Genomic DNA, 225,000 nt, shown 5'->3' on the forward strand with positions numbered 1-225,000 from the left:
AGAAACAAAATTATGTTCTGGAACCTGCTTAAATACCCCTGGTTGGGATCTCTGTTATATAGAATTAATTACACTAAATTATATTGAAATTGCAAAATGAAATTCCAGTTATGCATTTTCTGAAAAACCCATGGCTATATATATATATATATAATATATATATATATATATATATATCTTAGACAAAAAGCGGTTCTAGCTCTACACAGACACAAAACAAGTGTTTTCCAATGAATAGATGCACTTGATCATAACACCTCTTGCATAAATGTGAGTGTTACAGCCTGTGTCTTCATCAGAAGGTTTTTAATGGTGGTTTTGATGACAGCTCTGCAAGGGTTCTGCTTTGTGTCAAATTGATAATGTGCTTGTAGGCTGAAAGGTTTTATATAACACCATGTCTTCATTTTCAAGGCCCAGGCTCAATGGGCAAAAAATGCATTATTGCTTTGCAGACTGATGTTTTGTTTAGAATGGTTTGTCCCAAATTCACCTGTAAGAAAAAAACATGCTATAAAGGCAATTTATCGTAATTCAACTGTTAAAAGCTGACATTCTCATGTGGTAATTCAAAATATTCTAGTCAAATATTTCTCCCTGCTTACATAGTCTGTTTCACCTCCTTAGAATTATGGATATTAATCTCCAGTTTATTAAATGTAATTTCAGATTTAATTAATGAAAATGCAATCTTCATAAAATACTGCAAGTTCTTGTGTTTACTGAGTAAAATGTCTGTTGGATTCCTGCATTTACCAAAGGGAACATTAATATGACTAAAAATGAGTGTATACCTTGGTGGTCCCTGATGGATTTTGAAGCCTTGCTTGTGGATCTCTTGAAAATGAATAAATCGGTAGGAGTTATGTTTCTCCGTCTGGTAAGAGACCTTCATGTATTGCAATTGTGTTTAAGTGTTTCTTACCATTATATGGTTGAAAAAAAGGATTTGTTGTTGATATGGAAAGAAAATTTACAAGGTTGTCTATCACACAAACAGGGTACAGGATGGATGTGTGAGTATTCCTTATTTATATAAATACTTTGTGATTCAGTTCTTTCAAAAATGGACATTTTTAATTGCATTCATGGGTTGGTTCTACACAATGGCGACTTGATAGAATGACAGCTCTTTCAGCAAAGATGTAGGATACTTTTGAACTTATAGATTTATTTTAATCTACAATCCCGATTCCAAAAAAGTTTGGACACTGTACAAATTGTGTATAAATCCGAATGCAATGATGTGGAAGTTTCAAATTTCAATATTTTATTCAGAATGCAACATAGATGACATATCAAATGTTTAAACTGAGAAAATGTATCATTTTAAAGGAAAAATAAGTTGATTTTAAATTTTATGGCATCAACACATCTCAAAAAAGTCGGGACAAGGCCATGTTTACCACTGTGTGGCATCCCCTCTTCTTTTTATAACAGTCTGCAAACGTCTGGGGACTGAGGAGACAAGTTGCTCAAGTTTAGGAATAGGAATGTTGTCCCATTCTTGTCTAATACAGGCTTCTAGTTGCTCAACTGTCTTAGGTCTTCTTTGTCGCATCTTCCTCTTTATGATGCACCAAATGTTTTCTATGGGTGAAAGATCTGTACTGCAGGCTGGCCACTTCAGTACCCGGATCCTTCTTCTACGCAGCCATGATGTTGTAATTGATGCAGTATGTGGTCTGGCATTGTCATGTTGGAAAATGGAAGGTCTTCCCTGAAATAGCCGACGTTTGGATGGGAGCATATGTTGTCCTAGAACTTGGATATACCTTTCAGCATTGATGGTGCCTTTCCAGATGTGTAAGCTGCCCATGCCACACGCACTCATGCAACCCCATACCATCAGAGATGCAGGCTTCTGAACTGAGCGCTGATAACAACTTGGGTTGTCCTTGTCCTCTTTAGTCCGGATGACATGGCGTCCCAGTTTTCCAAAAAGAACTTCAAATTTTGATTCGTCTGACCACAGAACAGTTTTCCACTTTGCCACAGTCCATTTTAAATGAGCCTTGGCCCAGAGAAAACGCCTGCGCTTCTGTATCATGTTTAGATATGGCTTCTTTTTTGACCTATAGAGTTTTAGCCGGCAACGGCGAATGGCACGGTGGATTGTGTTCACCGACAATGTTTTCCGGAAGTATTCCTGAGCCCATGTTGTGATTTCCATTACAGTAGCATTCCTGTATGTGATGCAGTGCCATCTAAGGGCCCGAAGATCACAGGCATCCAGTATGGTTTTCCGGCCTTGACCCTTACGCACAGAGATAGTTCCAGATTCTCTGAATCTTTGGATGATATTATTCACTGTAGATGATAACTTCAAACTCTTTGCAGTTTTTCTCAGAGAAACCCCTTTCTGATATTGCTCCACTATTTTTCACCACAGCATTGGGGGAATTGGTGATCCTCTGCCCATCTTAAATTCTGAGAGACACTGCCACTCTGAGAGGCTCTTTTTATACCCAATCATGTTGCCAATTGACCTAATAAGTTGCAAATTGGTCCTCCAGCTGTTCCTTATATGTACATTTAACTTTTCCGGCCTCTTATTGCTACCTGTCCCAACTTTTTTGGAATGTGTAGCTCTCATGAAATCCAAAATGAGCCAATATTTGGCATAACATTTCAAAATGTCTCAACATTTGATATGTTATCTATATTCTATTGTGAATAAAATATAAGTTTATGAGATTTGTAAATTATTGCATTCCTTTTTTATTCACAATTTGTACAGTGTCCCAACTTTTTTGGAATCGGGTTTGTAATTATTGACATTTTATTCATTTAAATTTCCACAAAAAAAAAACAACAATTTAGTATGATTTATAAAATATGAAGTACTGGTTTCCTTATCAGGACCATTTGTCCCCACAATGTCAACAATTTCCGGAATATACCCTTTTCACATTTCCAGGTTTCTCAGAAGCGGAAATCGTCATAGTTGGGTAAAATTCTATAGCGGTAAATGAGAGAATACATTAAATATATTTTTTGTGTTTCCATTTGCTCAAATAGCAAAAGAAAAATAGTGTTTTCACAACTTTCAAAAAGAGGAAAAAAATTATCAATTGATAATGGCAATCAGAAGAGGGAAAGATTTCATCTTTACCGACACTCCCATAGCTGCTGTATTAGAAAACACCCTCAAAGCAGCGTTAACTAGGTTTTTGTAATTTGATGCAAAGATAATTATAATACTAAGTATAGTGTTATACATGTACATACGTTTTTAAAAAAAAATGACAATATAAAAAACTTTGCAGGATTTACGATATTGATGACAGTTAAAACGTCTGGACTACACACAACCCATCAAAAGTTTAGAAAAATTCAAGGAATAGTTCACCCAAAAATGAAAATTATTCCATGATTTACTCACCCTCAAGCCATAGGTTGCACATGACTATCTTGTTATTTGAATTTATAAAGTTTTAAATATGGATGTGTTTCTCCCTTCACTTCAAAAGGTCTTTATTAACCCTCCTGAGTCCTATGGATTCTTTTTTTTTATTTTTATTTTTATGGATGGATGCATTTTTTCTGTCTTCAGAATTTGGCCTACCATTCACAACCGTTATAAACCTTGGAGGACTAAGGATATTTTTAAATATATTTCGGATTGTGTTCGTCTGAAAGAAGATAGTCATATACACCTAAGATTTGATTGAGGGTGAGTAAATCATGGGATAATTTTCATTTTTGGGTGAACTATCCCTTTGAGTAGCCATTAGCCACAGTCTTCAGTGTCACATGATCCTTCAGAAATCATTCAGCTTACAGTAATAAATTACAGTTTAAAATACATTAAAATTACAGTTCAACAGACAATAGTTCTTTTAAGTTGTAATAATATTTCACAGTATTACTGTTTTACAGTATTTTTATCAAATAAGTGCAGCCTTGGTGAACATAGACTTGATCAGTTGTGTGTGTGTGTGTGTGTGTGTTTTCTTTAAATGTTTAAACCATGTGGGTAAACCTGCAGACAGCTTTTTACAGGAAGAAGAATCTGTGTTGTTCCACTCAATGTTAATGTCTTCAAACAGTTCATGAGTAGTTGAAAAATGTCTCCCAGTTCATTTGAGTTTAACGTGACACCAAACATTCACTATAGGGTTCAAATCTAGACTCTGTCTCAAGTATGACCAGTCCAAAATATGAGCCTGATGGACTTGATCTCAGGCCACTTCTTGGTTGTCTTTGCAATTTGGGCAGCAGGAGCATTGTCTTGTTGAAAAATAACATCTGATCATCCCTCTTTAGATAACAACTTTTCAATTGTGGGAAGCAAGCCATTCTGCAACATTATCCTGTAATCCAAAGCATGTCTTTTCACAGTGAAGTAGCTCACCAATACCAGCAGCTAAAAAGGCTCCCCACACAATGATACCTCTTCCTCCATGCTTCACTAGTAGAGATGCATTTATTATTAGATTTCTGAGCAGATTTTCGAAGACACCATTTAGCATTGTGATTCATCACTCCACACAACTTCCCATATTATTACCAGATTAAGAATCTGATCTTGTCTTGTGCAGTGCACCCTGTGTTTGTGTCCCTGGATAATGTTTCCATCTATTCTAATCATTTTAGTCAATCTTCATTAATGATGGCTATAAAACAGAAAGGAAAAAAAAAATTAAGTAAAAAGTGTAAAGTGTATAGTTTACCCAGACTTGTTGAGATCCGAACAGAAAATTGGTCCGTATGGAAAAAGGTGGTCAAAAAACGTGCAGGCTGCCAGCTTTCCATAAATTTTTTTGCAGAAATTGCTATAACTTTTAACAGTTCATGTTAAGTCGTGGTGTTTGTTTTAGTAGCCCAAGCTAAATAGTTATAGGCATATTTATAATAGAAACTAGTTGCTATGAATACAGGCACCATCAGATCTCTTCTTATAGTTGTTTGTCATTGCGTCAGTGTTTCTGATGCAAAGTAGGCCCTTTTTACCAAACACCAAGTAAATAAATTAGGATACAATTATATGAGTCATTCGCAATTGTTAAACATTAAAATGTTTACTTTAAAACTAACCTTCACTTGGGAAATCACAGGAATATTTGATCTGTTAATTAAAGCCACAATGTCAAGTCAAGTCATCTTCATTTATATAGCGCTTTTCACAATACACATTGTCTCAAAACAGCTTCACAGTGACAATAGGAAAATTATTATCGAGCTAAAGTTGGTTTTAGATTGAATCACATGTGTACATTTTGTGTGTACATTTTTGCCACTAGAAGTCGCTTATTCAGTCGCTTATCCTTGATTTTGCAGAATCATGGGATTGTCTTCACGTCTACAGTCGGTGGAAAAGAATCAGTATGGGACTTGGTCAGAAATCATGTTCATGGATCAGATTAACGTTACTGTAGTATGAAGCAGGGATAGATCAAATAGGCCAACTGATGGAAGGTTTGTGAAGAAATTTCATGCAAGTATTTTTTAGTATTTTTAAAATACAAAAATACTTTAATTCATTTTGATACATGGTGTGGCTGCTGTATTTTGTAGTTTATTTTGATACACCTAAAATTAGAGTATTTTGTATTTTATTTTAAAATACATTTTGATGTATTTTTGCCCAACCCTGAGTGTCACAATCCCTAATGTTATTCAAATGGCACATTTTACATTATAATCGTGCTCAATTTTAAGGTTTAAAACTGGAGTATTCTTTAATACCACTCCTAAAACGATGTTATTAGGTTAACATGTTCAACATAAAATAAGATTATTCTGAACACGTTAGGTTTAGTTTGCGCAAGTGATGAAAGTCAAGAAGTCAATGGAGAGACTTTACTACTGCACCTACCGTAACTACATTTGAACTGAAACAAAAAAATTCATTTTATAGCCTTTACATTCATCAAGCACCAGCAACACCATCCTCAGTTTGCCTCTGGTGGACCTTTGGGAAAATTGAACTTTGTAATAACACTTGTTGAATCCACTGTAATGTTTTGGCTCATCTGAAAGCCTCAGATGGTATTTTCACTTCCATTTCACTCTCTCGCTATTTTTTTTCTGATTCTGAGATCATTCAGTGGAATGGAAACTTGACTTCCTTTTTGTTGTCAGTGGTCAATCATTGCACATGGGTCATTTTCCATCCCACCAGCCTTTCCATTAGACATGAAGTATATATGTTCAGTTGTGAACAACCGTCCTCATGCTTTGAAGCTCGAAATCATAAATAATAATAATAAAAAATATACAAACATGAAATTGTTTTTATATGATACACATACTTGTATTATTTTAGTAGTTTGGCATTTAGTTTCCATGGTTTTTAAATGCATTCAGTTTCTGTATCAGAATGATTGCTGAAATACACTAATGAAAAAAATAAAGTCTTTCAGTACAAAGAATATAAAAATATTGTCAGTGCAAGGTTTCATCTTCATTAGTCACCATGCCAACAGTCCCACAGCTGATTAACCCAAAATACTGTGGCAAAGCACCGGTAATCACTACAGCAACGTTACCAGCCTAGCAATGAGGCCACACAAACACACACACACACACACACACACACACACACAAAGCAAAAAAGGTGTCTTCATCCTTTAAGAAAAAATTATCTTTAAGAGTCTGTCGGTAATGACAATGACCTAATCAACTTAACTGATGAATAATTTATGGTGGGTCGTTTTTTAATATGCCGAATGATCACGCATAGGCGACATATGTAAAATGATCATTTTAGAAAGCAACAGTGACAGTTTGATTAATTTGATAGTGCTTTTGTGAAGATTGGATGTTTTGGAATTAATATAGTTCTGCCAAATAATTTTGATTTGTATATAGGCCTAGTTCACTGATATTATTTTTTAGATTTCATTTTATTTATTCACACAAATTCTCCTATTACCAGCCAAAAAATAAATAGGCTAGCTACATACATACATACATACATAGCCTAAATAAAGCACGTCACTGATTCGATTCATAAAGCTCTGAAGCAGTGTTTTGAAATCGGCCCATGACTATATTGTTGAAAAGTCGTTATTTTTATGTGTTTTGGCGCACAAAAAATATTCTCATCGCTTTATAATATTAAGGTAGAACTACTGAACTCGCATGAACTGTTTTAAATATGTTTTTAGTACCTTTATGGATCGTGAGAGAGGAAATGTCATTGCTCTCAGTAGAGGCCTCACTGAGCCATCGGATTTCAACAAAAATATCTTAATTTGTGTTCCGAAGATGAATGAAGGTCTTACGGATGTAGAACGACATTAGGGTGAGTAATTAATGACATTATTTTCATTTTGGGGTGGACTAACCCTTTAAACACGAGCTAAATCTGCGTGGGGAACTTTTTTTGCTCTCCTGCGAAACTCGTTCACGTGGATTTCTATTAAAATGGCTGCTTCGCCCGCTAAATTCACCCAAAACTCTCACGCTTTAACTAACTCTTCTTTAAGTAAATTAGTTTGGGTGGATTAAACACCTGCATGGTTGTGTGTTAACAAAAGAACAATATCATTTGCATATCGGCGTTTTTTTGTTTTGTTTTTTTGACACCAGGTGTTTCCTTCACACACATCTTGACCGCTTCAATAGAGAAAGCTCTATTCTCTTCTCTCCACTGAAACACTTCACATGTGTATGTTCCTTCCTGTTTGAAAATATGCTTTTAGACATAATAATGGACTAATAATTCATGTAATATAATAGCGGAAATGTTTTATGGAGCTATGACATCCGGGTGATTGTGACCTGCTCTGAACCTATATTAACATACAGTGTTAAACTGCCTGATACTTGAAAACCAATACCAATACAAACTATCACAAATGTGTTTATTTAGTCTAACCGCAACTACACTGCACCTTGTGTCCACTTGGTGGCAATGTTGCTGTTAAATTGCTTGCGTTTGGCGCAAATGCGGGACTACCAATAATAGCCAACAGTAAACTTATCAAAACAAGATAAACTTGTAGGTTAAATAATGATTTAATTGGCTTCTGTCCTACTTTATCAGATCCAGGAAACCTGTGTGCGCGTTACGTTAGGGTTAGGGTATGTTAATTGCATTATAAGCATACAAACAGTGTTGGGCTTCCCATGTAATGGCCACTTGTTGGATGTTTTTCCTTAATGTGCTTCAAATTAATTAATTAAAAAAGTAAACACAACAACAAATGTAGTTTTTATAAAGAAAATGATATGCAGACACACACATAGATAAAAAATCGTATGTTTCCACAAAACAAAGCATTTAATGATACGTCTTCAGAACAAAGGCCTTTTAAGATCATGAAACATTCAGAAACTTTTGACGGATAGTGTAAATAAATAAATTTGTTTTTTTGTTTTTTTTTACAATCACGAGTGTTTGATGTACAGTTGCTAGTAACTGGCAACATCTGTGGTTGGAAATTTTATTTATAAATGTTAAATAATATATAACACATAAATATTTGATTTCTGTTAAACCTGGGTTTCATCATGCCAGTGAAAGCGAAACAGTAGCATAAAATTGGATATGTTTCCATAGTGTATCATGTATCATGTAAAGTGTATCATCGTGTTAGTAAAAAAACATATATAAATAATCTTTTTCTCGCAGAAGCTAACATTTTTAAGCTCTTTAAAATTAGAACCATGGCATCCCAAGAGTTTTGTTGGTAGGATCCCCTGACCCTGTCTAATCCAGATTCATTATGAAGATCTCTTAGCAGCAGGAAGCCCACCCGGACACATGTGACCTTTCTGAAAAAGATGCCATGAGAGGCAAATACTCTGACCCACGGCTGCCCTGCTGTGTTTATCTTTGTGTCTTTTATTTCATAACATACGCTTTTAGGTGCACATGGGAGCGAGTCTGAATGGAATAGCAGCGTCCTTACATATATTCAGAAAATGCCTTATACTTCTGTTGCCTGTTCTCTTTCTCTCTTTCTCTGTCAAACTGCAGCAGAACAGATGCCGCGGGAATGCTACAGCACACACTGGTGCAGATGTTGCTTATTGTTTTCCTTACAAGACAAAATTTTATATGGCATTTTCTGTCATACTGCACCTCTCGTACCTTTTAGGACCTATTGTGTAGCTGACAAACTCAATATACTTGACCTGACAGCGGGACACACAAGAATGCAATAGCCACTCAAAGCTGTTTTCAATGGAAATCAGGAAACAGATGCTTATGAAGGCTTAGGTAAAGTTTTAAAAATAGCCCTTACATTTACTTTCTTAATAGATGGTCTTAAAATCACCATGAACTCAAAATTGACAGAACTCATATTTTTTCTTGCAATACTTCAGTATTTATTATAAAGGATTTATCTCTTATATCATTATTTAATTAAAAAATGTAAATGAAGAAGCCATTTTTATGTCGCAAAAGAGAAGAAAAAACAATCACAATTGCCATTTCAAGTGACTTTAAAGGGGACATATTATGTCCCTTTTTGCAAGATGTAACATAAGTCTCAGGTGTCCCCAGAATGTGTCTGTGAAGTTTCAGCTCAAAATAGCCCAAAGATAATTTGTTATACCATGTTGTAAATCCCCTTTTTGAGTGGAAGGGAAAACATGCTGTTTTCGTGCATGTATCTTTAAATGCAAATGAGCTGCTGCTCCCGCTTTCCAGAAGAGGGCGGAGCTTGTACAACTGCCTCGGATACTCTGCCAAATACTAGCATCTGTTTGGTTTTGGTTATCATCTCTATTGTGGTCACACTCACTTGACATTGCAGTTCTTCATCATCATGAAAGTGTATTATCTGCATGTGTTTAAAGCCATATCATTCTAAACTTCTGATATATGGTTTTCTGAGTGCACACACCCAAAGCACATGCACAGAAAGCTGGATGTCAGACGGCGCGTCCTGTGAGAATTAAACTAAGTTCTCTTTCATGTGTTATTGCACTTAAAGGGTTAGTTCACCCAAAAATGAAAATTATGTCATTAATGACTCACCCTCATGCCGTACCAAACTCGTAAGACCTCCGTTCATCTTCGGAACACAGTTTAAGATATTTTAGATTTAGTTGGAGAGCTTTCTGTCCCTCCATTGAAAATGTATGTACGGTATACTGTCCATGTCCAGAAAGGTAATAAAACCATCATCAAAGTAGTCCATGTGACATCAATGGGTTAGTTAGAATTTTTTGAAGCATCGAAAATACATTTTGGTTCAAAAACAATAAAAACTACGACTTTATTCAGCATTGTCTTCTCTTCCTTGGTCTGTTGTCAATCCGCATTCACGACTCTGCAGTGACGCTGCTGACGTAAGACGCTGCTGACATTTACACCACCAGGTCTCCATTAATCTATGCCTTTCTGAAGCTTGTGACAGCGGTTGCTGCTGTGTAGGAGCTTCTTCCATCATTCTTAGTTCTTCGTCCGTGTATTCGGGTTCAAATAAATATGGCTGAGCAAAAAAATGCAAGTCTTCCTCTGTGTCGAAATCCTTAGACATGTTTGCGAAGGTTGTTTTGTTTACAGCGTGCGTCTCCCTCAGACTGTAAACGAAGCTTGGGCGCACTGGATAACACATCAGCAGCGTCACTGCGGAGTCGTGAACGCGGATTGACAACAGACCTGGAAGAGAAGACAATGCTGAATAAAGTCGTAGTTTTTGTTACTTTTTGGACCAAAATGTATTTTCGATGCTTCAACAAATTCTAACTAACCCACTGATGTCACATGGACTACTTTGATGATGTTTTTATTACCTTTCTGGACATGGACAGTCTACCGTACATACATTTTCAATGGAGGGACAGAAAGCTCTCGGACTAAATCTAAAATATCTTAAACTGTGTACGACATGAGGGTGAGTCATTAATGACATAATTTTCATTTTTGGTTGAACTAACCCTTTAAACTGTCAAATACACAACAAGGTTATGTCAAAAACACACAGTTCACATAAACAGTTGGTCATGTCTGTGAACGTAAACAGCAAGTAAATAAATCGCATGTGTATATTAGATCTGTGTATTAAAGTGAAAGCAGCGTAATATACAGTACTTACTGCTATATATGCTGTTAATATGAACCAAACAACTTAGTAGCTTTAATAAGAATACATTTCTTGTATGAATGCTGCTTTTGAATGCTCTGGTGAGGAGATAAACTTTTTTTTTTTTTTGTATTTTTACCATTATAGGCTGGTTGTACACACTGCCAACACACATTTATGTTCAAACACCAGTAAAAGTGAATTTTTGCATAATAGGTCCCCTTTAAAGTGCGTTCACACTGACACTGATTTGCAGGAAGAAAAGCAATCTGGTGTACAAGATTCTATCCTCCCATATTCAATGCTATAAACATAGCGTATTAGTATGATATCTTGTTGTAGCAAATCAAAAGAGCTTTTATTAACCAGTTAGGGCTAGACTAAGCGGAAGACTATTAAATTCAAGTGTGCTTTACTGGCATGATAAAAACTATACATTTGTATTGCCAAAGCAATTGCATCTGGGCTGCTTAGAAATAGTGCATATATCTATTAACAGAAAGAAAAGAAAAAAAAAGAAGAAGAATAGTAATAATAATATATAAAAGTATTAAGCATGTAGTGCAAAATGAGTTACTAATGTATGTAAGTATATAAACTAGAAAAAAAAAGATGAGGGATTAGACAGATTTACAGAAGCAAAATGTACATCTAAGTAATATAACAGTAATACGGTTTACTATAATCTACATGTGCTGGAAACTGCTGAAGCCTATACCCTTCACATACACATAATCCTTAAGGCTTTTGATCAGGTACTACAACAAATGGTTCCCCCCCGGGGTCCTAGGCAGACTCGATTCATTGGGCAGACATAATGGACAGACATGATACCTGTGACATGAGTGACATTTTCTGCAAATCAGCAGCAAATCAATGTAGCAACTACCAATGAGAGTGCAGCCAGTTTATTCGTCAGAAACCAACAGCACAGCGACTCAGCGACCTCCAGAGATTAAATCACTGTCAGTGTGAACACAGCTTTATTCATTGGTGCATGTTATTCCACAAAAAAAAAAAAAAAGTAGAAACTTTTCAGCTGATGTCACCAATATTATTCAACCCCCTGTCTCCAGCCATCTGGCTCAATCTTTGTTTGTAACGCCTACTATTTAAAATCCAATCACTTCCTGATGGATAAAATCAAGTCCCACTGAATGTTTTTCTTATCTAGCATGCTTTACTTGGTTCAGAAGTACATCAGATTAACAAAGTGAAATTGGCCTGAACACTGTTCCATGAATTAAAAAATTGAAGGCAATCTTTCGATCTTGCTTCAATCAAACACATACCAAAGATTATTTGGGGGATATTTTTTTTCTTCCAAAGCAACATAAAAGACATCAATGGCAGGGGCAGTTGGCCTGGAGCAGTGTGAAGTTAAGTGCCTCACTCAAGGGCACAACAGAGATAAAGATCCTTTAGTAATGCTCTAATTCACATGTCCTGCTATCTGGGATCAAACCTATGACATTTGCATTACTGTCCCAGAGCCTATACCAGAAAGCTACAAGCACCAGCTGACCTGCCCACTGACCCACTGACGCACGCCTCCACCCCAGCCGTCAGTCATATACAGTATGTATATATAACAGTCCTCTGTGGTTTTCATTGAACAAAGGGTTAACGGAATAAAAAATGCTTGTGAGGTGACATGTACGAGACGCTTGAGGAGATTGAGTTTGATGAGCTGAAAAAAGAAAATCTGCTTTACACAAGCTGCCAACTGCAGAAACAGAACACACTCATATACACACACGGGCTGCCAACTGTGATATGGAGACAAAATCGTCTCTCACACTGAGTTGTTTTTGCCTGTAGGCATATCAATACTTAAACACAACATGTTTATATCTCAATCTTTACACAAATAGACACTTTAAAAAAGCATTAGCAAAAAACATTATTTTATGGGCATGCATGACACATCGGCGCATGCGCACCGCCACACTTTAAGGCTTTGCTTGTCATTTTCTAACGTTGGCTCAAGTGGTCACCTCTGACCTCTTGAAAGCTCTTCTGGCAATCGGAAACCACGACAACAGGTGAATAAAATAATCACTATGGAAACCAGAAGCATATGAAACCCTTTGGTTTGGAGGAAGCTAATTCATTATTTCTGAGAGGCTGTGCTCTATGGTCACATTAAGAATTCTTGTCGTGTGTATGTGTGCCAGATGTCAGCACGTTGGTCCACACTGCAGGCACTGTGATAATAAATGGCACTTTCAACAAACTTAGTGTCAACTCTTTTATGTGTTAGCATAACATAACTTTAGATAGCCTAACATAACATATAACATAACCCTGTTACTGCATGATTTTCGCCAATGCATTACAAAAAAAATTATTGAAGTAAAAAAATATTGTGACACCCAATAAGACTCCTTTCAGCTTGTCATTTAAATATGTTTTTACACAATTGACTGCATTCATCATGTGCAACCATTTTTCTTTAATTTATGGGAACATTTATCAATACTTCTATAAACGAACTAGCTAGCTCCTGAACTGATCTTGATCCGGCTCCACCGTTGTCTTCACTCCCACAGGCTCCACCTTGGTCTCCACCTCCTCTCCCGATCCACTGGCTCTGCCATGGTCAGTGCTCCAGCGATTATTGTTCGAGAAGCTGTTTCACTGTTTCATTATTTTTGACAATATATACAATATTGTCAAAAGTTTTGGGGACGTCTGTCTTTACATGCGCATGAACTTTAATGTCATCCCATTCTTAATCCGTTGGGTTTAATATGGAGTTGGCCTTTACCGCTATGACAGCTTCAACTCTTCTGGGAAGGCTTTCTACAAGGTTTAGAAGTGTTTTTATGGGAATCTTTGCATTTGTGAGGTCAGGCACTGATGTTGGACGAGAAGGCCTGGCTCGCAGTCTCCGCTCTAATTCATCCCAAAGGTGTTCTAAATTGTCTTGGTATGCTGAAGCATTAAGACTTCCTTTCACTGGAATTAAGGGGCCAAGCCCAACCCCTGAAAAACAACCCCACACCATAATCCCCCCTCCACCAAACTTTACTCTTGGCACAATGCAGTCAGGCAAGTACTGTTCTCCTGGTAACCGCCAAACCCAGACTCATCTATCAGATTGCCAGACAGAGAAGCGTGATTCGTCACTCCAGAGAACACGTCTCCACTGCTCTAGAGTCCAGTGGCGTGCTTTAAACCACTGCATCTGACGCTTTGCATTGCATGTGGTGATGTAAGGCTTGGATGCAGCTGCCCATTCCATGAAGCTCTCTACACACAGTTCTTGAGCTAATCTGAAAGCTACTTGAAGTTTGGAGGTCTGTAGCTATTGATTGGTGACTTCTGCGCACTGTGTGCCTCAGCATGCGCTGACCCCCTCTGTGATTTTATGTGGCCTAAAACTTCGTGGCTGAGTTGCTGTTGTTCCCAATTGCTTCCACTTTGTTATAATATCACTAACAGTTGACTGTGGAATATTTAGTAGTGAGGAAATTTCACGAATGGACTTATTGCACAGGTGACAACCTATCACGGTACCATGCTTGAATTCACTGAGCTCCTGAGAGCGACCCATTCTTTCACAAATGTTTGTAGAAGCAGTCTGCATGCCTAGTGCTTGATTTTATACACCCGTGGCCATGGAAGTGATTGGAACACCTGAATTCAATGATTTGGAGGGGTTTCCCAATACTTTTGGCAATATAGTGTAAATATATGTCGCAACAGAGAAGAAAAGACATCTGTAACATCTGTTTTATACTGACTTTAACATTAGATTTTTCCATTTCTTTGAAAAAACAACAAATGACACACTTAATAATAAACAGACAATTATTAACAAAACGAATAAGAAGGATTACATGGTATTCTTGTGTTGTAACACAAGTAAATGAAAGCTATTTTGATTCTCCCCCTACCTTATGAACAAATGCTTAGTTTGTGGTTCATTTTATTTTTCATTGGGAAAGATTGATCCACTTAAACCACCACCCTAGTGGTTTGGCCTTCAAAGTCCTTATAAAACACAAAAACCAGTCTGTGTGGATGTAAAATTGCTGCAAAATTTACTTAAAAAATGTTCAAATTATTCAAAAGTCACTGCTAATGTTGCCTTTTGTGTTTCACAGAAGTATACAGAACTGAATAATGTTTCTAACAACAACACACATTACATGATACATTCTCTCAGCTAGACCCGCTGTGATGATTTACGATTTATGTGAAATGATTTATACTTTGCCAACGTTTAATGATCAAATATTTTTTATTTCATGGTTATCATCTTTTTAAAGCATTGTACTCTGTGTAAATACAAATGAATCATTTTCTGTGACATTTATCATTAAGACTTAACCAGAACCTTTTTATTTAGTTATTGGTTATCCCATCTAAGTTAATTCATTGTCACTTCACCCAGCTTAATAATTACATTTTTAATAGAAAAAAAAGGACAAATTTATAAACAAGTTTGTTTAATTTCAGAGGAAAACCATAAAACTATACAGATCTAAAACTAAGGAAAAGGCTAATGCTTCAGATTCAAGTTTCATTTAGCCAAATCACATAACAGGTTTCCCATAATTTGGTCATAATTAATTCTGCTGACAAATTTAATTCTTGCAAAACGGGTCCTTAATTACTACTAACTTAAATGTAAAAAAGATTGAATGCCTTCCTGATCCACATGAAGCTGACTCATTAGTCACCATATATCAAAGATAAATGTTCATTCTTGAAAAAAATCAAGTACACGATTTAATCTAATGAGACCATAATATGAGAAGACTTTTACAAAGGTTAGATCACTGTTTCTAATGCCAATTCACTTATATATATAGCAATATACAGTATAGCATATAGTAAACAAAATAGCAAAAATATAGAGATTTGGTGCTTTATATTTAAACAAGACCTAGAAAAATGAATCCATGTGGATACTGCAGTGCATTTAATATTGAAGTATGATTTGAAAGTGCTATTGTTTACTCGACGGCCTTATATGATTTTAAACTTGACTTATCTCTCTTGACTTATCTCACTTTGAATTACCATTAAGTGTGAAATAACATATAAATAAACTTGTCTTGCCTGTCTGTTTTGCCTCCTTTCTAACTTATGATGATGATGATTGATGGTGAAAATAGATAAAAGGAATTGTTTCCACTGAGAGCAGCAGATGAGGGAGATGAAGAGCTGCTTTCACACTGTCATCTGCATACAGTTTCATGCTTTGCAGATCTTGTTACGCTATTTAAAATGTATTTGAAAAGTTATAATTAGACCATAAACTCGAGTGTCACTGATAACCATCGCTTTTGTACCCTTGTCCAAGACACTTCACTGAAGGTCTCTAAATGGGGATTGTGATGACAACTACTGACATGTCTTGATCCCAATCTCTTGTTATTTCCTGTTCGTGACACTATCAATAAACAGCCAAAAAAGTATTAGATCCACCCAGTAGAACTGTGGTTTTCAGTATTGCAACACTTGTGTGTTCATTTGGATGCATTACTGCAGTTATTTAACTGTGTTATAATGGGAATGCAGCAGCGGTCCGTACTACAGTGTTCAATTTATGCTTTCTGAGGTCGAAAAAATGCAGTTCTTTTTTCTAAGGGTGTGGACACGAGCGTAGGAATGTTAGAGTGCATAAGTGATGCTAAGAACTCTGTTATCTCAGTAAGACTCCTGTTCCTTCTTTTGTTGTTTCTTTACCCAGAATCCCAGTTCTCTGTCTCTCACACATGCACGACTCTTAACTCTGCTGGCTGCGAGAGCTCTAGCAGCACTGTTATGATTCGGCCTCTGATATCCTGCTGTTGGCGTTTCCATGGTTACTCTGCATTTCCTAAATCCTAAAGAGAATGAAAAATGGAAGTTAGATAAAGTTTAATAAGCGAGAGATAGCATAGGGAGAGAGTTAGGTATAGCTCACCCCCATCAGCATTTACAATAAAGCCTGTTGACCCTTTGTGCTCACAGAACACTTCCCGCATGCCTTTGCACCTGTTCAGGAAGGCTTTAAATATGCAAAACATATTGAGGAAAAGACTTAAAATATTACTTTGGCTCTACTTCTATAATATTTAAAAAATATATTTAGCTACCACTTGTAGTACACTATGGGTTCAAATGTACTATAAGTGGTAGCTAAATATATTTTTTAAATACAGAGATAGTATATTAAAAGCACATTTTAGTTCATATTTCATGCTGTCTCAAAATAGTTGAGTACACTTAGATGTTCTTAAGATGATCTTAAGAAGTACTAAAGAAGAATTTTTAGCATATTAAGTACAAAATTAGTGCATAAAAATAGAGCACTTTAAGTATATTATAGAAATGTACTTTTTTTTCACCTGGGCGGGCTAATGCTGGTAATATAAGAACTATACATTTAAGAACTTGCACATTTACATTTATTGGTCCAACCTGCTAAAGAAAAAATCTGTGATAATATTTTTGCCCGATTTCATTGGTGATTTGACATACGGTACTGTGAAAAAGAAAGTAAACCCCATGAAAGATTTTGTCATTGTGATTTTCTAGAAAAAGATAAATAATAGTAAATACACATTAAATAAAATGTATAAAATAAATAGTAACACTTATACAATAAGGTCTCATTTGTTAACATTAAATAACATGAACTAACAATGAGCAATACATTTGGTACAGTATTTATTAATCTTTGTTAATGTTAGTTAATAAAATTAAAAAGTCATTCATTGTTTGTTCATGTTAGTCCACGGTGCATTAAAGGGTTAGTTCACCCAAAAATGAAAATTCTGTCATTTATTACTTACCCTCATGTCGTTTCACACCCGTAACACCTTCGTTATTCTTTGGAACACAAATTAAGATATTTTAGTTGAAATCCAATGGCTCAGTGAGGCCTCCATAGGGAGCAATGTCACTTCCTCTGTCAAGATCCATAAAGGTACTAAAAACATATTTAAATCAGTTCATGTGAGTCACGTGACTTTGGCGCTCCGAACTGCAGATTCGACACACAGATTCACAATGCTCCGATGCTTTCTGAAGCATTGTTTTGAAATCAGCCATCACTAAATAAGTCGTCATTTTGTTTTTTTGCCGCACCAAATGTATTCTCATCGCTTTATAATATTAATATTGAGCCACTGTACTCACATGAACTGATTTAAATATGTTTTTGGTACCTTTATGGATCTTGAGAGAGGAAATGACATTGCTCCTTATAGAGGCCTCACGGAGCCATCGGATTTCAACTAAAATATCTTAATTTGTATTCCAAAGATTAACAAGACGACATGAGGGTAAGTAATAAATGACAGAATTTTCATTTTTGGGTGAACTAACCCTTTAACTAATGTTAACAAAAGCAACTTTCGATTTAAATAATGTATTAGTAAACATTAAAATTAACATTAAAGGATTAGTTCACTTTAAAATGAAAATTACTCCAAGCTTTACTCACCGTTAAGCCATCCTAGGTGTGTATGACTTTCTTCTTTCTGATGAACACAATCAGCGTTATATCAGTAAATATTCTGACGCATCCAAGCTTTATAATGGCAATGAACGGGACCAATGAGTATGAGCTGAAGAAATTGCTTCCATCCATTATAAACGTACTCCACACGGCTCTGGGGGTTAATCTTTGGGCCTTCTAAAGCAAAGCTATGCGTTTGTGTAAGAAAAGTATCTATATTTAACAAGTTACAAAGTAAAACATGTAGCTTCCACCAGACAGCCTTCCGTATTCAACTTAGGAAGAAGTCGTAGTTCAAAAAGCTTATGCTACGTCCTACGCCTTTTGTATTCAACTTACAAAAAAAGTGTAATTGACATTATGTCAGTTTCTTCGTAGGTAGAATTCGGAAAGTGGTCTGGTGGAAGCTATATATTTTACTTTACAACTTGTTAAATATGGATATTTTTCGTACATAAATACATCGTTCTATTAACCCCCCGGAGCTGTGTGGAGTACGTTTATGATGGATAGATGCACTTTCTTGAGTTTTATACTCATTGGTCCTGTATGCCATTATAAAGCTCGGATCCGTCAAGATATTTATTAATTTAACTCCAGTTGTGTTCATCAGAAAGATGAAAGTCATATACACCTAGGATGGCTTGAGAGTAAGTAAAGCTTGAGGTAATTTTCATTTTAAAGTGAACTAATCCTTTGACTAAGATGAAGAAAGTATTGTTCATTCTTAGTTCATGTTAACTAAAGTAGTTAACTAATGTTAACCACTGAACTTTATTGTAAAGTGTTACCAAATAAACTAGAATGGGTAACAGAGTTGTGAATTTGGCCTAATTTAAGTGGGGATTTACTAGTTGGGGACAAAATGTTGGTTTGAAGTTAGTGATAAACGTATGTATTCCAAAAAATAAATAAAATGTATAAATCTGATCATTTGGCTAAAAGTAACCTGTGTAAAATTTGAGAAAATAGATTCATTATGCAAATAATCTCAGTGACTATGCTGTAGAAGAATGTTATGTTTATATAATAAAAATAGAACAGGGAACAGAGTTGTGAATTTAGTGAAATTTTTGTTGTCACTCTGTAGGCGTTTGATGTTTTGGGACCAAATGTGAGTTTAAAGATAACATTCCTTTTTCAACATACGTGGGCATGTTGATACATGGAACTTTATTTTTTACAGTATTGATTGGTGAAGGTTATATCATTTAAAAAAATAACAACAATAACTTTGAAACCTTATATTCAACAAAAATAGCTACACAAAATAAATGGTATTTTGTGGGATTTTCCCTTTTGGCAAATAATCTTAAAGTCCCAGAATTTGGATTCAGAACTTGATTTTCAGTTTTTTAGATTTTCCGCTCTGCTTACAGATCAGCTTCAGCTTATATATATATATATATATTTTACAGATGGCCTTACATCTCCTCATGCTCTCTTTAGTATAATGTGGATTTCATAGTTTATATTATAATGGCAAGTTTGTCTGGCCCTGAAGCAGCAAAACACCCCCAAACCAAACACTCCCATCGTGCTTCACAGTTGGCATGAGGTTCTTATTCTCAAATGCACTGTTTGGTTTTCAAGAAACACACTGTAACACTTGAAACTGTGGCCAAACAACTCCACCTTTGACTCAATGTCCAGAACACATGTAGGTGTTGGATCACATTGGATTTTTTTGAGAACAGAGGCTTCTTCCTTGCTGACTAGGCTTACACGGATTCTCTTTCTAATGCTTGATGTGCATATTGATTGTTTCCAGAGTTGCCTGTAGATCCATTGACACACTAGAACTTTTTGAGACTTTCTGAAGCATCTTGCATTTTGTTATGGGGCTGAGTGTTCAGCATTATGGATATTTTATAGTGTTGCCATTTCATTTCTGTGCATTTGTGCTCTGTGTTGTGGCTGATTTATTTAATGTTTTCGACAATTTCTTTTTTTTCTTAAGAAGTATTGATTTTATTGTTTCCCCATCTATTTCTGTGTGAAATGGAAACATCTTAAGTGAGACATTTTTTGTTACAGTAACATACAATCAGATATCATTCCAGTTTTTTTGTTTGTTTTGTTTTGTTTACAGAGCAAGCACCAACAAACTGAAGACTCGTGTCATTTTTTATTTTTTGTTTTATTTCAGCAGTTCATTTCGGGTGCATACGGGTTAAGTTTTCACTCGGTAGGGTTTTGCTGCTATTAGTTTGGGACTAAATGTTGGTTTGAAGTTGGTGATAAACATTTTTTCCATTATTGAGGATTTGAGCATACACAATGGCATGAATATACATGATGGATATGACTTGATAATTGGATAGTATGAACCCCCAACCCACCCATTTTAATACTGTCCAATTATCAAGTCATATCCATCATGTATATTTACAATATGTGTAGATTTATATATTATTTTTGTGACAATTATATTTATCCAGCACACTGAAGGCATTTTATTTCATATTTATGTCTGGTGCACTGTGACAAGAATGGGCATGTGTGGTTAAAACACTTTTGATGTTAGAGTGGGCAGCCTGGGTAAAAATGTCACAGGCAGCACTAAGTGATCACAGAGCCCATGCTGTGATCCGGCCCACATCTTCTCCAGTCTCATTTAATTAACCTGAGACACAGGCGAGAGAGAAGGAGGCAAGGAAGAAGACTGCAGTCTCTGCCATCTGTTTAGATCAGTGGTTCTCAACCGGGGGCAGGCGCCCACTGAGGGGCCTGAGCAAACCTTTCAAGGGGGCCACAGGATGACTACAAAAAAATAAATAAATCAAATGCGATAATGCAAATGTTTTAATTTGTATTTTTATCATTTGAAATATTATTATTATTATTATTATTTTAAACTTGCATCTTTATTGGAGTTTTATAATAACAACAAAATAAATTATATATATATATATTTATTTATTTAATTTATTTTGTTGTTATTATAAAACTATATATAACCTACATTGAACCAAATCAAATTAATCCACGGAGGAGGTATCTAGTACAATTGAAACAAAAATAAGTCAAATTGTGATCTTTGGAAACACTGAATAATAAACCATACATATACAGTACTTCTACCATCTTTTGTGCAAGATTACCAGAACCTAATCCGTAGAATCTCACAAACTTAACACACAATGTACAGTTATATTGAGAGGAACAGTTATGAAGTCTCTAAGGCAAGAAAATGGGACCATTTTCTCCTTTTTTCTTTAACCTTATAGTGTAGGTTAATTTTTCCATTATAAAAATGTTTTGAATTTGTCCATTGCTGTTGATCTGGGATGTTCTTGGATAAATAAAGATCCTCCTTCCGCACACTTTCTGTTATTTTTCCAAGAAACATAACTTTACAGTCTTTTGGGATCACATTTGAATTATTTTTAAAGTTTTAAAATAAAATGTGAAACTATTTATTATTTAGATATATTTAAATATATAATTTAAATGTATAATATAATTTAATTATATTATATTTTAAAAACTAACTTAAAGGTCCACTGTAGAGTGTTGTAACTCGCAACATTATTCAATGTGTTGACGTCATTTCAACTGAAACAGGAAGACAGGGCGATATTTCGAACAGCCCCGCCCCTTTTCTAAAATAGCTAATAGCGTTTCATTTATGTTACAGCTCTGTTTCCTTCTAATCTCTAACCGTTTCTCCTCATAATGTCCTTTATATCGCTTATATACAGCATTCTGTGCAGAATTCAAATAGGTCCGATACCTTTTGTGGTCTGTGCTGACTCGCGCATTTGATCCGCTCTGTGCTCTCGTGTCTCTGGGCTGGAGCAGGCTGCTCGCGTTGCGGCGGTTCACGTGACACAAACGTGAAAACGGACTTCATTCGCGTCAAAGGAAAGCATATTTACACTGTCTGAATCGTTCCCTATTCTCTATATAGTGCACTATGCACTGGCGTAGGAACCGGGGGGGACGGGGGGGACGTGTCCCCCTCAATATTGGAAAATGCTGCATGTGTCCCACCCAAAAATTAGCCTATACACCGCAGGAACAAAAACTGTACATTTTGAACTTTTATTTTGAATACGCGACGAAGAAGATATTCGGTTTTGTCAGTCAAACCCAGAGTGATTTCATTCATGTTTGAATAATCACCATTCGCCAATCACCAGCTTCATATTCTTCACTTTTCACCTATAGTCGGACTCGGAGCATCTGATTGGTAGAGAGAAGTCAACATTACACTACGAACATTCAAATACGTTATTGGTGCGCACCAGCTTTGAACGACTCGACTTTGTATGAGGTAAATTAGTCTCAGTCAAGCGGTTTAAATTAACAAGCTTTTTAAAACTGAATTATGGATACGAGGCATGACATTAAATCAACAGTGGAATTTTGTATGGCACGTATGTTATGCTTTGCGAGAGGAGGTTAACGTTACGTTAGGTAGATAGCCATATAGCGGGCAATCGATTTCTCTGTGTTAACCTTAGCAAAAGTAAAACGTTCTGTCATCTCTTTTCAGCATAATGCCACCACAGAAAAAAATAAAACCAAAGGAAATAACGTTGCTGAAGTTTTTTTACAAAGAGTAAGGTTAGTGTAAATAGTTATAATACAACACATTTTACACAAGGACAGGGCGACATCATAACCTTCATTTACCAAGCCTATATTTACATTAAAAAATTATATAATTTGTCATCAGGAGAAGGCTGGTATTATCAGGAAAGAGGCAGGTGAGGAATACTGATACCAAACTAAAGTGGGACATTGTCTGGGGGGAAGGAGCATGGGGAGCAGGTGGGGCACTGGCATTAGAGGGGAATATTAGACTTAAGCATCAATTTCATTAGCTTCATAGTCCGCTTAGATAATAAGCTTTGTTTTACTGTTATAAACTTTTTAATAGAAAAGTAAAATGTTATTGATATAGATAATAATGATAGTTCTAGTTCCAAGTGCCTATATCCAAAGCCGTATGTGACTGTTGTGTTTTTGTATTTTTTTGGGGTTACAAATCAAATATTTGCCTTGTAAAGTGCCCCTTTCCTTTCTGCTCGCAATTGCATGGGGGCTTGTACACTTTTATGTTTCCCAACTTCAATATTTGTGTAATAATAAATAGATAAATTAAACAGATGAACAGATGATAAACAGATGATTTTGTTTATTTATTTTGCTGTTATTATGTCGTACCACGTGACGTCACCATACTGTATGTTACTATTATGGTGGCGAGATGGACGTTGATTCATAATGGCCAAAATGTCCCCCCCAATGTCAAAGTGGTTCCTACGCCCCTGGCACTATGTGCCATTCACTATGTAGAAATAGTAAATGTTTGAATAAATGACCGGTTTCAGCCGAGGCTTCAGCATCTGTAAGAGTGTAGGAGGAGGCGGGACTTCAGATTTAGAGAGCATTTGATTGGACCGAAGATTTGACAAGAAACTTTAGTGCGATGTGATGTCATGAAAATCCATGATCCATTTTAGTGGAAGTAAGAGACTGTAAGTTGGCGATGGAGGGACAGAAAGCTCTCAGATTTCATCAAAAACATCTTTGTGTTCCGAAGATGAACAAAAGTCTTACGGGTTTTGAATGACATGAGGGTAAGTAATTAATGAGAGAATTTTCATTTTTGGGTGAACTAACCCTTTAAAAAATTTTGAAAACAAGCAGCAGCACAATAATTACATCACAAATACTAGAGGAAATATCTCAGGGGGGTGGGGAGGATAGGGGCCTATGAATATTGTGTTGGACCTATTGGGGGACCTTCAAGTCAAAAAGGTTGAGAACTGCTTATCTAGATCATTTCCTTCCTCACCCTCTTTCTAGTACCCAAACTTATAAGTTTTCTATACTCAGTTTGGGAGGTATGTAGGCTGTAGGTGGTTAGAAGCTTGAATCATGAACAGTTTCTTTCTATAAAAAGCTTTTAAATCTCATCGGCTGCCTACAGAACACACACACACACACAGTTTTGTTTTGCTATCCAAGTGAGGAAATTCCATAGGCGTAATGTTTTTTTTTTACTGTAAAAACTGTACATTCTTTCACCCTACACTACCCCTACTCCTAAACTTACCCATCACAGAACACATTCTGCATGTTTACATTATTAATAAAACATTGTTAGTATGTTTTTAAAGCTATTTTAAATATGAGGACTCATGAAATGTCCTCATATTTCATGTTTACGTCGTAATACCAGTGTAATACCCATGTCATTATACAAATTCGTGTCCTCATAAATCACAAAAACGCACAGACACACACACACACACACACACACACATACACGTCAAAGGCAGGACAGGGCTCTAGAGTATGGAGCTATATATTCTGCTTGGAGGGGAAAGTTGCATCTTTCCTTCATTTCAAAATGTTCAAGTGCCTGTCAAAATGGCCTATAAATATTCATGAAGGTGGTAACATTTGGCAGAGCGAACTCTCACTGACACACTCACACGCGCAGGCTGTCTGACATTTGGGTGTGTTTGCAGACGGACGTGTGTCTGTTTGCATGGAAAGACATGAAAATCAATAAGTCGTAATTACACTGTTTGTGCTAACGCTCTTCTCAGATGTGCATAATTAATTGGTACCGTGCTCGTTTCGGTACCGAAACTGGGTCAGTATAGAACGACTGACTGTTAAAGTCTCCCGGCTGGTTTCCCAGACAGAGATTTAGTCTCGTCCAAAAGGATTTTCAACAGAGAATCACAATCCACAGTACAATTTACTCCATGACAATCCTTCCCTAAAAAACTGCCCAGAGGAGTCATGATGACCATTTCTTCGTCCTGTTGAAAGCGTCGGTCTATAATTGAAAAATTGAATTAAAAAGAAAGAAAAAAAAAAAAGGGAAAAACTCACACCTCTCCCCTGTGAAATATTGTAAATAATAATTCAGTCATTTTATTTGTTGGCAAACAACTTTCACTGTTACAACAAATATTAGTTATGAGTTCATTCAGTTTAGAATGCATATGAAAAGAATAAATAATAATTTCATTGATATTGTAATAATAATAATATTGATGATAATAACAATAAAAAAAGGTCTCAGTGCCGATCCGATTCTTTTCCCGACGCTCTAAGATCCTACATTTCTGATCTGTTGGAAAATAAAAAATAAAAAACAAGACTGAATCACAGGAATAAATATGCAGTCAATTCTGAGGGAGGGTTAACAAGGGATAGATGTGCAAGCTACAGGGAGTCTCAGTTTGAGAACAAGTAAACAGTAGTTTCAGAAACCGACCTTTACAAGGTTGTTTCCATCTTCCAAACCACTCCATTAAAATCCTAGTCTGTTCCTTTACATGGTTATTTTATGTGTACACACATGATTTTTAATCACCATTTCCCCAGTCCACACTTTCATTGGTGATCTTGCCTCGGCTCGGGCCCTTTCCAATTCGCGCCCCGCGAGCCTTTCTTACGGTTCTTAATTAAACTGTTAAAAACAGACTTGATATGTAAAACCATCACAATAATAGAACATCTTTTCGCCTGAGAACAATTTTAGCTGTGTCAACATATATGACAGGAATATCAATAAGCTGGAATTCTTCAACCTGCTTCCAATGGACGATTTCTGCTCTCACACATAAAATATGGCATGTTCAAGGGTAAATGCTCTAAAACTCATGACATAACGACATTCCAGCATCATTGGGATCCCATCTGCAGTAGCTGTCATTCACACAACAGTCAGTTCCCCAGAGTCTCTTGGATATCATCGACACAGTGAGATTTAGAATGACAAAGTGTTGCATTTGGAAAAAAAAGGAGGAAGCCATGGTCATCCCTCCCAAACGAGAGTGTGTATGCGTGTATATGTAGATATGTGTGCATGTGTGTGTGTGCTGTGCGGTAATAAGGGGTAGTATTTTGGAGGACCAGCACAGCATTGTGGGATTGGTCTAGTCTACAAAAACACATACAAGGGCCAAAATATCTCAAAAAACATGAAACGCATACGATCATATGCAATATCGGGAATCTGTACATTTTACATGGAAAACTGTTCCATTTCTTTGTAATTAGTGAAGATTACCTTTCCCATAACTGAGATTATTACTGAAAAAGAAACATAAGAAAACAAGATGCGTCCCCAGTCTTTAAGATTAGATGCGCCTTTTGTGATTTCACGCTCAAGAAATGAGATCGGTGCTAAACGAGAAGGAATGTGTGCAGCAGAGAATCATAGAGAAGTCTAGAGACTTGTGGGTGTAATGCAGTTCAGTACGACAGAAGAGTTCAGAGTCTAGGTCGGTGGTCTCATTATCATACACGGTCATCTAAAATGGCAGCTAGTTTTCCACAGTCTGTTTACACGCTCTCCACCATCCGTGGTGAGTTTCGAGGAGAATCAGACAGCCATTGGATGAAGGTTTTCGTCAAGGAGAGCTATGCAAATGATCCAGGGAGCAAAAGTTTGTCCACGAGTTTTACTCAGCAGATCGGTTTCCAAGGAGATTGACAAGAAAAAAAGTCCACGAGACCTACCTACACGTGGTAGTCCTTGTTCTAGCGTAGGAATGGGTTACTAGTTCTGATTACTGGTTCTAACTGGAGCAGGATTTTGGTGACAGGATACTTGTATGTACTGGAATCGGGGGGCTATCTGGGATCAGTCTCTCTAGGGGCATCCTATCAGTGCAGTAGGTAGTGTATCCCATGCCTTGTGCATTGTGTCTCACACACACACACACACACGCTAACTGAGAATGTGTGTGTGCGTCAGTGTCTATAGGCTGGTGACCAGCTGTGAGGGGTCTGGTGGCTGTTCTTCAGGTGACGAGTCTTCTTTCTCAGGTGGGGCGATGAACCCGTCACTGCCACCGCGTCCCATCTGATAGTAGCTCTCCAGTTCCTGTATGTGGTTCCTGGAGCCTAGGTTCGGCATGCTTTTGTAGTACACGTCGTCCGTCTCCATGACGACCCCTTTGCCATTGGCCAGGTGCAGCTCGCTGCCTTCTTCCTCCTCGCCGTCGTCATCCTCATCGTCTTCGTCGTCATGGAGACCGTTGATGAGGTCATCAGTGCCATGGGGGAGGTCAGTGAGCGTGGGCATGCTGGTATAGATCGAGTCTCTGAGGGGCGAGTGCGTGTGCGTGCGGGGAGTGTGCGTGTGCGAAGAGTGCGTGTCATTGGGGAGCAGCGGGAAGAAGCTCTCGCTGTTCTCCTGAGGCAGGCGCCGGTGGGCTGAGAACGTGTGCATGGGGGCGTGGTTTTCCGGAGGGGGCGGTCTCGGTGGGAGGAGCGGTGCTTGTGACTCCTCCCTAATGAGCTCCAGGCTCAACCCGCCCCCATCGTCATGCCGATGAAACGCTCCGGGGTTGTCGAGCACCATGACGTCATCCTTCGCGATGGACGATGACCCCGCGACCCCTCCGTTGGCCAGGTGGTTGTTGAGTTTATTGGTCAAGGTCCCCTGGTGGGCTTTCCCTTGTCGCTCTTGGGTGTTCAGGTACGATGGGGCGTAGTTTGCCGTCAGCTCTTTCAAGATCTTTTTCTCAAGCGTGGTCGGCGGCTCGCTGCCACGAGAACTGTAGGTAAGGTAATCGCCTGCTGCCACACCGTAGCTGTTGCCGTGGTTACCGTTAAGCGGCAGCGTATCCATGACACTGGAGTCTCGTGCGTTGTTTAGAATGCCCTCTGAAACACAAGAAGTGGTACAAAAATATTCTTATTTATACAGTATTTATGATTGCTGGTAATATGAATTGGTTCATATACAGTATGCTTCATGAAAGATGATATCAAATAGGATATTAACTTTTATCAAAAAAACAAAAAACAGATGAATACAGGTGGGATGTGGATTTAACAGGGGGAAAGAGAAGAGGAGGGAATAGGAGGGATGAGAAAAAGGAGAAGATTAAAGAAGAAAGAAGCAAAGGAGAATATATTATAAACGTGGAGCTGTTGTGAAAGTAAATGAATCATACTTGAATCTCTGTAGGAGGCTGCAGACCCGCATGAAAGGAGAGACAGAGAGAGAGAGAGAGAGAGAGAATGATTACACACATAAATGCTTATGGAACATGTCCACAGAGAGAGAGAGAGAGAGAGAGAGAGAGAGAGAGAGAGAAGTATTATATTCAGTTCAGACTGTGACAGGCATTAGTGACTGAATGCTAACCTGCTGAGTTTAGGACAGATGCTAGGCTGAAATGTTCTTGTACCACCAAATTATTAAACAGAACAGATGGACATAGAAACAACATAAACAAGCTCATTAAACAGACACAGGAAGTATGTATATAGGATATCACTGCTGCTAACTCTGCTGACTCAGGACACAGAATAGTCACTGTAACATGAAGTGATAGTGTTTATTGCAAGTAACGTTAGATAATTTAATAATTAGTGCTGTCAAACGATTAATGGCGATTAATCGCATCCAAAATAAAAGTTTGTTTACATAATATATGTATGTGTACTGTGTATATTTATTATTTATATATAAATAGACACACATACATGTATTTATTTCAGAAATATTTACATATATACATGTATATACATATATGTATAAAATATTTATATTTACATATAATTTATATTATAATATAATATATTTTTGTTAAATTATACATGTATGTGTGTGTATTTATATATATATATATATATATAATAAATATACGCAGTACACACACATATATTATGTAAACAAACTTTTATTTTGGATGCGATTAATTGCCATTAATCGTTTGACAACACTAGTAATAATCAATGTTGTGTGTGTATATATATATATATATATATATATATATATACATATGTATAAACAATTAGTTCAGTAGAGATTTTAATTTCCATACTGCACCATAAAACTACAGCAACCACCACATTAATAATTAATTAAAGGTGCCCTAGATTGTTTTTTCACATGATGTAATATAAGTCTAAGGTGTCCCCTGAATGTGTCTGTGAAGTTTCAGCTCAAAATACCCCATAGATTTTTTTTAATAAATTTTTTTAACTGCCTATTTTTGGGCATCATTAAATATGCGCCGATTCAGGCTGCGGCCCCTTTAAATCTCGCGCTCCCTGCCCCCAAGCTCTCGACTATAAAACGGTTCATAAACAAAGTTCACACAGCTAATATAACCCTCAAATGGATCTTTACAAAATGTTTGTCATGCATGCTGCTTGCATGCATCGGATCATGTGAGTATAGTATTTATTTGGATGTTTACATTTGATTCTGAATGAGTTTGATAGTGCTCCGTGGCTAAAGCTAACATTACACACTGTTAGAGAGATTTATAAAGAATGAAGTTGTGTTTATGCATTATACAGACTGCAAGTGTTTAAAAATGAAAATAGCGACGGCTCTTGTATCCGTGAATATAGTAATAAACGATGGTAACTATAACCACATTTAACAGTACATTAGCAACATGCTAACGAAACATTTAGAAAGACAATTTACAAATATCACTAAAAATATCATGTTATCATGGATCAATAATAACATGATAACATGGATGTTATCATGTTATTATTGCTCCATCGGCCATTTTTCGCTATTGTCCTTGCTTGCTTACATAGTCTGATGATTCAGCTCTGCACAGATCCAGATGTCCTGCTCTTGTCTAATGCCTTGAACTTGAGCTGGCATATGCAAATATTGGGGGCGTTAATATTAATGATCCTGACTGTTACATAACAGTTGGTGTTATGTTGAGATTCGCCTGTTCTTCTGAGGTCTTTTAAACAAATGAGATTTATATAAGAAGGAGTAAACAATGGTTTTTGAGGCTCACTGTATGTCATTTCCATGTACTGAACTCTTGTTATTCAACTGTGCCAAGGTAAATTCAATTTTAAATTCTATGGCACCTTTAATCAAAATGATAGGATTGTAGGTAATTAAAAAGTTTTCACAACTAAAAGTTAATTTATTAAACAATCAATCAAATCAAATTTCATTTAAATAATTGTTTATAAAAGGTGGTATTTTAAATATATTTACAATATATTGGTTTTTTACAGTCATTATTATTATAATATATATATATATATATATATATATATATATATATATATATATATATATGTGTGTTTCTAGAAATACCCCATATGTGTGTGTGCAAGATGTTAATCACTAAATCATATTGAAATTAAAATATTTATTAATATGAAATATTATCATTATTAAGAACATTAAAAAATCATAAATTCTAAATAAATATAAATATACATTGATATAAAATGAATATTTGTAAAAATATAAAAACCTAAATTATTTAATAATAATAAAAATATTATTACAGTATTACTACAGCGGTTATGAACAAACGAAAAGGCCAATTTTAGCTTGAAAGTATCTGTACCAATTCACTCTCCTTGTATGGAAATAAGCAGTGTGAATATTCTGCCTAACATCTTGTGTGGTTAGAGGGGGGTGGGGGGGAATAAAGAATTATCATCTTTGGGGTAACCTAACATTTTTAATTGCCATAATGAATACATTTTTTTTTTTTCCAAGGAGGAGCCATGTCAATTTTCCATTACAGTTGTCACCCTGAGAGACATTTACCACTTGAAAAGTGCTGTTTGTAAAAGTTTGCAAATGTGTATGTGAGAGGCAAACCTTGTGTGTTGAACATGTTGGCAGTAGGGTTATTGTACACAGCAGACTCTCCCAGTAGTGTGTTATAAGGATTAGTGCCATGAGGACGTAACAAAGCATTGGAGATGAGATGGTTAGCCATAGTACCTACAACACCCACAAACAGAGACAGAAAGAGAGAGAGGAAGAGATACAGATATGGAGACAGGGAGTTGAGAGAAGACAGAAGGAAGGAGCAACAAAGAGACAGAAAAAAGGTGTACAATAAACAGTTAGAACGATGCAGACAAGAAGTCAGTAAACTTGTGTTTAAACAGCTTTAAACATCAGCAGTCGCAGCATGTTAGTTCAAGTGGACAGGAATGTAAAACCTCCCATGTGGAGTGTAATATCAGTACAGAGCTCTGCATAGATGATGTTTATGTTGGACAGCTGTTGATGTTTGACATTTTGTCTTGCCAGTGTGACTTGATTTGGAGCATTTTTCCATGGCTTCAGCTCTGATGTCGCTGGAAGACTTTTAAAAGCTCACATTCTTGTTTACACAGGACAGAGAAGACAAAGGAGCTCAGAGGAGCAAATCATATTAGCGTTTGGACATAACAGAGGCAGGCAGGGTTTGAGAATGAGCAGAACATGAGCACACACACAGATGTCTGATCCATTTGGACTCCAGGGTCAGGAAGTTGGAGGACTTTTCTTTTGCGTTCCAGATTCTTCTGCAGTTCCTCTTTTTTTTCTTTCTCTCATGAAACAATCATATACAATTCTTTATATGGACACTATTGGCCCTGTGAACTCTGTTAAAACACTTTCACACTCTCACTAGTTTATTTCATTTATCTGCTAACAAAGTCCAGCAGTGGACACATGCATCACAGGAGGATTCTATCATTTTTTCTGAGAGTCATGAACATTTCCAACATAGTGTCATTTATTGTGTTTAATGACATTCTGTGATGTAAATAACTGTGAGGAAATTAGTTTCAACATTTTGGGAATAAAACAACTGACTCATTTGTCATGTTAAGTCTTTATGTATCCTAAATACACACACACAGGTTTGTTTTGCTATTTTAGTGAGGACATTCCATAGGCATAATGGTTTTTATAATGTACAAACTGTACATTCTTTCCCCCTACACTACCCCTACCCCTAAACCTACCCATCACACAAAATATTGTTTAGTATGTTTTTAAAGCTATATTAAATATGAGGACTTGTGAAATGTCGTCATAAAACATGTTTACGTCGTAATACCAGCGTAATACCCATGTCGTTATACAAATTTGTGTCCTCATAAATCACAAAAATGCACGCACATGCACACACACACACACACACACACAAACTATTGTCAGTTTTTAAAAAGCTTGATTGGAAATGGCGCACTAAAAATGTTTATGTTCACCATATTATAATAGTTTTCTTCACATGTCACATGTTCACGTCACATGTCAAGCATACTTCATCAGTGACAATTTTACATGTTCGATAAACAAGTACTCTATCAAATTTATTATTGGCAAAAATATTGGTTATGATAGAAATTAGGGATGCACCGATACCATTTTTTAAAGGTGCTCTAAGCTATGTCACGCATTTTTAGGCCAAAACATTTTTTGTCACATACAGCAAACATCTCAAATGATAATTGAACTGGTTTCTGTTCCACTTTTCTCATATTAGATCCAAACAATCTGTTGGTCAGTGTGTGTTTGTATATATGAAACAGTTTCTGTCAATATGTGTGTGTATGAATACTGTGTACATGTGTAAACATGGGTGCATGTTTGTGTTTGTGTGTTGGCTTTACCTCTGTTGAGAGTCGCTGAGCTGTTCATATCAGCGGTGATGAAAGATGACTCCGACTGCTTTCTGACAGTGTCATTCCACATCCTACGGATACGACTCTGACAACAGAGGGGGACGTTTTTTAATTTCTGAACAAAGACATTGTGCTATGTATCAGTAATTATGTAATGCAGCTCACTTATTTTACATATTGTATCTTATATCATACATATTACAGACATCCTATTACTGAGGTTTGTTTTGTTTCATTTTGTCAACAGTTATCGGCACTGAGCATTGTTAATTGGAATACGGTATTGAAAACCTGATTATATTTACGAACAATAAGGTGAGCAGAATGCTGAGTGCACCATTTAAAATAAGGCTGAATGTGAAATTGGGTCATGTGGGACTGTATTCACATATGAATAAGAAAACGCCAGAGCTAAAGTGCTTTCTGTGCAAAGAAATAACAAACCGATGACTGCATTGACCACTGACAGCTTCAACAATCACTGGCCAAGAAAAATCACTTGAGATGGTTTTGAAGGATCCCCTGCAGGTGTGTGTTCGGTGTGTGCATGATACCTGTGAGTTAGTGGAATAGCGTCCAGGTGTGCGGGCCGTACTGGTCTTTGTTGAAGAAGTGGAGATGGTTGATTCCACACTCTTCCCACTGCAGCAGTGTGTGCGGAGACAACGGCCATATTCCTTACGTACCTGCAAAAACACACACATACACAGTTTGGTTAACCAAGGTTTTGGGGAAGTAAGAAATGCTTTAGTTAACAATTCAATTAAATTGAACTGAATTAAATCGTAATTTAATTTTGTACAAATATATATAATAAATATATAAAAATGAGTGCTGTCAAATTGATTAATTGCGATTAATTGCATCTAACATATATAAATATATGCCATATACGAAGTGTCTATTTACACTAAGTGAAAATAGCATCCCTTGTTGGCAAACCCTATTTACACAAGCTCCGCCCACTAATGCCTGGTTGGGGCACTTAAAAGACATGTGGAATTCAGCATCTTCAGTGGAGCAACAGTAGCGAGTAAGGCCCACAGACCTGGCTTTTAACGTGATCGACGCGGGTTCGAATCTGCCTTTTGCAGAGCTCGCATTTTATTTTCAATAAAAATGAAAATAATGTTCTAAAACTGGAAATAAACTGCAAACGAGTGTTTTTATAATATTATAAGTGTTTATTGGGTAAAGTTAGGGGAAGGTGTAGGGAGGGTTTTTATTCTCCCAATAAGGTAGAATCCATTTAATAATTTAAATAAATATAATCATTTACACTCTTATCCTATTCTGTTAATGTACAAAAATACTGAGGTGCAAATAGTATCTTCCAATATAAAGTAGCCTATAGATATAATACTATTTAGAATTACTATTTAGCATAACTATAGAATTACTATTTACTCTAATTGACCCTTTGCCGGGAGTTTGATTGACAAGTGATCTAACCAATCATAACGCCGAATCCGCCATTTTGTTTGACAAAGCAGTCAGGAGTTAGAAGATTAACCTCGGTGGACCTGAACTTAAAAAATGGTGTGTATTTACGTCTTTCCGCGTTTGAAACAACATTCCTTCTCATGTTCATTCATGTTTATTTGATGCTATAAATTAACTACTAGGAGGAGATGATCGGTTCACGAGCCACTTGAGCTGAGGCGCTACAGCAATCTGTCACGACACATTAAAGAGCCACAAAACGTTTTTTATTGTTTGAATTTCTTTAAAAAAATTACACAATTTGAAAGCTGGGACTTTGTTTAATATCATAAGTAACCTGCTCTGTCTTGTCTGTCAACGTGTTGTCAGCGTCCTCTTTGCTCCGCGATTTATTTTACACTGTATGTGGCGTGACAGGGCCATGGCTTGTCAGACAAAGCAACAGTAACTAAGGGGGGCGGGTCTTTGCGAAGGGTCAATTGCATAGTACTGATACTTTTACATGCTGTAAATGGAATCTATCGCTATTTTCACCTAGTGTAAATAGCATATTGCAAAGAAAATGCTGCTATTGTCACTTAGTGTAAATAGAATATATTGCTATTTCCAATTAGTGCAAATAGCATCTACAGCTATTTTCACTTAGTGTAAATAGCATATATCACTAAGAAAATATGCTGTTTTCACTTAGTGTAAATAGCATCTATCGCTATTTGCACTTAATGTAAATAGCATCTATTGCAAATAGCCGCTGCAATATATAAATACATATACACATACAAAAATGCAAATGCAGTTCATACATACAATGGCTTGAATACTTCTCTTCTATGATAAGCATGTTTTTAATTTATGAATTAAATTGTATTTTTTGGTTGTAAAATGTTATGTGGTACGACTCCCTAAAACACATTGATATTTATGGATTAATAATTTGTGATATTTGCACCTTTTTATAAACTTTTTATAAAATGAATGATTAAAACAAACAATTTTAAGCCAATTTTAACACAAAGCTTTAATTAATACCTTTATTTGGTAGATTATCTCAGCAAATATTGGTGTATGTGATTAATTTTGATTTGATTAATTAGTCAGCATTTCTTGTAATTAGATTACATTTTTCATCGATAGGCTATTCCCTGTGTCCTTGTGTTAAAGAGTTCACTCAGTTTATCTCAGTTCCAGCAGATTACAGTGTATCTTTGCAAGCGCATTTGAGTGTAATGTCTGTGCTTGTGAACAGGAAAGTGAACTTTCGTGTACATGGCATGAACCTTCATTTCATTTACATGACTTCAATAGTTAGCATGCTGGACGACCTTCCTAACGCTGTAATCTTAATCAGGAAAAACACACATACATTCAACATCACGACCTTTACCTCAATTCTCAAACAACAAGGACCAAAACTTGTATTGCGCCATCCAAAAATCTAGGCATAATAACAATAATGACCAATATCAGTACAAAATTCCCCATTGTATCAGCAATAATACAGCTATAATTGCTTTTTAATGTTGTTAACATGGACGCTGTGTTATTGTTTGCGCAGCTGTTGAAAGAAAACTCTCTAAGATCGGCCAAATAAAATCCAATGGTTTTATTCCTCTGTCTCAATGGATGACTGAACACCCAACTCCTCAAAGACCTCAACCAAACAGGACTTTAAATCACTGCTCCACAAAACCCAAATAAGCCTAGATCAGTCCCTCGTCTTGTAAAAACAGCTTCTTCTGGGTGTTTGAGAGAATATATGCTGCGTTAAGAAGATCCATTAGGTAGAGAGTCCAATATATTAGTTAAAAAAAATGTTATGAAATCATCCACTTTAGGTTTAGAAGTTGCCTCCACGCACATCTATTTAATGTGAAAGAAACATGATAAATTGACAATTCAGCTTCAAGGCCGGCCAGTGGAATACATAATCAAATTCTACAACAGTCTAATCATTCTGTCTGTCAATACATAGTAAAATTTACACATATGCATATTATTTTTCTCTAATCGATATCTGTTTCCTTGTACAGCTAAAATGCACTGGTGGAATGTGGATATGAGCATTTTCATGCTAAATGACTCTGGAAGCAATCCACCAGTCGGCCATCAGATAATTAAAAGGTTTAAAATCTATCATGAGCTAAATAAATCTGATGAGCTGAGGGTCTCTAATTGAGCATGCATGTGACAGAAGGGTTGATTAATGAGATCATTACTAATGAGAGGCCAGTAAACCCTCAGTAAAATGCCCAGGAAAGAGGTCAATTGAGCCTCAGTACGAGTGTGTGCACGTGATTGCAATACTGCAGATGTTTGCATAACATATATGAAGGATTCTTCAAGTTAGGGAAACTTTTTTGTCAGCTAGGATTATTTGAATGAAAAAGAAAATGCTTTAAGAACAATCATTCTACTTTCAGAAATGAGAATAAATTAGAATAACAATTATATTTATTCTACATTTATTAAGAAAATCAAGGAAATTCTACTTCCATTATTCCAAGAACATTTCTATAACTTTTTATATACACTACAGTTCAAATGTTTGGGGTCAGTAAGATTTTTATATATATATATATATATATGTTTTTGAAAGAAGTTTGTATTTGATCAGAACACAGTAAAAATAATAATATTGTGCAATATTGTTACAATTTAAAATAACTCTTTTTCTCTATTTTAATATATTTTAAAAATTAATTTATTACTATGATGACAAAGCTGAATTTTCAGCATCATTACTCCAGTCTTCAGTGTCACATGAAATTCCTTCAGAAATCATTCTAAAATGATGATAATGTATTGATAATATTATTATCAATGATGAAAACAGTTGTTCTGGTCAGTATCTTTGCGGAAACTGTGACACTTCTTTTTCAAGATTCTTGGATGAATAGAATGTTCAACAGAATTTTTTAAAGGTGCCCTAGAATGTGTTTTCAAAAGATGTAACATAAGTGTAAGGTGTCCCCTGAATGTGTCTTTGAAGTTTCAGCTCAAAATACCCCATAGTTTTTTTTAATTCATTTTTTTAACTGCCTATTTTGGGGCATCATTAAATATGCGCCGAATCAGGCTGCTGCCCCTTTAAATTCTCGCGCTCCCCGCCCCCGAGCTCGCGACTGCCTTAAACAGCATAAGCAAAGTTCACACAGCTTATATAACCCTCAAAATGGATCTTTACAAAGTGTTCGTCATGCAGCATGTCTAATTGCGTAAGTATTGTATTTATTTGGATGTTTACATTTGATTCTGAATGAGTTTGAGGCTATGCTCCGTGGCTAACGGCTAATGCTACACTGTTGGAGAGATTTATAAAGAATGAAGCTGTGTTTATGAATTATGCAGACTGCAAGTGTTTAAAAAATGAAAATCACGACAGTCTTGTCTCTGTGAATGCAGTAAGAAACGATGGTAACTTTAACCACATTTAATAGTACATTAGCAACATGCTAACGAAACATTTAGAAAGACAATTTACAAATATCACTAAAAATATCATGTTATCATGGATCATGTCAGTTATTATCGCTCCATCTGCCATTTTTCGCTGTTGTCTTTGCTTGCTTACCTAGTCTGATGATTCAGCTGTGCACAGATCCAGACGTTAATACTGGCTGCCCTTGTCTAATGCCTTGAATATGAACTGGCATATGCAAATATTGGGGGCGTACATATTAATGATCCCGACTGTTACATAACAGTCGGTGTTATGTTGAGATTCGCCTGTTCTTCAGAGGTCTTTTGCACAAATCAAATTTACATAAGAAGGAGGAAACAATGGTGTTTTAGACTCACTGTATGTCATTTCCATGTACTGAACTCTTGTTATTCAACTGTGCCAAGGTAAATTCAATTTTTAATTCAAGGGCACCTTTTAACATCCTTTTTTACATCCTGATCCAAGAGCAGCTTAACCTTTTTTAGGTTTCATTAATAAACCTGTTAGTATTTAAAAATTAAGAAACAATCAATAAATGTTTTGTAAGTTGAAACTTATTCACTGCTAGCAAACTTGCTTTTTCTCTAAAACTTGAAAAATGGCATTACCATCACAAACAATATCAAAAATCCACTCCATCAATCCAAGGTTGCTCAAGGCCATGATCTGATGTGATAAATGCTTAAATGCATATGAAACAGCTTAAAAAAGGTTCATTTTTCAAGCTCTCAAGTAGTCAAAAGTGTCACTAATTGAAGAATCACCCTTATGTGTATGTGTGTTTGTGTGTGAGTCACCTTCTTCTGTAGGATGCAGTGAAATATGAAGATGAACATTCCCTGCAGCGAGTTAAAGATGGTGAAGAGGTAGGCCATGATGACTGTACTCTCATTGATATACATCAGTCCAAACGCCCAGGTCAACCCCAGCAGACATAGCAGAGCTATGGCACCTATAACCCAGGACCTAAGAGAGAGAGAGATAGAGAAAGATAAATGAAACAGATAAAGCGCATAACTCTCACTCAAACACACTCAACACTCACTTCCATGTATGACCTAAGCCAGTTTATATTATCTAAGTTTATTAAAATGTTATGTTATTAGTCTACATCTATTTCCTAAGTTCAACAATAGTAGGATCCGAATATAAACCATCTTGGAGAAAGGCATTATTTTACAGCAGTCAAATGTCAAGCTGGCTCCAGCCATAATGTCTACTAGTCTGTACTTAGCACTGAGCCTCACACTCATTTAGTGATGTCATTTACTCTTTGGGGTCATTCACACACACACACACACACACACACACACACACACACACACACACTTAGACTCGCACATAATCAGCTTGCAACCCATTTATACTGTGAACTGAGCTAATGTGACAGGCTAATGTTTGGCACTGAAACAAGATCATTAGAAAGTATGAGAGAAAGAGAGAGAGAGAAAGAGACATACAGACAGAGAGACGGGGAAACTTTTGAGAAGATATACTGAGAGACAGTAAATATGAATTATTGTTTCCATCAGAGACAATAATAATAAAAAAATAATGGCAGATCAAGATGGAAAGACAGACAGACAGAAATATTGATTTTGAACCAACTCGGGACTGATGCAGAAAGAGAACACGCACTCATGAAGAATTATAATTACATTGTTCATTTCAAAGAGCCATGTTGCAGAATTGATGAATCACTTAAATCATTTTAACATTCAGAGAATCAATCAAACAGTGGAGGAACTACACAGCTAAACACTCCAATCAGAATGCATGATTCGAAGAACTGGCACTCTGATTGGCTGGAGACCCTTACCAGTGTCTATCCATAACAAGCCATGCCTCAACAGAATGCTGAAATGTAAAACAGAAAAAAAGGATGGAAAAGGAAACAACAAAGAAAAAAAGACAGATGAGGCCGATGAATGATTCATAAACATCATAAATAAAACAAAACAAACTCAACAGATGGAAAACACAAACAAATAAAATGAAAATTTCTTATGATGAGGATGAGGATGATGAAATATGGTTGAATTTTCTCAGTCAACACAACTGTCTGCCAGTAAGTTTAGGAGCCCCTGCACCTTTTGACAAAGTGAGAACTGCGATGATGGGTGGGGTTAAGCTTTCAGAAGCCAATCACCTCACTGGATTCAAGATAATCTATTCTATGCTCACCAACTTCAGGACTTTGGATGGAATTTGTGCTGAGGCTATACATTTTTGACTGGGCCAGACTTTCTAACTTTTACTTTAGATACAGATAGAATTTATTAAATCAGCCATCTTATGCTTGCAGAGCCATTTGTCTCTGCTCATTAAAACAAGTCTTATTTCTGTTACTGATTTGGTGACAAAGAGACTAATAGTGCTGAGGTTAGGGTTAGATAATGACACTAGGACTTTGTAACTATGTTGTGAAGATAGATCATAAGATGTATGCAGTATAATATTTATGATGAGTACACGGTTGTCATAGATACAAATTCCTATATATATATATATATATATATATATATATATATATACATACACTAACACACTACCATTCAAACTTCTGGGTCAATAAAGCACCAAATAGAATATTATAATGATTTCTGAAGGATCATGTGAAACTCAAGCCTGGAGTTATGGCTGCTGAAATTCAGCTTTGCCATCAGAAGAATAAATTACATTTTTATATTTTTCAATATATTCAAATAAAAAAGCAGTTATTTTAAATTGTAATAATATTTCACAATATTACTGTTTTTACAGCTTACCAACCTATAGTTTTGTTCAGTGTTTTTCTATATGCTTGTTTTGGTTTTGGCAAACATGGTTAAATCAAAGACACATTAACACATAATTGTCCATAAATATCTGACCGTTAATTAGAGGTGTTTAAATTTTTTTTATTATCTAATGTACTGACATACATTTTTAAGTGTGGTTTAAGTATACAAAATAATTTTGGTGGCACTGTAGCTGTTATAATAAAGATTTGTAAACATGGTAAACAGTTTTGTTTAACTTGAAGTTAATATTTAGTAACTATTTCAGACACAATACTGGAAGTTACTTTGTCTATTTTTGCTCCTCCAATAAAACTAGTTTCAAAGTAGCTAAAGCAGTATAAAACTAAGTAGCAAAAAAAGGAAAAACAAAACTAATAAAAATGACAGAAGCACATAACAAAATGACTAAAACAAATGAAAATGAAAACTGAAAATACCAAAATAAAAGCTAATTAAGAATAAAATATCTAAATAAAATAAATACTATAATAGTATTTATAAAATGGTTAGTTCATATCCTTGATTCTGATTGGTCAATAGCTGTATTTTATTCACAATAAAACACGGCTATGACCGCTTCACCCAACAGTTCTATGTATCACTACACAACACCATTAACAACCACTCTAAGCAACGTAAACTGTTTGTTCTCAATTGATATTGTTCATTGACGCTTACTGTATTATGTAGAAGAGTATTCTGAAAAAGAGATTGAGTGAGCGAGTTTATTACCTGCATTGAGATTTAGCATTTTCCTTCAAGTCAGTCCTATGTTCATAATAATGAAAATCTGTTTAAATGTCTGATGTATTATCTTGTCCTTTTAACAGTTAAGGGGTTTTCCCGTGACTGACAGCGCAAAGCAGTTGCGTCTTGTTCCGTGTTCACAATAATTCAGTCTTTTTAAATGTAAAAGTCTTTGCTACTGACTGACACACTCATAAAGACAGTCTTTGCCGCCATCTAATGGTGTAATAATGTCAATTCTGTTGCTGTTCATGGTCAGGGGCTATTTTTTTTCGGCGGAAGGAAAGCTTTTATTGAAAGTTTACTTCATGTTAGTTGCATTAATACATATTTTTGTCTTTAATATTTGTATTGTGTGGTAACCGTTTTATAAAAGCAATAAGGCACTCGAGGCTAGTGCTGTATCGTGAATAAGTCACAGCTGAAGGTGTTGCAGACACTCTGCTTCACGTCGTGCCTAACAACGCCCTTCAGCCGTGACTTATTCACGATACAGTACAGCCTCTCATACCCTATTGCTTACTTAATACTAAAAGAACACTGTTTTGCTCATGAATAAATCTGTTGTTTTAGCCATTTGGTCAAGTAAATGATTCAATAACTCACTCAAAAAGACAGTAGGTGTGTTCGCAGACCAATCAGTGTATGACATCAAAGTACCGCGAGAGCAATTCGAAAGCATATGGAGTCATCTGCTCTCTAATTGCTCTTACGGTACTTTGATGTCATTCACCAGTCGGTCTGCGTCAAACACACCTTGTTTCTTGTTTCGTACCTGAATGAATCAATGTTTTGAATAAATGTTTTGTGTGAATGAGTCAATGACTCACTTATAAAGAAGTCACTTGCTGCCACCTACTGGCTATCAATGTAACCTACAGAAAGAGTCACTGAAAATCCCTACCACTAAGGCAAAAACTGACATTTCGGAACGTCCCAGTGCTCTTGTACTATGTATCAACAGCAGCTTGTCCAATCAAATAAGAGTACTGTAACTGTTGTATAACATGAATATATCTGTTCAAAACTACAGCAGAAATTCTGCATTTGGGTCACAGATTTGAACACTGACTCCTCTGCCTGTGTTCTGAACATCAAAAAGAATAGTCAATTACTGGAATATGCTAACTAACCTAGATTCAGCATGTACTGTCTGCCAATGGGCTGCAGTGTATAGATGAGCCATACTACACACTGTGCATTGCACACTTTCTGATCCCCCACATTACTGGCTGGCTGTGTTTCAATACACCCTAATATGCCAACCCCTTGTGTCCTAGCACTCTTAAAGATGATGCTGACTTAATCTGAATAAATAGCACAGGGAATGTGATTTATGAAGTTTTTTTTTTTATTTAATCATAACTGATTCGGTCCCAGGAGAACTCAAACATCAAGGAGAAAGAGACAGATAAAGACACTTTAAACTGTGTCTATCTTTAGATAAGCAGTAGAACATTCTTCTCATTTAAACACCTCTAAGGAGCAGTTTGAAATTAAAGGACAATTGTGTGTTTAGTGAAAATGAAGACAGTTGCAGTGCAAGCAGGAAAAGCAATAAAGTACACATACACACACACATTGAAACACAAAATAAATAACTTACTTGATGTTGTCCAGGCAACCGGAGTCAGGCTTGAGAATCGCTGTATGGTGAAACATCTTATAAAGTGCAATGCCCAGGAAAATAACATTTAGCTGCAACACAAAATCATAAAATGCATAAAACAATGCAATAACTGTTTAAAAGAACTATAAAAAAAGACTCTCACATTATTAACCAATTAATTTCCATGGCTTTGCCATCCTTATGAGGCATATTTTCATTTGTATGTCAGGAATTAATATTTTGAACAAACAGATTTAAATGTATAAAACAAAGCAGAATGGCTCAATAGAGGATTCACATTTCTAGCCCCTCATTTTCATGCCTTTTCTATGCCTGGAAGTCATTATGGGAACTACTTTTGCACCAAAATTATCTTTCTTGGCCAAAACATAATAATTGGCCTAAATAAATAACAATGATTAAACAAACTGATAACAGTACGGAACAGAATTTATGCATGTGTCAGTGTTGATGAATGTGATATTGCCTATACCTATATATATATTTTATTTGGTTTTGTCCGCGTACATCTCATCATGTGTCAAAGTGGCTACTTATCTCGTCAACTGTAAATGTGAGAGTTTTATGGCAAAATATCAGTAGCTGATGTTTATATGACAGGTAAATATGATTCTTCTCCATGTCAAACATTTGATTATCTAATTTTTTTAAAGTAGTGTTTCAGCCAAGATTTCAACTTATTTTCTCATGAAATTTCAGTGCATGCCTAACGGGAATACTGTTGAGAATGTTGGGTTTTCATGTTTTATGGGGCCTTTCCATAGACATAATGATTTTTATACTGTGAATCTGTATATTTTATTCCCTAACACCTACTCCTAAACATTGTTTAGTATGTTTTTAAAGCTATTTTAAATATGAGAACTCATGAATTGTCCTCATATTTCATGTTTACGTCATAATACCAGTGTAATACCCATGTCATTATACAAATTTGTGTCCTCATAAATCACAAAAACGCGTGCACAAACACACACACATACCTCTTTCTCTATATATAGCAGTGGGGTTGCTCAGCTTGTCTTGTAGGGTGACTGTGACTTTCCCGTAATTGGGAAAATGCCCTCGACAGACCATTATCTGAACCCCCCGTGTGGGTGTGTGTGTGTGTGCGCCAGTGTGGAATTGGCTTTGCTCTATCATTCTCTAAACCCCCAGTGTGTGTGTTTGTGTGTGTTAAACTCACCATGATGATTAGAGTTGCAGGCCCAATGAAACTCCAGATAAAGTAAGTATCTAACCTGAGCCAGCACCTACACAGAAAAAGAGAGCAAGAGAGAGATTTTCAAATGAAATTGATCTCCAACCCTTTCCAATTAAGATCAAAGCAGGTTTACATTGCAGGAAGAAATGCTCATATGTAATGTTCCGATGTTTGGTTGATCATCGCATTTAGAAAGGGCTCATTGCCCATGGAACGGTCGGAACCTCAAGGGGTGATTGACAACCCAAAGCTGAATTATTAAACTCTTCATCTCTGCTATACTGAAATCACCTCTAAAGCCCAGCAGGAGTGGAAGCATCACTGTTTGAGTGTGTGTGTGTGTGTGTGTATGTGTGTGTGTGTTCCAGACCACCAATTCAGACATGCTCCCTCTTTTAAAGAACAGATACCATATGCTAGAGAATGCAGAAACCAAATAGGATTATAAATATTTTAGGAATTTCAATTCATGTACGCTGGGATTAGGCCACGCAGACATGCTCTTTGTGCTATATTTTAGCTCTTACCAGCCTGGCACTGATTTCACCAACCATCTGCCATGACAACACCTTAATTTATGCTCCTCTCCAACATTGGGGACATGGTCTTTATGCTTTATATGGAGGCGTAGGAATAATTTGAAGTGCGCAGGACACATTAAGGCTCGAAAAGCAATGATCATCTGCCAACAAGTCAGGGGACGAATGCTCTGAAAGTGGCATGGCCACGTTTCCCCTGCATAAAGATCCCTACTCCCCTGTTTAGATCTCCACTGTTGGCTCAGGTTAACAGGATGTGAAGTAAAATAGTGTTCTTCTCCTTCCCTCCCTCCCTTGCATTCAATTCTTGTTTTTAAATGAGAGTGACCTAATTCTGTGGTCTGGTGAGACTGTGTGCTTGAGTGACCACCACTTATTCATATGCCACATTCAGCATCTCATCTTTAAATGATGATTTTTGCTGAAATATTTATCTGAGTGAACATCCCTCACGGCTGTGTCTGGCCACTAACTGCAGTAATGCCAGCTGAACAGTTTTCTTTATGAATATGAATTAGGGCAATTTCACCAGTTTGCCCATTTCAGAACTCTTGAACACACAAGCGACTTTAAGTACAACCTGATCTGATGTGCTTGGCACTTGCAAAGCATTTTGCTGGAGTAGACGGCATTAGAGGGATTACTGATTTCCTCCACTCACTGATCAGAAGTCACTTTGTGGCTTATTGCTATCAAAGAGAGGAGCATGTTTTGACTGTGTATTTGTAGACATGTCTTTAACTTTATTTATATTTGGTGTAATTAAATTAACGTTCAAAACTTTGAGTTTGGTAAGTTTTCAGTGTCACATGATCCTTCAGAAATCATTCTAATATGCTGATTTGAAGCATTTCTTATTATTATCGGTGTTGAAAACAGTTAATATTTTTGTGTAAACCATGATATTTTTGTCAGATTATTTAATGAATAAATAGAAAGTTTATTTAAAACTGAAATCTTTTGTAACAATGTAAAATTCTTTACTGTCAAATTCAAAGTATAAACATCTTTCATAAACTCTTTTTTGGAGTTTAAATCTTTTGAATCCCATTGTTTTAACTGTATGGATGAAAAAAATAGATAAATAGAAAGGATAAAAAGGATAAATAGAAGGATAAACAGAAAGGATAAATAGAAAGTTTATTTAAAACTGAAATCTTTTGTAACAATGTAAAATACTTTACTGTCAAATTCAAAGTATTAACATCTTTCATAAACTCCTTTTTGAAGTTTAAATCTTTTGAATCCCATTGTTTTAACTGTATGGATGAAAAACAGCTGAACATCCTCGGTTCGGAACTGCGTGAGAGTAAACATACGATGAAGGAATTTTCATTTTCCGGTGAACTACAGTATCTCTAATGATATTAGTTGTGATTTAAGTCAAGTTATTTGAGCTCATGAAGTCATTTGCAACAAAGCAGCAGTGTTTTTATCCAAAGTGACTTTCAGGGCACTAATTGCAAAGCCATTCCCTCTTGAGCAGTCTGGTGTGATGTGTCGCGCTCAAGGGCACACTGCTAATAGAGCAGGTCTGTAATCTTTTCCTGTGTCACTAATTCCTGGGATTGAACCTGCAATCTTCCTTAACCATTAGGGAACACTGCTAGTAAGAAATCAACTGGGTCTTTGCAAGCAAAACTGGAAGCTGACAGATGCATTTTGGACATCACACTAGTGATAGACCAATACATTGGCCAGACAGATTAATTGGCTGATAGTTGTGTCCGTTTGGCCAATTCAAGTGTTACCTCCCCCTTATGTTAGTTCCTAAATCTACAGAGATCTGTCAATGAATAATAAGTGATATGTGATTTTTTTTTATTATTATTATTATTATATCTAGTGAATTTTGAGTAAATATTGTGTGGAATAATTGTGTATTTTAAATATGTAGGGAAGACTCTGTAGCTAAAAAGTTTTTGATTCAAAAGTCCAATTACATAAATATTTCTATGAATTTTGTCCTTCAAACTAAAATACCAATATTATATTTTTCTAAGATCTGTTGGATAAATAAGTGAACACAATAAAACCACACTGGCATACATTCAGGCATTTATCGGGGCATCTTTTTATATTGAAAGTCACATTTTTAAGTTGTAACATTCATTTTTTTTTATTTATATATATTTATTTATATATTTATATAAATATATAACAGTTCTGGCTGGTTCTCGAATCTGTTTGTGTCACTCCGCTTGATGTGACCGTCATGGCGGCTGATCAAGTCCACCGTAATTTTTGCGAATACTACTTGTTGTACCACGAACTGTTGTTTTAATAGTTTTTTAGATGAGAATGTAGTTGTTTAGACCTGAATGTGTATGTGACTCATATTTAATAACAGCGCCTATTTTACAATTTGTTTTGACGTTGCCTCGTGCCTACTAACGAATCACAGCCGTGCTGATATACAGCCATATCGCACGGCTACTCGTGTGATATTGCTCATTTATATATATATATATATATATATATATATATATATATATATATATATATAGCTAACATTAGTGTTTTGTAACATAATTTTATATTTCCTTTCATATTTTTGCTGTTTACTGAATTATTTTGTGATTTATAATTGTTTCACTGTTTAAATTTAGCTGAAAATGTAAACATTGTTTAATGGGACACACTTACATACATGGTACATGTTAAAAAAAGTCAATGTGCGTTCAGTGAACTGCATCTTTTTTCCTGGACAATAACGGTAAGAATGTTTAAAAAAAAGTGTGAAAACTATCCCCTATATAAGCATGTTATCTTGGCAATTGGCCACCATGCACCCTGTATCTGCCATATACATACACTCTTTCAGTTCCATAGCTGCGATAGTCCACGGCGGCAGAAACGGCCACTATAACAGCAGGCACTCCGTATCCAGTGAGATAGAAGTACTTGGTGCGCGAATACTCGCTCTCGAACACTTCCACCAGCATGATGTACAGCTGTACGCCTTCCAGAAACATCCATGTAAACGCAGCCAAGAAGAAGAAATGCAGCAGGGCCGCAAACACCGCACAGACGATCTGTAACAAAGACATACACACTGAGCACAAACGGCGCTGAAACTATCTACCCAGTATCTGTGTGATCTGTGTCTCACTGCTTTGATTATTAACCATCACTTCTGTTATCACTTCAGAAATTTCCCGACGGATTTCCAGTACTTTATCTTTGTCATTTTCCATTTGTCTTTGCTTATATTCTCCTCTCTCACTCTTTCTCTTTCTCTCTCTCTAAGGACACAATGAGGTTTTTGTTATTAACGAGAGGTCAAAGACCCTCTCCATTTCTGTAATTAACAAGAGTCAGGTGCCCAACTTAGAGACTTAAGGAATTGTGTGTGTGTTCTGCAATAAATCTAAGTCCATCAAGTGTGTATATGTGGGCTTTTTCATGTGTAGCAGGTGTGTGAGTATCGTACGGGCTGGTCTGCACGGTTGATCCCAGTGAGGAAGAGTGTTTCGGCGATAAAGAGGGAGATGCAGAGGTTCTTGTGGATGGTGTTCCTGTCGCTTTGGAGACCACGGAAGAAACAGAAGGTGAAGATGCAGATGAGCAGACAGACCAGAGACAGCAGGATCCCCACCCACGTTATGACGTCCAACAGCAGCTCATGCACCTGGCCTGTTTTCTGAGAAGTAGAGAGAGTGGGAGGAGGGAAGGATGTTAGTCAAGGTCCATATACGCAACTACTACATTCAGTAAAGTACATACAGTTAAACCAAAAATGATTCAGACATTTTTAATATATTTTTACTAGTGGGTGCAGAACACTAAAGTTCATTTATGGAAGTGAGGATAGCAAAATGATGTAAACTGTGACATATTATACCCAAAAATCCTTCATACAGTGGACTACCAGTAAAATTGATAATTTGTCACATCATTTTTGGAACCAAAAATTAGTCAGACACTTTGACCTGACCATGTTTTGCTTAAGTGTTATCTGACATAATTAACTCTGAGATCTTCATATTTTATTACCATTTTTTAAACTATATCGAATAAACTGTATTAATGAATGAAATGTTCAAGGTGTCTGAATAAATTTTGGTTTGACTGTATATGTAAAGTGTGTATATATATATATATATATATATATATATATATATGTATATATATATGTATATAGATATGTATATATATATGTATATATGTACACACACACACACACACACACACACACACACACACAGTTGCAAGAAAAAGTATGTGAACCACTTGCAGAATCTTTGAAAATGTGAAACATATCAACACAATAAGAGAGATCATACAAAATGCATGTTATTTTTTATTTAGTACTGTCCTGAGTAAGATATTTTACATAAAAGATGTTTACATATAATCCATAAGACAAAAAAATAGCTGAATTTATTAAAATGACCCAGTTGAAAAGTTTGGGAACCATTGGTTCTTACAGTTTATTGAACAAACATTGTTCAATATCAAAAGCATGAATGTTGGCCAAACAGTTAATCTCACCTACAAAAGTCTCTCAGACCAACATAACACTGGCAACAATTCTCATTCAGAAAACACACATTTTCATTCACAACACACTGACCTAAAAAACACTTACAACAGGAAGCATTACATAATTGATGAACTTTTCTTTTTTAAAGTTTCAATGATTTTCCACATAAATCAGTTCTTCATATAGAATACTGTAACACAATTTCACTTTATTGAAAGCATTTGTAACACGAATGAATCAGAAATGACAGTTTTTTTCAGTTGCTAACAAGCATTGTTCAATACCGAAACCACATTTTCAAAACTCTTCACACAGTTAGCGAAACAGAAGTCAATGCAGACCAAACTGTGAACCATTTTTCATTGCTTCCAGAAAAAATGCATTCAGTGACCACACTTTTCCCATTCGTATTCCACAACATGCAAAATACTATGTATTTTCAGCACATTTTTCTAATGCTAACACACTGCATTCAAAATTATTAAAAACACATTCAAAACAGAATGATGGCAAATTCCAAGCATTTATGCAGTAATTATTTTAAAATATTCTCAATTTTATAGCCAAAAATAAAAAAAAAATAATCATTACAAGCTAATTGCAATTTTAGCTGAAATTCCACCCACTCCAATGCAAGAGAGAGAGCAGACTAGAACCATCACTGTAATTTACTATAATGAACAACTACACATGCTGTTACAGTAATGTGTAGAATGTATTTTATTTATTCTTTTTTTATTATCATTGCAGCCCTGGAGTTTTTTGCCCTCTTTTTTCACCTTTTGGTTATAATTTTCAAGTACTATATTCATATAAAAAAAATACATTTTGATTAATTTCTGATTCATTCGTGTTACAAATGCTTTCAATAAAGTGAAATTGTGTTACAGTATTCTATATGAAGAACTGATTTATGTGGAAAATCATTGAAACTTTAAAAAAGAAAAGTTCATCAATTATGTAATGCTTCCTGTTGTTAGTGTTTTTTAGGTCAGTGTGTTGTGAATGAAATGTGTGTTTTCTGAATGAGAATTGTTGCCAGTGTTATGTTGGTCTGAGTGAGTTTTGTAGGTGAGATTAACTGTTTGGCCAACATTCATGCTGGTAATGCAGACTGTGTGAAGAGTTTTTGAAAATGTGGTTTCGGTATTGAACAATGCTTGTTAGCAACTGAAAAAAACTGTAATCAAAATTTCATTTTTTTATATAAATATAGTACTTGAAAATTATAACCAAAAGGTGAAAAAAGAGGGCAAAAAACTCCAGGGCTGCAATGATAATAAAAAAAGAATAAATAAAATACATTCTACACATTACTGTAACAGCATGTGTAGTTGTTCATTACAGTAAATTACAGTGATGGTTCTAGTCTGCTCTCTCTCTTGCATTGGAGTGGGTGGAATTTCATCTACTGTAAAATTGCAATTAGCTTTTAATTATATATATATTTTTAATTTTTGGCTATAAAATTGAGAATATTTTAAAATAATTACTGCATAAATGCTTGGAATTTGCCATCATTCTGTTTTGAATGTGTTTTTAATAATTTTGAATGCAGTGTGTTAGCATTAGAAAAATGTGCTGAAAATACATAGCATTTTGCATGTTGTGGAGTATGAATGGGAAAAGAGTTCCTGAATTTTGAAAAGTGTGGTCACTGAATGCATTTTGTCTGAAAGCAATGAAAAATGGTTCACAGTTTGGTCTGCATTGACTTCTGTTTTGCTGACTGTGTGAATAGTTTTGAAAATGTGGTTTCGGTATTGAACAATGCTTGTTTGCAACTGAAAAAAACTGTAATGCTGTGTGTGGTTACCTGGATGATCTACGACTGTTTGTTTGTTTTGTGATGGTTGTTCGTGAGTCACTTGTTTGTTCTGAGCAGTTAAACTGAGCTCTGTTCTTCAGAAACATTTTCCAGGTCCCAAAAATTCTTCTGTTTTCCAGCGTCTTTTGCATATTTGAATACTTTACAGCAGTGATCATATGATTTTGAGATCCATCTTTTCACACTGAGGACAACTGAAGGACTCAAACACAACTATTAAAAAAGGTCCTCAGTGTGAAAAGATGGATCTCAAAATCATTTAGTCACTGCTGGAAAGAGTTCAAATATGCAAAAGATGGTGGAAAACTGAAGAATCTGCAGGACCTGGAGGATTTTTCTGAAGAACAGAGCTCAGTTTAACTGTTCAGAACAAACAAGGGACTCGTGAACAACCATCACAAAACAAACAAACAGTCGTAGATCATCCAGGTAACCACACACAGTATTAAGAACCAATGGTTCACATACTTATGAACGGGGCCAATTTAATAAATTCAGCTATTTTTTTGTCTTGTGGATTATATGTAAACATCTTTTATGTAAAATATCTTATCTTAAAATTATATATTGTTATATATTTTGATAGTTGATAGTACTATACTCTTGTTTGCAGCTGAAGATATTATCAAATACATCAAAAATGTAATATTTGAACATAATGTTTCACTTCGTAAATGGCGAGCATTCAATTTCTGCAGAGTCACAGTTTGTGGGCCTGGGTCTGTCGGAATGGTCCATTCATTTCAATGGTAGTGTGCGAAATTTGGAACACTGCAACTGACAAGACTCAGTGTTCAGTGAATATGTGCAGTCAAGCCTGAACACACACAAGTACACACACACTAAATGGTTTTATTAATCATTCATACATATACGCAACGTCCATTAATGCAGCCTCAAGGGTGTGTGTGTGCGTGTAGGTGTGTGTGTGCGTGTGTGAATGTTTAAGGTCAATCCTCCCCTCTGCACACAACATTTACATTTATGTATATCCTGACCTTTTGCCTTTACGTTTTGTGCATAAATCATTTCGGCAGTCCTTTGCTGACATGCACACGCATGCATAAACTTTATGATATGTTCATGCATGGTCAATACATTAGCCCACACTATATTTGGGTTTCCCACATCTGTTTTGTCCATGTATTACTGATTTTATGTGTGTGTTTGTGTGCAGTGAGAGAGAGAGAGAGATGAGTTTCCTCTCTGAGATAACACACATTACACAGTCTTATAGCCCAAGGCAAGAGTCGAGTGGCTTCAGGAGACCTGTGAGGTCTCTCCTAGTGGTGGATGACGTAACCTATTGCAGTGCTAGTCAGTGCAGTTCAAACTTTTATACCGGGTCTGATTGTAAATCTCAGGTTAGCTGTAAAGTATTCCATTTTCAACAGCATAGTATAACTACTACAGCATAAATCTCAATAGAACTACTACAGCATCAAATTCAATGACCACCACTTCACCAGCCATTAATAATCATCTTATGCTTACTGTGGCCACATACATTTCTATGGATAAAACTCAACTTGGCATTCACTGCCCACCAGCTCCAAGTCCTCAACCAGCTCAACCAGTTCAGCACCAACAAAGCAATGTTGGTCCACCAGCTCGATCAAGATGGTCTACCAGGTCAGCGTCTCCTAACTAGTCTGGACCGGCTAATAATGACCAGCTCTGACCCAAGTGGAAACTTCTAGATTTATTTTAAGTTGATTCAAGATTGTTATATGATGTTATATGAAGTCATGGGAATTTTTTTAAATTATAGTTTGTCATCTATAGTGAGCACTGTTAGTTGTAGTTGTAGTATTAACTAAAACAAAAACTATTAAAAAATACTTTCCATTACTTGAAATAAAGCTAAAATAAAACAAAATAAAATATAAATATCAGATGAAAATTTAAAAAACATTAATAAAATTAGAAATTAGAACTAAAACAAAAAAAGTTTAAGACTAAAGTTGACTTATTTTAACCAAAACTAGCTAAAAGTAAATTAAAGGGTTAGTTCACTCAAAAATGAAAATTCTGTCATCAAGTTCTCATCCTTATGTCGTTCCACACCCTTAAGACCTTTGTTTATCTTCAGAACACAAATTGATATTTTGAGATATTTTTTGATAAAATCCAATGGCTCAGTGAGGCCTTCATTGACAGCAAGATCGATCGATCGATCGATCGATCGATCGATCTATCTATCTATCTATCTATCTATCTATCTATCTATCTATCTATCTATCTATCTATCTATCTATCTATCTATCTATCTATCTATCTATCTATCTATCTATCTATCTATCTATCTATCTATCTTCAAATTGAAAACCTTCAATCTTCAAGCTTTTAAAACTTCTTTAAACTTTCTGGTCTAGCTTTCTTCAACCTTAATGTTATGAAGTGATGAGAATATTTTTTGTGTGCCAAAAAAACTAAATAATGACTTCATTCAACAATATCTAGTGATGGGCAATTTCAAAGCACTGCTTGATGAAGCTTCGAAGCTTTACAAATCTTTTGTTTCGAATCAGTGGTTTGAAGCGCGTATCAAACCAAAGTCACGTGAACCACTGAAATTTCGAAATGTTTCGAAACACTTATGATGTAACGAAGCCTTGTTTACTGAAATCACGACTTTGTCAGTTTGATACACACTCCGAACCACTGATTCGAAACAAAAGATTCGTAAAGCTTTGAAGATTCATGAAGCAGTGTTTTGAAATTGCCCATCACTAGATATTATTGAATAAAGTTGATATTTTGTTTTTTTGGCGCACCAAAAGTATTCTCGTCGCTTCATAACTTAAGGTTGAACCACTGTAGTAACATGAACTGTTTTAAATATGTCTTTAGTACTTTTCTAGGCATCTGAAAGTGTTAATTATCTTGCTGTCAACAGAGGCCTCACTGAGCCATCGGATTTTATCAAAAATATCTTAATTTGTTTTCTGAAGATGAACAAAGGTCTTACGGGTGTGGAACGTCATGAAGTGAGTACTTAATTTTCATTTTTGGGTGAACTAACCCTTTAAAGCTAAATAGCAATGAAAAAAAAACTAATAAAGTTAGCACATAACAAAATTGAAAGTAAAAGTAAAACAAAATTAAAAGGAAAATTGTACATTTAAAAATAAATGCAAAATATAAATGCTATAATAGTATATAAATAACACTTATATAACAGTAATGTGTTAATCTGTAACAGACATTCTGACTAGAAAATACTTTTTTTCAAATTCACCTGTTAATAGCTTGCATTTTTTTAACTTTCATTCATTACCATTGAACAAATCATGAAATCCTCTGTTAACCCTCTGGAGTCTGAGGCTGATTTGGGGCCTGGAGAACTTTTGACATGCCCTGACATTTGTGCTTTTTTCAGTTGTTCATAAACATATTAATGGAAAAAGTGTCATTACACTGTATTCAGCACAAACTAGGCTACAATAATATGTGAGGAACATGTATGTACATGTTTGTGTTTTTGAAGGAATAACATTTATGCGTGGTTGTTGAAAAAACAAAAAACTTAAGTCACTGAAATAAGGCCAAAAAAAATATAATAAATCTGTGTTCATAAGACTTTAGGGTATTGGAGGTTGTAGACTAGAGTTTTTGCTTCAAAATTATGTAAAAATTATGCTGCCTACTCCTTCATATAAAACAATATATTGATTTAGTTTTTGTAAGACACTTTTTGCCAAGAAACACAGTATGCGAGGAGGCGTGAATCACCACTGAAAATGGGCCATTCTCACCTGAGAAGACAAAAGAATTGGATAGTAATGAGCTGAAATGACTTGCATATTAATGAGGCATTTCAGTCAGGTAGGCTGTGAAAAAAAACCTTCTGTGATGTCTCAAGCTCATTATGATATATGAAACATACAGAAAAATATTATTACAATATAAAGTAATGGTTTTATATTATACTTTAAAATATAATGTATTTCTGTGATGCAAATAGTCTGAATATAGACTTTTAGTTTAAAAGCATGCACATTTGGAGAAATATTGGATTCTCATATGCTTATGTCAATTTTCTATACAGAGGAGTTATATTAATTTAATATTCATTGTCATTACTATGAGCGCTGGTGTTTTCAATTCATCCTTGAAGTCGGAGGGCGCTCTGCTTTTTTAGTCCACAAATTCATCTAAAAGAAGAAGAGGCTATTCCATGAATGGAGTTTCCAATACATACAGCAGCCGGAGGGCGCTAAAGAAACAAAAACTCATCTAAACTTCATCTGTAGGAGACAAGTAAACAGGAAGTAACTGCATGTCTTCTAGAGATCGCTAACCATGACTTTTACATCCAGATAAACACTTTTCAAGACAATAAATACACGATTGATTTAATAAATGCATGTATTGACTGAATTAGCGTCTGAATAGCGCTTGCTCCGTGGGCGTGGCCGCATTAGCAGATAATGAGCTGAATCACGGATTTCTGACATGGCTCTCTTTTCATACAGATTACATAAACAAAGAAGGTTTGTTTTCGATTTGACTTACATGATTTAAAACCTGACATCTTAACGTTTTTTTAGACATAAGTGTAATTTTTTTGTCATTAGTATTCACTAAGTTACAGTTCATTTTCTGAGAACTATCAGATTGGAGTTCGTTCAGAGGGAGAGGAGAAATCACGCATCATGTTAGTTTTCTTTATTTTACAAATAGCACAACATTGTGTTTTTACTCTGAGTGTACACAAATGAAAGAAGATATTCCACAGATTAAAATGGTGTATAACTCTTAATTGTATGTGCAACATTGACGGAGTATTTTGAGTCTCTTTCACACTGATAAGAAAAAAACCACGGTGGTATCGCCGGCGATACCGTCAGACCTCAGAGTGTTAATATACAGTATATATTTACATTAGCAACTTCATTGATGAGATTAGTACTGATAACATAAGTTTGAGACATACCTTGACCTCCACATGGGCCATTAGCACCGCAAAGTTTGTGAGGTGTGTGCAGGAACAGGAGGTGTGAGTGCGGTTGGTGCCCAGTAGTCTGCAGTCCTGAGTGGACCAGTATCCGGTCATGGTACGTTTGGAATAACTCCAAAAAGAGCAGTTTGGATTGAAGTTCTCGTCCGACTGCTGGAATAAGGAGATGCACATCATACACTCCATTTGAGTGACAGAAATCACTAGACAGAAAAACTGAAGAAAAAAAAAAAAGCAAGCATATATAATACCTGTATGTGTTTGACAGTGAAGACCACAGGTTCAGACAGGTAGACCTTGTTACTGTCTTTATTAATAGCTGCTGTAATAACAGGTGAGTTGACTATAAGCGAATAGTTTGGATAGGCCGCTTCACTGCCCAGCCGCACACTAGCGTTCTCCGTAGACAAGTACTGGCCGAGGTTCTTATAGAGAACCAGCGCCATACGGATCTCACCTGAGGAATACAAAATACATAAGTGATCAGTCTGGGAAGTGTAAGATTGGGAATTGAACAGAGGCAGATGGACAATGACAGATTACCATTGCGTCCTTGCTGCTTGAGTGTGTTGGCTGAGAGATGAATGGAGTTGCCGGTTAGTCCAGATTGAGGGAAGATTAGATCAGCCAGATTAACATCTGTACTTAGACGTGCCACCTCCAGTTCTGCAAAACATATACATGTTCACAATCAGATGCTGCCCCCTATCAGACGGGAGGGGAACTGTAAGTTTAGCTTTAATGGAAGTCCTCTGTTTTTAGAAGGCATGAAACAGAATTTTACAGAAAATATGAAAAATACTGATAAAATATTGCCAGTCTATTTAAAATTATGACACAAGGTACCCAGAGATAATACGCACAGTATTTTCCACTTTTCAAAAACTTGAGAGGTTCATGATATGGATTAAACTCTGTGTCACCCCTCATTCTAAAATGAATATATTTGAGTACACATCAGTAAGAACACCCACATTTGCTTCAAGGTAAATTAATGTTAATAACATAATGTTAATTCATTTATGTATGGATTCAGGTCACAGTTGAGGTGACAGCTACTAAAAAGCTCACAGTACTGTAAATGTGCGAAGCAGTTCTGTTCAGTTACACTAATGTTATCATTTGTAATCGATTTCAAATGAGCCTTCTCTCTTTTCAGTTGACTGCGATAAGCGCTTTTCTTTCTTTTCTCGAGTCAGTTTTTAATTTAACAATTTCTTTAAAGAAAGATAAAAGATATTTTGCACTATATCTTACACTTCATTACATCTTACAAAGAATAATACAATATTATACTGAAAAATTCATTCCTATAAGGCTAGTCTGAGCCAGAGCCGTTGAAAAACAGAGTTGCGACACGCTTTGATCTCGCCGCCACGCGGTCACGTGGTTCATTGAGCTCTCAATAGTTCCAAAAACTGCTGTCAATCTGGTTGAATGGGTTTAAGCAGGACAGAAAGCAGTTTCACTGTATCTGCAGCTATTTCTGGTAAATATTAATGCATAAAAAGTACTGAAGGTGTATTGATCACTACACTGAGTATCATTTTATTCTAGGGAGAGATAAAGAGACATCATTCATTTGTTTTTCTTGAGTTTAGGTATTCCTAACTTGGGTCACACTCATACTCATTCATGATCAAAAATGACCAAACACCTTAAGTGTAACTTTTTATCTTTTTGGTACTAAATATTATTTGTGCAAAAAGTATGATCCATTAATGACCATTTCAAACACTTTTTTCCCTAATAATATGTTTATTATTCATATTACAATTAGCGTAGTATTTAAGGTTAAAATAGATAAACCATTTTTAATTTACGATGCAAAGAGGCAAATTAGAGGCATCTGGTGGCCGGAAAAATAATATTAGATGCCACTAGATGCCTGCACGGCTCTTTAATAAATATACATGTATATAAGGCTCTAGTCTAGTAGCTCAAGAGTATTGCCGGTAATAATTGTTTGCTAATTTTTTTTTTAGGTTTTGCATTTGAATATATATTTAGACATAATGAAACACTATTTTATAAGTTTAGATTTCTTAATTTTGCATTTAAAAGGTTATTTACTCACATGCTCACGTTATTTAATGATACTCACAGCATACACGACAAGTAAATATTAATAAATGCGAGCAAATACTGAATTTAACCAATGAATGAAGTTTAAAAGTGTTAAAAAATAAGGCAACCAATTGCATTTAAATAAACTCTTTATTATATAATATATCCAGTGATGCACTAGATAAGTTATTATATATATTATTAGATATAGAAACTCATTGGACTTCCTACAGGGCGAGAAAGATTGCAGAAAAACTAAAAACTGTTAAAAGTATAACGACTAGCATTTGGTTATGGTAGCTATTGAAGTGTTGCTCACTTTATCTAACTGCAATGGGAGTCTATCTATTATCTAATGAAAAACATTAACTATAACATGCTTCATAAAATACCACTTATTGGCTAGATTCTTGAAAGGTCAACTAATGCGTTAAAATGTCATAAAAATGCAGTAATTTCATCAACTTGCCAGCTAGTGTGCTTGAGAAACAATGAAATGAATGGGGTTCAATGCTGGACAGTATTGGCTGTTTGGAACAATCGGTTGCTCCATGACACGTTACTTCCGCATACTGTACCTCAGTTCCTATGGAATTCTGTGGGAGTGTCGCAACTGTTTTTCAGCAGCTCTGGTCTGAGCTAGCAGAGCTAGCAGATTTCATCAAAAATATCTTAATTTATGTTCCGAAGACAAACAAAGGTCTTACGGGTTTGGAAAGACATGAGGGTTAATGATCGAAATTTCATTTTTGGGTGAACTAACCCATATCTGTAGAAAAATATTTTGAAGAATAAAGTCTTTTCCCCATTTAAACATGCAGACAGCCTTGGGATTTAAAGATTTATGATTTTTATAAAAAAAAAAATCAGCCACAAAAAAAGAAAAACATGTTTGCATCCACAAGTCAGTGTTTCTGTAGAAACTCATGAATCTATCAAAGACCATCTAAAAATCCGTGTATTGATTGTTCGGTATGTGCTTTAGACACTGCATCACAAACAATGTTTATTTATTGGGTTAAGATGAAAGACACCTTTAGCTGGCCAAATAGCTTTATAATTCACTTTGAGACATGAAAGTATGTGTCTTCATGTGTGAGTGCGGTATATCACATCAGTGAATGAAGTCTACAGTTCCCTAGGGGAGCGCTGAGTTACACAACAGGCGTGTGATGAAGTTATACATCTTTAAATCACATCTAAATCAGTGTGTGTGTGTGTGTGTGTGTGAGCATTATTAAAATCATTTCCCTCGTATCTGCAGGTGGTCTCTAGGCCAAGCTACAGGCGGTTTATGTAATTTTCTGCCCAGGTTTGTAATATAAAGTAGAAAAATACAGCTCTGTATGTGTCTGTTCGTGCACAAGTGTGCGTTTTAAGAAATAAAGATTTCGGTTGCATCTTAAACTAGATAAAATCCTTATTAAAGGCAAAGTTTAACACTCTTAAGATCTCATTTAACAGATGATACCTTTCTGTCATTACAGTAATTTATTTACAAACTACATCACATTATACCTCTCTAATAATCAAAATGATGTTCCTGAAATGAGTTCTAATTATGCAAGTCAGATGGTGCAAATTTCCTCAGTAGTTCTCGGATGAGATGTAACATATTGTATACCCTCATCTACAGATGACTGAATCACTGAGCTTGTGACAGATTTGGAGTGCTTTTACCCTCCTCAGACCTGTCTTAGAGCTGAACGCACCACAGATTACCTGTTAGATGCTTTTTTTTGGTCTGGGAAAAACAATAACCTGAATAAAGGACATATAAGAAAGGATATTTTCAGGCGGAAAAGTGAGATACTCGCAGAGAAAACACAAAGAAAACCTGAAGTAATAAACTCACGCCCCCCAGGGTAATGATCAGAGGGATACGGTGTGTGTGTGTGTGTGTGTGTGTGAGAGAGAAAGATCCATGAGAAACAGAACGGCCCAGTTATATAAAGCACTTCAAGCACTGCACAGCAGATATGGTTCCTTCAAAGTAGACACACACGCACACACATACATAGGCTGCAGGGGTGCTCACACAGTGCTAACCTAATTAGCTGAATCTAGTCTTCACAGAAAACTAGCACTGAAACACACAAGTGTAATCCATAAACATGCTCTATTCAAACCAGACAAGTCGTTTGGTTCGTTCTTCTGATATACTGTTTTAAAAAGATTTAGAGCGCATCTTTTGTCATCTAAATATGACAATGTCTGCAGTGAGTCTCTAAAAAAAGCAATTTTCTACATATTCCTGGCTCTTTAGTGTACACATTCATTTAACAAGAACAGCTCGCAGCATACAGAAAGCCTTAAAGGAGGAGGGAGAGAGAGAGAGAGGAATAAGTTTCTCATTTGAATAAACCGATAATGGTGGGAGATTTTGTCTGCGAGATTAAGATTAGCTTTCGGCTAAGATTTGAGATTGAAGATCAAAAACGAAGAACATAATGATAAAAACACTATTTTCTTTTTACTGAAAGGCTTATGTATGCAAAAAAGGATTTGAGCTCACTGCTGAAAAGCATCTAAGAAGTTCTGCATATTCATTTCTTGATTAAGTGTTATGTAAATGACATTAGATATGTAGGGTTGCATAAGTCCATGTTTCATGGCTAATTTTTCATGTGTAACACCCCATCAAAAACGAGTTACCAGTCTGTCTGTAGTACACACTGGAAACGAACATGCTAAACGAAGTGGCACAATCACATCAAATCAGAAGTTATTTGATGTTTAATTTGCAGTTAAGTGGAGAGGGATTTTGGACCAATGAGACGGCACAATTGCAATAGAAAACAAGCAATTTACAAAATGTTTGTCATAGTCACGGCCAGTGGGCTGATTAGGATAGTTAGCCCTTGCTGACGGATGGAGTTTTCATAAACAATAAAGTTTGCACTGATCTGTCTAGGACCAGAATTGGTATGCTGAGTGTTTGATTTAAAATCACACAAAATCACTTTATGTTGTATGTCGGCAGAACTACGTTATTATGGCCGCGTTTCTACCGCAGAAACTTTCCCCAGGAACTAGGGACTTTGGGGTGGTACTCGGTGTGTTTTGACCACAGGAACCAGGGTCTAAATAAAGTTCTGGGTAAAAAAATTCCCCCTCTGAAAGTACCTGCTCACTAGGTAGTACTTTTTCAAAGTTCCGGAACTCTGTCGCTGAACATGCTGATTGGTTGAGTTCATGCAGCATTTTGATTGCTTGACTCCACGCAGCATTTTATTTCAACCATCATTTTTTTTTTTTAAGTCTGTTGCGGTGCTTTATTAAGCTTATATGCGGAGGACGAAATCCAGCGTGCACTGGAAAGTCGCGTGCAGTCCTACGTCACCGAACTATATTCACGGTACTTTAGACCGCTATGGAAACACAGCTAGCAATAGGTCTGGGGGAAAAAAGTATCTGGGAAAAAAGTTCCTGGGAAAAATTGTTCCGGGTAATTTCGATGGAATTGTGGCTTATGTTATTATTGTCACCGTCTTGGACTCTTATTTTGATATTCTGTTGTTTGTTCCCTTTGTTCCTGTTTCCTGCTCTGTTTAGTTTCAGTTTTCTTGGTTTCCTTGGTTTCTGATTATGTCCCTGTTTGTTTCTATGGCTATTTAGCATCAGCTATTTCAAATTTAGTTTCTTTTTATCCCCTGTATATATACAGTTCAGTTTAGTCTTTGTCAGGTATTGTCTACGTGTAATGTGTTGTCAACTCCTGTATTTGTCAAACAATCTTCTGCATTTATAATTAAAGACTGTAGATTGTGCGTGTTGCTAACTCGTTACAATTATATACATTACTGTTTTTTAAATTGTTAATAAACTGAAGTTCGATAGTGAAATTTAACATTTCTTTACTTCCTTGCTTATTGTCATGAATGTGGCCTCTGTGGCTCCCTCCGATCACCACCAGAGGGCTCCCTCACCTGAGTACTAGTTTCTTCACGGACTTCATTTCCCATAACCCCGTACCTGGTCCTAATTACCCACACACCTGTTCTCCATCTCCTGGACTATATATAGCACACTCACACTCTCACCCATTTCGAAGTCTTGTTTTGCCCCGGCTGACACTACTGAGCATTTTTCCTTGTGATCTATATTCTTGTGTATGACCTTGGACTGTTTATTCTCGTCGTGATTGTTTGCTGCCTGACCTGTTCATTCCCTGCCTGGATTTCTGGATTACCCTGCCTTGTCTGCCGCCTGCCCTGACCCTTTGCCTGTCCCTGTTTACGATTCTGCTCTGTCTTGTTATTGCTGGTGTTTGACCTCTGCCTGTTCGACTACGATTGTTTTACTAAAGCTGCACATGGATCCTATCGAGTCTGACTCCTCGTTACACTTATTTAGTTAAGTAACATATTTGCAAGCTAACCAGCAGCGTACTAGCTTAACACACGGCTAAGTGTTATTTTAGCATTATTTATATACTATTATAGTATTTATTAATATTATAAATTAGTTTTGATTTTTTAGTTTTAGTAATTTAGAACTTCATGTTCAACTTATTTTATTTTAGTTAGTTGGCAAGGCAACATTTTTTGTTAACTTTTTCATCTAATATTTATATTACATTCAGATTTATTTCAAGTATAAAGAAATTATTTTTAATAGTTTTAGTTAACAATAACACTGGTCCCTATACCCTTTGCAAATGTTTAATACAGTGTTATTCATATTATAGCTTACATTTTTGTTTGATCAGGCATCGCAAATGGTTAGACAGACTCAACTCAACAGGCAAACTACTCTCTTCTTTTATCACTGACAACCATTTAGAAGTCTAATTTCATTATATTACATTAAATGTTTTACTAGTGCCAAATTTTGTTTTAGAAGGCTTTTAAATGCCTGAAATGGATTTAGATTTTTCCCAGTCTGGTGTCTTTCACATCCCAGCCAATGATAACATTAGTGATTAGTTTGGGACTGTGCACATTCCTGTGAAACAACAGCCAATCTAGAATGTAATAAAGTAATTTTCCTCTGGCCTACAGAGTGATTAGCAACATGCCATTTATGGCTCAGGTGATTGGCTACAAACAATCTGACAGCAGAACTGAGAGTCCATGAGCAAAGATTGCCCACTTCTGAGGGGTTCAGCACCAGCCGAGCAACTGCCATTGAGATGAATGGGAATGCTAGCAGTTAGCTTTGTCCACACAGATTCACATAGAATAGATCACACAGATGTTTGTGGAGTTTTTGATGTTGCTTATCCTCTAATGAAACCCTCTAAAAACCACCCTGTAAAACATCAAGGCCAAACAAGTAAGGCAGATGATCAGATGCCAAAAATACACACACACACATACACACACAAAAGTGATGAAATACGCAGAGAGAGAGGGGGGGGGAAGCCAGGCTAGAGGGCAATCCCATGGAGAGCTATTTCTCTCAAACGAGATGCATGTGAACTGGCCTTGAGTGGTGGAATGGCGGATAAATTGTTTGCCAGGAACGATAAATTTCCCCCTTTGCACTGTGAAAGCACTGGAGCAGAATAGAGCGGTTAGCATGGATCCCTGAGCACCATCCCCCCTCCTCAATTTCTCTCGTTTTTATCTTTTTGTTTTCTTTCATTTATCCTCTTCCTCTCCCTTTCATCCTCTCTTTTCCTCATACGTCACTCAGTCAGTTGAACAGTTCACAGTAAATTTGTCTGTCTCGCTCTTTCTGTCTCTGGTAATGTTCCGTTCATTCTGTCTCCTCCTTAGTATTGTTCTTCCTGCTGTTCTCATGTCCCACCTTATTACGTTTCAAATGTTTGCCACTGGCTCCCTCACTTTCTTCCTCTCTATTCTTTCATTGTCTTTCTCTGTCACTGTAAATGGTTAAGAAATTAGACAAACAGTTCATCAAAAAATTAAAAATCTGTCATTATTTACTCAACCTCATGTCACTCCAAACCTGTATGACTTTCCTTCTTCCGTGGAACACGTGGAGCTCATTACAATTATCAGGGAGTTAAAAAAAAAAAAAAAGGCCCACAAAAGTACCAAATAAAGTACCATGGTCTTTAGAAAACTTCTGAGTCAAGTGCAATTTGTATAAAATAAAATAAAATAAAATAAATAAAATAAAATAAAATAAAATAAAATAAAATAAAATAAAATAAAATAAAATAAAATAAAATAAAATAAAATAAAATAAAATAAAATAAAATGCAGATGGCTGTCAAGTAAAGTTGCAAAAAGTATTGTAAATCTATTATAGAATTTACACCTGTATCTCCTTGCACATTAAATGAAAATGCATGAATGAGTCTTTTCTCTAGTCCTCTCTTTTTTAAAGAACTAAGTTGTTTAATCATGTCTTATCTGACCTTGAGTACCAAGTGAGCGAGGAAAAAACAGTGTTTCCTTGTGGGTCATAGTGTGAGATTTTGTTCTTAGTATTGTTCTTTTGGTGCCTAATGTCATGAATTAGTTTCAGCATGGACGCTTATCTACATGAATGTGTCTTTATGTGAAGTTCTGGAGTTATAACAACATAATACATTTCTTTTTCAGTAAATATTGGTTGCTCAACAGTCACTGATCATACCTTAAATAGAAAGAATCATCCATTATTTTGCAGTTCCTAGAAAAGTGACAGGCCAACCGACTGTCACTTATTTGTCAAATCTAATTTTTATTTAAAGGTTTAGTTCATCCCAAAATGAAATTTGTCATTAATTATTCACCCTCGTGTCATTCCTAACCTGTAAGACCTTCATTCATCTTCTGAACACAAATTAAGATATTTTTTTATGCAAATTAACCACCACTTTCAAGGTCCAGAAAGTTACTAAAGACTTTGTTAAAATAGTCCACGTGACAGCAGGGGTTCAACCTTAATTTTACGAAGTGACGAAAATACTTTTTGTGCGCAAAAACAAAACAAAAATAATGACTTTATTGAACAATATCTTCTTTTCCATGTCATTCTCCTATGCTCCTATGCTGGAAGCGCTGAACATAAACAGCGTAGGAGAATGACACAGAAGAGAAGATATTGTTGAATAAAGTCATTATTTTTGTTTTGTTTTTGTGGACAAAAGGTATTGCTACATTAAATTAAGGTTGAACCACTACAGTCACGTGGACTGTTTTAACAATGTCTTTAGGACCTTTCTGGACCTTGAAAGTAATGGTTAAATTGCTGTCTATGGTGGAGACAGACAGCTCTCAGATTTCATCAAAAATATCTCAATTTCTGTTTTGAAGATGAACAAAGGTCTCAGGGGTGTGAAGCGACATGAGGGTAATTAATGACAGAATTTTCATTTTTGGGTGAACTAACCCTTTAATTTAAACCCTGCCTGAAAACCTTGTGTGTGTGTTTTCATAAACTTGTGGTTTTGAGTGATTGTTGCAGCACAGTGTTTTGATTAATGCCATGGTTATAGGTGTGTGTGGGCACATGAATGAGGAAATTTGTCACTGTTTTTGTGTATGAATGAGTGAATTTAGCATGTTTTCTTTTTTTTATTTATGAGGTTTTTGCTTTTAGCACAATGACAGAGAAAATTTCACTAGCTTTAATTTTTATTTCATTTTGGTTGAGTAAATTTGACACTTTAAACCACTAAAGACTTGGGCATCACAGGCTTCAGTCCTTACAGGCAGATCTTTCAAGAATTTATAGAGAGTAGGGGTGTCTGAGTCACATCAGCTAATCACTGGGGTGCTTCAAGGTTCAGTGCTAGGTCCTCTTCTTTTCTCCATACACACAACCCTAGTGGGTACGATCATAAAGGCACATTGCTTCCTACCACTACTATGCAGAGGATACACAACTCTATCTGTTTTTTCAACCTGATGACCCCACTGTCTGAGCTTGTATCTCCGCTTTGGCTTGTATGAAGGAGCGTCCTCTCCAGCTTAACCTTATGAAGACAGAGCTCCTTGTAATCCCTGCAAACCCATCAGTTGACCATATCACCACTGTTCAGTTGCACATTAAAATAAATGGTGTTTTAGCTATTATAAAAAATTAACTGAACAGTTTGCATTCATCTTTTTGAGTTATGACATCATTGTGAAAATACTAGTGAAATTATGTTCAACCAACCAAGTTAGAGGAACTTAATTTGTGGCATAAACACATTTTTTTTTTTAATTGATTACAGTTCCCAACTAATTTCAACATAATTGAGTGGTGGCCCTGGAACCAATTAAGCTTATCTACTTCAGTTAAATTAACAGCTAGCATAGCACATGCTAAATGTAACTTATTTAGCATGTACATTTAATGAAGTAAGATATTACTTGTCACTGGCATTAGCACAGTCATTGCTCATATAGTCAAAGTAGTGCACAGTATATCTTCATGTAGCCACCCACAACCTAACATAAGCACAATGGTAACCACAAAAACTTCAAAAGAAAGTCTTTTAAATGTTGAATGTAACAGCATTAAAAACTAACAGGTCTTTCCCTTTACTAAAAACATAAAATAACACTTAATTTCTACATTTATTCTCCTTATCCAGTCCTACTCAACACATAATGTTTTAAAGTTTAATCATGTTTGTAACATAAAATGTATAATTAAATCAATAACTTTGAATATTTAAATTGCAACCATGCATTTATTTAAGATGTGGTAATAGGTCCTTATAATATATTTCAGAGTATGGGCCAACACCAACCAGGACAGCAGGGAACCTGGAGGTAGTTTTTGATGACCAACTGAGCGTTACCATCCACATTTTAACAACGGATCAGTTGTGTAGATTCATGCTTTACAACATCAGGAAAATCAGACCCTTCCTGTCAGAGTACATGGTGCCGCTGCTTGTCTCGTCATTTTAAGACCGGACTACTGCAGTGCTCAATTGGCCGGCCTACCAGCCAGCGTGACTAAGCCTCAGCAGATGATCCAGAACAGCAGCACATCTGGACTTCAATCAGCCAAGAAGGACGTCACACCTCTCCTGATCTTCTGATAGTTTCTGTCTGAATCAAATTTAAGGCTTTCAGGCTTTCAGCACTGCTACCGGAACCACACTCCTCTACCTCAATACACTCCAACAAGTTACAGTCACTGAATGAGCAGAGCCTTAATGTTTATTCAAAAAGTGGGACAAAATCACTTTCCAAAATCTTCACCCTCTCCGTTCTTCTCTGGTACAATGGGATGCCAACCTCCACCCAATTTTCTGAGACCATCACAACTTTCAAACAGCACCTGACACACACAAGCACTTAACCACTTTAAAACTTTAAATCAGGGCACTTAAATGAAAATGCCACTTCTTCTTTTCTCTGTTCAACCAAGCTTTCTAATAAACCTGGCATTGTACCATTAAAAATTGCTGGCTGTCCATCAAATGATGTTCCTCTATTGCAAGTTGGTTTAAATAAAAGTGTCTGCAAAAAAAAAAAAAAAAAGTAAATAGTTTTTGAGCTTTGATTGTTTTCCAGTTTCAGTATTAGATGGTACAATTTAGGGCTTTTCATACTTGAAATGGTTAACCCTGGGTCATTCTAAACCCTGGGTAAATGGAATCCTGGGTTTTCAAGTTTTTCCTGAATTGACTTTTTGGACTAGCATTTGTGTGATTGTCCAAAGCATGTAAAAATGAGGCCCAAGACTGAATGTCTGTTGCTAAGCATCTAGCTGTTACATTCAAGGGAATTGGTTCTTTGAATAAGTACAGCATTTTCTTTACTCAAGAAACGCATATAAAGGCTAATGTATAAATACCTAGTAACTCCATTTGAGCTTTATTTTGTGTAAAATGTTAATAGAACACAATGACACATGCAAGCAGGCACATGTATGCTTTTTTTGGGGTTTCCGTCTGACAGCAACGATATATTACCATCAAAGTTTAAGCTAAAAGGTTTGTTTTTCAAATTTGTAACAGCTGCAGGACCATAAATGTGCCATTACGGCTACATTTAGCAGTAAATTTTGACTGCTCTCATTCTGGCACCTCTGGAGCATTTATGATTCAGCAGAGTGGAGTGGATCCACTGAGATCTTGTTTCTGATGGCCTGCACCAGACCACATTTAGTCACTGGATTTGCCAATACATGCAAAATGAATGCTAAAGAATATTTGAAATATATTGAAGAGATTTGTTTCAAAAACATATACTGCTTCTTCATCTTTTGGTGAACTATCCATTTAAGGCTTCTGAATGAGACTGTAATTCATTTGTGTTGTCTCTACATTGTTTCACAAAGATGGCTGCAAAATTATGTGTTGCAATCACTTAACTGTACTGTAGTTCATTATTGTGGTGTCGTAGATCTCAGATTTACTTGCCTCTAAATGTCATGTATATAAACTGAACTGTGGTTGGTTGTATTACATCCTGTTCAGGTGCATCATTCCTATCTAATTAGGTAGGTAGGTAGGTTATTTTTGACCAAATACATTAATAATCTAAAGTAAAGCTTGGGAGATTAATTACTAAATCAAACCATCCATAAAATATGAAAGTGAAAGTCATGTTTTCCGTCATTCTATTTGGTTTGTGTTCATCTTGTACATTTTAAAAAGCATACATATATACTGCAAACACACGTTTTTAACTTTCCCGCTAGAGTTCTAGAAAGAAAGAGAGAGATTGTTTGCAACATTATTTTTAGCATTGGTTTGAATATTGATTAGAGATTGGATTCATTTTTTAACTTGCACTGTCTCACAGTTTCACAGTGCCATTCATTCCTAAGCAGCTTGGAGGAAACTGCCTCCTGCCTGCACTGACTGACAGCGTGAGAGCAGTTAACGGTATGCTAGAGCGTTCGACAATTAACACAGCAAAGGTTTCAAATGTCACGTTTGAATGCCTGTATTGATCCATAATTATAAATACCATCAAGCTGGAGAAACGATTCCATACTTTCTGCGTATGTCTATATCTCTGTCCTTAGCATATTTTGACCACTTCTGTTCTGTATCTAAAGATGAGGCATGGATTCCTCTGCATGAGTCAGATAGTATGAGACCCCCTGTGTGGACCGCTCTTGTGTTTTTTACAGACACGCTTCATTACATCTGGCTCGAGTGCACTTGAAGCGTGTGTCCCTGCTGTGTACCTCTAATGTGATAATGTGTTTTTTTATGCATCAGGTCTTACATATGAACCCCTAGTTTATGTGCATCATTTAGATTTTTTTGTTTTGTATAAAAAATAAAGTATACATAACCCAATTTACATTAGGGCTACACTACAAAAGAGTTAAAGGATTAGTACCCTTCTGAATTAAAATTTCCTGATAATTTACTCACCCCCATGTCATCGATATGGGCGTTTATGTCTTTCTTTCTTCGGTCGAAAAGAAATTAAGGTTTTTAAGGAAAACATTCCATTATTCAGTGGGGTTCACCGGGTTGAAGGTCCAAATTGCAGTTTCAGTGCAGCTTCAAAGCAGTATACACGATCCCAGACAAGGAATAAGGGTCTTATCTAGCGAAACAATCTGTCATTTTCTAAAAAAAATAAAAATTATATACTTTTTAACCACAAATACTTATCTTGCACTTCTCTGCGATCCACCATGTATGACTTAATCACGTTGGAAAGGTGACGTGTGACGTAGGTGAAAGTACAGATCCAGTGTTTACAAAACAAACGTGCATAGATTAAGCCAAACGCCCTTTACAAAAAAAATATAAGGTAAAAAAACGATATTGGATGATTTTGAAGTTGGAGGAGAAAATTAGATGGAGTTTTTTGCCCTTCTATGGTACTTTTACCTACATCACACGTGACCTTTCAACGTAATGCGTGGAGGATCGCAAAGCAGTGCAAGACGAGCATTTGTGGTTAAAAGTATACAAATTTTTTTTTTTTTTTAAGAAAATGACTGATCATTTCGCTATATAAGACCCTTATTCCTCTTCTGGGATTGTGTATAGTGCTCTGAAACCGCAATTTGGACCATCAACTCAGTGAACCCCACTGAAGTCCACTATATAGACAAAAATACTGGAATGTTTTCCTCAAAAAAAATTTCTTTTCGACTTAAGAAAGAAAGACATAAACATCTTGGATAACATGGGGGTGAGTAGATTATCAGGAAATTTTAATTCTGAAGTGGACTAATCCTTTAATTAGTCTCTTTATTTTCTTTTTATTTTAGTCTTTTTTATTTTCTATTTTACTTTTTTACTTAAAATATCTGCAAAGCAAAGATAAATTCTCCGAAATCTTAACGTCTTATGTAGTGTCACTGACACATAGCTACTGTATTGGCAGTTATTTGATGAATATGATCTTTACTAAATGATTCAAATGTTAACAAAATTAAAAATGTGCAAAAATATGCTGAAAACTCAAATGTAACAAGAAGTCGTGGGATATTTATACCGTAGTGGGATAGGTTACATTCACATGCTCAAGGATTGTATTTTTCATACATTTGGTATTATTACAAAATAATAAGAAATAATAATTATTACAATAATACATAAAAATAATTACTTATTAAATTCCATAACTGATGCATTGAATTTCCATGCATGCACAAAGCGATACATTGCAATGCATTTTGACACCTTTTGAAAAGTGTCTTTGGAAGTGTTAAAAATCATAGCTGGAAGTAAAAACCCTACATGGATGTTTTTTTTTTATTTATGCAGATAACTGTGATTTATTACAGTATATGAAGAAACTGTGACATTATTATTATTATTTTACATGAATCCATCACACATTATCCAACAGGCCTGTGAGATCACATAGACCTGTATGGTTCTTATCCGATCACGAATCAGCTTTAGGAATTCCCTGCCTGTGCAAAAAAGCATCTGATTTCTTATTCAAAAAAAAAAAAAAAAGTGGTTTTACCCATCTGTTGTTTAACTTGTTATTTGTCTCCTCGTGACAAGAGAAATCAGAACAAGCAGTGGGAGACACGAGTGTGAAATCTGATTAGATCAATGAAATATGTGCATTCTCATTACGGATTCGCAGGTAATCGCGCAAGCGCATAAAAGGACTCGTTTTGTAAACTCACGAATGTTGTCGGTGCTCTCCTGTATGGTGTCCGTTTTGAGGAGGTTGTCTGCGAGCATGAAGGCGCCCGTCTCCACTGTGTCCAGCAGCATGGTCGCGCATCGCAGCTGCTCGGCCACGGACAGCTCCCTCCACGCCGCCTGGGATCGCTCCTGCAGAAGGTTATTCACCGTCTCTACCATGGCCTGCAGAAGAGAGAAAAAGAGAGATGTCAGCGTTTCAGAGGTGAGGGACGACTTCTGAACCCACACACACATACATTCTGACATCTGAACTTCACAATAAGGACATATTTCCCAAAGTGCCCACCTCTCCCATAAACCATTTCTCTTCCACTTTCACTCGCACTCACACTCCACACGGTCTCTGTGCTGGAGTATAAACCTGTCAAACTGAAGAAAGATCCACGGGGAGCATGAGACATTGTGAAAATGAAAGAAGCTGTCATCACGCACACACACACACACATCCGCGCAAACACCCGCATGCACGTTCAGTTCAGTCAAGGGGTAATTTATGGGTCTATAAGAGCACTGTATAGGAAAATGAAATGTCTTGGCTGTGCAGCGGAAACTAATATAAGGGTATTTAAAAAAAAAAAAGTGTGATATTAAGATATTAAGCCTTTTAAATTTGGCAGTGAATATTATCACAGGGATATTAAAACCTCAAAGTTGATATACAAATGAAGGTATATGACTTAAGGTGGTAGTTTATTAAAAAGCTTGCTGAGTATATCGCAGCACATTAGAATTTTGCTTTTCATTTGAAAAAGTGCAGCATTCTGCAACATTAGCATATGGACTACAATGATGCGGGCCAAATATATTTGTCACTTTCACAAAAATGCTGCTAACAATAATTCCAGGTCAAATTCCTTTTATTCAAAATAATGTCTTTATGGAAGTTCATAACCTTGCATTATTATTACAACTGTTACAGCACATATAATATCTGTGGTGAAGAGATATGTAATTAACTTCTCTCAATGTGGTGCACTCATCCGTAGGGATGGACAGAGGGATGTTTTGTCGTTTGTCTTTAGGTTGCTGCAGGCTAATCTGGCCATTGGGTTGAATCATTCTGCCCCAGTTACAGTAGAGCAGTGTGTGTGTGAGAGAGAGTGTGTTAAAGGCGGGATGAGTATATTCATTTTGACACCACTAAAGTAATGACCCTTTTACGAGAGAGAGAAAAGGAGAGACAGAGATGAGAGACGACTGGGATAAAAGGTAAAAAGGAAGTTATATTTACTTCCTCACAAAACTGCTTATGAAATCTTCTGACAGAGTGTGTCAAGAGGTCAGGGTGAAGTGTGTGTGTGTATATGCACTTGGGGGCTTGCACTGCGGAGACAGATAAGAGATTTTTTAAAAACTCTTCTTACATTCTGTTTCCTCACACACACAGAGGCAATACTCTCCACAGACTTGGTAAATGGAGCAGAACTGAAGTGCTTTGAAGCTGAGGAGCTAATCCAGCATGAAGAAACACATACACACACACTGCATTACATATTAGATGACCACTGAGAATCCATATTTGCTTGATGTCAGCACCGGGAGGCTTCAGACAGTTGTCATGGAATCCTGTAATTCTGTCTGTCTAGATCAGCAGGATTAATTGATGTTCTGATAGGCTCATTTCATCTCAGTATTTTAAAAAGCACTCTGTTTTTTTGTTTAAGTTGCTCTGGCCAATATAGCAGTCATTTGGGACTGACACCTAGTGGTGTGGATGCAGGATCATGAAAAAGCAATACATTTGGGTTATCGATGCCATTGTAAATAGATTTGAACTGGCACGATTTTAATTTGAACTGGCACAAGACCCATATTTTGTTTTATCTATGTAGTTTTTTAAAATAAATAAATGAATAAAAAAATAATAATAAGGAAATTAATATTTAATGTCAATTAATTGGTCAGGTTTTATCTTGCCAACCTAGGGCACAAATTCAGAACTGCTATAAAATACAATAAAAAAAAAAAATTATAAAAATGGCTACAGTAAAACATTAAAAATAATACAATTAAATGTGCAAGATGCCCGATTGCAGAAATGTGGGATTAATTTATTAAATTATTCTGTGAGCATAATGATAATAGGTTTATTACCAAAATAAACTGAGAAATATTTATTTGGTCATGTGATCTTTATATAAAATAAATAGGTTTTATTAGGACACTAACATGACTGGGGTCTGATTTTAAACTTTTTCTTCCTCAAAATTATTATATATTTCTTTATTTTTAATGAGGAAAAATTACCAAGTGCACATTTAAACCAGAAAACAGAATACTTGAGCAACATTTAGACCTCAATTATTTCACGGCGTAAAAATCAGTCTAAATCTGTCGTGTACTGGCAGGGTTGACAGAACGGTCTGGCTCAGTTTGAGATATGCATCAGTCATTTTCTACCTCTAAATCAGTTCTTCTCATGGTTTTACCTTTCGTTCAGTTTGCTGAGCTTTTCTTGGGCTTATCTACATTATTCTGTCCTTTTTTTTCCCACTGTCTGTGTGTGTGTGTGTGTGTTTATCAGTCGCCTGATGTGACACTGCTGACCAGTGCTGACATCACTACTGCTTTCTCAGGAGAAAAAATTGCTCTGCTTTTATAAATGCAAAAAATGCAGCCCACAGGCACAAGCGCAGACGCACAGACACACACAAACAGCCAATATGATTCATATGGTGTGACAGATATGGCTTCACGCAAGTATAAAGCTGTATTTCTGATGAAAACTTTACCCATCTATGTAGATGTTGAAATGATATGGAACATATATAAAAAGCAATGACAATGCATGTTAGTCTACACACACACACACACACACACACACACACACAACATGCAAAATAAGGACAGAATAAAGTACCTGTATGAAGAAACGGCACGATCGCTCTCTCTTCTGGAGCTGAAAGACACATTATTAAAAACTTACAATAACTCACATACACAAACACAACTACACACATAAAATCACAGTGCACATTTAATCATTTTGAGTCCAATAAGAAACAAGGCCTAATTAGCTGAAATAATTAGCAATAATTTTGTAATAAATAATAAGGAATCATAATTATATTATGTATCAGAGTAGAATTAGGAACAAAATTAATCTGTTACTGAGTTACAGTCACCATGTCGACCATGAAACTGACACTGTATGCTTAAAGCATTCCTATATTAAGGCCAAGGCAATAATACTGTAAACATACAAACAAACAACACTGTGATGTATAAAGTCTGAATGGATCAAAGGTGTCTGACTGCAGATGAGCTGATGTTTGTGTAACTGATAACTTTAGCTGGATGCAGGTAATAAGAAACTGACTGGCTGTTTAAAGTTTGTAAAGTGATATTCAAGCATACTGCTGTTTGTGTGTGTGTGTGTGTGTGTGTGTGTGTGTGTGTGTGTGTGTGTGTGTGTGTGTGTGTGTGTGTGTGTGTGTGTGTGTGTGTGTGTGTGTGTGTGTGTGTGTGTGTGTGTGTGTGTGTGTGTGTTTGTTTATATTACATTGTGGGGACCAAATGTCCCCACGATGTAATATAAACCTGAGTTCACCTACATCATAGGGACCAGCCACCGGTCACCACAATGTAAATTAATGAATAAAAATACTAAATTATGTTTTTGTGAGAAAATAAAGGTGTGCACAGTTTCCTCTGATGGTTAGGTTTAGGGTTAGGGGTAGGGTAGGGGGATAGAAAGTATGGTTTGCACAGTATAAAATGCATTGCGGCCTATGGAAAGTCCCCACAATTCACAAAAACAAACATGTGTGTGTGTTTGTGACATATCAGGACACAAATTTGTAAAATGACATGGATATGACAGGTATTACAAGGAGAGGGTGACTTATGAGGACATTACCCCATGTCCCCATTTTTCAAAAGGCTTATAAATCATACAGAATGAGATTTTTGGGGAAAGTAAAAATGTGCACAGTTTCCTGTGATGGGAGGGTTTAGGTGTAGGCAGACCTGCCAACATGTACGCATTTTGCGTACCTAGTACGCATTTTGACCTCAAAGTACGCTGGTACGATTAAAAACCCGGTGAGTCCTCTGTGCGCGCGTAGTACTCAAATCCAGCAAAACAAAGAGTTTGACCAATCATATCGCTGGGTTCATTTCCCCAAATAGCAAGCGGGGATGATTGACAAATGCATACAGCCTATCAATAAAAAGAGACCGCAAATCGACAGCAACACAAAATCCTGCACGATCCTCCTTCCACTCTTGCAGTCTCAGTGACTGAATTCTCAGGCGAGGACAGTACAGCAATCACGGTACTTCTGACTCTTTGAGGTAAACGGGTATAAAATGCTCAAGTAATGTTGAACAACAAATCTAAATAAAATTGAAATCGCTATATGGCTTAGTGATTATGAAAGTGCTGTGATGTGTGACGGACTTACAAGAGCGAGTCTGGAGAAACAGGCATTTATTTATTTATTGTCAGTGTTGAGAAACGTATAGCCTACATGTGTTGCGTTATTGTGTTAATACTAACTAAAGTACCTAATTATGTTACATAGCCTACTTATTTTGTATGAAAACTAGCACATTAGTTACTTATACATTTAAAAGCACCGTTGTCTCAGTGCTGCGCGAGCTCTCTCTCATACACACAAATGCACGCGAGCACAGAGAGGGAAGATCATTGTAAAATGAAAATTGCCGTGGTTTAAAATTTGTTCTTGCTTGTGTTATTTTTTTGTCAGAAAACATTTTTAATTATCCACCCGTGTTTTTAAGATTCGGTAAATGGCGGACTCTTTAGTTAACACAACCCCTCGTTATATAACTAACTTCTTTATATTCTTGAATACTCGATTCGTTTTGCCCTTATGGGTCCTGTCTATTCACTGTTTACTGTTTTCTATAAATATGTTTGTATTGGCTAACCTTTAATCAGCGAATGTTTGTCTTGTTCAAATACAGCATGTTACAAATAGATACCTTTTTTTCTGTGGGATTTAGTATATCCAATATTATTTCAATATCCAAATATTTTAGCATATTTGGATATTGGAATAATAAATTAAGTATTTTAAATGAATCACATGTAAACTCAATGTTTACTCTTTTCTAGAGTTTCTTAATTTTAGACTAGTTTTCATTACAAAACCTGTGTAAAGGACTCAACTATTAGGTTAGTTGTATGTAAATAGAGCCTACTTGAAATTGCAAACAAAAATGTTTAGTCCATATTAAATATGTGAATGTGATTCACTTGCGGTTGTCAGTTTGTATAAGCACACATTATGCAATGCAATATTAATCATGAATAAAAAAATGCTTTAGAGCAGGTGTAGTGAAATTTTTAATTGTGTCAAATTATAAAACTTTAACAGTCAAAATTAGATTAACGAAGATGGGTGTGTGTTTGTGCTTTGTATTGTATTCTCAAAAATAAAAAAAAATATATGCCCCCCCCCCCCCCCCCCCCAAAAAAAACCCCGTGTCCTGTCCCGTCAAACTGGTACTCGAAAAATGTTTCCAAGGTTGGCAGGTCTGTGTAGGGGTAGGGGTAGTGCAGGGCGATAGAAAATACGGTTTGTACAGTATTACGCCTATGGAATGTCCCCACAATTCACAAAAAACAAACGTGTGTGTGTGTATGTGTGTGTATTCAACTTGTCCAGAGAGAATGTTTAGACACATTAAAGGTGATGTGTGTCATTTTATTGATGTTAAAATACTTTCTCCTATAATGTGAAGTGAAAGCAGGGCTGTCTATTGGGGACAACCAGGCACTTTGTTCTGGGCCCTATGGTAAGGTTCACTATATGTAGTAGGTATCTGTTTTTACTTCAGGACCCAGATTTTGCTGGGACCAAAACAATTTATTGTACAAAATTAAACAAAAATTCCCTTAAAACCAAATATAGAACTGTATTAATATAATAATAAAATACAAAGGCGCCACAAGATGTAAAATAATTAACAATACATTTTGGTTTGAAAATCTCTTGAATTTCAATAGCATCATGCTTTCAAAACTATTTAAAGTGAAGCTCTGAGCATATTTATTGTAGTTTCAGTTTTGTTTGTTTTTGTGGATGAATGGATGTTAAGTATCTTTAACATGCTGTCATCTGTTTCATTTAACTTAAACCATAAGTTAATAAATTTGTGCCAAAATACTGTTGTCAATGCTAGATGTAAACTACCACCTGTATATAATTCTGAATATACAGCAATGTATGATAATTGCAACTTGTTGGTTCAGATAATGCCAAATGTCTGATTTTACCAGTAAATTAAAATAGCTGGCACCTACATTATTATACTGGATAACCATGCACTGGCATCAAATATGTATTTTAAAAAATATTTGAAAATACCTTTTAAAAATGTACAATATTCAAAACTTTTTAAACGTATGCAATCTCTTACAGAGATAATTCTAATAATTCTATATATAAGGGCTTTTCACACTTGTAATAGTTAACACTGGGTCATTCTAAACCCCTAACGTTCTTATTTGCATATTTGTGGAGGACGAATGCTGCATGCAGTATATTTACACAAAGGGTTTACACAAACATTGCGCATCCTCATATTACATATTGCCGATTGTACTATCAAGTTTATCCTGAATGGACTTTTTTGACTATAAAGGTAAGAATGAAATGGTTTCTTCTTCACTCCAACTGTTGCCATTTGACATTTTTCCCCCTCAAACGCTGAATCTACTGTTATACAACGTGAAGTGGTTCCGTGACTAAAGCACGTAAATATGAGGCATGCTATTGATTGTCCATTGCTAAGCATCTAGTCGTAACATTCTAACACCAAATCATTTCACACTGTACAAGTCTGGCACCACAATGCGGGATTAACACTGCTAAAGTGGTGCTAACCCCGCTTCTAAATTACAAGTGTGAAATGTTCCTTTACCCCGGTTTAAAAGCAGTGTTTAGAATGAAGATAACCCAGGGTCAAGCGCAGTGTAAAAAGCCCTTTATATATTACATATTATATATAAATATATATATATTATATATATTCTTGTAAAAAACATGTTGGATGCATAAGAAATGGGCAGGAGTAAAGACCTGAGCAACTTTGACAAGGGCCAAATTCAGAGTATCTCGGAAACAGCAAGGCTTGTGGGTTGCTCCCGGTCAGCAGTGGTGAGAACCTACTGACAGTGTGGTCCGAAGAAGGACAAACCACGAACCAGTGACAAGGCTTCTTGATGCGCAAGGGCAACGAAGGCTATCCTGTCTGGACCAATCTGACAGAAGGCCTTCTGTGGCACAAATCACAAAATTGTAATGATGGTTATGGGAGGAATGTGTCACAACACACAACATTGCATCACACCCTGATGCATATGGGGCTGTGTACCAGAGTGGTCAGAGCGCCCATGATGACCCCTGTCCACAGCCGTAAGCCCCTACAATGGGCATGCGAGTGTCTGAAAACTGACCTTGGGGCAAAGGAAGAAGGTTGCCTGGCTCGACGACAGGCTGGTGAAGGACAATGTTCACCAGCCTGATACTGTGGACAACGTTCTGCTGAGAAACCCTGGGTCCAGCCATTCATGTGGACATCATTTTGACAAATACCACCTACCTAAACATCACTGCAGACCAGGTACACCACTTTATTACAATGGTATTGCCTGATGGCAGTTGCCTCTTTCAGCAGGATGTTGCACCCTGCCACACTGCACACTTTGTTCAGGAACAATTTGAGGAACATGATGAAGAGTTCAAGGTGTTGCTCTGGCCTCCAAATTCCCCAGATCTCAATCTGCTTGAACATGTGGGATGTACTAGAAGAACAAGTATAATCCATTGCAGCTCCACCTTGAACATGAATGATCTGCTGCTAATGTCTTGGTGCCAGATACCACAGGACACCTTCAGAGTGCATTCTTCGGAGGGTTGGCACTGTTTGGCAGGATGCAGAGGACCAACGGCATATTTGGCAGGTGGTCATAATGTTTCGGGTCATCTGCATATATTTCTGTCTATTAGGCGTCTGACAGGACTTTTATTGCAATCATCTGTGTGTATGTGTAGTGCTGTGCAGTCGATGTGTGCATTTCACCACTTTGAAGTACATATTTATATATATATATATATATATATATATATATATTTTTTTTTTTTTTGTTATTCTTTTATGTTGTGGCTTCTTTTGTTAATTGGAAAAACTCACCGGGGCTTTATGAGCTGCTTTAATTTGTGTGTCCTTATTTATAAGAGTGTGTGGGCATGTGTGAGTGCAAGGATTTCTGTCTATCGAGCAGTAGCTGTTTTTAACAGGAAGTTTTCCCATTTGGGCCTTAAAGCCTTTGATCTGTGTACTGCCACAGGTTTACTGCCTGAAACACTGTACTCTACACAGAATTAGAACACTGTTCTCTCTCCTGCTCCCTTTCACACAAAAATATGCATGAATATGCAGAGCTTTCTCAAAACTGGAGAGCAGAAAAGTAATTAACATGTAATATACGTGTAATAATTGTGTAATTAGTACCTACACAGTGTGTGTGATTTATTAACAGGTTGGATACCTTGTTTAAGCTACGTGCCGCTGTGTCTTTCCCCCCTGGCGTGAGATTTCGCAGCTGTACATCCAGTAGTTCCACCAGTTGTGCCATGGCTTTGACTGTGGATGGAACATCTCCGGGTCTCAACTCTCCCTTCGTCTGTTCAGCCAATTCCCGTGCTACTATAGCAGCAGTTTCCCCTGATCTCATCTACAGAAAGAGAAAGAGAGAGAGAGAGAGAGAGAGAGAGAGAGAGAGAGAAAGAGAGAGATGAACGTGCGCATATTGATTTTATTCTCTCTGTCCCTTGATGGCCGAATAAGTGGATGAACAAATGGCTTCATAGATTTGTGATTCTGCCCATTTTCAGATTTACTCTCTGTAGTACAAAGGAAACCATTTCACATTACCATTAAGCTTCAGTCATCATCACACTTTACACACACATGCACTCTCACTGCACACACACATGTGCCACCTTATTTCAAGCTGCTGTCGCATGACACTTTGGTCTTTTCATAAATTCGACACAAAGTGAAACAAATTGCGGCTGATCCTGACAGTTGAATTTTGGCTCATTTTGTTGTACACTAAATTTCCACTAAGCTGTTTTGCTACAGGCTGCTCTTTGTGATAAGCTTCTGTTAAAAAGCTTCAGGCCAAATTATGCTTTAAGAATATTTGCTATAGGCATATCGCTCTCTACTGAATTTTTTAAATAGGCTGATATTCCATTAGCATATTTCCCATGGTGCCATGTTTTTACTCACTCTTTGAGTGATGTGATTGGTCCATGGTGAGGTGCAGTTGCTCAAATCCGGTCCCTTCGGATCCCAGTAGCCAAGCAAACAATTAAATGTGGCTACACCTGTAAAATAATAATAAAGAAAAACATGAACACAGCACAAAGCACACACACATTCGCTCAGGCAAATGCACGTACACACTGAGAGCAACATGACCTGGCAAATTCTGTCAAACTCATCACACACACAAGCAGGGCAAGAGATTTACTAGCAATGCATAATGTGTCAATCAACAGCTGGCAGCTGCCCACATAATGAGATGGCACTGACAGACACCTGAACAAGCTAACTGCAGTAACAGGAAAAGTTTTTTTAAAGATTAACTCAACATACACAGAGGTAAATATATATCGTTCATAACTTCTAAGAGTTTATATAGAGGTCTTTATACAGTGGCCTGTATAAGTATACTGTCACAGTTAAAGGTGCCCTAGAACGTTTTTTTTAAAAGATGTAATATAAGTCTAAGGTGTCCCTTGAATGTGTCTGTGAAGTTTCAGCTCAAAATACCCCATAGATTTTTTTTTTATTAATTTTTTTTAACTGCCTATTTTGGGGCATAATTAGAAATGAGCCGATTCAGGGTGTGTGGCCCTTTAATTCTCATGCTCCATGCCCATGGAGCTCGCGCTTGCCTTAAACAACATAAAAAAAAGTTCAAACAGCTAATATAACCTTCAAAATGGATCTTTACAAAGTGTTCGTCATGCAGCATGTCTAATCACGTAAGTATAGTGTTTATTTTGATGTTTACATTGATTCTGAATGAGTTTGAGGCTATATGCTCCGTGGCCAACAGCTAATGCTACACTGTTGGAGAGATTTATAAAGAATAAAGTTGTGTTTATGCATTATACAGACTGCAAGTGTACTGTGAATACAGTAAGAAACTATGGTAACTTTAACCACATTTAACACTACATTAGCAACATGCTAACGAAACATTTAGAAAGACAATTTACAAATATCACTAAAAATATGTTATCATGGATCATGTCAGTTATTATTGCTCCATCTGCCATTTTTTTGCTATTGTCCTTGCTTGCTTACCTAGTCTGTTGATTCACCTGTGCATAGATCCAGACGTTAATACTGGCTGCCCTTGTCTAATGCCTTTCATAATGTTGGGAACATGGGCTGGCATATGCAAATATTGGGGACTGTTACGTAACAGTCGGTGTTATGTTGAGATTCGCCTGTTCTTCGGAGGTCTTTTAAACAAATGAGATTTATATAAGAAGGAGGAAACAATGGAGTTTGAGACTCACTGTATGTCATTTCCATGTACTGAACTCTTGTTATTCAACTATGCCGAGGTAAATTAAATTTTTGAATCTAGGGCACCTTTAAAGGGTTAGTTCACCTAAAAATGAAAATAATGTCATTTATTACTCACCCTCTTGTCATTCTAAACCCGTAAGACCGTCGTTCATCTTCCGAACACAAATTAAGATATTTTTCATGAAATCCGCTGGCTCATTGAGGCCTCTTTTGCCAGCAAGATAATTAACACTTTCAATGCCCAGAAAGCTACTAAAAACATATTTAAAACAGTTCATGTGACTACAGTGGTTCTACCTCAATATTATAAAGCAACTTTTTGTGCGCCAAAAAAACGAAATAACGACTTTTCAACAATATCTAAAACACTGCTTAATGAAGCTTCGAAGCTTTACGAATCTTTTGTTTCAAATCAGTGGTTCGGAACGCCAGCCGAGTCACGTGATTTCAGTAAACGAGGCTTCGAAACAAAAGATTCGTAAAGTGGTAGAACCTTTGTAGTCACAAGGACTGTTTTAAATATGTCTTTAGTACCTTTTTTGGATCTTGAAAGATTCAGTAACATTGCTGGCAACAGAGGCCTCACTCAAGTCATCGGATTTCATCAAACATATCTTAATTTGTGTTCCGAAGATGAACGAAGGTCTTACGGGTGGGGAACGACATGCGGGTGAGTAATAAATGACATTATTTTCATTTTTGGGTGAACTAATCCTTTAAGTCACATGTAAAGGGATAGTTTGCCAAAATATATGAAAAAAATGTCATTATTTACTCACCCTCTTGTCATTCCAAACCTGTATGATGTTCTTTTATTTGTGGAACTCAAAAGGAGATGTTTAACAGAATGTTGATGATGCTCATTTTCATAAAATGAAAATTAATGACGGAATACAAAAATGACAAAAAAAGACCATAAAAGTTTGACATGCGCACAGTATTCCAAATCTTATTAAGCCATACGATAACTTTTAGAGAGGTACATACCTCATACCTCGACATTTCTTGTCATTTATATTCCACAGAAGAAATAAAGTCATACAGGTTTTTGAATACCCCTTCAATGTCAAATGTTTTGCAAATGTTATTGAGAGCTTTATCTTTCTAACAATAAATTACACTTTGGTTTGGTATTTTGATATATAACTCAGAAACATTCTTAAAATTTTAATCATGCCTTAAGTGTCCAAAAACTTTTAGGGGCCACTTTATTTAGGTTAAAAAATAAATTACTATGTAACTATTTGTACTGCGGTAATTCCTATTGTTGAACATAATTATAAAGAATTACTAATGATGAGTTTAGCTCTAAATACTGGGATGATAAATTAATTACAGGCTTGAATTACAAATTAATTCTTTCATTCATTTTATCAGGAGCCTTGTTGCAGTGTTGAAGTGTATCAGATCTCTCCAAGAGCACAACACAGCTAAGCCTAAGCGTTAATGTATTCAATACACATTAAACAAAATAAACCTCCACACACACACTGCCCCTAATAATAGATTAATCACTCTCTTACTAACCTATGGTGCCAGGTGGGCATGGTTGCTTAGCAACCTGTCCCTGGTGTGTCCGTGGCCAGGAGATTTCAGCAGTGAGACGTGGGGCACAATAGTCAACAGCGACTGGCGTCTGCAGGGAGGGAGGCGACCGTGTCAGGGCTTCTGGGAGGATGTTGTTATGGCGGCGAGGTGGAGCCATGGTGGTTGTCGTGGTAGTAGTGAGAGAGGGACGGAGCGTGCCAGTATATGGGCGTGGAGGAGTCGTGGAGCTGCGCGCTGGAGGAAGTGCATCAGGAAGCAAGACTGAAGAAGGAGGATCTGTGAGAAAGAGAAATATATATACAACTATTTACACTCACAGTTTATTTACATTTGGCATTCGTATTTATTTACATCACATTCACATTTTTAAATATTACACATTTTATTGTAGAAACTATTACAATTTAAAACAATTTTATTCTATAATAATTCTATTCAATAATAAAAATGCAATAATTTATTCTATAATATAATATAAACTAATTTATTCAATTTATTAAATTACACACACATAATATATACAATATATACACATAATAAAAAGCCAGTTAAAAATACTATATTTATTTACATTTCAAATTCATATTTTCAAATATTATACATTTTAACTATACATCTGCAAAAGTACTGCTAAAACAGAGACATCTTCTATCTCTGTCTCTCTCTAGGCATCTCTGCTCTTTCAGGGATGACTGAATGAGTCAGGTTTCTGGAGAGTGTTTGTGTGTGTAAATGTGTGTGTCTTTGTGCCCTGTGCAGCAGTTGGGAGTGTATGTTTTGACAGGCCCGATCCCTGAGTGCAAGGACTTCAGAGAGGCAAAGATAGATGATGTTTAAACGTCATAACTCCCCATTGGCACGCTCTGTTCCTGTCTGTCTCTCTCTCAAACACACAAGCACACACCTGAGGGCCTGAATCAGGCATATAGCAGTCAAATGCATATAAGTAGCTTTGTTTATTGGTATAAAGTGAGAAAGAATCAGTGTCGGAAGCTCAGGATATCACATGACAGGGAGAAAACATCCCTTAAAGCCTGGGCTAGACTAAACTATGCTGTCAGCGTTCTGTCTACAATACATGTGCGTGTGGATAGACACATACTGGCACAGAGAGAGAGAGAGAGCCGAAGAGCGAAAACTATAGAGATAGCTTCCCTCTCTTTTTTGTTTCTTTTTGTCTATTTTCCTGTCTCTCTGTCTTGCCGTGTTTATCTGGAGATGCTCTTGTTGCTGCAGCGACTGTTGGGGGAAAAAGGACTGAAGTGCACTAAAGTACTGAAGTGACTGAAGAACACTAGAGGATAGAGATGCTACCTGAATTTTTTTTTTTTCATATTTGTCAGTGAATTGGCCAAGGTGATATACTGTAATAAAAAGTAGATATGAAAAGAATGCACAAAAGAACAAAATCTCACAGGGCTCTGCTCTAGGACCAATGAAAATATATTTTAACTGTAACTGAAATATAAACTTTATATTATCTTGATATTTTTTTCTGCCTTTATATTATATTCAATATATTTTTCTATATTTATGTACTGTTTTAGCTCTCAAATGGCATACGAAGGTAATTTTATTTTCCAATCAGAGGCACCATCATTTTAAACAAACATCTAAAACCCAGTACTAAAACTAATTAAATACCTAGTTAAAAATAATCAGGGAATGATTTCCACAGTTTTTCCTTAAATTAAATAATAATAATAATAACAATAATAATATTTTTCATGTATATGCACCATGTTAACAGAGTATATATAAAATAAGAATATAATAAATAATATAATAAACACCAAAATTACATAATTTTTTTACCAAAACTTTTTAATACGCTTATATGCAGGGTTTGAAATGAACTTGTTTGCTCACCAGCCACTGTGGCTAGTGGTTTACCAAAGTTACTAGCCACTCAGCATTTTCACTGGCCACAATTTTGACATTGATACCATAGGCATAGGGAAAACTGCCATATAGATATTTTTTAATAATATGGCAGCAGGTATATTAGGCTGCTGTCACTTTAAGGCCTGCATATGCATATGCCTTACACATGCATTTATCTCAACTGTAAATACTCGACAAGACCGGAATTTTTACATCATTTTGTGTGTATTTGTCTGTTTAAGAGCATTAAGTAGCAACAAAGAACTCAATTTAGTACTGAGACAGCTTTATGTGTGCGCATTTTGGGTGTGAGCTCAAAATCTGTGGGAATAAGTACAATTATGCGCAATACGTGCAATCCCACGCTGAAATTCAAGCCTGAGATGAGAGACTGAGCGGCTGGTATTGTGTATGTGGAAAATTTTAAATTTAAAGGTGCCCAAGAATGCTTTTTCACAAGATGTAATATAAGTCTAAGGTGTCTCCTGAATGTGTCTGTGAAGTTTCAGCTTAAAATACCCCATAGATTTTTTTTTATTAATTTTTTTAACTGCCTATTTTGCGGCATCATTATACACGAGCTCTCGACTATATTACAGTGCATTTACAAAGTTCACACAGCTAATATAACCCTCAAATGGATCTTTAAAAGATGTTCGTCATGCATGCTGTATGCATGCTTCGAATTATGTGAGTAAAGTATTTATTTTGATGTTTACGTTTGATTCTGAATGAGTTTGAGGCTATGCTCTGTGGCTAATGGCTAATGCTACACTGTTGGAAAGATTTATAAAGAATGAAGTTATGTTTATGAACTGTACAGACTGCACATGTTTAAAAATGAAAATAGCGACGGCTCTCTTGTCTCCGTGAATACAGTAAGAAACGATGGTAACTTTAACCACATTTAACAGTACATTAGCAACATGCTAATGAAACATTTAGAAAGTCAATTTACAAATATCACAAAAAATATCATGCTATCATGGATCATGTCAGTTATTATCGCTCCATCTGCCATTTTTCGCTGTTGTTCTTGCTGGCTTACCTTGTCTGTGCACAGATCCAGACGTTAATACTGCCTTTCCTTGTCTAATGCCTTGAACATGGGCTGGCATATATGCAAATATTGGGGTCATACATATTAATGACCCCAATATATTAATATACAGTCACTCAATGTATGTCTTTTCCATGTACTGAACTCTTGGCACCTTTAAGCTTTTCAGACATTTCAGTATTGATTTTAAGTCTACAATTGAAAAATGCATATATTATATATAAAATTCAACGTGCCAAAGTGGCTAGTAGGAGTGACTGTGTTACACGCCACTGCTGAAATCCACCACTATTTGGCAGGTGTTAATGTTAAGCCCTGCCTGTATGAATAGACAAATGAATGAATCAGAACTTTGAAATCGATTTACTGACACACTGTTCTAAATTATGCTGTAATTTTTAATACAAAAGTATGTAAAAATGCTGCAGGAACAATCTGTTGACTAGTTAACTGTAAATCACTTTACCATACATTAGTGTTTGGTTGCAATAGGAAAGATTTTTTTTTTAATGTTTTTGAAAGAAGCCTCTTATGGCTGCATTAATTTGATAAAAAAAAAACAGTAATATTATGAAATATTACAATTTAAAATAACTGTTTTCATACATGTATGTATTGTCTGTTTTAATGTGCTTTCTATTTTAAAATGTAATTTATTCCTGTGTGTTACTAATAATCTATATTATGTCTTTTTGGGGTGGGTTTTGGTTCTGTTTCCTATTTTTCAGTTTGTTCCTATGGTTTCTCATTGATGTGATTATCAGGTGCACCTGTTATTCATTTCATAGATTGGGTTGTCTGTGTATTTAAGCTATGCGTTTCTTTCATTTCATTGTCTGTTCTTGTCAGGTTTACAAGGTTGTTCTGTTCATGGTTTTCTAGTCAAGAGTGTTTTGTTTTGAGTTCCCTTTTGAGGGAACATCGACGCTGCATCATGGTTTTGAAGGGTTCATTGTGAGTCAGCGTCTGAGTCGTAGTAAACGGTAAGTACGTACGTGTAGTAAACGCTAAGTAATTGGCCAAAGACAAAGTCAGGTTGATCACAAGTCTACAAATAACATCTTCCCGAGAGCGTAACCAGCTTATTATATTCAGAAGCCACTTTGTCTGTCACTGTGTACAAAACTGCCTGTGTCTCTCTGTTTTAGAGCAGGAGTTTGGTAAAAAAAAAAATGTCAACAAGATTACCGTGCCCCGATCTACACCTGGGGATGATGGACACGAGTTTTGTGTTCTTTGTTTGGGAGCGGAGCACGCTTGATCAGCCCTCGAGGGAGCCGATTGTCCTTGTTGTGAGCGTTTTACTGTAAGGAGGCTCCGCTCCCACCTCACTCACTTCGATGATGAAAGAAACTTTGTCTCTGCACCCCATGGTTTGGGACACACATCCACGAGGCAGCCCGTAGACTCAGATCACGGGGCTCGCAGATGGAGCTGTTAGAGGAGTCTGAGACAGGCCCTGCTCTTTTTCTTGCTCTCTCTACAAACTCAGAGGGTCTTGTTTGTGATCTGGAAGCTCACTCTGTGATCTCTTCCACTCTGGACGTAGACCTACTTCCAGGGGAGTCCTGAGGTTCGCTTTGGTTACTGTCTCCAGTTGTACAGTCTCCAAGTCAGAGAACTACGTTTCTCGGGTGGTTTGGGATTCAACCACGATGCGGGCACAACTGTCCCCGGCTCGGATGGATTCCATTCTCACCATGGTGGGCAGTCTGAGGTTAGGCCAGGAGATTTCCGTCCGGCAATGCCAAGTGCTGCTGGGTCTCATGGCTGCAGCCGCCAAGGTAATACCGTAAGGCTTGCTGCACATGGGGCCCTTCCGGTGGTGGCACAAAATCAAGGGGTTTCATCCCCTTTTAAAACCCAGGCTTATGGTAAGGGTCACATGATTTAAATATATAGTTTTAAATGAAGTACTGCACAGAGAGCTGCTCAAAATGTTACCTGCTATACCACAACTAATTTTTAATGAGGGAAGGGGGGATTTCAGAGGACATTACTGCCTACATTGCAGATCCATCACTGACCCTGCCCTAATACTTTTAGTACATGATGTATTTGCCGGTGCAAGTGAAAATGTGCACTAACAAAACTGTGCAATCAAAAGGCAGCGTGAGCCCTCGTTAGCATTTCAGAACGAAAGATAGTTCCTCTTTCTTAGACTATATCCCACCAGACAGCTCTGGCTTATTATAGAGATGCACTGATCCAAATATCCCCTCACATCTCCTCTCATCACTTTTCCTGCCCTCTTTTCTCTCTCGCTCTCTCTCTCTCTACCCCCACTTCCCTCTGTGCGGCAAATCTGACTGTGATTTTAAAGGGCCGCTGAGTGAAATGAAAGCACTTCCTGTTTCTATTTCTGTAACTGTCTGTGTGAGGAGCTACTGAGGCAAGACTCTGAAAGCAGCAGAGCATTCTACAGTGACTAATCGCTCACACACACGCTCACAGACAGGCATGGCACCCTCCCTTCCTTTTTCTCACAGAAGCCATTAAATGACAAACCAGCCCTTTCATCCACCTTCCAAATCTCCTCATCGCTCCTTTCTTGCCGATGACCGCCTGTCTGCCGTGCCCTCCATGTCTCTAGATTGTCATCTCCGTGATACAGCCCACTCAGACACAATAGGGGTACAGATAGAGGGCAATGTGTGTGTTTTTCAACGGAAAGGGCACTTTGACTGGCGTCTGATCAAAGGAAGTCTTCTATTCTCCGCATCGGTGGAAAGATGGCTGACTCACTCCTTGAGGGTAAAGGTCATTTATCCTCTATTACTCGAAACACTTTGAAAGGCAGCGTGACTTCAGAGTGGGCTTCTAGAGTGGTCTGTTAAGCCCATCTCTTCCTGTAGACTAACATGAAAGTGAAGGCAATAAATAATCGGACGTCTATTTCCGACAACTGGCCTGTTGAAAAACCGCTGTATGAAATCGGGTCATTTAATGTGTGGTCATACTCTCAGGTGTGACCGGAACAGCGAATTCGGGGCTGCTTAATGCACACGGTCCTGTTAAATATGCCTCAGCCCACAGAGAGACAGGAAACAATGTCACCTTGCTGATCAGGACCAATCAGAAGACAGCGTCATGGCAACAACAGAGGGAATCGGTGATTGGTACAAGCATGTGCTGCTGTTTACGATGAATTTTAAAACCTGGTAAAATATCCACACAACTAATTGAACAAAAATGCAGCATGTATAGACACATAAATAAAAGTTTATGAGTCCCATTTAAGTCACTTACAAATGTATGAATGTCTTTGTATTGTAAAACACAACATCAAAGTGACATTTAATTTAAGTAAATAACAGAACAAATAGTTTTTTTTTCAGCAATGCTTAAACTGATCAAAAGTGAAAGTAAATATAATGTTATGAAACAATTCTATTTCAAACAAATGTTTGTTTTCAACATTTATAATAAGAAATGTGAGTACCAAAACAGGGGTGTGTTTCATGTACAACGACGTACAGTAACTCGCTGCTTAAAGGGGGGTATCACACACAGTTTCTGCCAATCTCATGTTAATCTTGAGTACATATAGAGTAACAATGCATCCTTCATATCTCCAAAAAGTCTTTTGTTTTATCATATTTACAAAAGATAGATATGCTGTACCAAGTATTTCCAAAAAAAGCAGTTCCTGGAGGCGTGTCTGCCATCAGTGCCATGGGCGGAGCTAAAGAGTCACGAGTGCATGCAGCTTTTGCGTAGAGATTGTCTGCTAGCTGTGACATCATTATAAATAAAAAAGGGAACAAAAATGTTTGTGTTGTTTACATTATATGCACTTGTGTGCTGATTGCCAACAAAACACAGACATCTGATCCAGCTTTACTCACCACCCGCCATCTGCAAATCCAGCGCTGAACTGGGACTAGTTAACAAAGCATTCATCACTGAAATCCCGGGAACAAACAAACATACGTGCACAACTCCATTGCTGCCCCGGAAAAACAAACTTCATCCTGTTCCCTTAACACTGGGTTCTTTGGGAAGCTGAAAAAGGTAATCTTTTCCTCACAACCAAAAACACACTCCTTTGTTGACAGGAGCTGCATCTCATTTTGGAGGCTGCGTCCTCCGGAGGTTGCATTTAAAGGCTGTAATATTTAAGTAAAGTAACTGTAATAAAATTGACTGATATTCATTGTGAGGTGTGAAATACTGTCATTTTTTTCTTACTTTGCAATCTAACAGATTTTTTTTTTTTAAATGAGACTGCCTCGATGATGAACAGCATGCAGCCTTCAAAGGGTGCAGCCCCTGAATTGGGACACATTGTTGAAAAATCTCTCGGGTTCCGTATCCCGAACGAAGCATGTTGTGTGTGTGTGTGTGTGTGTGTGTGTGTGTGTGCACGCTTATCAGGGACAAGTGCCCTTTATGACGTGTCCACAACCGGAAGTAGTATATTTGGCACAGAAATATTCTATATAAGGTATGTACTTTTACATGGAATGACGGATATTGAATGTACTGCATGTTAGCTTGCCCAACATTGTACAAAAATGCATGATCTATTAAAGTCCACAAGTCATTCTAACAAAAAACTATGCTTCTAACCACAGTTCGAGAGCCATCACACAACTTTGCGAATGTTCATTGGAACTCTGGTTTCAGAAAACAGAATCGTTGAAACTATGACTTGCAACAGTAGTTGGCTAACAATGCTTTTGAGGAATGCACTCCACAATGATTTCTGAAGGATCATGTGGCACTGAAGACTGGAGTAATGGCTGCTGAAAATTCAGCCTTTAATAGATATGTTGTTCAAAATTAAAGGGATAATTCACCCAAAAATGAAAATTTGATGTTTATCTGCTTACCCCCAGCGCATCCAAGATGTAGGTGACTTTGTTTCTTCAGTAGAACACAAATGATGATTGTTAACTCCAACTGTTGCCGTCTGTCAGTCAAATAATGGGAGTGAATGGGAACTCTATCAATAAGAGTCGAAAAAACTTGCATAGACAAATCCAAATTTGCGAGACATCACTGCCGTTGTCAGAGCGTGTTCAGACCTCAATAACCGAGTGCTGAACGCAGTTGGACATAGTGGTGTATTAGAGGTAAAAAATGATTTAAATACTGTTCGGTTTCTCGCACAAACCGATTGTTTCGTGTTTTAGAACATCAATGTGTCGTCACGAGTTGCAGGGTTTAATTTGGATTTGTCTATGCAAGTTTTTTCGACTCTCATTGATAGAGTTCCCATTCACTCCCATTATTTGACTGACAGACGGCAACGGTTGGAGTTAACGATCATCAATTGTGTTCTACTGAAGTCACCTACATCTTGTGCTGGGGGTAAGCAGATAAACATCAAATTTTCATTTTGGGGTGAACTATCCCTTTAAGGCAAAATATTTGGGCACAAAAATATTTGGACACATTCTGTTTCTAAACACAACTGGTGTCACTAAGACCAATCAGTTAAAGTGATTGCAAAAATGGCTCAGTGACATTAGTTCTGAGAAAAGGTCTAGAATCCTTTGTATGTAAATGCCACTTGGTTTGATATTTTGTAAACAATGTAGTGACATTCATACATTTTTAAGTGTGACTTCAGTGTCCAAACCTTTCCAATGTTTAACAGAGAGATATAGGTGCTAAAAAGAGTGAATTTAGGAAAGAAAGAATAAAAAAGATAGAATTTATAATCACAACGATGCAAAATATACACATAAAGCACAAAGAAAGAGTAAAAATGTAAGCCCTGTCTCATCTCCTCTTCCACCGTTATCAGCAGTATGGTAATAGCAATGTAAGTCCCCTTGGTGGGGTTACCACTATAATCCGCACTCTTATCCTCTCAGATCTACACGGTAAGATGCTCTAGGTCAGCAGTCTGTTTAAATGTGTGTGTGTGAGTATGAGCAGGGTCCAAAATTAACTCTTGCCAAAAAGCAAATGTGAGTAAAAATGTGTTTTGCCAAATAAATAAAACAGAACTTTCTATGGAACAAAACTTTCTAAGGAACTGCAACATAATAAATTATTTAAGTGAACTGGTTCTTTCAAAATGTTTGTTTGCTTCTCTCATGTCACCATGTGATCCCTGAAATCCTGTTATGGGATAATACATGCACAAAAAGCTGTGTGTTGACACATATTGCTGTTTATTAAAGTTTTATTAGTAACAGTGTTTACTGTAATTTCACATATCGCAGTTAAGTGTGTTGAAACCATAATTCATAAGCAATTTAGAACCTAAATATTATTTGGATTTAAATCTTGCCTGAAAAAGACGTTTTTATAAAATGCTAACTTTATTAAAACTTTCATATGTGAGCTCATAAAATTATCTTACAATCAAGTCTCAGACATATTTACAGAATATATTTAATTCAAAACATTTTCATAATTCAGCTATTAAAGTAACTTACTTATCATTCAAATTCTCAAAACACTAAAAATACTCTGTTCTCAGTTCAGCGAGTCAGTGAGTTGCTAACCTGACTCACACTCATTTCCAAATGAGATGGTTCTTGGTTCATTAAGCTCTGAGAGTGATTCAGTCTGATGCAGGAACAAAATCTTTAGACTTGTTTTGTGAAATAGTTTAACTGATTCATCTGATTCAAAATAAAAATTTGAATTGAACAACTGAATAATTGGACATCAGTAAAGAATCACTAGTAAGAATCTGACCCTCACTGATATAAATGACGTGAGCTATTAAAATCAAGCGGTGCAGAAAATAACATCTTCTATCTACTGTCCTCAGTGGAAAATTCACTATTAAAGGATTATCTATAATGCCTACAGCGGTGGTTCTCAACAGTTTTGACTCCACAACAATATTCAAAATCCCTGGATATGAACTTAAAAAAATGATTCACAAATTTTGCTTGATAATATAGAGAGCTTGACATAACAAGTAAAATATGTGACCCCTGGACCACAAAATCAGTCGTAAGTCGCACGTGTATATTTGTAGCAATATCCAACAATACATTATATGGGTCAAAATGATTGATTTTTCTTTTAAGCCAAAAATCATTAGGATATTAAGTAAAGATCATGTTCCATGAAGATATTTTGTAAATTTCCTACCATAAATATATCAAAAATGTATTTTTGTGAGTGGATATGCATTGCTAAGGACTTCATTTGGACAACTTTAAAGGCGATTTTCTCAATATTTAGATTTTTTTGCACCCTCAGATTCCAAGTTTTCAAATAGTTGTATTGCGACCAAATATTGCCCTATCCTAACAAACCATATCAATGGAAAGCTTATTTATTCAGCTTTCAGGTGATGTATAAATCTCAATTTCAAAGAAATTTACCCTTATGACTGGTTTTGTGGTCCAGGGTCACAAATGTATTTATTATAAAAGTTGATCATAGAGCTATAAAATTTATTCGAATTTTCCAATATTTTATTCGAATTTTTCCAAATTATGCTACCTCATAGAGTTGTCAAAAGTATCGACTTCGGTACCTATCGGTACTGAAATTTAAAAAATGTGATGCTTTGAGCGCTGTTGAGCGGATCCGTAAACACCTCATCTCCATTGTGTTGACGCGCTCATCGGATATGTCTGTGATGGGCTACAATGATCAACGCGTGGCAGCGTTTGAAAGCACACGGAAGTGTTTGAATTTGAAAGCATTTTAAAAGCCCGAGCGGGAGTGTTTGAAAACAAGTGTCTATCAGCGGACTGGTCCACAATAGACGCCTGCTTTCAAATGCTCCCATATGTATCTGTGCAAGCGCTCGGTGAAGAGCGTCATTGATGACTTTGATGATACGTTTTTACAGCGCTGATCATTGAAGCCAATCACAGAGACATCTGATGAGCCTTGAACACAATGGCCAATCAGAGCTGTTTACGAATCCACTCAACAGCGCTCAGAGTGTCATGTTTTTAATATTTCAGTTCCGACTAGGTACCGAAGTCGGTACTTTTGACAACTTTACTACCTCATATTTATAGGTTATTCAAGAGAGTTGGAACCCTGGTTCTTTGTGGTAAAAAAATGAGGCCCCCTTAGTGGTTTTCTGAGCCCGACTAGTGGGCCCCGGGAACCACTGGCCTAAAGTTTTATTTTCTCCAGAATTTCATGTGGAAACTTGCTTGCATTAAGCCATCAAAACAAAAATATGATGAACAAAATAATGATGTGTTTTCATGTTTTTGAGACAGGTGCAGTATCACTGTGAGACAGACACCAGCTTGCGTATGATGCTGTGAGTGACTCAATGATCTGTGTTGTTTGTCAAAATTTTTCAAGGAAAAACAGCTCTGTCCTACTGTCAGACAAAAATATATTATCTAATAAAAATATTTTAAGTATTATAAACATGTTTATGAAAAAAGTATACAAACTACAGTTGCACGTTCAGTTAGAAATATTTTTGGAGCAGTAAATATTTTCAATTCACCGACTACTGCCAGGAGTAACAAAACATGAATTTTTGGCCCCTGTGTGCATGCATGTGTGAGGGTGTTACTGTGAGAATGTTTCTGAGCTCTGAAGTATATGTACACATAAGTGTGAGTGTGAACATCACTCCATTACTGATTGATCTTTGTGTTAAACTCCCTGCTGGCTGATCCAGGTGCATTCTTGCTCCTGTGGATCGGTTTAAATAAAGTTTTCCCTCTGTGCTGAGCTGTAATTGCCAATGGAGAGAGTTTTAACCGTATGTAAGACATTCACTCATTTAATAAAAGCAGAGAACAGAAATCTCCACTCCACTAAAGGAGCATGGAGGCTATTCCACTTAAACTATACACTGTGCCAATCCTAACATATTACATTAGCATTAGACTTTAAAGCAAACCTGGAGGAAGAGGATTCTGGGTATGAGAGGGAGAGAGTTAGTCTGTAGAGAGCACGCTTCAAAGTAAAGTAGATTAAACTGCTATCACCTCTGCAGTAAGACTTCAAGATGAGTTTAAGTGGGAGATGTTGATTGTTACATGTGAAACGCATGTGCGTGTTTTTTTCCTCTGTGCGCACACGCTTAACAGTGCAGAAATAATTACTATCAACCTTTTAAGCAAGTTTTTCTAATATGTCTTAAAGTATGTGTCTGTGTTCTTTTGCTGGAAAGTCGTGTGTATGTGAGAGAAAAAAAATAATAAATGGTGAAAATTCATTACTTCACTACTGATACTGATTTATTTTGCACAGGCTGTCTGTATTGTTTTAGCAGCGTATTCACGGAAAGATCTTTGCAAATCAGGAAATAATGAATAATAACGAACGCTAACCATTTGCATGGCGCAATTGCTAATCTTGTTGGTCTGTTTTGATTGCTATATCGTGGAGGATGCAGCAGATTATCCCAATCTGCATACTTTACTGGGAATGTACAGCATCACTCCAGCACTGTGATCTAGACACCTGAATTGGCTCTTTGAAAATATTGATTAAACGCTCGACTGCACAGCTGGTCTGGATATATGCCAGGTTATAACTATTTGCTCCACTATGATGAGCTACTATCACGATTAATAAAAAATGTACACAAAAACTAATTCATGGGCGTTTATATAGTAACGTTAATTGCACCAGACTAATGGTGTGTTCACAACAAGATGAATGTCCAATACGAAAATTTGGCACGATAAACATTTTAAATTTGAATAAACATCTGTTAAAGGCACACAAATTTTCACAGCTAGAAGTCGCCTATTCAAAACAAAGGCGTAGTTTGATGACGCCATGATTGAACGCGTAATCTTGGGAGCTGTCGTCTTCACCTCACAGACAGTGGAAAAGAATCGGGACGGGACTTGGGCAGAAATCATGTTCATAGATGAGATTATTAAGATTACTGTAGTATGAAGCAGAGCAAGGCCAGGTGATGTTGGAGCTGAACGAGGCCACTGGAGCGATTGCTAATGAGAGACGAGCGCGACACAAGCCTCGGGAGCCTCGTGGGGTAAAGCAGCACTGTTTATCATATTAGATGCATTTGATGTGTTGAAAGTGATATTATAACTTTACTATGAGCTATGCAGTAAGCTACATCGATATTAGAATATCATTTTAATAAGGCTGAATGGCTTGTGCTGATAAATGCCATGCAACATATTGTACGACATAATGCTGTATTACTGTTACTAAAAATAAAAGCTGCATCTGATTATGCTACAGTATCTCACAGAAATAAGTACACCCCTCACATTTGTAAATATTTTATTATATCTTTTCATCTGACAACACTGAAGAAATGACACTTTGCTACAATGTAAAGTAGTGAGTGTACGGCTTGTATAACAGTGTAAATTTGCTGTCCCCTCAAAATAACTCGACACACAGCCATTAATGTCTAAACCGCTGGCCACAAAAGTGAGTGCACCCCTAAGTGAAATTGTCAAAATTGGGCCCAAAGTGTCAATATGTTGTGTGGCCATCATTATTGCCCAGCACTGCCTTAACCCTCTTGGGCATGGAGTTCACTAGAGCTTCACAGGTTGCCACTGGAGTCCTCTTCCACGACATCACGGAGCTGGTGGATGTTAGAGACTTTGCACTCCTCCACCTCTGTCTGAGGATGCCCCACAGGTGTTCAATGGGGTTTAGGTACCCTCAGCTTCTTTAGCAAGGCAGTGGTCGTCTTGGAGGTGTGTTTGGGGTCTTTATCATGTTGGAATACTGCCCTGCGGCCCAGTCTCCAAAGGGAGGGGATCATGCTCTGCTCATTCATGGTTCCCTCAATGAACCGTAGCTCCCCAGTGCCGGCAGCTTTTGTGGCCAGTGGTTTAGACATTAATGGCTGTGTGTGGAGTTATTTTGAGGGGACAGCAAATTTACACTGTTATACAAGCTGTACACTCACATCTTTACATTGCAGCAAAGTGTCATTTCTTCAGTGTTGTCACATGAAAAGATATATTAACATATTTACAAAAATGTGAGGGGTGTACTCACTTCTGTGACATACTGTGGGATACAGGTGTGTTTGACTTTCTACAGCACGGCGCTGAAATTTTGTCAGAATTGAGATGGCGCTCCTTTGAGCTCTTCTTTTCATTCAAAATATTTACATTTATTTATTTTTCTGAAATATATGTATTCCACAATTCTTGGCACCCCTTCTTTAATACTTTGTGCAACCTCCCTTTGCCAAGATAACAGCTCTGGATCTTCTCCTATAATGCGTAATAAGGTTTATGAACATATGGCAAGAGATCTGAAACCATTACCACCATATGGAATCTCTCCAGATCCTTCAGATTCAGAGGTCCATGCTTGTGGACACTTTTCTTCAGCTCATCCCACAGGTTTTAATGGGGTTTGGGTCAGAACACTGCTATATCCATGGCAAAACCTTCATTCTGTGGTCACTGAACTATTCTGTTGTTTATGACATGTGCTTTGGATCATTGTCACGCTGGTTTGGTGACTCAAACCTTATCCTCCTCAGTGTGTGGGGCCAATATTGACACACTTCCCCTTCCAGTTAGTTTGTTACCATCTCCAGTTGATTTAAACTTCTTAATTATTGACCAGATAGTGGAAATGAGTATTCCAACAATTAAACTATTATATTATAGCCATTTCATGATTTGAGCAGCTCAACAACCTTTTGTCACACATCATTACTGTAATCTTGGGTCTTTCACATTGTGATGGATAACTATAGGAATTTGGCCTGTGTGTAACTTCATATTTAGAGTCCAGTGAAACAGGAAGTTTAAAGGAAGGTAAACTTAAAAACATACCATATGAATCAGAATCTGCCTATAATTTTAGCACACATATTTGGAGAAAACCTATGTATTTAATGTATTCCACATTTATATTTTGTGATTAAAGGTTAGATTTTGTGAATATTTTGGACACAAGACTATAAGAGAAATGGCAAAAACAAATTTTCAATCAGTTTTGGTCATATTTACCAAGGATGCCAATATTTGTGGAGCCCACTGCATGTTGAACTTAATTCTTGTACATATAGGTGTTGTATTAAGCAGTACATAAAATATTTAATGAAAAGTGTTTCTGTTGCTACATCAAAACATCTGAAACATCTGTGTATTTGACAAACATTGCATCTAATCCACATCATCTGTGATAAAAAAAAAAAAAAAAAGATGCAAACCCTGCGCACACATCACTACGGGAATCAGAAAGTGTCTGACTTCCATGTCTCCATTTTCAACTCCTCCCTCAACTGCAAGCAACAAATCTGTTAATCCAGCCCCAGCCAAAGTTGTACACGCATTACGAATTGGTGGTGCTCACAAAAAGACTATTTCCTAAGCATCAGTGAATAGCAGAGGAAGAATCCAGAACTGACTTTTTGATAAACATCATAGCAAATACAAAAATCTGAACAACTGTTTAAGGGCCGGTTCACACAGAACATATTTTTGCTTTCAAAATCGCGAGACGTGGGTAGTAGAATGGGGAAAGTCTGCAAGGTCTAGAGACGCTTTTTTTCAAAGTTGAACTGATTGAGCACCACATTTTTATAACGCTGTGTCACGTGCGAGACGCTGCAAAAGACGCAAGATGCGAGTGCAAATGTCAAACACATCAGCACTTGTTTACATAGAAAAATAATGGAAAAGCAGTGCTGTAAAATTGGAAAAAGAAGTAAATACTTTTATTTCTTTGTTTGACTTCATTTCTTCTCCATAACAAGCAGGTGTCCGAAATGGAAAGTTGGACAGCACTTTTCTATATGGGCCCACTAGTGTCAGACAGTAAATTTGCATTTTCGTTCAGCTCGTCTGCTGTTTTTTACTCACTGGTCTGAGCACCACAGTTTCAGTGCAGGGTTTTTGTGCTAAAATATTGGGCGAAAAAGTACTGCTAATGCTTGAGTTTGCACCCAAGAGTGACAATGAGAGACCTATAAGGAGAAAAAGAAAGGTGAGAAGTAGAAAGAGAAAGTCAGAGATACTAAGAGGACGGGAAAGCACATAACCGGGAAAATCTAATCTCTTTCAATCTTTTCATCTTCTCTCTTTACTGTTTCTGTAGATCAGAATCCTTCAATGTCCTCCCATCTGACCTGAATGGCAGAGCATTCTCAAGCACTTAAACTCTTTCATGAGAAACACTCTTTGTTCAGGGACATACAACACACACACACAACTTAGGCCCATCATCTATTTATAGTTGATAAAATGGTATCCGCACTTAAAACTGCAGCACTCAATATGCTAGCAGGTGTAGGCCCTCACATTTACTACATTATCCTCAGTTTATGTTAAAATATCACTTTATAAGTAGTACTATGTACTAAAATTTAAATGAATCATCTGGGGTCTCATTTATAAAACTTTGCATAGATTTCATCCTAAAAGTGTACGTACGCGCAAGATTTTGATTTAGATTTTGATTTTGCATACGCACAAAAAAAAATCAGATTTATAAAACCATGCGTACGCCAGAACCTGCGCACAAATCCTTTTATAAATCCAAGTCAGCGTACGTGCATCTCCACCGTGTCTCCTCCCCGAAATCACCATATATGGAGATTACGATGCCTAGTTTTACTATGCATAACCTCATCTGCATATCATTTCCATACATATTCCCATCCACGTGACACCACGGCATCAAAGGTACAAGACAATGTAAAATATTAGATATGGATTATAAATGCCATTTGTGCCACACATTATATTGATAAAGATAATCCAATATCCTCTTTATGTTTTAGAATAAATATATCAAAATATCGATAAAACAAAATTATATAAAATACTTAAGATAAAGGTTTTAGAATAGAGCTGATTCATTCATTTCCATTGGCCAGATAGTATTTTAATAGTTTTAAACAATTCAAATCAAATTTATACAGTTTTGCTGATAAGGTGAACACATCTTTTTGGAAGTTTATAGGCTAGTTTTAGTGGAAACAGATAGGCCTACTTATTTATTGCAGTCGTCTGTCTCGGCGCGTCACTGACAAAGTATTTTAAAAAGAAAACTTGCTAATCTTACCGTTTTCCTCATATTATATCCTTCAAATGGTAATTGTTTGAAGATCCTTCACACAACATCAACACCTTATTATTGGACCTATTCAAACTAGACAACGGACCGTTTGACCAGCAGTGTCTTCCATAATGTCCAAGTTATGTGTGCATTGATCATCGTTCTCGCTAAAATATTTTGTCATACCATCTGCAGTTTAGTTTAAAGAGGAATTATTGTTCTCCCAGCGCTCCTCGCTGTCATTAAAACAGTGTGTCACAGGAAAAGTGATCGAAAGTAGCACATCTACTATCTGAATTCATATCACTTTTGTTTAACTTCTGCGTAATGTAATTTCAGTGCTTATCGGCAATAGTGAAGTGTAATATTAACGTAAATGTTTATCAAATGAAAACGTGTTTCCACGCGAGTTTAAATAATTCTTTTATTTATTTAAACTGTTATTGTGGACATGAACTATATTTATGGTTATGACTCAGAATGAGGATTTAATGTGGTTTTCCTTCATCTGCCGTCAGTCCCTCAGCTCACCATCAGTGTCGCCAAACTGCTCTGTCTCCAAAATGTTCATACGCACGGCTCAAAGTTTGCTTAAAGGTGTGCGCACTCTCCTGTCAAGTTTATTTTTATAGATCACAACCTTTGCGTGGGAACTGGCGTACGCACGTTTCCAGCCCCGTTTTGTGCGTATGCACGCTTTATAAATGAGACCCCAGATCAATGCACTTATTGAGTAAATGTATTTTTGTACTTATATACCTGTATGTAATTCATTTCTGTAATTACATCTAAATAGAATGTTTACCCAACCCACAAAACCTGTCCCTAACCTTTACATATCCCACCCTGATAGCAGCAAAAGCATTTTACAATGCAACATGAACAAAATAAGTGCATTGTACTTATTTTACATAAGTACATAGTAATTTGAAAACACCTAATATAAAGTGGGACCAAATACTGCAGTTACTGCAGTCGTCGTTATGAAACCATAAGAAATTAATACGCAATCTACATCAAAAAGAAAGACATTTTAAGAATCCACTTAAACCAAAGTCTACAGAGGAAAGGGAAAAATTGTAACACTCAATATGGTGGCTGTAGAAAATGAAGTCTTGCCTTTCAACAAAAAAAAAAAAAAAAAAAAGGTAATCAGCTTTACGGCAAAGGCATTGCTTGCTCTTTTTGCTCTACAAAAAAAGTGTAGCCTGATTTAAGCATTGCTGTCAGTTTTTATTGTAGAACTGACATATGTTATCGAAATGGCACATAGTTTTTGACATTTCAGTCTTTTCCCTTTCCAGTAGATTAGAGGTGTATTTGCGTGACTTGAAAATAGTTGCCCTGGGGCATTGACACAATGACTGCAGAGTGAACCAACATGCTCCAACAGGGACTTAAGATAATACCAAGTTACTTCAGTTTTATTGCAGTAACAATAACTCTAGATGCTATAGTATTTGAGGGGAATCTTTGGCTATGACAGCAGTGTTGTAAGGCTGTATGTTTTTGTGGCAACAAAAAAAAGTCAAAAAAGTTGTACAATTAATTGTTAAAAGATCATGTTTTTCTTGACAGTGACATGTAGTCACTACTTATACGCTGCGAATGCTCTCCATATACCCGAGCCATTTGAGAGAATGGATGCAGGGATTTGCTTATTAATTTTAACATTTTCTTGTCATTATAACATGTAACCTAAAGCTTATTTACATTATAAAACGTGTATGTTGCTGTCCTCACATTATTTTACAGCCGAACTGCAGTTTTCTGAAATCTGTTCTAGTTACAGAAGGATTCAGGAGAGCATCCGCAAGTAAATTAAATGAATAAATTACCAAGTAAAAACAAAAATATTGTATATCCTTGAGTTTTGTTACACAAATTTGAATCTGATAGACCTTTAGTTTAGTTTATTATCATTGTCATTTGAATCATTCATTCAACTGATTTGTTATTTTAAAATTAAAACTACTCATAACTATTATGATTTTCTTAAATATGTATTAAATATGGAATATTTATATTTCCATTTGTATTTTGAGTCGCACCTTTATTCCACTTGTTTACTTCATTTTTAAATACACTAAAGCAAAGAACATTTTGTCACTCAGTATGACACAGAAAAAAATAGCCTCTCTATTTTGAGCAAAAAATCGTGATTGTCAATTTATTCAGAATCATGCAGTTATAAATGAGTTTTGACGATGCACCAGGCCTCTATTTCTAGAACATTTTCTCCTCTGTTGTACTTGACAAAATGTCCATGTTTTTTCTGTTTTTGTCCTTCAAAGCTGACAAGCAGATGAAATTAAAAACTAATTAAACCAAGACCAAATTTAATTAAAACCTGAACTACACAAAGATGGTGTCGTTATAGCGAAGTTCTCTTTGATATGACCATTAGACAGCATCTGATCTGCATTAGCTTAAGTAGCTAACACTCCCGCTCTAACTCATGCTTTACAAGATCTTTGATGTGGAGTATTCTAATAAATAAAATGAATGCAGGCAGGGTCATTAACAAGCACCTTCATATATTTGCACCTGCAGTTGAAATCTAACATTTTACATAGAACAGAAATAACAGCTATTTAAACCTTTACAGATCTGTTTTGAAAATGAAGTACTAAATTCTGCAAGAATCAATGTGTGGGTTTCCGAAATTTTTCAGAAAATTCAGAGATAAAAGTGTATTAATTGTATTTAGTATTTGCTTGTTGTGTGAACTGTTCTGTAATGAACTGTCAGTGCAAGTGAGAATGTATTCGCAATTTATTAAGCAAATCTCACACAATGTGCTCAATTTGGACCCAGTTAAGAGCAAAGAGATACACTCTGCTCTGCTCTAATGGGGATGTCAGTAGATGCTGGAGATAATAACTGTTAGTTTACACTGTAGATAATGATTAATTCAAGCGCATTTCAGCTGAGCTGGCAAGCTGACTAAAATTGCAATACAATACAGTGTAAGTAGTGAGCCTGAACTCTAAATTTGAAGGAGGAATAAAACAAAGTGAAAAATAACCTGACTAATGGACTGTGATAACCTATACAATAACATTCTCTGGAATTGGAAGTCAGGGGAAAATCTTGAAGGCCTCTTTTATCATTGACATGAATACTTGTATGAGTGACTGAAAATGACAGAGCTTTCTGACTCTGCCAGTTTAGTTCTTCAAAGTAGATTTGTGACTGACAATCACAGACTAGTACAATACTTGTAAAATAAATTCTGAATGTGTGGGCGCAATAAATTTCACCCCTGACGGCACTCATTTAAAGGGATAGTTTACCCAAAAATGAACATTCTGTCATCATTTACTCACACTTACCCAAAAAAAAAAAATCACAACAAAAGTAGTCCTTGCACTATATTCCAAGTCTTCCAAAGTAATAAGATTTGTGTGATGAACAGACCAACATTTCAGCCATTATTCACTGATTCAGTGACAGTAACCTCAAAAACCAATACAAACGAATCAGTCTGTTTGGTGAACGAATTGCTCAGGCTCATTTGTTCTCAAATTCAACACAGATTCAATGATTGCAACCAGGGGCGGAGCCAGACATTGTAAACATTTGGGGCTTAGCCCAAATCTATATTTGTCCGAAGACAATTAATAACAGCTTTAATGACATGAAAGGAGCTTTTGTTGTCGTACACTCAAAAAAATGATTCTAGCTGCTTGTTCAGTTTATTTAAATAAAATAAGCTGAACCAACACAAATCTTTAGTTTTTTACTTAATTGGCATTCGCACTCAATTGTATTATGTTAAATGAAATTAAATTTGCAAAATGTTAGGTCAACCTAAACCATTTGTGTTGGGACTACATGAATCATTTATGTTGCATTGATTGAACCTGGGCAGTGTATTTCTAGTTCCCAGCATGCTTTGCGTAGGGAAAGATTGGAACAGTAAATGTTGAACTTAAGTGCTGTTTAATGTGTTTTTTAGTAAAGGGAAACACCTTTTAAAGTTTGATGTTCAGTTATATTTGACATTTAAAAGAGTTTGTTATGTCGATTTTTTTTTAGGTTACCATTATGCTGAAGTGTAGACCTTGTGGTTAGGCTCTAGGTGGCTACGTAAAATAAATTTATATTGTTCTCAACGAGCATTAACTGTGCTCAAGCCAGTGATGAGAAGTTCTTTACCTGATCATCACTTGCATGCTATAAATGTTATGCATATGAAAAAGTGTTATTTTAGTTTTTATAGAAATATAAATAAATTAGTTTGAGGGTCAGCACAAAATTTACACAGTCTACATATGGTCATCAGCTTTTCCCCTCTCAATGGTCATGAAACATGTATGTCTGTGTACAACAGCTACTCAAAACCTAAGCACAAGCGCACATCTTCACCATGATGGTAACAAAAAAAAAAAAAAAAGCACTGGTTGGATCAACAAGAATGAATTATGTTCAGGAAACATACACAGAATACGTCAAATGAAACTGGTGTGATCTCATTCAATTAGGATGAATTTCACTCATTAGTACAATTAACCTAGCTTAAGTTCAAATAAATCAGTTCAACTGTGTGGAAATAGGTGTCATAATTGAATTAAGTTAGACCAACAAGTTATTTTTTTGAGTGTATTCTTGTTTTGAAAATGTACAGTATTTGGCACTGTAATTTATAAAACTTTGTTGGATGTACCAGCTCTAGGGTGGTACAAAAGAAAATTTTGTACATGTTAAGGTTAAATGCATCAATCTGGTGCACTCTGGAAACTCAAAATTAAGAGCTTCAACCCATGTACAGTGTGCAAATTAAACAACGAAACAGCATTGACTTGAACCTGGACATTAAAAAGGGTTCAAACATCTTTTTTACAATACTTTTGTACTCATCATTTCTTTTTAAAAGATAAATCCTTGAGCTTTTATTTTGATCACCAGATCACCAGCTGATCGCGTGCGCAAATGTACGCACATCTCTTTAAAACACGCAGCACAGACAGACTGTATATATACTTAATCGCTGTCTTTTGCTGTTTTATAAAGGCACAAAGCCATATCACGGTTTTGATTTTAGCTCGTTGGCAAAAGTAGTATGTTTTAAATTTTCAGTTCATTATGAAATGATGGCGGCAGCAGAGGGTCATTAATGGGAAACACTAAATGAATGTATAGCTGATAAATGTGCTAAAGTTGTCATATCGGTTGTTATACAACAAAAACCCTTCCACCGGACCGAGAGAGAGTCTCGAGGCCTGCTGCTGCTCTGAGTGAGTGACAGGAGGCGTGGCTCTGTACAACTGCGGTGTGTGTGAACGCGCTGTCGGAGAGGAGAGAGAGAAAGCGCTGCCGGTGTATGGTCGGATACTGTATGCAGTATATGCAAAGCCAAAGCGCAATGAAATAAAGCGACTTATGATTTCGGGGGTTTTGTCCAGTTTCATATTTGCTCAGTGACAGTCATTACATTCGGGGCTTGACTCAAAACATTCGGGGCTGAAGCCCCGGCAAAATCGCAACAGTTCTTGATTAAACAACTCACTCTGAAACATTTTAATAAAATGTGTATAAAGACTTAAATTTTGGTCTGATCCTGTTCCACAAAATCTATTGTAGAGCCATTGTTCTTTACAAAGTTTTTTTGGGTGAACTATTCCTTTAAACACCTTACTTTGTTGTATGAACCAAACGCAGTTCACTTAAAGTGAACCAGAAAGGGAATCAAATGCAAATGACCTCAGTGGTGTGGTGATCATTTGGATTTAAAATGGCCACATTAGGAAAAATATGTAGCTCAAATTTGTTTAAATTAAAGTGAAACTCACCAAAGCCCAATCTGTTGTCATTGTTTCCAAAGTCGAGAGAATATATGACAACGTGGTAGTTGTTCCACACGTACAGCAAATTGTCTCGGGGGTTGTAGTCCACAGCTGCGATGTATTGGTAGGAATTTGGGAATGGAATGCTGAGGTGTGTTTCACGGCTCTTTTCTGTGTTGTACATGTAGTCGATTTTATTCCCCAACGCTTCATTATCGTCATCTTCGTAAACGCTCTTCACTACATAGAGGATTCCGCAGATCATGAAAGCATTGGAGGCTGATCGCTTATCGTATGTCGTATCCCATGACCCCTCCACTCGTAGTGTGTAGGGGTTGAGCTGACTGACCACAATTCGTCCATTGTTCTGTTCGGTGGCGTAAATTACCCACAGTCCGTTTTCATCCACTGCCAGATCGATGTCGGATTTCCCACCCCAGCGATACGGCGAGGTGTCGTGGTAATTAGCGTTAGCGATAATCGCCTCACCGCTTTTGATACGAGTTCGCAGGTCGAATTTAACAATGTTGCGTGTACGTTCCTTGTTGAAGAAAAGTGCACCATCGTACACCACGAATCCAGTGCCATCTACTCGATGTGGTAGTTTGTATGTTGTGGTAGGGCGACCCGCAATAAAGTCCTCCTTAGATGAGTACTCAGTCAGTGTATCTGTGCGGTAAGGTGTCCAGGGCATATAGTAGATCTTATTGGATGACTGTAGGGGGTCTTTACACCATGATCCAGACTGATGGTCCGACTCAAAGAGGTGTTCGCTCTGGTACACACCTCTCAATACACCTGGACAGAGAAAGACTGAAAGAGGAAGAAAGGGAGTGAGTTGCAGTCACACTTTTGAACGTAATTTTATACTCATTTTTTTGTCCTATCTATTAGTTTATTAAAAGTACATGAAATGCATGACCTACTCTCTTTTATGATGAGCATGTTTTTAATTTCGTAATTTAATTTTGATATTTTTGGGGGACACAAAGTCAAAATTGTCAGGGTGATACAGTCCTGATTTAATGATGAAAAAAGCCTTATTGATATAATTAAATTTTTAAAAATAAATGCTTAAAGGGTTAGTTCACCCAAGCATAAAATTCTGTCATTTATTATTCACCCTCATTCCATTCCACACCCATAAGTTCTTCATTCATCTTCAGAACACAAATTAAGATATTTTGATTAAATCCGATGGCTCCGTGAGGCATTCATAGGGAGCAATGACACTTCCTCTCTCAAGATCCATAAAGATACAAAAAACATATTTAAATCGGTTCATGTGAGTACAGTGGTTCAATATTAATATTATAAAGCGACGAGAATATTTTTGTTTGTTTTTTCGCCAAAAAAAAAACTAAATAACGACTTATATAATGATGGCCGATTTCAAAACACTGCTTCAGGAAGCATCGGAGCATAAATGAATCAGCGTGTCGAATCAGTGGTTCGGAGCACCAAAGTCACGTGATCCGAATCATGATTCGACACAGAAGAATCATAACACTCTGAAGCTTCCTGAAGAAGTGTTTTGAAATCGCCCATAACTAAATAAGTTATTTAGTTTTTTTGGCGCACCAAAAATATTCTCGTCGCTTTATAATATTATTATTGAGCCACTGTACTCACATTAACTAATTTAAATATGTTTTAATACATTAATGGATCTTGAGAGAGGAAATGTTATTGCTGGCTATGGAGGCCTCACTGAGCCATCGGATTTCAACAAAAATCTCTTAATTTGTGTTCCGAAGATTAACGAAGATCTTATGGGTGTGGAACGGCATGAGGGTAAGTAATAAATGAAATTGTTTTCATTTTTGGGTGAACTAACCCTTTAAGTTTGGCATAATCTTGTATCAATATTAGAAAAAAATAATAAACGAAACTGCTTCACTGCTTTTTCATAATTAACTAACCTTAGTCCACAAAATCAAAGTCTTGTGGTGTAACCAACAACAGCAACAACAACAACAACAAAAAAAAAATCAACAATTCTGACTTTTTTTCTCACAATTGTGAGATGTAAGTCTCAAGTTATGCGAGTCATAAAGTCAGAATTGTGAGACATAAACTCTGCAAAACTGCGAGACTCTGACTTTTTCCCCTCAGAATTGGACTTTAAACTTGCAATTGCTCACAATTATGAGAAAAGAAGTTAGAATTGTGAGGTACAAACTCACAATTGCGAGAAAAAAAGTCAGTTTATTTGCCACAATTATGACTTTATAACTTGCAATTGCAAGTTTATATCTCACAATTACGAGAAAAATAGTCAGAATTGCAAGATGTAAACTTGCAATTGTGAGAAAAACAGTCAGAATTGTGAGATAAAAAGTCGCAATTATCTTTTAAATTGTTTTAATTCTGTGGAGGAAACAAGCTTCTATAAAAAAGACCCCTGCTGACCTTTCTTAAAAACTTCTTAAAAGTGTGACCTTTTTATCATAATTCAAATTAAAACTTTTCTTAAAAATTATTCAAATACAAAGAGCATATTTCTAAGAATTTTACATGTTTTAGATTTTTTTCAAAGAGTTTTCCTTTTTATTGTGAACACGTTTGTATTTCATTGACCCATAACAAATGCGAGCAAATGCAATGATCCACAACCAAAGTTATCAGAAAGCTACATGCTCTGAGCCTGAGAGAGAGAGAGACATATTTAATCATATCTGATGACTAGTAACCCGATTTATAGTTCATGACTCCTGCAGAATCCCTCAGGATGTTCTGAAAATCTGTCGCACCAACTTCTCTAACCCTGAGGAAAATTCACACGGTGTGAGAATTTATGTGGGGGGTAGTTAAGAATCATCACCCTATTATTCCTGGTACATTACATGTGAAGACGAAAATAATCATCTGTTAAGCTTTATGCAAATCAACCTTAATTTGTCCTGCAGAATTACAGCTTGTAATACTAACATTCTATTGCATGAACTTACCCACAATACATGGCTGGTAAAAATACCATTGATATTTTCTAACCCTGGGAAAATTTTCAGGGGAGTAATTCAAATCACATTTTAAAGTACTGTGAAAAATCAATGACCAATAAACAAAGGGAAAAAAAAAAAAAACGTACACAGAGCAGTCCGGGCTGTCATGCATATCTTATAAATGTATGTTCTTGTGACTAAACCCTCTCTCTGAGTGAGTGTGTGTGTGTGTGTGTGTGTGTGTGTGTGTGTGTGTGTGTGTGTGTGTGTGTGTGTGTGTGTGTGTGTGTGTGTGTGTGTGTGTGTGTGTGTGTGTGTGTGTGTGTGAACGTCTAATGTTTTCACTCTCTTTGATTTATAATGATACTCCTGCAAATCATGCAGATAGACTTACATGGTCACACACAAACAGAGAAGCGATCGCACAAACAGTCACATGGAATGCTTGCCATAGAAATGGCCCTTTCCCACCATTCCGTTCCCAGAATGAGGGACATCCTCATGGGAAGTGTGGCTGGTATTTTAACTATTACTGGATGTTTCCTTTTATTGTTTTAGATGCATTAATTTTCCACAATATGTCTCAATCCAGGAACTTCTCTTGGCCTTTGATAAGACCAAGTATATTTGTATTTATTTAGTTTTGTATTATTACTTGTGACTGCCAAATGTTTTGGTAGCCTACTAAATCATTTTTCATTTTTTAAAGTCATACCCAAGTATTCAGTTCAATTCAAGCTTATTTGTAAAATACTTTTTGCAATACATAACGTTTCAAAGCAGCTTTACAGAAATTGCATTTTCAAATATTACAATCAAGAAGCCAGAGTTGACTGTGTCAAGGAAAAAAAAAAATAGTGATGAGTTATTGGGGAAAAAACTTGAGAGGCTTCTAACTACATACACAGTAAAAATGACAGCAATTTTTCTGTTATTGTCAACTTACAAATTGCTTTGTAATGTGCACACCATTCTATTCCAAAACCTCGCATAAAACACTCCAATTTCAAAATGCCAATTCACTTGATTTGAGTATTCTTGCCATTTGATAAATTTGATAACTGTTCATGCGTCATCTCTAGCTATGCAGAAAATTAAGTTATTATGTTATGACGGTCTAGATTCACCCCAGGCCATTCAAGAGGCATTATAACATCGCAAGACATCAGTTTCACACTGCCATGTCCTGTGGTCAGCACAATCAGCAGCTTAAGTTTTAAACAGTGGTAACACCTCCCAGTTCATCTGATACATGGTAAACCACCAGATACACTGAGAGAGATCAAGAGAGAGGAGACAGTGAGAAATAGAGGTCTAATTCAGGGAGTACAGCCTTGGTCTGAGATCAAGTTTCTCCTCCGCATTCCTATTATAAACCATTATGAGCTACTGATCGCCAATCTGTCATTAGTATCAAATAACACCATAACAGCCTGACAGTGAATTACACACTTAAATTACATTAAAGTAATGGACCTACCTCTCTGCTCCACTTCTGCATTCACAAAAGGGTGGAAGAAGAAGAAGAAGAAGGAGAGAGAGAGAAAAAAAAAACAACAGATTAATGATGCAATATTAAATACTTCACAGTAATTCAATTCCATATTATGCATGAAATGTGCGATGTATCTTAACACAATCTTGTGAAAGTAGTAAAATGTGCTTCATTTGTACTCTAAAAATTCCATTAACAAAGTGATCATAATTTTTGAAAACAAATATAGTGTGTCCATGTGATATTATACTATTAACCAGAAAAATGAATGCATAAAAACAAACTGGAGGGAAAATAATAGGGTTTGTTTTACAAAAATTTCTCATGTGTCTTGAGTGCTATGATTTAGATACAGAGCAGCTTTCTTGGCGAGCTGAGATATGGAAAAAAAGATCTAATTTTTGTTTTTATTCAAATTTAAAGCTGATTTTGTTTTTTATTAAAAGCTCTGACCAATGTTGTGAGTTAGAGGCAGGACCATTTCATTGGCTGACCGATGGAAGAAGGGGGAAATATGTAATACGTGAAAGCAATATGGAAATTTTAGACTTCAAATTAGCTGTTTTCACTTTTATTTATAATGGTTTTAAATACAAATCTTATTAGTTTTACATTTGTATATTTCTATCTTTGCATACATTTATATTTACATACACTTTTCATTTTAAGCCTTATATATTCTTATTCTTAAATAATTTTACATACTTTTAATTTTTATTTTTCTAATTAAATTTGAATTCCGTTCTTCATTTAAACATTAATCAACCAACGATGGAAGACAAAAATAATTTCATTGAGCTCATGCAATGGCAAAAAGAGCTTGGCTTGCCTAGAAAAAAAAAATACAATCTAGACACTTGCTACAATTTATGTCCTTTGTGTATGTGTCTCTGTGTGTGTACTTCTCTATGAAATATGCATGAGGATGAACTGTTAATGCGTCACTCAATAAATAAGCCTCCACACAAGAAAGAGAGACTATGTGAGTGTGTGAATGAGGTTCCAGGAGATCTGATTTAGAAGCAATTATGTCTCCCACACACACACCTAGTCAAGTTTCAGTCACATTGTAAATGGATCAATAACAGATAGTCATTTGCTGTCAGTGATAATGAATAAAGACCAGCCTGAACAGACAGGGTGCGCATAGTCTTACTGGGAGGTTATGACTTCCTCTACTAGTACCCTATCCATCCCAACTAACAGACAGGTAATATAACAGGGACTCCTGCTGTATGTTTACCAAAATCATTACCAGAGGTGCAATGTAAAAGGCGGGGTTTAGGCAGAATAAATGATTGGTTCAGCATACGTCACTAGTTTCACCGAAAGATTTTTTTTTAAAGAATTACGTGGTCAAAAAAAAAAAAAAAAATGGTGCATCAATAAAATGCATTTAGAAAAGAGAAAGGGTGAATCAAGTGTACAATTCCTGTGCCACCAGCAACATCAAACAGAACTGCCTAAATATTGATTGTTTTCAAACAGGATTAAAGCACTGTCACTTGTCAGTCAAGCAGATAGCCCCGCCCCAAACTCATGCTATTGGTTGAGTCAATGTTGCTATGCTAGGCTAGGGGAGAAGCTCAAACAAACAGAGCAATGTAAATATAGCACCACAGAGAGACAAAGGTACATCCCATTTCACATGCTTCAGAACTATTAAACACCATTTTGTAGTAAAAAGCGAGATGTTGTGCACAATGAGTACTAGATGATATATTTTTCGATGGCCACTCAATGGTCACAGCTTTTCCAAAGTTGCAGAAGGGGAGTGGCTAAACACGCTAAAGCTAGCAGTAACACATCATGTCCGTGCCCATTGTTAAATAAGTACATAATTTGGGATGCAACTGCGGTGTTTCACTTTTTAGGAAACCGAATGGCTGAAGGGCAGTTCACACCAAGGACAATAACTATAACGATAACTATAACTATAATGTTTAATAATCATTCTAATTCTATGAGAATAGGACAGTCCACACCACAGATATAACAATATTGACAGAGAAATTATATTGTTGGAAGCATGTTCAGAACACTTTTTTTTTTCTTATTTTTTTGCTAATGAAAAATAAAATCAGCCAGTAAGAATCCAGGTGACTTTAAAAAGATTTTAAAGTAGCAGACAGCATAACTCCAGCAGCGCTTATAATAAACAGAATGTGCATTGGTGCAGAATTATGCATTGGTGTGGATGCTAATATAGTTATTGCTGATAGCCATTATCGCTCTTGGTGTGAAAAGCCTTTACTTACAGTTGACGAAAATATTACACATAAATTTCAATTTGCCTTTAAAGGGGTATTTCACTCAAATTTTAACCATTTACTCACCCTCATGTTGTTCCTAACCTGTAGGACCTTCTTACTTCTGTTTAACACAAAATATATATATATATTTTAAAAATGTCTCTATTTTTTCTTTTCTTTTTTGTACATACAATGAAGGTTATCTGCGTCCAATGTTGTTTTGGACCCCACTGACAGTCACTGTATGGACAAAAGCAGTTTTTCAGAATATCTTCTTTTGCATTGCACAGAAGAACAAAGCTCTATGAGTTTGTGGGTGAGTAAATGATGACAGAATTTTCATTTTTGGGTGAACTATCCCTTCAACGTACTGTAAATAATAGGACTTAGAGGGACGTAAGATTCCTAGACTATAATTTCAAAACCACTTTATTTCCTCCATAAAGACAGTAGTTAATCACAGAGATCTAAGGAGCAGGTACTGAGTATCTATATGAAGTGAAGTTTTCTGAGTGTGTAGGTAAAACAGACGTCCCATATTGAGGCCAAAGCAGAAAGGTTGACTGGAGTTCTGCCAACTCCTCCATCACTGGGGAGAAAAGAAAGCCAGAAAAACCTCAAGAAAACATTTGGAACATGTTCCCAAGGGTTTCTAAGACTGAAGTAATTAAATTACCTGCATATGTGTGTGTGTGTGAGACTGTTTGTGTGCATGTCCGTACGCATGATGGACCTCCCCACTAATTAGTGAGCCTGTGGAAAAAATGTTTTAGGCTTTTTTTTGACCAGATGGTCACAAACACACATGTATGCACTTATGAACACTCACACACACTCCGTGACCCCTATGCGCAGGACGATTTATGGTCAAAAGGTCACAAAGAACCGCGTGTGCATCCTGCCTGTGTGTCCTTTGTGTCATTTAGCTCTGTGCAAGAAATTCCACAGTGTCTCTGCTATTCCACACATTTGTGAATCAGTGTGTGTGTGAATGTGTAGGTGAGACAAAGTGTATGAGTGTATTCAGGCTTTTCCTGCTGCCAGTGCCGCAGTCATACGATACTGATTTATCGTCACCGTTGCCATGGCCACCCCAGATTGGTACACCAACCCCACAGAAACCGTGAGAACTTGAAACCACATCACTCTGCCCTCAGATGATTGACAGGCTCTTTTCCCGTGAGTCATGGCATGGGACGAGGCCAGCACAACAGCAGACAAATCCAACAGAAGTTCATTCATATGTATTTCTCTGTCAGGTACAAGTTCGTATTTGGTGACAGATCTTATTGAAGTGCCAGGTATCACTGCAATATTAAGCTGTTGAGAAAGTAGAAAAGTTTCTAATCAACTTGCCACAGTAAATAGAAACCTGAACTAATGGAGTCATTATTGTGGACTTAGCCTCTTTGCATGAGTACATGTGAGTGCACCAAATTTCAGAAAATGCCCCTGTCTGGAATGTTCAAGCTCTACTAAAATTATTTGTGGCATAATGTCCATTATTAATATCCATTACCATAGTTTATATAAAAAAGAACACCAAAAGCTAGTTACAATAAGGCACTTACAAAGTACACAGGGCCAGGCAAAAAAAAAAAGAATGAAGTACAGCCACAAGACTCAAACATTATATGTGTTGGCATGTGAATCGTGTACTGGCCATCTGGCTAAAGTTATATCCAATATTTCAACTTGCTTGTCATGATGACTTAACCTCAGTAAAGCCAGTAAACCTGGTAAATATCACACTATATGTGCCATAAAGGGATATGATGTAACTATCTGTAAAGCACTGTTTACAGGAGTCACATTGGAATTACATCAGTAAGGCATAACTTTTCATCTACAAAGAAAAGTATTTCCACCTCAAAAGGACAATTTATAGAACTTCAAATAATAAACAGGATTTCAATGAATAATTCATTTAAAAAATGCAGTCTTCACATTTCATGTTTCTATAATTGCAATTTGAAAAAAGGCTAAGCTAAAAAGTGAAATCATTTTCTGTGGTAATCAACATTATGCCACAAATGTTGTCGATATAGAGCTTTTCTATAACCTGGAACATTTTTTTAAAACAACCTAAGGCTTCTAGTCTGCATTAGTAAAAGGGTTCATAAATGGGCCAAATAATGCATTAATTAAAATGGAAAAAATGGCAAAAGGGTTGATTTGATTTTTAAAACTGGATATTGGTATGTAGTTGATAAGGTGTCCTGAGTGGTTTTAAATGGTTTGTTATGTGGTTGCTAGGTATGGGATGTTGCTTAAAGGGTTTGTTCACCCAAAAATGAAAATGATGTCATTAAGTACTCACCCTCATGTCGTTCCACACCCGTAAGACCTTCATTCATCTTCAGAACACCAATTAAGATATTTTTGATGAAATCTGAGAGATCTATGACTTGTCCGTAGACAGCAATTTAACCGACATTTTCAAGGTCCAGAAAAGTACCAAAGACATCGTTAAAACAGTCGACGTGACTGCAGTGGTTCAACATTAATTTTATGAAGCAACGAGAATACTTTTTGTGCGAAAAAAAAATAAAAGAAAAACTTCTGAGTTTACATCCGAATGGCGGCTCAGTATTGGCCAAAGCTGTACACGTGAGCAGCACGACGCATGCGTGTGATGCTGACACAGGAGCGGGCCAATCATGAGTCGGTGTTCTGACATAGAACCTGGAAGTGCTGAACGTAAACAACGTATGAGAATGACACAGAAGAGAAGATATTGTTGAATAAAGTCATTATTTTTGTTTTGTTTTTGCACACAAAAAGTATTCTTTCATAAAATTAAGGTTGAACCACTGCAGTCACATAGACTTTTTTAACATTGTCTTTAGTACCTTTCTGGACCTTGAAAGTGTCAGTTAAATTACTGTCTATGGATTAAAATATACCTCTTGGATTTCATCAAAAATATCTTAATTTATGTTCCGAAGATCAACAAAAGTCTTACGAGTGTGGAACAACATGAGGGTGAGTAATTAATGACAGAATTTTCATTTTTGGGTGAACTAACCCTTTAAGTCAAAAGAGCCCACTTTCACATCTTTATGATATCCTGATCCTTAGACATGACTTGAGTCCCTCTTTTAAAATACATTCTTGGGGTTTTTCATTTTATCACCCACCAGATGAAAAAATTAACAGGAATATTTTGGGTTCAGTTATGCTCGGCTGGCAGCATTTGTGGCATAATGGTAATTAATAAAAAAAATAATTCTGACTTAAAGGGATAGTTCACCCAAAAATGAAAATTCTGTCATTATTTACTCACCCTAAAGTTGTTCCAAACCTGTATAAATTTCTTTGTTCTGCTGGACACAAAAGAAGATTTTGTAACCAGACCACTTTGGGGCACCATTGGCTTCCATAGTAGGAAAAAAAAAATACTATGGAAGTCAATTGTGCCCCAGAACTGTTCAGTTTCCCACATTCTTCTAAATATCTTTCTTTGTGTTCAACAGAACAAAGAAATGTATACAGGTTTGGAACAACCAGAGGGTGAGTAAATGATGACAGAATTTTCATTTTTGGGTGAACCTTTAATTTGGGCGGGGGAAAGCAAAAATCTGGGACACTTAGAATAAAAAAGTAAATATGGTAAATTTGTAAATGTTAAAATCCTTATTGTTTCAAATATATAGCCACAAGACAAAACAATATACGTCTTAACACAATTTCAGTGTGAAAAAAATGACTTGCTATCTTCTTCTGTGTAAAGTTTTATCCAATTTGTCCAAAACTTGTAAAGTAAATTTAAAACTTGTGTTAAATCTTTCGTTAAAACCTAATAAGGTCAAATAATGCACATTTTCAAAGAAAAATTGATGCAGGTGCTTTCATTAAATTATAACCTCCCATTCACTTGTAGGTGCCTCACTGTAACCTCAAGGGACGAACCAAAATTATTTTTTGTGGTAATCAACTCTACGCTACAAATGCTGTTGATTGGGCTGAACTTGAATTTCGCCCAGAATAGTCTTACAAAAATCTCTCAGAAGTAATAGCACATCTTCTCAACAAGCCGCACAATTTAAGATATAATTCATGTCTATAGCCTGTAGCACAAATGAAACGAGTTACGCACCAAAGTTTAATACTTAAAGTTAGAGATTTGCTCAAATCCCTAAGAATGAGAAATAGCAATAGTGATGCTGTAAAAAGCTTAATTTAAATCTGTATGTGTGTGAGAACTTACTGTATGGCACACACTCGTATTGAACCTCAAGGTATTTATACGTTCCAGGACACGGGTCAGGAAAAACATCAGGGCCAGCAACGACCGCACACTGGGTTCGGTTGTTACACCTGAGAAAGAAAGAGAGAACAAAATATGCAGACAGATAAAGCGAGGCTATTTGTTCAGTTCATTCGATATCAATCTGACATTAGGCATGTGAACCATATGTACTTGTTCAATATGTACAATAAAAGTTAATGAGCCCTAAAATACCATTTTCATCAAATGAAAGAAAAAAGATACTTTTACTCAACAATCTCAATGAAGCTGAAAGACTCAAAATATGGGCTCCCCCCAAAGCCCAGGAACACATGCTGTTGTTTAAATGTAATTTATATGTAGGTCGTATGTACATGCAGGGCTGAAAATACAGAGCAGAACGAATTCTGGCAGGGGGAAAAAGAAGAAGAAAAAAGGCAGAGGAAAAGACAGTTTTGACATATCCTGCTTGGCAGGAACACATGCACATACATACGGATGACCACCACATGACATCTCTGTCATATTTCATGATTATTACACCCTATAGAAATACAAATGGACACACACACACACACACACACACACACAACTGACACGTGTACAAACACACACGAGAATCTTAAAGCTCAGTTATATCTCGCTCAATGGGTAACCATGGAAACCTTCCAGTCCGAACCCATGGGGCACTAAAAATGCACACATACACATACTTCAGTTTTTTAAGTTTCCAAGATTAGCTTCACAAAATCATTATATGACAAGCGGCAGTCTGACGGACGCAGGTGTGTGTTCGTGCGCGTGTGTGTTCTGCCTCTTACTTTTCAAGCTGTCAGAAAGTAGAATATTGTATAGGATTGGTCTCTTGGCATTGTTATATTTGTGTATAAATGCAGGTATGCTAAGTGTGTGTTACAGTTTGACTATGTGTGTGTGTATGTGTGGGCCCTAATTGCTGTGCTGAGTGAGTGTGACAGTCATACTCCCAGAGTGCTGTGGGGCATCTCTGGTTTCCGGGGCGACAGCTCTTGTGTGGCATTGTGCTACACTCAGATATGACCTAATTTAGGAGGAGAGGAGAGAAGAGGAGATTCTTTTATCTTTTTCATTAGAGGTAAAGATTTGCATGCACAAAACACCCATTCAGTGTCCCATCCTATATTTTGTCCCGGGTGATTTTGTCGTTTCGGTGCACGAGAACGGTCCGATCAGACGGGCTGCAGTGAGGAGATGACTGAATGAACTGGGGCAGTGTGTGTCACATGAATATATCAGCATCATCCAGATGTACAGAGACACTGGCCTTGAAAAACATCACCTGACTGAGATATCTGATGGTTTCCTGTGTGTATTAATAAATTATTTCCTATTTTGCAAACAAACACACACAGCATGTCATGTCAGGTTTAGTAATCATCTCTTTTGATGACACGAGTCCTGTAAGGAGGGGTATTTTTTATAGCTTAAACAGTAAAGCATAGCGCTAGCAAAGCCAAGATGATGGGTTCAACTGTTGACACTCACAGCAACAAATACATATCTGTCATTAATTCAATTACCATATGCTTTGAGAAAGATTTTCACATTGTCGCCACTTTGAATAAATCACCGAATAAATAAGTAAAATGTCAACAACAGTAAGATAAAATAGGCTTAAAGAAACCATGAAATGATTTGACAAGTGCAGTTTTCTTTCCAGTGTTTAAATATTTTTAAACAGTAAGTTGGGAACATACCGTACTGTATGGTTTGTCTCTTTTTCTTTATGTCACAGCTTGGCAAAGCCACAAAACCCCTTCCCTCACAATCAATGGAAGGTTATGAAAGGAAATCTTTAATCAATAAATAAATAAATAAGCATGAGCAGCACACCAATGAATTTGAATAAAACTGGCATTGAATTTGCTACTTGCTATTGATAGTTTTATTATTAACAAATTTTATTTGACAATTTGTAAATGTTTAGTAAATGCATATACAGTAAGATGAGTACTTACTATTTTATGTTCATTTTCAGAGAAGGGATCCAATTGCATAATCTGAACTTATTAAAAGAATATACTGAAATCCATATACTAAAAAAAAAATTTTTGTCAACCTAAAGAAAACATAAAACACTAATTTTGATTTGATTTGTCACCACAATGGCCAGGTCTTATTTTACCATAAATTTAAAGCAAATAAGAAATTAGATTAGGCATATATTATAAGCAACATTGTATGTATTTAGTTAGTTCAGTAGTTACTGTAGTTAATGACATTATTGTCATTATCATGAGTTTGTTAGTTTCTTTGTGTTCTAGTTTGGTTTTGTTGCTGTTTTCCTGTTCCCAGTCATTTTTAGTTTCCTAGGTTACTGATTATGCCGTAGTTTGTTTCCATAGTTACTGATTAGTTTCACCTGCATTTCCTTTAGGCAGCGGCTTTTACAGTAATTGCAAATAGTGATAGATACTGTTTACAATAAGTGAAAATAGCAATATATTCTATTTACACAAGTGACAATAGCAGTATTTTCTTAGTGATATGCTATTTACACTTGGTGAAAATAGCGATAGATTCTATTTACACTATGTAAAAAGTATCAGATATTTGCAATAAGAGTAAATAGTAATTAGATGCTATCTATACTTTATATTGGCAGATACTATTTGCACCTCAGTATTTTTGTACATTAACAGGATGCAATAATATCATAGAGTGTAAATGATTCTATTTATTAAAATTATTAAATGGATGCCATCTTATTGGGAGAATAAAAACCCTTCCTACACCTTCCCCTAACCAATAAATACTATTAAACACTTCTTATGTAGTTTATTTCAACTTTTAGAACATTATTTTAATTTTTGTTGAAAATAAATGCCTTTTTGGTGTGATGTATGATGGGAAAATGGAGAAGAGCGAGCTCAGCAAAAGGCGGATTCAAACCCGCGTCGATCGCTTTAAAAGCCAGGTCTGCAAGCTTTACTCGCTACTGTTGCTCCACTAAAAACACTGAATTCTGCGCATTCTTTTTAAAACTTATTGGCCCAACCAGATATTGGTGGGCGGAGCTTGTGTAAATAGCATTTGCCAACAAGGGACACTATTTGCACTTAGTATAAATAGCAGTGTTGGGCATGTTACTTTAAAAAAGTAATTAGTTATAGTTAGTAGTTACTTCTCACAAATAGTAACTGAGTTAGTAACTGAGTTACATCATTATTAAAGTAAATAATTACCAGGGAAAGTAACTATTGCGTTACTTTTAAAAAATTAAATTCAAATATGTCAAATAACTTGGATGCCCCCAATATTAAATATAAGTCTAAAAATAAATAATTCTTGATTCGACTTGTGATCCTCTCTTGCTCACAACATGAAATTCCTCTGTACTGTACTACGTGTTAGTAGCCATTAAAGAAAACTTAGTTTCATGTTTATGTTAAAATATGTTATGTATCTATTTGATTATGAAAAGTGAGTAAGATACGATACATCATAAAATGTGCAATATATCGGGAGACATGGAGTGGGTCAGACATGATTTTGACCACTTCATTAAGTTTTGTTTTGTAGAAAGCCTTTCTTTAAAGTGAATTTCATTTTGTAAAAAATGTTATATCTCGTTATAATGTTATAATCTTAATTTGAATCAATGTTTCATCAACCAATTGCCTGGCTTTAATGAATAAGAAGCAAATATAGCAGACAATATATGACATGGAGGCACCGGCGCGATCACTTGCACATGAACTGGAGTGTGTCTTATAGGCTAAATGAACCGAAACTCAGTGGCTGCTTGCCTCACAGACATGAGAAATATAAAAAATATAAGCTTGAAATGTCTACTTTTAAATGAAATCATTCAAAAAGAAAAGAAATAGCCTACTCTCGTACTCTATGTAATCAGAAAGAAATGTGCATTCTCTCTCTAGGCGCGAGTCAGAGAGTCAGCAATATCAACTTCATGTTTGCAGCTGACACTGATTCAGAAAACATTACATTTATTAATAAACAATTCAAATGTCTCCTTGCTGTTTTTGTCACATTCATAATCATTACTTTTGCAGGTTCTTTATGGCAAGCTTTATGTGTGCGCTTGAGTGATATAGCCTATATTGCGTAAACGCTCGTTATTATGGTTTATTCTCTCCAGTATTTACGAAATTAAATTAATATAAATGTGATTAGTCAACGAATGGCTTAAATGAACAACTACTAGTCGACTAGAAAAAACTTATTTCACATATTTTCGATCCAGCATGTCACAAAGGGTATTCTGGTTTGAGCTTGCGTTCCGCTCTAATGCTCTGACACACACACACACACACAGAGCATCCTACATTATTATCAGTTTAAAATGATATTTGTGTATGACTAATATGTACTATTTCTGTACAACAAAACGCTTTGCAGGTCTATCGTCACACACCAATCGTCATCAGTTAGCAACAACACACCCCAACAACACACACCAGAGAAAAAACTTTGCAGGTCCTATATGGCTGAGAGAGAGCCTACTCGGATGAAAACCACTTAAGTGAGCTCAATTATAGTAATGCGGCATTTGTTTTGTCAGTAACAGGAGAAAAAGTAATTAGTTTGATTACTCGTTACTGAAAAAAGTAACGGCTTTTATTTATATCGCTTTTATTCCCATCACTGATAAATAGACATTCCATTTCCAGCAGCTCCTTTTAGGCTTGTTTGAGATGCATTGGTGCTGCACAGACGATCGGCATAAGGAGTCTTATGCTCTCCAATCGCTGTCGCGGTACTTTGATGTCATGCGCGATCGGTCTGTGCAGTGCCGATGCATCTCGAACAAGCCTCTTGTTTGCTCAATGTATTTAAGCCCTGTGTTTCTGTTACTCCTTGTTGGTTTTTGTTAATGTTTGTGGTCATTTTATTTCCTGAGATTATTCCAGTGCTTGTTCTGAGTTGATAAAATTTAATAAAGACTGTTATCTAGCTCTTCTACCACACTAAACGTGACAGTCATGACATATAACTACATTTATCCACAAAGTCTCTTATTGTAATGTTAAAAAATAAAATTTTTATTACTGTAATACAGTAATTAAAAACCTCCAGATTTTTGTATTACATTACAGAATTTGGAATACATATGAGATTTTATTTTATTAACAAAACCAACACCATTTCCACATGCAATGTAACGTGAGTAATGATTAGAGAAAATCAAATATCCTGACCAATCACAGGCTCTCTTGCCGTTTTCATTTCTGGAACAACTGTTTAGCATGCAGCGTGTGAAATCAGTTCTATTCTCTCTGCTCTGAATTGCATCAGACCTGCTAGTTGAAATCTCTTTGTGTAATATATTATGTCTGCCAATAGATCTTGGATAAGGGGCTCCCAAACAATCACCTTCCAATTACCTCCCCTCATTGATTAGAGCATTAGCCCGCCATGGCACACACATACACACACACACTCTGTGAATACATTAGCCCAAACTGAGTGAGATGTAAAGGTCAGACAAAATGAGAGAGAGCAAGTGACAGAGAGAGAGGGAGAGCGGGAGATGAGGTGGAGAATGATAAATGATGTGTGATTCCAGCCACAGCTTCTATAAAAAGCAGCGGAGCAGGACAGAGAGAGAAAAAAGGCGAAATCTTTCTCTTGTCTTCTGTTTCATGGAACGTTTCCTAATTCCTCTATGGGAATTATACACTGCTACATTTTAAAGCGTGCCTTGCACATTAGCAGCTCAGTTATATAAACTGAAAAATGTATCTCTTGTGTGTTGATAAAAGCGGCCTGCCAGCATCTAAACATCTAAATCGGCTCTCACAAGAGAATGTGAGCATGTGTTACAGGTATATGAGCGCGTGTGTATGAAAGAGAACTCATAAATGGTAATTTCCTCCACATTGACTCTGGGCATGGTCTATGGCCTTGCTAATTGGATCTTACAGTCTGGTCTACCCTGAGGCAGTGTGTGTGTGTGTGTGTATGTGTGTGGCAGCTGGCAGGTGGTATAACAGGCAACCTCAGGGCAGGATATGGTGCTCTCTGCCTTACACGTTTCCACTGATTGCACACACACACACACACACAGGGAGTGATTCTGAATGAACAAAAACTATATAATCAAATCTGTCCAGTTCAAAATTAAAACCATCCAGTAGAAGCCACCATTGTTATAAATGTTTTATGAAGGCAAGGCATGGTGCTACACAGCATGACACATCCGTTCATAGTTTGTGATTATTATCACGCGTAGCCCATTTCCCAACATCTTTCTTCTTGTGCGATGGGGTGCCAGGTTGTCGTCCCCTGTCAAAGTCAAGGTCAGACGGATAGCAGGCTGCGTTCTCGACATTAGCCGGAACTGAAACGATAATGTTTCTTGTGATGACGCAGATGCTAATGGGGTTTTGTTCTGTGTGAGTTCTGTTTTTCTCTGTAGCTCGGTTTGGAGGCAAAGAATTCATTTGTCCTGCCAAACAACATTAAAAAATGCAAACAGGGTGGCTAATATGTTGAGGGCTCATGTTTGAGGTGTTATGTAATGTGGACAATCTCAAACGAGTATATCTGATTAATTCCTTGTGCCGGTAAAAAAAACGCTTTACAAATATATGCTGGCATTGTTCTACATTGTGAACACCTGCTTTTGAAGCACAATGTCTTTTTCCTGTTTTTTATTGCACTCTTATGTGCTAATTATGCCCACAAATCAAAGTGTTGACAGTTTAGCTCTCCAAAATGTGCTCAGATGAAGCATAACACAGGCCACATTCACACTGAAAAGTTCTGGGAGTGACAACCACATTTAAATACTGAAATAAATCCCCTAAATTATCATTCCACGTGCATTTGGAATGTAGGATTCACTCCAAGAGTTGACAGCGTGATAACTTAATAGCGGCATCACTGCATTACCAACAAGCTGTTTAGTTTGGGTCTATACATACTATTCAGATTTAATGAAACAGCGACTATCACTGCCTGAATGTTTCGGCAATGAATTCAGTTGTAGAACGTGGTTTTCACTCACAGTCATTCCCAGTCACAGCCAATTTTAAACAGTCTATCAGTCACATAATTGTGCTCAATTAAATCAATACTTTATTTTTACTAATTACATGGCTCTGTGGAATGCTTGATTCTGATTGGTCAATCGCACCATCCAGCGGTATGTTATTCCCCGATAACCACCGCTGAAAACACAGCTTCATCTGGGTAACTGAAGTCTGCAGCGCTATACGCTTGCTAGGAACGTTTTTCTTCATTGAAGTTTTGCGTTTGGTGAACTAATGAAATATTAAAACTCAGTCAAATCAATATTTTGTGTACAGTTTTTTAATTATGTCATCCAGCTGCTGCCATTTTGCGACTATTGTTTTGTACACTGTTGGATTATTTAACAAACAGGTACGATTTTAAAACACTTTAATCTCAGATCAATATCTCTTTTCCCCATAATTATTTATGTGGCGAAATGCCGTTTAATAAGTGGTGTGACTGTACCGTGTATCCCTTAAATGTCCGTCTAGCTTGAACTTGCCGCACTAGCAACTGCTCTCTCCGCGGAAGCTTTGCGTTTAAAGAGCTAATAAAATATTTCGACTCAGATCAATATTTTGTGTATAATTATTTACTTATGTGGCAAGTAGCCGTGTAATAAGCGGGATAATGTACATCCAGCCATTTGTTACCTTAGAATAAACCCCTTAAGGCTGATGCAAGACCCGTCCGCATCGCCTCAGGGTCCTGATCACCCTGTTGGGGTTTATTCTGAGATAACAACTGGCTGGATGTACATTATCCCTTACATAAAATACTTTCTTCATCCTAGCGTATTGTTCACTGGTGCAGGCGGTCATTCCATACCTGGACTTGGCGTTTCAGTCAAGTTATGACCAGTGTTATTTTAGCATTATTTATATACAATTTATATTACTATTATATTTTGAATTAGCTTTTATTTGTTTGTTTGTTTTTTTTAAGCTTTAAGTTTTAAGCTTTAGTAATTTTGGCATTTTATTTAGTTTTTGCTTTAAATAAATATTTCTATTTTGCTTTATATTTATTTACATTTTAGTTTTAATAATTTTACCATTTCAGAATTAACTTATTTTATTTTTTATTTTATTTCACTTAGTTGCCAAGGCAGCATTTCCAATTATTTTCATTTAAGTTTTTTAAAGGGTTAGTTCACCCAAAAATGACAATAATGTAATTTATTACCTACCCTCATGTCGTTCTACACCTGTAAGACCTTCATTCATCTTCAGAACACAAATTAAAATATTTTGATTAAATCCAATGGCTCAGTTAGGCCTGCATTCACAGCAATGGTACTTCCTCTCTCAAGATCCATAAAGATAGGAGCTTTACGAATCGATTCAGTGACTCGGATCTCCTATCAAATGGCTAAACTGCTGAAATCATGTGACTTTGGCACTCCATGTCACTGATTCATTTCGTAAAGCTCCAAAGCAATGTTTTGAAATCGGCCCATCACTATATTGTATAATATTAAGGTAGAACCACTGAACTCACATGAACTTTTTTTTTATGTTTTTAGCACCTTTATGGATCTTGAGAGAGGAAGTGTCATTGCTGTGAATGCAGGCCTAACTGAGCCATCGGATTTCATCAACAATATCTTAATTTGTGTTCTGAAGATGAATGAAGGTCTTACGGGTGTAGAACGACATGAGTAATAAATTACATTATTTTCATTTTTGGGTGAACTAACACTTTAAGTTAAAATTTATTTAAAATACTTTTATTTGATTTGATTTCAGCTGAATTTAAATGAGCAAATTATATAGTCTACTTTGAAAACTTTGGTGTTAATGTTTTTCTAGAAAAATATAACTTTAATTAAATTAAATTACCATTTTTATTTCCATAACTGGATTCGTGCACATGTAAATGCATTTTTTTTTTTTGAATATTTAAAAATACATCACATACATTACAATATGTTTATAATTATTTAATAGCAGATATTTGTGTTTTACCAAATGTTGTGGACACAAATACTCCACCTTCATGGAATGACTCATTTAGCTGCAGTGTGTACTTAGCCATACACTGACACACACACACTATACAAAGACACACGATTAATACGACCCGTGAGACAACAATAGAGTACAAAGCATGTGAATGTATCTCTGTACCTGAGGCCCATAATCTTGTAGGCATCAGGCAGATAGCAGCGAGTGTTCTCCATTTGAGCAGGGTCCGAGTCACAGATCTTGTCATCTGTGCGCCCGTAATTGGCGCTCTCGATCATAATGACATCGGTGCCCGGGCAGCGCAGTTCGATAGGATAACCCTCGCACGACAGCTCTCGACGCACAACAGCCATCGGCACTGGAGCGCGACTTAAAACTGCAAAGAGAAAGAAAATATTACATTGAACAAACTATGAAACAAATTTAAACACATTTTTCATTCATATACGCTCTCTCTCGAACATAAAATAATCCAGTTTTTGAGTGTGTTAGAGGGAGACGGCATGTAGAAAAAGAAATACCGTTATTATGAGCAAAACAATTCTTTCATTATACAATAGAAAGATCTCATATCCGCTTCCGAAAGTCACATCTATCTAGTTATCATGTCCTCAGTAATAACCTTTCTTTAAATTACACACTCACACACACAAACACTTAAATCAAAAATTACATTCTTTACCGCCACCCTTTCCTGTTACCGTAGCAACACACTCTTTTCCCCGCATGACGTATAGCCGTAGACAAACACCAACACAATAAACTGCATTCTAATGCGTACACAGACACAGATACAGACACACTCGCTCTTATGAAATTAATCTAAAGGATGTGAATGACACTTGACTGTGTGCATGAGTTAATTTCATAGTCTGCTGCTGCCTCCGATTAGCATAATGTACTGACAGCAGAGATGGCAAATCATCGTCCAATCAGGATCCAGCATTAAGCCGTCACCATCGCAATCGTTTCTGTTGAGATTTAACAACACACACACACATAGTAACCGCTTTGTTTCTAAGAGAAAGCAAAGGCCAGAAGAAACTACTGTGCATAAGTGTGTGGGCAGGGCTGATGTATAGAACTGAAACGGCTTATGGTATAATGTAGGTTATTGGTTTAAATAGGATTGAGTGCAGGCAGGAAGGCTGCTGTCGAGCTGGACTTGTGCTTCAGCGCCCTTGAGACTGGTGGAAGGTGAGTGCCAGAGAAAAGAGGCAATCGATGACAGTGAGAAAAAAGGAGAGCAGCTGAATGAACGTGTGTGTTACAGAGATACAGAGAACGTCGATGCGGGAGCCGAACGTTGCCCTGATGTTTTTAAAACGTTCCCCCAGTGGCCAATTCCCCAGTGTCCTCTGAGCTCAAAACGTTACGCCAAAGGTCCCCTCGAGGGGCACACACGGGGTCGCGCTCGCATGTGGTGCGCACACATTGAGCGTCTAGACGTCTGCATCTCTGATTATTGATCTGTCAGATCCTCTTACATCTGCACTCCATCTCACGCACTTTTAACAGGTTCACACACAATTTTTATAGTTATGGATCGGGCCGTAAAATGGCTCGTTCACGGGAAAATAATCCAGCTATATTTCATATTTCACCGTGGTGTTTGAAGAAATGCAGCCATCTATTAAAAGGCTTTGGAGTTGTTTTTGTTTGTGCGTTTCAAATTTCTCTCCTCCGTATGTGCTTGAGCGTGTTTTCGCGTATGTGTGAATGTTTTGATCATAGTGCAGCGGTTGTGAAATTCAGTGATTGCTCATGAATCATTTATTGCTGCGAGAAGAGATGTCTCAATTAATAGTTTCCAAAACTTTTAATAAGACGCACAAACTTTGTGGAATTTTCAGTGAAGATTTGAGAGCAGCTCTCATTTGGCTCGTCTTCATCTGACAGTCTTGCACTTCAAGGTTGGGGGGCCAACTAATCAAATAAAAGCAGTAAGACATCTCATTTATCCATCTCGCGAAAACAACACAACAAGGAAATAATTGGCTTTTGTGTGTGTGTGTGTGTGTGTGTGTGTGTGTGTGTGTGTGTGTGTGTGTGTGTGTGTGTGTGTGTGTGTGTGTGTGTGTGTGTGCGTGCGTCCTACCGAGCGTGACGGGTGTGAAGAGGGCGAAGAGGAAAAGTAGGCGTGTGGACCACATGACCACCGATGACCCTGATGACCTCTGCAGTGACTCGCTGAAGTTGCGTCTCGCACACCTTAGAGCCATGGAGTTCCTCTCTGACGCGCGCACCTAAAGCAGGAAGGACGCACAGAGAGAAAGTAAAGAGAATGTTAATGTTACAGCTAAAGGTCACTTTTGTCGTACACAGTGTTACAATTCAAAAATAACAAGAAATCAGAATAGACCCAGTTTAGTTTCTTAATAATGTTTGTTTTTATAATCTTTTATCAAACAGTAATAACTTTCTACTTTCCAAACCAACTGAGAACATTCAGCACAGGATGTGTTCTTGTGCTCAGAGACAGCTAGACGGAGTGCGAAAGAAGAAAACAGAATGCAAAGATCTCGAGTAACGTCAAGGATGACCTACTTTTAATTTCACATGTGGGCTCTCATGGCCTGAAAGACGTCCATCTGCATGAAAAATACTAGAGACAAACGTAAGAATACGTCTCGTGTGAACCTGATTCTACCTCGCGCAGATTGCGGACTGTTGGCCAGTGACAGGTTTATGTAATATATTTTGTGCGACTAATGTTAAATGAGCCGTGAATGCTATCATGTTGCCTTTAACCATGAGAAGTTAAACAAATTCTGAAATTAAAGGGATAGTTCACGCGAAAATGAAAATTCTGTCATCATTTGCTCACCCTCAAGTTGTTCCAAACCTGTATACATTTCTTTGTTCTACTGAACACAAAGGAAGATATTTGGAAGAATGTTTGTAAGCAAGCAGATCTCGCCCCTCCATTGATGACCATAGTATTTGTTTTCCCCTACAATGGTAGTCAAAGTGGGACGAGATCTGTTTGGTTGCAAACATTGTTTCAAATATATTCCTTTGTGTACAGCAGAATAAATGTATACAGGTTTGAAACAACTTGAGGGTGAGTAAATGATGACAGAGTTTTCATTTTTGAGTGAACTATCCCTTTAAGGAATATTTTATATGGTTAGTTTAGCATAATATTTTCATTAATAACAAATAAGTCTTACAGCTCAAAAAGCAGAGAAACCGATACAGCTGAACCCAGATGAAATTATCCGTCATATCTCTTGACAGTCTTGCTGGTCTCTGAATCATGTCTGTGTAATGAAGTCAATGACATTGAAAAACAAATCCATAATATTTAATAGAGATTATTGACTGTAGTGTGTGTTTCACAATATAATCAGTTAATCACCCGTCAAAAAAAAGAATGAGTGTGTGGGTGTTTCTATAACTTTGGGCATTTTTATGCACCTAGAGTTGATTTTTATTAAACAGATTTAAACCTTCTGTCACATTAAAAATTTCTTTAAAAATTTCATCATTTATTTTTAGCTACTTTTCAAATGTACCAGTTTTACCCTAGACTTTCAAACTTAAAGCATAAAATATAAATTATTACGTCTAAAATAATGATGATCTAAACAGAGAGTGAAATAAATTAAACATTTCAATATTTGATAAGTGAAAAATAAGTTAATATCACTTATTTACAGTAATATTATGTATATTATTATAAAATTCTTCATTTTTATTATACATAATTTCCAATCAAGTAGGTAATTTGCCAAAATTTGCAGAAAGTGAACATTTTATTATGTGTATTTAGGATGAACAAATGCCAGCTTTGTTATTATATGAGTTATTTTAAAGCAGTTTATTTTCTAAACATCCACATACACAAAAGTGCCAATAGTTCTGAACAATGTAATGTGTAACAGTAAAAACAGATGCATGACAGCATAGGATGAAAATCCTGTGACAATACTCTTGAGAAGACACATGTGGAGCTCGGCTAATGCCTCCTACAACAGCTTAATGCATCTGTCCTCTTTCCCTCTCCCACACACACACACACACACACACACACACAGATAGTTATATATGGCCTGCCTGCACTGAACATCTTTACCTTATTAAAAATAAAGCACTACACAGCCACTGTCTCATTAAACTTACATAAACACTCAACAATGCCACTCAGTCATTAGAAACACGCAGTCACACACTCTGTCTTCCTCCTTATGCACATAAACACACACATAGCTTAAACACTCTCTCTTTCTTTGTCTGAGTGATTGATGGCTGCTTAACTAAAGTGAACAGGGGGCTTTTGAGCAGATGTCCCACATTATAAACAGGAACATATGGACATATGCCCACGGTACCAGTGTGTGCGTTTGATCAAATGACCATGTAATCATGCTACCAGTAAATTCCTGGTCAAATGAGTGTGTGAATTAGATCATGACTATGCTGCAAGGAAACTTGTGAATGGTAAACAGTCAATCTGCCAGTAAATCACATGTTTATTTGTGTGCATATCTACTTCCACAAAAGAAAAATACATACAATTCCTAATCTACTTTGCTTGGGTTAAATAATTATGCTTGCTTAGATTTTCTAAGACAATCAATTTGCATGCTTTTTTTTTTTTTTTTTAAAGGGCTAGTTCACTCAGTAATGGTTATTCACCCTCATGTCGTTCTAAACCTGTACTGACTTCTGTGGAACACAAAAGATGATATTTTGGAAAAAAGTCTTTTTTGTCCATACATGAAAATGACCCCGTTGACTTTCACTGTACGGTTAAAAGCATTTGAAATGCTATTAAAAATATCTCTTTTGTGTTCCACAGAGGAAAAGAGAGGGTATATGATGAGAATTTGCATTTTTGAGTGAACTATTCTTTTTAAGTAATTCATTTTGATTTTACAGTGCAGAATATGCTCATGCTTCTACTCAGTTCCTTAATTATTTCATTGTTTAGCATGATCCATTTGACCATATGCTAATCTTAATCACTTAATGACCCAATTAGCTATTTCAGCATAACCAATGTGTGGCCACTCCAGTATGTTTAATACTGATTAACCAGTGGGCATCTGATGGTGACTGTCAGGGGTGCCGTTATTCACTCATTAGCTTTTCAGTTCCTTAAAGAACTCATGATGTGTGTGCAATCTGTAGTTGGCTGCAAGTCAATTTACCAATCAATGTGCACAGCATTCATGCCAAGAGTATCAGATATAAATTATAGAACATAATCCAACGTCGTTATTTTTCAGAGATGACAAACATCAGCCACTCACTTCTAAAGTTTGAAACTTCAGAAGAATATACTAAGCAGCCGGCAGGTGATAGACACCAGAGATGTGCAAAACTACAGTACATATTTTCAAAATCAACTAGTCGATTTGTTGCCTGAATGACTAGATGTCTACCAGAGAGCTGTACCATTAAAGGATTAGTCCACTTTTAAATAAAATTTTCCTGATAATTTACTCATCCAAGATGTTCATGTCTTTCTTTCATCAGTCGAAAAGAAATTAAGGTTTTTGATGAAAACATTCCAGGATTATTCTCCTTATAGTGGACTTCAGTGGACTCCAGACGGTTGAAGGTCAAAATTACAGTTTCAGTGTAGCTTCAAAGGGCTTTAAACGATACCAGACAAAGAATAACGGTCTTATCTAGTGAAACGATTGGTCATTTTCGAAAAAAATACAACTGTATATGCTTTATAAACATATACCTATTCTACTTACGAAAAAAAAAAAACTGTTCTGTAAGTTGAATAGGGAAGGTGTAGGACATACAGCGTAAGCATTTTGAAGAATGCAGAAAGCGGAAGCACATGCAAGCCGATAATTTGTGTTTATTAAGCATATACAGTTGTATTTTTTTTTTTTAGAAAATAACCGATCGTTTTGCTAGATAAGACCCTTAATCCTCATCTGGTATCGTTTAAAGCCCTTTGAAGATGCACAGAAACTGTAATTTTTACCTTCAACCGTTTGGAGGTCATTGAAGTTCATTATAAGGAGAATTATTCTGAAATGTTTTCATCAAAAACCTTAATTTCTTTTTGACTTATGAAAGAAAGACATGAAGATCTTGGATGACATGGGGGTGAGTAAATTATCAGGAAAATTTTATTTGAAAGTGGACTAATCCTTTAATTGTTAAAAGATCACAATCTCAATACAATCACCCACCCGATCTCATTCCTAAATGACAACAATTCGCCTGTGCCTATTAAATCTTTGACAAAATCATACCAGCACATTCATATCTGTGTTTGCGCTGCTGCTGAGCCAGAAAGAGTAGTTGTCATGTACAGATATGAAACAGTCTTTTCAACCACACACATTATCATTATTTCTGTGTTTACAATATTCAAATGATCACAGAAGTACTGGGACAAAAGCTTATAGTTTGGATATAAACACTGATGTCTAACACTGATCATAACAGAGCAAATCACCTTTTGAATTTAAGGATTGTATCAATGACAACTGTAAAAAACGTATTTGTCATTGAATCATTTATTCAAGAGATTTGTTCAAAAACACTGATTCATCCAGTAATGAAACAAGTGAAGTATGAAGTAAAGTGAGTCATTGAATCATTCATTCAATAGACTACAGATATTAACATTTTGTCAGAACCTCTGGTAAATTACATGTTATTTTGTTTAGTTGTCTGGTCAGAATTGGGGGAGAATCGTGATCTCTATTTGAAAAAAAAAAAAAAGTGATTCTCAATTTATCCAGAATCGTGCAGCTCTAATGACTAGTCGATCTTAAGGAAACCCCTGTAGGCCTATAATTTAGATTCACCAATACAACAAACTTTTTTGAGGGTGTTTACGTAAGTACTTACAATGACTAACTGGATGGAATATGAAAAAATGCAGTGTTCTTCAATTTTGGACAGTTTTTAACTTGACATGGTGTCTTAAAAACACAATGCTTGAGGGGAGATATCAGCCAAAGACGCCTATATGAATATGTTACTGTAGCAGCAGTGCTTTAAATGACATTAATTAAAAGATGAATTAAAAGACTGTCACACAGCAAACTATCACAGTTAAAGCACTAAATATGCCCAAGATATCAGTATCATTATGGTTATAGGAACAATATTAAAGATTTTGGGTCAATATTTAGTTATCTACATATATATCGTTCAAAAGTTTGGTGTCAGTAGGATTTTTTTTATTATTATTTATACTTTTTTATTTATTCAGCAAGACTGAATTAAATTAATCAAAAGTGACAGAAAAGGTTTTTACCTTGTAACAGATAATTATATTTCAAATAAATGCTATATGCTTTTGAACTTTCTATCACAGAATCTTGAAAAAAATTTATCAAATTTTCTACAAAATTATTAAGCAGCACAACAGTTTTGACATTTAAATTAACATTAATTTTATTAATAATAATAATAATAATAAAATGGTTATTGAGTAGCAAATCATAAAATTAGAATGATTTCATGATCAAGATGATGACAGCTATTTTTATATTTAAATGTCATTTAATACTCAATTAAAGGTTTTTTTTTTTTTTAAATACTACAAAATTGTAATATTGGTAATAATTTATCAATTATTGATTTAACTTTAAAATAATTATTGGCATTCCTATAAAGCTCAGCACACTGTTGCAAACAATTAAAGCACTACTATTAAAAATATCAAAGCCAAAACAAGAAAAAAGTCTACATGAACTACTTGACTAGTAACCTATAACCTACAGGTTTTTTGATGATTCATCCCTCATCATGACCCATCCCTAATATACACAGTCGGTTCGACCAACTTTCCTTCATTTTACTCTAATACTTAAGAACAATAGTATCTATTCTACTTCATTCTACTTCAACGGCGGCCATGAGTTAATGTATACATATCTGTGATGTCCGACGTTTTTCCAGCTTTGTTTCAATAAAGGGTCTTTTCTACAGGGGCAGGAAGTTTAGAGTCATGAATGTTACAGTGTATTTTAGTTTGAGAAACTAAAAGATAATGAATATCATTTTCATATGAACAACCTCTTTGAAACCTAAGAAACATGTTTTAAGCTTGGGCTGTCTCTCTTTAAAATGAATGCCATTTGGTGTGATGTGTTGTTGTCTAATGCAATGCCGATCAGACAGTTTCAAGTGTTGCTGAAGTGTCTGAATCCATATTTGATAGAGACTGACAAGTAAAGTCAGCCAATTTCCAAGTTCATTTCCTGCAGTCATGAACTTAACTTACTCTGAGAGTGCGGTAGACTGCGTTACTGTACGTGCTGATATCCAATCCCTCCCCCAACGCACACGCTTGCTGTCTGTCACTCTCACTCTCCCGCTGATAATCTATAATGCCATATGGCAATTTTTGACTTGATTGTGCTGCGGGACGTGGTACATACTTGGTTGAGTTTGGCAATAAATTATGGCACAGAGATGCTTGCATGCCTCAGTCTAGTTCTGGCAATTTCTGTCTGGAATGGCATGACCTTACGAGCACCCATCAACCCCTGCAGCTCTGTGTGTCCAGTAATGAGAGCAGCAACCTCTCTCGCTTTCTTTCTTTCTCTCTAAATGAGAGTCTGCCTGAATCCTCAAATCAGGGAGTCTCACAGTAATGACACACAATTAGAAAGACACGACCATGTAACCCCCCACCATCTCGCTCTCCCCATTCCTCCCTGTGTCTCTTCCTATTTCAATCACTCTATCTCTCCCCATATCTCCTATTTTTATGCCTCACATTCCTCCTAATGTGTTTTTGGTGGCATGGAGAGAGGGGAAAAAAAAAACAACTGACCTCTTTTTTGTTTCCCTCCTTACAATGAGGGAACAAATAACTTAAGTTTCCCTGCAGAATGGTTGATAGACATTTGGTAAGTAAACATACTCATTTCACCAGGAATGGCAAACTTTCGTGCATCTTCGAACACAAATAAAAAAAAATTAAAAAAGATAATATTCTCTCATCATTTTCGTCCATCCACTGAAAGTCCACACAACCAAAAAATGTACAAGCTTCTTAAAATCATCATAAATGTAATCCACGCTGTGACGCTTTGAGCACTTTTGAGCGGATTCGTGAACACCTCTGATTGGCCATTGTGTTCACACGCTCATATATGTCTGTGATTGGCTACAATGATCAACGCACGTGAGCGTTTGAAAGCACACGTTAGTGTTTGAATTTGAAAGCGTCTATCAGCGGAGAGATCTCCCATGTGTGTCTGTGACACTCGGTGAAGATTTACAACATGTTTTTGAAGCGTTGATCATTGTAGCCAATCACAGACATATCTGATGAGCGCGTCAACACAATGGCCAATCAGAGGTGTTTACGAATCCGCTCAACAGCGCTCAAAGCATCACATTTTTTAAATTTCAGTACCGACTTGGTATAGCGGTCGGTACTTTTGAAAACAGTTTAATCCTAAATCTTCAGAAGAGACAGATTTAGTCTCAACACATCAAATATGGCTTGACGCTTGTGAACAAACTTGATTGGTTCTTGTGAGTCTTCAATTGTGTTTCGAAGAAGAACGAAATTCTTCTGGGTTTGCAATGACATGAGGAGAGTAAATGATGGTAAAATTTCATTTTGGGTGTACTAACCCTTTAAGACCTAACATAACAATTAATGCACCAGCATACAAAAATGATACATTTATGTAACTTGATTGAATCGGCTGACTTTTTTATTGGTATGTTATTGGTATGGTAATATTGTCTAAATGTACTTTTAAACAATTGTTTTTAGTGTTTTATCTTTTATTTATTTTGACAAAATAGTATATGGGCCATTTATCATAATTTAATTAACATTAAAATAATTATTAACTTTCATCACAATTGACCAGAATTCTAATATCATTGCATGTCCACTTTTTTGTGTTGTTTTAGACTGAATCTATGTTTCTGCATGCCCTTCAGCAACTTCTGAAGTTTAAAAGACTCTTTCAACGAAACACCTTGCTGTTTGGGGTGTTTGACTTTGAGAATTCTAAGGAGAATTTTGAAGGGGTTCTGCGGTTCACACCAGCTACGAGTTCACAGAATTTGTAGTTCACGGGGTAGTTCAAATTGGACTGCATGGTCAAGATCATTCAGCTGGATAGTGTAGTTTCGGCCAGAGGTTCTCTGGTTTGGCATTCTGTTTCAAATAATATGTCAGCACAGGGGCATTGAACGGGCCAATCAGATTTCAGCTAGCCCCGCCCCAAACTCCGCCTATGCTCTTTCACTCTCACTAAAGAGCAGAAAAACTTTAAAAGGAGTTTTTGATTTATAATGATGGTGCGGGTGACTTTTTGCTCTGATAGAGGGCATGTTTATGAAACTCTTTCTGAGCCTCAAAGAGTCATAAATCTTTATTCATTTTCCCCATGTTTCAATAATTCAGAATTCAGCATGCTGAAATCACTATTAATCTTGAAGGCACACACACACACACACACACGCGCATACACTGAGAGCGCTGGGTTGAGTTCCTCTAGCCTTTGCTCATAATAGATTCTGTGTCTGTCTCTGGCTCACTCTTCATACTGCCAATACGACTGAGTCTCTCTGATTTATCTTTTATTATGTCCCACAATCTACTTCTAAAGCACTGTGCTCTCTCTCACTCTGTCTCTTATACACACACACACACACACACACACACACACAAAAGCTACATTCATGTACCCACAGATTCTTAAAGTTTCTGATACACACATATGCACCAACATATAAAATAACAAACTGAATCACTGATAAAAGACTGTGCACTGATAAAAGTTTGTGCATAAAAATACAAGCATATATACAGTCCTGTATGACTATATGCATAATGCACAGACTATACAAACGCAAAATCCACATTCTACAAGAGAAGGAATATAACAAACTTGTTTTATTTTTGTCTTTAAAAACTTTAATTGAACTACTGTAACGTGACATGCAGTTTTATGCCAATTTAGTGAGATGAGACACTTTATTTACTTTGAATGTGAATGAAAATGAGGCTTTAGGATGGAGGTCCATTCATTCCTGATTGCAAATGTGATTCTAAGTATACGTTTAATTGGACAATGTCCTTTTTAGAGCATTTTCTCATCTGCAATACAACTCTAAAACATTCCCTGTTAGACTGACATTCGGTAGACATTTTTCTGACGTTATGTATGGGTGTTTTTTCCAAGTATAAGTGCTTTTCTGTTGCAGAGATTCATTTTTATTAAAACTAAGAGTTTTATGTTTTACTTTTTGTGAAGGTCACACAAAAATGCCTTAATTTATTTATTTTTGCTTTTCAAATGCCATTTATGTCAAGATCAAATTGTTTGACCCTTGTTCCAGACCAAAACATGCATTACAATAGGAAAATAAAAAAGTGATTATTAAAATTATTAAAAGTGCACTATGATCACCTAAATAAAGGGTAATATTCATAAACTATTTCAATATTTATTGTGTGCAAACTACTTCATCTCTTAAATCATAAGTAATTTCCATCACATCCAATAAATTTATCAAGGTTTTCAAAAAGTAGAGTATCATAGGCTGTCAAGGAGACTAAAGTGTCTGCATATGAAATATGGGACTTGGGATTTGTGAAGAAAACAAACAATTATATCACTTCTGAAAAGAATATTGTTGTTGTGTGTCATTTCTCATCAATCTGTCATTTCGTCAAATTATGCATAAGCTATTTTTAATGTGTATTTCAGACACATAAAATGGTTATGAAATTAAACAATTTCCAACACAGTGTCATTTTTAAAATGTTAAAATGTCATTTGGTTATGAAATTAAACAGTTTCCACCACAATGTCATTTTTAAAATGTCATTTAAAATATTTAAAATGTAATTTCCCCACTGTGTTGTTATTAAACACAATACATTTGATGAATGATGATTCATCACTCAGCCAACAAAATACTGAAAATGTCCACAAATTTCTGGTCAAAAAAAAAAAAAAAAAAAAATCCTGGATGAAGCTATAGATGTGTCCCTTCTTTTCTATCAAACAGCAAAACCCTCTGCTTTACGTACTCAGTGTTGAAATGCATTGTCCTGATTTGCTGTCTGCTGGGCACTTCAGTGGGGCACTGGCACGGTCCTGTCACTCTACATTCATCCAGAGTCAGCTACAGGCTAAACACTACTTCAGCCAATGGCTAACATGGCTAGAATTGAATGTCTCCAGTGTTCAGAGACACAGGGGCTTATACAGTAGCATTGTGGATAAACTAAAGGAACAGCGTAGCTTTAGGTTTTGAAAGGCTTCAGTCGGTATTTCAAGGCTAATGTAGATTAAAGCTATGGTTTGTGATCTAACTTTGCAAACATGACCAAAGGTTAAGGTAGTATAGACTGCTTTTTGCCATAATAAAAGCCTCATTCAGAAAGAGATCTGTGATAGCTCAGGTATATCAGACATTCAATGAGCCTAATTCAACATGAGCAAAGTGAATTTGGTCTAAATCATTCATGAATACACAAACAATTTACAGATAAATGTGCTCTAATCGTGCTCTATGAATAGGCCCAATGTGTGTGTTGTCATCTGGAAGATGTCATTTTAAACCATTTTGTTATCTGCCACGTTCCCTGATGTTAAAACTACATTCAGCAAATGTTTATTCACAAATTCAGAATTTATCTACTGTATTTATCTACTGTTCACTCTTAAGATAATTATGATTTTTTTAACACAAAAAAAATATGCTTAGAGTAGAACACAGTGCTTTTACAATATAGTAATCATTCAGTACTACTTGTCCATGTACCATAATTGTACTGAGTGACCTGAAATTATCTAAATGATGATATCAGGTCAGAACCCTGTACATTGTCTGCCAACATGTGATCTAGTTATCTAATTACGCAATACTAAAAGTGCTCAATACGCTCAGCCTGATTCAGCATGATGGAGCTGATAATTAAGGCCATTTCATTAATTATTTAAGATGAATATTCACCATTGTGGATTTGGGTGAAGTGGTGAAATATTTACGTGTTTTCCTCTCAAGTTCACTAATATTTTATGCTGGGCCTGAATTCACACTGTATGAGAGAGAGAGAAAAGCTGGGTATATAATCTGAAAAATGCTGTATTCGTAGGCAGTATACGATGGTAAGAAAGCAACAATTTATTTAACGCAGTGAGTACAGCCAATAATTTACCTTTAGGTCATGAATTCATGTCTAATCAAATAATGTTAGTGATGTCTTTAATACTGGTTTAGCGATGGATAAGGACACTGTGCAGCTATTATGTATCTCTTCAATGAGTGCAGAAACACTGCACAGCATGGATGAGCAATTTCAGACCCATCATGAGTGTATAAAATAAAAATAAATAAATTATGTATAAAATATTTTTAATCATTATGTACAAACCTTAAACTTGTGGCATTATGTGGCATTCACAATGTGAACAAGTGACCAGTTTCGGATCCAGTAGAGTGTATACATCACTGCTCATGATATCCCACAATACTTTCACAAGTTCGCACTTACATAAAATCAGTATAGAATATGAGTATTTGGCATGCTGTCTGAGGAGAGAGCTCCAAGCTCGGAGTTTGGCTCAAACCCAGAGTACTCCCCCATCCCTGGCTGGGATAGGAATAATGGAGAGTCAGGAGTTGGGGTGGAGGAGGGATGCTGGAAAACTGATTGGGTAAATTATCTGAACGTGCTCGTCCCGAACTTTGTTAATAATACGTGAATGAAACATCGTGTTTGCGGTTTGGTGGTTGGTATAGAAAACTGTGAATAATAAAAATAGTGTTTGAAGGAGTATAAGAAAGGAGTAAATAAAATTGATACATTAGGGATGCACCAAAATTTCAGCTACCGAACATTTTTAGCCAAAATGGCTATTTTTGAGCCGAAATGGTTTTGGAGGGCCAAAATCAGTGACTGAAACAGACATTGAATTAGTGCTGATGGCACACATTGTGGATAACAGTACTGCCACTTAATATACGCAGAGTACACAGTTTGTGTAAGGCATCAATCCCTTGCATCACTTTCAAGTATGTTCACAAACAAGTGAAACTTTATATTTTTGGCTAAGTTGATGGCTGAGATTAATTTGATCACTACCAATGCATCTGCCTGAATTTAATTTCAATTTACAACAATTTTCTTGAATTTAATGTTGTTTGACCAATATTAAACAAGGATTTGATCATGCTGTAAAGTGTAACAACAATCACCAGGCCATTGGTGACCTCTGCAGACACTTGTTATAATTCGTAATATATGTATGAATTAATTTTTTAAATTATGTATATATACATTATGTATTTTAACAGTGTTGTTCAATAAAACCATAAAATGACTTGCTTTTGATACATTCTTTGAACCAATTATTATTGCCTCATTGTTATTATATATGTGTTTAAGTCATTTTAAAGGCTGTTATTCAAAATTTTATCCAATTACTCGATTAATTGTCAAAATAATTCACTGAATTCTCAATTAGCAAAATAAGCAGCGGCCCTGGAGGATAAGCTACAACAGGTAAACATGATCCCTACTATAAATGTCATATTTCAACTTACATTTCTATTTATATCTAGAAATGAGCATCAACATTGCCTTATATGGAGATGGTTTGGGCATGTTTATGCAAATGACTAACCTCGGGCACATGATCATTCATTTAGAATACTCCAAATTCATTACCCTTAAAACAAGGTTAAGAACAAACTTGTGTGTGTGTATGCATGTGTTGTGAATTAGGCAGAATTTTTCTTCGCTGTGTATAAATACGAATAATCCATGCAATCATTAGTAACCCAATGTCTTTAAATTAGAGCTGCGGGTATCTCTTAAAGGGTAAGTTCATCCAAAAATGAAAATTATCCCATGATTTACTCACCCTCAAGCCATCCTAGGTGTATATGTCTATCTTCTTTCAGATGAACATAATCGGAGATATATTTAAAATATCCTGGCTCCTCTTTATAACTTTATAATAGCAGTGAATGGGGGGCCCGATTTTAAAAAAAAAAAAGGGTGATGGGTTTTTTAAAAAAAAATATCCATATTTAAAACTTTATTAACTATAAAAACTAGCTTCCGGCAGACAGCTGTACGCATCGATTTGCGGCAGAACAGTAACCCTGCCCCAACGCATGATGCAATAATGAATGCGGAAGCACAGAGGATAAACCAAAAACAAAACATCGGTCATGAATTATAAGTCTAAAACGAGAAATTTTAAAGAGAAATGTCAGAGGATTTCAATATAAGAGAAGAGAAGCTTGTGTTTGTTGCACAGCCCTATTTGTTTATATCATGAGAGGTGTCCTACAGGGGTTACGTCAGGGGTTACTCTTGTGGTGCAAGTCAGGATCGTCTGCCGGAAACTAGTTATTTTAGATTATAAAGTTTTAAATATGAATATTTTTTGTACAAAAACACATGGCTTCGCTCCAGAAGGCCTTTATTAATCATTTTTGTAACAGCAGAAATGAGCTGTTTCCCCGGTAACCCCATAAACAAAGCAGAGCTGCGCTTATAAATACTACCAGGGGCGATGAAAAGAAAATGCCATCAAAACTTTTCTCAAGGCAGTCAGTTCCCTCCAGAGATACATCCATAGAATTCATTCATACTTTAATTCATATAATTTCCCTTAGAACTCGGTTGTAAAACCTCTCATTTCTTTACACCATTTTTTTTCAAATGAAACCTACACTGCATGCTGTATCTGAGTATGTGCTTACTTTGCTTAATACTAAACAGTATTTACACTGTAAATCCTAATGCTCAAAATACTTTGGTTTGGTTACAAGATAATTGGTTTGAGTAGGAAAAACTTAAATTGAACAAATTAGTTCAGTTAGATTAACTGTTACGAGTATTTAGAACTATCTTTTTCTTTTGAGTTTTCAGCACTGACATATTTCAAGTAAACTCAACTGTTTCGTTGTTTTGAGTTGTATGAACTCATTTCTTTTAATTTAGACGAACTTAAGTTTAACTTAAAACGGGCTGGTATTTCTATTTCCCATCATGCTTTGCCCATGGCACTTGAAAGGGAGAGTAAATTTTAAAATTAAGTGTTATATAATGTTTTTTGTGCAAGATTAATGGTGAGGGAGATTTAGTAGTGATTAGTGTTTTGTTATGCTAATTTAGAAGAGTTTCTCTAAATGTGGGTTTTTGGAGAGTTACCATCATGGTTTGAGAGCAGGTAAGTTACATGTTTTAAGTTGCTGTACTCATTCAGAAAGGTCTATACTATGCTATTGTTAACATATTAGACAATTAGCAAGTTGGTATTTTCTGAATTTTTTTAGGGTTTACAGTGAAGTAAATAACTCATTTAATTTGCAAGAACTCAAAATAAAAAAGATAATTAACTAAATATTTTATGTTAATTGCTATCAAACTGTATGAGTTAACTCAGTACTTCAAGTTAGGAGCAATTAACACACATGAGTACTACAAACTCAAAATTTGGTAGTACTGTTTACTTAAAATTGGGAACATCATTACTCAAAAAAATTGTTGTAACTGATTACCTCAAATTTTTTGAGTTAGCCCAAATTATTCGGGTTTACAGTGTACTGTGAGTTTTTTTTTTTTTTTTTTTTTTTTAAATGATGGTTAAAATATTAAACTGTAATACAAACCATCAGAAATTGCATTATGGTTTATTGTCAAACTGGTAACTGTTTCCTCACTAACCCTCAAAACTACAGTTGAGCTTGGCACCCCTCTTAAATCTTTATTGACCCCTAGTCAGGTTGGAAAACACAGTTAATGCATGGGGTAATTTTCATTTTTGGGTGAGCTATCCCTTTTACCCCCCAAACACAAGCGCCCATCATCATGGGCATCAGTTGTTGTTACCGTCTCCAGTAGTTTGTTGTGTGTTCCATCTTTTCTGCTTCTTTACTATAAAACAAGTCCAAAGTGTGGACCCCCCCACCCCCCCCAAAAATGTAAAAAAAAAAAAAAATCAAGCAATATGCTGAAATTTATGTCACACATACTGTGTACACCATACACGTACCCTAGCTTACACATAAAAAACGAAGTATACTTTGGGCTTAAAGTCATAAAGAAATGGAAGTAAAGGCAGGTCTTTTCTTCCATATTGTGACATACATGCAAGTGTAACAGAGAATCGAAAAAGAACAAATGTTGGGCAAAGATTCTATCCATTGTTTGTTGATTGGATTTTGAGATTTGGGCTTCACTCGCTCAACAATGTAGGCAGATGAATGCAATCATGCATGGAAACAGCCTAAAATAACATCAATAACATGCATTTTAAAAATAGATGAATTTATAAATAAATGTATGTTTTTTGTTTTATTTTTTCATTCTCAGTTTTCAGACCCAGCCAAAGACAATACTAGTAAAACTGCTGTAAAAAGAGGCAGTAGAGAGGTTGAAAGAGAAAGAAAAATAAGGAAAACATCCTTTTAGGAGTGTAAATATAACACTGCTTTGCTCTTCCTGCAAGTGGGACTGTACAGTGTCAAAAGCTGGGCAGCATCTGTGCGCCACTCACCCTCACACATATACAGCTCAAAGACCGTTAGAGCAAAAGCAGCATCCGTGTGATGAAATATTCAATGCTGCCGCTGTTTGAGTGTGCAGACAGAGCCCAATGCTGCGCTAAATTATGCATCCCGCACACACAAACACACACAATCACCAGCCTAGCACTTAACAAAGACATACTTTGAATATGAGTCTAAATCTGCAAGAAAATCTGCTATGTATAGCAGGGTGTGGTTGAACATATGGAACACATAGCAGAGTATAAAAAAGCATATGGTGCTTGCAAAAGGCATTACGGAGCTAGAGCCACAGCTTTTGTTATCGAATGTGCTCTATATGTTTTATATATTCTCTGTTCGTCTCTAATCAGGTTGTTTTTCTGTTGGTGAGCAGTTATTGTTAATAGTGTGTCGCTCCCTCCTGGAATTAAACAAGTCCAAATGCAGCTATACCCAAGAGCCCTGCTACTAACAGCAAATACTCTCATAGTCCCTCAGCAGGGTGTGTGTGTGTACGTTTGTGTGTTTAAGTGTGAACTTGACTTTATGTACTCCGTGTCAGAATGGATGTTTGTCTTGGAGAGCACAAGTCCTATTCTGCGGGGCTTCGCTTATCATGAGTTTGAGAAAAGATGGAGAAAAGGAAGAGAATTACCCAAGTATGATGCGCACAAGTGGACATTTAAAACGATTATACAATTAAACACAGGGCGAAGCAGTCATGAGAAAACACATTTGTGCTCTCACACACACTCTAAAGTCTGTCTCCACTTTTTGTGTCTCAAAGGAATGGCATTCGCTCGGCTTCATTGTTTTGGCGGTGTATGTGTGTGTGTATTGTTTTGGGCACAAAGGCTTCTGCACCCCTGGCAGAGACAACTAATGGAACACAATAGGACTACTTTAGCATTTAGCTCAGTGGCCTGTGAAGACAGAGGTCCTGACAGCCGTGTGAGTGTGTATGTGTGTGTACGGAGAAGCTGGAAACACCTGCCACTCTTTTAATAGTGAAAGATGCATCCTGCCTTTCGAATGTCATTTTCTCATTCTGAAACACACATTTACTCAGTTTCCACTGGTTTGACAGCATGGCAAACAAAAAGTTATATCATTCAAATGTCAAATGATACACGCATCAGTTCCATGTACAATACATTGTAAAAATGGTTACATGCAGCTATTAAGTCATTCCTAGCTGATCAAACTATCATTAGGTGTAAACTAAATTTAGTCAACATTATTCAGACATATTTTGGACCTGAATAAAACCAGTTCATTTAAAGCACTTTTTTAGGTTACACAGAAAAAAGAAAAAAAAAATTGCATTACACAATTATCCCATCAATCAAATATTTTTTATCCTGTTTCTATTTAAATCTTTTAACACCTAGGTATTAAATTAAATTTCTGTCAAATCAAATATGTTTATCTTGTTTCCATTCAAATCTTTTAATATCTGAGAAGTTTGTATTGTTTTGCTGTTAGAAAACTCTCTCCTATGTAAGTTTAATGTGCAGCGACAACTAGAAGTAAATCGCTCGTAGGTTGGTTTCCCCAAAGAGTGTAAACACTGCGGCTGTGAGACATTTTCAAAACACTGCTTTGTTTGTGCGGTCCAACATATCAATTATTGGTACAACCAACGGCTTGTTCCAACTTGTTTATGAGCAAAAACCATTCATCCATGTATATGTATTTTGTTTTTGACATCACAATTTATAATTAAAATTGTCATGGATCTGACTTGTTTGTTCAGCACATCCCACAGATGCTCAATTGGATTAAGATCTGGGGAATTTGGAGGCCAAGTCAATACCTCAAACTCATTGTTGTCCTCCTCAAACCATTCCTGAACCATTTTTGCTTTGTGCCAGGGCACATTATCCTGCTGAAAGAGGCCACAGCCACCAGGGAATAAACAATGAAAGGTTTCCATGACAGGGTGTACATGGTCTGCAACAACGCTTAGGTAGGTGGTACGTGACAAAGTAGCATCCACATCGATGGCAGGACCCAAGGTTTCCCAGCAGAACATTGCCCAAAGCATCTCACTGCCTCCGCCAGCTTGCCTTCTTCCCATAGTGAATCCTGGTGCCATGTGTTCCCCAGGTAAGCTACGAACACACGCACCCAGCCATCCACATGATGTAAAAGAAAACATGATTCATCAGACCATGCCACCTTCTTCCATTGCTCTGTGGTCAGGTTCTGATGCTCGCGTGCGCACTGTTGGCACTTTCAGCGGTGGACAGGGGTCAGCATGGGCACCCTGACTGGTCTGCAGCTATGCAGCCCCATACGCATCAAACTGCGATGCACTGTATATTCTGATACTTTTCTATCAGAACCAGCATTAACTTCTTGAACAATTTGAGCTACAGTAGCTCGTCTGTTGGATCGGACCACACAGCCCATGTTCATCAATGAGCCATGACCCTGTCGCCGGTTCACCACTGTTCCTTCCTTGGACCACTTTTGATAGATACTGACCACTGCAGACCAGGAACAACCACAAGAGCTGCAGTTTTGGAGATGCTCTGACCCAGTCATCTAGCCATCACAATTTGGCCCCTTTCAAACTCGCTCAAATATTGAAGCTTGCCCATTTTTCCTGCTTTGAACACATCAACTATGAGTACAAAATGTTTACTGGCTGCCTAATATATCCCACCCACCAACAGGTGCCGTGATGAAGAGATAATCAGTGTTATTCACCCGTCAGTGGTCATAATGTTATGCCTGATCGGTGTATTATAATACATTATATAATTGAATTATGTCAATTTTAATCTGTGCTTGATGATGTTGTAGAGTGTTCAGAACGAACACATTTGTCAAGTCAAGTGAACTTCAACTGATATCCCATTCTCAGGGAATAGGGAGAAGTAAATCGAAACACAGCTCATTTCTTTGTTAAAAATAGTCAGACTTTCAAAAAAGTCTACAGCATTCTGCTCCATTTTGCACTCTGTTGAACTGTTTTTAAACGCAGGAATGCATCTTATATAAATGCCCACATTACATCTGGGTAAGGTGAAACTGAAACCAGCCTAATTATACAGGGCTTCCTTAAGACTCCTAGTCATTCAGGCAACAGAGTAGTCGATTGTGAAAATATGTAGTTTTAGCAGAGCACTAATTGCAGAGCCATTCTCCCTTGAGCGGTCCAGTGTGAATTGTCTCGCTCAAGGGCACTGCGCTAATAGAGCAGGTCTGCGATCTCTCTAACTTTTCTTCCCTGTGTCACTAATTCCCAGGATTGAACCTGCAATCTTTTGTTACCAGCTCTGATCTTTAACTATTATCCCTCCACCACCCCACAGGGAGGAAACGTGGAAACATGAAAGCCTGCGGGTCAAGTCATTGTAAAACACTGCGCTGAAGGTGGGCGGATGCTGATTCAAGGTTTTTTTAGAACACTTCACATAACCGCACAACTACCTTCACTTAGGAAGACATCCATTTGTTGTGCGTTCAATAGTCTTTAGAGCCAACTCGTTTATTATACACACACACACACACACGGACATCTGAAGAGCAATTCGGCTTTATAACAATCCACAGAGCTTTTGTTTAATGGCGTCTTTCAGTGTGTAATGGCTTTAAAATGCGGGCGTCTGTGCGCATGTGTTCAGAAGACAGTGATGAATAAGGCTCCACTTCTTGAATGCCATTCTAACAAAAAATATTGTTGTCTTTCTGCTCATAGCGCTATCATTCGTTATACATTTTTCTTTCTTTCTCACTCATTCTGTCTATTATTTATATATTTTTTTCCTTAAAGCTCAAGATGGCAGCAGGAGAAAACGAGTATGTGTGGTTGGTCTTATATGCACGCATGTTGACAGTACCATCCGTGACAGGAAGCACAGGGAAAGGGGGCGGGAGAGCTCATCATTATCATGCTCCACCATTATAAGGTGAATTGCATCGCTGCCACCCAAACATCCCTTACACCCAGTTTATGATAATCAAGCCCTCATTCTGACAAAATAACATAAAATATGTCCTATTCCCATCCGTTTATCCTCTCGTCGCTCTTTCTCACGATGGGTGGTCATATTTCTCGTTCTGTTTCTAACTCTCTCTCTATTTCCTGCTGTAATTGGCTGTATTACGGGACTAGAGGCAATGAGCATCATGGACATGGCTCAATGCGCATAGAAAGAGAGAGAGAGAAAGAGAGAGAGAGAGAGAGAGAGAGAGAGAGAGAGAGAGAGAGAGAGAGAGCAAAATGCTACAGCAGCTTCAGGCAATAACAAGAAGAGATTGCGGAGGAGAAAGACTGTGCTTTGTCCGAGAAGAGAGGAGAGGAGAGAAAAGGAGAGGAGGAATGACAGCCACGAGAGAGAGAGACATAATATAGAGATGAAAACAAGCAGTACAGGATCATAACGGGAGAAAATTATTGCGTCTCTTTTTGGATCCAAAATGGACACCATTGGAAAAAAGCACTTGATCTCGGAATCTGCAATTTGGAAACTGTTCTTCAGGAGCTTTGCAATAATCCCAACAGAATGAACTCTACATATCAACCTGAGTTACTTGCCACAGAGAGACTAAACCTGAGCCAGACTTAAATAAATCAGGCTGAACTGTGTCAGCCACAGGATATAAGTTAATGTTACTTGTCGTGTGTCCGTGTGTGCTGATGATATACGCTACAGCGGTGCATCCAGTTCCCTCATGCGTAAAATTAAAGAGTCATATCCTGGAAACAGCATAAATGTGACACACATTCATACACGCACACACGCACACATCCCTGACATGGCAGAACTAATGGGGGTGTTGGTCCATTGGTAACCAGTCAGCTGTGTGTAACAGTGACGATAAGGCCAAGACACCTTGATTTCACTGCTTCATTATGTCACACATAATATCTGACCTTCAATGCACTACACATAGACCAAGTGTGCTGCTCACGTACTGAAAAGTGAAGCCCCCTGGTGGCTGGCTGCAGTATAGGCTATAAACACTGCCCTCTCCTAGAATGGAGCCAAACTAAAAAAAAATCCAATTACACTTCAAATATTTTTTTTCAAAAGATGGTTTCTGTTATTTTTGGTAGTTCTCCTCACGCAGACATATGTTCAAGTGTTCGTTTTTTTCCATTAAGTTTGGATTAGTGTGTAATGTCATGATTGACAGCTGTATTTGCGGGACCGGAAGTGTGGGCGGGACCTTGATGCCACGGCTCCACCTCAAGATCACTACTGAGCAGACTCAGGCTCTGAATGACGTAATCGGCAACGACCGTTTCTAGGATATTTTGGCTTTATTTTTCTACAGTGGAAGAAAGCGGAAACACTTTGTCCAACTTTTTTTACAGTCTATGACATATGCTGCGTTCACGCCACCTCGTATTTACCAGAATCTTGAAATTACAACACGTGACGTTATATTTGGAGCTGTTCACATCTTTTTGGTCCATGGACTGGGAATTATGCGTTTCCATGGCACCACTATCAACGCCTAAATGAATCTACAGCGGTCAGGTGGTACAGTGGCCAAGTGGTACATGTGGGAGCTTTCAGAAATCTCCCAGCTCACAAGCTGTAATTACGAGCTCTACAAGGACGCTTTTTACAAGCTAGAATCTCGTAACAACAGGAATTACAAGGCCGCGTGAACGCACCTATAGATGCACACAAACAGATTTTACACCACAGATGGCCAATTAGGATAATAGGGACAGGAACACGTGACAATGTACTTGGAGCTGTTCACATCCTCGGATTTGGAGTTATACGTTTCTCTTGTGATATTAACTCCAAAATAAATCTGCATTGGTCGTGTGATACAGAAGTCACATGGTACAAGTCGAAGCTCTCAAAAAATTAAGAGTCTAGCCTCGTACACACCGGGACGAATATCGCGCGCGCTTATCGCCAGCGTTTTTCGTGTTCATACCCAAACGATTTTCACTGGCGATGCGACTAGTTTTTAACGCAGCACGTCAAACCAAAAAAAAAAAAAAACAACGCTTTTACGCCTGCCATTTTTCACGTCGGTGTGTACACCATAGACAGTAAAAGAAATGGACACAGCGACCCCATTGGAACTCAATTGAGTCAAGTGAAGCCCATTTTTAGCGATTTTTAGCACTTCCCTTTCTGACGCGCAGACTCACACTAAGCTTGATGACGTCAGCAACCTGTCTAACAGCTGTAAATCTTCTAGTAGCTGTGCGTGCAAACTGCCATCGTTAATCTTGCAGAGACGGCGAGCTTGAGCGGGGAGTTCTTTGACGTGAGTGAGCAGGAGTAAGTATTCTGATTAATTATTTTGTATAGTATTTTAAAATGTAACGCCAGTACGCCATATTAAGATAATCTCCCCGATTGCCTGCGAGCTTCTCCTCCTGTCTGTACGGTAATTTCTCTAATGTGCGACAGAGAGTCGAGTGGTTATGACGCAATCGTTAGCTTATTTTTACAAAAACTGTTTCTACGGGGCCATAATGTAACATAGAAGGTAATGGAGCCCTTTATACATTGTCGTGTATCTTTGGAAATAAATAATGGACAAATGGAGTCTTTAAACACCTCAGATGTAAAGTTATTCACTGTCAAAGTGACGCCAAAATGAATGGGAGTCAATGGGGATGCTAACGCAAGTGAAGTTCTGCTACAAGATGGCGGCACCCGGCCGACTTCAACTTCCGGTCGACTTCCTTGGGCACTGGTGTACACTCACATTGGCGCCCTTTGTTTAGTCACGAGGCGTTAAAGGAACGCTCCACTTTTTTTTAAAACAGGCTCATTTTCCAACTCTCCTAGAGTTAAACAGTTGAGTTTTACCGTTTTCAAATCCATTCAGCCAATCTCCAGGTCTGGCGGTACCACTTTTAGTTCATTGAATCTGATTAGACCATTAGCATCTTGCTCAAAAATAAATGACCAAAGAGTTTTGATATTTTTCCTATTTAAAACTTGACTCTTCTGTAGTTACATCATGTACTAAGACCGACAGAAAATGAAAGTTCCTTGCAAAGTTCCTTGATTATTATGCCGGAATGAGTATAACTCCTAGCCATATCGGCCTAGAAAATCGCAACTTTTCATTTTCCGTCAGTCTTAGTACACAATGTAACTACAGAAGAGTCAAGTTTTAAATAGGAAGAATATCAAAACTCTTCGGTTATTTTTGAACGAGATGCTAATGGTCTAATCCGATTCAATGAACTATGCTAAGCTATGCTAAAAGTGGTACCGAATGGATTCTAAAACGGTAAAACTCAACTTTTTAACTCTAGGGGAGTTGGGAAATTAGCATATTTTCAAAAAAATGGAGTGTTCTTTTAAACAGCAGCAATAATCGCGTGTGATATTCATCCCGGTGTGTACAGGCAAGTTGTAATTACAATTCTCTGATCTAATTCTACGATCATGCGAATGCTTTTTACAAGTCAGAATAGTTGCGGTAATTACGACATGGCGTGAATGCACCTTTTGTCCTATATATAAATTTATTTAAAAAATACATGACAGTGCAGTTCTTATATACAGTGTTTTTAATTTCTGGATTAAAATTCATTTTAATATTTCTTGGGCACATAAAGTCAAAGATGTCAGGAAAAAATTATCAGATAATTTAACCTTTTTTTATGACTAGGAAAGTTTAGTTTAGGTTGTAAAACTTGATGTCACTATTTTTTGACAATAATGATTAAAATGCCTGCTCTTTATTCAAGGTGTATGGAAAATATATTACTTTTTACTTGATTGCTACCTCATGTGGCATTTTTTATACAGTATATATATAATATATATATATATATTTTTTTACATTTTTGCAAATTTGTAAACAAAGAACACTTCAGAACACTGAATTACTTATGCAGGTTAACAGGTTACAAATGGGATAAAAGTTTTTCAAAACCATATAAAATTAACATTATTACAAAAGTACATTTCCATGTGTGTTGATTAAAAAAAATTACTTTTCTTCATGACGTACACTCTCTTTTATAAATCATACTTGACCATTTTAACAGCAGGTCACAGAATACACGTTTTGATGGCAGACCCTCACTGGTGTATTTGACAAAAAATAAATAAAAATCTTTGGTGAACTCTCAGTTCCCACAAGCAATATAACACCGTACTATAGATGTGAGCAATGACGATGAACTGTTAATGGAGGCCAAAAACAACATATCATAGGAGTGAACAGGGGCACACACACTGGAAGAGCATATTTCTCATTCACTGGTTTAATGGCTAATTAGGCAAAAAGCTGGATGAGGATGAATCTCTCAGCCCAGCAGATTCCTCTTTTCCATTTCTCTGTGGCTCAATAAAACAATGTAATGGACGCTCTCTCACTCTCTTGTGTTTTTTTTCATTCCCTGTATGTAGAAAACTATGCAGGAGGCTTTATCCATGTGGGGAATATTCCAGAAGAGCAGCAGTTATTTAAGATTCAAACACAAGGATAACAGATGGCTACCACAAAGAGAAAAAAGCACAGAGCATGAGAGAGAGACACATGGAGAGAGAGAGAAGGAATATGACAGACAGAGTTGGTACCTCCCAGTAAGCTGGTCTCTAAGGACAGCCAAATCCACTGCTTAGTGACGTTTAAATTAACAACATCACTTTATATACCACCCACTGTCACTCACCTCACATCAATGCACAAGTTCACATATGCTCTTTCTAAATGTCTCCGATTCTAATCAAATTTCAAGTGCTCAAAATAGAGATTTTGAAAAAAGTAGTTTGCATTTGACAGTTTGAAGATGGTTTGAACTTTGGCTGCTTGAAAAGTGTTCTAATACTGACATGAAATCTATTTTTTTTATTCAAAATTATTAATCCATATATATGTTTATTTATTTATTTATTTTGACCTTGTAATATTAATCAAAATACCAAGTACTTCACAATACAATAAGAAAAGATCTGTCACTAGTTCAGTTACTTTAACATAATTTAAGACTTCCAGATAATTCCAAAAAAGTTTACATATGTGCATGATGTTTAGGAAAAGGATCCAAAAAAACTCCAAACTCAACTTTTTTTCCATAGAACACAATTAAGGTAAATGTTCACAAAGTTTTTACAATAAAAAGTGAATGGAGACAGGAGCTGAGCTCTAAAGAACCATAAGAGTCTCACTTACAGTGCAGCTCATCTAATTTGCATATTCAAACCTGGTGCATTAAGGCATTCAACATCATTAACGACAAACCCAGTGCGATGGTCACCCTGCTCCCCATTTACTTTCATTGTATGGAAAAGAGCATTTGTCACAATATCTCCTTTAGTTTTTGAAGAAAGCTAGAAAGCAACAACACAAAAAAATATTTTGGCCTAAATTTAAGATTTATGTACTTCAATTGCATATATTTGTGATTCACACTTGTTAGTCATACATAAATAATACAGGTAAGAAAAAGAGATTTCTGCACTCAAAAAATCATGGCATAGATTATTCATAGCTTATTAACTATTTGCATCTATTTAAATAATCCTATTTTGCTAAATGCATTTATTCAAATGCTTAAAATCAGCATAAATCTGTTAATTGTGAAAACAATTACATTTATTTAGTTAAAGGCACAATATGTCATTTTTTGCCGCTATTCAAAACAAAGGCGTAGCTTGATGACACCCAGGATGAGAGTGGAATCATAGGAGACGTTACTATAGTATGAAGCAGAGAAGGGCCGAGTGCTGTGGGAGCTGAACGAGGCTGCTGGAGTGATTGCTAATGAGAGACGAGCGTGACACACAGCTGGAGAGCAGCGGAACTTTTATTATGCCACAGTCGCCGCTTCTGCTTCTTTCAGCAAGTGTATATGGGGTAACGTAGCACTGTTTATCATATTAGATACATTTGAGTGTTGAAAATTATGTTATAACGTTTCTCTGTGTGTTCGCTTGGCGGCTGCTATGAGACACTTGTTGGACACTGCAGTAAGCCTGATCGATATTACAATATCATATTAATAAATGCCGGACGGCTTGTGTTGCTAAATGGCATGCATTTTTATTCATTTTAAAACGTATTGTATGACGGAGAAAATTCTGTATTACTGTTACTAAAAGTAAAACTGTGTCTGATTATGCTATGTTAGCCACTTGACAAAACAGTGTTTTTCTCTGAGGCATGGTACAAACATTGAAAATCAAGAAAACGAGATTCAAACAATAAGACTAAACGTGTTGAGCTTTATAACAATGATTCGTTTGCTATTGATAAATGTATCCAAACAGTTGCTCATTTATCTAATACGACATATAATATATCAAAGCGCCTGTGTTTCCATGGTTTATACCAGTGGTCACCGACCTTTTTAAGCCCAAGATCCCTGACCTCGACCTTTATGAAAGACAAGATCTACTTGATAGAAAAAGATAGCCCAGATTGTATTTAGTTTTAGCTTTGTTTTGTTTTTTTTCTGTGGCCAATTTAGATTCTGATTTATTTATTTATTTTTACAAGCAAATTGGCAGATTCTGATACTGGTTACAGATATTTATTATTATTATTATTATTATTATTATTATAAACAAAAATAGCCATTTCAAATTAGAGGGAACCACTGCTTTTTAATCACAATCCAAACAAAGATGCTATCACATTGCATGAGCAGTTGTTTTTTATTTGAATTAATTGAGATTTAATTTCAAGATTTAAAGCAAAAACAGAACGGTCTGACGTTATCTTTGTGAAATTATATGCTACACAAAAAAGCTTGAAACAAAAACAGCAGGCTGAATGAGACCCAAATTCACTCTCTGACAGCAGGTGGCGCTTATGGAGCAGCAGTGACACAGCGTTTCCTTGGTTACCGCTGTAAACAAAGCTGAACTGCGCTAATAATTAGCTAAAATACCGTTGCCATCAATTTTTTTCTGAAGACAGTAATTCCTTTTAGAGATGCATACATATAACCCTTAACCCCTAATTCAATATTTATATTTCCTTCCTATATTTCGAGCACCGTGAACAGTGAGCGGGTATGATGTCATAAACAGGCGATGCACGGACACAATCTGTGTCCTGGTTTAAATTAGCTTATTTCTCTCTATTTAAACATTCTTGGAAACATCTTGGATAATGTAAGCACACAAGTCAACAAAATATATAACACTGTTCTAGTGGATATTTTAATCCAAAAATCTTACATATTGTGCCTTTTAAAGAGTTTCAACATGGTTAAAATATGGCTAGCTGGGGAGCAAGCAATATTCAACTAATTGATGATAAATATATAAACCTGGTTATTGTGTATTTAAAACACATTCAGTTTATTAATATTACAAAAATCTTGTAAATCTTGTAAGACTGACAAATATGCATGACATTACGTTTATTAATTTATGTCAAAACTGCAATCTAAATGGATGGAAATTTTATATGCAGTCCTAAATTTAGGCCTAAATATTTTTATTGAAAGAAAGAAAGAAAGAAAGAAAGAAAGAAAGAAAGAAAGAAAGAAAGAAAGAAAGAAAGAAAGAAAGAAAGAAAGAAAGAAAGAAAGAAAGAAAGAAAGAAAGAAAGAAAGAAAGAAAGAAAGAAAGTTGGGCGGGATAGGAATGACATGAGAATAATAAATGAATGACAGAATTTCTTTTTTGGGTGCACTATCCCTTTAAAATGTCACCAGATAAGGTAAATCCCCACAGGGGGCAGATGCCTTGCACAAATTGTTTAGCAGTGAACGAACAATAAATGTTTAGAAAAAAAAATACCCCACACCAATCAAGAGCACACTGGACAAAAAGCACCCATTGCTAAGCTAAACATTTTGAGTTATTTTTTCACTCTTGAAATAGCTCACATTGTCCAAAAGCTGAAACAGGAAACGACTGGAGGTTTAAGTTTCCTGTGCCATTCATTACTGATCAAGAAAAAATTCCTGCCATTGACTTCAACAATGAATGGTGCCAACGCAACCAGGAGCAATCGATCCAAGGAGCAATCAAACTTCAGGGTGATCAATCAATCACAGAGCTGCTTTATCTTAGAGGCTGCTTTACTCTCCCTGAATCTGTCACTACAGCAGACCTGAGGGCAGTCTGAGAGACCGCTAGACATAAGGATTTAGCATTAATGTCATGCTGATCTACACTAGGACGAAGACTTGCATGTAAAACAGTTGTAGAAAAATGCTTGGTACTTTTGATTTATAACACCATTAACTTATCTTTTACTGTCAAGTTTGTGGGTTCGATTGATGCACGAACAGATAAAAAGCGTACCTAATGTTTAACTGGACGAAAATGCTTAAATGCACTGAAATATAATTGCATTAAATCTATATCTCTACTTTTGTTGCCTGCAAAATGATATAACCATGGTCTCTTAAGCTGTGGGCAAGGGCATAATGCATGAGTCATTTCTCACAACGGTTTCACTGTGCAAAACGACAACGCATTAAAGGAAGCATGATGATAATGAACAAATTTTACATGCAAATCTTCCATTCATGCAAATCTATGCCACAACAATCTAACTTTCCACAGGTGTGCCTCTCTACTACATCTCTAAAGCCTCTATAGCCTGTTCAGTCTTTACCGACAGTTTTTGTTGTTTTATCAGGTGCTAATTAGCCTGTTAAAGTCTAATAAATTGCTTATAGTAGTTGGAATGAGCGGTATATTAAGTCACAATTAGAGCAAACTGGGCAGTATTTGTTTAATATGCAGACAAATGGTCAATGATTCATGCAATGCAGACAAAATATGGGGTTATAAATATATATATTTTAATATATATTTTATTTCTAATATGGTGCTGAAGATGTTTTGCATAACAGGTTTCTGACAATCCCATGGATTGACAGGGCTATGTTTGTCTTGTCATGCTGCAGTGGTTCATGGGATTGTGGGACTCCCAATAAAACATGGTTAGACACATCATGGTGAGAAAGCTGTGTTTGATGACATCATCACTATTTTTGTTCTGACTTTTGCTTGAAGCACTTGACATCACACACTGTGACTCAGAGCATGCTCTGAACATGTAAGTGTGGGCACACATGAAAGAAATCGCACATTACACACACACATAAGGATGCGCAAAACAGCATATTTTCAAAACCGAGTTGGTGGGTTGTCTGAACGACAAGGCGGTTTTTCAAAAACGCTCTATAATTAGGGTCTACCAGACTCCGAACAAATACATTTCTTTGGCATTCACACAGGATGTCTTGAAAAGCATTTCCAAAGTGTTTTTATCTTGACATAGCGTTTAGAAAACAGCACGACCAGTGTAGTCGAATTACAGAACAAATTATTCTTTTCTTTTTAGTGAATCATAAACATGCAGCGGTATGTTTTTTATACAATGACTCTAATGAGTTTTTGGTAAATCAAACATTGAGAAATCAATGCAGTTTCTAACTGGTTATTTTCCACCCATTCCATCTCCTGCTTAAACAGCTAACAATTACCCCTTTTTTTTAGTATTCACTCTTAGTACTTGTAATTAGTTAATTAATAATTAAGAATTAGTTGTGTAAATAAATACATTTACATATTCATATTTTATTCATCCAGATGTATGTACTATACATAATGCACAAATCTGTACATACGTAAGTCTTCTGTTCCAGAGGTATACCACGCTATTATTATTTATTTATTTTTCTTTGTTTTCTTAGTTTTACTTATTTAAATGTTCTTCTGTTCATGTATGTCTTCTTCTCTTCATGTATGTGTTTATAAAATGGTTAGTTCCTGTCCTTGATTCTGATTGGTCCATAGCTGTGTTTTATTCACAATAAAACATGGCTATGACTGACCGCTTCACCCAACAGTTCTGTGTATCACTACACAACAGCCTTAGCAACCACTCTTAGTAACGTAAACTGCATGTTCTCAGTTGATATTGTTCATTGAAGCTTACTGTATTATGTAGAAGAGTGTTGTGAGAAAGATATCGAGTGAGTGAGTTTATTACCTGCATTCAGATTTAGCATTTTCCTTCAGGTCAGTCCTATGTTCATAATAAAACGTCTGTTTAAATGTCTGATGCATTATCTTGTCCTTTTAACAGTTAAGGGGTTTTCCCATGACTGACAGCACTAGTCAAAGCATTTGTCAATTGCGTCTTGTACCGTGTTCACAACAATTCAGTCTTTTCAATGTAAAAGTCTTCGCAACTAACTGACACACTAATAAAGACAGTCTTTGCCGCCATCTAATGGCTTAATAATGTAACTTCTATTGCCTGGTCAGGGACTATTTTTTCCGGCGGAAGGAAAAAATAGTGATTTTACTTCATGAAAGTTGCATTGATACATATTTTTTGCCTTAAATATTTGTATTGTGTGGTAACAGTCTTATAATTTTTATAATTATTGTTTACATATGTATGTATGTATGTTTTGTTGGCTTAGTATTTGTAGTTTAATGTTTAATATTGTAGTTATTAGACTGAATTATGTTTTAATAGCGCCGGAGACTTCCTCAGAAGAGAAGAAATTGTTGAATATAGTCATTATTTTTGTTTATTTGTTTGTTTTTTGTGCACAAAAAGTATTCTCGTTGCTTCATAAAATTAAGGTTGAACCACTGTAGTCACATAGACTATTTTAACAATGTCTTTCTGGGCCTTGAAAGTGGTTATTGCGTTAAAGTCTATGGTGGGATAGAAAGCTCTAGGGTTTCATCAAAAACATCCTAATTTATGCTCCGAAGATGAACGAAACGTTGTTTGGAACGATGTGAGTAATTAATGACAAATATTTCATTTTTGGGTGAACTAACCCTTTAAGTCATCCCCTCTAAAAACAATGCAAAAAAGTTAAACTAAAAAAAAAAAATGTCAGGATGAACAAGTCAGCCTCTCTAGTCGGTTGCTAGTCATTCTTAACGTATATACTTTTCCTCTTTTTCTAACACACTTGTGACAATACATTTCTCAACATTTAAGCCAACTAAAAACCTTTTAACCTTGCAAATGGATGAAAATAAAAGCATAAACACACTTACACACATGGGATCATTGCTCTCAATTTCCTGTTGGGACTGAAATAATCAAAGTCCTTCAGAAGATCTTTCCAAATCCCATCGTCATTGTTTGGTGACCTCCTTATTCAATCTAACACACACACTTCCCACTTTAAAAGATGGCCTGTACACACTCAGCAGCTCTCGGTTCCTGCCCTGAGTGTGTATAAAAATGGATGAATTTGTAAGTGAAAGAGAGAGAGAGAGCGAGAGAGAGAAGGAGATCGAGATGAGAAAGCTGTATTATTCATGCGAATCACTATTTTAATTTGAAGGACATTCAAAGAATGAGAAGAGGAGCACTCCCTAGAACATGACTACTTCATTTGCTGCAAACACATGCACTCGGTGTGGTTTGAGCAGCTGCTACACATCAAATCAAACATGGTTCTATAGCACTATAATAATCTGCATTTAATTTGTTTTATATTCAAACGGTTGTGAATGCGTACATGGACTCTCATTCAGGGAACTATGACATCAGGATGCAGCCACAAAACACTGCTTTTGTGTATAGAGCAATCAAACTCATAACACAAAGCAAGAGGCATCCTGCATGCTGTGTTTGTCGCCCTTTGATGATGAAAGCATCTGTCGGAGCATGTGTCCCACTGGCCCGTGTTTGATAATGAGTGAGTGTTGCAAATTACACTTTGACCCATGCTGTGACATTCAAAACATATACCAACAAACACAAACCCAGCTAACCATTTTATGTTATTAAACATTATTTCCATTACGTCCAGTTTTATTAGATGTTTTAAAAGGATAGTTCACCCAAAAAAGATCATTCTGTCATTATTTACTCACTCTTATGTTTTCCAAGTTCCAACCCTGTTTAACTTTCTTTCTTCTGCAGAACAGAAGAATGTCACCATTGACTTCCATTATATACCAAATAGACAGAATTGTCCACCCACTGAAAACTTACCATTAGACCAAAGCAAAAATATTACTTTAAGTGCAGATGTTACTTTACAGATGTTAAATTAAAATTAAAATTTTTGATAGACCCTTGCTTTGGTCTAATTGTATGTTTTTCAGTATGTGGTCAAATTTGGCTATTTGCTTGATAGAACTTTTTTTGATATACGCACCAAAGAACAGACTGGTTATTTTTTCTTTTTGAGCACATAAATATCTTTTTTGACTTCTATCATAAAAAAAAAAAAATTCTCAAAATATCTTCTTTTAAGTTCCACACAAGAAAGAAAGTCATACAGATTTGAGATTCAAATCCATTTAAGATTATTTTTCCTTTGTTATATGAATGTCACGAAAACACCATATACACATTATTTAAGCTACAAGTGTGACTCTGTTTAGCCGACCAAGAGTGGATTGGTGGTGTTACTGCAATCTATTTGAAAACAATCATTATTTTTGTAATTCCATTTGGTTATGTTAGTGGTGCCGAAATGACACACTTCTGCTTTAAGATACTAAGAGTGGAAAAACAAAACACCCCCATCAAAGCAAACAGACCAAACCAAAAAACCCAATCTGAAAAATACAGCTCCACCCTGCGTGTGAACTCTCACGAAATTCAGCACACCACCCACTGACAAATCAAGAGAACAGAGGGAACATCTTGACGGAAAACAGAATCTCACACGAATCTAAAATTGTCCAATTTATACAAAGAAATCCGCTAACACCAACACATGGCTATTCTCACAAGCTTCGCAAATTAACACTCTGATTGTCTTTCAGTGGCATCAGCAAAGGTTTATATTAAACTGAACTGTTATCTTGTATTTAAAGTCACACACTAGTATCAAATGTTCAACTATTAAAATAAGTCAACTGTTTCCTGCTGGTTAAAAAGCTAGTAAGTAAATTGCAAGTGTCTTCACATAATTCAACAAAATGCAGCAAAATCAAACCCAACGGGACAGTTCACCTAAAAATGCTAATTCTGTCATCATTTACGCACTCTCATGTTGTTCCAAAACTGTTTAACTTTCTTCTGTGGAACACAAAAGGAGATGTTGTGCACAATGTAAGGGACTGACAGCCTCAGTCACCGCTCACTTTTACTGCATCTCTTTTCCATAAAATGAAAGCGAACTAAGGCTGTCATCCTTTCTAACATCTCCTTTGGTGTTTCATCGAAGAAAGAAAGTCATACAGGTTTGAAACGACACAAGGGTAAGTAAATGATGACAGAATTTTCTTCTTTCTTTTTTTTTTTTTTTGTCTGAACATTCCCTTTAATGTGTCTCTTTTTGCTAAATGTAGATTTGGAATGGAAATGTTTTCAAGCGAACAAGTACACCTGATTTTTTTTTTTACTTCTGTCTGCTCATAAGTAATCCTCTGATGGAACATTAGAAAACCTGATTAATAATTCTAAATTTAAGTTCTGAGTTTGCCTGGGGGGGCCAAGCCTGGAATCAAACCTCTAATTTTATATCATAGAACAATTATATTAAGCTACACTAAACAGATTATGCAAAATCCTCCCAACAAAAAGGGTCCGATATGTTGGTTGTGACTTTAAAAGCCTTTGATTTTGATCGGACCTGGGTGAACTTGCCTATAAAGTAATCTGTTCATCATTCTTCCTGTCTCCGTTTTTTTCGATTCAAAGCAAGATATGAATGATGAATGCGCTGCAATCAGAGGAACACAGGGACTGATATTTTCCTACTAAAATGGGTCATCCACATGAGGTAAACTATCACTTAACATCTATGTCAGATGACTCCAGTTATTATTTAAGTAATCTATATTGACAAAAGGCAAACAATCCTGCATTATTGCTCATAGTACCATATATATGATGATCCAGCATGTACTGCAATTTTCATGACATCACGGTGACATGAATAGCAGATGTGTCTTTATTAGTCAATGAATCAAGGTCATATGATCTCTGAACTGATCTGAGGGTGTTTAGTTGCATGAATCGCTGTTGATGTTTTCCAGGCCGTTTATTTTGAAGATGCTCTACTCTTTTTCTTCTAGGTTATCTGATACCAACTCCTCTCCTGTTATAAACACACACATACATGCATTTATACACAGAAAAAGATAGTCCGCTGGCACTAAGTCGAACGAGGCGTTGACAATTTTGATGCTATGAATATATCCCAGTCATATATAATGTCATTTGCGACACAATGTCTCTATCCTGCCTGTTATAAACAAATTAAAGCTATCGCTTCGTAACGTCAAGAGCTGAAGGCAGCGACTTGTACACTCAAACACGCGCGCGCGCGCACCGACGCCCATTAAAACACCACGCACGACACACGGCAAAAAGCATCCTGTGTCCAAAGCCCCTCACTCACACTCACACACACACACACACACTCTCACACACGCGACATAATTCAGCTGTAGGATATGGAGAGTTTGCTGAGTGTAAACTACAGCATCTCACTGCCGCTGCCATTCAAACGTCCATCGGTTATTGATTTATTGGCCCTTAAGAAATAACGTCACCACGTTTAAAAGCATTGACTTACCGCATCTTACAAAGCACTGGAATAATAGTCAGCTCCGGATGTGCTCAACAGCATCGGGCTGTATGATCTCAGAATGCTCCTTAATTCCCGTGACAGTGTGTCCGTGTGTGAATAAAACACGCAGATGATGTTTTGAGCTTCTGTTCCCAGATGCGCCTTTATGAGGCTTGAAGCCTCCCGAAGACCCGCGGTGAGGATCAGTATATCGAGTATCCTTCGTCCCCCAAACCCAATGGATCTATGGTGGACACGGGGAATCAGAGCCCTATGTTGTATCCCGATCAGTGTTTTTTTTTTCTGGAATAAGAGGAAAATGCGCAGAGTGGGTCCAGCGACAGCACAATCCGCGAGATCAGCGCCAGTCCATCGCTAGATCGTCCACACGACCCGACAGCTAGAGAACGAGCACCGAGAGAAAATGACAAGCCAATTTGGAAGCAAAGTGATGCTTGATTCAAGGATGGAGGGTGGGAGGGAAAAGGAAAGAAAGGGAGGATAAGAGAGGGGCGGTGAATCTGGAGCTGGGATGACGGGAGGACTTGAGCACGCTCTGGTGGCCGAGAGCGCGCACAGCAGTGAAGGGTCGACCTTCCACCTGCGGGGTCATTGTCATTCAGCGAAATAGTTGCTTGTGCCTTTTTGTTTTTTTTCTTGAGCTTTTAAAAGCTTAAAAGTATGCATTTGAGTCATAATTTACATTCTGTCATCTTAAAATAAATTGTAAACTGCTGAGATACAGCAAAGTCTAAAAAAAGTAATGTTGTTGGCAACTTGGCATTTAGCCATTGTCTTGTGCTTGTTCGGGGTAATCATAAAATGTGTTTTTCACGAGTTCACACTTACAAATAAGTCAGACAGAATGAACGGAATGCATATTTCGAGGAGAGGGCTCCGAGCTCGGTTATTTGGCCCGAACGGTCCCATGAGTAGACTCCCCCGTATTTCAGGTTAGGAAAGTAGGTGAGTGTGAGGAGACGGGGTGGTGGAGGGATGCTGAAAAACTGTTGAGGAATATGGGTGAGTAGACTGTGTTTATATATAGGCCTCCACTTATGCTGATTGGGTAGATATATCGATTACTGTTTGTTGACAGCTGGCTGAAATGACATTATGATTTGATAGATTATTTGAACTTTGAACTTTGTTAATAAAACATCATTTAGAAACTAAATATAATGATGATAGTTGTACAAATATGCTTTTTTTAATAATCAGCCTAATGTACAAAATAATTAATTTAAATAAATAAATAATTTCATACTGAAAAATGTAAGATTCTTTTTTTAAAAAGAGAAACTATACAATCATTTGTTCTTGATTTGTTCTACAATAATCCTGAAAGGAGGATGGTTATTTATGGAATTTTTATTTATCCGTTCATATTTTTTAAATATATGGAATTTTTTTGACATCATTTTAATAAGGAGGAGCTGTAATGGTAACATGTTGATGCATAACCCGGTGACACAACTTAAAGTATTTTAAATAAAAGGATGTTATAAAATACTAAATTTGGCTTGTTTTTCCATACATATATACATATTGAAAACACAATCTACGTAGAGAATTTATAAAAAGAATAAAAAAAAATATATATATATATATCCTTATGTCAATATCAGTTTTGTCTTTTTAATAAATTATGCAAAAGTTATCACAAATCTGTTTTGTCTGTGTCATTATGTGGGTATGGAGTGTAGATTGATGTGGAAAAAAAATTAAAACATAGGCCAAAAATGTGGGGGGAAAAAATAAATAATAAGGGGATATACTTTCTGAATATTTTCATTGTTATTAAAGTCATCGTGATATATATGTTTCATAGAATGGTCTTGCAGTTATTTAATATTTATAATTAGTTCAAACCCAGTTCATTCTTTGATTTAAACGTATTGATATTGGCTTACATCGGTTTTAGTGAGGCCTAATATAAAAGAACGCATTGGTAAATTTTAATTTGTGGACATTGGCTACACTAATTAATGTCTCTCGTGAGCAGCAGCAATAAGAGCTCATGTCTGTGTTATTTCATTAAATGAGGGGGGAGAGGCCTGAACATCCATTTACATTAAACTCACGAGCATCAAAGGCGCATCGCGGACATGCGCGCTGACAGCCAGTTATCACTCTCACGCAAACCTTAGGCAGTCTAAATAATGTTGGATGGCTCTAACGCGACTTTCGATATTCGAAAATGTTTCAAACTGACCCCGGGCTTTTGATCATCGGATGAGACGTCTGCGAAAGCCGAGCGGCGGGGACCTGTTGATCTGAAGGTAAATGTGCAGACAAATCAGCATTTATTGATCTTTACGGCACAGAGAACGTAACGAATGAAGACTGATAGACAGCAAACGATAAAACATCCAAGAAACGCCATCGCACCTGTCAGTTACACCTGAACCATAACATGCTGATTTTACCTATTTTTAGATGTCGGGTTTATTTTAGTATAGGCTGTTGCTCTTGTTGCCCTTATCTATGACATGCTCTTTTAACGGACTTGTTTTAAAATCGCAATTATGCATTTTTGAGCTATTTGTACAATTGTATGATGAACTGATCACCTTATGTTTACATCTTTTTTACTTTTTTGTCCGCCATGAGGTTTACTAAATAGAGTAGCCTAATGAGAAAACACTAACGATTTTTTTGTGATATAGCTATTTGTGAGGTGTAAATCTATAATAACTTGAGAAATAATTACAGTCCTTATGCTTTTCTATGAGCCATCCGATTCAGACAACAATCGCATCTGTTGCTATGGTTACCTCCTCCCCAAAAATCAGGCGATTTTTGTTCGTTTAGTATAATAACTTTTGTGGCTACTGAAATGTTAACCTCTTTCGTTATTCTTTGACCTAATTTGTGCTCCTACACTCCACAAAACCCTATAATAATTTGCAACCTGAAAACATATGAAAATAATAAACAGCTTTAGGTAGCCTACACACTTGCCAGTTTATTTTGCTAAACGAAAAACAAAACAAATGAAATGCAGGATCGTTGTAGTACAGCTATAACTTTTCTGCGACCCCTTGGAAGTTTGCTGAGGCCACCTGGTTCAGAACTACTGCTGTATTTCCATATTTATTTCCATATTTACACATCTATCACACATCAATCAGCTTCACTGTGATTTAAAAATAACCCTTTGTTTTCCCTTAGTTACTATTGTTGTGCACAACACCGCCCACCGCCAGGCGCTTAAAGCCCTATCAGGTAGGTAGTAAGGACATCTGTCCCGGGTAATTACTGTCGTTCACAGTTTAAGTCCGTTTACAGCTGCTAAGCCTCCCCGGTAAGCGCATTACCGGAGCAGCGCAGCGCAAACACGAGCGCTCGCGCAGTACATGATGAGCGCGTGCCGACCGCGAGAACCTCCCGTAGAGGTGCGAGACTCCAACCCAGATTACATCAGCATGAATAACAGATTACAGCTGGCGTTATCAGAGCGATCAGTGAGATATGAAGTGAACAATTACAATTCATAAAGCCTGTCATCGGTTGCAAAGACAGACGCGAGCGATGCCAAATTGCGTAACTCTCACTTCCTGCCAAACGTCACAGGTAAGGACTGTCAGGTGTGCAATGTGCCAGTTCGTGATTAAGATGCTGCAATCCACCTAAGTCCCTCTTGAGAAGGATGAGAAAGTGACAAATCTGTTTTTTTTTTTTTGTTGATCTTGAATGTTCAAGAGTTTGATTGCCATTACGCCTGATGGTCCTGACATTAATTTGCTTCTGTTTTTGCAGATGTCAGAAAGAGAGTGGTAATTCAATACTCAAACAGTAGAAAAATGATGGGTATGTATGAAGTCTTAACACAATATTATTTTTAGCCATCATGTGTGTCATTCAGTTTGAGTGCATATGTATGAATATTACATGCAGCTTGTTGTACTCACTCTCATGTGGTGTACGAGCTGATGTCATTGCATGTGTCCGTGTCATTAATATATTTATTTGTATGTGTGCGTATAGACACACAGCGTGCTTTGCTGGCTGTGGAGCGTCTGCAGCGGAGGCTGAAGAAGAGGGGAGAACTGCCTGCTGAGGAAAAACTCAGTCTGCTCAAGAGTGTCTTACAGAGTCCTCTGTTCCATCAGATACTCATCATGCAAGAGACTGGACAACAGCATCAGCAACAACAGGTCAGGGAATATAACATCATCCCAGTGCATGACAAAAAATCAAGCATATATTGCGGCAACAGACGTTAAACTGTGGATTTTACCATCATATAGTTATTTTTTATAGAAAAAAATAAAGTAATAAATTATTAATAGTGTCTTTCATTACCATGGTAACTAATCCTTATACCAGATGTGAAGTGCATTGAACAAAAGTATATTTTAAGCTGATATTCAACTCCAGAAATATTACTTGAATTTGAATTTTACATGTAAGTACACTTTATAAAGCATTTATGGTTTAGAAAATGGACATCATTTCAGATATTCCCTGATGAAAACAGTGCTTTGATTCACAGCTTGTCTTTCTACATCATTCTCAGGCAGTTTTTTTTTTTTTCAGAAATTGGCTACTTTTAAGTTATTGCCATGGGCAAAAATGTTTTCCGCAAGTTGATTTTCATTCCCGTGCATTTTCGACAGTCCAACACCCCCAAAACACCCCTCAGACATACAAATCCAGTGGTTATTTCAGCCGCCCGATGGAGAAAATGTCATTAGGCTACTTTTGACTGGCCATTGGGCTACTTTTGTTGCACTGACCTGTCAACCCTGAGCTCGGGGTCTATTCTTTGTTGAAATAAAACAAGATACAAACCTGTCTTAAAGGGATATTTTGGGTTCATTACATGTCAAGCTCAATGGACCTCATTTTGTGGTGTAATGTTGTCCCTCCTTTTCTTTAAAAAAAAAAAAAAGAAGCAAACAACTGGGTTGCTGTGCGGCACTTACAGTGGTATAAAATAGGGCCAAAATACTCACTGTATCAACAGTACATCCAACGACAAAACAGAAACAATATACGTGTTTTTTCAATATCATGATTTTAGTGTGAAAAAAATGTGATTAACCTTTTCTGAGTAAAGATTTTTACAGCTTTGTTGTAATGACAACGAAACACCATCAACCATAAAAGTCAACTGATTCAAAACAAAAGATTTGTAAAGTGGTGTTTTGAAATCACCCATCTATAGATATTGTTGAATAAAGTCGTTATTTTGTTTTTTTGGCGCACAAAAATTATGCTTGTCGCTTCATGACATTAAGGTTGAACCACTGTAGTCACATGAACTGTTTTAAATATGAAAGTTTTAATTATCTTGCTGTCAATAGAGGCCTCACTGAGCCATCGGATTTTATCAAAAATATCTTATTTGTGTTCCGAAGACAAACGAAGGTTTCACTTTCATTATAAGTTCCATATTGCACCTTTTTTTTTAAATAAAATGAGGGACAAGTCAAAGTTATTTTTTGTGGTCATCAACGTTATGCCAGCAGATATGAGTGGGAGGCATGAGAGGTTATTCAAGGATAGGGTAAAGAGTCTGAAAAGTGGTCTGGGTTCACAGTATGTGAATTATGTGTGTGTCTGTGTCTCTAAGTGTGTTACTGTGCAAGGTAATGATGGGAAATATTCTTTTGAAAATGGCTTGTGTTAGCCCGTTTTCAAAGAGCAGCTCAGGTAATTTAGCTCCTTGGAAATCATCATAACAGTAGACACAATAGATGCTACATTCAGATTTATTTGGTACAACTACAATTGATTGTGTTCAAATCTTAGCAGGCCAAAATGAGAGAAGCAGCAGACGCCAGATGAGCAACTCCAATAAATGAAGCTCTAAACTGGCTGTTTGTCATGAAAAACTGCATGTTTATGGGTGCACTAATATGCCATGAGATGTAGCTACTTCAGCAAAACTATATATCAGATAATCCGTGTGCTTATTGTGGATTGGTCAGGCCACTTGCCATGGATAATCATAAGCTTTATATTAAAGTGTTTATATATGAGTCATCCTTTAATCAAGCTTATCACTTCCTGTCTTGCTGCATTCTTTGATGTAATAGGCTAGTTTTTTCAAGTAATGAGACTATTATATATAAAGGAAAATAGTTGAAATCAAACGACACATATATTTTTATTTCAAGCACTTTATAAGTTTTAATTATAATTGAGAAGGAATAAAACCAGAGTTTCCAGCTGTTATCCTGCTGTTGTGGCATATGGTCAACCATAAAAGACCTTTATTTTTGTACACTAGATTTTGTCATCCTTCTGAAATATCCATAGAAACTTTGTGACCTATGGTCTTCTGGGTTGCCAATTAATTCATTCAAGAATTCATTCATCAACTACATATCCTAAATTTGTGTATTTAGAGTATTTAGAGAGATGATTCTTTGAAAACAGCAGCAGGGACCAAACTGAGGTTGTATAAGCTACTTACCTGAGCTGACCACTTAATCTGTGCTGAAAGGAGAGAGAGGCAGGGGTCAGCAAGTCACACGTTACTGTAATGGTGGGGACTTTCCATTTACTTCTGTTGTTTTTGTACTGAGCTTAGGATTTTCTTTTCCCTAGCCCTAAACTTGACCTTTGCAGAAACCATTCTGCATTTTTACATTTTAATTAGGATTATTTATATGTTAAACCTGACCGTGACACACCAAATAGAAAGTGATAGATGCTCACAAACACCCTGCAGTCAGTGTAGTCAGCAACACAAATACATGTTCAGTAACTGTTTAAAACTCAGAAAAAAAAATCAAATCAATTTTAGCCATGGCTCTGATTTGCACACTACTAAATATTTGTGTGTTGCATCATTAAACTTGAAACACTGAAATGTAAACTAAATCTGTACGCAAACTACGGACCAGGTTGGAATAAACAGTTGGTTGGCGAACTGACTTAATTACAGCAATGAGCTAATGCTTTACCCGACAGACTTCAATCATTTAGACGTATTTTACAATGGTCACATTTACACTTGTTTATGTTTTAAGAAAGGACATTTTGTAAATAACTGAGCTTTTAGCGGTTCTACACATGAAACTGATCTAAACACTGCCTTTCAAAAGTCTCTCTATGCTCACCAGAACTGTATTTATTTGACCAAAAATACACTAAAAAAGATTATAGTAAATAAAATATTACAATTTTAAATTTTCAGTAGCCATTCCTCCTGTTTTTTGTGTCATAAGATCCTTCAAAAATCATTGTAATATCCTGATTTGGTGCTCAATTATCATTCTTGAAAACAGTTGTGCTGCTTATTTTATTGAAACTGTGATATGATTCTTTGATGAAAAGAAAGATGAAAAGAACAACATTTATTTGAAATAGAAATCTTTTGTAACATTATAAGTCTTTTCTGTCACTTTTGATCAATATAATGCAATGTTATTACCCCAAACCTTTTAATGGTACTCTATTTTTATATTTAATCACTTGTCATAATATATATATGTTTGTTATTTAAATATGTAAATACATTATTTTTATATTTCATGGTCATTTTTATAAAAATCAAGTTACCTTTATTATTTGTACTCATACTCATATTATTTGTACTTATTTGTAATTCATACATGTTTAGAACAACTAGAGAGTGAGTAAATAATGACATAATCTTCATTTTTGGGTGAACTATCCCTTTAATAGTGTGAATTTTCACATCCCAACTTACATCCCAGTAAAGCCTTGCAAACAGCTGGTGTAACCAGCCACCTACATCACTCTGGCTGTGTGTTTGTACAGGTTTCCCCCAGAACGCCACCTCCTCAGTCTATGAGTGATGATGCAGATGGTGTGAGCACGTCCCACCCCTCATGCAATCTCAGATACAGAGACTCTTACCTCTCTGCCCAGCGGCGCAATGACCGACTTCGATCCTCCAGTCATATGACTTTTGCCCCTTGCGACCCAGAGGACATTTCAGTGCTGCAGGCTATGGCCCAGGTATTGTACCACTAAAGACCATCATCCAGGAAACACAAGCCTTTAAAACCAACTGAGATACGTGTCCTGTAACATACTGATCATGCAAACTTTTATAAATACTATAATTTCAGTAGTACTATCTCCTAAAACTAACAGACTAAATCCATTCTTTCTTACCACGTCTCTCAGGGTCGGTCTGTGCTTAGTTTTGACCTAGAGAAGGGTGAAAGTGCTTTAGGCGTCACCATTATTGGCTTGGAGACTGAAGGCGGTGGAGATCATGGTATCTTCATACAGGAGATTCAGCCGGACTCTGTAGCACACAGGTATAAACTGACAAGCATGCGGTATTCAGTATAGCAAAACTTCATTGATTAGAATCACATTATTGATTTGAAACCATTCTTTACCAAATTCTCCTGTCTTAGTGATGGACGTCTCCATAAGGCTGATCAGATTCTAGCAGTGAACGGCAAACTGTTTGAATCCTCAGTAACACAGGAACAAGCTGTCCAAATTCTTCAGGAAGCTGCTTCTGTGGTAACCTTAACTGTAGCCAGGGAACCAACCCCATCATTCAGCCCCCCACAGATGAGCCACACTCTTCCCAAAAATCTCTCTGGCCTTGATAGACAATTCAGTGTAAGGCTTGTTTCTTAAACTTTATTATATCTCTTGAATTTCCCAGAATGTGTAAAATCTGATGAGCCTCATATTTTGCTTCATATCTTATATTGTATCTTAAACGTATGCCTTATAGCTGCCTCACTTTGACATGCAGCTTATCCACAGTCATTTGGTTACATTACCACAAGTGCAGGACATCTAACATTTTAAATGTTATCATTAGCTTTTTTTATGTGAGGTTGTTAGGACTGGTCTTTGCTGTGAAAGCAGAGTATCATGTGACTGTACTCCACTCAAAGATTTCCTGGTAATGGTGGGAGTCGATCTATTAAGATAAAATGCAGCCTTCACCAATTATAATACAGTAATGTTCAAAAGTTTTTAAAATATTTTTTAAATAAGTCTCTTATGCTCAGCAAGGCTGCATTTATCTGATCAAAAATACAGTAAAAACAGTCATGTTTTTAATATTATTATACTTTCAAATAACTTTTTTTATTTAAAAAAATATTTTTTTTATGTAATTGACATCTGTGACAGCAAAGCTAATTCCTCATCAGACATTGCTCCAGTCTTCAGTGTCACATGATCCTTCACAAAAGAATAGCATTAATTTGAAATGAAATTGTTTTGTAACAATGTAAAAGCCTGAAATTCTGAAGAAACCTGAGATTCAAAATGTAATTTACTTAACTTTAACAGAAAGTTTAAGGTTTTTAGGGGAAAAAATAAAGAAACTTGTCCAATGTCCAATTAGACAAATGTGTGTTGTCTTTAGCAGTAAGTTTAAAATATCTTGTATTTAACAATATTTGTATTTTACAATATTTTTATTTTACAATAATTACCAAAATAGTGGTTTGGTATTTCTATACATTTTTGCTGTTTCATGAAATGTTTTGTGTAATTGTTTTCACTGTTTAAATTTGCTTAAACGTCTCAGGTTAAAGCTGGTTCCCTGATAAGGGTAACAAGACACTGCGTCGTAGAGTTGATGCTTTGGGAACGCTCTGAAGCATGTGTGTTACACACAAAATTTCGATTGCCTACCGCAGCTAGGTTACGTCACAGGCTCGCCAGCAGAATATATATAATGGCACCTAGAAAGAACGTCATCAGCTTCACTTGTCTGCTGGCATGCTGTTCCCATTCTTAGGGAACCATGGTTACAGCCATAACATGGCATTCTCTTTCGAAGTGGAACTCAAAACTGCGTCATGGAGTTGATACTATGTGAACGAAATAACCACTACACCATACTGTCCAAATGCCTGCTCACTGTGCTGTGAAATCACCAGCGAGCTAAGCTGTAGCCATAGATTGGCATACAGCGTACCTGGGGCCAGTTTCACCAGCTGGACATAAAAAAGTTGGGTGTAAGTTTTACGCTGGACTTAGTTACGTCCAGCTTTCTGATTAATATTTACACCTCTTGCACCATCTAAAACTACGACTAGGCACAGGTACGCTTAGCATAGATGATGCACGTACACGCTGGCATGTTCTAAAGCACTGTTAGTTGAGACGCCGTTCGCGTTACTATGGTTATCGATTTGAATATATTGGCTCCAACGAATAGATGAAAAATGACTGCTGAGCCGAAAAATAAATTACTCAGATTGTGAAACAAGAAATTATTGAGCTATTCCGTAACTATATGCAACCTGCTGAAACAAAACCTTTCAATTAATTATCTGTCTCCATATATATCTAGGGGATTGGTGCGGTCTCTCATTACTCTTTTACACTGGAAAGCCCACTGATCGTGTAGCCTGTATAGCAGACGTGCCATCGTCTCATCTTTTGTTTATCTTTATTTTCACTATGAAAACAAGTCAAGACTTCTCACTTTACACCTACCTTTGACTAGGCGTAAGATTTAGTCTCAGACGTGCGCTACGCCCAGATGGTGCAACATGTGTTAATTCTACGCAGGACTTAAAACGCATTTTACGTAAAGCTTACGACCGGGTGTACGTCTAGCTGGTGCAACCGGCCCCTAGTGACCAAGAACTAACAGCCTGAAGCAACATCTGCAGCTCAATACCTACCCATATTATATGATCTATATGACCCAGGGGCAGAACTGACTAGGTAGATTGCAGCCTCACTGCATCTGCCAACCAAAGAGGAGGGACAGACTAGAGGACTGCCACCCAGACCCTTAGTCATTAGTTCCAGATGGACAACCTACTCCCAGGGAGCAAATTATTAAGCAGCCCATCTTAAAGGGTTAGTTGAATTAAAATTCTGTCATTTATTACTTACCCTCATGCCTTTCCACACCAATAAGACCTTCGTTAATCTTCAGAACGCAAATTAAGATATTTTAGTTAAAATCCGATGGCTCCGTGAGGCCTTCATAGGGAGCAATGACACTTCCTCTCTCAAGATCCATAAAGATACTAAAAACATATTTAAATCAGTTCATGTGAGTACAGTGGTTCAATATTAATATTATAAAATGACGAGAATATTTTTGGTGCACCAAATAACGACTTATTTAGTGATGGTCGATTTCAAAACACTGCTTCATGAAACATCGGAGCACAAATGAATCAGTGTATCGAATCTGCTGTTTGGAACACCAAAGTCACGTGATTTCAGCCGTTGGCAGTTTGATACGCGATCTGAATCATGATTCGATACACTGATTCATTTGTGCTCCGATGCTTCATGAAGCAGTGTTTTGAAATAGGCCATCACTAAATAAGTCTTTATGAACCGATTTAAATATGTTTTTAGTACCTTTATGTATCTTGAGAGAGGAAGTGTCATTGCTCCATATGAAGGCCTCACGGAGCCATCGGATTTCAACTAAAATATCCTAATTTGTTTTCTGAAGATGAATGAAGGTCTTACGGGTGTGGAACGGCATGAGGGTAAGTAATAAATGACAGAATTTTCATTTTTGGGTGAACTAACCCTTTAAGGACCTGGAGAGGCCGATCATTACAGGGGCGTGACTGCCCAACCTCTTCTGAGGACTGAAAAACTTTGCTGCCAAACCTCTAGGAAAGCACTCTATCCAATAACAGGTCTCCTAGAGAACTTGACGACGTAAAGTCGTTCGACTGGCAGAAGAGGGGAGACCTCAACTGAAGAGTGGGATATATCGCTCAAACGCCGCCGACTTAACCTTCGTCTCTCTGAAATTCTGGATTGACAGTTGTGCGAAAAAGCCCAGTAGGCATCACAGGGGCATCAAGGAGAAAAGCTCTATCTTTCTTCTTGCTTCAATGGCAGAGTTGGTGCCTTGCATGAGGACCTGGGGCATTCACACATATCCATGTTCAGTAGATTTTTGGTCTTTGGTCAGCACTCATTTTGCTTTTAAGGTGCTATATAAATAAACTTGTGACCTGCAACATCACCTGACTGTGGTAGCCAATCAAAATTGGCATGTAACACACATGCTTCAGACACCGGCTCACGAGGAGCCTTTCCATAGCGTCAACTCTAGGGCTGGGACAATAAATCAATGTAAAAAGGTTGAAGCGAATTACAAGGGTGTTTGCAGTGAGCTGTTTACATTAATCTTGCATCATAAAAGCATTCTGAGGAGCCAGTGCATTCTCAGGAAAACGTACGTTCACTCTTCAGCACTCTTCTTTGTAATAATTTGAGCATGCGGTTAAAAACTAGCCTAGAGTGCCATCTGCTGTTAAAAACTAAGCTCAGAAACAATTCAAGAGAGAATCGCGACACATTCAGAAAATATCAGAATCGATCCGCGAATCGTGATACATCGATATATTGTCCCAACCTTAGTCAACTCCATGACACAGTGTTGGGTTCCACTTCGAAAGGGAACCAATAAACATTTTGTGGCCCAGACTTAACTTCTGGTAGACTTCCACAAAGAATCAATAACAACAGTGTCCCTCTAGAGTAGATTATTTCTGATAACAAGCAAAATAAATAACAAGTAAATTATATTAGCTAGCAAGTTAAAACTATGTCTAGCCAGTATTATTTTATGTTACAGTATTTATATTATGTTACCAGTAAAAGAAAAGAACTGTTCCTTGGCCAAACTTAAATGCGACAAAGTTACTACCAGACCCGTTCAACAAACACAGAATGGAAGTTAACTTTGGGCCAGGCATGTAACCATGACAATGCACGTGTGTCCGATGAAACAGCCTATAATAGACTGTTAACGGCAAGTTCCATTGTGACAACCTACACGATAAAGTGTGACACGCACCGCTAATGAGGAACACAAGGTCAACGTGTGTTAAATTAATTGTATATGTTTTCCTGGGTAACCGTGGTGTAAATGTTCAATAGTTTTTTGTAGCCATAACTAAAGTATTTGCCTATACAGACAATGACTTATATGTTAAATTTGGTTCCGCAGCCTCGACAAATTCATCACATTGAGTTGCAGAATGACGGATCGGGTCTGGGCTTTGGCATTGTTGGAGGGAGGAGTACTGGCACCATGGTTAAAACCATCCTACCTGCTGGTGTAGCTGGAAGGGTATGAGAGAATTGTCATGGATACACATTCACTAGAATTTATGACATTACTTGGATTATACAAACAGATTCAAATTAAAAGGAGTGTCCAAATCCCTTGACGTGTGGTTGTGTGTTTGTGTACACAGGACGGGAGATTGCGTAGTGGCGATCTTCTCCTCAGAATTGGTGATGTGGATGTGTCCACCATGGGCAGTGAGGAAGTGGCACGTGAGCTCCGTCTGGCTGGTTCCCATGTGAGACTTATCATTGCCAGGGAAACCACTCATTGTGACCTCTCACCTACTGTCGCCCAGCAACAGGACACTCAGAAGAAACAGGTGCAAAATGCTTCTGATCTTGATTGTGTGTGTCTATGTAACTATATGTAAATTTGGTTTCATTTTTTTTTTTTTTTTTTTTTTTTTTTTTTTATGGTCCCTTTAGCACATTCTGTTGTCTGTAAGTAACGTTGCACCTACATGTCCACTAACTCTCATTAGAGTATTAATAGAGTATAAGTAGACTGATAGGGTTAGAATAAATTGACATGTAGTTACAAAGTTACTTATAGTAAACAGAATGTTCAAAAGGGACCATCAAAATAAAGTGTTACCATAAAATTTGATATTAACAGAAGAGCTTTCCCAAAAAATTAAGTTCTGTTATCATTTACTCACCTTCATGTTTTTTCCTGTTTAATGTTCATTCTTCCATGGAACCCAACAAATTTTAGGAAAATGCAATCAGTTCCTCCCTCACCACATTTATGGCGCTTTTATGGTATTTCTGTGTTTTTTAAAGCTTGTCAGTTCATTCTGAACTGTCATTATTTGGAAAAGAGCTGCATAACAATCCTTAATTTCCTTGTGTTTCACAAAAAAAGAAAAACATACAGGATTGGAACAATATGAAGATAAACAAAAGATGGCAAATTTTAAATTCAAAACTAATTAAAGGTACAATTTGTAAAATTTTTGCAGTAAAATATCCAAAAACCACTAGGCTAGTGTTATATATTTTGTCCAGCTGATTACTAACAATATCTCTAATGTTTTCAACTACTTGTAAATCATGAGAAAATTCCCATTCTAAACAGTGACACGGGGCAGTGCAGTCGCCTGTCAATGACGCAGTTACCTTTGTTACCGCCTTTACTGACGTAGAAACCACATGACAACAGTGCCGTGGACAAATGCGGAAGTAGAGTCTAGCGTCCAGCAAACCACTAGCTTGCTTCAAGCAGTTCCTTATTTACTTCTTGCACGTTTTATGGTGGATTGTGTTAATTATTTATGGAACATAATTACTGTTTACCATCTGCCGCTGGTTCTGTCGACAAGGACAGCTCCCGTAAACTCATGACCGGAAAAGCGGAAGCGGCGCCGGCGTCTGTGTCATAATAAAAGTCCCGCTGCTCGTGAGGCGTGTGTTGATCAATCGCTCCAGCTCCTCGTTCAGCTCCCACAACACTCGGCCCTGCTCTGCTTCATACTACAGTAACGTTAATAATCGCATCCATGAACATGAGTTCTTCCAGACTCCAATCCCTATTCTTTTGCACCGTCCGTTGAGATGGAGACCACATGTCCCAAGTTTCCACTCTAAAACTTTACGTCATCAAACCACACCTTTGTTTTGAATAGGCGTCTAGCGACCTCTAGCGGAAAAAAAAATCTCAAATTGTACCTTTAAATTAGAACTATTACTTTAACACTTTCAGACACTCAGATGTGATAAAATCACAACACGTGTTGATCGAAATCACACTTTGTAGGTCCTTTATCTTCTGTTACATATTGTTATCATAAATCACACTGTATTATGTCTTTAAAAATACAAATTCATAAAAATTTTATGAGCCAATAATAAATGAAACATCTTTCTACAGAATTTAGCAGAGCATAAGGGAAAAGAGGTCAGTGTCAGCTTCAATGACAACAAAAATGGTTTGGGCATCAACATCTCCAAGTCTGTGGAAAACCTGGACAAAGGTATGATTTCTTACTGTTTTCTTTCAGCAAGATGAGAGATTATTTTCTCATTTGGTCTAAGAACGTTAAACATGAAACATTATATGAACAATGGGTGTTTTAGAGGCCAGTGGGTTTGAAGTAAAGAGCATAATGAAAGGACGTGCAGTCGACCAGGATGGACAAATTCCCAATGGAGATCACATCATTGCTGTGAGTTACAAAATTTAATATTTATTTTATATTTATTTATTTTACATCTTTTTCTATATTTTTACTTTCCTTGTGTGTGCATGTAAAGTACAGTAGTTCTAATGGTTTTAAGCAATTTATAATTTTTTATTGATTTTTAAAATTATGCAATCACTAATCCTGTTGTTGCTGATTTTGTGTGTGTGTGGGGGTGTTATCGGACGACAATTCAAATAATAACACAATTCAAATGTCTTCAATGATTTTTTTTTTTTTTTTTTTTGTATATGTGAGGTTTTAGAAACCTCACATATGAAACATAATTCAATGACTTTTCACATGATGAAATTCTCTGGTGTACAGTACATACAGTACGTGATAAGGGTCAATGACCTTATATTATTATTAATAATAATAATAATAAAAGATATGACATCCAAAATATGTAAGGTAGTACAACTAAATCTCTTTTATTGAATCCAAGATGTTTTAATTATATTTTGTTACATATAAATGTATTTTAAAAATTTTGAAGTGTCAAAAGGTCATGCGGTTTAAGCCAAGACAGCCATTTCATTTGTGATTAAAACATCGTAAAATGTAATAAATGTATATATTTTTTATTCAGGCATAATTTTATAACATCATATATCAACATAGTGCAAAATGGTATTAAAATTATGTGTAGAAGTCATTGCTTTGTTAAAGAAAGAATGTCCGGAAAAATACATTTCATTGATGTCAAGTCATGCGGTCAATATCATGTGATAGGATGTGACATCATTCAGACACCTACAAAGGACCACATGGTCGTGAAGTAACTAACTCTCTCTTAACTATTTATATGTTTTCACTTGCTCATATGCATGTCCAGAAACATCAGGTCATTTGGTACAACCGCTATAAAACATGGAAAATCTTGTAATATTTTAAATACTAAATATAAAATGTTTGATTGTCCTTTTGCTAGCTAGCTAGATATCATCCTTTTAGCATTGTTTGAAAAAATGTCATTTGGTATAACCAAAAGTATCATTCAGTAAAACTGAAATTTTTTTAAAACCGAATGACTTTTTTGGTGACAAATGTTGTCCATCTTGTAAAAAATGGCAAAAGCAGTGTTTTATAAAAAACACATAATTTCATTGTTAACTCTTAATAAAACTTTGTCAATGACCCATTAATATTATGTCAGTTGTTTATTGTAATTTCCTTTATTGTGTTTTTCTACATATTTGTTTTGCCAAAGTCAAATTGACCAACGATGTTAGTACAATGTGTACTAGTCACATTTCTGAAAAATGCATGCTTGCTTTGTGATAAAACTTCATTCCTGAAGTATCAATATTTTCAATATGAAAATCAATGTTTTGGAGTGAAAAAATTAACTGTGTTAACAAATGGTTGTTTGAGATCGAAATATTTATCTTAACACTGAGAAATGCTGAAATACATAAGCACAGACATCATCTGAAGCTATTTCACACTAAATAAAGATGAAGCTAAATCTGACGCTCTAATAAAAATGTGATATTATAATGGATTTTTGTTGGAAAAAAATTACAAGATTGAACAGTTTTATAATTATTATTAATGATAAACTAAAACAGAAGCCGGATCATTAGCAGTTTAGACCCTTTAAATATTAAAGGAAGGCTGTCAAATATAATGTTAAATGGCTATAATTACCCTTTTTTATCTTCAAAAGTTGCAGATATTTTCCATTTAATATCTGCATTATTGGCCTTATAGTACTTGATATCTGATTTAACAGAAAATAAATGGTTTTGCCCATCTCTAAAGGCTACAGTATTAACTGTCCTCTGGGTTTTGATTAGGTCAGTGGAACTTATTAAAAGACAGGGAATTATAAGGTTAAATTTAAAGAACAAGAGAGATAAGACAACAATGTCAATAAAACTATGCATGTGTGTTCATGCAGGTGAATGGGCAGAGACAGCATGACTGCAGTAAACAGAAAGCAAAGGAGATTCTGCCCAAGACTGGCCAACAAGTGGAGATCTCTCTTCTGAGAAAGGGCTCACCATCTGAAACACAAACAACCCCCACCATGTCCACAATCTCCCAGAGACCCTTAACCCCTCTGGGTCTCCACCCCCCTCCACTGCCTCCATGTCTACCAGAGCCAAAGCCAGTTCTGCCCCTAGGGAAAGTTTTCTGTACTGAACGCCGGGACCTCAACTTCAACAGAGAGTGCTGTTAGTGAAACTCTTGTCACTTCGGTTTATTTACACTCATTCACACTGTGTTTGATTCATGAGTTCTGTTTCACTTTGGCCCATTCTCTGTGTGAAGTCTCAGTAACTTTGTGGCCCTGCTTTGATTCTAATAACAGCTTCTGTTTCTGTTTGCTCTTTCTATGACCTCAGTTGAGTCAAGGCAAGCCTGTTATTTAGAGTTCAAGATGGAGAATAGAAACCACCGGCCCTCATGTAAAAACAGAACACATAGACTATTCTAGGTTATTTAAAATTTAATGTTTATGGACTAATTGATTGATTAATTGTACCTCAGATTTGCTAGTACACTGGTAAAACATCTACTATAATATACTGAAATATTTGCTATTTAAGCATTGTTGGCAACTGTCTAATCAGCATCTTAGCTACCAAGTAACAGATAAATTATTTTATTCCAAAATACTGTTGTTTAATTGAATGAATTTGACATAAAGAAGGTATGGCAAGCATTTTATCCTCAGTTTTAGATGTTAAACCTTAAAAGATAAACATATTCATTGTGCACCATTATATTGTTAGCATTTTATTATTTAGATTTACAGTTTTTTTTTCCCTGCTGTCTGGTCAATGTAATCAACAGCATGTTGCAAAAAAGAAGTACTGTCCATAGACATCATGTAACTGACATGATGAAAACTTTTATTTATTAGCTATGTGACAATTTGAAATTTTGTTTCAGTTTGTAAATTATCTGATGAAGAGGAGAAAACATTGAAGGAGAAGTGGCAAAACAAACTGGGTCCTCAAAATGAAGTGATGGTGCGTTTTATTTGTATTCTCTCCTATTTAGCTGACAGTTATTTTCTACAGCTGAGATTTGTGAGTGTGTCTCCACATATGTCTATGTTCAGAATGTGTCTCTCTATCTATGTATGTATCTATCTATCTATGCTAATGTGTTTATACTGTATTTACATTGTATTATGTATGTGTGCAGGTGGCCCAGGTACAGAAATTCATTGAGAGCGGTGGTCTTGGTTTGAGTTTGGAGGCTAAGGATGGCCATCACTATATCTGCTCTATACTGCCAGAGGGTCCGATGGGACAGACAGGAATCATACGGCCTGGAGACGAACTGATAGAGGTTCACTTTATATTATAATTAAAAGGGGATGTCCGCATAGTCATGAAGAATATATCACTTATTTTTACTCATACAAACACTATAGAATTTATATACCTGAAGAAAAAAAAAAGCTAATGGATATTTGGTTAGACTTCAAAGTCAAACAAGCATTACACACAGATAATACTGTTGTTTATAGATTACGCTGTTGTAATCCCTTATCATAAACCCTGCTAACACATGCATGCATAATGACCAAAAGTACTCATCTTTCTTTCTGCATTCTGTTTTTATGCATAGGGCTTTATTCAATGCTGACTGCACATGAATATCAATCATGACAGCTGCTTAAAAATAGCCCTTCCTGTCAGTAGAAAAGCCCAGAGGATCAGTTCAGCAGAATAAGCGAGTTGATGTGTTTGTTCTTTCTGTAGGTGAACGGGTTCTCTCTGATTGGTGAGACACACAAGGAAGTTGTGAGCTTGCTGAAGGAACTTCCTATAAATGTTTGTGTGGTTTGTAGTCGGCTCATCCCAACCACAGTCAGTGAGGAAGATGATGATGATGGTGATGATGTACAACTCACCCTCAAGGAGCTACTAGCAGAATTTAATGAAAAGGTTTGCTTGTTTAACACATACTCTTGTGAAAAAGAAAGTGTGCTTAATTGTACTGAATGTGCACTTAAAAGTACATTTAAAAAAAAAAACTGTTCTTACAAATAAAAGGCCACTTAAGTACTTAAAGAGAGTACATTTTCATGACCGTGTTTCCTGAAGGGTTAGTTTAGCCAAAAATGGAAATTATGTAGTTTATTACTTACCCTTATGTCGTTCCACACCCTTCGTTCACCTAAGACCTTCTGTCATCTTCGGAACACAAATTAAGTTTCCTTTCAGTCAGTCACGTTCGACGTACATCAGTAGTGACCAACGAATTGGGATATCGCTAGAGAGCCCTATCAGCTTTGAGTGAACTAAAACAGGCCAATGGAATTGGCGTGCGATATTTGCATAATGTGCACCGCCTCCAATAGCTGTATATAAATAGGAAGCAAATGCAGTCGCACTCTGTCTTTCGCTTCGGAACCAATCGTTTGGTGTTCTCCAGCTTTCAGACTTCATTGAAAAGAAACAAGCCTTTGAAGAGATTCCAGCGTCTTTTGTTGGTGTGACAGCACAGCAGAGAGGCCGCGAGCTTCCCGAGGAGCCTGAGCAGTTAAGCTCTCAACTGCTGTTTTCACAGCAATTGTCCCATATTAACTGCAGTTGTCTGTTGTAATTTGGGCCGGTTCCTCCGTTGTGTTCAGGGGGTGGTGTACCCGAACACATCGTGACACTCCCTGTGTGCTTCGGCATGAGAGAGCTGATTCTTACCCTTATAAAAGAGCTTCACAGACGAAAACCCTGCGTCTTTATCAAGATGTCATTTCGTCTGTGTGTTACTGGGTGCGGTCATTCCCTGGTCCCTGCTGATGGGCACAATCGCTGTATCACGTGCTTGGGCGTTCAGCACGCTGAAGCGGCATTTGTAGATAGTTCATGTTCTCATTGTGGGAACATGATTATCGCAGTGCTGAGATCTAGAGTCTCGTTCCTTGGTTCTCAGGGAGCGGGGGTCCCCTCCCCCTATGCCCCGTGCGGCCGTTTTCTCCAGCTCCAGCCGGGATGGTGGTTCGTCGGCATGTAGGCAGGGTGATCTGAGGATTACACCCTCCACCATGTCCCGGTCCTTCCCGGCTCGACAATTGGTACCTCAGGGCGGCCCACGCTGGTCTCCAGTGCCCCGCTCCGATGCCTTTCTTCCCGGAAGTGCACGATGAGGTGACCAAGTCCTGGCGGATGCCGTATAGTGTCCGTGCGAGACCTGGACCCTCGTCCGCCTTCACCTCCCTGGATGGCGGAGAGGCTAGGGGATACACGCGGATTCCCCCAGTCGAGCGGTCTGTTGCGATGCAGCTGTGTCCAACGGCTGGCGCAGTGAACCGCGTCTCCCATCCCAGGCCTGTAAATTCTCAACAGAACTGATGGAGAAAGCTTACAGAGCCTGTGGACAAGCTTCACGAAGGTTGCGGAGGCAGTCATTGTTCCGCTCAAGGAACAGGGCGTTCGCATCCTCAACTACCTCGATGACTGGCTCATCCTGGCCAGCTCGCAAGAGCAGTTGTGCGAACACAGGGACATGGTGTTAGCTCACCTCAGCCGGTTGGGTCTTCGGGTCAACTGGGACAAGAGCAAACTCGCCCCCGGGCAGAGGATCTCTTATCTCGGTATGGAACTGGACTCGGTCGCCCAGACAGCATGCCTCACCGAGAAGCGCGTCCAGTCGGTGTTGAACTGCCTGAGTATGCTCAAGCACAGGACAGCGGCCCCACTGAAACGCTTTCAGAGGCTAACAATGGGCATGCAGTGTCGGGTCTGTGGACGGGGCCTCATCTGCATTGGCATATCAATTGCTTCGAGTTGCTAGCAGTACGTCTTGCACTGGGCCACTTCAAGGAGCTGTTGTCAGAGAAGCACGTACTGGCCCGCTCGGACAGCACTGTGGCCGTTGCGTACATCAACCATCAGGGTGGTCTACACTCCCATCGCATGTCACAACTCACCCGCCATCTCTTGCAATGGAGTCAGAAGCATCTGAGGTCACTTCGTGCCATTCATGTCCCAGGCGTGCTCAACCATGCAGCCAATGAGCTCTCATCGGCTCATGCGTTTCCCCCAGTGAGCATTCTCGCACAATCCTGTGCATGGTCAGGGAGGACGAGGAGCAGGTCTTGCTAGTGGCTCCGTATTGGCCCACTCGGACCTGGTTTTCATACCTGATGCTCCTCACGACAGCCCTGGCCCATTCCTCTGAGGAAGGACCTCCTGACCTGTGGAACCTCCATGTGTGGTCCCTGGATGGGATGCAGAGGTTCTGAGTGATCTCCTGCAAGCGGTCATAGACACCATCACTTCCGCTAGAGCTCCTTCCACAAGGAGTCTCTATGCGTTGAAGTGGAACATGTTCATTGAATGGTGCTCCTCTCACCGAGAGGACCCCCATCATGCTCGGTCAGATCTGTGCTCTCCTTCCTGCAAGAGGGCTTGGAGCGAAGGCTGTTTCCTTCCACCCTCAAAGTGTATGTTGCCGTTATCGCCACGCATCACTATGCAGTTGATGGCAAGTCCTTGGGGAAGCACGATCTGATCGTCAGACCCTGTCGAGTTCCTCCGCTTCCCCCTTCGGCTCGGACATTGCAGAGTGTCTGATGCCAGGCCAATGTCCGTCACCGACGTTGATGTTGGCTGGGTTCCATATGTCGCGACCCCTCTACGTGAGCGGTCCCATATGTGTATTTGTCCACGGTCAACTCCCCACGGTGAGCCTGTGTCTTTACCTTAGCAGAGCCAGCTCTGCTGTCACCTGTCAGATGAGTCTCCCCCTACCCAGGTGGAGCCATCCCAGGGACTCCTTATGTGTACTGCCCACGGCCAGTCCATATGTGTATTCTCCACGTAAACTCCTCCCCCGCAGGGTAGGAAGTGGTCTCTGCAGCGCCCCCCTCGGGTTCGCTTCCCCAGTGTAGTCTAGTTTACTTAGTGGGTATTTCAGAACAGCAGTAGACTCTCTCGCCGTAAGCTCACCCCCTCCCCATCCCATTGGTGCGCCGGGTGGCTAGAGCTTGCGCTGAGCACTGGAAGGGGTTTCGTAACTGTGGCGCTTTATTTGGGATCCCAATTAGTTGGTCACTACTGACGTACGTCGAAAGTGACCGACTGAAAGGGAACGTATCGGTTACGTATGTAACCCTCGTTCCCTGAAGGAGGAAACGGAGACGTACGTCCCGACGCCACAGTTTCTGTACCCTTGCTGCAGTGCAGACTAGGTTGTCTCCTCAGCGAAAAACAGAGTGCAATTGCATCTGCTTCCTATTTATATACACCTGTCGGAGGCGGTGCGCATTATGCAAATATCGCGCGCCAATTCCATTGACCTGTTTTAGTTCACTCGAAGCTGATAGGGCTCTCTAGCGATATCCCAATTCGTTGGTCACTACTGACGTACGTCTCCATTCCCTCCTTCAGGGAAAGAGGGTTACATACGTAACCAAGATGATATTTTGGATAAAATCCAATGGCTCAGTGAGGCCTGCATTCCTAGCAAGATCATTTCCTTTTTCAATGCCCAGAAAGCTATTTCAAAACACTGCTTGAAGCTTCGAAGCTTTACGAATCTTTTGTTTTGAATCAGTGGTTCAGAGCACCAAAATGACGTGATTTCAGTTAACAAGGCTTTGTTACGTCATACATGTTTTGAAACTTTGGCAGTTTGGCAGACTTTGGCTCCAAACCACTGATTCATATAAATGGATTAAGTATAAATGGATACAATAGTCAGTTTTTAAATGAGCAAACATGATTTCACTTATATTTCATTGCAACACTTTTTCTTTCAGGCCAGGCAGAACTCATTTGGAAGCTGGAAGACAGAGGCTCCTGTGCTATCTCATCAGGCCATGTGGGAGAATGAGATTCAAGTCTATGAGCTGCAGAAAGGCAATTCTGGACTGGGATTCAGTATACTAGACTACCAGGTATGTGTGTGTTTATATACTAGTACCACAATAACAAGAGAGCAGCAGAGTATGAGCTCCACATCACTTGGTTTGGGAAGTCCCAGTTGGTTTGAACTACTTCTACAACATGGCAGCAGTGTCTCCTAATTTATTACTATTCTTCTCTTTCTGTCTTGCGCTGTCACTCTCTGAAACTCTCTCAGGACCCCATGAACCCAGGGCATACTGTGATAGTGATCCGCTCTCTTGTAGCAGGCGGTTTGGCAGAGAGAGACGGCCGCTTGTTGCCAGGCGACCGGTTGATGTTCGTGAACGGGACTGACTTGAGCCACGCAAGTCTGGCTCAGGCTGTTCATGTCCTGAAAAGCACTGCTTTGGGCACTGTACGCATTGGAGTTACCAAACCTTTACCAGTAAGTATCTCCATTCACTTCACAATCAGCACCATTCACAAGCCAGACAGCAACAATCACAACCTTGAGCAGTGAAGAAGAAACCTAGAATCCAAAATATTGTGTGTCTAGGTTCTGAGCACTGTCTATATAAATATTATATAAATCAGTGGTTCTGAGTCACTTAGATCATCATAGAATGCCATGTAAAGTTTTATAAAGAGAATTCAATCTGACATGTATAATTTGCAGCATAATATGTATATTCGTCATTTATCAGTGACTAATGGCTTCTTTGATGCCTAAACGAGTATAAAGGTATATTAAAGTATATTATACTACAGTTTCTTCAGCTACAGGCACTTTTTTTGCCCAAGAGGTTGAACTTGAGTTTTATTATTCTGTGAAATGTTTTACCATACCTTCATTATGTCTTTTTTTTTTCTATTTTTCAAATGCCTTTTACCGATACTTTCATAAAAATCCATCGGTACAAAATATTGATTATTACTTTTTTAAAACTGATAACAAAAAGTGAAATGGAACATAATTCATTTAAAAATATGTGAAAAAGATTTTAAATATGTATTTTGTAGTTTATTTATTTATTTACACAAATTATATCTGTCCATCAGTTGTGGAGTCATGTAATTAGATTTACAATAATAACAGTTTTATTATAAGTTTAATAATATACAATAGTTATTAGTTAGTATACTTTTTTCAAAAGTTACTGTACTTGCATGTGAAGAAAAATCAAGTTAAATATTCTTACATGAGATCAAAATCTTTTTTTATTTATTGTTAATTATTATTGTTAATAGTTTCCAATCAAGCTGTAATTAGTGTGAAACCTTTTCATTTTATTTAATAGTGTGTATTTATTTAAATGTATTTAGAATACATAAAGTGCTAGCTATGAAATTCCCAAGACAAAGTATTCAGTCCTTATATTCTTATTCAAAAATATTTAAAATGTCATCATCATCATCACTTCCACCATAGAATGAATGGTAATTTGTGATTTTTGCGGAAATGACTTCAGGACGTGACTTCATTCAACATTCAGGAAAATAATTTGTATGTGTATAGACATTGATATAGACAATTAAAATTGTGTTTTATGTATGTTTAATTTATGAAAGATCCAAAGTGGCCACAGAAGAAGCACTCTATTATGTACTGAACATTTTCTTATTTGTTTTAGAATATCACAGTGTTGTCTGTGTCATCTTGTATATTTCAAGTCAGTTTAGTGTTTATGATCTGAGCTCTGGGTATTATTTTAGAGTATTATTAGTCTAGATCTACTTTAATCTGGTGGTGGTCTTTGTTTTTAGATTCTCTTTTGTGAACTGGTTCTCAGTAACTGTGGCTCATGAGTCTCTGGTTACTGGAATCTTTCAATAATTAATGTCTCTTGAATTCTAACACCAGCCTCCTAAAACAAGAGGTGCGTTTGTGTTTATGTGTCCTGCGGCTTAGCTAGTCCTGGGGAAACGTCTTTTCTGTTTCTTATTGGAGTTAGGAATCTGCTGAGAGCATATGTGATTGTATCCAGGCAGAGAGTTGAGTGGGATAAGAGTTTTGAGTGGGAGATTTAATATAGCCTTGTCATTGACAGGAAAATGACACCCAGGACACAGGAGCTGATGTAACAGGCAACTGCCACTCAGAACATAACAACCAGCACGGCACTTTGCAGGTGGGCTACATACTTGCTTTACCTGTTCTAATACTAATGTGATCTGTTTCGTAACAGTTCTGTGGTGTCGTAACATCTGACCAACATAACCAGCTGCTTTTCACATGTATTTTTCAATTTGTTGGTTGTTTAAAGCAAAGTCTAAAGTTTAGATTTCCCACTTCAAAATGATAGACTATTGTGGTATCTTACAGCAACTGATTTTGTAAACAGTGGTTGTTTCGAATTAGTTGCACTTAAGCAGTTAGTAGGCCAAAGAGAAAGTTTTTTTTCCACTGACCTAATTTAGTGTGGTCATTCTAGCTGTCAGGGTTTAACTGGGGAGGATATTTGTTGACAGGATTTGTGTGACATCATCTCTTATTCACATGATGGTTTTGGTTTACTCAAGAAGTACGCAGCACTTGCCGTCTGATTGGCTTGCCGTGTTGAGAGCACATCTGAACGCTTTGTTATTGACTATGAAACTTTTTGCTAATGGTGAACAAATTGTTTGTTGTATTTATCATCTCTATTTTACAGTACTTTTACTATAAAATCACTTTCTTCCCATAAAAAAAAAGATAATTTAGTTGCCTTTTTCTTACACATTGGTGAGAAACACTGCAGGTTATTCCACTTATGTGTCGCCACATGGAGTTCTGGGGGGGAGGAAACATTAGAATTCATTAGAATAAGTGCAATATTTACAATGAAATATCAATATTCTTTAGGGATTAATAATGCTTTTATGTGATTTATTAATCATTTCTACATCTACTAATACATTTTTAACATTTCAAGTTGTATTAATTAGCCTAATTAATGTATTATGAATAAGCATGAATTAAAAATGAACAATCATATATTTCTAAATTACATTAAGCTAGATTAATAAAGGCTATAAAAATGTTAATTGTTAGTTCATGAAACCTGACGCATTAACTAATGTTAACTAATTTAATCTTATTGTATATTGTCATTACATTCGTACATCATTTATCGTGTGCTAACATACAGTTCAAATGTTTTGGAGTATTTATTTTATGGTCAAGTGACAATAAAGCCATTTATAATGTTACAATATATATATATATTTCAAATTATGTACTTTTGAACTTTCTATGCATCCTATTCATCATAAATCCTGAAAAAGATATCACAGTTTAAAAAAAAAAATTAAGCAGCATAACTGTTTTTAAAATTGATAATAATAATAAATGTTTCTTGAGCACTAAATCATCATATTATTACATTATATTTTTAAATATATTCATAGAAAAACCAGTTATTTTAAATTGTAATAATATTTATGTTATAATTCAGTACAATATTACTGTTTTACTGTATTTTTAAACAAATAAATGCAGCCTGGTGAGCAGAATAATTCTTTCAAAAACATTAATAAATCTCATTCACCCCCAAAAATTTTAAAGTTTGTGTTTTTTTCTATATTCATCTGAAAGAAATATGTTTATATTTTGCATTAAACAATTTATTAAATTATTAATTCAATAATCTATTCAATTATTAACAATTGTAATTATTTATTAAGCAATAATAGCTGTTTTTTTATGGAATGATAGTATATTTACTCACCAAATACATTTCACGTACATTTGGCCCTTGTCAAGATGTTATTTTGGACCCTGGCTATGCTCTGGGTTTGATACATTTGAGCCAGGCGTTGGATTTGGTAGAAGATTGTGAACATTAGAAAATTGCATTTCTTGTCTTAACAACTAGAAATGTATCTGACATCATCTGTTGATGACTTTAAAAAAAAAAAGTGCAAGAAATTGCTCATCAGAGGATTGTTCTTGTTGCTATGAATGTCATTCAGTCACACATTTGCTGGCACCGACTCGCCTGGGATGTCTCTCGAGATCTGGATGCCTGTGTACTAAATAAACAATTTCAATGCTAGAAATGAAGCATTGCTGAAGGACAGATGTTTAAAAGGGTTCTTAGCAGCTCCAGAGATTTTTTTTTTTTGCTTTCCGTTTACCACATATGCAAAGAAAATAGGCCATTTCACTGAGTAAAGATGCCTGATGCTTTTCTCTGTTTGTGTTCCAGACAAATTCCCACTGTCAGAACAGCAAGATGGAAGCTGATGCAAAAACTGTCTCCATCCCCACAAGTGGCTATGAGAGAAGCATAACTATAGTCAGGGGAAACTCCAGTCTGGGTATGTTAACCCTGTTCATTACACTATTCCTGTCTGTCTTCTTGTACATCCTCAGTATGTTTCACAGAGAAGTGAACTCTGTGAGAGACCTGTAAAATATGTGTTTGCATGTGTGTATAGATGTTGTATGTGTGTGTGTGTGTGTGTGTGTGTGTGTGGGGTGCAGCTCTGGGTGTGGATCTTAAAACACATCTCACAAACCTTCCCAGTTGAAACTACACATGCATTATATTACGTAGGGATGTAAAGTTTTGTATTAGTATATGATATGATGTTTTACATATCTTTTTTGCTATCTAGCATGTACTTTAGTTTGTATTTTTGTATGTATGGTTATATAGAGTAGTGATTTTTTTTTTTTTTTTCGTATTTCAGATGTTTTCAGTCAAGTCAAAATATACACAATGCATTGCAGAGCTCAACAAAGTTTATTTTGCTGGCCCTGTTGGGCTAGTGTAAATTTGTACTTGCCCTACCATTATTTCCCCAGTTCCTGACACAGTATTTATATTTACTTATTATATTGAGAAGTAAGATATTATATTATTAAGATCAAATCTGAATATTAGAAAGATGTGTCATGTGACTGAAGACTGGAGTAATGATGCTGAAAATTCAGCTTTGCAATCAAAGGAATAAATTACAGTCTTTAATATATGTGACCCTGAACCACAAAACCAGTCATAAGTCGCAGGGGTATATTTGTAGCAATAGCCAACAATACATTGTATGGGTCAAAATTATTGATTTTTCTCAAAATAAATAATTAGGAAATCATTAGGTTATTAAGTAAAGATCATGTTCCATGAAGATATTTTGTAAATTTCCGACCGTAAATATATCAAAAATGTATTTTTTGTGATTGGATATGCATTGCTTAGGACTTCATTTGGGCAACTTTAAAAGCGATTTTTTTTTTTTTTTGCACCCTCAGATTCCAGATTTTTAAATAGTTGTATCTCAGCCAAATATTGTCCTATCTTATTTACTCAGCTTTCAGATGATGTATAAATCTCAATTTCAAAAAAATGACACTTATGACTGGTCTTGTGGTCCAGGGTCACATATTAAAATAGAAATTATAATATTACTGTTTGTACTGTATTTTTGACCAAATAAATGCAGCATAAAATGATGGCATACAGTAATTTGTTCAAAATTTTAGCCCATCTTTACTAGCGCATCTAAGATTTTCACAAATCAATCACTCACAATTTTAACAAAACTTTATCATGTCAGCTCCATAACTTTACACTGGAGGTGTATTTTAGCAGAATTTGCAACAATAATGTTGACTAAATCACAGAATACATGTAGGGTAAGTGTCAGTCCTGTCAGCTGCCCTGAAGCTCTCACACTGGCCTCAGGCCATCCAAATTGTTGAGCCCTGCAGTGTTTATTGGAAAAAATCATAAGGCTCAGTGAAGAATATAGAAGTCATGGTTTCCCATTAAAACTTGATCTTTCTCTTTTTCTTTCTTTTTAATCAAGTATTTATACCAATGAATATTCATCCAGTTTGACACAAAGCTCTGCATGAGTGTTATTTAATTCATCAATTCCAGCATCCCATTTGATCATAATTTTTTTTTAATTGACGTTACAGTCAGTTATTTATGAGTCGGTTATTTATGTTGGATGATGGAATAGAGATCATAAATCGTGATGTGTTGTGTTTCTTATTGTGTGTCTTTTGTTCTGGTGTTCTCTTGTGTCATCTCTGTCCTGTGCTGTGCTTTACATGGTCAGATGTGCAATGCTGTAACTAGCGCACTATGATTGTACTGTAATTTGTCTGTTAAGACAAGAAACATGACAAATAAATGTTCGAATTGAAAATAAAAACTTCAAAATCAATGAATCTCAAATTCTTTACGACCATAGTGTTGTCTCCATGTTTGGTGTGTGTTTCCTTGCATGTTAGCTCTCATGTCTGTTTATGTTGCATGTCTTCTGTCTTTGCATGGACTCCTAATATTAATCAGCTTCATATTATATTTAATATAGGCTTGCTTGGTGCATTTTTTTCAAATTGAGAGCAATTTAGACAGCTAAAAAGTAGTACAAAGCCAACCAGTCACTTTACACCTACAGTGATGTCAACGGCGTGGTTTGCCGTTCATTATGTAGAAAATAAGCTCAGCTTAATAATCGTAAAATGAATTGTTGAAGGAACACGCTGTGATTTTAATACAACACTGAGTCAAAGCCCCCACTTAATATGCCATGAAGGTGAGTGAGGGGTTTTAAGACCCGCTCAAATGACTCTGCCTGGTGCGTCGACACTTTCATTGTTGCTTAGAAAAAATCTCACATTGCTTTGAATAAGAGAGTTTGAATCGGTAAGACAGACAGTTGAGAGGTTCATGGGGTATGGAAATGACAATTAGCGGATGATGATATTCTATTGGTAGTTTTAAAGAAAGGGAATGTCTGATGCGGTTAAACTTCACTGTCACACCCACACCAACTGTCACACTTTAACACACACTTTTGTTGTGTATGATTAAATAAAAATGACAGTAACACTTTATTTTAGGGTCTTTTAACTAGCTGCTTATTAGTATTCATGATACTAGAATATTGGCTATTTATTAAGCACATATTAATGCCTTATTCTGCATGACCTTATTCTACATTCTTAATCCTACCCAATACCTAAACTTAACAACTACCTTACTAACTATTAATTAGTAGTAAATTAGGAGTTTATTAAGGGAAAAGTTGCAGTTAATAGTTTATATGTGTTCCCTATACTAAAGTGTTACCAAAATGACTAAATATATATCAATTTAACTCATATGGGAGGGCCCAGGGCTGATTGTCACACTTTTTACTTCAGTGAATAAGGTTTATTTTTGAAAATCTATTTCTTTACAGACACATACCTTATAGTCTTGGCTACAAAAAAGCAATTTCCACTGTTATTGCCCACAACAAAGAAAAAAAGAAAAAATGATACAGTTTATTGAACACAGATTGACCTTTTTACACAGGCTAATTTGTTCTAATGGAACCTGCCATTAGTCAGCCTATAGGCTTAAAATGTAAACAGTATAACAATTATTAAACAACAAAGATGTTAAAGGTAGTGAACAAAAATATTAAATTAAAAAACATTTGACAAATTGTGACAAAAAAGCACATAGTTTTGTGTACATGTGTGTGTACTACTGTGTACATGTGTGCATGACACGTGTGTGTGTGTGTGTGTGTGTGTGTGTGTGTGTGTGTGTGTGTGTGTAAAGGAATGACAGTGAGTGCTTTAAGGGATGGTTCAGGCATCATAATCCGCTCTGTGGTTCATGGCGGGTCGATCAGTAAAGACGGGAGACTGGCAGTGGGGGATGGAATCGTTGCCGTCAATGGAGAATCCACCACCAACCTGACCAATGCACAAGCAAGAGCTATGCTACGCAGACATTCACTGATTGGACCTGATCTCAGGTGCACACACGCACACACGTTTACCTAGCTTTGGCTAAATGTGGATGTAACATTGATTTCTAATTGTTTTATATATGTGACCCTGGACCACAAAACCAGTCATAAGTGTCAATTTGTTGAAATTGAGGTTTATACATCATCTGAAAGCTGAAAAAAAATAAGCTTTCCATTGATCTGGTTTGTTAGGATTGGACAATATTTGGCCGAGATATAACTATTTGAAAATCTGGAATCTGAGGGTGCAAAAAAAGCTGTCCAAATGAAGTCCTTAGCAACGCATATCCACTCACAAAAATATTTTTTTTATATATTTACGGTAGGAGATTTACAAAAATATCTTCATGGAACATGATATTAATATCCTAATGATTTTTGGCATAAAAGAAAAATCTATAATTTTGACTCATACAATGTATTGTTGGCTATTGCTACAAATATACACCGTGCAACTTATGACTGGTTTTGTGGTTCAGGGTCACATATAGCTAATTTAAATGACATAATAATATTTAAAATACATCTAAAATAACATTTATTACATTATATTAAACAAATAGTGTTATTTTTATTTCCACAAAATAAGTTTGCTTGGATATAAATGAACAAACAAACACATTTTTATTGTAAAAGTTTGGGGTCGGTATGTTTTTTTTGTTTTTGAAAGAAATCTCTTGTGCTCACCAAGGCTGCATTTATTTGATCAAATATACAGTAAAAATAGTAATACTGTGAAATATTATTACAAAAATTTGAATATACTGTAAAATGTAATTTACTCCTATGATGGTAAAGCTGAATTGTCATCCAGTCTTTAGTTTGTCTTTAGTGCTCAAAAACATTTCTCGTTATTATCAATGCTGAAAATAGGTATGCTGGAAATCATGAATATTATTTGAAATATAATTTTTGTAACATCATAATTGATTTTACTGCCACTTTTGATCAATTTAATGTATCCATGCTGAATAAAAATATTAATTTCTTTAAAAAAAATTAATAAATAAAAAGCTTGCTGACCCCAAACTTTTGAATGGTAGTTTAAAGTTAAAACTATTATTTTTCAATTTTCAATTAATTTTATTGATTATGTGTAAGTTGGAGAGAGAAAATTAATTTTAAAAAATGTAAAGAAAGGTGATGTTTTCACAAGAAGCACATTTCATTTGTTGTTGGAGTTTTTCAGCAATACAGCTTCGATCCAACCATTTTTTGCTTGTTCTTGTGTGTTTTGGTGTATTTCAGTGTGATGTACGTACCTGCTGCCTTCCTGGACATGCACAGAGCCAGCTACGCCCAATCAAAAGAGGAAATGGGAATACACAGAACAGCTACTGTCCAATCCAGGCATGCACAGAACCTTCCTTTTAAACCCCTGTAAGGAATCTGAGATTATTATTTTTTATGTCTGTTTGATTTGCTGTTTCTTACGGTGTTCTAATGTATATTTGCTTTGTGTTAGAGAATGCATTTCTGAACAACAAAGCACAGTAGATGGTAAAGGAGTGAAAGGAAAGACTCAAGCAGAAGAAGAGAATGAAAGAACAGATAACCACAGTCAAATAGAACAAAGAGAGGATGGTGAAAGCCTGGAAAAAAAGGTAAAGAATGAGAAAACGGCCTTGAAAACTGAGAACGGACAAAGACGAGGGAGAGAAAAAGACAGACGAAAAGATGAAGAAGAGACACATGAGAAAGATCGTAACTCATGGAGTCAGCCTAGAAGGTATCACATAAATAATAAAATAGTGCAGCATTCACATTTAATATGTTCATATGTGTAATGGTGATGTTTTTATTTGTCCTAGAGTAACATTATTTAGGGCTGGGGGCACGTGCCTTGGCTTCAGTGTGGTGGGGGGACGTGGTATGGGCAGTCGACTGAGCAATGGAGAAATGAGACGGGGCATCTTCATAAAGCACATTGCGGAGGACAGTCCAGCTGCACGCGATAGCACTCTAAAAAAAGGAGACCGAATTCTTCAGGTGTGTGTGTGCATGTGTTTTTATTATAGACCTTTGACTATTGTTCTGCTCTACTTTAATGCTTATTCTAGCCAAGAACTACTCACTTAGACAAGAAAACAATGTCTGAAATACCAATAACAGAAAAGACTTGTTCAAATAATGACACAGCAGGCTATTTGTACAGAAAACATTAAAGAAACTGGCAGACAGTAATTATGTTCAGAAGAACTCCAATTATTTCTCGGAAGTAAATCAAAACACTTTAGTTTAAGGTGTCCTTGTTACTGTGTAATTAATTACACATATAAATACTGAGTAATATTAATTAACAGCATGTACTTATTATAGGGTTAGAGTTAGGTTTAAGGTTTGGTTTGGGGTTAGTTGCTTGTAATTATGAATATTTCGCTGTTAAGTACATGTAACAAGGGCACTAAAATAAAGTGTTACCCTAAATACAAAACAGAATATAATTAATAACCTTGCAGATTTGATTCCATGAACCTTGAAAACTAATCCTATGATTAAAGCCGGCATGAAACGGAAGTTGCCAAAGTCTTTTCTTCCCTGTTGGGATGTATATCCAAGTGAAAGGGCTTCTCGGAAATGAAAAAAAAAAAACATAGTTTTAAAAAAAATAGATCTCCAAAATTGTTTATAAAAAATACTTCAATATTCCATAAAAAATAAGAAGTGTTAGATTTGATTTCATGGTGAATTTAAAAGTATGATTTACCAAAAATAAATAAATAAATAAATCAGAAAATTCTATCAGTATTTACTTAGCTTCATTCCAAACCTGCACAATTTTTTTATTTATTTATTTAAAGAAAGTAAATGAGAACTTGTGCTGCCAAGCATTTAAAAGGATGCAAAAAGCACCATAAAGGTATCATAAAAGAACATTCTCAATTATCTTAAGAAATGCACTTGTGCGTATACTTTAAATCAAAGCATTTTCTTTTACAAAAACTGTGCAATGCAGATAATATAATATTTATGAAAAAGGCCACTTAAATTTCCTTAAAGAGAGTACAGTTTCACGACTGTTTCTTACTACACTCAAGTACACTTTTGAAAATGTGAACTTTGTCAAATTAGTTTACTTTAAAGTACATTTTAAATCAGTATGTTTTAATAATCATTTGGTGTGTTTTAAAGACACCTATTTTGATGTGTTGAAACATGAAAATGCTTGATTATACATGACAGTTTTCAACAGAAATGACATGAAAGTATTTTTATTTTACCATATATGCTTGACAATAAATTCAGCAGCACACTTAAAGAGTATTTCAAAGACAGTTGAAGTAATTATGAAATTACATATAAAGTTAAGTGGACTTCAGTATTGACTACCATTGTATTTTTTTTCCTTCTATGGAAGTCAATGGGGGTGAGATCTGCTTGGTTACAAACATTCTTCCAAATATCTTCCTTTGTGTACAGCAGAAGAAAGACATTTATACAGTTTGGAACAGCTTGAGGGGGAGTAAATGATAACAGAATTTTCATTTTTGGGTGAAATATCCCTTTAATTAGCAATTAACATTTAATTAAGTGTCTCAAAACATATTTAATTAGCACTTATATACTGGGTAAAAATATATTTTATGGTGTAGTTACATGTTACATGTACTTACTATAATAATAACAGTAAATTATGCAGAATTATAAGCAACTACCCCTTTAAATTAAACCATATAGTAAGTATGTGTAGTTTATTAATGTTATGCAGTACTTATTTGTGTAATTACATTGTAACAACATCACCTTAAAATAAAGTGTAACTGCATATTCTCTTAATGTGTATTATTTCTGTAATAAGTACTCTTTCTTTTCTTTCTTTTTTGGCATTTTGGAGCTTGACAGCCCCAGTTCTCATTCACTTTCATTATATTGAAAAGGTCAGGCCAAGATATTTTTCAAAAATTCACTTTTTGTGAAAGGAAAATAATACAGGTTTGAAACAACTTGAAAGTGGGTAAAAAAAAAAAAAAATCACAATCAGATTGGAATTGGTGATTTTACTCTGCTCTTGCCATTTTTGTGTGAAATATTCATCAGACAGCCTGAGGCTGAGACTAGTTAGTGTTGATGAACAGTGATGGGAATTGGATGATGTATAATGATCTCCATCTGCTGGTCATAATAAGCTAATGCATCACTCCTACTCTGACCTAAATAAACTTGATAACAAGATTAGTTTAAAGAAAATCTGGGGCAAACTGGTTAAATTGAAAGTAGAAGTATATTGAAAGGAATGAGAGGCTCTGGAGAAAGAACTTCACACATTGCATTTTTAATGTGTGTGTTGGCAGGTTCAAGGTGTAGATGTGAGTGATTTCACTCATGAAGAAGCCGTTGAGACAATTCGTCAGGCAGGAGACAGAGTTGAGCTACTAGTGCAGAGTCCTCAGGTAACACTGAGATACACGTGCATTCACATAATAACTTTACAAAAAATACCCATACTCAGTGCTAGAATATTAGATAATACAAAACAAGTGTACATAAAACATTTATTTCTATGCCCAGTTTTCAGCCCCTGGCAACTGCGCTGAAGATGACAATGTATCAAAATCAAATTTTCAAAATCATCAGGTATGTTTCTGCTTATGCTATTGTATCATTAGTGTCTTTTAGGTGATGTATATGCTAATATAAAAGTCTATCTCCTCTTTAGGAACCCAAGACCCCCAATAATCTCTCCCCAACCTACCCCTTCAGCCCCATTCCCTTTAAGGTCTGTAATGTTTGTTTGCATGGTAATAATATAATATATGTAAATAAGTTACACATCTCAAAAAATGAATTGTTGGATTTACTTAAAAAAGCAGAGTCAACTATATTGAGTAATTTGTACAAATCACAATTTAGTTGTATGAACAAAAGAAATTGAAGTAAAGCTGACAAAAAAATCTTTGAGTTAATACAAATCATTTGAATTTGTCACTGTTACATAATATTTATATGTGCAGTTTACTTAATAATATTATGTTAAATTTATAAAAGTTTATTACATAAGGTGAAAACATTTATTGACCTAATTTATCTTATTAAATTAACCATTTGCTCTACAAAATACTCAAAATATCTCATTGTCAACATTAATTTGTGCATTTCACTCAACAAACACTTATTAAGTAAAGCTGACAATACTCATTTTTAGTAAACAACTCAGATAAATTAAGATAAATCTGCATCTGAAAAAAGTAATTAATATGGTTAAAGTGTAATGTACTTATGTAATGTAATGTATTTATGGTAAACTAAAATATACTTTGTCATTTCTATTAAAACTTGCATGTTATGTATTTAAATACATTTCTAATTACACATTTGTATTGATAAAGCTGCGATTTAGTACATTAAAAATACAGTAACTTTAAATGTAATATCAAATAACACACTACAGTTAAAATCATATTTAAGTACTTTATATGCACTTAAGTATGTTAGTCAACACAGCAAAATAAGTATGAAGAAGCATGATTTGAAACAAATGAAAAACATGAAAATTTACATGAAAATGTACTTTAAAGTAATACTTTTAATTTGACATTATTACAAAGTGCACTTTTTAAATATACTTAAGCGTGTTAAGAAACATGGTCATAAAAGTGTTCACACCAAAGACGATAACTATAACTATAACGATAACGATATAGTTCAAAAAAATTGTTCTAAATGTAAAAGAATAGCGGAGTCCACACCACAACTAATGATAATGGCACAGTGAAACAATATTGTTGGAATCAACCTTTTTTTTCAGCTGATGAACAATAAAAACAATGACAGCCAATCAGAATTCATCCTGCTATAAAGAGCTTATAAACAGAATGATATTCCGCTGTGGACGCTAATATAGTTATCGTTATAGTTATCGTTATCGTTCTTGGTGTGAGAGAAGTGGCCTTTTATTTCAGTAATATTATATTATCTGCAAGTACAGTTTTTTTTTTTAAGTTTTGAAGTAGGCTATCCTACAAGTGCATATTCAGTACAGCTACAAGCTTTTTCAGAACGGTAAATAGCAATAAAACACATTTCCTGATCCATGTGGTGACAAAAATCTGATCAAGGCTTTTTTTTATCTTTACATGATTTTCAATGAAAATAAACTTTGTTTACCATGTTTTCTTATACAAATTAAATTGTATTTTTGTACTATACTACTGAGCAGAAGAGAAAAGAGAACTGATTAAATAATGTATTTTCTGAACAATATAATCACTCTTTATGTTGCTTTTGTAGCGTACAGAAGACTGGAAGTTGGGGAAGCCTCCACATTTAGTTCCCCCCCTCCTGAAACTGCCCTCTAGGCCAGTCAACATACAAACAGATGGATTGCAGAAGGTTCCTGAGAGACCACCCCTGCCAGAAGAGGCTTCACATCATCACAGCGAACAGGAGCAAGCCTCTTACTGGAGTACGTTTGTGCGGCTCAGGTTTTACCTGCTAAACTAAGGGGACCAAAAGTCCCCTAAAGACAGTCAAACCTGAAATCTCCTACATTGTGAGAAGCAGGGAACCATCCCCACAAGGAAAACTGCTTAATAAGTTTGCGGAAATGCAGAAAGATTTTAATTAGCCTTAGGAGTAAAGCACAGGGGATCAAAAATATCCTTAGCTCAGAATACAAGCCATTGCATCTATTAGCGTGTCCATTAATGTCTGTATTGTTTTGTCTGGATGTTTTTACATGTTTGTTTGTGTGTGTGTAAGCAGGCCGTATGCAGCAGAGGTATGGCAGTCTGCCTGGAGAGCTTCACATGTTTGATCTGGACTGTGGCTCATACAGCTCTGGACTGGGACTGTGTTTGTCAGGAAACAGAGACGGAGTGCGTGGAAGAATGAGCGTGTATGTGTCAGAGATCAAACCAGACGGGGCTGCTGCTGCAGATGGTCGGGTCATAGTGGGAGATGAACTACTGGAGGTGAGAACAACCTCCTGAACTCTGACTGAACAACATAAACATTTCATTTGGTCTTTATTTTTTATTAATTAGCAAGCAAACCCATTCAGTTTTTCATGATGCACAGGAGACAGCAGGCCAGTGTAACAGTCTAAATTGTGATCATTTCAGCAAACACTGATTTTGATGTGGGAATGTCTAATATTTTTCTAGTGTTTGATGTCTTTGAATTCAATCTATTATTCATTTTTTCTGTAGGTTGCTGAATAAAAGTTACCATGAAAGACAGATGCTTATACTGTCACTGGTAGCTATGTACGATACAATATTTTATTGTATGGTTGGAAATGATTGTAACTAATGTAATGCAACTGAATTTTTACTGGGAAGTTTTATAATATTTAATTTATTGAAATAATAAAATCATAATTTTCCATTAATACTCATTTAGTAAATATTTTAATCATTAAAGGTTGGTTAGTTTGCCCAAAAATGAAATTTCTGTCATTAATTATGACACCCATATGTTGTTCCAAACCCGTAAGACCTTCTTTCATCTTCTGAACACAAATTAAGATATTTTTGATGAAATCCGAGAGTTTTTTTTATCCACCATATCACTCTAAAAATGCTGGGTTAAAAACAACCCAATTTGGGTTGAAAATGGACAAACCCAGCAATTGGGTTGTTTTAACCCAGCGGTATGGTTAAATGTTTGCCCAACCTGCTGGGTAGTTGTTGTTTTTTAACTCCACTATTGTTTAAAAATTACTGTATTGCTTAATTAAAATTAACCCAAAGTATGTTGGAAATTAATATTTATTAATCTTCAATGAATAATTATTAAACAATAAACATTTATTAAATTGCTTATTAATAAATTTATATTAATAAACTATTAAACTACTACATTTATATTAATAAAATATTAAAGCTTATTAATAAACATTCACCTTTTGTCTATTTTTGTTGTCTCTAATTGCATCTGGTTTTTAATTTCCCAACTATTTTGGGTTCATTTTAAGCTAGCCATATAGCAATTTTTAAATAATAGTTGGTTTAAATAAAACTACCCAGCAGTTTGGGCAAACATTTAACCCAAACGCTGGGTTAAAACAACCCAATCGATGGATTTGTCCATTTTCAACCCAACTTGGGTTGTTTTTAACCCAGCATTTTTTAGAGTGTAGGCAGCAAACTAATTACCACATTCAAGGTCCAGAAAAGCAGTAAAGACATGGTTAAAATTGTCAACGCGACTATAGTGGTTCAACCTGAATGTTATGAAGCGACGAGGATACTTTTTTGTGCGCAAAACAAAACAAAACAAAAATAAACACTTTATTCAACAATTTCTTCACTTCCATGTCAGTCTCCTGTGCCGCTTACATTGTATAGACAGTCCAGGCTTCCAGGTTCTACATCAGAATGCTGGCTCAGTATTTTCCAACGCCTGACACATGAGCAGCATGACGCATGCGTGTGATGCTGACGCAGGAGCCGACCAATAATGAGTCGCCGTTCTGATGTAGAACCTGGAAGCTTGCACTGTCAATACAATGTATATTTCAGATAATTATAATCATTGTCATATCATTAGCAAATAAATGCAATCAATCCCACACAGATTTTTACTTTAAATACATGTCATTTCTGACAGATATACAAATTGGTACTATATAAGAGTGAAAACTATTCAGTATTATCAACAAGAAATAAAGGAATTATAGTAGCACATTTTAATACTAGTAGTCTCTTATTTAAGTAGATTTTTTTTAAAATATCCACTTAAAAATTAAATCGATTTTTTTTCATGTGTTACCATTGTTCGCACTTTTTTTGATTGATTGATTGATTGATTGATTCAGTTTGATAATTTGATTAGCCTTTCTCTTTATGATTCTATTAATGTTACATGTATTTTGGCACATATGAATGTTATAAAACATTGTATATAGATTCGTATTAGTCTGTGAGTTATGAAGGACAATGTAAAAATGTACAGTTGCCCCCAGTTTCCTCAACATTACTAAAAAAGCAAAACTCGTGAAATATGTCTCTTTTCAAAGGTCGAGGTTGTGTCTTCTTCAAGGTAATGTGTATATTTTGCAGATAAATGGACAAGTGCTGTATGGACGCAGTCACCAGAATGCAACAGCAATCATCAACAATGTTCCAGCTAAAGTTAGGATTCTGCTCACAAGGTGAGATATTTTCACATGAATGCAGACTAACACAAGCTATTTTCCATGAATTTTAATATACTCATCATATACTGTTGCTAGCCTATGTATATTAATGTGATGTCCAAAAGTGTCAGACCACAATGAATATAAAATTTAAAACAAAGGAAGAGATTCTGTAATATTGCAGCATTATTCTGTCTGAATTTTCAAATCAATATTTAACTAAAATTTTTATGCTGATATTTATCATTTGTAATGAAAATACTGTGTGTTTGAAATCAAACTAAAATATTTTCACTTAAAGTCTCAGACTTTTGGATCTTACTGTATATCTACATGTGTAGTATATAAATGTGTCACATATTTTGATGCACATATTTAATTTTCTTCTCAGGAATAAAGATGTACAGAAACATATGACTACAGGACCAGTAAAGGAGGCAATGAAGCCACACATACGCACACTCACACACACACACACACAGACACACATATAAATAAACTAAAATACTTCTTAAAACAGTAAAAGACGATAATTATAGAGCTACACTCGATTAACAAATCAAATCATTGTCAAAAAACATTCTGAACAAGTTCATTACAATATATTTGCATAGCTAGCTGCATGTTTCTGACAAGTTCATTGAAATTCTTTTATTCTTTAATTTACTCTGAAATACTCTTTATCTTTATTTACCACATCTTCTATATCTTATGTCATCTCATAACAGTTTTATCTGTTTAGATGGACAACGGTTCTGCTATATCTCCTGGTATGCATATTAATATTATCAGAGAAGGTCAACATTCAGTTTTATCACAGGTAAAACAGTCAAATCAAATGTTATGCAAACACATGACACAAAATAGCTTCCTGCTTCATTCTCTTTGTTTTCATGTTTCTGTTTGTGTATAGGATGGAAGGATCAGCAGAGAGGATAAACTGAAGTCTCGCTCCTCAGAGAGCCTCAACATCGGTCTTCCTGCTCCAGTCAATGCCACATCCAATCATAAGCCTTGCTCTCATCCTGCCAGTCACTTGCCTCCCAGCCACTGTACTCCTCCATCATCTGGCATTTCATCAGCTGATGAGAGCTGCCGCTGCGGCTCAACAGCCAATCAGAGTTCTCACACGGGGCCTCACAGCACTTCTTACTTGGCCCAGTGTTCTGTGAGCTCGGACCCCCTTACATGTCCCATCATACCTGGCTGTATAAATACAATTGATATCTGCAAGGGCACCACGGGGCTTGGCCTCAGCATAGTAGGAGGCTGCAACACACTACTGGTGAGAGAGTATATTAGACTTCACAATGTTGCAACCTGAATATCAAATACCACAGTAATGTGATAGTTCACCCAAAAAGGATCATTTTACTCACCCTCATGTCATTCCAAACCTGTATTTCTTCTGTGAAACACAAAAGGAGTTTAGCAGTTTAAGAGTTTAACATGTTCACACTGTGTTTTTCTTTACATTGAATCTTTATAGTGAATCAGGCTGTCATACTGCAAAAAATTACATAAAGCACTTATCCAAAAGCAACTTTAAAATATACATTTTATCAGTTCATGCATTGCCTGAGAATTGAACCCAAGACCTTGACATTGTTATGGTCATCCTCTAGTGTTTGCGGCCCCTTTAATTGCTTGCGCTCTCCTCCCCCTCCCGAGCTCTCGACTCTATCATTGCATAAACAAAGTTCACACAGCTAATATAACCCTCAAATAGATCTTTACAAAGTGTTCGTCATGCATGCTGCATGCATACATCGGATTATGTGACTATTGTATTTATTTGGATGTTTACATTTGATTCTGAATGAATTTGAATTAAATATCATGTTATCATGGATCATGTCAGTTATTATTGCTCCATTTTCCATTTTTCGCTATTGTTCTTGCTTGCTTACCTAGTCTGATGATTCAGCTGTGCAGATCCAGACGTTAATACTGGCTGCCCTTGTGTAATGCCTCGCTCATGAGCTGGCATATGCAAATATTGGGGGCGTACATATTAATGATCCCGACTGTTACGTAACAGTCGGTGTTATGTTGAGATTCACCTGTTCTTCTGAGGTCTTTTAAATAAATGAGATTTATATAAGAAGGAGGAAACAATGGAGTTTGAGACTCACTGTGTGTCATTTCCATGTACTGAACTCTTGTTATTTAACTATGCCAAGGTAAATTCAATTTTTGATTCTAGGGCACCTTTATGTTATGAGATGCTGTTGATTAGTGCAGGAAGTAATTTCAACTCATCACTTAAGCTGGAATTGTATGGTGGATGCTGACAGAAGAGTTTTAAACCAGATCTATGAAGATCTCTTTAATTACTTTAAGTACTTTTAATTATTTATTTAAAAAATGCTTATTATTTGTAAAGTTGGCTGAACATCCTGAACAAGTTTTTGCTTATGAATAAATAAATTAATTTAATTTAATTTGACAGATGGCTAGTGATGCTCTTGATAAAGCTTATTAAATATTCCTTTAAATTAAAAAAAGAATTTTGAAATAACATGTTGTAATCACCAGAAATCAAAATGGGAGTTCAAACAATATTCTCTCTTTCCCACATATCTGTTTTTTTTTTCATGTGGAAATAAACAAAGCTTTTGGATTTTTAAACATTTAACATTTAAAGAAAAAAAAAAAAAAAAGAATTTTAAGAAAACATTTAAAGAAAAATTATTAAAGATTTTGTACTATGTCGCGTGTTATAGAATAACTTAAATTTTCACTTAAACTCTGACAATCTTTCTTTTTCTTTCTTTCTTTCTTTCTTTCTTTCTTTCTTTCTTTTTTTCTTTCTTTCTTTCTTTCCCATACAGGGAGTAATAGTGATTCATGAAGTGAATAAGGATGGTGCGGCACACAGAGATGGCCGGTTGTGGGCAGGAGATCATATACTAGAGGTACAGAACTTCGGCATTCACCAGTGAATTGTACAGAATGTAGTTTATTGATTTTTTTTTTTTTTTTCACAAAGAACTTCCATTGACCCACAGTGTGTACAATCAAGTACTTTGAGGTACAATCACTACTATAAACTCATGGCTTAGAGTTTAAAAAATGACATCAACAAAGTACAGAGCACATATTTATGGACTGATTAAACTGAACTGAGTATCAAAACAGGGAAATATTGAATCTACTTTTCTTTTTCAAGGTTCTTGGAATGGCTCTTGAGTGTAGTCACTGTTCTCTCCTCCAGGTGAATGGCATTGATTTGAGAATGGCCACTCATGAAGAGGCCTTGAGCGTCCTACGCTTGAGTCCACAGCGTGTGCGATTGTGTATCTACAGAGACCCTGTGACAGAGAACCACTCCACACACACCCTCCAGAACCACACACCCGAGGACATGTGGGACCTCTTCAGTGTGGAACTGAACTGCAAACCAGGACACGGACTAGGGCTTTGCATTGTGGGTAAAAGGTGGGTTATTCTAAAGGAATATAATTACATTACAGAACTGCACACTATAGGCCATGAATAATACATAGAATCAGCTGTTTTCGGATTCATCTGAATTAATAATTTTCTGCATGTCTTGCAGGAATGACACTGGAATCTTTGTGTCTGAGATAACAAGGGGAGGGGTTGCAGACTTGGATGGAAGACTGTTGCTAGGTGACCAGATTTTGTCTGTGAATGGGGAGGACATCCGAGCTGCATCACGGGACTACGCCAGCGCACTACTGCAGGTGCACGCAAACACACTTCACTCAGGAATACAGTAATCAATGCATTTCCTTTATATTCATCATCACAGGGCTAATTATGCCCTCTCAATGTGTGTGTTGCAGAGCTGTAGTGGCTCTGTGTTGTTGGAGATGGCACGCTTTAAAGCTTCATCACACTACTCATATGGAGATCAGGTAAATCATTACACAAGACAACTGGATTATTCCTGTTGTGCAGTACTTTTGAATTCTGTGATCTAAACCAATAAATACACACGTGTTAAAATTTAAGAGAATATGTCTATTAAAAAATATGCTCTGTCTAAGTTCAGGCCATTATTTACACCGTGGCAAGAAAATGACTCCCAACAGAATTGAAATAAAGAGCTTTATTTAGCCATTACTCAGTGACTCAGTTGACATGAGGGTGTCAACTTAGTTCATTTTTATACATTTAACCATATTTTGAAATGTTATATTATCAGATTTCTATATTTTCTATATTTTTCCAAACATGATGGGATTGTTTTGGAGTTATACCAACAGATGCCACAAAAACTTTCAATGGTTAAAGAGATTTTGAAAGGAAAGAAAAGGAAGACAAGTTAAAACAAAATGATTGACAGTTAAAACAATTTCCCGGTTTTCCTGGAGGCAAAGTAGTGAAATTATAATTAAATTATGATGTCTAATATTATTATTACATATTAGAATATATTGTATATCTACATTGTAGATTGTACATTGTACATTGTTTAATATTATCCCATATATTAAGGCATACACTACTGTTCAAAAGTTTGTAGTCAGTGAGATTTGTTGTTGTTTTTGAAATAAATTAATACTATTATTTAGCAAGAATGCATTAAACTGACCAAAAGTGACATTAAAGACATTTATATTGTTACAAAAGATTTCTATTTCAACTTTCTAAAAGAATCCTGAAAAAAAAAGTATCATGATTTCCAAAGAAATATAAGCAGCACAACATTGATAATTACAATAAATGTTTCTTGAGCACCAAATCAGCATATTAGAATGATTTCTAATATGCTGAAAATTTAGCTTTGCCATCACAGGAATAAATTATATTTCGAAAAATATAGTAAAATAGAAAAGTTATATCGATTTGCAATAATCTGTTTTTTGGTCAAATAAATGCAGCAATGGTGAACACTTGGTGAGCCTTCCTTCATTAAAAAAATTCTTACCCATCCCAAACTTTTGAATGGTAGTGTATGATGGAGATTTAGTCTTGACTCTTGACACAGTATGCATAACATACACATGCTATGCAATATTTACAGCACACAAACACAGCTTATCTTAAATCAGCTCAGATTCTGTGTTCTGTGTTGTGGCAGGTGGGCAAGGTGGACATCCCTCTTCTCTCTTCTCTCAGCACACATGACTGTAAGAATGTCTGTCACATGACAGTTATTCACTACTCAGTTCTATTCATCAGTACCATCAATAAGTTTTCATCTTTTTGCACAGCTTTGGACGAGAATGTTGACATCAGAACTGTCACTGTTCAGAAGGTGGGTTTAATTTTTCAAAGCACTTTCAAGGCAGTAATTTAAGGTATGTTGCTGCAGTAACTCTATGATCCAGTAGTAACCGCAAGGTTGGTGTGATTCTGTCCCAGCATGAGTGTGAGTCTATGGAGTTGAGATTGAGAGACACAATGGGAGATCCAATGATTTACATCTCCAACCTGGACCCTTCCACACCTGCAGCACGCTCAGGACTTCTGCAGGTAGAGAGAGAATGAGGGTTCTTGAGGCTTTGTGGGAATAGGGCCTGAAAGCCTTTTTCTCCCCTTTTCTTTAAGTTTTGAAAATGGCTTCCTGGAATTTCTCTATACTGTCCTATCCCAATAAAGACAAAAATACCAGAAAAAAAAAAAAAAAGAAAGTGTTGATCATTGTAAACCTCAAGATGTACATCAAACTGTTTATACACTACCATTCAGAACTTTGGGGTCAGCTTTTGATGGTTATATATATTATATATACACAATATAAATATACAACATTTCTATTTTACTGTATTTTTGATCAAATTATGACCCCAGACTTCTGAACGGTAATGTGAACATTCGATGTTTAAAGGTCCTCTATGTAAGACTGACAGCTAGTGGTTGAAATGGGTACTGCAGTCCAAATTCAAAACAAACTTACACACTATAAGAAAATTAGTTGATTTATTTATTTATGATGAGTTGATATCGTGTTTTAATATGCTCACAGAGATTTTTAGATGTATGCTGAGTCTTTTTAGGTCAGGTAGAATCTGTGATCTCTGACCCAGTTTGTTCGCTGGCTTCCATGGCTGCTATTCGCTGCATGTGTTTTCCGCCAACTGGCAACCAGGGGAGGCAGAATACTATTGGGTAAATTGGCAACTTGTGGTCTTGCACAGACCAAAACAAAAACAGAAATTCTGAGACAGAATGCAAATTTCAAAGTAAAATAACTGGCTGAAGCAATGGTTTTCAGAGAAACGAGTATGTGATCTCAGCTTGTTTAATAAATACCTGCAAACATTATTGTTTTTTTATGCTTTAGTACAGTCAAAAACTTACATAGAGCACCTTTAAAACTAGCTACTTTTCATACTAAGTTTATTTTATATTACATACCAGTTTATCTCACAAATCTAGTACTACTACTACTAAAAAGATAATCATACTTTGCTTTAAATGTCACGGGACACCGAATACCTCATGGAAAGTGGCAACAACCCACCACATTCAAAAAAATAACTGAATTGAATTTTCAGTTGGGTGCCAGGGTCATCAGCATTAACAGTACATCAACAGAAAGTCTCTCAGTTACTGAGGCAAGTTCCCTCCTGAGAAACAGCAGCGGAGCCATCACACTGCAGGTGTGTATCATCAGACACATATCAAATCATTTCAGATACAAAACATAATTAAATGTTCAATCATTCTTTGCAGAGCTCATTATTACGTGAATGTCACACTCTGTGTGTTTGATTAAAGGTGATGCCAAGTGGCTGTGCAGATGGAGCTAGTTTCAGGAAAGATCGGTCATCTTTAATTCACTTCTCACCTGGACTTACAGAAAATTACACTACACTCAACAAGCAGAGGTACTCGAAATGAATATTTATAGTTTCTAATACATAGACACTGTCAAACTGTACTGATCTGAAGTGGATTCCTGTTTTATAGGCAATAGTTTCATGAAACATTTAGATAATGGACCCTTTTCACATTTCCAGGGTTCTCAAAAGTGGAAGTTGACTTAGCTGAACTTCTGTAGTGGTGAATGGGAGATTTACAATTACAATTTTTGTATTTCCAGAAAGATGTTAAATTTGCAGTCACTCCAACAGCCGAGCTGTTGTATTAGAAACACCCTCCCAGCAGTTTTTTTTACTGTATATTACTGTATATTTGATCAAACAAATGCAGCCTTGGTGAGCATAAGAGACTTCTTTTTTGGTACAATCAAATTTATTTCATATTCAATCTGGGGCACTTGGTACCTCTGATCTATACAGTAAATTGTAGAAGTTAAAAGTACAAACACTTCTCCGATGCTCCGATCTGTATGAGTTTGATGCACATTATTTGTTCTACATCTTCTACAAGTAGAAGTGCTGTATTTTTATGTAATTAATTAAGAGAAGGCACACCGCCATCTTACTCTGATGAAAGTGACTTGAACGCACCAGCAAGAAACACTGTGTATTGTATGTAAGCAATAAGGTACGAGAGGCTGTGCTGAATCATGAATAAGTCACGGCTGAAGGGCGTTGTTAGGCACGACATGAAGTAGAGTGCCTGCAACCCCTTCAGCTGTGACTTATTCACGATACAGCACTAGCCTCGAGTACCTTACTGCTTTTATAAAACGGTTACCACACAATACAAATATTAAAGCCAAAAATATGTATCAATGCAACTTTCATGAAGTAAACTTTCAATAAAAGCCTTCCTTCCGCCAGAAAAAAATAGTCTCTGACCTTGAACATCAACAGAAGTTACATTATAATGCCATTAGATAGTGGCAAAGACTTTCTTTATGAGTATGTCAGTCAGTAGCACAGACTTTTACATTGAAAAGACTGAATTGTTGTGAACGCGGAACAAGACACACCTGACAAAGGCTTTGACTAGCGCTGTCAGTCAAGGGAAAACCCCTTAAAGGGATAGTTCACCCAAAAATGAAAATTTGATGTTTATCTGCTTACCCCCAGGGCATCCAAGATGTAGATGACTTTTTCAGTCGAATGCAAATTATGATTTTTAACAGCAACCGCTGCCGTCTGTCAGTCAAATAATAGCAGTGATTGGGAACTTGAACAATAAGAGTCGAAAAAACTTCCATAGACAAATCCAAATTAAACCCTGCGGCTCGTGACGGCACATTGATGTCCTAAGACACGAAACGATCGGTTTGTGCGAGAAACCGAACAGTATTTATATAATTTTTTACCTCTAATACACCACTATGTCCAACTTCGTTCGTCTTCCAGCTAGTGAGGTCTGATCGCGCTCTGACAACGGAAGTGATGTCTCGCGCTCATTGAAGTATATGGGCGAGACTTCACTTCCGTCATCACAACGCGTTTTTTGACCTCACTAACAGGAAGCTGAACGAAGTTGGACATAGTGGTGTATTAGAGGTAAAAATTATATAAATAAGTTTTGGTTTCTCGCACAAACTGATCGTTTTGTGTCCTAGGACATTAATGTGTCGTCACGAGCCGCAGGGTTTAATTTGGATTTGTCTAAACAAATTTTATTTACTGTTATAGTTGAAGTTCCCATCTACTGCTATTATTTGACTGACAGACGGCAGCAATTGCAGTTAAAAATCATAATTTGCGTTCGACTGAAGAAAAAAAAGTCATCTACATCTTGGATGCCCTGGGGGTAAGCAGATAAACATCAAATTTTCATTTTTGGGTGAACTATCCCTTTAACTGTTAAAAGGACAAGACAATACATCGGACATTTAAACAGATGTTTTATTATTAACATAGGACTGACCTGAACGAAAATGCTAAATCTGAATGCAGGTAATAAACTCGCTCACTCAATCTTTTTCTCACACTACTCTTCTACATAATACAGTAAGCTTCAATGAACAATATCAATTGAGAACAAACAGTTTACGTTGCTTAGAGTGGTTGCTAGGGGTGTTGTGTAGTGATACACAGAACTGTTTGGTGAAGCGGTCATAGCTGTGTTTGATCATGAATAAAACACAGCTATTGACCAATCAGAATCAAGGACAGGAACTAACTGTTTTATAAATAAACAGTAAATTCAGTGAAACATGAAACAAGTGAACCAAGGATTCCGTTCACCCGGGGTTTAGAATGAACCAGTGTTAGCTATTTCAAGTGTGAAAAGCCCTTCTGTTTGCTTTAATTTTCATTCAATATTACACTTTCCAACTGAAAGGTTTAATCACTAAAATGAATGGGTTCCAAGACAATTTTTTATGGGTGGGTCAAGTCTCCACTGGAACCAATGAGTAGTTTATATCATACAGGGGTGCGTTTCCCAAAAGCATAGTTGCTAACCTGTTAGCAACTTACTTGGTTGGCAATGGGAAATTGTATTGCAACCAAAAAAATTGCTAACTTAGTTAGCAACTATGGTTTTGGGAAACGCTCCCCAGAACCTTTAGTCAACTATGCTCACAGTATGTTGACAATGGCTCTGATTTATGCTAGCATTTAAGATTTATTACTGGTTTCATCCCAACACTGCATTCAATGAGTCCATGAAATATATTAAAATTGCACTTTTTACTTTAAATGTCTGCTTGTGGATATTTCAGAGCAAGTTTGCAAATGCAGTTCTGTAGAGCCGTAAGACTCTTGAGTCAGCTGAATTCTACACATAGATAAAGGACTTCCCCTCCAGGGCACCCAGACTATTCAGACAACCCTGTTCAATAGAAATGTTATGCTTGCTTTTTTCACTTTTCTAACTGCACTAAGAGATTAATCTTTGCCCTGTTTGCCAGTAGGGTGTCTCTGAAAAAAAAAAAATGGGTTTAATTCCATTTGTCTTTTGTGTATGTTTAAGTTCTCCTCAGTTCCAGACTATTGCTCTCGAACGTGGCTCTGCTGGGCTTGGCTTCAGTATTATAGGAGGAATTGGCAGTTCCCATGGAGACTTGCCAATCTATGTCAAGAACATATTTCCCAAGGTACACAAGAATGAGACAAAGCCGTAGAGCTAAAAAAAAATTGAGTTAAAATAGTTTGAATAAATCTATTGACTGCATTGAGCTATAGATCAATGTCCAAACACATGTTCAGTTTGCATGAATCACAGCATGTGCACATTCTATCGCATGACATACAGTGCTCTGACTGAGAAAGCAATGTTATTTGTGTATTTGAGCGTGAAGCGTATGTGACAGTGCTCTGTCTCCACAGGGAGCTGCGGTGGAGGACGGCCGTCTGTGTCGCGGAGATCAGCTGCTGACAGTAAACGGACAGAGTCTGGAGGGTGTCACTCAATCTGAGGCTGTCGAGCTCCTTAGACAAACCAGCGGGATGGTTACTCTACAAGTTCTTTCAGAAAGACTACCAACATGCTGATAGTGTCACACAATGTCACTTTCCCTAGCTGTGACACTTCTTAGACCTCAAGGAGATGTCTGAATGATTGTTAAACAGATGGAGACAGATTCTACAAGCTGTATTTCTCAAAAAAAAAAAAAAAAAAAAATATGAAATATGTATAGACTTTTCTAATTGCAAGTATTTCAGTTAAAATGTGAATCCCAACAGTGTGTAAAGTGGGAGAAGCCAATAGAGACTAGTGCTAAACCAGTGGTTCTCAACCAGGGGGCTGCAGGATGACATATTATTTATAGTAAAAAATAATAATTATAATATTAATATATTAAATCTAACTTGATTTTAAAAAAAAAATCTCAAATGTAAACTGGAAAAATTGTCCTTTTCCCCAAATAAAGTTTTTATTGAGGAACAGCTCAAGAAATAAGAAACTTAAAATTGTGAATGACTTATAATCATCAAAAAGATTGAGAACCACTGTGCTAAACTATATGACTTTGACATGCATATCAGCTGTTTTTTTGTACTACATTGCTTCACTACAGATTTGTACCACTGTATCTTAATTTCCACTTTTCAGTCTTCAGTACGAGTTATATGAACATAACTGGTATGGCTAATGGCATAACTAACGCTGAGAGCTCACATTAAGCATAATTATTTGTAATTATTTGTTCTCAATTGATTATTTGTAAGTGTGGTTCAGTTACACATTTAGGTTATAAACCATGCAAAAAACATTTATGAAACTATTTAAAGCAAGACTAATATCATAAAAGAAATATTTTCTGACTGTAACTCAATAACGAACCATAATCATTGTGTTTGTATATGTTGTCAGATGCATTACATGCAAGTCCACACTTCACTGTGTCCATTAGAATAACAATCAACATTCTTCAACCCAGATTAGTCTTTTTCTACTGTGAATTTACATGTAAACAAAATACATTTTATTGCTGTAAATAATTGTCTATTAAAGTCTACAAATGAAGTATTGAAAGTATACTGCAATTTTAATTGCTGTAAAAAAAAAAAAAAAAAAATACCTGGACCTATTAGTGATGCGCGGGTCGTCACATAACCCGCGGACCCCGCGGGTAACCCGCGGGTCGGGTTGGGGCGGGTAAAGAAATTGTCACTTTATTTGCGGGGCGGGTTGGGGCGGGTCATTAAAAACAAAATAAATAAATAAATCCATGTTTGTTGCGTGCAATTCCCTATAGCCTATATTAAATATTTGGGAATATCGATTTTCATATTTTATTAGGTTCTTTGATAAGGTTACAATACGAAGGCCGTAGCAACATAACTTGCGTGATGTCCCCAAACCTTTGGCGTCACGTCATGAAAGCGACGCACCAAGCAGCTCCCGGCGCCAGCCACGACAACAAAAACGGAGAAATAAAAGTGCAGATGGAAGACGAGGTGTGGGAGAAATTGAGGTCGGGAATTTACATAATTAAAAGAAAAAAAATTCAGGCTGCTAAATCTAATGTTTGGGACCGGTTCTCAGAAATAGCTGCAGCAAGAGACAATCGAGACAGTAGCTATCGCTACGACGTGAAGTGCAACTCGTGTGAAACTCGTGTGAAAAAAATATACAAACACGAGAGCCACAAAATGAGCACTTCCAGCATGTCAAGACATATTTTCCGTGTGTTAAATAAAACAAAAGTTCAGTGGTTATGTAGCTGTAAACTGTTGGCCAATACAAATTTGAAATAAAAAATTATTTAGCCTGTTAGATGAATACAGACGCTGCTTTGTAAATGTTGAAAATGTTTATCATTATCTTGTTATTAATATGACCTGATTTATGGTTCATATTCATAATCGTGTGTTGTTGCCTGTTTACAGGGCGATGTTTCCAAGCACTTTCAGGCTGAAATAAAGGCTGTTTTCATTTATATTACAATGCCTAGTATGTAGGGTGACCACCTGGCTATTGATCTGTTGCAGGACAGTAGATGTGATTTTGCTGGACAATGCGAGACACCACGTGAGACAGATACATTTGTGAATTAAAATGTAAATAGTGATTTACACTTGTTGGCAAACTTGGCATACGCGCCGATTAATGTTTCTGCCGTTGGGTGCCCACACTACAATGTTGCTCTTATGGCAACATTAAATTCAACAGAATTTAATGTTAAATACAACAGAACATTAAATACAACAGAAAATTCTAGATTCACGGCTACACATGCAGGATGACAAATTTTGAGCGCGCAGATGTAATATCTGAGAGAGAGCGCGGGCGCGTCCAGTTAATCCGCCTGTGAGCGGAGATTGCTCGTGCATTTGATGCGCTCTCGTGATACAATATTGCGCTCTCAACATTTTTCATTATAACAACGCCATATAACCCGCATTAAATGAACTATAAACGTGAGAAGAAAGTCGTGTCTGAACGTCGCAATTTTGTATTGGTTAAAACAAATGGAGAACATCTCGTTTTTCCGTAGGTGCTCGACCATTTCCGTGTGTGGCGCTTGATCGCTGCCGTTCGTTGGAAATATTTGCCATCAGAATGGATGATTACATGCTTTAAATCATCGATTTAGGCAGCTTTGAGCAGCTCCTGAGGTTCTTATCTAGTATGCTATGTGAGATAAATCCTTGCTGGATGTTTACTGAGTAAACTGAGTTGATGTCCACTCTCTCTATGATTGCATTGGTTAGTTATTTTCACAGCTAGAATATGACGGCTGCACAAACAGATTTTTAAATGCCTGCCAGTCATAGTTTTTATTATATTTCTTACTGTTGTGTTGTAATTTCAGGGATTAAAAAAAAAAAAAAAAAAAACTACAGACGTAAATGAAATGCTGGACACTACTTAAGTTTTGCGGGACGCGGAACAAAGCTCCCAATTTCGGGACTGTCCCGCGAAATGCGGAACGGGTGGTCACCTTACTAGTATGTATATTTAATGGCTGCGGGTGTGGGGCGGGGCGGGTTGTAAAAATGGATACAGTGGTGCGGGGCGGGCTGGGGCGGGCCAAATAATTTCATAAAAGCGGGACCCGCGGGTTGGAAAAAAAGCCGACCCGCGCATCACTAGGACCTATGTACTGAGTTGTTTACCCAGCTATTGTATATATCAACAATTTCAGTACAGTTTCACTATTTTTACCATTCTGGGCCAATCTGATCAATACCATCTGCACCATCAAGCAGAATGGATATAATTGTAACAAGCAAAAACAATACATCTAGGACATAATTCTTGTTTTAATTATTGAATTGTACACATTTAGTCATTTACAGAATAATCCTCTGGCTAATATCACACACACACTATCAGTCTGGATCCAAAAGTGCTGCCATAGAAAACACTAAGAAAGGTATTATTTATATATCTGCAAGTATACGAAGTAACAAAAGGAAAAAAGCAAATATGGCAAATACATATTTACATTGTGTGTGTTCACTAAGCTAAGTACAGTGGGTGTCCATGTCTTAAGTGGAAGAGGGTGTATAACTGTGAACAACAGAAGCAATATATTAAAATGCTCATGTATTTTGTCATGGGGGTTACATGAGTGAGATGACATTAAGTGCCCTTAATACTGTTTACCTTTGAGATGAATATAGCTTTAACATTATGTGTTAACAGTGTGATGCATGTGTCAAGTCAGATATGCTTAATGAATTGTGAACCATATAATAACTTCTGTGAAAATGTGTGGTCCACCCCCAGCGCCTGGTCCCTGCTGTGTCCGCTCTGCTGAAAGCAGCTTAAGCTGAGTGATGGCTTTCAGGAAGTGCACAAGTATGACTCACAGACAGAAAAAAAGTTCTGTTTATAGAGCTGATGTCCTTCAGCCACTCACATCTTTATGAAAACAGAAAGAGTAGGTGTTTTCGGTCTCGGTCCCTCCTATATTTATCTCAGTTTTTGGCCTTTCCTTTACCCCTGCCTTTCCCCTTCCCAGAAGCCCCTGGTTTCTCTTGCTTGATATCTTTTGCTGGTTTGGCTTTCTTTTGCTGTAGGAATAATAAGAAAGAAAAAAAACAGAAATCAGGTGAATAATGGTGTTTTATAATGGAATTTTGCCTATGTGTAGGTCTGGATGGAGTATGCAGACTGGTTCTGCATTTTCTGTGCTGATTTCAGGGCAAAATGTGTGGAATTCTGTAGAATGAATTTAAACATGGTAAAATATGCTATTACTAATAAGTGTAGTACTCTCAGCTATGCTGTATGCAATAAAATTAGCCAAAATGTTAAACAAGTTACAAGTAGTCTTAAAGGATTAGTCCACTTTCAAATAGAATTTTCCTGATAATTCACTTACCCCCATATCATCCAAGATGTCCATGTCTTTCTTCAGTCGAAAAGAAATTAAGGTTTTTGAAGAAAACATTCCAGGATTATTCTCCTTATAGTGGACTTCAATGGACTCCACTGTTTAAGGACAAAATTACAGTTTCAGTTTCAGCTTCAGCTTTAAATGATACCAGACGAGGAATAAGGGTCTTATCTAGCGAAACAATGTCATTTTCTAAAAAAATAAAAAATACAACTGTATACGCTTTATAAACACAAATGATCGCCTTGCAAGTAGTTCCGCCATTCCGCCTTCCGTATTCTTCAAAAAGCCTACGCTGTATGTCCTACACCTTCCCTATTCTACTTACAGAAAAAATGGAACTGGCATCATATTCGTTACGCAAGTTGAATAGGGAAGGTGTAGGACATACAGCGTAAGCTTTTTGAAGAATACGGAAAGCGGAACTACTTGCAAGGCAATCATTTGTGTTGAAGCATATACAGTTGTATTTTTTTTTTTAGAAAATGACCAATTATTTCACTAGATAAGACCCTTATTCCTCGTCTGGTATCGTTTAAAGCCCTTTGAAGCTGCACTGAAACTGCAATTTTGACCTTCAACAGTGGAGTCCACTGAGGTCCACTATAAGGAGAATAATTCTGGAATGTTTTCATCAAAAAACTTTCTTTCTTTTCGACTGAAAAAAGAAAGGACATGGACATCTTGGATGACATGGGGGTGAGTAAATTATCAGGAAAGTTTTATTTTAAAGTGGACTAATCCTTTAAAATGACTGACAAACTTTACACTTTGCAACAAACTATACATGTTTATACATATAGGAAAAAAAAAAAAGTAATTTATCCCTCAAGCTCATCCTTAGGTTGTTTCAAGCTAACTCTTTTTCAATTAATAACAGGGACTTAAGATTTTAAGCTTCAAAAACCATGCAAACATATAGCTGCAAGCAGCAATTACGGGGCCAAGCACAAAAGCGGCACAACAAGCCAGCCAACACGGCCTTGAGCATCAGACCAACTGCAACAGTGAGCAATTAAAGACCTATTAGGATCATTTTAGGCAATAGAGCTGAAAAATCACATATACAGTCAATAATAAAGATTTACTGGTTTATCACTTTCCACCAATAGGTGGCGCTGTGACCAAATTCATGCGGTATGATCAGAGTGAGTTGTCAATGACATCCGCAAAGTTTGGTGTCAATATGTCAAAGCATTGCAGAGATACAGCTTCAAGAGTGGGTTTTGAATCATGCCTCAAATTCGTTTGCTCCGGTATATGAAAAAGATTTGATGCATCAACTTGAAATCCATGACTTTTTGTCGGCATGGTCTGAAGATGATACGGTTCGATTTCGGTGAAAATCAGAGCAACCGTCTAGGAGGAGTTCGAAAACGTAGGTTTTTAAAGAAAAATAATATGGCAGACAGGAAGTTCAGTCGACTATGGCAAATTTGATATCTTTGTTCTCGGCATGACCCAAGGAATCAAATGAGACCAGTTTCATTACAATCGGTTAATATAGTCAAAAGTTCTTAGCATTTTTGTAAATTTTGTTATAATTTTTGACCACAAGGTGGCGCTGCGCCAAAACTTCTCAAGCTCCTTCAGGGAATTGTCCTGATGACCCATACCAAATTTCGTAACAATACGCTAATGCGTTCGTAAAATACAGCATTTTAGCACAAAATTCAAAATGGCCGATACGGGAAAATTGGATATCATTTGACTCGGCATGATGCCCCGAATCCAATAAGACCGAATTTATGATTTTTCGACAAATCCATCAGAAGTTATAAGCAAAAATACCCATTTTTCATATCTCGGCACCAGTAGGTGGCGCTGTGCCGAAACACTGCATGATGCCTCAGGTCATGCTTGTGATGACATGTACCAAGTTCGGTCTGAATACGACAAAGCATTGTGGAGATACAGCCTTACGTCTTTTTTCACAAGCACTGCATACAATTCGTTCGCGTGTTTTTCAAAAATGGTTTGAGGAATCGACTTGAATTTGTGAAAAACGGAGTAACGGCCTAGGAGGAGTTCGAAAAAGTAGGTTTTTCAGAAAATTCAAAATGGTGGAAAAATTTTCATGACAGAAAATTATGTCATAGGGTGCATTTGATTCGGCTTGACCCAAGGAATCAGAGGAAAAATTTTGTTTCTAACCCTTACGGTTCAAAAGTTATTAACATAAACATAAGTGCAACTTTGGATAGCTGGTGGCGCTAGAGGGATTGAGTTAGAGACTACAAATTTGCTATGGACAAAGGTCAGACTGTCCTCTAACTGTGTGCCAAATTTCACAACTTTTTACCATACGGTTCTATGGGCTGCCATAGACTTCCAGAGCGGAAGAAGAAGAAGCAGCAGAATAATAATAATAATAAAAAGAACGCCAACGGATACAATAGGTGCCTACGCACCTTCGGTGCTTGGCCCCTAATTGTAAAAGTAGCCATTATAACACCTGTGAAGCCATAACAGATCCATTTCTCAACTCACTGACTCAATGAACCAGTCTCAGTGGTTTAAGAAGTTTTGGAATATAGAGCAATCGAAACCAACTTTTATTGTGCTTTTGTGACCTCTTTTAATGCCCGAAAGCTTCAGTCTCTTTGCAATTGTATGAAAAAAGAGTGGAGATTCTTCAAAAATCCACCTTTTATGTTCCAAGAAAGAAAGGAACTCATACAGGTTTGGAATAATATGATGATGTAAGCACTGAAAGCCTAAATTAAACTTGATCATCATATAAAGCTATCATGTCTCTTCAGGATTTATCCACTCATGGATTACATTTTTTGAAGTGTCAAAGTTTTAGCTGCGTTGACTTTCAATGGAAGGACAGAAATCTAAATTTCATTAAAATTCATTTGAGTTTTGAAGATGAACAAAAGTGAAACGACATAAGCCAAGACTATCCCTTTAAGTGTTCTCCAAATGAGATGTTATTGAGTCAACATAATTGGAAAACTGATATATAGTCGAAATGAAAGCTGCTGGATTGCTGTTTTGATATACCTTGATCATCGCATCTCCAGTAAGCCCATCGTCTTCTTCCTCTTCCTGGACCTGAGATTCATTGTCAATCTCTCCTACAAGCTCAGGGTCAATAGCACCTTTACGGCTTTTCTTAACCACTTGTAAGGAGTACGGCATAAGATGGGATTCCTTATTGTAGGCTCTTGTAAATGCAGCTTTCACCTGCAGGAAAGGAAAGAAAAAGAAAAAAAAAAACACAGCTGATGGGGATAAAGTGTGGCATACAGCACCTCCAGATGTTTTCCTGTTAAAACACAATTAACTCAGACTGAGCAGGCATCTGTCAAAGCAATGAACTGTCAACTGGACCACCGGTTCCTTGTCCTGGAGGGATAACTCTACAATATGCAAAGAAAATCACACACACACCTTGGAGTCTAGTTTAGAGTAAGGATCCGGCTGTCCACCCCATGTGCTGATCTCCATCATGTTATCAACATCCTCTTTAATGATGTCATAAGCATCTATGAGCTTCACACTCTGATTGGCTCCTTCTGAACCTTGGGACTGAAGAGGCTCTAGTATTGCGGAGTGCAAATACGGCAGGTAATCCAGATTTATTGCTTCCTTACTACTTAACGTCCTGCAGGATAAGAAATAGGTAAGCTTTTAAGAAAGCAAAAATGAGGTTTAAAGACTTCATGCTTCAGACATGGAGGAAGGGAGCGGGAGAGAAAAGTGTGTTTTCTCACTTTAAGCTCATGTGTGAAGCCAGCTCCTGTAAGATGCGGCTGTGTTTGCCAGCTGATGAAAACTTGCCCAACCAGCTGGGAAAGGTTGGAAACTGACTCATATAGCCGCGCATCAGTTCCCCTGGCAACACGCTTGCATAAATTGCCTGGAAATAAATACACACATACATGAAAAGCCTTAGCAAAAATACTTGAACTATGTGAACAAGTTTTGTAATATGTTAGAAATCAGTGCTGTAATAGGACTTTATTCATCTTTTCTGCCTCAAAAAATGCATTTTGAAAATGGCCGGTTGTGGGCTTGATTATCTTGGTGCTGCTACAGCATTCAAAGCTGTTGACGGAGGATTTGTTGGCCAACACTGATGAGAAGACAATGGCAGGAAGTGTTACCTGTGTAGGAAGCAGAGACCAGGTCTGTCTGGAGCGGATCTGTTTGTCTACTAAATCTCCATCGCAAATGCTGTCCGCTGTTTTACTCAACAACACCAAATGATTCTTCAGACTTCCCCTGAAAAATATCAAATGTCAACATTATACCATCACCATTATACTGTCTTTTTCATGGGGAGCAAACAAAACACCTTTTTAAATGATCAAAGAGCAAATGTGAATTTGTTCTTAGACAAAAAAAATTGATATATACACTTTGAATATCTTCAAAATTTGGGAAAATATAGAGATTAACTATCACCCAGACCTAGAGTACGTCTCTAAAACTCACCCTGCAGCAGCTGGTCGGACATGTAGGTAATTTTCTTGGACAAATAGTGGGGCTAAAGAGTAATCATGAAAGAAAAGGTCTGATTTGTCAATTAATGACATGTGGGCAGTTTCCTCTCCTGAAGAAAACACCTTCCGGCACACATCAAATGGACCCTGCATAACAACACAGATATTGTCATTTTATACAGTCTACTCAATGTCATCAATGCATCCATGCTCATAAAGTGTGCATAATGTTTTTAACAGTGTGCGCATATACCAGTTTCATGTCTTTCTTAGCATTGTTAGCATCCGCTTTGGCCTGGTCATAGGTCATGACCTTGTCTTTAGCCGACCACATGCTCAGATTATGCAGGATCTAGATGTAGAAATATAATAAAAGTTTTGCAGTGTAAAACACACATCAATAGTAGACAGTGAATCAGTGATAAAAGTTTGTTAACATCATACCTGCCGAATATCCTGATTGGATGCCAGGATGACTTCATTAAGTGCTGGGGGTGGGATTTTCAGACCTTCTTTGAAAGCTATAGACATCATAGCCCCCTGATTGGGCAAAAAGAAGCATTTTTTAAACATTTTTTTACACAATAACTGTAATATTGAGTAAAATAAGATTTCTCACTTTATGTTAAGGTGTCCTTGAAACAGTGTAATTACACAAAGTACTTAGTAATAATGTTTACTGTTTGCAATTATGCATATTTTACTGTTATTACTAATACAAGTAACAAGTATAACAAACACTGTAAAATAACGTGTTTTTTCAGTGATGATATATGTTTCAGTAATGATATAAAGTAGGGTTTAAAACCAAATATTTTAAATGTTTCTAAATCCAAAAAAACAAAGAAAGGATATGATGCTTATATGATAAGAAATACGTCTAGTCCACTAACTAAATAAATCAAATGACACTGATCAACAGTGATTAAATCTGACAATCATTTCAAATGCCAGCGTACCTTGATCTGCTCAACACGGGGTCTCTGAAACCGCAGGTCATAGCAGTAGTTGGCCAGCGAGCGGATCTTTTGATGATTGCGGTCATTACACATGCAGATGATGGGAATCTTTGACTGTTTTATCAGACCAATCATTTCCTGTGTGGGTTAAAGGGCAAAAGCACAAGTGTCAAAAACCACAACAACTCTGAATACACTGGTGTTCAGAAAAGCATACTGATCTTACCAAGCCTGCACTATGTAGTATATACACTGTGCAAAGTATGTACATTTTCTGTATACACATAATACCCTGATGACCTACTACATTTGCTCAAAATGAGCGTTATACAACAGAGCTTTCTGAATGGATTACTGTTTTCCAGATTGCAATGACTTGATCTTTGATTTCCAGTACAAAATAACTGGATGTCAAATAAGCTGAATTCTTAAATAAAAAAGCCCAAAATTATCATTACCATATATTATATATTGAGCTAGTACTCTATTCCACACAGCCACTGAACCCATAAGAATTTAGACCCCATTATGACCATTTTTGCTCCTTGAGCACCACCTCTGGTAAAGAGAGATAATGCAATTGAATGTGAGTGTGTGTGTCTACCTGTATTCCTCCTCTGTCTTCATTTCCTGCCATCCCGTCCACCTCATCCATTATGAGGACATGTTTACTGCTCACTGTCTGAGATGCACCTGACACCATTAAACACAAAAACATACAGTGTTTACATTATAATCAACAAGTTTAACTCCAAGCCATTTTACAGATGCTACCTGATGAATTAGCTATTAATTAAGCTAATTACCTGTATAGAAGTTCTTAATGCTGGTGTTGTTGAGTGATTCTGCGATCACTTCCTTTAAGCTGTTCTTACTGCGGGTGCAGCTCGCATTCATCTCCACGTAGCTGTAACCCAACTCCTACAAGCACATATGGAATTCTATTAATGCTTTACCCAATGCAATGAAACTGTAAAATAGACACACAGCGTTTACAATCATTCACTAATGATTTAATCCTTGACCCAATGTTAAACACATTAAAAGGATTACACACTGTTTTTGAAACTTAGTCAAACTAAATGTTAAGCTACATGCGTTTATGAAACTGAACTGACCTCACAGACGAGAGCAGCAGTAGTGGTCTTCCCAACACCAGGAGGCCCAGATAACAATGCAGCCTTAAATCCAGAACCATCATCTTTACTCCCAAATTTACCAAATTTGGCTGTTTCGCACAGTGTGAGAGACACAAGAACAATGAAAATTAGTTAAATGGAATTGTAGCCTCTACATTGAAGTTGAATAAACACATTATTCATGGTTTGAATGGCATACTAGTATTTATACTTCATAATACACAGTATATACTACAATCACATACTACTGTTAAAAATGGTATATATGACAGCATGCACCATTAAAATAAACATTATGGAGTCACTCCTACGAGTGTAAAATCTGGTGCATATGCTCATGGTCAAATCAAGTGCACTGCATTATGGGAAACTACTCTAGTTAAATAATGTCATACTGTTAGTATGCCATTCCAGCATGGATAATGAACAGATTCAGCTGTATGACATGCTAAACTCCATATAAAATGATCTGAAACAACATTTACAATTCTTATCTTATTTGATTAATATTACCTCATAATAATTGAGAAACTATATTAACTGGTCAAGTTGAAAAACAGCCCAAACATAAGAATAATATACACATTTCTTAATCCATATTTTTAACCTTAACGTTGACGTTCATAGATTATATGTCAGCTACCCAAATATCAACTGTCCTGTGAACATGCAGTAAGAGCAAACTTAAGAGCCAATACTGACATGGTGCTTTTGTACTGCCGCTGTGATGTTTATGCCAATTCTGTAACCAACGCAGAAGCTTGTTAGCACAACTCTGATCCCCCTGCTGTCCAATCAGGTTCTTCAGATTGCGGGGGCGGTACTTATCCACCCACAACAGGCTGCTCCCATCATTCTCTGGGGTAGTGTGGGATACAGGGGATGCTGTCTTGGTTTGATCATAGCTCAAACTCTTTTTGACCTCTGAACGAGAGGCCCCAAGTGTTCTAGATTTAGAGGCAGAGCCAGGCTTAGACTTCCCCTCTGATGGGCTTCTCTTGTTGGGGCTGGGCCCTTGCGGTGTGGCCTTCTTGGCTGGAGGACTGGGCTTGCCTCTAGAGTCTGGAGTCCTTGTTTTAGAGGATTTATTCTAAAATATGGAAGATAGACAGACAGCTCATCAATGCACTAAATTCCTGTGTGTGCAGAAGGGCTGTACAACATTGGAAAAAACTGAAATATTTTGTATGCGTTTAGTTTTTCTGCTATACATATATTGCGATATGAACTAATACAGAACACTTTGACCACATCACTTGAATAGCTATATTTGGAAATTATTATTGATTGGGGTGCCTTTGTTAGAGTGTGCATACAAAATAAAAATAATTTTAATAAAAAGCTGAAAAAACACTTTATACATTGAAGACTTGAACCATCCATTTAGGATTTTGGTAAAAACTTAAAACATTTGGGTGTTCAAAATAAGGGTATACCAATATTCTGCCAAAATAAAATATTGAGGAATTGATGTTAAAAGCACAAGGCTTTGAACACAACAAGTGAATAGTTTAAAGATATAAAAAAATTGAATTGCAACTCAAAGTGTTAGTTGTTTCTTGTAAAAAGTGAACTTAGGTGTAGACGCCCCTAAAAGTAAGCATTTCCATTATGAACCTTTGTTCTTTGTGTCTGAATGTCTCAACAGTAGCAATATGAGACATATTCATATAAAATTAAATTTAATATCATACTGCAGTTCAAATCGCAATATATGCTACTAAATTATTTATTGGCACATTCAAAATCAAAAAAATCAAAAATCAAAATAAAACATTCAGCATCTTTAAAAAAAGACTTGCCAAGTGACCATGAACAGAAATCAGAAAATTGAACATGCGAATGCGTCATTAAATTATTGAACTATTAACTTCTCAGGTGGTCTTTTAAATAAATATTTTACATCTGAGGGGTTTGGCCGACAAAAACACTGTGATGCTTTCATTTTGGAATATATTTATTTAATTATTTAAAAATCACACCCTTCGGAGTATGACCATCGCATAAGCCATATACCGCAGTATTGATTTTATTTTGCTAAATATATGTGGCTCTAGTGGGCAGTTAGTGCAAGTGAAAGAACAGGAGGTTGAAAGAAGGGGTTGGGAGCTATATTACCTCTGCCTCTGCCGCAATCTCATATTTAGACTTCTTGCCTGGTTTGGTTCTTATGAGGTCCAACAACTCATCTTCATTAATGATCTTAGTGCCAAAACTCTCCGCCTAAGGGATAGACATTGAAATTACATTAACACATTATGTTACACTAACTAATAGTAAATTAAAAAGGTAATTTTTAATATTTTAAAACAAACATACAGGACACCCATGTTTGAATAAAGAGAAATAGTGACAATTAGGACCTTCTCAGTCTTTGAGGCTCCACTGTCTCGTCCCAGAA

General features: G+C 36.6%; 3 protein-coding genes across 5 annotated transcripts in view; 1 reads left to right on the forward strand and 2 right to left on the reverse strand.

The window, feature by feature from the left end:
• Positions 1 to 25,415: 25,415 nt before the first annotated feature.
• Positions 25,416 to 162,006, reverse strand: adgrl3.1 (adhesion G protein-coupled receptor L3.1). Of its 3 annotated transcripts, XM_067402988.1 has the most exons (24): positions 161,616 to 162,006; positions 127,782 to 127,929; positions 125,846 to 126,059; positions 116,676 to 116,785; positions 110,199 to 110,213; positions 105,780 to 106,586; positions 83,094 to 83,390; positions 80,250 to 80,347; positions 79,504 to 79,689; positions 73,840 to 73,878; positions 70,958 to 71,141; positions 56,468 to 56,590; positions 56,176 to 56,381; positions 55,901 to 56,077; positions 48,081 to 48,290; positions 47,462 to 47,682; positions 44,091 to 44,157; positions 42,881 to 42,972; positions 38,542 to 38,710; positions 33,414 to 33,545; positions 32,848 to 32,944; positions 31,052 to 31,177; positions 28,398 to 28,415; positions 25,416 to 28,104 (listed from the first exon to the last, which is right to left on the reverse strand). In XM_067402988.1, exons 2-24 carry the CDS (start codon positions 127,903 to 127,905, stop codon positions 27,194 to 27,196), a joined length of 4,623 nt encoding a protein of 1,540 aa, XP_067259089.1. In that variant the 5' UTR covers positions 127,906 to 127,929; positions 161,616 to 162,006; the 3' UTR covers positions 25,416 to 27,193. The 3 variants fall into 3 exon arrangements, with proteins under 3 accessions (XP_067259089.1, XP_067259090.1, XP_067259091.1); XM_067402989.1 differs by lacking the exon at positions 31,052 to 31,177; XM_067402990.1 differs by lacking the exons at positions 28,398 to 28,415; positions 31,052 to 31,177.
• A 135-nt stretch (positions 162,007 to 162,141) lies between these two features.
• si:dkey-92j12.5 (multiple PDZ domain protein) lies at positions 162,142 to 211,824 on the forward strand. The gene is made up of 42 exons (XM_067404072.1): positions 162,142 to 162,217; positions 164,784 to 164,837; positions 165,600 to 165,769; positions 169,350 to 169,550; positions 169,722 to 169,858; positions 169,961 to 170,114; positions 174,514 to 174,645; positions 174,773 to 174,995; positions 176,739 to 176,809; positions 178,731 to 179,007; positions 179,179 to 179,241; positions 179,729 to 179,808; positions 179,987 to 180,133; positions 180,550 to 180,735; positions 184,554 to 184,691; positions 184,877 to 185,086; positions 186,690 to 186,770; positions 188,829 to 188,940; positions 192,189 to 192,387; positions 193,630 to 193,761; positions 193,847 to 194,110; positions 194,193 to 194,370; positions 196,674 to 196,772; positions 196,891 to 196,956; positions 197,039 to 197,098; positions 198,610 to 198,784; positions 199,084 to 199,292; positions 201,384 to 201,475; positions 201,852 to 201,897; positions 202,203 to 202,280; positions 202,374 to 202,745; positions 204,295 to 204,378; positions 204,678 to 204,901; positions 205,023 to 205,170; positions 205,273 to 205,344; positions 206,514 to 206,562; positions 206,647 to 206,690; positions 206,798 to 206,908; positions 207,934 to 208,038; positions 208,157 to 208,266; positions 211,226 to 211,349; positions 211,582 to 211,824. The coding sequence occupies exons 1-42, from the start codon at positions 162,142 to 162,144 to the stop codon at positions 211,744 to 211,746; spliced, it is 5,718 nt and encodes a 1,905-aa protein (XP_067260173.1). The 3' UTR covers positions 211,747 to 211,824.
• Positions 211,825 to 214,958: 3,134 nt separating this feature from the next.
• Positions 214,959 to 225,000, reverse strand: part of rfc1 (replication factor C (activator 1) 1) — an 18,847-nt gene continuing 8,805 nt past the window's right edge. The window contains exons 10-24 of the mRNA XM_067403143.1: positions 224,963 to 225,000; positions 224,718 to 224,822; positions 223,302 to 223,689; positions 222,579 to 222,688; positions 222,267 to 222,381; positions 222,065 to 222,153; positions 221,461 to 221,598; positions 220,946 to 221,041; positions 220,755 to 220,853; positions 220,494 to 220,648; positions 220,163 to 220,280; positions 219,770 to 219,915; positions 219,447 to 219,660; positions 219,057 to 219,239; positions 214,959 to 215,721 (exon numbers count right to left, since the gene is read on the reverse strand). The exon at positions 224,963 to 225,000 is cut by the window's right edge and continues 142 nt beyond it. Of these exons, the coding sequence (XP_067259244.1) occupies positions 215,626 to 215,721; positions 219,057 to 219,239; positions 219,447 to 219,660; positions 219,770 to 219,915; positions 220,163 to 220,280; positions 220,494 to 220,648; positions 220,755 to 220,853; positions 220,946 to 221,041; positions 221,461 to 221,598; positions 222,065 to 222,153; positions 222,267 to 222,381; positions 222,579 to 222,688; positions 223,302 to 223,689; positions 224,718 to 224,822; positions 224,963 to 225,000 (2,090 nt within the window). The 3' untranslated portion in view covers positions 214,959 to 215,625. The remainder of the gene's footprint in view (positions 215,722 to 219,056; positions 219,240 to 219,446; positions 219,661 to 219,769; positions 219,916 to 220,162; positions 220,281 to 220,493; positions 220,649 to 220,754; positions 220,854 to 220,945; positions 221,042 to 221,460; positions 221,599 to 222,064; positions 222,154 to 222,266; positions 222,382 to 222,578; positions 222,689 to 223,301; positions 223,690 to 224,717; positions 224,823 to 224,962) is intronic.

This window comes from Chanodichthys erythropterus, chromosome 12 (assembly GCF_024489055.1).
Source record: "Chanodichthys erythropterus isolate Z2021 chromosome 12, ASM2448905v1, whole genome shotgun sequence".
NCBI lineage: Eukaryota > Metazoa > Chordata > Actinopteri > Cypriniformes > Xenocyprididae > Chanodichthys > Chanodichthys erythropterus.

Coding starts and splice junctions, on each gene's coding strand:
- adgrl3.1 (XM_067402988.1), bottom strand. CDS start 127,905: ATGGCTCTAAGGTGTGCGAGACGCAACTTCAGCGAGTCACTGCAGAGG. Junction 80,348..83,093: donor ATGCCCACCTGGCACCATAG/GTTAGTAAGAGA, acceptor ATTATTTTACAG/GTGTAGCCACATTTAATTGT. Junction 56,078..56,175: donor TCACTGTCAAACACATACAG/GTATTATATATG, acceptor TCCTTATTCCAG/CAGTCGGACGAGAACTTCAA.
- si:dkey-92j12.5 (XM_067404072.1), top strand. CDS start 162,142: ATGACGGGAGGACTTGAGCACGCTCTGGTGGCCGAGAGCGCGCACAGC. Junction 164,838..165,599: donor GGCGCTTAAAGCCCTATCAG/GTAGGTAGTAAG, acceptor GTGTGCGTATAG/ACACACAGCGTGCTTTGCTG. Junction 201,476..201,851: donor GTTAGGATTCTGCTCACAAG/GTGAGATATTTT, acceptor TTTTCTTCTCAG/GAATAAAGATGTACAGAAAC.